At 43.3% G+C, this 258,282-nt stretch overlaps 6 protein-coding genes across 14 annotated transcripts; 3 read left to right on the top strand and 3 right to left on the bottom strand.

Moving 5' to 3' along the window:
* Positions 1-24,223: 24,223 nt before the first annotated feature.
* On the top strand, positions 24,224-27,977 carry LOC131592150 (probable G-protein coupled receptor 19). Its single transcript, XM_058863462.1, has one exon. The coding sequence runs from the start codon at positions 25,566-25,568 to the stop codon at positions 26,793-26,795; it is 1,230 nt and encodes a 409-aa protein (XP_058719445.1). The 5' UTR covers positions 24,224-25,565; the 3' UTR covers positions 26,796-27,977.
* Positions 27,978-30,232: 2,255 nt separating this feature from the next.
* LOC131592153 (cAMP-responsive element-binding protein-like 2) lies at positions 30,233-57,612 on the bottom strand. 2 transcript variants are annotated; one of them, XM_058863468.1, is made up of 4 exons: positions 57,428-57,608; positions 42,060-42,257; positions 40,831-40,978; positions 38,923-40,106 (listed from the first exon to the last, which is right to left on the bottom strand). In XM_058863468.1, coding segments are annotated over exons 1-4 (363 nt in total). In that variant the 5' UTR covers positions 57,443-57,608; the 3' UTR covers positions 38,923-40,104. The 2 variants fall into 2 exon arrangements, with proteins under 2 accessions (XP_058719452.1, XP_058719451.1); XM_058863469.1 differs by lacking the exons at positions 38,923-40,106; positions 40,831-40,978 and adding an exon at positions 30,233-30,436 and having other exon boundaries at positions 57,428-57,612.
* Positions 57,613-74,245: 16,633 nt separating this feature from the next.
* Positions 74,246-75,434, bottom strand: LOC131592152 (sterile alpha motif domain-containing protein 1-like). The gene is made up of 2 exons (XM_058863467.1): positions 75,100-75,434; positions 74,246-74,851 (listed from the first exon to the last, which is right to left on the bottom strand). The coding sequence occupies exons 1-2, from the start codon at positions 75,173-75,175 to the stop codon at positions 74,478-74,480; spliced, it is 450 nt and encodes a 149-aa protein (XP_058719450.1). The 5' UTR covers positions 75,176-75,434; the 3' UTR covers positions 74,246-74,477.
* A 377-nt stretch (positions 75,435-75,811) lies between these two features.
* Positions 75,812-142,715, top strand: LOC131592148 (dual specificity protein phosphatase 16-like). Of its 5 annotated transcripts, none has more exons than XM_058863454.1 (8): positions 75,812-75,955; positions 105,111-105,188; positions 111,091-111,679; positions 112,836-112,974; positions 125,778-125,941; positions 132,239-132,398; positions 133,070-133,193; positions 137,035-142,715. In XM_058863454.1, the coding sequence occupies exons 3-8, from the start codon at positions 111,449-111,451 to the stop codon at positions 138,197-138,199; spliced, it is 1,983 nt and encodes a 660-aa protein (XP_058719437.1). In that variant the 5' UTR covers positions 75,812-75,955; positions 105,111-105,188; positions 111,091-111,448; the 3' UTR covers positions 138,200-142,715. The 5 variants fall into 5 exon arrangements, with proteins under 5 accessions (XP_058719437.1, XP_058719439.1, XP_058719441.1 ...); XM_058863456.1 differs by having other exon boundaries at positions 111,329-111,679; XM_058863458.1 differs by having other exon boundaries at positions 105,111-105,184.
* A 127-nt stretch (positions 142,716-142,842) lies between these two features.
* Positions 142,843-236,594, bottom strand: LOC131592151 (BLOC-1-related complex subunit 5). Of its 3 annotated transcripts, none has more exons than XM_058863465.1 (4): positions 236,368-236,594; positions 217,578-217,721; positions 163,286-163,443; positions 142,843-146,927 (listed from the first exon to the last, which is right to left on the bottom strand). In XM_058863465.1, exons 2-4 carry the CDS (start codon positions 217,687-217,689, stop codon positions 146,697-146,699), a joined length of 501 nt encoding a protein of 166 aa, XP_058719448.1. In that variant the 5' UTR covers positions 217,690-217,721; positions 236,368-236,594; the 3' UTR covers positions 142,843-146,696. The 3 variants fall into 3 exon arrangements, with proteins under 3 accessions (XP_058719448.1, XP_058719446.1, XP_058719449.1); XM_058863463.1 differs by lacking the exon at positions 236,368-236,594 and adding an exon at positions 218,205-218,276; XM_058863466.1 differs by lacking the exon at positions 236,368-236,594 and adding an exon at positions 218,083-218,186.
* Positions 236,595-236,767: 173 nt separating this feature from the next.
* On the top strand, positions 236,768-241,237 carry LOC131592149 (MANSC domain-containing protein 1-like). Of its 2 annotated transcripts, XM_058863461.1 has the most exons (4): positions 236,769-237,245; positions 238,110-238,250; positions 240,045-240,643; positions 240,765-241,013. In XM_058863461.1, the coding sequence occupies exons 1-4, from the start codon at positions 237,026-237,028 to the stop codon at positions 240,861-240,863; spliced, it is 1,059 nt and encodes a 352-aa protein (XP_058719444.1). In that variant the 5' UTR covers positions 236,769-237,025; the 3' UTR covers positions 240,864-241,013. The 2 variants fall into 2 exon arrangements, with proteins under 2 accessions (XP_058719443.1, XP_058719444.1); XM_058863460.1 differs by having other exon boundaries at positions 236,768-237,245; positions 240,045-241,237.
* The last annotated feature ends 17,045 nt before the right edge of the window (positions 241,238-258,282 follow it).

The following is a 258,282-nucleotide window of genomic DNA, read 5'->3' on the forward strand; positions in this document are numbered from 1 at the left end:
AACCCTGGAATAAGGTTTTTTGTAAACAACTTCAGGATAAAGCCTGACTTTGTTTCCTTTGCATAACTCAACCAGACATCTCCAGAGGAGGAAATTACCTCCCTCATGAAGTCATGGGGAGCCCTTTTAATGGTTTTAATGAGATTGTCATCAGGTTCAAATCAAACACACCTGCAGCACTTCTTAGGTGTGTTTTCCTTGTAAAGCCACTTCTATTGCATCTTTTGGAGGAACAGGTGGAGCTGGTTTCTCAGCCATCAGCAGCAGCCAGCTGAGGACAGCTGGAGCACATGGAATTCCCAAGCCCAATGCCAGATTTGTTAAACAGACTCCATCACTGCATAGGTAAGTGTCTTTGTGTTCAAAAGGGCAGCATGAGAAAGAAAAGTACGTGAGATGAGAACGTTATGGGACCCCTCGCTCTCCTTTGCCGAAGGTGAGATAAGGCAAGGATTTTCTAAAAAATACCTGAAAAGAGCCAATGTGTTAAATGTGAACCTGTAAAATGTTTATGGGAATTTTTATATGCAGAATCTTGGTGATTATTCAAAAGGATATATTTTCAGAAATTCAAGGAAGTCCTATTTCTTAATTTCCACCTGGGTGATAAGGGCTCAATTCACAGTTCTACTATTTCACTTCCTTTTCTTCTGTTTCCCCAAGTAGAATACAGTGCTCATTACAATTAGCCAAGCTTTTCGCAATCTATTTTACCATTGTTCTTATCAACATAGCAAGCCTCTCATTCTATTTTCAGGGGAGACTTCAGCACCAAAGAGACTAATTGCCTCTACTGCTAGGAAGGCTTGGTCTCTTCAATGCTTAGTTCATTTCTGGCTCACAGGGAAAAATTTTATGTAAAAGTCTTAGCCAGGTGAAACAGGCTGAGGACTAAGGGCTCCTGTCTGACAGGATGTGGCAGGATGCCTTTATGGCTGCAGCAGGTCTGTGTGGTGCAAGGAACAGCTTTGGGGTAAGATTATGTGTTTAAATACCTGTCCTTCTGAGGCTTTTGCCCACGGTACTGCGCTAGGCTGACCCCTGAGCTGCTGTGCCAAGCTGGAGCACACACTCAGCACCTGACATGACCTTAACCCAACCAAGAGCATGTAATGCAGCAGCTAAAAACTAACTCCTCTCACCCTCAGTGCCTCTGGGAAACCAGATCTGCTGTTGAGAAGAGTATTATCTTTTATGGTGTGGATGTAGAGCCAGTTCCCATCTCTGTAGCCCCTCAGGTGAAGCTGCTATAAAGTGTTGGCACTGTGGGGAACTAATCCTGCTTATTGATAAACATGTTAAACTTCTAGTGAGGATAGCTCTTCCAAGGAGATCCAGGAAAGCCTGTAGGAATCCAGGCTTCTTCTCTGAAGGTAGGCAGATGAGAGCAATTCATAAATTTGGGGTTCAGTGGGGGTTGTTTTGCTTTGGTTTAAGGCAAGCTCACATCCCCAGTTCTGCTCTATACAAGGCCCCCAAACTACACTGACCACATCTGAGCTGTCCTGGATTCTCTGGCCCTATCAGGAAAGTAAAACAGATTTTGTTCTGCTGAGCAGGAGGTAGCCACCCCAACAATCAAATCAGTCATGTTCAGCCAAGAGTGTGTACAGACTGAATAAGTTGTGACTCTGTTTTCCTTAGCGCTGGATTATCCATGTTTCCTGTGCTTGCCATAGCTCCTTCTGATGCCATATCTCCCTCCCTGTTTAGTATTCCCTGACCAGCATTGCCAGCAATCCTTTCTGTCCTCAGCCTCTTGACCTGACTTTGACATCACCACATGACTGGAAACTCTGAGTAAGAGGCAAGGGATCAATGTTTCCAGGGAATGAGTTCCTCTTTAAAGCTGTTACAGATCTTTCTGCGGCTTCTCTCAACATCAGTTCTGCTCTCTTTCAAACATATGCATTAATTCGAGAAAGCAGAGGCTGTGGCAGCCTCAGCTACAGAGATCTGACTCATCCCAGCTGCTCTCTGTGCATGTAGGTCACGTGGAATGACATCCGTTAGGATGCACAGTACAGTATATTCACTCCAAGGACCAGTGACTCCTGCTTTGCCTGCAGTGCTTGGGGAGGAAGCAAAGTAAAAGAGTTCATAACAAGCTTTAAATGAACAGAAACCTAGACATCCCCCTACTTTCCCAAACACCAGGGAGAGTGAGTCATATTTCATTCTGGCAAGTTACTACTTTCCACACCAAGCTCATACAAGGTGTTCCCAGAGCTTGTTATCCCAGAATTTCACTTTATTTTCACGTGTCTGTGCTGAGACCCCAGAGGGGCAAGGTCAGACCTTAGAGGGGTCTGAGCACAGCTAAGAAAAGATATGGCATGCCCTCATCTGTAGGGCATTTCTCACTACTCTCTGAACCACCGTTGGGATTTAAACAGATGAAAACAACAAACAGAACAAAACAAAAAGCTCTGTTCTTGGTAGGCTACCCTTTAGTGGCACAATTCACACTGAGGGATCATTGTCCATGTCTGAGACAAAACCAGGCTGAAATGCAGCATTCTTAGAGAACCTGGAGTCATTCATGCACTGGTCCAAGTTCTCAAGGCCCTGAGACAAATTCAGCCCCAGGACTACCAGTGGAGATGGTTTAACCAGTAACAGGCTGGGCTTTGTCATGGGGCTTCAGTGGACAGCAGCTTCACTTCAACCCAGTGCAAATTCTCCTGTTCAGACTTTGGCCCAGAGACATTAAACAGTGGGTCCAGAACCACACCTCTGGCACCAACAGAGGCAGGAATTTAAGATAGACTTTGCTTGGTGCAACCCCAGAGCTACCTCCAGCCCCCCAGGCTGGTGACCTTCGTGTACTGAGCCCCAGAGCCTGATCCCCCTGGCAAAATGGAAAACTCAGGAAGACAGAATATCCTGAATTGGAAGGGACCCATTAGGAATATCAAAGCCAGATCAGAGTCTATCCCCATGCAAAAATGACCATGATTTCCCTTTGCGTGCCCCTGCAAGCACAGACTCCATGCGGAGTTGCACCCCAAGGAGTAACTCAGCCATAATGACCCAAATACATGGAAGGCACAACACTCCATACATTTCAATTTGCTCCTATTATCTCTCATCCCTTCATAGGATTTATTTCTCTGCTCCTCCTCCCCACAGCAAACTTTCTGCTGGTGAACCCTTTTGTCACTTGTCAAGTGTCAAAGTGTCAGTTGGGGTACTTGCCATCTCTGTCTGGGTTTGTCTCTGGATTCACCGGCAGAAATAAAAGCTTCCTTAGTACCAGGAATGTAACAGATTCAAAAAAAAAATTTTTTTTTTAAATCGGAGATTTATTCCAGGTTTGGCCAAAAAAACCCCACACAATAAAATCAGATTGATGCTGAATGAAAATTACTTTGCTCTGCAAAAGCAGTTCCAAAATAATAAACAGCAACTGTGGCTCTGGCAACAACTGACATCAGATTTGGAATAACAGGGGTAGTTTGGGGAAAACTTGAGAAAATTGCTTAGGTCTTGTCAGAGAAACAAGTCTCCAAGTAATAATGACTGATATCTCAGGCTCTCTGGATGTACTGAAGGAGGTGTACATCCTCACCCTCTTCCACTTTACCAATATCAAAATTATGTGCTTGGATTTAATAAAGGCTTGACCAATCCAACAGCCACTGGAGAAGATAATGTAAGCAAATCTCATTAAAAACTAACATACCTAAATATGTCAAGGTGTCATCCTTCTGTCTATGGGGCAAGAAGGGGAAAGTGAACCCCAAAACAACTATCAGGGTTTTATGCTTTCTTTCAAAATGTGGTGCACTTACAGCTGCCAAAGGTTCCACCCCTGAACTGGAGGAACTGAGGTGTGAGTCAGCTAAGCAGTTTCCATCTCCCTGGGCAACACTTCCTCAACACAGATGTCAGGCAACTTTTCTTCACCCTCCTGCACTGCCAGGAAAACTAAGCTGGAAAGCAGGCAAAAATATAATTATCTTCCTCTAACACTGACAAGCACAGGGAGGAAAAGAGTTTAAAAAAAAAAAAAAAAGAGCAAAAAACCAACCAGCTTGCTGGGAAAAAACCCAGCAAACTTTGAAAAACAAAACACTGTGTGAAATATCTGGCAATGAAGCTGGTGTACAGCCAAGCTGCCATCACTATTGCAATTCTTTAACAGGGAAAAGGCATATTGTAGGTGTATTTAGAAAGTCACAATCCCAGCCCAAACTTCATAAAGTTATTGATTTGTTTATAAAAATACCTTTCACTGAATGCCAGTACAATCCTTTCTCCAGTTTTCCCAACCTCCAATGCACTGAGCTCAGATGATTTTCTGAAAGCAACATGTTTTATTAATTTAGAGATTAGAGTTCTATTTAAGATTTTCCTAACATTTGTTCAATCTCTCCTCAATTTCATGAGAAATTCTGCACCAACACCATCCTTTGGCAAGTAACCCCAGGAGATTGCACCCACACTTTGAGGAACTCCCTGCTACACCCCTTCTTCATGTTCTGAATCAGGTTCCTTCATCTGATGCTCCGCTCCAAGTTCTTCCACTAGAAGATGAACAGACAATTCCTGTTGACACTCTCTATGTCATTCAGTCAAAGAAGACCTGCCCACACCTTACCTATTTCTAGCCTAGTCTATTATTCTATGTTTCTGACCTGATTCCCAGGATGCCCACTCCACTGTTAGTAATGTAACTTAAAAGTGTAAAATATAGGAAACTGAACGATACCACGGGAATTAGTGGGGGAAAAAACACATTGATTAGTTCTTCCTTGACATATTTTTTCAATAAAAAACTAATTTTTTTTTTTTGCTAGATGTCTTTAGTGGAGAAAAAGTGCAAATATGAAAACATACTTGGAGTTCTCCAATGAAAAATGAGGGAAAACAGGAAAATATCCAGCCTTTGTTGGCTCAGTTTACTAATGCATTTCAAGTCAGAAATCCCAAAACAATAGAAATCCATACTCCAAACAAATTTCTTCCTTAGTTCACAGGCAGAAAGTTTGTCAGGACTGAAATGATCTCTTCTTTCCTTAAACTTGCAGTGTAATACAATTTATAGAGCTGTTGTAATTCTGCAGGAAAAACGTTTGTGAGAGACGACTGATGGGTTGTTATTATTCCAACTTGCTTAATAAAGTGTATGTTACAGAGCACATTAGGAAATTGTGTTGGTGCCATTTCCCATAAAATAAAAAAGGTTTTTTCCTCGAATTTTGAACTGGGGGCAAAGCAGGAAAGCGGACCAGGCTGAGTTTCAGTATCCACATGGGAATTGGAAAAAAAAAAAAAAAAAAAAAAAAAAAAAAAAGCAGCAAAAATTCCCGGAGGAAACTAGTTAAATATTCTCTCCACCTCCCTCCTCTTATTCATTCGCTCCTTTCAATCGGCGGGGTCCCATGGCGACCATCGTGGGAGAAAAGCATCCTCTCCAGCCGCCGCGCTCGCCATGGCAACCGGCACGTCAGCGCCGACAGCCGGGCCCCGCCGCGGGCCGGGGACGGCCCCGCCCAGGGGCCCTCCCGGTGTCCCCCTGGTGTCCCCCCGGCGTCCCTCGGTGTCCCTTCGGTGCCCCCCGGTGCCGCCGCCCCGCCGCGCCCGGCGCTGTCCTTGGTGCTGATGTCCCCGACGGAGCGGGAGGAGCCCCGGGACCTGCCGGGGGGCGGCCGCAGCATCCGCATCCCACATGACACAGAAAGGAGCTGGGCAGCGGCCACCCCTGCGAAACGTCATTTTTTCCTCCGCTGAAGAAGAAAGATGGAATACCCCGTGCCTCCCCTCAGGAGGCTTTGCAAACAGGCAGGCAGAGGCAGCTGCAGAGCTGGCGGTACCCTGTGGTTCCCAGTATGACCGGGACCTTCCCAGACGTGGATTCACTTGGGATAAGCAGCAGAGCAAGGAGGGGACCAGCGCCTTTGGGATTTTGCTTTGGAGCAGGTACGTGGGTGCATATGGGCTATGCTGAGCACTGCTGTAGCTAAAGGGATAATTCTCACTGCAGAGGCAAATTACATGATCTTGTCCAGTCATTTATCTTACGTATTTATTTATGTGCATTTAAATCACTTGGGGATTAGCCAGGAGGACTCATTCCTCAGGAGCAAATGTTCTGTGGGGCTTGAATTTCAAGCTTATTCTGCTGAAAGCAGGGAGGTGTGTAGAATTACTGCAGAATAACTCCCTATATTTTCTGGACAAATCAACATGCTCTCTATTCATTATCTTTCAATTATGTTACTTATTTGTTTGAAACAATCTCCTGACATCATCAGTTCAGTGAAAACAGAAAATTACAGCAATGGAGCAGACTGCTCTGCTCATCCGGTTTTTTTTCTGTCTCTAAATACATTCAAACAGCTTCTTCCTTCCTCATGTTATTGCTATAGAACAGCTGCTTTTGTATTTTTCAGTCATTAACTTGAAATCATCCTTTCTGAAAGCGCTGTCTCCCTTTTTCTGTGCGGGTGCCTCGGTGCAGCTACTCAGGGAAACCCCACAGGCAGAGTAATCTTTGCTTATCCATAGCCAGCACAGGCAAGAGGGCTGTTCTGGTTTAGCTAATTCAGGCACAGACTCTCTAAGAATGCATAGCAATATTTCTCATTTATCCAGCTGGCTTCCAGCATGTCAAACAGTATGTTGGCTCCACAGAGTAATGGGGAAGTAAAGCTGCCTTCTGCTTTCAAAGGGCCATTTGTGTGTATGAGGCAGGATTCATAGCCAATTCTTTCTGGCAAAGGTTCTCAGATGTGGATCTTGAAGGTTTGTTGTTAAAGTCACTCTAACCACTTAAACAAGTGGCTTGGTTTGCAGAAAAACTGGTTGCCAACCCAGAGGCATCCTTAAAAGCTTATTTGGGTGTCTAGATATGGATTTTTTTTAAAACTTGATTTATGAGTAAGCTTGATTTCTGATTTATTTTAAGCATTCTGGTCTCAGATGAGTCAGTAAGGGGAGGAATCTCTACACCTTAGACACATTTGGGAAACTGTGCTCAAAGTAAGAGCTTGCAGATTCTCACTCCCCCGCAGCTCTCCTGTGAGACATCTGCTTGCAGAGCTGTGCAGTGCAATTCCCACACCTGGGTCACACCATATGACCTCCATCTGCATTTTCCTTTGCAGCCCCACCAGGAACCCTCTCTCAGGTGTTTAACAGATAGCAATTCCAGTCAGATAATGCAGAACAAACCCCTAACATCCTCAGGTGGAGTCAGCTCACCCTCCCCACCAGCTCTCCCAGCACCAAAACATGGCGCAGCCCTTGTGTGTTTGGTATTTCTGCATTCCAGCAGCTTTCATCTTTCCCTAAACTTTCCCTCTGGCACGCAGCAAACAGTTCTTGCAACTGGCACCCTGTCCACAAAGACATCTCCAGATCAGGGGCTATCAGCAGGCTAATACCTTCTCTCAGGTACTCAGCCTAGGCTTCTCCTAGGCTGCTTTTATCCCCTCCAAGCCTCACCCAGCAGAGAGACTGCCTTCCCACAATCATCTCCACATCAGGCATTTCCAACCCAATTTGGGCTGTGCATGGCCTTCATCCCTTCCAGCTTCTCCAGCCAAGTATAGGTATAGGAAGACTGAAATGCTCTCACTAATGGCCATATCCCCTGGCAGAGTGTGAATGTTGTTCTACTGCTCGTGAAGGTCTGCTTCTCTTATTCCTACCAGATGAGTCCTCCTGGAAGCGTCTCAGGCATCTCTGGTTGTAAGCCATCACTGCTGTCATCGTGTCTGGCACAGGGACCTGTGCCCTGTGAGCACCAGTTCCATGTTGCCAAGAAGGGTCAAGAGCCACATGACAGGAACTCACATCCCAACACAAGCGTTTGCACCAGTACAAGAATCCTGTTGCCACATTAACATCTTGTGTGACAAGAAAGCAGTTTTTACAGGATTTCCTGACAAGAATTCCTTTCTACATAGCCTTTTCACACAAAACCAACAGTAAAAAAAAAAAAATTCCTCAGGTTCTCTAAGGGGGAGAACTTGTGCTCCCTGCTGGTGAGAGGGTGAGCTAAGCTGCCAAAGTCCTTGCGGTAGCTGCTGGTGAATTTTCCCTGTGGGTGAAAGGGTGAGAATTTCCAAGAGATGGGCAAACAAACTAGCCAGGCGTCAGATTCACCACCACTTATCTGTCAACACCCACCATGGCAAAGCAGCCCTGGTAAGCACCATGTTCCTCACATCAAGCAGAAAAATGTGCTGTGCTGTGGGCAGGGCCTGGTGTTGCCAAAAATTAATGCAAGCCCGTGGGAGAGAGCATCTATATTTTTACCTCGGAATCAGGAAAGGGTAAAGCCTAGCCATGCCCAAGGACAGAATCAATCCCCTTTAGGGAGGACAGAAAGCCTCCAAAGCTGTATTTCAAGCATCTCTACACTCTTCTTGGGCAATTCCAGTAGGTGGAAGCTATTTTGACAGCAGAGTTGGAAATTAGGTCAGCCCTTCTACTTGCTCCCACTTTTTCATGCCCCCACAGTCACACTGAGAACAGATCTGGGTTCTGCCACCATTCTTAGATAATAATTTTTAGACATTTAGGGCTAATCTGGAGTTTTGCACACTAATCCCAGCAGCAGGAGGATAAAATAAAGCCCCGAAACACTTAAACCTGCAGGGCTGTCCTTTGAGGGTAAGAGTTACACCTCTAAGAAGAGATTTGCAGCCATTGTGTACCTGTTGGTAAACAGTGTGGTGCCCTCTGAGGACATGAGGGTGTCTATCTGGGTACCACTGATCACAAATCTGGTTCATATTTTACCACTGCCTGTACTTGGACCAGAGCTGATGTTAAGTGTAAGTGGAATCTGCAGTTACAGTAAGAGCTCCTTCTCAGAGCCAAGAGAAAATAAACATCTCAAGGTTTAGGTGCATGAATAATTACTGGGGTTTAGCAACTTACCCCAGGTTAATAGACCTACGGTGTCTACCTCTAGGTCAGTCTTAACCCCCAGTAAATACATGAGAAAAATTCTTTGCCTCAAGATGCAGGGAAAAGCTGCCAGAACATTTAAAACCGCAATGAACTTCAGGAGATGGCAACATCTATTGAGGACACTCAGTCAAAATGCAGTGACTTCTGACTTGTGTACGAGTTTGAATCCTGCTTACTTAAAATCATACCTTGTGGAATTGCCCTTAACCCAGTGCTGCAGGTCACAGTAGTTACTCCAAGTGTGAGCTGACAGATCCAGAAGGAATAGATGGACCCTGTTCTTGTTCCAGTTAGCTACTGCATGTCTCACTCCTTACTAAACTCAGAAGGATGAAGCTGAAAAAGGATTCTTCCCCAAGCAGCCAGTACAAGAATAAAAATTTATTTCAATCCCAGCAGCTGTTGCAGTATTATATCCTTGTCCTCTGTTTTAACCTTGTTTTAAAAGTCAGCAAAGAACTTGAGGAGTCAAAGAAGCCAAATGGCTAAGAGTCTGCCTGGGTGCCCTGAATTTCCTCCAGCATACAGAAGGTATTCTTTGGATGTGCTGAAAATCAGAACATTTCCTTCTCTTGTTTAGTTCCATCCATATTTTCTGCTCCCATGATCTCACCCCTCACTACAGGCTAGGCCCTCAGATCCTGATGTAACATGCAAAAACACAGATCAGCTCAGCTCAATCACTTCAGCTCAGAACATCAGCTGAGCCATATCCACAGCAGCACTGAGAGCTCCATCCATGAGCCAATCCATGCTTACAGCTATGTCATCCTTGGTTCTCCGTGCTGCAGGACAGGGATCTCCACCAGCTGGGTGAAGTTAGAGAGCAGGTAGCAGCATGTGAGATGGTGGCACAGATTTCAAAGGCTTCACTGCACCCAAAACATGTTATTCTCCTGATAAAATAGGGGCAAATGTTTCCTATCCCCACACACTGGAATTCAGAGAGTGAGAAGGAGCACACTTCACCTCAAGAGATTTTCAGGCTTTGCTCAGAAGAGCTGCCCAGAGAATAAAAATGCCTTTGTAAGAGGAGCAAGGCAAGGAGCTGAGCATTTTTATGAGCACCAGAGCAGAGAAAAGGACTGGCAGGGAAACTGTGTGCTTACAGAAGCATGTGAATCCACATTCCTCCACTGGAAGCAGGAGGATTAAATGGCCTCAATATGCACAACAGTCATCTCTGCACAGCAAGGGACAGAGAGAGGCTAAAACACTGTGCTCTGCTACAAAGGGATTTCTACATTAGCACAACGCATGCACAGGGCAATTCATTTTAATTTAGGCAGGGTGATGTCACCTTCTAGCATCTCACAGCCTGATGAAAGCTCCCCCACCCTGTCCCCCACTCTGATTTAATTTACTCACACTCCTAATGTTGATTACACTCAATTAGATGAAGCGTTTCTCTTCCAGTCTGGCAGCTTTTCCAGAGATACTCTCCAGAGGGGGAATTTTGAAATAATTTCCTGGGCCAATGCTCACCTGGTGTTTTGCAGCTATGATGCAGAGAGGTAAAATATGTTGAATAAAAAAGCCTCTGCTAGTGCTTAGGTCAAGTAATGTACAATGATCTGCTTATTTAGCTGAATTTCTAATCTTGAAAAACACTAGTTGGTAAACAAAATGCTTTTTCTTTTGATAAAACATTTAGAACATCCTATTTACTGCATTCTTTTGTGAATCTTATTAGGCATTGCTCTTCCAAATTGCAACGAGTGCTGGATTTTTAGACAGGACAGCGGATGTGAAAACACACAGTGACTATGCCATATGGACTTTGTGCAACAGCCAAGTATATGTGACAGTGATTTCATGCAGTTCCCGTCACTCAAATAATTAATCTCTAAGTAACAGATCTGTTTTGGAGAGCTATCAGCTCAAAATGCAGTTCTTTGGTTTCCAAACTGCAAATTAAGGTCAGTAAAATGGATCTGTGGCATCAGGAAATCCCTTTTCAATGACTATGAGTCATCTCACATGCTCTTTCTTTTGCAAAGCTAATGCACAAAAAAGTAGGTTTTTAAACAGAAATATAGAAAGGCCTCATACCAGTTTTAAAAAGATTCCCACTCTAAAATGCTTGACAGACAAAGTGAGATTTTTAGCACTGCTGAATCCATGCAGACGCGTAATTACTGGAAAGCAGCCATTCAGGTCAGTATTATATTGGTTTAAAGGGAGAATTAATACAAGCATTTTTGTTAAGTAAAAATGTAACTAGGCTTCACCTACTTCCTATATGTAGGTTTTACTGGTTGTGCTTATACACTTTTACTTATGGACCTTCAGGGCAGAGGGAGTTGACAGAACTCATCACTGGTTTTTATGGATCTGATATTTGCAAGTTGAATGGTTCACTAACACCTAAATCATATTGCAGCAAACAATGCAGCAAGCATAGACATGGGAATTGGGGATAAATAATGTAGCAACTCACAGTATCTCCAGTTATTTGCATCTCAGACCCATAAGGAGTTGTGCCTATGCTGAGCTTTTTATGGTCAAGTTTCCTTTTGGAGCATTACTCATAATGCAGAAGTTGAAGTCTCCACTATAAAATACCGATTTCATAAAACCAGAATTTCTCATTGAAGAAAAACATATGCTGGACCACAGACACTCAGGTTCTTAGTACTAAATCAGGGCATGATCCTGATCTCAGTGCCACATAAGGAAAATAGGCTTGAATAGGGATAATTTTTAAAAAAAATAAATTAGTTTCTGGTCCATTTGAAGAAAAAATTATCTATAACTAGGAACGTAGGAATCTCAGAGTACAGTGGTTAATCAGATGGCATTTTACTTTATTGAAAAATAAAACAAGTAATTGCTTCACAACCAGTTAAATCCTAGGCTCAAGTTAGTTAAACTCCCTATAATTGTGCCTATATTTTCACCTCTACCTTGTAAGCAGTGTGCTAAATGACCTTATTTTGGAGTTTTCCAAAGAAGAATCAAAAAATCCAGCACTAGTTGTCCCTCTGTTCGGTGCCTCTCCTGTGCCACTGAAAGCAAGGAAACCAGCACTGCATGAGAACCATCTGTGCTGAACATGGGTGGCTCTTCCCACCCTCCTGTTTCTTCCTCTGTCAACAAAGCTCCAACACAAGGCAGCTGTATTCATCTCCTGGAATTCTTCTTCCTTTGGACAACCTCTGATTGCTCTCCATTGTGGTCACACGCTGTTCTCTGCCCAGGTCTGCTCCATTCCTGTCTTCTCCAAGGCATGTTTGCAGGTAACCCTAGCTCTCCTGAACAGCAGTTGGGCTCACTCTTAGGCAAGATGCATCAGTAAAAAAGACAAAAAGTATTATCTGGGCACTACAACCCTGTAACTATTTTGGGGTTTACCCACCTGCAAAACTATATGTGTCAGGTCTGAGCAGACACGGACAGCAGATTTAGCTTACAAGGAGAAATAAAATGAGAGCAGTGTTAGCAAGTCTTCCTACCCTAACAGCTTAGAAAGGCCATTTCATTTTTGTACCAGATTTCCACTGCTCTTCAATACTGGTCAAGATATTTTATCTGATTATTCTTCTATAAAGCTTAATTTGTACCGCTGGCTATTTTTAAATGGCACATACTTCTGCATGGCAAGAAGGGAAATTAAGGAAGAAAATTATCCCATAATGCTCCTTTCTATTTAGTTAATAGGCTCCTGTCATGGTTTTAAAGCAGTAACTAAAAAATTACTTACTTTTTGCTGTGAGACATGGATTAGAACAAGAGCAAAACAGGCTTAAAACTTAAAAGGAAATAAAGAAAGTTTATTAACAAAATTACAAGAATAAAAACACCAGAATAAACTTCCAGAAAACCTTTTTATCTCCCACTACCCAACCATTACCTCGTTCACATGACAACATAGAGACAAAATCTTTGGAACTTTGGTGTTTAAAACAGTCCCAATTCCTGCTAGAGTCTTTTCATCAGTCTTTGTAGAGAAACAGAAGTCTTCTTCTGTTAATCTATGTAGTTTCTCACAAGAAAACTATTTCTGTTATAGCTTTCTATTTTTCTGATGCCAGCTGCCCGGAAATCTGTCATCAGAGTTCACTCCTCCTATTTCACATCACTCTGAGGTGTGTATGGGCCATGAGTTTAGGGATATCATTTTAAGGATGAGTTATTCAAAGGCAAAAGTCCTCTTCATCTGTCTCTGTGAGCTCCACTGGAAAACAGTTTTCTCATTGCCCCCAAGGCTTCAAATCTTCGCTTCACTCTGTCCCAGCACTTCACTGTATCACAATTACTCTACTTTTTGCTCAAAATCCACACTTTGAACACTCTATTCCTCCCTATATACTCTGTCATGAATTAAAGGAGTTTTTTCAGAACACTATTGTCCATCTCCATAGCTTTAACAGAAAAATATTTCAGCTTATAAAGCATCTCCTTATTCTCTACCTGTTCGGAAGCTTAATTCTTTTCTTCACTGTCTTCTTCATGTTGACTGTCTCTCTCTTTCTGTCTCTCTGGGAAAAAGGAGTAATCTGTACGTTTTATCCAGGTAATAAAAGAATTAAAGTCTTGGAAAAGCTGCAGATGTTTATAGTGTCAGGTTTCAGTCCAGCAGCAGAAACTACAAACTAAGCCAAGCTGGCCGGCTCCATTTCTCTTCCTCCCCCTGCCCTCCATCCTCTGCTGCCTTGTCCGGCCTGGAGGGGGGGAGGAGGCCAAGACAGAGCCTTGTTACCTTGTCAGAAGCAGGAAACACAAAGAGAACAAGACAGCTCTGGCTTTACATCTTAAGGGGGTGTTCACAAGTTGATCTCACTTTTCAATGTTTAAAACTGCTGTCAATTCTTAGAAATGACTGATAATTGGTCAGGAGAAAAGACTCCCATCAGCCACCAGCAGCTTTAACTTCTTTAGCTCCCAAAACCATCTTAAAGGTAAAGTCACCCCATGACAGCTCCACATGTATTATTTTATTACAGCTAATTCTAACAGGTAATTTAGCAGGTTGCACTGACAATGCATCCTGCTACTCTGCCAAACACAGCAGCGCAAATGCCCTGCCAACAGCTGGTGACAGTAGGATTTCTTCCTCCATCCAGAGGAGAGTGGGAAAAGACAAACAGGAGCCCTCTGAGAAATCAGGAATCATCTGCCAGGCAAAGCCACTAAGAAAACGATGAGGGAGAAGGCAACCAAGGATGAGTGGGAAGGCAAAGCCAGGCTGGGCAGTACCCACAGCCCTCCAGCAGAGGAGGGGACAAGGGGCAATGTATGACATGCTGACAGCTCCCCTTCACATCACACAAACGGTGTCACACCGAGTACAGGCTCTAAAAACCTAGAGGAAAAAATCTTCTATAATCACAACAAGCAATTAATACATCTTTTCTTCTTCCACCTCTGACAATTTTTTGCACTGCATTATTGAAGGGGACATAGGAAACAGCACAAGGGGTGAGACCCCAAATTCATCCAGTGGCTATATGCTTTTAGGCTTTGTTCTGAGTACGCAGACAAGGAGAAGAAAATGGGTGGTAGATGCAGAGCCAGACTAAAAGATGCAAAAACATTGAAAAAAGCCCATCTGGAAGCAAACCTGGGAATTTGGATCACTTGGAAAGCTGAGGAGGATGGTGGTGGCTTTTTGAGCTTGTTTATTTGGCTTCTAGGATAAACTTTTTGATCTTCTGCTCGTGATTGAATCCCGATTTATCTTGCACATTATCAAGCTCTGGAGTTCAGCATTCTCACAGCAGACCAATAGAAAAGACTTTGTATGTCTAGTGAGTAAAAGGCTTTGCATGTCAAGATGATGCACATGTATAGCCACTAAAATTATCTAATTTTCCATTTTATCCCTGCGACAGGTTAAATCCAACCCAACCATCTGGCTAAACTCAACACTGGGAACTATCTAGAAATACAGGCATAGAACACGAGGCCACACCCATCACACTCTGAGGTGTGTTTGCAAGGAGGGTGCAAGAGAACAATTTCACAGGTAACTCCCTCAGACAAACTGTAATTCACAGGCAATGACATTTGACAGGTGATAGGTTTGGTGTCACCAGTCGGGGACAATGTTATTCCACAGACAAGAACAATGGCCGAAAGTGCCCACGCTGAAGGCCTCTCACTGAAGGGCTCCCAGAAATTCAGCTCACTTCATCCACAAGGGCATAAGTGCCATGGCGACGGAAAGCCCAGAGCACCGCGACTTCTCTAGAGACAGCCCTGAGAAGGGCTGGGCCGAAGCGTGTGTGAGCAGCTTCGGGCAGGCGAGTGATTTTAGCTCAGCTCAGCAGCGGCAGGCAGGTGACACGGGAAGCAGGGACGAGAAAGCTGGTCCAGCGTTCTGCTAAGCACAAACCTTTATTCAGGCAGAGCTTTGGCGAAGGGAGCCAGCAACAGCGAATCTACGGAACAGGGGAAAACCCGGGATATTTATAGGGCAGGAGAGGGGCGGGGGGGAGCCCGAGATACCTGTATCGGGGTGGGACAGCAGGGGGGAACACCAATGGGGCACAACAGTTTAACATATCTAACTCAAAGACCCCTGGGAGCGATACATTGTGCCTCTCTTACAGAGAAGTATCTTGTCTCCAGGGCAGAGCGAGGATCTCGGGCCCAGCGGGCTCCTCCATACCCACAACACCCCCTTCTTTACTTATTAAAAAGGCATCCCCTAGAGAGTTAGCTAATAGTTTCTTAAAACATGAAAACATACTTAGGAAGATAATAACAATCAAGAAAACCCAAAAAATGTTCTTGAGGATGGAGGCAACCCATCTCTCGAGTCCCCAGCTCACAAAAAGGTCTTCAAGCCACTGGGGCTCTTTTTCAGTCTGGAGTTCTTGGACTGCATGTTGGAGTCTCTGGATGCGGGCGTGGATGCCTTCACTGGGGCTGGAGAGGTTAAAGCAGCACAAACCGTCCGATTCTTCCCAGCTGTGTCCATGGGCCAGGAGAAGGAAGTCTATGGCAGCTTGGTTTTGTAGCGTGGCATGCCTAACAGTCTCTTCATCTGTCAGGAGGTCACTCAGGAGAGAGGAGGTCCGGTTGGCCTGCTTACCAAGCCAACACTCCAGGTGAGAAGGCTCACCAAGGGCTTTAGCAGCAGCTGCCCACGGCAAAAATGCTGACATCACCACCCTCTTTGTGTAGGACCGATCTTTAATTTGGCAATTGCAATTTTCATTTAATTGGGTGAGATCTTTCTTTTGGCGGGCCAATTCATTCTTTTTCAGCCAATCATATATTAGAGTTGAATTTGGAGTGAGGATGGTAAGCTGTCCAAGCATGCAAGGACCTCCCCGGAGTCGGGAAGGGATTCCTGCCCACACTCTATCCCCACAGATCAAGAACACTCCCCGGGGCAGCACTCTGGGATAGTGAGAGGAGGCGGATTGTGTGCTGCTGGTGTAATTGCACCATTTGGACTGATTGTAAATTTTACTGTTGGGAGTCACATTTTTCCTTGATTTAATTGCCTTTTGGTATTTTGAGGCAGGCCATGCATTGGCTACTGGGTTATAATTAAAATTTATGCAATAGGTAGCTTTGGAGGATCCCAGAAGCTCGAATTCCTGGGGTTCCTCTGGTGCATGGGGCAAGATCTTTGTCCGCTCATCCTAAATGTCTACTGGGTTGGGTTCTTTCCCTGTGAAAGGATATTCATGGGGCTTTAAAGGAATCCCTACCAGGCAGGATGACAGAGGGTTGGTGGCGCTGCCCATGGACAAGCACATGCGTTCTTGTTGGAGCGTCTTTGCGAGGGTGATCCACACATTCTCCTGGGGCTGTGCTACTAGCCAGGCCTCTACAGCTGATGTTTTCAGGAGAATCCAGATAATCAGGAACATCAGGAACTCAAGGATGGTTTTGCTCTCCATTTTCTACAATAGGACATAAAAGATTAGCTCTGATTTTTGGAGGGGGAGAGGGGAAGCTATTTTCTTTTTCCCCTTCCTCTCCCATCTCCCCCCTCTTTAAAAAAAAAGAAAATAAAAAACCAAACAATTATAAGCAAGGTTATTCTGTGTATTGGGGACACATGACCCGACACCAGCAGCAGCACAGAGGTGCACTTTGGTGCAAACTAGCAATTTGGGCTAGGCAATGAGGGTGAGAAGGGGAAGGAGGAGGGAGTTAAGAAGACTTGTGTACTGTCACGGTGTCAGGCGTGATGTTGGCAGTCATCTCGTTGCAGCTCTGGTAGCAGGACGGTTTGGCCTCTGTCTGGTTGTTGGTCTGGTGGCAGGTCGGTTCGGTGGACTCCAACGACGTCTCCGTTTCCAGGCTGCAGTGGGCTGCTGTTTTTCTGGACCTGTGTGGGTCTCAGGAGACTTTGAAAGTTCTGAATCTGGTGCAGGGTTTGTAGGGTCTAAATAAGGTTTCACATTTTTCCCTGGGAGCCACTTAGGTCCTGATGGTGTGGACACACACGCACCCCCTCTCCCCCAGGTGATCAATGGGAAAGGTCCTGATGTCCGTTGTGATTCAGGATCCTTGATCAGCACTGGCGGCTTCTCTGTGAGTTTGGCATGGGTCGAATTAGAGAAGTGCCGTACTACAGGGGGGTCAGGCTCTGTAGACGAACAATTTAGAAAGTTCATGACATATAGAGCCTTACAGAGCCTCTCAATGGGAGGAATGATTTCTGTTCCTCCCCGATGGTGATCAAGGACTCTTTTTAGGTTTTGGTGGGTTCTCTCTACTATTGATTGCCCTGTAGGGGAATGAGGAATGCCCGTGGTTTGTTTCACCCCCCACTCATTGAAAAAGTCTCTTAATGTGTGAGAGGTGTAAGCAGGTCCATTGTCTGTTTTAATTTGTTCTGGGACTCCCAGGGTAGCAAAAGCAAGGAGAAAATGTTGGATGGTGTGCTTGGCATTTTCTCCTGCATGGGCTGAGGCAAACACTGCGCCAGAGAAGGTGTCTACGGAGACATGTACATATTTGACTCTCCCGAAGGATGGGACGTGAGTGACATCGGTTTGCCATATCTGGCAGCTGTTAAGTCCTCGGGGGTTAACCCCGGAGTTAACGACAGGTATTTGGAACGACTGGCAATTAGAACAGGTGGCAACTATTGCCCTAGCCTGGTCTCTGGGTAGTCTGAACATCCTCATCACTGCAGGCATATTTTGGTGGAAGAACTGGTGGGACAATTTTGCTTGTGCGAAAATGTCAGGGACATTGGCTGCTTCAGCATGCTTGCCACAGGCTGTAATTCCCAATTGTCTGGCCACTCGGAGCGGGCGATGATGGTAACATCTGCTCCAGTGTCTAGCATTCCTGGGTGCTGAATCTTTTCCCCATAACAAAACAGGCTACAGTCCACAATGGGTTTGCAGGAGCCCACAACCTGTGTCCACATAGCACTGGGGTTGAGGGGAACCTGATCTGGACAGTCACTAGGAAGTAAAAAGGCTTGTGCCACAGGAGTCTGTTCCTTTAAATAATAAGGAGGGTCTATGCAGGTCAGAGAGATGGAAATTTCATCTCCAGGGTATATAGTCTGAACCTCAGGAACAGTATGAATTTGTCCTGGAGAGTTGGTAGGATCCCCAGGTATTGAGATGTTGGAGGGACCACCTGGTGGTCTGTTGCCGCTGAAGATGAACAGATCACACGGACACAGGTCGAGGTGTGGTGAAGAGAAGAGAGAGATTTATTTTTCCCTCCAGGATTTATAGGCTCCTGACCACAGCCAGGGATTGGATGGTCAGGATAACACTTTCTCACTGCACTGGCCATGAGAGATGTCCATCACAAGACGTGTAACAGAAAGAATGTACACATATCTATGTTTACAGTTACTGTCCTGGGAAAGTCCTTAGAAAACCATGTCAGCAAGCTCAGAAGCTGAGTTTTCAGGGCGACATCTCACCCTTTTTGGTTCATTAAAAAGAAAAGAATAAAGAAAAAGGAACAAAGAAACTAGCAACATTATAAACAATCAAAATAATAAACAATAGAAAAATACAATACTCCATACAATCAGAAGGCTGTAATTTCAGGGTGATATCTCACCCTTTCGTTATTATTAAAAAAAACTTTTTTTTTTTTTTTTAAACATAAAAAACAACAAAACTCAAAAAAAATAAATGAAACAAATGTCCAACATCACCACCTGCTTGTGGATGGCTCTCAATTTGGTCACAGAGGCAGAATCCATGGCCAAACTGAAAGGTGCCTGGGAAAATGTATGAAATGCTATGACAGCAGTATGTGATTCCATCAATTGGGCTGATCCAGCCTCATGACTCTCCAAGAAAAACCAAAAAAACAAACCAGCGACATCAATGGAAAGATTAATGTAATAAACTTGAGGAGCAAAGATTAATGTAATAAACTTGAGGAGCAGAAACTGCTCGCAGAACCTCCTCCAGCATCTACTGTGCCTCTGGAGTCAGTGTCAGAGGTGACTTTAAAATCAGAGTCCCCCTTTAATAGACCAAACAAGGGAGACAGTTCTGTCGTGGTCAGTCCATATAAGGACACAACCATGTAAAAGTCCATTAATATTTGGACATCATTCATGCAGTGTCTGCACTGAATGCAAAAAAAAATAATTGCACCTCCAAATGCGGGACTGTTTGTCCCAAAAATTATTTTGACCCTCAAATAATTTCAGGGAGGTTGTAGAGACGAGCAGCAGGAAATTGCTTGCAAACTCCAGAGAGGGCCAGAGCCCCATATCATCGGCAAATGCCGGCAAATTTTGCATGCCTTATGGCAAATCTCCATTGATATCTCTGTGTGGGCTCAGCATTAATGATAGCTGGCACCAGAAAGACAAAGTTCGGTCTGTCATCGGGATGCAAAGGAATTGCAAAGAACAATCCTTCAGATCCACAATGAGGACTAGCAAATCAGCAGGAAGCATGGCAGGTGAAGGCATGCTAGCCTGCAACATCCCCATGCTTTCCATCATAGCAGTAACTTTCTGGAGGTGTTGTAGCAACCTCCATTTCCCAGACTTCTTCTTGATACAGAAAACAGGAATGTCCCAGAGACTGGTTGAAACTCCAGATCACTGTGATCCAACTGTTCTTGCATCAGTCACAGAGGGTGACTAGTCTATCATGAGAAAGGAAAACAGAATCTGCTGAACAAAGAGTCAGTCTCTAGTTCTTCCTTGTGTTGAATGTCTCAGCATCGGGTCCAAGGGTCCATCAGCAAACCAGACAATCGTGATGTCCATGCCAGTGTCAAAAACCCGCAGAAGCTAATCTCTGACAGCATCTCACCAAGGATGGACAGGGTGCAGACCCGTTCAGGATGATCCCTGGCTGTCAGAACAGCAGTCCGTGAGCCCAGGGAGGTCCAGGGAACCCGAAGCCACCATCTCCCCACAGCTGATTCTCAGAGATGCGAACACAAGACTCAAAAGGCACAAGGTAAGCAAATCCAGGTCCCGCAGGGATAGGAACAGGAGGGGTGAGTGTGGAACCCATGGCAGAAATGCGCCCCAGGAAATCTGAATCAACATCCCCTAGGTGAGCAATGATGCCCTGAGCAGTGGTGTTCAACCATGCCACAAGAAGAGCACTCACGGCCTCACCCACTGGACCAAAGCATTCGGAAGCACATGGAATGCCTGATACACTCAGCTGCACAGTCATTTTACAGGAGGACAAGGTCCACAGGCCAGCCGAAAAGGCTCCAGCAGCCTGGGACCCCTGGCCCGTCAAGGCCACCGGCTTCTCCCCCGCGGCACCACTGGAGCCAGTGGTAAACAGCTCAGGACCTTGGTCTGCCACAGCCACAGGAGGCGACGGGGGAGGCCTGGCTCCAGCCGCAGGCTCGGGCCATGCCCGGGAACCCGAGGCGGGGAGGGCTGGAAGCAGCTCGGCACAGCCCGCTCTCGGCGCGGGGGGAGGCCGGGGTGCCGGTAAAGGCACAGCCGGCAGAGCCGCGGCATTGTCCTGCTCTGCTGCCAGGGGACAATCCGGGCTCGCAGGGGGGAAATCCGGCAGCATGGGGCCGGCAGAACCCGGGCCGGCGTCCGCAGCACCCGCAGCACCCGTGCCCCCGCCCCACGAATCCAGCACGGGGCCCAGGCCCGGCCCGTCCCCCACCGCGGGGCAGGGCACGGCCCAGCCGCAGCACGGACATGGGACGGACCCCGAGGCATCCCCCAGGGCCGGCGCCGCCCCCCGTTCAGGAACTCCCCCCTCGGTCTGCGCCGGGAGGACACGTAGAGGCGGCGACCCCGCCCCGGGCTTCCACCGCCGGGGCGCGGGCCGAGGAGGAGTTACACCCCCGGGTCCGCGGCGCCCCGGACAGCCTGCCGGCAGGGATCCAACCCCGCCTCAGGCCTACACCGCCGGGGCGCCGGCCGAGGGGGGATCACGCCCACCGGTCCCGCGGCGGCCCCGTTCAACCCGCCGGGGGCCCCGGCGATCCCGGGGGAGCCGACCTCTGGACCCGACCTCAGAAAGCCGCACCTTCGCCAGATCCCCAGCAACCGGAGCAGCCGGGGCTCATAACCGACCAGCAGAGCCTCGATCAGGGAATCGCCTACAGCGTCCCAAGCCGACTGAGAAAAAATCGATTCAACCACAGGGAAAAACCCCTCAGTTTTCCCGTACTCACACAATTGCTGAAAGTCAGCATAAGAAACATCAATTCCTCTCTGATCATGCACTGCACGCCATATCTCCAAAACCAGGCCCTCCGTAAGAGAAAGCCCAAAACCATCCATAGCCACAGGCTAGACAGTACCCTGTAACACACGTGCAAGACACGTAGGGGTTCACCAGATGTTGCCGCTGAAGATGAACAGATCACACGGACACAGGTCGAGGTGTGGTGAAGAGAAGAGAGAGATTTATTTTTCCCTCCAGGATTTATAGGCTCCTGACCACAGCCAGGGATTGGATGGTCAGGATAACACTTTCTCACTGCACCGGCCATGAGAGATGTCCATCGCAAGACGTGTAACAGAAAGAATGTACACATATCTATGTTTACAGTTACTGTCCTGGGAAAGTCCTTAGAAAACCATGTCAGCAAGCTCAGAAGCTGAGTTTTCAGGGCGACAGTGGTCCACGTTTCCCTGTGGGGATTTTGTAAATACAGTCACCCTTCATATGTAAAGAGAGTTTAGTTACCAGCTGGCGCCAGGTTCCCATCTGAAGCGCTCCACCTGCTGGGTTTGATATCGGGGTCCCTGTGGAGGCAGAATGGTGGGTTTGGCAGGAGGGGTGGAGCGGTGCAGCATTTGATTTGATGTCAAAGCGCGGGGCCACTCCGCACTCTGCTTGAAGTTTCCCGAATGCCAGTTCTGTCTGGGGAATCGTTGGTGGGCTGGCGGTTGTATAGAATGTCTCTCCGGACAGTCTTTGAAAAAATGTCCAGGCTCGCCACAATTAAAACAGCAATTTGTGTTGGGGTCTGCAGCATAAGCTCCAGATATTGCCTCTGCCACTCCTTTAGCCACTGCAAGTGCCACCGTATTCTCACTTGAGGCAGAGGAGTGTTTGGTGCAGGCTTCAACCATCTGATCTATGGTTGGTTCTGTGTCCAATGGGAGGGCTCACAAAACTGCTTTGCACTCCTGATTAGCATTGGCCATTGCTATTTTTACTAATAATTCCTTTTGTGCCTGAGGGCTCTCTATCTGCTTTTCAATGGCCACTTTTAACTTATCAATGTACTTAATAAAAGACTCAGTTGCCCCTTGCTTAATATTGGTGAAGCACTGCTTTGGCACTTTATCATCAGGGGTGGTAAAAAGAGATACCTTGGCAGCATTAGCTATATCTTGTAAAGCTGCTTCAGGCAGATCCCGGGCCTGATCTTGGGGCTTTTGGAAATCTCCTTCTCCTGCTAATTGCTCCAAAGTAAAATTAGGTCTGTTAGCATCTTTAGAATAAACATCTGCCAATTGCTTTAAATGTTTCTTCCACTGCCTCTCCCACAACATGTATTCTGCTGGGGAGAGGAGGCAGTTCATAATATTTTTGATGTCATGGGGGACCATGACATGGGCAGAGAAGGAGGCTTCTAGCAAGTGTTTAAAAAAATGTGAACTCCTGCCATGTTCCTCTGCAGCTTTACAAAGTTCCTGCAGTTCCCTATAGTGAAGGGATTCCCATGCAGCAACCTGTGCCCCTGTCCTGTCTCTCCTCATTATTACAGAAAAGGCAAGTATTTTCTGGGACAGAGCTGAGTTCCCCGCTCGTGTGGCTTCCCTCTGCACCTCAGCCCAGGGGTCTTCATACTCAGAATCTGAATAAGAAGATTCACTGCTCTCATCTCCTAGTGGAGATGGGGGGCACTTGCTGGCAGCGCGGGGCCGGCTCGGGTGCCTAGAGCTGGCCCTTTTGTGGCCGGGTGGGGAAGCCGAGATGGCCCCGCTCTGGCCGGAGCCGTCCCGACCTCCGGGGCACTGTGACCCTGGAGCGGGAGCGCCGCTGGGGACGGGGCCCCAGCACGAAGGGACAGGACCGGGGTCTGCGACGAGGAGAGGTTTCCCGATGGATGGGGCAGGGCCCGACGCGGTTACACCCAACGACGCAGTGGGGGGGAGGGGGAACAGGACGCGGCAGGAAGAGAAGGGGTGAAGGCGGGAAAGTGGCCATTTTGGGCTTCGAGGGCGGGAAAATCGGGGTGTGAATGGGACAAAATGGCACGGCTGGCCACACTGCCGGTGCCATCTGTGCTAACGCTAGGAACTGGGGGGGACACAACCGGGTGTGAGGGCATGAGAGAGAGGTTAGAGGAAAGACCCAGAGCGGCATGGCCATTGCTGCCCTGGTACGGGTAGAGAGACGGTGGGGGGGTGTCAGGGAGACGGCAGCAGCCCTATGCCTGGGGGCAACGTCCACCCGCCGACTGGCTCTCAGATAGGGAAAGGGGTTCAGGGACACCTGGAGGGGCTGACGGGGTTGGGGGGTTCAACTGGGGACCCAAAACTCCCTCTTCTTTTTTTCCCTCTTTTTCCAATGAGAAAATAGTATTTTGAAACACAGGAAAAAACTTTGCAACAGAAAAATCTCCCTTAGCTTGAACTGTATATAACTTTCTCCCAACATTATCCCAAAAAATTCCTGATTTAGCAGAATCCGAATTAATCTTAAAATGTTTAAAAACCCAATGAATAAATCTTTTTAAATCCCCTTTAGAAAACTTAAAATTTCCCGCTTTTAGGGTATTTACAACTTGGATATAAAAGTCCCTCTCAGGTGGGGTCAGCCTCTGTACAGATGACTGGTTCCCCATCCTTTTTCACTCCCCACCCAGCAGTAAAACAGCAAAGAAAAAAAAAAAGAAAAAAGCCCAAAAAAAAACCCTTCACAGATCGACTTACAATTTCTCTTCGGCAGATGCCAGCGGGTGAAAAAAAACTGCTGGGCGGGTGGTCACCTGGGCGGCCAGTCCTCAGGGGCTCTTCCTTGCCCCAGATGGTCAGCGAGGGTCCCGGTCGCAGCCTCTTGGATCGCCTCTTGCTAAAACGCAAGGAAGCTTCTTTGAGGGGCGGCAGCTCGAACAGCAGTGCGCCTCGCAGTTAAAGCTGCGGGTGGACGCTTCTTTGGGGCTTCTTCGAATGCCCCGCGGTCAGGTGCCAGTTGCCGCGGCAACAGAAAGGCCGGAGTGCCACGACTTCTCTAGAAAAGCAGCCCTGAGAAGGGCTGGGCCGAAGCGCGTGTGAGCGGCTTCAGGCAGGCGAGTGATTCCAGCTCAGCTCAGCGGCGGCAGGCAGGCGACACGGGAAGCAGGGACGAGAAAGCTGGTCCAGCGTTCTGCTAAACACAAACCTTTATTCAGGCAGAGCTTTGGCGAAGGGAGCCAGCAACAGCGAATCTACGGAACAGGGGAAAACCCGGGATATTTATAGGGCAGGAGAGGGGCGGGGGGGAGCCCGAGATACCTGTATCGGGGTGGGACAGCAGGGGGGAACACCAATGGGGCACAACAGTTTAACATATCTAACTCAAAGACCCCTGGGAGCGATACATTGTGCCTCTCTTACAGAGAAGTATCTTGTCTCCAGGGCAGAGCAAGGATCTCAGGCCCAGCGGGCTCCTCCGTACCCACAGTAAGGATCACTCAAGATCAAAACAGTCATTCTTCCAGAGGTATGGGGCTGGTGGTGAGAGTGCTCAATCCCAGGAAGTCTCCTTGGGCAGCACTCCAGTCCCAAGGGAAGGGCTTCCCACCACAGACATCCTGCTCCTAGGAAAACCATAGGGGTTATAACCTGGTCTGGTCAGGGCTTGTGGACATACATGGTAATAGTCCAGAAATTTCTCAGGACTGAGGCAGGCCTCTTATTACCTGGGGACCCTCTATGTTGACCAAGAGGTCCTGCCCTTCTTGTTCCCCCCACAAAGGCAGGGTTGGGGTCATGGTGCACATGGTGCAGATGTGGAGTGGGGATGTGAGGAACAAAAGCGAAAAAGGTGTAAAAGGGCATGAAAGGCTGGCAGCCACCTCAAACCAGCCAGGGAATGGGGTGGGATCCCCCTGACACAGCCTGTAGAAGCTGTATTTCAGTGTTATTCCAGAAATACAGAAGTCACAGTATATATTTCTACTACTGGGAATATTCTTTTGTGGGTTAAGATGGGCTTTTCATACACAGCTGTTCAAAAGAACCTTTTCTCCCCTCTCTGTCTTCAGCCTGAGCAAAAGACGTGGCTGAGTTTGCTCACAGCATGGATAACAGCAGTGGTCCTGTTTTTCTCCTTACCTTGCTCCTGCTGCAGAACACGAGCAGCCCCAAAGCCTCCACCCCTCCTGCTGGCTATGAGATGGCAGAACCTCCACCCCCAGGAGCCGGCTCCAGCATGAACCACTCTCTGGTAGAATATGGGCTGAGGCCGGGGGAAGTTGCAGCTGCCACCGTGGTTTGGGGAGCTCTGTGGCTGATCTCTGTCCTGGGAAACTTCCTCGTCTGCTTAGTGATCCACAGGAGCAGGAGGACACAGTCCACCACCAACTACTTTGTGGTGTCCATGGCCTGTGCAGACCTCGTGAGCAGCGTGGGGAGCGCGCCCTTCTTGCTGCTGCAGCTGAGCTCTGGGCAGTGGATGCTGGGCAGCAGGGTGTGCCAGCTGGTCAGATACATCCAGTACCTCACGCCTGGAGTCCAGATCTATGTGCTCCTCGCCATCAGCGTGGATCGATTCTACACCATTGTCTACCCCCTGAGCTTCAAAGTGTCCAGGGGGAAAGCCAAAAAAATGATTTTGACCTCTTGGCTCTGTGGTGCTGTGTTTGCATCACCAGCCTGTTTTCTCTATGGCTCCAACAGTGACCACCACTGCAACTTTTTTCTTCACAGTTCTTGGCAAGGATCTGCCTACAGTATCATCCACCTCCTCTTGGTGTTTTTGATCCCATCCCTCCTCATTAGCCTTTTTTACCAGAAAGTCATTAAGTACATTTGGAGAATAGGCACGGATGGAATGACTGTCAGGAGAACAACAAATATTGTTCCAAGAACAAAAGTAAAAACCATCAAGATGTTCTTAATGTTAAACTCAATGTTTCTCCTGTCTTGGCTGCCTTTCTTCACAGTACAGTTGTGGCACCCGCAGGAAACAGACTACAGAAAGAGCTCCTTGCTTTTCCTGACAATCACCTGGATCTCCTTCAGTTCCTCAGCCTCTAAACCAACCCTCTACTCAATCTATAATGCAAACTTCAGAAGAGGGATGAAAGAAACTTTTTGCATGTCTGCCATGAAATGCTACAGAAGCAATGCATACACCATCACCACCAGTTCCAGGATAGCAAAAAAAAATCATGTTGGTATTGCAGATATTCCAGCTACAGCCAAAAGTGTCACCAAAGACTCCACCTATGATGCTTTTAACAGAGAAGCCAAGGAAAGAAAGCTTGCCTGGCCTATTCCGTCCAATCCCCCAAATACATTTGTCTAGTGGGCTTTGTTGTTTTGAAAAGTTACTCCATACCCCCAGAAGAAGGAATTTTCTCTCCTTTTGAACAAATGTATAGCTACATATTTTTAACCGAGCTTTTTGGGGGGAGTGGGTGGGGGGAAGAGATGTTTTATTTTATTAAATGCCTTGGGTTTGATGCATTTGTTCAATTTCATTTTGGTTACTACACCCTGCTTTAAGAAACTCTTCTCCCAGAATCTCAAGCAATGTTTATCTGCAAAACAAGGATCCTTATGCTCTCTATCTGTAGGGAAAATGGAAAGAAAGAAAAGCTGCTTGTTTTAATCCCTTTACAGGATGGGTGCATAAATGCCTAAATCCACTCAAAGTCATGTAGGCTTCCTTCCATTATGTCCCCACAAATACAGTTGCACTGGGGTTGAGACCCCCCATCCTGTTGAGACCCTACAGATATGATGTCCATATGAGGGCCCTTTTGGCTTCAGCCTGAGCCCACTGGCCTCATCAGTGACAAAATCCCTACTGGCCCAGCAGGGTCAGCACTGGGCCAGCACTGGATGCTTCTGCACCTTTGTCCTTGTGCCTCTCCAGAGGTTTCAGGGTCTAAACTGCCCAGGAAAAGTCCCCTCTTTGGTCTCACCTTCCCCAGCCCCTGAAGCTCCTTCTACTCCCAGCCTGGTGGGCACAGCCAGGAAGAAGAGCTGCTGAGCAAAAGGGGTCATGCCTGTGCCGGGCACCCAAGGCCTCCTCACATCTGAAATTGGCCATGTCTCCTGGTCTGCGCCCCTTCTGCTGAGTCACTGCTGTGACACCAGCTCCAAACAGGAGCAGGAGTGTGAGCTGTAGTCCCATGCTGGCCTGGCATCATCTTCCACTGTTTGGGCATGTCTGAAGAGGTCCCAACCTAGCAGGTGTCCCAGAGGACACGACCTGAAGGGGCCCTGTGTCTGCAGGTGGAGCCGACTCCAGCTGCTCTTTCTCTACCAGCACAGTGAGAAAGCAACCCGACGGGTCTTCGGTCCTGCTGAGATGGGGAATGACAGTGGAGACCAGGGGGAGAGGCAGGAGCTTCTTTGCAGGTCCCTGTCGCCCTCAGCATTAATGAGCTAACGGGAAATAGGCGCTGTGCATGCGGGACATGGGTGGGTGTGTACACCTTGGGTCCTGCCTCTTGAAGGACATGCTCTGGACACAAACTGGGCTTCCTCCCTAGGGGACATAGGTCCACGTGTATCACTCAGAGGCAACAATATGGTTAGGTCCCAGAAGCTCTATTTTAGTGCTTGGAAATACAGAGGTGCCTTGAGCATCCAGGCAGGGAAAACATCATCTAAGAAGCAGATGGATTACTGTGTTATGGTTCAGGGGGTGGCGTAGTCAGCAATGAGAGAACATGTGCTGGACTCTCACCATGTGTGATGACCACTTTGTGCTGCTTGGAAAACCTGAGGTTTCCCAAGCTCAGCTATGAGCCATATGACAGAGAGCAGCAGTTGGCAGCTCACAGACCCATCCTGCCCTTTCAACCCCACTCCAACCCCTTTTCTTGCCTCGTGCTCACCAATTTGCTGATGTTCTCCACCCATGAAGGCTGTGTGTGGTCAGTGCTCAGGCAGGGCAATATCTGTAGAGGGGATGGAAAGCAGGAGGAAGGACTGCAAGGCAGTAAAGGTAAGGACTGGCAGGTAAAGAAGAGGACCTAATGAAAGGAAGAGGAGGAAGAAGGGACTGTAAGTTGAGAGATCTTCATTTAAAATGGACTATGTGAATGAAAATTTATTCAACCAAAATCATCTGTACTTCCTGAAACAGAGAGAATTTTATTTCCGTTTTTTCTTTCCCCCAGTTATCAATCTCATTAATAAGAATTGGATTGAGTCTATGTGTGGAATATTGATGTATTTTCTCAATTCCCATAGCATTGCCCAAAAGTACCGTAGCACACCCTCAGAAAACACAGGTAACGATTTATCCTCTAAATAAGGGCAGCACTAGCATCCTGCTGGTGAATTCCCCTCACTCTGCTGGATAAATATGGCCTATGGAAGGTCCAACCTGGGCTGCCACACCCCTTGTTTGCAAAAATTTCCTTTTTTTAATTCTTACAAAAATTTTTTTAATTCTTACAAAATTGACAGGAGAGTTCTGTAGGGTTCAGAGTGGAAGCCTGTCCCTCCCAGTACCCCATTGTTTACTGTAGCCTTGGTTACTTGAGGACAGACCAGAGAAAGCAGAGAAGAATAAGAACTCCTGACACATCCTCTCAGCCTCCAGCTGTCACTGGCAGGAACGAACACCCTTCACAGGGTAGCTGCCAAACACTGGTGCCGTTCCGTAAATCCAGAGCAGGTCCAGAATGACCTAGTCACAAAGTCCGATGGACAGGACAAACAGCCCCATTCTACTTGCTCAAAGCCCATCTGAGCAGATTTCAGGAGCTTTATGCCTGAGAACCAATGATTTGACCTCTTTTCATTTGAGGATCTCAAGTACATGCTTCCTATTCTTTATCTTCTCAGCTAGCTCTGACAAAAGTCAGTACATGGTGAATAGTCGGTCCTCATCCACTCTCTCTAGGCCAATCTTGGGTTTGTAAACCTCTGTCACAAATTCTCAGTTATTTCTGAGAATTTTTTGCACAGAACTGGCTCCAGACCAGCCCCTCCTCAGAGCATGGCCAAGCATCCTTAAATCCAGGCTATCAGAAGCACTTCACACTCAAGGCATCCTAAAAGCGTTTGGGGGCACTTTGATCCCAGGTGTTAAAGCAGGCAATGGAAGACAGTGTGCAGGTGTCAGCTATCCCTCCTCATACTTCTGTTTCAAAATCTCCAGCTCCCTTCTGTCTGCTGGCAAGAGATATCATCCCTAGTCACAACCCCCTCAGAGAAGGATTAATTTTTTTACTCTGCTTTCAGAGCAAATGTGGCACACTTAGGTCCCTGTCCATGCCTGGAGCCTGAAAGTGCTGCAGCCGTGAAAATTAATGGAACAAGAGCAGCAGGTACTACAGGGTGTAATAAATGGGGAAGAGTGTCTTCCTCTGCCATCAGCAGGGAGCAGGAGCACACATGTGCTGGAGCCCCAAGCTGACATCCTCTGAGGAGAATCTCTGCTGGCAATGTCAGAGTGGGGAATCCCTTGTGCTGAGAAATAATCCTACATGTCTGGTAAAAAACTTCTTTCCTCTTCCTCCTCTATGACACAAAATAGGGTTGGAAGAACCCTCACTGACCACAGAAGCATTTCCAGTATGTATTTCACAAATTCAGAAATCCCCACTAAATAAGGATCTGATATTTCTCGTTGTCCTTCTTTAGGGCAACTTTGGGAGAAAACCTCCAAATGGGGACCCTCCAGAAAACAAATTCAAATGGTCCCTCCCTCAGCTGGTTCAGGAAAAAATATTTCCTTGGAGAAAAGTGGAAAAGAACCTGTTTATTTAACAGACATTGAATAATATTAACCAATAAAACCTCTCGCAGTTCAAAGAGATGGCAAATCCAGAAAAGTCCTTTCCATAGGTGTAGCTCAGCTCGCTCAGTCTCTTATCAGTCCCTCTGGTGCTGGAAAGTGTTGAGGCCCAGGCCATGGTGGGCCACAGGCCTGAGCTCCTGGGGTTTGGCTGGGTTTTCAGTCCAGAGCTGGTTTGAACAGATCTAAGAAAAAAGGAAAAAAACAGTCTGGGGAACTTCTCTGCCTCAGCTAGCTAAAAACTAACTAAAAGCAAAGGAGAGCTCTGTCCCACTGTCTGTCCGTGCTGCAGACAGCACAGTCCAGGAGCAGGATGGGGGACAGTGAGGGCTCTTTCTGAACACAAACTGTGTGCTGCTTCTTCTTCCCCCCTTCACTCTCAGAGCCAGTCTTAAGACTGGTGCAGAACTTATTATGTAACATAACAAAGTGATTTGAGATACAAACATCATAAAGTCACCCCAGGACACTCATCAAAGCCACTAGCAAAAAACTTCCATGAATCACATGAGAGGACACTGAAAGTGAGACAAAACCAGGATTTTTTGTCTGGTTCATATTCTGACCTGGTTGTTTCTTGATGAAACACCACCATATGCTTTAGCTTTCCTATGCCTCTGACACAGTAAAATCAGATCTACGCTAAGCAGGCCAGGTCAATTTTGCAACATTATTTTTAACTTTGGATTGGGGATTGAAACACAACAGTTGTTCTTTTGGTTAGTAGTTTTATTACAGAGAAGGAACTGAATAGAATGAGCCCAGAAGTCACAGAGGGTCATGGTTACCCATCTCCTGGTAGTTCAGAGTCCAGAGACCCACAGGACACCTGTTTCTTCAAGTCTACCATATTTCCCCACCTTTCAAAAGGTTTTTCACTACAGCAGGTGGCCAGAATAAGTCCAGGATTGCACAACATCTAGGGACACAACGTCCCCAGGCTGAAAGAGCTGGTTGTTCTGCACTGACATCATGGCCTCTAACCAGCCCTGCAACCATGAGTGAAGTCTGGAGGCTGGGTCTCTTAAACCAACCACCTTTCCATGTCAGTAAAATCCCAATCACACTTGTATAAGAGTGAGCATGACTCTACTTGCCTTCTTTTAACCCAGACTACACTGTAAAAACACAAGAGCAAGGAGAAAGCTTTCTCACTCCTTCCATCATTTTAGGACAGATGATGGACACACGGACAGACATGTTTAGGACAGATGGGTTTGGTAGCACCAATGCCAGGTACCTCCTGGTTTGCCAAGGCCCCAGAGGTACCAGAGACAGGAGGCAGATCATGGATTATCTAAGCAAGAAATGGAAAATTCTGTAGGATTTGCCTGATCAATATAGACACAAAACAAACAGAATAAACTCCCAGTTCACAAACACATCTCAAACTCATCTGCAAAGCAGAAATTCTGGGAGAAAGCACTCCTGGGTCTCTTTCCCATCCATCCCTAAGTTTTAAATTTTTCCTGTGTGATACATGATACAGTACCAACCATTAGACTTTTTTTTCCATTAAGCAGACACACGTTAAGTAGAAATTCCATCACTGCCATTTATACTTGATATTAAGTGGTTGCCCTTGGGTATTCCTATTACAAATTGTCTAATGATGTCCCTTCCTTTTTATTTCAGCAGAAAGTTGGATTTTCAGTTAAGTATATTTTTAAAATTTCCAGTTGAGGGGTTTGGACTAGTGAGAAGCAGAGACTCATACCACTTGGACCTATTTTTCCACCAGCCTCGCAGAGGTGACACCAAAGTGGCTATCAGCAATAATTCGACTTAAGGGTTTCCATATGCCCACTTAAGAATCCCCAGAGTTTTTTTAGTCTCCTCAACTCAACCCATTTAAATTCAGATTTAACTGACATTGATTTAGGAGTTGGTTTTCCAGGGTTCTGAACACACACCATCAGTTGCAGCTGAAATTCTGAGTTAGCAGCCCTTCTCAATATCAGATCCTTCCTGTTTAAAAGAACAAAAAGCAGATTTGAAGTTTATTAAAGCCAGACCCATATGCTCAAAGGAAGCGTTATTAACTCCCTAAGTGATTCTGTAAGTTAATATGTCTTTATTAGTTGGCTCTTTTCAACTTACCAAGTGTTGTGGAATAGGCCACTATAAATTACAGAAGCTGTATTTGAACTGGCTTCTAGTAAAACATAACACACCTACTGGAAGATTGTTGTATAAATGTCACCTCCTGCTGAGCAGTCTGGACCAAACCAGATTTTTTTCTACACTACTGCTAACGTACACAAAGTCTTTAATTTGTTTCATGAAACTGGTCCCTGGATAATATTCAGAAGTGACAAAGATGGCAGTAATTCCTTTGTGTGCAGCATCTCAACCATTTTACACTAGCTCTCAATTTGATTCTACATTTGCAGGGGGATAGAAAAAAAATATTGCATCACTAAATAATTAAATTTATTCTTGTCTCATGCCTGGGCAGACACTAAGTTTTTCTCTGCATGCACCAGTAAAAGGAAGAGATGCTTCTGGGGAAGAGGGACTGATCAAGGACTTTAATTTTTTTGAGGCCATGTAGAATTAGGCAGCAGAGGCCACATATAGATGGATGTAATTACCCACCTTATTTCCAAAGGTACTACAGCTCTTCAGCCCTGGAGATTTACAATCTCCACTTCTACACATACTCCACAGAGTCCCTCCCAGTATTGATCCAAATACAGGAAGGAAAATGATTAAGAAATATCCAGCGTTAGCAAGATTTTAGATTAGTCACCAGCTAGCTGTAAATGCAGCAGGAGTAGCCCTGATTGCATTAACTCACTTCTGGGAGCTCATCTGCCCTCTGGCTTTTTGCAGACTCTGAAACAGCTCTTGCCACATTACTGACTTGGTCTTTCACACTCATTCAGGGCATCTTTGTCAGAAACTTCATTTTGGGCTTGTATGGGCTTTTTTTCTGTAAGAAGAGGGATGCTGAGGAGGTGGGCCTCAGCACAACTGCATCTTCTGCACACTGATCATGTTAACTGCCAGAAGAAATTCCTAATCAGGTAACAAATTACTGGAGACTGATCTTTAAGAGAAATATTTAATGAAAAACAACTCAAGTTCCATTTTTCTTTAAAGGGTGGGAGTTTGCAGGGGGCCAGGCTTCTAAATATCACCGTATCCAGGAGAAACAATTGCTGCCAAGCATTGGCCCCCACATTTGGCTCTTTCTTGCAGCCTGATCACTGCAGGAGAAACATTAATAGCTAAGCTTTCCCTGTTCCTGGCTACCTTAAAATTGTCCCCCCAAAGGTTCTCAGTGCTCATTGGAAGGCTCTTGACATCAGAAACAAAAGTCGAGTGCACCAATGTTGATCCTCCACCCTTACCACCTCAATGCAGATCTTCCAATCAAGCATGGCAGAAAAATGGCACACAGGGCAGAAATTAGCACTTACAAGCATCCTTGTCAATCCCTGCACTTTTCTCCACCCCTTATAATTAACTTGAAATTGCTACTTGATACAATTCTCACCGATATCCAAAAACAGTTATATGTTAATAAAGGACAGGGGAAAAGAAATTTTAGAGTAATCAAGAAAATACTTTTAATCCATGCTAACAAGTGATATTTAAAGTTACAGCTGGTGGTAGTATTTCTCACAGACCAATGCTAAGATGTATTACTAATAGGCACATTTGGTTTTTTTCAATGCCCTATTTTGTGCAAAGGAGATGACTGAGCAAAAAAATGCAAGGTGAATGCAAGCAATCACAAGAGGCCATTCACCATTCCGCCTACATTTTTTTATGAATACATTCACAGAACTGCAACTGTGCTCATTCCACAAGTAGCTCAGGGAAGAGGGATTAAATCAGACAACCTTTATAATTGTTCCTCAGCTGTCAGTTAGCTTTTTTATCTGCCAGCATGTGTAGACAATATTATTCCATTAACAATGCCACTCATTTAGTGGCATTGGACTGAAACGACAACATTAAGTGGATACTGCAAAAATAAGGGGAAAAAAAATAGGAGTAACAAAGATTATGTAAATCCAGAAAGCTGAAACAGTTAATTGGCTGTTTCTCAAACACCCACAGCAAGTAACATTGACTTCACTGGTGTACCAGTAATTAAAAAGATAATTACTATTTTAATTCAGAAAGTGAGGAACCCTACGAATAAAGTAATGAGAAATTACTTTAGCAGCTTTCAGAAGTGAGAATAGTAACACTGTTCTTATCAAAAGATCCCTGCAGCACCATCACCTTGGGAAGGTTTGCACACAGACTTGTCACAAGAGTAATTAGCTAGTTAGAAAGATAGAAAATACCTCCTCCCCCTTTCACTATCTGAGATCCCAGATATGATTCCAGATGTAAATGGAAAACTAACACTATTACTGTACTTACTTTGATTAAACCTTTTCTGGGCTATGTTCATGAGATAAATGGCTTTGGGCCAATTTTTTTAAAATAAATCCCTCCTGTAACTCCACAGATTGTTTCAGATATGTCAACCTAAACTGAACTTGCCCTTTCATTTGAAACCACTGCTGAAAATGCTAGGCAACCTAGAATTGTACAGAAATACAAGTAATAGAATCATCTAAATCCCAATATTTTAAGTGAAAGAAGAATTACACTTTGCAGAACTGTTTCAATACATGCCCAGCATCTACTGAACAACATCACTGCTGTCTGCTAATGTTGTCACCTTCCTCCTCACCACACAGCTCATCAGAATGCTTGAGCAAGCAAAACCACTCTGGGGTAAGCCAGTACCAGCCACTGCTTGTGCTAGGCTGAAAAACAATAAAGTCCTGAGCTACAAAGGGTGATGTGATTATTAAGAACAGTGCTGAAGGGGTATTTACACTGATGTCACAGAGTGTGAAATACAGAAGGGGCAAGTTGGTGGGTGTGGTACATGTGCAGAGGCACAAACAGCAGAGTAACTCATGGTTACTCACTCATACACAGTCCTCTGGAAAAGGAACCCTTGACAGCTTTTGAAAATAGCCGACAGGCCACTTGGGAAAGAAAGGAGCTTCACAGAAAAGTCTTTTTCTGTACCCAAGAACAAATGCATTCCAAAAAGGAAATTTCAAAGGTTAGAGGAAAGAAAAAGCCCAGAAATGCAAACCAGAAAACACTGATCTAGCAACATGGCCAGCTCTGTGTTTGATAGGGACAGGAAAGGACTGTTCTTACATCAGAGGACACTCGGAACATGCCACGTAAGGATGGTAAAGTTGGAGGACACTGCTGGAACGCATTGCCACAGGAACACCCAGCTTTGCTGTTGGCAGTACTGTTAAACTTGATCAAAAGGTGTTCTGAAAATTGTCATGAGAAATAAGTTATGGGAATAAGTCACCTTTCATGGGCTATTTCTATTCACACTGAACAGCCTGTCTCATGAGAACACACACTTTATAATCCACTTGTAGTCTTTTATTCACACATTTACTTAATCAGCTGCAGCACAGTTAGGAATATCACCAATACCCACCCAAACATATAGAGATCATACACAATAATTGCTTGAGGCAGCAGTTAGTGCTAGTAGTGTTGATTAAGCCTGTTGTGAGATACAGGCTGACACATAAAAAAGCAGTTAATCTTGTACTAGTTATGAAAGCAAAACTTCTGCCTCCCAAGTGCTCTTTATGGAGGGAAAAAAACCAAAAGCCAACAAACTGAAAAGCAGTTTAGGTTTTTTAGTTTATTTTTTTTTTCATGAAGTGCTGCTGAAAATCATTAGCTGACCAATGACAGCATTTTCTAGTTGCAATTTAAAGCCTGTTCAGAGGTCAATCTGATCTTGAATACCTCCAGGGGCATCCACAGCTTCTCTGGGAAATCTGGTATAGGCATCACAGTAAAGAATTTCTTCTTAATATCTAATCTAAACCTTCTCTGTCAGTTTGAAACCATTCTCCATTGACCTGCCACAGGTCCTTGTCAATAGTCCCTCCCCATCCTTCTTGCAGGTTCCCCTCAGGCACTGGAAGGCCATGATAGATCTCCATGCAACAACCTCTACATTTCATAAATACAGCATCAGTTGAATTTTAGTCCACTGATGTGCTATTCAGTGTGGGACACCTCAGGTTTTACTGTGGATCAGAAGCTTATGTTTTCTTACACAAATTCACAATGGAGCAATGTAAGAAATTAATTTATTGATGTAACTTTTGGAGAAATTAATACTCAGTGACACAGAGTAGGAAGTCACAAACTGGTATTTTTCCCTGTTTACCTCCAACAGGGATTTCTACATCAGCTCATCCTCTGTCACCCATGCTGTAACTCTTGAGCACAATGAGGGGGACTATGGTTCTTGTTTCAGCTCAAACATTTACTTCTTATATTAACAGTAATTTTATAGGTACCTATAGAGAGTACAATTTCTGGGAAAGTAGCAAATGGAGCTATGATCCCAAACCTCCAGCTCCTCAGGAAAAAAATAGATTCATTATTAATATAGGTTAATCTTCACCCTAAAATGTAAAAGGGAAAGAAAAGGAAAAACAATCTGTCACAGGCACTCTCAAAGTTGGCCAGATTTCAGCTGTTAAGGAAGAGAAAAGCTTTTTGAAATTTGTCTAATACATTAAAATAAACCCCTGATGTAAGTTAAGATAGTATTTGAAAAGCACTTAACAGGATACTAATTCTTTGACAAACACATATTATCAGATTATGAAAGCAGACTGTGATTACTTTATTTTCTTTTTTTTTTACACATAATTACAAAATGTTCTCAGTTAAATGATGAGTTAATTAAAGGTACCCCCTCCACTGCAGGATTCTGTGCATGCAGCACATGCACAGCATACAAAAATACAAGACCTAACACATGTTTTTCTTATGAAGCTGCCACTATCTGGCCCATCCTTGAGTTACACTCCCCAAAAGGATTGGTCCAACTGTACAGTGCTTAGTCCATCATCATCCACTGAGTTCAGTCTTACTACACTTAACCCTAACAGGAGTTCTGGTGTTGGTGTAAACACCAAGTAGTACAGACAGCATTTTTTTAAGACTGTGGACAGTTTCCAAGAGATATCCACCTTTACCTCAGCAAATGGGTCTGGCTGAAAATTAGATTTCCATGGCAAGTGAGAAAATGAGGCATTTCAAGGCTCATTTCCTTTCTTCAGTACTTGTGAGAGAGAATCATCTGTGCTCACTCACTGGAGGAGAAACATGTGCAAGGCTGTACCCAGCTTATACAAAGAGAGGGCAAGATTATACCACCCTACATTATTTAGGAAACTAGACGAGACTCCTGATCAGAGGACTTGGCTGTATCACTCCTAGAAACCATCCCAACAAGGATGAAGAGTATGACATTAGAGCAGCAAACCAGCATGAACCACAAACATTTGCTGGTTTTCAAGGGGAACTGTTAAACTTCAAGTTTCAAAATAAAGGACTCTCAGAAATCCAGCAGAGGCCAAAAAATGTATAACACAGAACAACCTGCTATGTGATGTAAGCCGTGGAACTTTAATGAATGAGTGGCGCTAGGAAACCTACATTTCGTAATGGACTACAGCATCTAGAGCAGATGGAAAAGCTGCTGTTAGAGCTGTAACTGTGTGTCACAGATTCTTGCTTGCAGGACAACCCAGGATGATGGAGGCAGTAACAGGCCTCCTGTCCATCTGCACAAAGCACAAGAAACCTGACAGACCACTATTTGTGCCACAGAGCTGGGCGCAGGCTTGCCAAACACAGCCTTGTAATGTCAAGTGCTGACTAAGCCAAGAAACAGGAGCCACCATGACAAGGAACAGAAGAAACTGCTGCTCACCACAATGAGAAATTCCAATTCTCCATTTCCTCCAGGAAAGAAACCTTTCTGCTGAGAGGCTTCTTGTTCGGTACCACAGCATATGAAACAGAGAAAGAGCAAAGAAAACAAGCAGGGTATTTGTGGAGAGATCAGAGCTGCATTTGTCATGTTACCGAGTGCTGGACAGAGCTGTTCTGGTCACACACCATAACTCCTCTGCATGTTTTCTACATCCCTGATTCTGAAAGCCACTTAAGCATCTGCATAACATTCAATATATGTGTCTAATTACAATACATTGTTTACATCTGAAAGTGGACTGTGTAAAACCAACTCTAACCCAAAATAATCCATTACACTTTCTGGTACGATCATGTTATCAAGTCCAACTACAAGGTTGGCAGAGTATAGTTCTGAACATTTGGCCTAGAGTTTTTCTTCCTCCAGAAAATCCAGGAAAAGGAACAGGTAAGGATTCAACAGCAACAAAAATCCCCAAACTTATGGGTTGGCTTTATTGCTATCTCTCAGGACAAACCACAGTGCTGACCTTCAGATACAGAGGGTGCATGATGGGGACGGGGGTGGGCAGGATAGGACACAGACAACACAACATGAACTCTTGTATCCTCCCCATCTCTACTTCAGTGTGACTTAACCTCTCTTAACAGTCTTCTGTGTCTGTGGAACGTTTTTAGCAATTGCTAACTAAGAACCTGGTTGCAGGGTCTAAAGAATAAACCTAAAACCATGTGTTAAGGTTCAATACACAGGTGCTTAGAATGGAATTCTGAAAACAATTGTGCTGTACACTGAAATACAGTACTTGATTATTTTCAGTGCTTTCACCCCATCCTGAATTGAGACAGTGCTAAACAGACTCAATTAGTTCAATACAAAAAGGCAACACTCCATTTAGCAAAGTAGTTAATTATAATATTTATTCTATCAAACAATGCTGAAAATATAAGATTAAAAAATGTTCCATGCATTTCATAAAATACAGAGAAAGGCATTGTCATAATCAAAGCAGAATAAGCAAGCCAAACCTCATCTGAAAATCCTGAGAGCTCCACTCTCCACATTACATCATATGAATATAAAAAGCATATCCAGGAAAAAGAGCAGTCTGCAGAAAGTGGCAGGTTATCTGTCAATAACTGGGATGAGTACATCCTCCGACGAGTTTTGCCATTACCTTTCTTACTACAAAACCACGCAACGTGCTTTCCTTGCTATCCAGTTCCTGGCATTGTCTTTGGCTAGGAAACCAGGATAGCATGGCAGAATTCACATTTAGTTGCTGTCCAGAGAGGTACTAGGACCCAAAACATAGGTAGCTATGGAAAGGTATCAGGATCCAGTGGGTGAGAGGGAATGGCTGCTGTTCCCCTTCTGAAAGCAGGCTACAGGGACATGTCTTGACTCTCTTCCCAGGAGCACAGCGGGTGGAAGAAGCATGGGAGGAAGAGGGAAATGTATCTAGTACCTCTTTAAGAACCCCAGTTACACAAAAGACATGCTATATTACAGATGGATGCTGAGAGCAACACCTACATTTAGGTTAAAAATGACACTGCTATAAATCTTCTTACTGAAAGCTTTTGATCCAGCTCCCTCTCCTCAACCTACATTACTCGGTTTGGCTTTAGCAAAGCTGTTACAAGATCCTTCTCTAGCTTTTCTTTTACAGAATCTCCCAGACTTCCACAACAGTTAACAAACACATATCCACCAAACACAAAGCCAGCTTAATTCTGGGCTGATATAAAAGCAGCTCCACTTTTGTGCTGGGAACACCCCAGTCCTGCCACAGCTGTATTTGGAGAGGGCAGTGTAGCAAAAGGAAGAACAAGGCTCCACATACACCAACACTGCTGCCCCGAAAGCCCCACCCCATGAAGACTTAGGAACACCATAATGAAAGAATTTCATGTGGGGAGGAGCAAAGGGAAGAGAACAGACTGGGATCCTTTGCCCTGCACCTGAGGATGCATCCACTCTTCAGAACAGCATTCTTCCTCCTGCCACCTCCCAAGCCACCTCTGCTGCAGCGCGGAAGGTTCTGCATCGGCCTCCTGAGAATGATGCACCAAGTGGGGAAGATTGTTATGGTTGAAAAAGTGGTTTTCATGTTGCTTCTTAAAAACATAAAGCTAGAAACCCCTATTTTTAAAAATTTTTCAGTGAAAAATTAGTAATTTAGCCTGTAGCACAAAGTATTACAAAATTAGAAGTAAGATATAGAATTGCCCATGCTACACCTTAACTCTCTCCCTTTGCATATACATATCAGGAATATGACTTTATATCATATGGTCTTTTCAATTTCCAATTCCCAGAAGAAACCTATTTCATTCCCTGCACAGGCACAAGGGAGTCAGAAAGAAGACTCCATAGGAAATCCCATGTCCAGCATTTCTCTCTTGGAGTGCTTGCAGCTAGAATAATGTTTTTTTTGGTAAAGTTTTTAAAGTTCAATTATGTTTTATGTGCTCCATTTAGCTTGCATTAAAAAACAGAAAATGCTATAAGAAATTAAGAAATTCACAGGTCTCCACAGGCTTTGGTGAAACACAGAGTCTTCTTTAAAAACAACTGTCCAGCTTCCTCTATAGTGGAAGTCCTGTGTTGTCCATGTAAACATTACACAGAGTCTTTGTACTACCCACTAAGTTCTTTGCTTCAATCAACTATTTGTGCCCAAAAGCACATCCTTATGTTTCTTCCTACACCACAGCCATCCTCCTACACCACAATAGATGTAACAAAACAGGAATTAATCACAGGCTGGATACGCACAGGGATTGCTGCTGTTTACTTCTGTCTTCGCAGCCTTGGCAAGTTTGGTTGAGTTCTGCTGCGCTTTGCCTTGCTCCTCTCCAGTTAGTAGGGCTTTTATTTCCGAGGGGATTTTCCCTTGGTCCATGGCCATGCACCACTGCTTGTACTGAAATATGCAAACACATTAGGCCTTAGCAAACTGCCAGGATCACATTAGCAGACAAAACGGGGCTGTAATCTTTACCTTCCGGTATATTCATTTAAGGTCTGAATGTACTGAGCTGAAGCCTCTTACAAAACTGCAGAGCCCTAATGAGCTGAGCACGTGGCCATGGCCACATACCTGGCCTCAGCAGAGCCTCTTTCAGTCAATAAACTGCTACTCAGAGGCAGCACTAGACAGAATACTGTAATTATTAAACAACATGGAACACTCCGTGCAATTTCTCACTGCTGGCATGCGAGAATACCGTTCCAGTTCATGGCCTATTAAAAACAAATATTTCACATGACTCTGGGGCTGATGGACTATTAAGAGGTCCTTTCCCATTGCGCAAGGCACAGTGGAAGCACATGTGCCTTATTCCTACTTCCCTCATCTTAAATCCTTCATTGCCAAATCCTGAAGAACATCAAAAACTTGTGGACAGTTGGCTGGCTTTTCACCTGATCCTAAACCTGCTGACTTGTAGTGATTAGCCCTGCCCATTCTAACAAACCTAAAGCCAGGTCAAGGCAGTGTCCTCAGCACTGGTGACATTTCAATGACACCGCTCTGTCTGTATTTCCTGATGAAACATTCTCTTTGGTTAATGCTGTTTATTTGGCCAAGACCCCCATCTTACACATCCTAAAACCACCTACACAGAGAGCATCCTGCAAGAAACCACCTCCCCAACAGGGAAGCAATGACACCCTGTGGATATATGTTTGCCCTTTGATATTTCAATACCTCCTCCCACAATCTACCTCAGATAAAGGTTTTTCAAAACCAAACATTTCAAAGACAACAGACTCAAATGTAGTGGCACTTTCTTCACTTGCTTCCAGTCCAGAACCAGCAGATACCTTGTCACATGAATTAGTATTCTATACAACAAAGCAGGCAAACAGCTGGATGCATCTGATGTTTTGATACCTCCTGGCTAGCCAAATGCCACTGTCAGTCACCATGCTCCCGAGAACAAGTGTTCATGAGGACAGGTCCCAGATAATACTGACAGTTAGGTTAAATGATAGTTCCTTACCATTTCAAGCTCTTCTCTGAGAGCACAGATGGCTCGCTCTCTGCTTGAAACCAGTTCTTCCAAGTACTGGTACCTCAGCTTCTTCCTGGCTCTGCACTCTCTTGCACTCTGACGACTTCTTTCGAGTTTTGCCTTCAAGTCTATCTTGGCTGGTTTACGACCTCGTTTGCCTGGTTTCTTTACCTTGCCTCCAACCACCTGGAAAGGAAGGGCACAAAAAAGATCCTGTTCTGCAAAGGAACCATGTGACTGTAACTACTAGGAGTCTCAAGTATAAAATCTTGCATATACATTCTGAAGCAACAGAGGAAATAAGAACACTGAGCTGTGAAGTTTTCAGGACTTTCTCCAGCAGCTCTATTTCTCTCTCCTACTGGGGAGCCCAGAACTGAACACACTACGTCAGGTATCTACAAGGGTATCTGGGTATTGAGGAAGCATAATCAGCTTTTAGTGAAATTGCTTTCATATCACCAACAGCCCCTGCTCTAGCAGGTCTGGAAATATTATATTATAGAGATTAATACTTCAATTTAGAAAAAAATATATTTGTTTCTATCAATATAATGCAAAACTTAGTTTTGATGCAGTCAACAGTTTCAGCCTACTCTAAATTCAGAATTATTCACTAGACAGCTGAGCCTCCTTGGGCTAGATTTTTTTCACAGTAACCTTGAAACGTTTTGCTAAACAGGGAACTCAGTCACACTGAGTCCTATCACTGTTGCTTCTGGTCCAGTAGTACATCACCACTCTGGCCATGTTCACCTTCAAAACATTACTCCACAGCCTGATGAGTCACCTCACACAACCTGTCAGTGCCAAACTATCCCTGTTCCTAACGCAGATCCTCTTGCAGAAATGTAACTACCTAGTTTCTTGCCCTGTGGAATGCAGGTTTTGTGGTCACTTTCCCCTCTTCTTTGTGGCTCCTTTTTTACAGGTCTGAGAGCTTCTCCTGCTACAAATAAAAATAAAAAAATAAAAAAAAAAAACAGAAACAAAAAATACCCTCAAACCTGCTTCCTCTGTGTTTACTCTGTGTTTCCCCAGTCAAATATTAGTCAAATATTTTACTCTTAACACGGAGGCATGGCACAAGAAAGTCTTAATATGGTCTGAAGCTCAGTTCACTGGTCATTGAGCTGTATCATCTGGTAAGAATTACATCAGCCACACATCCCAGCTCCCCTCTGAAGTGAGGATTTCTCTTTATTTGCATTCTGACCACACTATTTGATTGGAGGGAGTGTGGAGAAATACACCTAACACACCTGCATACAATAATTTCACTGCTGCCTTCGCATTTCACCATCCCAGATACAGACAGACCTTTTCTAATAGTCAGTGTTCAAAATATCACAGTTCATCATTTAAAAAAAGGCACTTTTACTGTGAAAAGCTACAAAATTTGTAAATTTTAACATTCAAAGAAGTCACTTGTTCTGCAAACTTAGCAAGCTGCAATAAAAACAATAACATAGTGAATTGATGTGCCAGAATGAAGAGGGGGAAAGAAAAGGATTATACAATTAAGCCTATTCTTTCTTTGGAAAGTGAGTCAACAATCACATGCCAACATAATCCTACCCTCTCTGTATTTGTCCCTCCTGATTTACTCAAAAGTAGCTGCCTACCATAAGCAAATGAAAGAACAGAAAGTACTTAATGGACATCTATGATAATGAAAGAAACACAATACATTCAGAAGAGCAAAGGAAAACAAATTAAGCTCTTTCCCACTTCAATTGCTGAATACAGTTTAAATAATTCTTTATTTCACCAAGGTGCTCCCTTTAAGATTTTCTAGTTCAGAATCTAATGGAGTTCAAAGATAAAACTAACCAGATATGGCCATATGGGGCAGGAGCTCTAAAGAAGGGAAAGTGACCGTTCTCTTGCAGGCATGATGAGGTCTGTCCTCCCATGGAAACACATTCCTGGCTATGGATGGTGTGATCCATATTCCCAGCTCAGTAGAAGGTAAAACTACACAGAATCTTCCCAGGTGGAGCTGTAGGTACTCACAATTTGCTATCTATTATTACTTGCACTTGAAAGATTTATGAATATTACATTATACACACTACAGCCAAAGTACTTCAGTTCTCAAAGACAATTAGCACCTAAGGCTTTTCTGTGCTAATGCAAGGTAGTTCAAAGCAAATGTTTGAATTCAAGAGCCAGGTAAGGTCTTGTAGAGACATTCACTGCAGCTCTCTTAAAAAACCTTGGCCATGCTGGGTTCTGACCCTCTAGAACTAGAGTGAGCTGGCACTCAAGACTGGGGCCCCAGCACACCTGCAGTGTGAACTTGCTACACTCGTTCTCTTTTCTGTGAGCAAAAACGTACCTTGAGTCCTAATCCTGAACAGGAGCATTGACAGCCATGCCCTCTCCCCAAAGCCTCAGGTGGGTGAATGGTTCCCACCACACCATTTCTCACAATCAGCAAGTTAAAGACTGCTTAGCACATGGCAAATGCATCCTGGATCCACCATTATTGCTTTCCCTTTGTTCACTCCAGAGAACTTTCTACAGACAGGTGTGCCAACTGCTCTCCCTCCAAGATCTTTAACCACTGCAGCAGCCCTGCAGACAAGCTACCTTAGGGCAGGAAAAAGGCTTGTACCTCTTCAACCATTCAAGCATGGTTACTTGCCAATGCTCTAACCACCAGGACTACAAAGATAATGAAAAGCTTCCTTCCCTTTTGACTCTAAGCACTAACACCCTAATAATCTGCCTTCACACCATCCCCAAAGATTCATACTGTTTTCATGGCTCCTGGAGTTCACCACACAATGACACATCACCCTGCAAAGGCAGCAACAGCAAGCAATTTAATCAAATCCTGCATCCTCAGTTTTTTCCTCACCAAAATTTAGAAGCACCTGCTGTAACCTTAAGCAACCCAGCTGGGGAAAAGAAGACCAGAGAAATCCTTTGCCCCAATCCAGCATTTCAGTATCTCCCTGGTTTGCAGTCCTGTTTGCCTGCTCAGTTGCTATGCTGATGTGACAGAAAGAAGACAAAGCAGAAATGATAGTTGATGTTGAACATGGCAACAGACCAAGCCAACAGGTTTTTCCCTTTGTATTCCTCTGGAGTTTATAAAGGGATGTGATCTATTAGCATTCAGCAGTGGAGATTTGGGATTTTTCAGGGAGACATACGCAATCAAGACTCAGAACAACATGAATCATATATCTTTTCACAGAAACATTAATAAAGGCATGTATTAGTTTGAGATCTGACCAAGTTCCCATTTCAGTTCTCTCAGACTTCAGAAAATAAAAGAACTCTTTGCTCAAGCACATGGTGTGACTCTTGAGCTGTCCTACACAGGGCCAGAATTGGACTCAATGATCCTGATGGCTCCCTTCCAACTCAGCCTATTCTGTGATTCCACAATTTCCTTTTAATACTCTACTTAGACCATAACCTCATTCTTGCTTCCCATCAGTGTTCAGCCACAAAGTTATTTGACCTGAAATTGGAAATAGCTGCAATTACTTGACCTGATAAAGAAAATTCCTCAGACTTCTGGATTTTTTTATTAGAAGCATGCAGCAGCTCTCTCCAAAATCCTTGCCAGAATGCACAGCAGAGAGGCTCTCCTCAGGAAGGAGATGCACACATAGAGCTACTAGCCCTCACAGCCCTTAGGAGCTGAGCCCCTCAGATAGAAGACTTGGATAAAGTTGGCCTCATGACACCCGCAAGTTTGAATCAATTTAGCAGATTAAAGCAACACTATCTCAGGCACTGGTCAGCAACACTGATCAGCAATGCTAATCACACTGACCAAGTCAGCATCTCCCAAAAGCTCTGAGACCATTTACCAATAAACAAGCAGCTCCATCAACCAGTACTTGAAATCCATTTAAAGCTGACTCTTCATTCCACTGGCAGCTGAACGTATAGATATGAAGAACTTAATGGAACATGGAACTAGTGATCATCTACAGAATTTATACAGAACTATAAAAACAATTAGTAAGAAATAAAACCTAGGTGCTGTGTTACAGTAGAAAGGGGAAGAATCTATTCCCACTTGCAAATATTTTTACAAAATCAGAAAGCAAATGAAGCCAGTCACAAGTCTCCTAATAAAGATGAAGTTTTCTGATCTTTTAATTGAAAGCATACTACTCACAGTAGCAGTACAAAACCCAGCTAGAGAGCATGCTTGTTATTCCTCCATTTCATGACATATATATGCCAAACACAATTATTTTACTTTCACTGGCAGACAAAATGCATCCGATGATGATCCAAAAATGTAAGATACCATATAGTGAGCAAACATGATCTAAGTCTTAAGCAGATGTATCAACAGAAATTAATCCTAAAACTCTTACCGTACAAAGTGCTTCATGTCCTAAGAATGTCATATTCAGTACAGATGCAAAAAGAATACTGTCTTTGCTGCAACATCTGTTTTAAAAAAGCATGAGCTAGGACTAAATATCAACTTTTCATAAAGTGTTATGCAGGCACCCAGATGGGTAAGTGCTGAAGTTCAGAGCATCAGTCACGCACATGCCACCTTGCCACTCCGCAGGTGACAACCCTGCTCTTCCCCAAGGAAGGACTTACAGCCTCACACAAGAATTATGCCCACCACTGTGCCCTACACATTCTCTCAGTTCACACTAACACTTTTCTAAACCTGTCTCTGTTAGAACTTGGGCTTAGGGATGGTCATCCTCCCAGCCCACTGTAACAATGAAATAAAACTTTTCTAGTTGGTTTAGAGGATTTAATGTCCTCCACTTCGCTCTCTCCTTGCAAATATGAGCTGATGCATCATCTCAGCAATGCTGAGCAGGAGCTAATTAAAACATTTAATGATTTGAAATTGCTGATATCAAATTAGAACCAAAGCTGTTAAGGTTTTATATTTCCAAGCAAGCAGTAATGAGAATGCTTTATGTTTGGTCATGATCCTGGGTGGAAGACTTTTCCAGAACATTGAGAATCTGCATACTCTGAAAAAGCCCTGAAGGATGAAAACCTAGCAGCACACTGAGAACCTGTATACTCTGAAAAAGCCCTGAAGGATGAAAACGTAAGTGATAGATTGACATTTAAGAAACAAAGAGAAACACCTAAGGAAGTTTAGGCTGCTGGAGGCTGATGGGAGTTTTTCTCCTGGCCAATAATTGGCCATTTCTGAGAATTGACAGTAGTTTTGACCATTGAAAAGTGAGATCAACCTGTGAACACCACCTTAAGACCTAAGCCCGGGAATTTCTTTGTCTCTTTGTTTGCTGGCAGTGAAAGGTAACAGGGCTCTAGCTGGCTCTCATCCCCTCCCCAGGCCATGCGGCCCGGGCGGGGGCTGGGCTGGGCCTGCCCTGGCTCCCTGGCAGGAGATGGAGCCTGCGGGATTTCTCCCGGGCCCAGGCCAGGGCTGGGCTCTGCTACAGCTTCCCTGGAAGCTTCCGGAGTGGCTTCCAGGGGTCCCCGGCTCTGAGCGCTGCTGAGCTGAAACGTGGCACTGTGAACACCTGCGGCTTGAGCAAGATTTTAACCCTTTTACTACCCAGATGAGACTTGCAGATTTAATCCTTTTTACAGGAAGAAGGCAAGAGAGAGTGATCCACAGGTAAAGAGACAACATAAACTACCAAAGACAGTGCAGAATGGAATTAAGCTTAAGATAGGGAGAGAAATAAGGAGATGCTTTAATAAGCTGAAATATTCTTTTGTTAAAGCTATGGAGATGGACAATGATGTTCTGAAAAAACTCCTTTAATTCATGATAGAGTATTTTTGTAGGAATGGAGTATTTCAAAGTGTGGATTTAAGCAAATGGTGAAGTAGTTGTGATCTTATGAGATGCTGGAACAGAAAAAAGAGAAGTGATAGTTGTTGAAAATTTGTGGCCCTTAAGAAGCAAAAAGAAAACTACTGTTTCCAGAGAGGCTCACAGAGACAGATGAAGAGAACTTTTGCCTTTGAATAACTCATCCTTAAAATGACACCCCTTGACTCATGACCCAGGAACACACCTCAGAGTGGTGTGAAATGGGAAGAAAGGACTGATGACAGAGTTTTCCGGGCAGCTGGCATCAGAAAAATAGAAAACCATGAGAAAATGGTTTTCTTGTGAAAAACTCCATAAATTGACAAAAGAGAACTTCTTTTCCTCTACAAAGACTCATGAAAAGACTATAGCAAAGTTGAGACTGTTTTAACCTCTAGGGAATATTTTATCTATTAGTAAAGGCCTGTCTGCACAAACCAGCCTTTGGAATAAGTCGTGATATTAAAGGCTAAGGTCCTTGAAACCTTCCTGCAGAAGAGAGAGTAAAGCAAAACAATATCCCTCTGTACAGGAGAAAAAATGTAAACCTGTGTGTATTAGCCAATAGTAACCTGCTTAGCCCGTGGACCCTGTAGAACCCTATAAAAGGTGTGCTAAAGATAGAAATAAACAGCGTTCACATTTACTTCTGTGAAGGGTCGTGAATAGCTGGTGGTCTCTCAATATCTGGTGCTTTGAACGGGACCCTGCGGGCAGGGGGGCTTCGGCGAGTCCACACACGGTGGGACAAAGCCTTGGACCGAGGTTGGTGGAGCAGATCTGAGCACGGACAGACGCTGCCTCGGATCAGTACCAGACAGACGACCTGAGCGCGGTGAAAAGGGCGTCAGGTCGTTGGGGGAGTCAGAAGGCGGAGGAGTAAGTGAGGGGTCGCGCCCCTCCCCCCGCCGTGGCCGCATGAAAAATGGATGTGGAGTTTGCAGCAGCTAAAAAACTGCTTCTAAGCATTATCATTAAACGAAGTGAAGCAGTCAGGGAAAAGGCCCTGGAAAGGCTTGTTGTATAGGCAAATGAATATGGGCGCCTTGCAGCGCCCCCACTGCAAGCAGTTGAAAAATGGATGGATATAAGGGATCCGATGTGGGAAACGGCAATCACAGAAAAGAGCAAAGACGCGGTAGCGTGCGGTTCGATAATCCACCCAAACCATGGGGGAGCACTGAGGTGTGTGCAGAGAACAAAGGCACCCCCAGAGCAGAGGCAGTGCAGAAAAAGCTCCAAGGCCATGCTGAACAATTACAGAAGCAGTTGAGCAGAAACAGGTGGCTCAGACAGCTTCAAAGAGAGACAAAATAGCGAAAAAAATTGCTAACTATATGGTATCTAGTTCAAAATTCATCACTGTAATTAAAAGTTGATAAGCTGCAATGGTCACCATTGTTACCACCTGGCCCCGAGAGACTTTTTGTGTAACATCACCTGCTTTTGTAAAATCATGCCCTTTTTTCCTCTATCTGTGAACAACGAGAGAGATTGAGAGAAAGAACTGCATTTGTTAAAGTTAACTTTGTGAGTTTTTTTTCCTTCTCTCCGTTTTTCCTCTCTGCGAGAGTATGTGGGGGATGTGAAGAAAGATAACAGCAGCAGAGAGCAGCAACAGAGCGGGCAGTCCACCCCCCGCCCCGCTACCTAAGAAAAAGCACCGGGATAGTGTACCCAGTTTGTTAAAAAGTCATGATTCATTGGTTTTTTAAAATGTTTTTATATACCCTTTTAGAGTTAATTTTGTGTTTTAAGTAATTATGAGTGTATGCGGTTGCAGTTTTTAGAGTTTTACTAGAGAAATTATTGTGATTCTTTGAAAGTTTAAAAAGCCACTTTTCAAAAAAAAGGTGTTTAAAATGAATATTAACAGAAGTTACCTTGCAATAATTAGTTTTAAAACCTAAGGTTAAAATATAGTATGATTTACAGCTACTAAGAAAACAACCTTCCAATTAATGTTATCTACAAAAGAGATTTATGGTTTAAAAAAGTAATTAGCTAAGAGAACTTTACTATACAAGACAAAGTTAAGTTAAAGCATATATTACCTATTTGCTTGTTTTTTCCACAATTTTAATAAGGTCATTTTAATGTGAGTCCTTTTGTTATATAAAACATATATAACAGCATATATACCAATTTGGACTTCAGATTTTGATTATGTTTCTGAAAAGTGCTACAAAATCTGAATGGCAACTTGCCAAATCCTGTGTTGTTGTGGTTTTTCTCTAGAAAAACTACACTTTATAATCCTAACCAACTTAAGCATATACTAGGCAAATTCCTGTTATAAATAGATATTTTTAGTAACATTTGCAGTTATTGTAATTCTCAAAGCTAGATGACATAAAGCTGTGATGCATTTGTTACATTTTTATAATCTTTATAGTGAATCCATGTTATTGTTATATTGTGTTTAAAAGGTATATATCAAACCTTTAGTTGCCTTTTTGTAATAACAGAATAAGATTAAGTTATGTTTTTATTTAATATAGATTAAATGTTAATAGAATTAAGAAAAGTCAAGTTTTATTATGTTTAGGCTTGAATTTTTTTAAGTTAAGTTTTATAACTTGGATATTATTTTAAGGTTAAGTTTTGTTATTTCCTTTTATTATAATTAATTTTTATCAGGTTCAAATATTGTTTCATTTAAATTGTTTTATGTTTTATTGGAGACTCTTGTCTAAACTGCAAAGTATAGTTATTTTCCTAGAGATGAAGATAACAACAACTGAAACAGCCGTGATAGAACACTGATGAACCTGCTTGTGGATAGAAGTGAATGCAGTCTGTAACACCCTTGATTTCATCAGTTTTATTGTTTGTTGCAATCTATGCAGTTTTTGTTTTTTATAGCTTTATTATTTTTCAGTGCTTCCAGAATTCCAAGAAAATGTACCATTGCTGAGGGTCGGCTGCCATGGGAGAGGCTTCAGGTTAAACCAACTGCTGCATGGTTTAATTGGTCTGGTACCTAAGGCTTCTGATCATTTGCTCTGTACAAATGCATTTTAACAGTTTGCTGTGCTGTAAGCATCTTATAGCTGCTACTACTGAAAAACCTTGTTTTAAAAATGAGTTAAGAAGCATCTTTCCAGTTTAAAGCCTAAGGCCTTGACTTTACCTGGATGGAATGTTTGCCAACAGATCCAGATGTTTTCTGTACCAAATCAGTATTTGAGTCACTTTTTGACTCAGCAATTTGACCCTATTAATATGACAGCTGGATCAATTTTGAAGTGAGCTTGGAGAATCATTTCCAGAGGTGGTTATCCAATCCTTCACTAATTTTTTTTGTTTGTTTGCAGACTATGAGATGCTGGTGCAGTTTTTTAGTAGTTAATAGTAGTTTTACATTACATATCTTATTAATAATGTTTATTATGTGATTGATTTTTAACTGCTGCAAGTTTTTATTTATTGTGTATATGGTTTTGTGTTAATGTTGATGTGTATAACAGAAGTACATCTCATTTTTATTTAAAAAAAAAAAACAAAAAAAACGGGGGAAATTGATGCCCTAAAGGCATTGGATTAGTGTAATTAATTAACTTCAAGGGGAGAAGTGTCCGTGTTTTGTCGGCAGGTTCAAAAAGGTCAGCTGTTCATCTGACCAGACTGTCTGCCTCTGAAAACATGAGATCCAGTGAACAGAGATGTCATCACACAACCTTGATATTCCAGACAAGATCAGAAGTGGAGCTGCCAGGACACAGTTGGGTCTGAAAACTACATAGACAGTTTGCCAACAGAAATTTTGTGTTGTTGTCATGATGTTGTGTCCTTACTAATTTTTTTCAGTTGTTATCTGTTTTAAGATTTAAAAAGATGTGAAGAACAACCTGAACATCGAAGCCCTCAGTCACCGATCAGCTGCCAGCTGACATCATGAGAGCAACAGACGTTCCAAGACTGAATCATATTAAATCATTGTTTGTAAGAAGAATTTTATGGAAGATCTAAAAGAGTGTAGAGACTCCATCTAATTGTATATAAAGCAAATTGTAGTTGTGTGTTTACCCTTTCAGCAAATTGCTTTCACGCTTAGACTACATATATACCAGAGCACGTGTGTTAAAAGTAGTTAGATAATAGTTTAAAATAAAGAGTTTAGCCTGTGTAGTAATCGTTATGTTAGTATAAAGTATAAGCATTCCCCCCCCTCAAGAGGTAGTGTAAGCATCTTTGAAAGTTCATTTAACGTTAAAGTTTTAGCTGTGAGTTTGCAAGTATGATGTCATTTACATGGAACAAACTGCTTATGGTAATTGTGCTGTGTATAGTCCTGACCAACTGTCTGCTAACATCCAAGTGACAGAACATATGGGTCACTCTGGCACATTGAACTGGCCAAAGGTCAATGTGTTTGAGCCTAGCCACCCCTGGAGATCCTTTTGCACCTGTCTCATAGGAGTCCCTGAATGGGATCCTCAAGCATTTAAAGGTTTAGTTAGTAACGAGACTCGACTGAATCAACTGGCAATGTTGCAAGAGTGCAATCGCACTGTTGGCTTCACATTAAGACAACTTGAAGCCTGCTGGCAAGCGAAAATTATTGAAGTTCTCAATGTTACCATAGGCCCCCCAGAAGAATTAGATTTTTTAGGTTCCACCAATACCTCAGGTGGAACAACAAAAAGCCATTCTAACAAAGTAATGCGGCACTGAGCTGCAGTCAACCCTATAGTTGATCTCGTTACTCACACTAAAAGTAAAGCCTTTATTTGCGGTGCAATCTCACAGGACAATTACCAAAGCGATTACCTAGTTCCATATTCCTAATCTGTGGAGATAGAGCATGGAATGGAGTTCCTGCTAGTCCACATGGAAGACCCTGTCATCTTAGAAAACTTACTTTGTTCCATCCAAGCTTAGACCAATTGCTGAATGTAGCTGATAAAATAAAAAACATCAAACAGTCAAAGCCTGAATGAATTATAATGTGATGATGTTAGAGACCCAGACTTTTGGAATTGTGGTATAATATGGGCAGCCTCCTTCTTCATTCCAGGAGCAGCTGCTGCTAAAGGATTAGCAACTCTAAAAAGGCTCGCTTGCTAGACTAGGAAAGAATTAAACTTAACATCCACAATGTTAAGTGAACTTTCAGCCGATGTGAGTAGTGTACGTCATGCAGTATTGCAAAATCGAGCTGCAATTGACTTCTTCCTCTTAACACAAGGACATGGTTGTGAGGAGTTTGAAGGCATGTGCTGCTTGAATCTTACTGATCATTCAGTTTCCATCCACAAGCAATTAAGGCAGCTGCAGAATGGGTTACATGCCCTGAAAAAAGACAGTGACCCCATTGGAGTTCGTTCGCCAGCTGAGGTATCACTGGATGGTTGAGGTCTCTTGTGCTAGAAAGGGGACAGATTTTACTTATGGTGTTAATTGTGACAGTGGTTTTAAGTTGTATGTTATCTTGTCTTCGTAGAAGTATAGAATGAGTGGCATCCAAAGCCTGGCTTGTGCAAAAAGAGAAAGGGGGATTTGTAGGAAGTATTTTATATTATATTAGTAAATTAGTATATTATATTAGTAAAGGCCTGTCTGCACAAACCAGCCTTTGGAATAAGTCATGATATTAAAGGCTAAAGTCCTTGAAACCTTCCTGCAGAAGAGAGAGTAAAGCAAAACAATATCCCTCTGTACAGGAGAAAAAATGTAAACCTGTGTGTATTAGCCAATAGTAACCTGCTTAGCCCGCGGACCCCGTAGAACCCTATAAAAGGTGTGCTAAAGATAGAAATAAATGGCGTTCACTTTTATTTCTGTGAAGGGACATGAATAGCTGGCGGTCTCAATATTAGCCACCAGGTTTTTTTGTCTCTGTGTTGTCATGTGAACAAGGAGAATGGTTGGGTAGTGGAGAAAAGAGTTGCTGGAAGTTTTATTCCGTTTTCTTATTCTTGTAGTTTTGTTAATAAATTTTCTTTATTACTTTTAAGTTTTAAGCCTGTTTTGCTCTCCTTCTAATCCATATCTCACAGCAAGAAATTAGTAAGTTTTTCTAGTGATTTTTTAGCAAATGCTTTAAAACCATGACAACATAGCAGCCCATCTCCTTAATAACTGAGGTCATCTCCACAGTAGCTCTGTCCCTGCTGTGGCATTCTGGGCATTACCCAGAGCTGACTCCAAGACTGCCTGGGAGATCTCTCTCTCCCTGACCCGTCAGCCCCACCAGCAAGGGTCACAGGCTACAAGACAGCTCATGGCCAAAGACCCCTCAAGCTCTATATTTGAAACACAAGCGTTCACACCTGGCTTGTTCCCACACTCCCTCCAAGGGACACCTGCATCCCCACAATTAAGACTCAGGACCATACAGGACTGAGTATATGATGTCTTACAGCCAGGCTGTGTGGAAAGCAGCCCAGCTCCTTGAGTGTAGCCTTCTGCTGAGAACCGTTTGCTCTAAGTCCCTTTGCTCAGCCCTACTCTAAGTAGTTGCATTGAAAAGGAAAGCTGCATGAACACCAGAGCAAGACATCAACAGTTGTGGTGTCCCCTATAAAAACCTCTGTAATTAATACAAAAGATTGCAGTTAGCTGTATAAAACTGTATTTTGATGTTTACTAACGAGAGTTATCAGCTTCTTTCCCTAGCCCCTATTCTCTGCTTCCCAATGCATATAACAAATATATAATATGTAGTCTTGTAAACTAACCAAGAAATTTCATCTATAAAGGCTGAAACCACTGTTAACAGACCTTCTCCTTTCTCCTCTCTCCAGATACTTCAGAGGTGCACAAGTGTTGTTTCAACAGGAATGAATTGCAAATGAACAGCTAAATCACTAAACTCTTTCCCTGCCACACCCAATAGCTCAAACCACAGCAAGAAGTGAGTCCAGTACTTGAACAACCCCTAGATTAAAAGCAGTTCTGTAAAAGAAAAGGTCATGTTTTGGTTTGGGGTTTTTTTTTGTTGTTGTTTTCTTGGGGTTTTGTTTTGTTTTTTGTGGGTTTTTGTTTCATTTTTTTTGTGTCCGTCTCTGTGTGTGAATTTAAGAACATCCTTCTGAAATGAAATGTAAAATTTTTCTAGATCTGATGTTCAGATATTCTGCCTCTCTTTATTTCTTGTTATTTCCTTCCAGTTTTGAGGAATGTGTTAACAAGAACCATTCTTCTAATGCTCTCTTAAACCAGATAAGGCTAAATTAAAGTGCACAATGAATTAGGGAAAACTGCAGCCTGCAAGCAAAATTCTAAATTCTTTGTGTCACATAGATGAAGGTAAACACTAAACTTGGTTGCAGGCAGTTATAGAACGGTCACTACACTGCAAAAACAATTTAGTTGATTGATTTTTTGCAAGGAAAGTCCTTTCACAGGCCAACCCCCTCAGCAAGGAGGAAAGCATGACTTGGTGGAATTTTTAGGAGATTTCAAGGACGTGATGGCTCCAGTTTTAACCACAATGGCTATAAAAATATGTATAACATAGGTAGAAATAGTGCTTGCCTCATCCTGACACAGCAACATGCAATGGGAAGAGCCCTCCCAAGGGAAATCGCATCTCTTGAACAGTCACCAAACAGGGTAACCTGTGGCCTCATGAACTATAAAAACTGTACTTGGGAGTAAAGATAGCAAGAAGAGTGAATATTCCACTCTGTTGCTTTTTCCTATTCAACTCAACATAAATTGAAAAAAAAAGACCAAATATTTGACTTACTGACTGGGTAAATAGATTTATTTAGTGAATGAGTGTCTTGGGTTGCAATGCAAGATGTAACCAAAAGTATGTATTCTATCACCATCTGTTAAAACCAGGTGGGGCAGTTTTCTTTATCTCTTCCGTGACCCATCCTCCCTCTAGGGGGATATCTTCTGTTAATGGGCCATTGAGTCTCACTGCATGACTGATAAAATTACATCATTCTGTTGTGAGATGCTCCACCCAGGGGGAGGAGCCAAGCATTCCTACCTGGATATAATCTGAGACTTGGAACACCATAGTCAGCCTTTCTCCATTGGATTCCCAGAGGAAGACAGGACCCATCTACATCACCGGACCTTCAGAGGAAACCAACACCCTTCTACAGGATCATTGCCTTAACAGAACCACATCTGTCACTCCAGGAGTACTGCAGCCACCATTTAATTGGACTGCTACCTACACTCTGACCAACAGGGTGTCAAGTTATATTTGGACTATCAGTGGTTTTTGGTTTTGGTTTTTTTTTTCTGGTGCTACTGCATTTTTATTTTAATTTTCCTAGTAAAGAACTGTTATTCCTATTCCCATATCTTTGCCTGAGACCTCCTTGATTTCAAGGTTATAATAATATGGGGGAGGGATGTGTGTTACATTTTTCCATTTCAAGGGAGGTTTTTGCCTTCCTTAGCAGACACCTGTCTTTTCAAACCAATACAATGTGTTAAAAATGTTTCAGGTAAAAAAGAAAAAAAAGTCAGACTAACAGGACTCCACATGACACAATGGTAAACCAAAAATTATTTTTAAATTAAAATCTGGAAGTTGAGTAGTACAAATAGCCTAAGTCTGACAGAGAAGAACACAAAAAGAAATAAAAATCAGATAATGCACATGAACTATATATGCCTCCAGAATTAAATCCTCCAGATGTTGCAAACTATTACCCCAATTACACAAAATTTCAAGCAGTTCCAAGTTGTGAAATATCAGTGGTGCAGATTTCCCCCAAACTCCTCCACAGCTTTCAGAGAAGGCCTTAATAAAATAAAACAGTATACCTGTTAAAATAGCAGATCACCATAAACCTTTCATAGTCTCACAATACATTCTGTGGATTGCAAAATAATTACTGATTGCTTCTAAACTTTTTTTATTCCATAAGAAATTGTGTCAAGTATTTTTCTTCCACTTTGAATTAAGTCAGATCATCACAGGCTGTGTAATTTTGTTCTAATAAAATTCCGGTAGTGTCTCCAGCACGACCCCCAGGCTAACACATAACCAGCACTCCAGGGAGCTCACTCCAACCAAACTCAGCTGAGAAGTCTGAGCTGCAAAATGCTGCACTGAGCAGACACAGCAGCTGTCCCTGCAGGCCCTGCTTTAGGGGCACCCCAGTAGAAGCAGGAGAAAGACACGTTCCTTGTATGTCTTCTCATGTTCAGCTCTGCTCGGGTGGAAGCTCTGCACCTTCAGGGATGCCACTGTGCTGCTTTCATGAGATTCTTCCAGTGCTGGAAAGATCCAAGCTTCAGCACACAGTACAAGGCTGCAACCCACGCTGCTGCCCTCATACCTTGTCATTTGTGCACAGTTGCTATTTATCTAACAAATTCAGGGTGCTATTGGGAGCATGAGCCACTGTACCACACCACTGGTGGTATCCAGCCTTTGGCCCATGCCTGGAGCTTTAAGGAAACGGCAGAAGCAACACCGAAGCGCTGCAAGCAAGAACTAAGGGGGCAACCCTTTCTTCCTGGTGACTGCAGCAAGCAGAGCCCTTCAAGAGCAGATTTCAGAAGGCTCCCTTCACCAAGAGCCTCACCAGCTGCGTTGGGCCCCAGCTCCCGGGTGGGCCCCGTAGCCCCTTACCTTGCTGTCATCCATGTGTACCACCAGCCCCGATCCGCCTCGCCTCAGCCCCTGCACGAGGAGTAGGCGCAGCCGCCCCGGCGGACACCAGCGTTTACCGGCGTTTACAGAGCCTCACGGCCGCCGGCGGCCGCCGCCATCACCCGCCGCCATATTTGTTTACACTGAGGGACGCGGTAGCTCTGGCAGAGGGGTGCTCGCTGGGAAGTATAGTCTTGTTGGGCCCCGTCGCCATTGGCAGTCATCCTGATGGGGACGAGAAAAACTACAACTCCCAGCAGAAGCATCCGAGGAGCGGCACGGCGATTGGTCCTCGCCTCGCCGGCCAGGCGAACTACATTTCCCAGGAGGCTGCGAGAGTTTCCCCGCCTCGCCGCAACAACTGAATTTGTTGTTTTGTTGGTGTGTGTTTGTTTATTTGTGTTTTCTCTATCGCTTGCGCCATTCCACGGCTGCTCTGCTGCAACCCCAATGGCTCCGGAAAGATGATCAGGGGCTGGTGGGGCCAGGGCTGCCGGCTCCGACCCTATGCACGGGCTGTCTCGAGCTAGATGACCAAAAAACCCAAACCAATAAAACAACAAATTTAAGTCTTCTGCTGTTTTTTTGCCTTGCTTTTCCCTAAGTGTTCCTCAAGACAGAGCCGAGTTTTCCAGGTCACCTGGGCACTACTGAGCTCCCCCAAGCCTGGAGAAGCAGTCCCTATAATCCTTAGAGAATACCCTGTTCTCTCCCTCTTCCATGTGGATACATGGCAGAGATCTAATGTTCAGTGCTTGCTGCAAAGCCAGGCCGTCGTCCTGTGTCTGTGCCTTAAAAGACACAGGTACCCTGAACACAATTCTCTTAAGCATTGCCCACGTTTCAAGCTGGCGGTGAAATCTGAAGCTTGGCGTGTTTCATGTTGCTGCATGTTTATTCATGCAACTCTATTCGCAGGAGTTTCCCATGACTTAATCTCTTTTACATGCAATTGTTAGGGCTGAAGGCTTTGTCATGGGATTTTCCCCCTGAATCACAGACCTTCTTCCTCTTGGAGGGATATGCTTGCTAGATGGCAGAGACAAAGCACTTTCTGCAGCTTTTTTTCCCTCTATAAACTTATACTCAGTTGTCAAAGACAAGACAGTTTGCGCTGCTTCCTATTTGCTTGTTCAAAAACAATGAATCAGTTCTGGCAACTCCCCCTTGAAATAATAGTAATAAAAAATCAGGGATTATTGGTGTGTTAAACAAGAGGCATCAGCTAATAGAGTGGAAATAATAGCTTGCTATGAGCTTGCCTCCGTGATTCCACCCCCATCTTTGCCTTCAAATTCTTCCAGAAGGTGGTGGGGCATCTCATACTGCCTTTGGCACTATCCTGGGTCCATAAAGCTGGCTTTAAAAGCCAGCTGGGGGTTTCCCCGGTGAAGGGAAATATTGAGTGGCAAAGAGCCAACATAGCTCACTTAGGCAACTCTGTTGCAACACGGGTGGAGGGGGGAGATTAGACAGAGCCCTGGTGCTGATCCAGAAAGGCCAGAATCCTTTTAACCAGCAAATTAAAGTTATAGCTGCATCTTTTTTTTCCCACTAGATTGCCCCACACTAGCCATCCTGCTTTATATCATGTAAGAAGCAGAGCTCACAGCTTCTGACCAGAACAAAGCACAAATTCCCTGCCCCAGCACTTAAGAGCTTCTGTCTGTTAGCAGGGAACAACTCAAACTATGCATTTCGGTCTGCTTTTCCACTCTGCCTCTGCTGTCCTCCTGGATGAATTCGGACATGCAAGTTGAGTGGGAGTCTGTCAGAAAGAACAATTGTGACTGGAACTGGGTATTATTTTAATATATGTATATATATGTACATACAGAGAAAGCATAAGATGATGACATTTTAAACTGATTTTAACAGTTTAAACGTTTAAACATTTAAACCATAGTGATGCACACCAAGGAAATCCTACATTGTTGCATTCAGTGTCACAGATTGTTTTGTGCAATAACAATTGACAGGTCCCTGATGAAATTAGTAATATTTGTTAAAAGAAAGGTTGTGCTTCTGAGATCCAGAGAGACTTTGGGGGAGATAAATAAAGTGAGTTCAGCAATCGGGCAATAGCTTAAAAAACGTTGCTTATGTCAGTGTGACTACAAAAGAGATATAACTCACAGGGTGATTTTGCACCATGTGCTTGTATTTCAACACATCCCAGCAGGGTGTTTATTCTTCCTAGATCTGTAAATGTGTTAATTCAGGCAATTCAAAATCTGTTCCTCTGAAATCCTGCCTGAAATAAGAATAAATTTTCCAATCTTTTGGTATCAAGCATTTTGCTGAAATTGCTCTACTGTACATTTTCGGAGTCTTCAGAGATTCAGACTTTGAGATGCGTTCATTTATGGATGTGAAGGCAAAGATAAAGCAAAGATATTCTCTTGTTTGTTTTCCAAATGTACTGAGATGTTAATTGCTTTAACAGAGATGCTAACTCATTTGCCATGGGGCAAAGACTGTGCAAGAACAGCCTGTCTTTCAATCCCTTGGGTTTTGAGGGGTTTTTTTTTTGTGGAACTGATAGAGAAATTGCACTTTTCTGCATTCTCTAATATGATACCTAATAAATGTTTCTGGAAATAGAAGAAATTCACTCTCTTTCAATTTGTAGACTCTGTTCATACTGAGACAGAGAACACCTTTAACTTGTCATTTAAACCCACCAGTTAAAGTATTTGTAAATGAAGAGTGACCAAAAAAAAGTTTATTTACCTAATATTCTATATCTTATTGTTGTTTATATAACTAAGATAAAAGTATAACTGTTTGTTGTTGGTTTGTATATTTTTTCTTACATTAGAGAAATTAGCTATATATGCTAAAGACCTGGAAGACCTTGGTAAACACATGAACAGCACATGCTCACAAGTATAGTGATTGATCACCTTATTGGTATGATTAAAAGAAAATTCCGTTTAAAACAAATGTTCTTTGAAAGTTAGTTTTCAAAACCTAATCAGTGTTTGAACAAAGCACAGCACATTGGAAGCCTGATCTGCAACTACTTCCTATACACTGTATAATTAAATGTTGATAAGGAGGTTACTCTCGTATTTGCTAAATTCTGCTTTGTGACAAGATGAGCACCTTCTGTAGTTGCAAGTGCATGAAGTCACATATACAAGGGTAGTCCATCCTGTTTAGCTATTGCAAATGTACTTCTCAAGTAAAATGGACTCGAAATAAGATAATTTTGAATAATCAACTCTTGTCATGTGCATACACACAGGCAGAAAAGTTACTGCTTTATCTAGCCAAACTAAATTTCCCACATAAGCAAAATCTTGAGACAGCGCTCATAATGTTGTTATATTGCTGAAGAGTATCTTTAAATTAAAATATTGCCTTAAAATGTTTATGCTGCAGAGGGAAAGGAGCTACTTCATATTTTCTAGTTTGTGGAAGGGAGAAAAAGAAGTCAGATGATCCTACGCTTCACACATATGATTGGTAGTTCCAAATATGATCAGAGGGGAAAGCTAGAAATGGTTCCAAAAATCATTTGAGTAACATGGGCTTCATACAAAATTTAAACTAAATATAAGAAACTGAGAGCCAAGGATAAAGACAAACAAATCACTGATTAAGAAGATGATGAAGAGTGGGTTAAAGTTCAGTGAGGTGTGCAAGTGAGTAAAATTTAATCTTGTTCTGAAACAACAAACAAACAGAACAGCACAATATGCCACATTCAGGAATGTGAGAGCCATGTTGTTTCTGGCACTTGAACAACAGAATTATTGCTGCTGATATGGTAATTACAGAGGTACAGAAAAAAAGTGGGTGGATCATGTGAAATTCATTAAATACTTGAGGTGAACTTACAGCAGGATTAGTCTTTTAATTGTGTACATTGATCTCTATGCACAACTGGTTTGCTAAAAAGGCATATTGTTCATTCTCAAGAGGTTTAAAAATCCACTTCAGCTCAGTGTCTCTTTTTTTTGGTTCTTAAAATATTTTGCAACATGCTACTCCCCTTTGGCCTACGCAAACAAATATGTCTGCATATGCATACCTACTAGAGGCAGTAGCTGGCTTTTCTGGTAAGAGCATTTCTGGTTGCTTTCCACAAGATATAAAATAATTTCAAACACTTTTGTCCAGCCCCAGATTCTGTGGCGTGGGCTGGGCTCACATTCAAAACATTTACTAATCTAAGTCCGACACTGTTGTCTTGTCCAAGGGCATAAACAAGGATTCTGCACAGCTTGAGCAAAAACTGAAGGACTTGTATGGCAAGCTGGATCTGCACTGTAACTGGGTCAGAGGACTTCCATGATGACCTTGACTACTTTCAGAAATGCCATTGTCCCTCATGTGAAGGGTTAGGGCACCCCACACAGCACTTTGCCCTGTACTGCTCACCCCATCTTAAGTCAGCATCATACCAGCTAACTTCTGTTTTGCAACTGTGTTTGTGTATTGGATTTCCTGCGTTGCTGTAGCTGCCCATAAGCCTTGTACTTGTGTTTAATGAGGTTTGTATTTAATGAGACTGCTCATGTGAACAGGATTTACTTACAGAATCAAATCTGCACTGCAAAAAGTGTTGCATTAATTTGTAATAAATGTAAATGAGGGATACACTCCTGGATAAAATACACTCATTCACAGGGCTATTTCAATGCAACAGGGAAAATATGGGGCAAGTTCCTGGGAGATGGCAGGCTGCCTGCCTCACCCATCCATATTCATGCAGGGGAAATAAAAGTGGGTTGTTTCAGATATACACTGAAAAAAGAACTGTTATCCCTTAACCTGTTGTCAGCTCCCTTCTTCACGGCTCCCAAAATTGTCCTGAAATGTTCCAGAGCTCCCATTTCACCAATATCTCCTGAAAAAAATCCACCAACTTTTCCCTTCCTTTGGAGAGAGGTGGGGTTGTTCAGCCTGGAGAAGGCTCCAGGTAGATGAAAGTGTAAGTACAATAGCAGATAACACTTTTTTTTAACGTGACTGGGTCTGCCACAGTTTGTCTCACATGGATAGGTTGGTTTTAGAGAATGTTACTTTTAAGCATGTATTTCAAAAAATAGGCTGATCAAATTTTGCATTTTATTTCACCGAGCTTGCAAAAATTTGCCTATCAGGTGGGCCAGGTGCAACCCACTAAAAAAGTGCAAATACTCTTAAATTTCTTTTTCTACTTTCACACAACCTGATGCTTTGTCAGATTCCTTGAGAAGTACTATTGACACCTAAACAATGAATGTAAATACCCCTCTGCTTCTCTCTCGGTAACTCAAAGCAAATTGGAATGGCTTCTCTGGTATTTGGAGTAATTTAGGTACAAAACTAAACTAAAGATGAGATTTCTGTTAAACTCCTCAGTCAGGCATATGCCTCTAACTCTGCTCACTTTGATCTTGGCATCACTGGAAGAAATGGCATTTAAATTTGCAAGTCAGACTGCTGATAGTTCTCAAATTACCAGATCAAAAATCTAACAGATAAGAAGATTGACTACAAATGCACATAAATACCTAGTTTTCTCATTCACATACACACACATATATACATAAAACTCTGACTTGAAAGCATAATTGATTTGTGGCAACTGTTTGAAGACCTGGAGGATTACCTGTCATTTTAAGATCAAAATTAGAAAATATTGACTACTTTGCAAAAAGCATTAAAGTACAAGATTGGGATGGGGTGGGGTGGGTGTGTATGTATTTCCCCTATGTCTAAAAGGACCATAATAAAAACCCATACACTGAACGCTTACTCTTTCATTTGAATTTTACAAGACTACTAAACAAACATAGACAAGATTGATCTTGGGGAAGAAAGGAAATGGGCTCTGTGAAACACTAGCACTAAAATCAAGTTGCTTGTTTTTTAAGAAAGTGGTCATTTTTTTAACTTGTACCTCAGGATTTCCCCCTAGAATTTGTGCCTTGGGACAATATTATCCCCCCAGAACTGGAAACTAAGACTAGAATGTTAGAAACTATACAAAATGTTTTGCTTCATGTATGTCTGTACAGGCTGGTGTTACAAACCACTCCTGGTCAGGCTGCGCAGGGTGGTTCCGCATGCAGAAAAAGGTGTCAGTGCCCCTTTCCTTCACCATCTCCAGCAGTTCTGCTGTCAGAGCCAGGAGCAGATGACATTAAAGCCTTACCAATTCCTGAATGGCTCCCCCTTCCCATGAGAGACCACTCCTAGTTTTTATCTACTGGGGCATATCTCTAAAAAAGTGCTAAACGATGTTATGAGGTAATCCAGGAGTAGTAAACCTAGAGCAAGCACTCCTGCTCCTCTCCAGGATCCCCTGAAATCCACAGTGATGTGTTTACAGATAAAATATTTGTGGGGGCCAGTGAGGCAGCTGACAGTGGAGCCGCTCTCCCCTAGAGAGAGAGCCCATAGCCTTTTAAATACCTTGCTCCCTTTGAAGGGAAGGCCTCAGTTGAGGACCTTGTTGTTATGGTTACTTGCGATCTTGCCCCCAACATGTCTTCCTCTCATATTTGTATTATTTGTATCCCATTGGCCCTTCCCCCTTGCTCTGCCCCTGAGCCCTCAGATCATTTGCCCTGTTGCTCTATCCCACCCCCTGCCTCTCCTATATAAAGCCCTGCTCACTCTCCCTCCCTTGTTCTTTGTCCGTGGATCCCTGCAGAGAAGAAGCATAATAAAAGCTCCCTGTGAACCAAGTCAGCAGTGGCAATTCCAACAGCCCTTCTAAGGGCTATTGGTGAATCACTGGGGCAAGGCAGGTGTGCCTGTGCACCCAAGAGGTGTCCCATAGGAGATGCTTCCTGGAAAGTTCATGGCATCTTGACCATCATCACCTGGCACGACAAACATTCAGGAGTTTTCTCCAAGTATTTACCACAATTGTAACACCCAGGTTAAGCTGCAGGAGAAAGCCTGACATACATATGTAGTGCTGATGCCCATGTTAGGTGCTGCTTGGTTTCAAAGGCATTTCCACGAGCTGATTTAAAACATTTACACCAGTGTGCTGCTCAAATCACTGAATCTTAAAGGTAAGGAGCTAATTATAGATGCTGTGAGCAGATCCATTGGTAGTCATTTCATAGAATTGAATGATGTCATGCCGCAGAATAGCTTTGCAATCAGTTCAACAGGTGTTTCACAAAAAGAAATGCAGGTGGGGGATTTGCATGTGTGTTTCTTGCAGATATTTTTTTGGTTTTACCATCTCCAGTTCTTCATGCAAATGAGCTATTTATTAACTAACTGTTACAGTGCCAGGTATAAACATTAACCAAGGAAGTGATGAATTTATGCAGAGATTGACAGCTGTTTGCTAAATGTTCACTTTGATTACATACATAGAGGCCTTAGCTCTCTCATGACTTGTCTTATAGAAAGAAACATCATCTTCAGAGCACTGTAAACTTCCTTCAGTGCCATCACTCCCTTCCCACCACCTCTGCCTTTGTTAACATCCTTTAAATGTCTAGCTGTGTCAGGGGAAAAAGACCTTACTGCTGAATCTGTATTTGAGAGTGCGATTTTCCCTGCAAGGGAAAATTCTCCCTTGACAGTGTCAGAAAAGTTATTTGGAGTTGCTCAGATAGCTACAGCATTCTTAAATGGAATACAACTCATCCTTTTCCCCCTTTAATGTGTTCAGCAGACAGGTGGCAACCCAACTGCTGGGAAATTCCTAAGTATTTATATCCTATAACTCTCAAATGATATGAACAAGTAATAGGAAATGTCACGCATTGGGTATATGAGCAATGTCCCCATTAATCAATCATCCAAAATAAACTGGATTATTATGTCTGTTTGTACTGTACTGTGTAGTCAAAGAGCAAGCTTGATTCTTATTGGCTCTGCTCCATGTGGAGCTTCATGGGGAAGAATCTCTTACAAGCTCACTCTTCTTCCTGTGGAAGGCACAAGAGGGACTCACAAATGTAGAATAAAACCAAGACACAATTGCCTGCTTTCTGGTGCCAGTATTTGACTCCCACTTTGACATCATTTTTAACTGAGTATAGAAGCTGTGAGGCAACACAGATCCACTCCTGGAAAATGAGATCTTAAGTTGCTCTAAACCAGTGATTAGACGCACCATGTTTTAGAGACAACTGGGATTTTGAAAATTAAGTCCAAACAAAACAAATTATTTTTAAATTCCTAGTTTCTAGTTTCAAGAAAGGATGGTTGTTTCACAGCTTAGGTTGGTGACTGGTGTCCTACACATCAATTCAAAGAATGAAACTGGAATTTATGAGTTACACTGGAGGTCCTGTCTGCCTCAATTCCTGATGATCCTTCATCAGTTTTGGCAGCAGACTACTACTTTTAATGGATGTGTCACAGAGCATCCTGTGAGACAGGAAATCACAGTGAATCCCAGTAAAGTGCCATTGTATACATTCCTGGAATAACTCACTGAATCAAGAAAAAAACTCTTAGCAAAGAACATGTAGTGCCAGACAGGCTGCACTCTCTACCAGTGTGGTACAGATTCTCACTGGGTAGACACAATCTTTGCAGGCAAGTACTAAGGCAAATTTATCTGCAACACATGTATTTGGTGGTTACTGTAGGGTAACACACATTATCTGTCCAGCACCTCTCAGGTCCAAATCCCTGGTGCCAGACAATTTACAGGGTTGTTTGCCCTCCTCTCTGAACACAATGTGGATTCTATAGCTGTGTTCCCATCAAAATACATTGAAGTGCCATTAGGAAGCACATACCTACTGAAAAGTCTGTTTGAAAGATGAGAGTCTCAACTGCTTGAGCATACCTGTGTAAACTACTGAAAACAAAACAGATGCCTTATGGATTGGAGAAAAGACAGGTGTTCCTGAATATGTACTGCTGGCAGTCTGTATGACAATAATTTCAAAAAATTATAAAGCTCCTTGGTATAACAAATCATCCATAAACAATTTAGATGGCTTTGCTGCTTAGTCTTTGTATGTTTTGGCTTATACATTTCACAATCTGGCTGCACAACTGAGAAGAAACAAATACAATACAGCCCTTTTGCACCACTCTAGGAGTGTTGAGAAACATTTAACTAGAAGTAAACATACCCTGTGCAGCTACACCGTCAACTTAAGAACAGCTATGGAGAGTGAGGTATGTCATTCAGAATAAGACTCTGGGATTTTTTTAAGATATATTTGTTTTTCCATTTGTTACTAGGGATTTTGGTGTTGTTGTTGTTGTTGAAGGATTTAACACCTTCATTCCTTAAATTACATATATATGGCCTTGACTCATTTTAGTCCAGGGCCTTTTTTCACACCTTTACCAATGTCAAAGGGCCTTCCTATGGATGTAAATGTGATTTGCTACCATAAAAATATCCAACTGCTAAGCACAACACCAACTTTAATCTGTCCTATAAAATCCACAAGCCTTACTACATCACAGGCATGCCCCAGAAAGGCAAAGCAGAGACAAGATCTAAGTATGTTTTTAATACCCACTGAGATGAATCAGTTAAAATACATTGTGTATTAATGTATGATTACTGCAGTCTCTCTTTAATATAAAGTTAAGCTTGCTTGTAAACTTTAATTGTGTACATGATACTTTAGTAATTTTTACAGTATAAATTCATCTTCAAAAATCTAGATTCAGAATACTTGGTTTAGCAATAATAGGATTAACCTTACAGTATCTATTTTTGAAAAGAACTGACTTCCTCCTGGAATCCCTTTGTTCATAACATTTTAAACACAGAATTTAATACACTGACATTTCATAATAGTGACAGGACTTGACTGATAAAGTTTCAGCCAGGGACACTGATGCACTGAGATTTCTTGATATAAAATAAGACAAGATATAGGAATTATGACTGCCCCATATAACAAATCAGGTTGAAAGGGACCTCTGGAGGCAAGCTGGTCTAACTCCCTGTTCACAGCAGAGCCAACCTCAACATTCAGTCCAGCTCCAAAGTTAGATCAGGTGACTCGGGACCTTGTCCGTTCCAGCACTGTCTCCAAGGAGAGGGAAGCCTCTCTAGGCACCTGTTGCAGTGTTTGACCACTCTCATTCTAAAGAGCTTTTCTCTATTTTCAGACAACAGATGTCAACTGAATGACTGGCAAAAAAGAGTAACTCACTCTACTTCTGTTGGATTGGTAAAACAGACGGGCTCATGTTGCATTATAACAATGCCAGATCCACAGGATGGGAAGTGTCAGGACCACACAGAAAGAAGAGGGCAGGAAACTCTGAGGCAGAGCATCACCTGATAGATGCTCAGCCAAGGCACCTGCCTGCACCTTCCCAAGCTCTGGACACCCATGTCACAGACAGATGTTGGTTCACTCTTTCTCTACCACTTGCTGGGCAGCCTTGTTCCTATGTTGCCATCTCTACTCCGGTGGCTGAAGCCTTTTTTCACATGCTGTTAACCCCAAAGGGGGACTGTATTCTTTTTTCAGCTTTCAGTGTTAGTACAACTGCAGCCTGCTGTCCTGCTGGCTTAGATGGTAAGAAGGTATTTTAAATGAATCATCAGTTATAATAGCCATTTTTCTAAAACTGTGGCTGACATCATTTAATTGTAGATCCTACTACAAAATAACAGATGAATAAACATATAATTTCTGCAACTTAGTAATAAGACAGGCCCTTCTAACAGGGGCTTATTTTTCCTTTTATATTCTGGAACCCAAATTGCATTCACCATTTTCCCACAAATGTCTCCACTGACTGGCTCACAAAAGACTGTGTCCTCATATGTTCCTGTCTAGGAAGTTCTTCTGAGTTTTCACAGCTGCTGAGAAAAAATGTCTTGGAAAGTCATGTCCTCTACTTGAAATTCCCCCTCTTAAAAAAACTTCTGCCCCATTTGATTTCATAATATCCCGTTTAGATTTTAAATGGTCATGAAGAGGCACATTCTTCAGCATAACTTTATCTGGAACTCATCATCATTTGATCAATGGCTTGAAACAATTTTTAGTGACTGAAGAGACAACAAGACAATTTATATCAGAGGTAAGCACAAGCAGCTTCAAATAAGTCATGAGAAGTCTGAGGCAGACCTTCAAAAAAGAAAAAAACCAAAACATATTTGTAGCCCTGTAATTCACCCTCATTGATTTTTTCCCCTTCTTTTTGCAGGCTGAATATAAACTAGGATTTTAAAAGTTTTTAATACTATCATGATTCTTCCCTGGCTACAAGGAGAACAAGTGGTAAACTGCTATGAAGCAGATACGCTCTTGCAAGATTTTCAACCCCTCTGTAGAGTGAAAAGACTTTTACCCATGTCTAACACACAGAAGACCATGGAAGGGTACTAGTCAAGAAGGCAATATAAAAATTAAGCAGCAGTCCTTCACCTCATCTCCACCTTGCATCTAAAAAAAAAAAAAAAAAAAACCCACCAAAAAAACAAAACCAAAAAAAGACATGCTCTGAAATTTTCACATGCTTCTTTTCTCTGTAACCTGATATTTTCACCTGTCTTTCTTGACAAACTCTGTTCTCTGTTGTTGAATATTGACCTAATCTTTGACAATTTTCTGACCAGTGCATTCAACAAAATAATATTCTGTTCAGAGTTAACAGTCTTTTATCCAAAGAATGTTATTACTGTTAGACCAAAATATTAATGTTCTGGGTGTTATCCACTTAAAAGTTTATATGAATGAGAGCTTATAAATGAAGGTCACTGTGGTGCTTATGCCCTTCTTTCCCACAGCAACAACAAATACAATTAACTTGGTTTTCTTTCCCCTTCCAGTACTCAAGTTTATTTTTAATGTCCATTATGGACAAAAGTCTTTTTTTTTCCTTTTTCATATTAGGTCCTTTTTATCTATTAAGTACATTTTAATGACCCCATGGAATCGAAATCTCTTTCACAATCCATTTGAATAACAATGGAGTTTCACCGGCATATGACTGCAACACCCAAAGTGCACTTTAGAATGAAATAAACAGCAGCCTATCAAATTCACAATGTTTAGGATACCTTTAAGTGTCAGGAGATGTTAGAAGTTGGCAGAAACAACAAAATGGATTATGAGAAATGCTAAAGGCTCTAAAACTGTCTGAAAATTTCCTTTCCTGTGTATATATGTTGAAAAGAAAATCTTTTAAAATAAATAAACATAAATAAGCTGGTCTTCATTACGACAAGTTATACCTTCTCTTTCTACATTCAGACTTTTAAACTATTTTCTTGATTGTGAGCTTACTTTAGCACACTGTCAAGACAGTAACTTTGTACTTAATGGTTTATATTGATCCAGATGACATTTCACATATCACAACTTTAAAGCTTGTTATGAATGCTGTACTTTTTTTATCATATCCTTGGTATTCCTAAGAAAATACTTCATTATTAGAAAAACAGGAAGACTAAAATTTATTTAAGGCTGGTAATTACTATATCCCACATAATTTGAAGTACTCAAGCAGTTAAAAAGAAGGATATAAATTGTCAAAGACCTCATACATTTTAAGCTGCCCTCATAATAAACGCAAATACATTTTACTTCTGATTCATCATTGGCCACAAACAAAACATGAACACACAAAGCCATTCTCCAGATAGTATAAATTTGCATAGCAACTGAAGTGTAAGTTGAGCAATGATGATTTACACCATCTGTGCTTACAGCCCATTACCAGTTCATTTCAATAGAAGTGTACCAGCCTACAGACAAGTGACTAACAGTGAGTAAGAGCAAAAAGTAAGTGAGGTGGGTGTTTATTGTGACAACTATCTTAATTTCTGAAATGTGTCTGTGATCTTTTTTAATGTATCAACTTTTTTGTTGTTCTTATTTAAATATTCTCTCTTCGGATATACTGGAAAGCGAGAAATGTTACTAGTTAAGTTTTTCAGTTGCTGTAGATTTGTCTGAACTTGCTGTTTCTTGAGAACAGTATTTCATTATTCTGTTTCCTGATGACAACATGTTATTATGCTCCTTTTCTGTAGATAATATTTAAGATCTCCAATTTCAAATGCCTCCTTGAAACTTCATCTTGTTGTTTCATAGAGAAGTCGCTTGACCATCAAAATAGTAACTTTTCTTTCTGTTTAAGATTACTAGAATTTTAGCAAAACTCCCTACACTTCATAAAGGCCATCCCTAGAACCAGAAATTGTTATTTCTTTTGTCTTTTCACACTGTCTTACGTTATATATCTGCCTAAAGCCTTTGTGTGTTTATGTGTCCCTTAACTGCAAACTAAGCCAACAAGTTTTTGTGCAAGTGCTTAATTTTAATAATTGCCTGTGCAGCTAAGTAAAACCAAAGTTAATATTTCTTCTCTGAGATGCAAGAGAGGAAAATGATGAATTAGTGGTTAGATTTGAAATTTAAGAGCACTTGGTTCAGTTCTCTGATCTGTAACCATCTTTCTATACTACCGCAGATGAGTTACTTCATCCCAGTAACTCAGTCTTACATTTAACTAACTCTAACATTTAACATCTAACTCAGTCTTTATTTACATCCATAAAACACGGTTTCATTATGTTACTCTGTCCCACAGATGACTTACAAAAATAAAGAGTATCTCTACAAAGATTGTAAAGATAGAAATAATGTACATTTCTATTGAGTAATGGATACAGGATTTATGAAGTAAGGAGTTGCAGGGAAGCAAACAGCTGATGCTCTCCTTCCTTTTTCTACGTACTTTCTGCTGCTCAAGTTCCCATAATTCTTATTTTCTCTTTCATTGCTTGAAATCACCCACTGTTGTCCTACAGAGAACAAGAATATTGTGTCATCTTGTCTTATGTTCCAGCCCAAACCCCATATCTGCATCAAACCTAGACCCCTCCACTTGCATACCCCCGCAGCTTATTGGATGGGCTGTGAATCTGGCGGTCCTAGAGAAGCTACAGAGAAGTAGATCTATGAAAACTACCTGCAGTGACATAGTGAGGCTATTCTCATTTAACCATTTTCCAGAGGGATAGAACTTCCAAGGTCCAATGCACATGTGGAAGGAAAGGATTACTGTTTGCCTCTGACCATTGCTACTCGCCACCGCACATCTTTGATGCCTGTGTTTCTCATGCTGCTCAAATCCCTCCTCTCTGGACTGAGCTCTGTGATCTCCCACTGATCTATAGCCATAAACTTTTCTCTCTTCTGCTCTTTCCTCACCCTCAGTCTTACATCTTCTATAGCTATTGGTTTCCAAATCCTCATGTTCCCATTCCTGCTCTCCCACAAACCTGTGCTTCTCTTGACTGCTGTACTCTGCTCTCCATGCCAACAAAGGAAGTGGTATCTAAAAATGCTACGAATGTTTCAATTTGAGTATCTCAGCAACACTTCCACTTTTAAATACCCTGAAGAACAGTCTGTAGCAGTTATGTCTGATACACAAGTCTGCTCTGAAAGCAGATTAGGCCCATCTTCCCACAGCCCCTAAAGCTGTCCATGAAAAAGTCATCACCTCACTTCCTATTTGATGACTTGGGTTTCCCCTAATCCATTTCAGCCAAAACAAACCAGTGCAGCTGACTTCTACTATTTAAACTGCTTAAGCTGCTCTGGTTGACTTTGGCCAAAGCAGGTTTGGGAGGAATTGAGTGAGCAGCTTACAGATAGGGAGGGGAGGTGGTAGCCTTTGGCAGAAGACAACCCTGATGGTGACTGCAAACTGTCTAGGAATGGTAACCTCTTAAACAACTCCAGCCTATGGAGGAAGTGAGCACTCACAAGGGGATTTTAAAGCATGGTAAATTCTGTGCTTATAGTTCAATTCTCACATTTCGCCAGAGGTTTCTCTGGCAAATCACTCCTTTCCACTAGCAGAAACCATGATGACGTTACTCAGGCTGCCATTTATCTTTTCCCTGTTTAACCACTGCTAACTGATTAACCAAATGAAGTGCCACAAGATCCATTAGCTGGAATAGGAACAAAAAGCTGCACTAGTGCAGTAATAAAGAAAGAGAAACCTTTGTAAACAAGGTGCATGACCTCCAGCTCTTGAAAGTACCCAGCTATTGCCCCTCCCTGGCCCCCAGGAACAGGGGCAGTGAGGGGTGACACACTTGCAGCCACTCCTGCCAGAAGTGAGGCATGAAGGGGTAGGGCATGGGGGAGTGTCAAAGTTCAAGGGCTGTTGCATAGCCTGTTGGATAGCCACCACAAGATCTTTTGCCCTTGTTTTACTCCATATAGACACTTCTGATTTTCTTATCTCATAAGCCTCATAAGGAGGCACAAGAAAGGAACGCTAACTTTAACTCTTTCAGTACCATTTTCTCAAAAACAGACAGTGAACTTAGGCCAAAAAATCCATCACCAGGAAGTGTAGCAAAATACATTTTATAGAATTGACAGACTTTAAAAACTTGGAGAGGGGAGGTCAGCAGCCAGGGACACCAGCAGAGCCAGCCACTCTCTTTCACAGATGGTTCAAGCAGTTGCCAAACTAAGGCCTGACTCCCTCCTGGTTTCGATCCTGCAGTTCAGTTAATTTCCAGGAGCCTGCTGCACAAGTGGTAAGGAGGAATGAAAGGCTCTCAGAGGGGGATAAAAAGAGTTAAACTGATGTTAAGACTCTGACATGCAAAAGAGTTTCAGTTCCTACACAAGTGACCATGGCCAGCTGAGGGATGTCAGCTGCCAACACACGCTTTGTCCACTGCAAACAGGAGGCAAAGAAATAGTAATACTCTCAATGAAGTGAGGTCTGATGCTGCTGTGTTTGAGTCTTCCTGACTCCTTGAGTTAGTGTCTTCAGCAATGAACCTGTCCAGTTTCACCCTGCAATGTTCTCCCAGATCAGACTTTTGTGATACCACTGGTTTTGTCACACCTTTTATTATGTTAGGAAAAAGAAATATCCTGACTCTGTATTGAAAAAGCTTTAACTTGCTGTTCTAGTACAAAGTTTCCTGCATATATATTTTTTTTCCGCTAAAAAGAAAAGTATCTTCAAAAGATCACAAGTACTTCTTATTGTTACAGTTTTACAGTAAGGAAACTTTCACAGTCTCAATTTAAACACAACCTAGACCTGTTGCATAAGGTGTTATTGAGTTGAGATAACAAAAGGGAAGAGAGAATTGAAATGTCTTTCCTCTTCCTTTTCTCACTATGCACCTCTCTCTGCTGCTCCCCACTTCTCTTTGTGAGGATAACCATGCTGGAACTGTTTGTTCCTACAATTTTCTGGAATGAAAGAGCTGGGGCACTGGCCATCACCTCCAGTTTTCTGGCACGCTCTCTGATCCTCTTTGTCAAAACGGGTCAGTTCTAGCTCCATTAACCAGCAGTTAATTGTGCAGAATTTTAATGCCGTGGGCACTTTGGGGTTTTGGAAAAGGCATCTTAGGGGCTGCTGCTTTATTGAGACAGAAGGGCAAAACTGCTTTTCAGCTACTGGAAAAGGGACACATGAACAATAGTGAACATCCCAATGTTAATTGCTTTACCATAATTTCTTGACTGCTTTTGATCTTTTGTCTCTTTCATGGAGCATGGGCTTCTCTCTCCCCTGCACGTTCTGTACTTCCTCACACAGGACATGACTGTTCAGTACAAGTGCCAACAAGGCTTTCTCACGAGACAGCTCAGAGCTCCTTAACACAAGGGCCTTCATCAAGGTGGTTCTTGGTCAATATTAACAGGAGAGAGCTCCTCCCCCCACCATTGCATACATTTTATTCTGAGTTACTTGCTTCCTGAAACACCAACCACTGAAACCATTTTACTGAGTAATAACCACGTGCATTTCCAAAGGCAGTTTGGTTGAAAAGGCAGCCACCAAGAACATAAGGACTCATTTTCACTGGGTGGTTTCAGATTTTCAAATTTATTCAGCAAGGTTATTTAAAGGGCAAAGGCCCCCAATGCTCCACATGGTCCACAGGCTGCTCTGCCCACCTCAGTGACAGGGGTTGGAACTGGACGACTTTAAATTCCCTTCCCGCAAAAACACTACTGTTGATCCTGTATGATCCTGTAACTGTACCTACATATATATATACTGTACCTACATACATATACTGTATGATCCTGTAACACTACCACAGGAGGACCTGATGCCTTCACACCCAGGTGGTTCTGGACCGCACCGCACAGCGGGACACTGAAAAAGCAAAGGCCAGGACGGTATTTACGGATGCCCCCTCAGCTGGTGCAGGGCAGAAGGGAGGGGGTGGAGGTGGCCGAGCGGCCAAGGCTTCGGGGTCCAGGCGTCGCGAGGCGCCACATGCCCGGCAGGCCCCGGGCCGCGCGGGGAAAGGGTCGCGGGCGGGGCGGGCCCTGAGGAGAGGCCGGCCCAGAGCGGAGCGAGGGCCGGCTGAGGGGCGGGGAAGGGCCGTGGCGGTGGCTCTGTTGAATCGCTCCGCGGCCGCGGCTCCTCCCAGGGGCGGCCCGGCGGCTGTCGCTGGAGGCCGCGGGCGGCGGGCCTGTGTTTCCCCTGGGGACGGCGAGAGACAGCCTACTCACCCCCCCGCCATTGCCTTGCGCCGCCGGGGATGCACGGCCGCCGCTGCCCCGCAGGGATCCTTTCTCGCTGCTCCTCCTCTTTCTCCTTCACCCTCTCCCCCCACCTTCACCACCCCCCCACCCCCCGGCTGAGTTCATTCACTGGGATTGGTTTCAAATGACGCCATCGCTTTATATTTACACCAATGACCTCATCGCAGTAGCTTGAAGTTTACTGACCAGCAAAACTCTTTTCTCTCGCTTGTTCCTCTCCTTGTGCCTGCTCTTCCCGGGTGTTTGTCGTCGTTTCGGTCATTCTGGGCTTCTAAGGCTTAAAGAAACCCAAAAAAACCCAACCAAACAAAAAGACCAAACACACAAACAAAAAACCCCAACTCACCCAAACTTTTTCCCTCCTCCCGAGCTTTTCGGTGTGTGTCCCCCTCCTCATCACTATCCCCTTTTGATTTTTTCAAGCCATCTTGGGAGGGAGGGGGAAAGGAGAGAGAAAAAAGAGAGCTCCAAACGTTTCCTTTTTCTGCTCCTCTTCTGTCTCACCTTCACGCTTCTCAGTATTAAAAAAAAAACCAAACCCGAATATATTTTTTCTTTTCTAATTTTTAAAATTGCTGGAGCTTGGTTTTTGCCTTTTGGGAGGGTTTTTTGTTTGGGGTTTCCCCCCCCCCCCCGTTATTGAAGAAGGAAAAAGAAGAGCTTTCCCAGCCACTGGAAGGAGACAAAAGTTGTTTCGGGCAGCAGCGGCGAGGCTAGCGGGGAATTGCTTTTATGCTTGCCGAGGGGACAGGCTGACAGACTGACAGGGGCGACACAGTAAGTGCCGGAGCAGCGTAGGGGACCCCGGTCCGGGGCCACCCCGTGGAAACCAAGCCGGGAGGGGGGCGAGGAGCGCGGGGGGGGCCGGGCCGGACTGGGCGGGGAGGAGGAGGGGGGAGGGAGGTGAGGGAGAGGCGGGCGGCGGGCTCCCTCCCTCCTCCCGCATGCCCTTCCCCGCCGCCCCCTCACCTCCGGAGGAGAGTGCCCGCAGTGGACAGGTCGCTGCCCCGGCCCGGGCAGGCTCCGGCCGCCTCCGCAGGTGGTAAGAACGGGGGCCGGAGGGAGGGGGAATGGCACAGGCACCGTACGGCACCGGCGGCCGCCCCGCGCTGCCCTCCCTACCTGCTGCCGGAACCCTGCTGCCCGCGGCGGCTCTTACCTCCCGTCCCTTCCTTGCCCTCCTCCCGGTATCCACCTGCCTCTCCCCGTGCGTGGAAGGAAGCCGGGCGCCGCCGGAGCGCGGGGCGGGAGGAGGCGCCGCCGGGAGAGGCGATGGGAAGGAGCCCCCGGGCTGCCCCGCGGGGTGCTTGGCGCTGCCCGAGAGCCGCGGCGTGCGCGGCTGCCCTGCTAAACTTCGCCCGGAGCGCTGGCTTCGAGCGGGCTGCGCAAAATGGTCGGGGATGCTTTAAAGCCCTGGAGGGCTCCCGAAGAAATGCTGAAGTTCTGCCGTCGACTTGGGAAACGTTTAAATTGAGGCGGCTGACAAAATGGAGGGCTGACGCGGCGTCCAGGAGGGAGGCAAATTGCAAATTGTTAACCTGGCATCGCTCTCGCCTGAGCTCCCGGGCCGGAGCTGGCGCCGGGACGCGGCCTGACAGATCCTCGCTCCCGACTTTGTCCCCCCCACCCCGGCCCGCGATGCGGGGCTGAGCGCGCATCACCAGGTGTATGGGATGTGCTTACTGCCGAGCCTGACCAATGGCAGGATTTTTCAGCGGCCAAAAAAACATTTGGTTACATGTCAGATGAGAAGCTGTGATTTAAAAAAAAATTATTTTATAAGATTTTTTTTTTTTTTTTTTTTTAGAAAGGGAAACCCAGAAGAATTTGCTTTCTTTTACCGTCGTTTCAGCTGGTTGAAACAAAAAACCGATTTCTTTGGTTTTCCTTCAAATGAAGGGTGTAGTGATAGCGAGCTGTATTGTCTGACCTACGACTAATTTTTTTTGTTCAAACATTCGGTGTATACGCAGCAGAATAAATAGATCTGTGTTAGTTTTGAAAACTAAAAGCAGATTGAACTGTTTCTCTTTGTAAGGATGTGTGTTGGGGCTCTTAAAAGAGAAAACCCCAAAACCCCAGAATGATTTTGTAATCCTTGCTCTGAGATTTATGCTATTCCTGGCAGTGTGTGGTTTGGTAGATAGAGAGTTTACAAAGTCACAACTGACCAAACGGGAGTTGGTTTAGACTCTTGTGTTTTGAGGGGAGGTGGAAAAATAGTAAGTCTCAATTTCTTTTTATGGTGTTCATCCCACTGCCCGTTGGAGATTGAAACATTCATCAGAGTTGTTTATGTTGGTTGTCTGGGAGTTTCTGCTTGAATGTGGAGCGAAGTATGCAGCAGGGAGGTGTAGATGTATTTTTAGCTTTCATTTTTAATGACAAAAGATACAAAGAATAGTGATAGTCACAAGTAAATCTTGCATTTACTGAGTATGCTTATTAATATTTTGAGGATGGAATCTATAAGAAATATCTGAGTTGTAAGTTCCACTTGTTATGCTTGTTTAATACAGTAGTGCTTTAGTAAATCTTAATAAACAATTTAAAAGTCCCCTTTAAAATTAAAAAATACATAAAAGCAGCAGAGAATGTGTCCGTTCCTGTGCTACAGATGGTAGCTTCAAAATGCTGTTTGGTTTAATATATATGGAAAAGTCCAGAAAAACAAACCAAGCATTTAAAAATGTTGCATGTTGTATAAAGATACCTGAGTACATTCCTGCTCCAATAGCTCTGCTTTTGTTAGCTACTCAAGCAGATGTAATGGAACAAAATCACGCCAGAAAAACTTCTGTAGAAGATAGTGAGCTCACTTATCTTAGTTTCTGTAAAAATGTATGCTCTTCTTCTAGCAAAGACAGCTGGCTGGGCAGGGGTGTTTGCTTTTAGCTTGGCCTGGCCATAGGGTTGGTATCGGCAGAAGCTGTGCAGGAATGTGTTAAATGGATTTCGCTGTGAGCTCTATCTCCCAAGTCAGCCCGGCGGGGTGCCAGCCCTCAGCTCGTGGGAGGAGTTGTGGTTGGATCTGCCATGTGCCTGTGCACCTTCCTTGGCAAATCCACTCTGCCCTGCGAGCTCTGTGCTTCTGCTCACAGGGTAAGTGAAATCCTACGGAGTCACTGGAAACTGGATGTGAGATGGCCCAGTCGCTCTTCTGCCTATCAGATAAAAGATTCACGTAGGCCTTCTGAAAGCCCTCAGGGGCTAAATTCAGGCTCTCTTCTCGGTCTTCGTAATAAATGTCAAATAGCCAAGCTAGATGTTGATTACAGTTATTTGTATTTATCTTCAAGTGAGCTCTGCTCCAGCGCGTTGGGCAGCAAGAAGTGTGTGCAGGGTGAGGGCTTTGTTCCCTCACCTGGGTTTTTAAAGTTCAGTGCCATAATCCTCACACCGATTCAGCAATATTCACTGTTGTTAAAATACACTTTTGCTAAGAAATACAGTAAGTACAGCTGAAGCATTTTTTCCCCCCAAGAAAAAGGAGGCAGCAGGATGATAGCTTTCACTTTGTAGTATGTCAGCTGAATTTTCTAGGACATTTTTTTTCTTTTTCCTTTCTGTAGAAGCAGTCAGGGAAGCATCATGGATATTCTTCAAGTGCTGACAGTCCTTAATAGCCAGATGGCATGGAGTAGTTACTGTCAAAGGATAAGGTGTGGAAGGATTGACACATCCCTTCTTTTTTCTTTTCCATTTTTTTTTTCAGCTTTTGAAAGAAACATGCGTTTGGTCTGTGACTCCACTGAATCTGCCCCTATGGATTTGTTGTTATGATAGTGACTAAATGCTTCTTGCAATCTTGTAGTACTTTTTGCATGGTTGTGTAATGCTACATCCTTGATTATTTTAGAATTTTTGAGACGCTGGTTTTCTTAGTAATAGGAAAGAAAGTGTGTCCCTAATGTGTCAAATGGTACATTTACTTTCCCTGCAATTCCTTAGGGATTGCTTCCAGAATGAGCATTCTGACATGGAGGATTTCTGTAGAATATTTTAAATACCATATCAGTATCACTAATATTTCTGTGGTTTATTTGTATCCCCCTCTTAAACAAAGGCTAGCATATCATCCTTGAGGGCTGCCAGTTGCATACATGGCCTTTCTGCACATATCAAAAGCCAGGGGTGATGGCTGGCCTGGTGGTATGTGTCAGGATGTTGTTCTGGACTAGAGCTATTGACTGAAGACCAGGGTGCAAGAAGGTAAAGCGAACACTAAGTTCAGGCTGGTTCATAGCTGTTGCTTGGGGGACACTATCCCCAGGAATTTATCACTATCGTGGTATCCTCACCCCATTACTACAGTCAATGGAGATCAAACTGCCTCTGGAGCAAGGGAGGAGGCTGGGATGCCCTGTGCTCCTGCAGTATTCCTGCTGTCTGAGGACAGCAGTGGCAACAGGGCAGCTGGTATCACCTCTTCTCTGCTCCATTGTGTCTGATCTTTGCATTGTTGTCTCGTCAGCTCCAAATAGCAAATCTTTATTATAGTTACTATGTAAGTTCCTGTAACACCTGAATGAAACAAATAATATATATTAGTGGTCAAGTTTGGCATCTTAACTTCTAGATTTGCCTAGTTTTAACCTGAGCAGTTCTTGGTTTGCCCATGGGTACAGCCTGCTGGCAGGTACGGTGGTCTCCAGCAGAGATGGTGTTGGGCACCAGTGAATTACTGCTCAGGGCTCAGAGCAAACCTGCATGTAGGGTGGGTGTATGGAGGGCAAGAGTGAAGATGGGCCTGAGTGCAAGGCCCTGTGTTTCTTTCTGCTGCACTGTGTGGTCTGCTGCTGAGCCAAGAGTGTCCTACTCGGAGCTGGCTCTGGGGAGGCTGGCAGCCTTCCATGTTGTGTCCCTATGAAATGCTCCAGCCGCTGAAAAAAAACCCCACCAAAATTAATAATTGGGCAGGCTAGGAAAGAGGGGAAAGAGTGTTGTTTCAGTGATGGGAGGTTTCCGGTGGGGCCGCGGGGATTCAGTAGGGACGTTCCCAAGTTCCCATGGTGCTGCTTTTCTGTGCTTTCACTTTCTGAAGCTGGAAGGTATGAAAGGAACTCCTGAAACAAGGTTCTTCTTTGAGGGGAATTTAGCTATCTCTGCTCTTTCCTGGTTACAGTATGATACTTATGTTTCCAGTGATTTATCCAGCTTCTCTCTTCAGTGTGTTTTTGGGACTAATTTTTCCCTGTACCTTATGAGTTTCACACTGTTCCTCATAAACTAGGGTCAGTTCCTTGCACAGACCTTCGCAGATACATTTGCACTCGTTTGCTTTCAAGCTGAAGATATAAACTTCTGTCATTTGTTTAGCAAATAAAGATACAAAAGTAGAGATGTGCAGAAGTTTTCATTAGTTGAGAATAAATGTAATTTTTTTCTAAGATGTTTTTGCACACTAGCCAGAGTGATGGTCTGCTAAAATAATATGAAAAAATTCTTCATAAAATCATAGTAGAACTGTGTTCCATTACATTAGTTTAGCAGAAAATTGACATGTTTTCTAGTATTGAGATTGAAATAGCATTACCCATTTTCATTCTGCTTCGCTTGATTTTTGCTTTACTAAAATGATCTATGAATTGAGCCTGTTGACTAAATGATAGATCAGTAGCTGTACAGATAGTCTCTTTTTATATATGCCTGCCCGCTTGTCTAATGTTTTTACATTACTGAAGGTAATGTGGGAGGCAAAAGGATGAGTCTGACTGTGTAATGTAGCAACATTGGAATGAGAACTTTACAGAGAACATAATCTGAGGACAACAGAGACTAATTGTATGAAATTCCTTTTATGCACACGTTCTTGAGTTTGAATAACTAGTATGTATTCAGCCAGCTGGATTAGAAGTCTTTGGCTCTGCATGTGTAGCATAGATGTTGCTCTCAAAATAGGAAAGGAACTCTCCCTCCTCCCGCACTATTCTGGATAAAATTGATTCAGTGCTGCATTTTGCTCTTACTGAACCCCTAGTAAAGCATGTTTAGGCTTTATAATTCTGTTTAGGCTGAATAGCTCATAGTGTTAGAGATACAAATGCCACACTTTAATAGCCTGTGTGTTGTTTTGCTTCTTGATTGCTAGCTGTAAGAATCATTCACCCCAGACTTTGTAGATTCAAATCCTATGCCAGAATTTGGGTTTTTACCTGCAAGATGGTCCTTGCAGGGGCATGCCTTTCTCCATAGTGCATATTTCACTGAGTTTGTGCAGTCTCTCAAGCAGGACAGGCACCCATCTTCTAAACACCATCTTACAAATACATGCAAAGAGTCTGAACTACACTTCACAGGGCTTTTCTCAGCCATCCTGCTACTGAAACAAGCCTTTATGTCAGAGGTGGGTTGAAATCACCCGAAGAACAGGCATGGGATTACTTTCCACTCATTCTGTTAATGCTACCTGGAATATGTATAGCACCTATCACATGTACAGTTCCCACAGGTGTTTTGTTGCAAGTGCTTAGGTGTTGGGATTTCATACCTACCTACTTGAAAATTCATCCTTGGGACACAGTGTTTTCTCTTGCTTTCCAGCTTTGCTCTCCCTGACTTTCACGGGAGTCTGTTTGAACTCTGGAAAACTGGGAGAGAAGAGAGGTGGAGAGGGAAGAAGCTTTGTGTTACATGTTCTTCTAATGCCATCATACCCAGAAGTGCCTTTCCAAACTAAGAGAATTTAGGTAGAGGCCTCTTACTCAGAACAGCTGGAAAGCAAACAGAATAAACTTTAGCTTGGTTTCCACAAAGATACTCATAAATGTTTGCCAATTTTTAAGCAAGAAGAAAAACTACTGCAGTGAAGGAGTATAGCAGTAATCTTAGTGCATTGGATTGACACAGTTTTTGTTTCTAATAACTTTCAAAATATGCAATAGACTGACTGAATCCAGATCAGCAGAAGGCAAGTGGTGTCACCACTTTAGGAGGGCTCCCTCCATCTTTAAGAAGACCTTGTGTTTAAGGTAGGTGTGCTCCAAACTGAGGATAGGCTATGAAAGACTCTCTTCCCATAGTCTGCATCTGGAGTTCTGCATTGATGGTCTCTTCTCCTAGCAAGAGGACCCCAAACCTTCTTCCCTTTTCTCCCAGTCTACTCCCACGTCATTTCAGTTTCCTGAAAGCTTTCCATCTTTTACGCAGTGGGTGTTGAGAGGCCTTAGTGAAGAAGGGTAATCTCCAGCAAGTGGTCTGTAAATTCATAGTCTTATGTCTCAGGAAGACAGGGGCAGATGAAGGCAGATGGGCACCATCCTTATGAGAGCTGGTAAACTTCATGTTCTCCTGGCTAGTAGAAAACTTAAAATGAAGTCTAATAAAGCTAAGAGAGCTGCTTGTACTTGTATTGTCTGCTGCTACCTTGTTTGTTTCTCAAAATCTCACTTTTTATTTTGGTTTTTCTTGCATGTAACTTTTCAGTTGAATAGGTGTGATTTTCCTGGTTGGTGAAGTCTCTTGTCCAGTCACTGAAAATCCCTCACTTCTCATGACTGACACAGTGTGGGCATGCTGTCTGCTTCTCAGTCCTCTCTTCTGCTTGTTAGATAATTCAGAATGTTAGAGATAGAATGCCACACTTTTAAAACCATAGATACAGATCCATGGGTGGTTACCATCCAGGTGACAAAGCCTACTTCCTCAGTGCAGCTCATTTTGCTGTTTGCTGGGATTTCCAGGTAGACCTATTTGAAGATGCCTGAAAAATTTGCCTATCCAGACCAGACATGATTGTATGAGTAGTCCATTTGTTGCCTGTTTCCTGTCTAAATATTGCTGAAATTTATCTCCTTCAAAAAAAAAAACAAAAAAAAAAACAAGGATGAAAAAGAACAGGAGTACAAGTTCAAATCTTTTTTGAACAAGATTTGTCAGGACAGCAAAAGAAAGTGGTGACACACTGATTAACTATTACTGTCATTGGACATTTTCCCAATATATTGTTTCCATGAAGAGACACACATCTTTCCAGCCCCTCAAATTTACAGGATTTGAATATTTTTCTGCAACTGAAGCTTGCATGACTTGCCAGCTCTCCTGCAGGCATGACCTGTTGTGAAATGAGGAAATGTGTAATGCGTTTGTCTCTGCTGCCTCATGTATGGTTAAACCTATAGAAAGCTGTGGAGGAAGCACAGGCATGCTGCTCCTCTGACAGCCTTCTGCAAATACAAGCTATTAATGACCATTGCCTTTCATGGGCAAAACCAGTCCTGGCAATTGCTTTGTGCACTTTATTTCATGGTGTAACAAGCAAGCACATTAGCTATTTTTATTCAAACCCCCAGACATAAGCCAGGATGGCAAAGTTGCTATGAAATGTCTGCATAGCTAAGTGAAAATACAGCTGCTACTTAACACTAAATTTTTTTCTTTTACTTACACGATATTGAGGGTTCAACCAATGATCATCTAATCTTTCTAACTGAGTCATGGTGAGGATTTTGAAGATTTAGCATTAAAATAGGCAGAATGTTCTTTTCAGTCATTGACTTTGTCTACTGTTTAAGTCAGCAATAAGGAGGTAGTGCAGTAGGTGAGGCGGGTGGGAAGAAGGGACTGCTTCACGATAAAGGTTCAGGTCTTGGCCTTTCAGAAGACTTTGGGACTGTCTCTTTTGAATGTGCTGCTTAGTGGCAGGCACAGAAAAAAGCTGAGTACAGTGACACTGTCAGCAAATGCTGGCTTAGAGAGATGAGTCGTTTCAGGAATTTTTAAAAGCTGCCAAGCCCTTTGATGGTGGTTTTCCCACTCTTTAAATTATATTTTTCCATCCCCTGAAGAGGCTGTCTACTTTGACAGAAAAATGGCTTTGATGATTTCATCATAGAATGATGAAAATTTAAAAAAAAGGTAAGAATGTGTTGATGATTTAAGTATTTCAGTATTTCAAAGATTAACTTGGGAGGAATGTTGGGCATATAAGTTCTTTTGTATGTACATGCTCAGCATATATGTGTGTATATATATATATATACACATACATACACACCTCAGTATTGACATGTGATCTCCAGTTCAATTTTGGTTTAAGAAGAAAACAAACCTTTCAGTGTAAGGTAGATGTTAGAGATCCTAAGGAAAAAAGAGTCATTACCTAGTATGCTTTTTCCCTGACCTAGGACCTGCCTGATACTGGAGTAGATATCTAGTAGTAGCATTTTTATGTATCTTTGCTTAACTGAATTACTAAGTGCACTTACAAAAATCTGCTTATTATATCCACCAGCTTGTGGTACTTCTTTTCTGTACAGTCATACCTTATGCTTACTTAGCTATTTATTCTGGTTTACCTGTTTTAGTAATTTATGTAGCAAAATGAAAATACATAAGCCTAAATTCCTCCTTGAAATATCTCTCCCTTTCAAATGTCAATTGTTATACATGAAAGCACAGCTGGAGTAGTCTATCCATTGGCAGAAAATAGCATTACTCTTTCTTTAAGTGGGAGGGGTGTTAAGTAGATCAGTTGCTTTGGGACAAGATGTAGATAAAGAAATTGAACCACCAATGTGTAACCACTTCCTTCAGCTTCTCCAACAGCAGCAAATTTGGCTTCCTTGAATTCTTCATGTTTTGTTCTAATTTATGTTTAAATGGTTAACTTGAAATGTAGTTCTGTTTTCTGGTGTCTGTAGACAGAGCTGTGATCCTTCTGCTTTTACTTAAAGTGCAGTTAAATTGCACTACAGCGGAAAAATACTCAGGCTTATCACTTTCTCAAGCTGAAGTTTCAAACAGTTTATCCAGTTTCAAAAGCTGTGTGTTATGAAGGTCAAGTTTCGTCATAATGAAAATATTAGAAAAGGAGGATGTGTGTAAGGAACAGAAGTGGAGAGAGAGAAAGGACAGGGCAAAATAGAAAGAAGAGATATTGATCAGATGTTGAGAAGATATACCTATGTGGGTTAAATTAAGGAAAAAGAAAAGAAGGTACACTCAACAGAGATTAAAAGTATTTTTATGAAGGAAGAAAAGTTCTCTACACAGGAAAATGACATTTCATTTAAATCACAGAAACTGTAGTTCTAATGTCTGTTCTGTCTGACAACAGAATAGGATCATTCCACTTTGATTGCTCATGCTAGGCTTGTAGGAGTAGATAACAGAAGAGTTATTTTCTGTGTGCATGAGGAGAAGTCTTTTTGATAGGCTGTCTAAATATAATGACAAGTTATAGGAAGTACAGGGAAAGGTGTAATTTCTAATAGGTTCGTAGTAGTAAGTACTATTTGTGCATCTAGAAAATATCTTCTGAAGATTGTTAAATAGTTTTTTTGATTTATAATTCATGTAACTGAAGATGCACCTTAAAAACTAGAAATGTTGGGTGAGATTATAAGGTGGCTTTTTTTAACATTGTGTGGGTTTGTGTATTTGGTCTTTTTCACTAGGAATTTTTAAATATTTAAGAATGAGTTGATTTCAAAGCTTTTCATTATAGACCACATCTTGAAAAAAATTTTTAAGGTTCAGAGGCTAAGCTTCAAAAAACATGCTCCTGAGTCCACATAATGACATGTCTTTCAGTGCAACTGAGAGGATGGAAAGAAGTATGGAAAATTATCTGTCTGAATATTTCTATTGTGAGTTGCTGTTTTTCTTCATGCTGTTAGTAACTTATTGTTGGCTTTTTTAAGATCTGTTATGTACGGAGTTATTCTAGACAGAAGAGAAACTTATATTAAAGAAAAAAGCTGGTGAATTTTGTGTTTACTTCTAGAATGTGTTGAGTACTGGAGGCTGATATCCTCTAAATACATTGTAGGTACAAATGTGCCAGCTCCCCCAGGCCCTTGCTGTTTGTCTTCTAACATTTTGGGGTTATGCTAAATGCTGCTGTTGGTGGGAGTGCTTTGTAAGTACAAGTAGTCAGTGCCCCAAGGAGCCTTAACCTAAATACACAAAGCAGAAGAACAGCATCTAAAGACTATTGACAAAGTGTCCTTTTCCAGCTGTGCATGTAGAAAAGGTTACCATGTCTGGCGGCTTGACCCAGTCCCTTTGCCTGTAGCTGCTGCCCTAAGCCTGCTGCTTAAGGTAGTTTGTGTGACTGTTCATACTTCACCTGAGGCCAAATTGGGGAATAAACTCACAAGTAGCCTATTTTCTTTGTGTTTGGTTTGAAGCAGACCAGAAAGCCATCATACTGTTTGCTCCATAGACTCCAGGAAGTTGTTTGCTCCATGCCAGACCTTAAATTACCTGCCTTCTTAAAATCTTAGAAGTAAAATACTTTCTAGACTGTCTTTTCCTTTCTTCTGTGTTCTGCCGAACTGGCTATTACCCTTGTTGTCCAAAAGAAGTGGGTTCAATCACAGTAGAAGTGGAATTGGAGGACATTAGCATGGATCTGCTGAAAGTACTGGAGCTCTCTCTCTCTCACGTGAGGATGACACAGAGTGCATTTCTGTGGCAGGTAACACCAAAGCCTTGCAGGTACTGAGATTCTTTCTTGTCCTCCCAACCACTGTCTTTTCAAACTCACTCTTTTAATGGCTGTCAGGATCCCACAGTGAGCCAGAGCTGGGAACTAGAAATGCCTGGAGATTGTTTGGCTGTGGTTTACTGCTGCATTTGTTTATTCTACTTGGTTGTACAGTTGGTTTGTGACTGATGTAGCTCTTCGAGTCAGCTTGCTGGATTAACATGTGGGCTGGCATGCGGGACTCGGGTGCTCACTGGTAGCCCTGACTTCACTTGTTTTAAGCTGCCATGGAGTGTACCCCCTCAAGCTTGTCTTCTGCAGAGGCAGCAAGAAGTATATTCATGACATGGATTTACTCACTGGAAACCAAGGCTGAAGCCATTGATTCAGGTTATTAAGCTGGTTGCTTTTTGTTTGCCACTGTGCATTCAAGTTGGCTTGGCTTCCCAGGGCTCTAGGAGCTTTGTGCTCCATTGGAAACTCATCTGCCACCTGACAAGTTTGGAGCTTGGGTTCTGTCAGGATGCTTTTGCTCTAAAGCAGAGCCAGGACATAGACATATATGTACATGTGTTTTCATATATACACCCACATATAAACCATGTGCATGAACATGCACATGTGTATATATACCTGTATACTGTCTGCAGAGCAGCTTCTATCTTACAAAGCTTTCACTCAATGTGACTTTATTTTTGGTCATTTTGATGGCTTATATTATAAGAAAAGCAATTAATTAGCCTTGCAGGACAAAATAGCCTTGCAGATGATAAGGCTTCTTAGGCTCTTTCTAGGAATAATGAATTGAGAAAATCTGGTCTTCATGTAGTAGGTAGTTTTAGTTGTCATAGTTATCTGAAGAAGGCAGGTAAATTTTGTACATTTGATAGGTTATGGTGTATCTGATCAGAAATCACAAGCTTATTCATTACTTGGTCTTTCAAAGGAAAGTGAATTAAAAACCTTTTCCTACTGGAAACTTGAAAGCATTTCTATTATATCATACTTATTTGGTGTCTTAGTTTAGGGCAAATTAGGGAGGAAAACTCTGAATGGGGATTTCCCCAGGGAAATGCCCCTCCCCACCAACCGGTCCGGGAAAGGGAAAAAATTTCTTTGGAGAGAAGTGGAAAAAGCTGTTTATTTAACAGAAAATTGAATAATATTAAATAATAAAACCTCTTGCTGTTCGATGGGATGGCAAATCTAGGAAGAAAAGTCCTTTTCATGTGGTGTAGCTCTGCTCGCTCAGTTTCTTATCAGTCCCTCCGGCGCTGGAAAGTGCCGAGGCCCAGGCCCCGGTGGGCCACAGGCTTGTGAGCTCCCGGGGTTTGGCTGGGTGTTCAGTCCAGAGCAGGCTTGCACAGATCCAAGAAAAAGGAAAAAAACAAAGGTCCGGGGAATTCCTCTGCCTCAGCTAGCTAAAACTAACTAAAAGCCAGGGAGAAGCTCTGTCCCGCTGTCTGTCTGTGCTGCAGACAACACAGTCCAGGAGCGAGATGTGTGGGAGTTATATTTTTTTTAACACAAACTGCGGCTTCTTTTTCCCCCTCTCTTGCTCTCAGAGCCAGTCTTAAAGGTACAGAACTTAATATATAACATAAACCAGACGATTGGGGATACCAGTATCATAAAGTCACCCCAGGACATTTGGTAAAATGAAAAAATCTCTTCTGCTTTGAGAATGGATAGCTAGTAATGTCTATTCATTTTTTACCCTGTTTTTTTTTCCTTCTCATATTAACTTAAATGGTGCCAGTGTGTTCAGAGTTATTTTTCTCACTTGTTAATAGCTTCTGTCATCTCTGCCCATTGCTCTGGGGGAAGTGTTGATTAAACCTACAGCTCCATTTAATACTCCCATTCCTTTTCAAGTGATAGTGTCTGATTTCTTTTTAATCCTAATGCTGTATTTTTATATAGTTTAAATCTCAATTGTTTGGGGGTTTTGAGTGTTCCTTACATTTACTCTAAGTAATAGCATGGTGATACTAGGACCATGTTCTTGGAGTTCTGCCTGGAGTAAAAGGGTTCTGCAGGTTCAGCTGGAGCTCTGCAGAGCTCCTGGTGCTGTATTGCACTGCTGTAATGGGATGGCATCCATACTGGGAGAGATGGTGCTGCAGAAGATATTGTGCAGATGGGAATCTAGAACATCCTACTGGTGAACCTGCCATCCCTACAACACATTGGGACTCGTCAAGTTACTGGTGACATTTTGTCAGCTGGAGGCTTTTGTCATTCAGGGAAGACACTTTTTTTTTTCCCTCTGCCAGACCAGGCATTCTGCTGACTTGTGGCAAATTTGCATGTGGGTTTACGATAACAAGTCAACTGAAGTAGCTTGTCTGTCATGTCAGCACAGCTCTGCCCTTCAGCCAGGTGCAAATCTAAAGTGGTTAATTCCCAGTGGCTTCATCCATTGTTGTTACTATCAACAGACACATCAATCTGGGGTTTTTTTTCCCCTCTACTACTCCTCTGAGGGTTTTTTTCTCACCTCCTCAGGTAGGGAATGGGTACATATGGTTGTAAATAATACATTTATCTTAAAATTTAGATTTTTTTTAAATTTTGCTATAGAATTCAAAGTGAGCTTTCTAAAAAGTCTACATAAAATCCCTTCAAGCAATGGAGTTGACATGCATGGTCAAAGACACATGAGCAAATTTAATAGTGGTTTTGGGAGAGAAGGGTGGTTCTGTGTCCTCCCTCATTTCTGGCCATATGCTCCTTTATGCCTGTCATAAGGTGTGGCTACTTTTAAGTAACTTGTTCTGGTACTGAAGTTCAGCAATCTTTCTGTCTGTCTTTTTCTTCTTTTCTGTCATGTATAGCACTTTCTACAAACACTTCGTACCTATTCTGGAATAGCTTGCTTTAGTGACCATTACATATTTCTGTTTTATGCTCAACCCTTAAATACTTAATCCCCTCATAAATGTTGAGAACATGGTAGCTTACTCTTAGTTAATCAGTTTTTTCCCCTATTCTTCTGCTGTGTCAGTCCTGACTTAATCCACCTTGAACTTACCTTTTGCCAGCACCCTGTGCAGGAGGGGCCCTTGAAAAGGAATGTATTTTTAATTTCTTGGTTATTATTATTCAGTTACTAATACCAAATTTAATTACACACTTCAATTTTTGTGCATCAGTTCTTGGGATTTTTCTTATATCTGATATTTTTTGTTCTTCTAAAAGTTTTGTTTCTTTGTTTTTCCTTTTTTTTCTATCTGCTGTCACTTATACTGGTTTCTATTTCTTTACCAAGGCTTTGATTCACATTTTTCTGGGATATGCTCATTTGGCCTGTGTAACCTCACGAAAATGTTACCACTTGAACATAATGACTCTTTTCTTTCATGGCTTCCTGTTACCTTTCCTTGTGAAGTGGTATGTATACCTTCCAGACTCAGCTGGGAGCTAAACACACAACTTTTCATTTCCTCTCCCTTCTTGAACTGAGGATCTTTTGAACTGACCAGCAGTGTCTTAACCACCATTTCTGAAGCACAGCATCATGGCAAGGGTTTTGGTAGGAACTTTTCCAGGAGTGTGATAAACTGTTTGTGTTATGGGCACTGTCATTCAGGAGTGAGCTGATGCAAACAGTGACCTACCTTTCCAACATATTTTAAGATCCTTCTACTGAGGAGCAGAGGAAAAGCTTATTTTCCTATTGCCAGGTAAAGAACAAACACGAAACAAAAAATTTCCCTTGGCATGACCTGCAGTTGTTCAATGGCTAAATTGAAATGTAGGTTCTCCATCAAATTAAATTCCTCTTGTGCTTGGCATGGTATTCCCCTTATTTCCTTCTCTAAACAGAATTGGCTGGACTCTTCCCCCTTTTCCACAGTAACTGTGTGATTCCTTGTTTAGTTTGTGGGAATTGCAAGAGCTCTGATGTTTTTCTGAATTAAAGATGCCAGATTCGTAGCGATTTCTTCCTCCTTCCTGTTGTTCCTTCCCTCATGGACTCTCCTGGGAGTTGGTTTGTTCTTATTTTCCCCTAGGAGAAGACCTTCCCTTATAAGTTTTCATGGTAACTTACGGTTCATTGTGTACAGAGGGCTTCAGTTGACTTCAGTGCCATTTTACCAATGGAACTAAGGAAAGCTGGGCTACTGAGAGTACACTCTCTGCTTCTGTGTCAGCTGTGTTCATTTCATTTGGGGAGCTTGATTATCTAAATTCCTTCTGGATAGGTTTCCATTTTGAGACACCCTCTGTCCGGAATGACATGGCATCTCTGCAGCCACAAAATTGTTATGAAAAGCTGAACACAGAGACCTTGCTATCAAAATACTTGTTTCTTCATCTTGTTTTGATCACTGTTGTGACATGGAATGATTAAGAAGTTTCACTCCAAAAGTAGAGAAAAGGTATTGGAGGTTGCATCTTTTTTTTCCTGCAAAATAGTGCTGTTTTGAGACCAAATTATTCAAAAACAAGTTGTAATGAAAATATCCTAGAATCCTCAGTTTTAGCTTGGTTCTACCAAATACTTGGTAAAACTCTGAAGTGGTAAATAACTTGGCTATGTTCTTCATTGAGTACTAATCTTGTTTGCTTTGGCATCTAAAACCAAAGACAGCTTATTTTTATGCAGTGTACACTTTTTTTTTTTTTTTTTAGAGTATTCCTTCCATGTAGTATTAAAGAGATTTATTACAGAACCCAGGAGGCCAGTCACAGAACATGGACTACTATGTTTGGTGGTCCCAGAGGCGAAGTCTTCACCTAGGCAGTTCTAGTCAGCACAAATAGTCTTGGTACTGGTCCCAATGTCCTTGTAGACAGTTCAGCAAATAGTGGTTTGGAGGGAGTGTGACGCAGGTCTCATGTTGCTTAAGAAGAAAATAAAGATGCATTTGGTCAAAGAATAGATCTGAAAAATTACATTTGCTGCAGTGTGTAGCTGTAAACAGCATAGTGAAGGCAAACAGAAACACTACTGTGCTACTGGAGAAAAGACCATGAGTCTAGGTGGGCATTTTCATCCTGTGTGGTTTTAAGTATCTTAGGATGAAGTAGAAAAAGGAGAACTCTAACTTCAATGTAGAAGTGTGATGAGAAATCAATCACATAAGACGCTGTAAGAGAAGAAAATTGAAAAAGGGAAGCCTGTTGGCTGTAGCAGGTAGCTGAATTCCTTCAGGAGGGTACTGGAATTTTTTTAAACATGCACTGACTTGATTTGAAGGTGAAACCATTACCTAGTGCTGCATTTTTCTAGACTGGCTGTCAGTTAATCATGTTTTCTTTCTGTCACTGCTTTTATTGCAATGTGTGGTAGTTAAAATCCCGGAGAAAGTGTAATGACAAGTTGCCTGTCTTTTCATTTACTTCTGTTAAAAACATTGCTGTTGATGATGCCAACAGTTGACATGCACAAGATGACATTTTCAAAGTAAGTCTTTAACAAATAAACCCACATTTTTTGTTCTGTAACTTCTGGTGTAAATACCTGTCTTTCTGCTTTTTCTCTTGTGACTGTATTACAACCAGTACTGGTTTTCTTAATGTGTGATTAGGTTTGCTGTAGAGGTTTTAACAGAACTGAATTTTGAGATACCAGTCTATGATGAGATGAGCTTTCAAGGTGATTGGTTTACACCTGATGGATCCTAAAACATTTAATGTTAACTTGCTCTCTATCAGGACAAATCCCTTGACCACTGTTGTTGTGTTATTGTGGGAACTTAGTGCACATGGTGTGTATTGAATGGAGATTTATTTTCAGGATGTTGGTTTTCTTAGAAAACTCGAAGCTACAACAAATGGCCAAGTCTTCTAATCGAACTTTCAGATCTCACTGTGTCTTTTCAGACATATTTTACCAATATGTAATGCTGGGTGTTCACTGAACTGGTCATATATGATGCCACAGATTTATTTCTCTCTTAGTGATGATGTCATCCTCAAACAGTTTAGCTATATTTATAGTTTTATAGCAGATAAAAGAGCTCCTCTGGATTAAAAAAATAAAATCAAATCACAGTTGATCATGATGATAATGCAAATAGGGTAACAAAATTACCAGACCTTCCAGGAGGTTTAATCTCTTGTTCTCTATGGTTTAGTTGAAACCTGTGAATCATAAAAGGTGGCCCAGCATTGCTCTTCTTCATAATTATTTAACTTTAAGATTTTCTTAATTATTGTGAGATAATCAGAAGATGCCTATCTCAGCAAACCTGATGGCACTGTTACCTCCAGGCTGCTCTCTCTGTGAAGTTCCAAATGTTTCTGCCATGGTGGATGCATCACCATTCCTGCTTGGGGCATCAGTTGTCTAGAGGTGGATTTTGCAATTTTGTCTGTGTCTGAAACTGCTGGTAATCTAATTACTGGGTTCAGACAGGGAACTTGCTCCTTAAAAGCTTTCTCAGGGATAGACCTGAATGCATTTGAATGTCTGAAAAATGCAGGGGTTGGGTGGAGTACCATGGGAATTGCTTTTAGCCTTGTGGTTGTATATATGGCCTGTGAAAGGCCTCAGGAGGATTTGACCATGCCTTAAAAATACAAAAAGAAGGCACCCATATTTAAATTCTTAGTCTGCTCTTCTGTGATTATTTATCCCTAAAAAGAAACATGAGTTCGAAGTCAGTAAATATTCCACTTGATGTCAGTTGTTCACCAAAAGAATTTTGGATATGACTATGATTTTTTCAAGCTAGACATCATAAAATATACTTACCTCATCTGTTCATTGCCCTGTCTGGGAGCCACTGCTTTAAGTCATAGGTGTTACATGCAGCAGTAGGTGCCAAATGTAGTGGAGCAGCCATTTTACTGCACATCTCTATCTTTGTTGAGTTGGGACAGGGTGAGTGTTTTTTTCAGATGTTGTTCTTGGAGCTGCTGAACATTGTTTATTCCTTTTGGAAGAAAGACCTCAAATGCTTTTAAGTAGCTCATGCAGAGAAAGATCATGCTTTTTCTGTGGTTACAAACTGAGGTGCTGGTAGTAAAGGTATTTTCATTGGGCAGGGAGAGAGAGAAGCTGATTTTCCTGGGTAGGTCTGTACTACTTAAATTGCTATCTGAAGTAGGGCAGTTTCCCTGGGGAGTCCTTTTCTTGTTTGTGAGTGGCTAAAGGTACAGCAAAGGACAGTTTCTTCCCTGCTGCTTTCTTCAGACCAATCTACCTGAAGCAGAATTGCTCTGGCTCTAAAGTTGTCATTAAGCTTCCTAAGAATACTTTTATTAATTGGAATAGTCGGTACAGTTTGACAAGATTAGCAAAGTATGGAGAACACTTGCTACTGTTAGTTTTTTCTTTTAATGACAAAGTTCTTTGGATTTGGCACAGTCTGTCTGCTGCAAACTTCTGAAGTACAGTGAGGGCTTGGCAAGCAGTACCAGAGTCCTGGCAGGAGGATGTTTGGGCCAAGGACTCGTTGCCAAGCTCTTACCTTTTTGCATAAGATTTTCTTTAACGGGAATGCAAAGGAGATGGCATTGTGGTTAAATAATTACTCCTTGATTGAGTGAACAGCCCCGAGGAAGGTACTCATGTAATGAGCATCCCTGTTGTGCTGTGTAAGAACAAGGATGCTCTGCTGAGAATCTGAGCAATCATCACGCTGGGGCTGGCTCATACCTGACTCTACAGACCTGTGATGAAAGGCACTATTGACTAGAATTTTATCTCAAACACATCAAAAATCCATGGCAGTCCAGCATATGGGACAATACTGTACTTCAGACTGTGCAGCAGGACTTTGGACCTTCATGCCCAGGCACCATCCATTTGTACAAGTGGAGTGGGAATTCTGTGTGGCCAACTTCCCTTTTCCCATCCAAGCAGTGTATACTTTGTTTAAAGCCAAACGTGTATCACATGGGCAACACTGTACATTTTATAGATTAGTATCTGGTGGTTGGGTTCATCTTCTTGGAGCACTAGGGTTTTTTTCCTCTCCTTCAGTTATTTCAGCATACTTCTCACTCAATTCCATACACAGTCCCTGCTATCTGCATCAATCTGTTTGTGCTGGTGGCAAGCTTGTTTTCCATTCCTTACACGCTTTGTGGATCTGAGCAGGAGTAATAAGACAAGCTTAGAGATCTCTGCTTTGTCCAGTGTTTGGTAGTGTAATGGCAGCAACTGCTGAACAAGTCACTCTGGATGTGGCACTCTGGGACAGTGCAGCTGGATGTGCTCATCCTAGTCCATCTGCCCTACACTGTGGATTGCCATGGAGGAAAGGTTTAGCTTGGGTTTGGAAAGCTCTGTAGCTGTGCCATGAGGTGAGCTTGCACAAATGAACCCTCGTTTTTATCAAGGCTGGCTTGAGCACCACACTGGTGGTTTGGCTCAGAGGTAGCTCATGAGTCTTAGATTTAAGCATCTCCTCTGCATGCTGTCCCTGCACTGAAGCATGCATGGAATATCAGAATAATTTAGCTGCCAAAACCATTTTAAAAAACCCCTAAAACCTGCAGGCTCTTGCTCTTTCACTAAAATTCACGGATATGGCCTTAAGCATACCTTTGATGCCAGGTGGTCTCCCTGCCAAACCTAAAGCTGGTTCTCAGTAAGGTCTTACATGGTTATGCTTTCAATAGAGTGCCAGAAAAACCTTGGCAAGACTGTGCTTTAAGCTGATGGTGAGAACAAGTTTAGGAAGAATGTTTTAGTCCTGGACAGGCATTGTAGCCACAGGTAGCCTAGACACCTTTTCTTCTAGATGTAAGTCAGAGGTTTTATTTATTTTGTCTCTTCCAAGGTAGTCTAATGTACATTAAAACATAGATGTCCTAAAGAATTATTTGTATTTGTGCTTGATTTTTCCCATCTCCCAGGTTGTGGATTACTTGCCTTTGGAAGCACATGCCCCAGGCATTCCTGCTCTGACTTGAGCCCGGTGGTGCGGCTGCAGAGGAAGAAGCCTGAAGAGGGTGGGAGGAGCACTTCTCCTTCCCCCCTTTCCTGGTGACCTTCGCTTCTGTGCGTGCACTCAGATCTCTTCCTGCACATTTTGACCCGTGCTAGAATCCTATCAGAGAGGGCAGTTGCAGTCAGGGATGAAGTCTTTCTTGCCTTAGTCTGCACATCTGAAATGCTTTTGGTTTTCATTTGTAGAAATTGTCTCCTTTTATTCTGTGGTTCAAAGCACCAGGGTTAATCTTTTCATGCCACTTGGTGTTCCTGGGGAGAACCTAACTGCATACACCATTCCCGGGGGCAAACCAGTTCCAGCTAACATTTCTTTGCAATTGAAATAAAGTTTAAAAAATGAGCAAAATGACCCTAGGTAACAAACACATCAACTACATCTATCTCTGTCATGACTTTGTAAATGTAAATGTGCATAATCTCACCTGCTATCTTTGTCAAATGTGCTTAATCTCACCTGCTGTCTTTGTCACTGCTACCTAATTCAACCTGGAACTTCAGGAAAAGAAAATTGATTTTACTTTAAAAGACCTAAGTTACTGTCTCCTCATTGTATTGCAAGATGAAACTTCTAGAATTTTGATTGATGCACTATGTTTTAAGTTGTATCTGGAAATGGCCAAAGTTTTTCAGTAACCTGGAAAATAGTTTAAAGGGAAGTAATTTTCCTATGGTATTTTTGTCGGGGCTTTTGTTTGTTTGGGTGGATTTTTATTTGTTTCATTTTTCAGAAGTACAAACTTTTTTAAACAGGCTGCAAGAAGAGTTTGTAAAGAGAAATTTTTTTTCAGTTTCAACTGAGTTATTTGGAGAAGACAGGCAAGGTTTCAGGAGCACAAACTTCACTTAAATCTTGAAAAAAACCACCAGTGAATATAAAGCTAGGTCAAGTGCCAGTTAATAGCTATAAACAACTTTATAATTCATGGAAAAGTTTGTTTATGGGAAAAATCTATCAAAAAGCTAGTAATTTCATGATGACTCCAGGATTTTCTTGTCTTGGTATTAACTCCAAGAATTTGGGTGGGGGCAGTGTTCTTTCTTTGAGACTATCTTTTAGGTTTCTTTCTGTCTTTTATCACATATTTCCAGTGGTGTGACTTCAGCCAAACACTTTCCATAAGGAATATGATTCACTGCATAATTTATTACATGCTTCGGGATGTGCTTTGGACTTCTTTTCCTGTTGGGGAAGAGGGACAGGCTGGATGTGGAGATGTTTTGGAAGCCTTGGCTGTTGTTTCTGTGTCATGGTTTGATTCTGCTTCATGTCAGTGTATGTGAGGAAGGGCTCATGCATTCTGGAGTTCATGCCCTCCCTCTCCTTATTGCTTCATATTAACCGCTCTCATAAAAGATATCACCTCTCCCTGCAAGAGTTGCGTTTCCTGTATCCTTAGGCACTTGCAGATGCAGCAGGAACATCAGAGATCTGTTGGATATGCAGTTTTTGTGGCCCACATCTGTTTGTTTTCTTTCATAAAGTACCTGGGATTTACTGTGATGCTGGAAATGACTGTGAGGTGATGTACCTTTCCCTGAGACAGAGTGGGATGCTTTTCTAAGCATGTTAAAGGTTCATGCAATAGCATTGTTCCATGAATATGTAATACAGGTTTGAACATACTGACATGATACTTTAAAATCCACAAAAGAAAACCAAATAAAAATGTCTGTAAAAGTTGTGAAACACAGCCTCATGAATGAGGGAGAGCCTGGGCTAGCATTTTATCTCTCATAGCCCCAAGAGAAATGCTTTAGCAGCATAAAAACAGCTACTTTCTTTCCTCTTTCCCTTCTGCTCCAGCTTAGTGTTTATAGGCAAAGTCTCTGCAGTGGGAAACACACTGTGTGCATCTTCACTGTAGTCAATGTTTAGTATACCTATTTAGTGACAGGCACAAACTTGAGTCAAATGGTGAGAATTTGGATTGCTAAGAACAAACTTGCAGATGGCCATTTTTAAACAGTCACCTGGTTTGTGGGGTTTTTTTACCCACCATTGTATTTCTAGAGGGCTTTCCTCTACTCTCACCTAAGAATTTTTGTGCCCTCATCTTAGAATATTTGCACAAAAGAGTGATTGTGCCTGTCTGGGAGAATGTTCCCTGTCCAACCTGGCGTTGGACACTTCCAGGGATGGGACAGCCACAGCTTCTCTGGGCAACCTGTGCCAGGGCCTCATCACCTTCACAGGGAAAAAAATTTCTGTGTCTTCTTAATATCTAATCAACCTATTCTCTTTCGGTTTGAAGCCATTCTCTCTTGTCCTGTCACTACATGCTCTTATAAAAAGCCCTTCCCTGACTTTCTTGTAGGCCCCCTTTAATTATTGAAATTATTGGGCTGAATTAGTTGAAAACACCTGTTTCCCACACCTTTTAGCGAGTGGTCATCTTCTGGATGTTGTGAGGAAGGTGAGGCCTAACGGGAACCTGAATACAGACACATATTCTTAAACTTCCAGTTAGTAAAGTTAGAGAAAATAAAAAAAATAGAAGAGGAAGAAAAAAAACAAAACCCAAACTGTGCAGTATTTGACAGGAAGCCAGTGTAATTGCCTTGAAATTGGAGTGGCATGCCTGAGTCAGTGAAGTATGAGCTAAGAACCTGGCAGAAGCCTTTTGCACAAAGGAAGGTTGAGAGAGTCTCTCAGGAAGCCTGTGTGCTGCTAAATGTGGCATGTTTGAACATGAGACTGACATCATTGTGAGTTCATAGTAGTGAAAGAACAAAGTATCAGCCACAAATTAGACTGACCTAATTTTTAAGTCACTTATAAAAACTTAATAGCACAGTATCTTGCTTGTGCAAGCTGTTTATTTCTATCCTAACCTCTGACTACTTCATTTAAACTACAAGTTAACCCTCTGAACTGTTAAAGGAATTGTTCAGGGGAGGGGGGGGTGGTTTGAGGGCTGCTGCAGACTTCCTTCCTTGGCTCTTTTTCTACTCTGACCTCAGTTTTCACATAAAGGAAGTGATTAAGGACCACCCATCATATACCTTCATCCTTCAGGATCAGTTTCTGGAGGTAAAAACCTCAGGACTGCTATTAAATCCCAACTCATTCTTATTTGCTGGTCACATGCAGACTGGAAGTCTGTCTGAAAATTGCCAGAACATGTGCCAATGGTATCAGCAGGAATGTATGTAGAATGAGTAAGTCATTATAAAGATAATCAGTACTATTTATTGATGTATCCATGATTGTTGACAAGGAGCTGGTGCTCCTTCCATTGCTGAATACTTAAGAAATACAAGCATCTTGCAGTTTGCAGATGATAAACTTCTTTCCAAGTATTTTAGTTGGCTCTGCATGCCCTGAAGTTGATCCTTTCTGTTGATGTATTACTTCAGCTATTGCAGAAATATATTAAGCTCTCCAAGTTTGGGATTACTTCAACAACAATCAGTGTCTTTCTGGTTGCCTTTTAAAGGACTGTGTAAAGCAAGACACCTCTACAGATTCTGAAGAAATGCAGCATCTTGTTTATAGATTTGTACACATGCATTTAAGCACACATCAAATGGGATAATATGGGTGTATTTTAAGGGACTGTGTTCTGTTTCTCTTTGTTATTAAAACTTCTGTTATAAACCAAGAGAGGTTGCTATAATATATTTCTTGTTGACCCTGGTCCTTGGGTAAGATAACTATGAGATAATAATAATATCATTTACTCTCTCGGTTTGGAATTGTGCATTTTTTCCCTTCAAAATTAAAAAAAATCCTGGTCCCTTTTGGTTCTTGCCTACTACATAAAATGGTGGTCGCATTATATCAATTGCTCCTAAGAGGGATTGCTGTATTTTGTGGTTAGGTCACTTTTCATCCTCTAAATCAGGCAGGAGCACCTGAAGGAAACCTACTAGAGATGTTACAAGGGTGTGAAGTGATAGGACAAAGGGGAATGGCTTCAAGCTCACAGAGGGCAGGGTGTGTTTAGTTATTAGGAAGAAGTTCTTTCCTGTGAGGGTGGGGAGGCCCCAGCACAGGTTGCCTAAAGAAGTGTGGCTGCCCCATCCCTAGAAGTGTCCAAGGCCAGGTTGGACAGAGCTTGGAGCAACCTGGGATAGTGGAAAGTGTCCCTGCCCATGGCAGGAGGGTTGAAGTGAAATGTCTTTAAGGTCTCTTCCAACCCAAACCATTCTGTGACTCTGTGATTCTACTTCAGTGGTAATGTTTGTAGTAATGCAATAGGCACAGCTGGGGAGCACAAGTCATCCTCTGCCCTCCTTCTCCCAGTGTACAGATGTATGTAGCTTCTCTTTTCAGCCACGTGGTTACCATGTTAGAAATGTGGCTTTGGCACTGCTGCAGGTCTGGTATAATATGGTTCAAATTTCAAAGAAACATCTGGGATCCTTTGGGAAAGACACACCAGAGCATGTGACTGGGATCGTAGCTCAGTGAGGTACCATGACTCTTGCTTCTGTTCCCAACCAAGGCCCTGTTGGTACCATCTTGTCAATTAAATTAATATTTGAAAGCAATTTTAATTAGCAAGCCATCATAATTACCTTTGTGGCTACAAATTAGGTATGAAAACATATTCTGTTCTCATACAGAAAACAGAGTGTGAGCTCTCAGTAGTCTTACACCATGGTGAGAGATTTGAGTCACAGTCATCTGGATCTAGGTGTTATAAATGCAAAGGCAATTTTGGGATAAAATCAAAAAGAGAAATTTATTAATAAACAGCAAAGAACAACAACGAGAAAAAACCACAATAAAAATGGTCAGCGCAGCGCTGGGTGGACAGGGTCTACACCAGAGGTGTAGGGTTCCCAAATCCACGTCTGAGTATTCTCAGGCTTGGGGTTTTATAGGGATTTTAAGTCCTCAGGCTAAAATTCCAAGCAGGCTCCATTCACCAAGTGTTCTTGATTGTCCGGTGAATGGATTTCCTGGCTTGGAAAAATAGACCTAACCAGTGTCCGGACAGAGTCTCCTCATATGTAAAGAGACTCTGTATGTATTTCAATTTGGGTTATCAAGGCAGAAGTGGTGTGATCCGGGATTGGTGCCGATGGATATCTCGGCAGAGTCTTCCCTTTTGTTTCCAGTGATTGCATCTCCAACACTGGTCTGACAGGTGGGGCGTTCAGGTCTAGCGACGGATACTTTTTCTGAGGCTTGTCTTTGTCGACCTTGATTGTTTCCCAACAGAGATCTGCAGGGACGTTGGTCAGGTCCGGAGATGGGTGTCTCCTCCGAGCTAGTTCTTTTGTTTTCCTGATGGCCCTCGTCCTGTCTATTTTCCGAGCTAATGTTCGTTATCTGGGTGTTAGCTGCAATCCGTTGCCTTTGGAGGAAACTCCCGGCCAGGCTTGGAGAAAGGGTTTATGTACATTTTCGGATTTTATATTATTTCAACACATATACATTTTATTTATACCTTTACGAATTTTTATTTACAAATAATTTATTACATAGGGGTTTGTTAATTTGTTTTCTGTGCCTCATCTGCAATTCAACCATCACTCCATATCACAGTCTGAACCACTCACTACTCTGCACAGCTCAGAATGGGAGGTCTCTTAGGAGGATTACTGCAACTGTTTAATTTCTGAGAACATATAACAACTTGATTTATTTCTGCCTGTTAATTGTGAGCCATTGCTGTACAGCATACTTCTCAAAGTTTCCTTTTCTGTTCCCACTTCAAGATAGTTGGGCCGCACCATGTTTGTAGACTTGCTGTTTTCCGCCGTCCATTCTGCTTCCTTGCCATGTAAATGTCATTTAAGGAGAAACCCAGTTAACTGCTGTAACTAGTAGGACTGAGCTTACGTATGTATAATGTCAATGTTTTATTTGGCCCAGTCTCCCTTCTGAAGATGCTTCTGCATGCTTTTATTACTATGTAGCATACACTGGTGGCAATATTAATTTTGTTTAGAGCATGCAGAGGGCTTTTAAAATGAGTTTGACAACAGACTTAATCAACACTTTTATTTGGTATTTTTTTAAGCTTCTAGATATTTCCATGTACAGCTGACAGGACATGCATGCAGTGCAGTAGAGCACTGTATTTTCAAACACAAGCAGGAAGAAACAAAGTATTAATGTTGACAGTTTAAAAAAAAAAAGAAGAAAATTCCTTACAAACTTTCTCATGCCCTGATGTGAAGGGGTTGAATGTGCATATTGCCTTCCGGGAGAACTGGTCTCATTTCCTCAAATGGGTGAAAGACCAGAACATTTTAACCCCCCGTTGTACCACACCATGCAAACAGTTTACAAGTCTCTGTTCTTAAAGGAGATTGACTCATTTTAGAAATTCAGTTTAATTTAAGAGAAGAGTTAATAAAAAGTCTGCTGCAAGAAATTCATACCTGCCTTGCCCAGAAGCTATTCTGATTAATTTCCTTAATAATACCGTCATTATCCTCTGTCTTTAATCCATCCTAGTACTTGTTCGATGATTTCAGATCCACCTTCTGTTTATATCATAAAGTGACCACAAAGCAGATCAGAGTTGCCCTTTTTTTAATCTAGTTTTTGGCTCCTCATTTGCAGGGCCATAGTATTTGGACATCTTCCCCTCAAAGGCTCACATTAGGCAGAGTGCCTTATGTTTAAAAATTTACCACTATCTGAAGACTCTGAGGTCCCATCTTACCCTCTTCCATGGTAAGCCTTTTAAAGAAATAGCATGGACTATTAAAACAGCTGTGCTTGATGTTTATTTAGCACTACTCTTTAGAGAACTCCTCTTTTTAATCCCTTTCTCAGAAAAGATATGACTATGTAAAATACAGAAGTCACTGTTTGTGTTGGTCTGCCTGTGCTGAGCTGCAGAATAGGCAGTTCAGAACATGCAGCTTGTGTAGGAGATGGAAACTTTGGCATCATAAAGATGCTGCTATAAAGCACCCGTATCATACAAATAGCAAAGATATGCTGGAATTGCAACAGCTTGAGGATTAATTAATTAGTTCAACAAGTTTTTCATTGTGTTACCTTGTTTTCTTTGTGCCTTTGAAAGCTACTATACAGTTGCTGGTAGAGAGTGGCAGGTGTGGAGAACTGGTCACAATTGCATGATCACCATTCCTGGTGACCTTTGCCATTTGGTGTACGGGGCCAAAGTAACACTGTTACATTTTGTGGAGATAGGCAACTGTCCTTCAGTTTTATTTGGTTTGTGAATTCATGTGTTGTATGCTGTGGCTTTGGATTGGATTCTCTTCAGATTTGGATTACATAGATAAGTGAAATAATTTCCTAACTTAATGTAAACTTAATAAATTTTACACCAAATACTTCATACAAGATTAGACTTTTGGGAAGAAGGAAGGTAGTGAGGTCCTTAGAGGGATGCTGTCACATTTGACTGTTCCATCTCTCCCTGACTTCTCTCTTGCTCGATTCTCCTCACTCTCTGCCATGGGAGTAACACTCTGTGTGACCTCACTGGTTGGGTTTGTTTAACTGCAGTTTAGGGAAGGCCCTGAGCAAGAAATGAGGAAAAAAAACCTTCAATTTTTAGTTCTGGAAAATAGGAAAAGGTTTTTAAATAAGGCCTGGAGGACTTCTAATTTGCCAGAAGTATGAAGACAAGTTTATATCCTTTGTAATTCACCCTAATTGAAAGGATGTATATTTCTTTGTCTTAAGTCAGCAGAAAAATCTTCACCTCTTAATGATGAAAGTTTTTTTTAAAACTTTCTCCTAAGCATAAATAGCTGAAGTTTCCACTTTAAACTTGGGTGGCTCATTCATATTTCACTTAATGGTAATATGGTATCCTCTCTCTCTCTTCCCTTCCTTACCACCAAGATTAAATAGGAGCAGGGGGGGAATATAAAATGTTTCTGAAAATTACAGGAAATGTCTGTTCCTTAAACAGCTTTGCCAGGGAATTTCCAAATGTGCTTAATATTTATGGCTGAAGTTGCAGCAGCTCAGTCTTCTATCATGAGTGGATCCTGTTCTTAAAATGTGACACCTCCTTCCAGTAAACTGTGTTGAAATTAAGTGTATGCTTTGTTTCTCATCTCCTCTTCAGTAGAATTAATCATGCCCCGTGGTGAAATGAGGGCTCTCGGGGGCTGCTTTAAACACTTGATTTAATGTATTTATTAAAGCGGGGAAAACAGAATATATTGTCCTGAGGTGAGAGCTGGTTTATTTGTAAGAATATCAGAGGAGTGTGGCTGGCAGAAGTAGTCATGACATGGCATGGATGGCACGGAGAGGCAGGTATGGTGATGTGAAGACTACCTGACAGCTTTCAGAGGGACTTGAGGAGCTGCACGTGAAGCACTGAGGAACAAAAGGGGAGATGCTTTTTTTCTCAGGACTTTGTTTCTTTGGGCTGTCACAGGGTGGTCTCAGATCATAGTGCCCTGTCTCTAGGCAGAGCCTAATCACTGCTGAGCATTAGTTTAGTGTTAATTTCTGGGATGAGATTAGAAAAGGGGATAGCAACAAATATGACAAGAAGGATGAGTTTTCTTTTTGTTCTCTGTTGCCTTCTGCCACTGGATTATGGGAAGGAGCAAGGGAGGTCTGCAGAGCCGCTTCCTGTGGCTCAGAAAGGAATGAGACTCTGGAGCAGGCAGAGGGGGGAAAAGGACCCAGCCTAATCTTCAACAGATCTTCTCATTGAGCTCTCTGCCCTGCTACTCTTGCGCACATATGCCTAAATACTAGTGATGGGAAGAGAGAGGATCTCTAGCCTGGGTCCTTCCAGGGGAAAACACAGGGTCCCAGTCAAGAGATGAGCCTAGCGAGCAAAGCCTATTCTGGGTCGTAACCTCAGTATCTGTCTGAAGGGTTCTCACCCCATATTCTTCTGCTGCCATTTGCCTAAAGACAGAGAGATGACTGATCCCTGTAGTTCTTTTCCTTGTGGGATGCTGTGGGTTTTCAGGCTGTTGACCATAACATGCCTGGCCCTTTGCTGGGGTGGCTCTTCTCAGTTGTCATATCATTTACTCCGTGCTTCAGAGCCACTCCTGGATCTCACAGCAAAGCACTGTTTGGCAATAATTTATTGTCATGGTTTGTATCACAGTGATTAAGGGGAGCTGTCATTTCTTGGCAGCCATGATTTGAATTTTGGGATTAGCTGCCCAGAGGACAGTTTGGAACTGACACTGATGTGTTTATTTTTCCTTCCTTGTGTAAAAGTTGTAATTTAATTTGCTCCTGTTGGAACAGCAGGTGCTTTGGGTGGAAGTTGTATGGGTATGACTGTGTGTAATGATTGGTGACACTAGTGTTACCAGTTTCCAGTGCTGGCTTTTTTAGAGTGTGGGGAGATATGCTTAATTACACGAATGTCCTGTTTCATTGGTCTCTGTCCATGCAAAATACATCTGTATTCACACTTACTTGTGGCAATCTTTCACATTAATACTAGTACTAGATTAGTGCTGATGTGACTGTGAATTTGTTTAATTCCATACAAATGCATCACCTATTAATGCTGAATTATACATTGGTTGTCTAGCAGTGAGATAGGTCAAAGAGTTTGAAAGGCTCTCCCTGGTTGTTTTTTTGTTTGTTGGGGATTTTTAAAGCATCTCTAACTTTTGTTTTTTAAAATTTCAATTTAAAGATAGTAGAGACATTTCTTCTTTTTTCTTTCAGAAAGTCAGTGTAGTGTAACTTTTTGGTTTGGACCCATTCCATGTACATGAATATCAGCATTCATAAATAACTTCTCACCTAGGTTTTCCTGTGTTTGGGGGAGTTGTACAGCAAATGTCTGCACTGAAAGCGTAAAATCCACTTCCTGGTTTGGCTTGGGGGGTGTTTGTCTGGGTTTTTTTGTGCTTTTTAATCTTGTAATAAGGATTTTATTATTATTAATATTATTATTATTTTCCTGTGTTTAGGTAATTCCTTCTGCTGGCCTCTGTATGTGGACCACATTCAGTCCTGTTCAGCCCATATAAATTTTAACTTAAATGTAGGTGAGTAACAGTGTTTGACATGAAATACTAATGCATTCATAAAAAATTCATACTCCAGAATTTTCACTTGCTTTGACTTGGAGGTCATAGAGTGAAAATCATCTTTTAAAAATCCATTGACACTTTTTCTGGTTGTCTAGTGTGCCAAGCAATAGGAACCTAAAAACGTAATGTATTATAGTATATGCTTGGATTAAGCAATCTTTCATTCTGGTTGCCACAGACCTATATGCTGTAAACCTGCAGTGAAAAAGTATTTTGAAATGGAAAGAGCTTCTCGCTCATATGGGTGGAGAAGGGAATCCCCAGATTAAGTCTGAGTCTCTTTTGAATAGAGTGATGTAATATCTCAGCAGCATGTTCTAATGCTTCCTGTGAGGCCATGTTCTGCCAGTCAGGTTTCCCTGTGGTCACACTTAGTAAATGTTTATTGTTTTACTGGGAATTTCAAAGAGATTGGCTTCTTGGTAAAAGCAAGTGACAATAATCTGGTTTATTGCTTAGAGATGGTGATGGTGCACAAGTGATATTTGCAAGAACATTGCAGGTGTTTGAGAGTTATGCTGGGCAGGTCAGGAAAATGTGGTGGTTGGGTGTGCTTTTTGGTTTTATTTTGAAATAATATTATTTCAAATATGGCTATTTGTATGACAGAAAATATCTGTTATCTAAATGGAAGGCCTATTCCTCTTGCTTAGCTCAGCTGTCTCAGAGTGACAATGAGCAGTAGGTGTAGAATTAGAGTGAGCTGAAATATCTTAACTGGAAGTCTTTTATGCAGTATAATTGTGGGAGGCTGATTTCCTTTCTGGCTCTCTCTGTGTCTGTTTTCAGATTGGTGAGCACAATGAAGTGGGAACACTTTTCTTTAGAACTAGCAATCAAAGTTGAGTAATTAATCAAGCAGGATGAAGGACAAAAAAGTACTGAACAGAAAATCCACCTTCATCTATATTTTTTTCAATGCATTACACTTGCCTTTCTCATGGTTGTAGAATTTAGTGATCTAAAATGTGACTGGTGTTTCTACAAGGAAAAGAAAATTAACACTATGCATTTTTACTGCATATATAGATCAAACAGTGTTAAAAGTAGGAGAAGAGGGAGCACCCATAGATAAGCAAAGGAAAACAGGGTAGGATTTTTTTAACTGCTTCTTTTTTATGAACATGGTACATGAGTGACATTAGAAAAAAAAAATAAAATCTATGTGTTTCTATTTAAGTGACTTTCTGTGCTGCTGTCCTGTCTTGCACCAAAGTGGAATGTGCTCAGAGGGTGGTGGAAAGTATCTGTTCTTCAACCTCCCTGCCAGGAAGCATGAAGAAATGATGTGTTTATGAGATAGTGACACTTACTTGAATCATCCAAAAAGCCCAAGACACCCTCATTCCCCTGAGCTGAGGGAATGACATGAGCCCTTGTTAACAGAGCTCTTTGAATTTACAGGCATTTGCTATCTCACTCCAGTGTGTTGTGCGCAATGACAGGCAATACATATGCTTCTCTAAATTCAGATAATGATTTTTTCCCCAGACTTTGAACTTTATTACACAGTTGTTGATCTCTGGAATTTACTGGCGTGCTTGCTGAATGTGAAAGAACAGCTATTCCTCACTGTCAATTAAAAATTTTATTTCCCTTGTGCTCCATAGACACTCTGTTTCTGGCTACTGAGTAACATCTTGAACAAGGGTTGGACCTGTCTCAGCTGTCACTTACTCTCTCATAGCACTGGGAAAAGGAACCATTCAGAACACAATTTATTTCCATCTTTTTGAGGGTGGTGAGGGAATGCTGTACCTGTTACAGGTGTTGGCAGAGGGGAGAAGGTTCTCGCAGGAGTAGGAATTCACCCTGTGATCCCTGGATCTGGAGTTCCTCTCTAGTTCATGTAGGCTTGTTTGTCTAGTATCAGGTGTGGCTGTGGTAATAGCGACTGGTGCTGATGGTATTGGCACCAGCTGTTGAACCACTGGCCACTCCCAGTAACACTGGAGACAAATACCCCTTTTGTAACAGCCAGCAGTAGCTTGTATCCTGCAGCTTGGGATGCTCTACGTTTTATTTTTAATTTAGCTTTTCAATTTTTCTTTTACAGTTGTGCCCACCCTAAGAACCATGAAAAAGACTCTAGGGGATGGTAATGTTTTTCTCATATGTACCTGCGTTTGCCTGTAAAAAGTAGAAAAATACATGGTTTTAAAAACCCAACTCCTTCAGGTGTTTCAGCTGAGTTCATAAAGGCTGCACATCAGGATCTTGTTCAGGTGCTGGAAAGTGTTTTTGTTGGTGTTTTGCATGATGGGAGCACTGCTGCAGGCTCCTGACAAAGCAGGCATTAGTGACATAGCCACGCATTTATGACTGCAAGGTTCAACTTCAAGGTTATCTTCTTATATGAGGCAGAAATCTTCCAGAGATTGTAGGAAGGCTTCGAGAAGCTCCTTGCTAGTTCCTTAACTGGGGTAGAATTAAAGACTCTTGCTCTGAGAGTTTTTAAACTATATTCCTAACACATCTGCCTCTCATCCCAGGAAGTATTTGAAAGATGTGTAGATGTGGAGCTTAGGGACATGGCTTAGTGGTGGACTTGGCAATGTTACTTTAACAGTTGGACTCGATGATCTTGGAGGTCTTTTCCAACCTAAATAATTCTGTGATTCTGTATGAGCCAAAACCTGAGAACTCAAACAATCATCCTGTTGTGTTGGAAAAGAATTGCTTGGAGTCAAAGTGACAGCAGTAGAAATCAGGAGTGCATACAAAATGTGAGTTACTGTAACTGAAAAACCAACCACATAACCGAAAATGTGGCACTCGCTTGTTTCACTGCATCTGAGCCATTTGAGATGGGGACAGGAATCCCTGAGGCAAGAGATCCTGTAGTTCTGTGGCAGCATTAAACATACATGTAAGCTTCAGTAATCCACTGTTGTTTGTATGCAAGAGAATAGGAGGATTCTTGGTTTGGTTCTTTAAACAATAAGGAAAGGCTGTAAAGGTACTGGGCAAGTGTGGAACAGATCTTTTTCATTTCAAAGTAAGTTAAATGTTGAATTTTCTGGTTTAAAAGTGCTAGTGTTGCAGTCTCTCTAGAAGAAGGAAGCAGCATTGCAGTGTTCCCAGTGGGTACGTGAATGACTATGTGGGGAATTCTCGTGGCTCAGTTACGGATCACTTTTCATAATCTTGCTTTCAGCATGGAGCACCCTGTGACTAGAATGGCTTCCTGGCTTTAAGGTCAGCGGCATAATGGCCTGTTTGGGGCAAAGCATTATATGACATTGTTTTATGAGACACTATAATACCATTGTGGTCTAAGTCACAAGTAGAAAGGAAACAGTCAATAATTTGAATTTTATCTGTTTCCAAATGCATTAGAAATTAAACAGATGTCTCAACACCTCATAGAAGCTGAATGATAAGAGCAGTCATGAGGAAGGGGATGAATGCTCAGAGTAAGCAAGAGGCTGCCAGTTCTTCTTGTTTAGATAGGTCCCAGGGAAGAGTTACAAACTCTGATAGTTCCAGAAACAGACAGAATTAAAAGAAAAACCTGTACTTCATAAAATTGTTGTTTCTCCCCTGTACCATTAAGATGTTCCTGTCAAAATACGACTTCAATTGGAATAACTCGAGGTGACATTACTGTCAAATTTATTGCTTTCAAGCCATGGGCAGAATTCTTTCAAGGTACTTGGTATGTTAAGATAATAGGGCTATTTAAAAGCATTCTTGACTGAAGCCCACTTGCCATATATTCTTTACATGCTCTTTACCCTGTCATCAGATATGACTGGTTTGAGTTCTTCACAAGAATCTTCTGAAACAAACTTCTGTTGTATGAAAGTGAAGGCTGAGACAGCAAACAGTAAGCTTTTAGAAGATAAGAAGCATACCCAAACTGAAAGTTGCAAATTAAAGATTAAGTATTTCTAACAGCATCTGTTTTAGACTTCTGTACTTTCTCAGCTGCTTTATTTTCCCATTATGACTTGGACTTTAAGTCAGCAATTTATCCATCAAAACAAACTGTCTAGTTCATGAACAAACTGTCTAGCTTACAAAGGAGCTGGAGCCAATTCCCACTAGAGCCAGTGGAAGAGTTTTCATTGAGTTCAGTGGATTTGGTATCTGGCAACCTTTGTTGTGAATAAAAGAGAACCAAAATTTGTGACAGGACATGTGAAGAGAAATTTTTAAAATTCCAGAATACTATGTTCCTGAAGGGGGAAAAATTGACATAACTGTCACGATTCCTTCCCCCTCTTGCAAAATGTCATTTTGATAATCAGTTTTCTTTTGATACCTTCCTGAGACTAGTGTATAATGACTGCTCTTTGAGGGGGAGCACACCTGCCAACTCGGTTCTTTAAAACATTTAATGAAAACTTAGTATAGTATATTTTCCAATATTTTTACTGTCGTTTAGAGCAATATGCATTTCACTGCTATATGCTTCCATTTATCTGGGCAAGCTCAACAGCTCTGTCAGAAGAGCACTAAATCAGGACAAATGGAAAATCACATTTTGTCAACCTAATGTCTGTCTGCGTGGAAGCTGGTGTTTTTCTTCTATTGCCACATGAAACTCATGAATAAACTTCCAGTTTCCTATTTTGGGTTGTTAAGGTGAAGTTTGTACTTTTTGCAGAATTTATTTTGCTTAAGATTGTGTAAATGTAGATTTGTACAATATATCTAAAGAGTAAAACATCTTCAGACCTGGGATTTCCCACTGCCAAATGCAACTGACCTGTTGATATAACAGGACATTTAATATAAATATATCGATAGTTTGAAGTCATTACTTCTCTTGCAATTAAGGTAAATAACAAACATACATTTCAAATGGAAGCAGCAAGTCAGCTATAAAATCTAAGTTCAAATGTGAGCTAAATCCCTGAAGGACACAGTCCCATGGTAGCTCCTTTCTGAGGAGTGTTCCTACAAGCACTTGTGCCATCTGAACGTGTTTTGGGAGACTCTTGGGAGTCTCCCAAGGGCAACTGTGAGGCAGTGGTACAAAGTTGTACAAAGAGGGGGTTAAAGGTGTTGGGAATTTACTGCTCTGCTGCTGCTGCTCTTTCAGTTGATGTTGTTCAGATGCTGTCAGAATCAAATTTTAGAGAAGTATAGTTTATTTCAGAGATTATTTAGCATGGATGCTGGAGTTACACACCTCACATAAACATCAAACAGATCCAGGAAGAACAGAAGAGTGCTCACTGCTTTACCTTCCAGTAGTGTGAGACCTCATCCATCTCTAGAGATTAATTCAAATAAAGTACTTGTGTCCTGATGTGGCATCTTGTCCTGGTTTCTATTCAAGCATTTGCCTCAGAGAGGTGGGTGTAAGTTTGGTCCTTTCTTTTGTGTAGTTTCAGTTCCCCAACTTGCAGTGCTGTTTTGTGAAATATTTTCCAAGTCATTAAACGTTAAAAATGTTTAATGTTTAAAATGTTTAAGTGTTTTAAAAACAAATTTTACTTCTTATTAAGTTGTGCAGTGCTAAAATGCATTTAAATAGTTCTAGGTCTGCTATTGAAAGGAATACCATTATTTAGGGCAGTATCTTTTAATTATATTCTAACAAAGTCTTGTGAAGAGGCAGAACTAGTGGCAACAAAAGTCTGCAATTAAGGCAGGGTATGTTGCCTGAAATACAAAGTAATTGTCCAGGCAAGATTGTTGGAATGGATTCAGAGCCTGTAGTTGCCAATGCTCTCTCTAGGTGTTTGGCACATCCAGCAGAGAGGAGAACTCCTCGGGAATGTGTTTATTACATGCTATGGCCCACTGTACAGCTAAGCCTCAGAGCTGAATGTTTTGTTCTGCGAAGTTTCATGGCCTCATCTGGTTTGTGTTTTTTGTGTTTTTCATCTTCCCCTTCGTACAGGCTCTCAGTCTGGTGTAAAGCTGATGGGTGGGAGCAAAGGTAAAGAATGATGTAATGCAGCAGCAGCCAGAAAGCATCTTTTGTGTGAATTTTGAAATGGCTACTCCATAGTCATCTCCTGATGAATCAGACGTGAGGGGCTGCTTTGTGGAGCCAACCCTTTGTACATCAACTGGAAGCAGGAGACATTCAGCCCAAGAGCTCTTTCTGAAAATGTATTTAACTTTTCTTTTGCCAGTCACTACCAGCATGACCTCATACACTTCTAGTACAATGGTGTGGCTAAGCCTTTGAGTACACAGCCATTACATCATCGCAGCAAATTAGAGAGGGAGGTGGGGAAAGAGGCCTTGTTGTCATGGCCGGTGAGATGATCAGGACCCAACTCATTGTCGCCGAGAAGTTGGTGGCTTTGCTGGAGAGCGGGACAGAGAAGTTGCTGCTGATTGATAGCCGCCCCTTTGTGGAATACAACACCTCCCACATCCTGGATGCCATCAACATCAACTGCTCCAAGCTCATGAAGCGCAGGCTGCAGCAGGACAAAGTTTTGATCACAGAGCTCATTCAGCATTCAGCAAAACACAAGGTAAAGTCATTTTCCTCTTATTCCTTGTATTTGATTAAAGGGGTGGATGGAAAACAACTTGTAATAATTTTTCCTTATGTATTTTGTTAAATTTAAAAAAAAAAACCAAACAAACAAAACCCAATAAGATTAAAGGACTGACTTTAGCTGAGATGTTACCTGATCAAAGAGAGTATTGGTTACTATTGAGTTTATCATTGGGACTCTTTGTAGAATCAGTGACAGAGGTAAAAGGAGGGATTTAGAAATTACTCAGAAAGAATGTTCAGGGTTCTTGTGTGTCTTGCAAAGCAGTTTCTTAAATGTATACAATTAAGGCAGGAAACATCCTCTCCTAAGATTTAAAGGATTCTTGGGGTTCTGTGGTGTTCGGCCTTGCTTAGCAAGTGGTCATTTGTTTGCAATGAAACTGCCTCTCTGTCAGTCCTGGCTCCTACTTGCTGTTTAAAGGACTTTTCATGGGGACAATTTGATGGATTTTGTTGTTTGTTTTGTTGTTTGTTTATTTGGGAGGAGGGGTGTGGTTTTCTCTAAATAGTGTTATCAGTGAAAAGAAAATAGCTATGCTGCTTGAAATTAATATGTGTGTGGGGTATTGTTTATTTTTTTATCCATTGATATTTGTTTCACGTGTTTTGGGTACAAAAATAATCTACTGTGTTCTTACTTTGACATGCTAAAAATGAAGCTTTTTATTTTTATTATCTAAAGGGTATTTTATATATAAAGTTGTGCAGGTAGCCAAAATGTGTGTGGCTTAGAGGCAGTTTAGGGTCTCTTTACTGTTTATGTACAAAACCCTCAGAAGCAGAAAGTGAGGCAGGGCCACCTTCTAAAAAACTCAGTTTTTAAACAAATCCACCAGCCTAGCTGAAGGTAGAGCATTTTACAAGTGACATAAAATTACCAAATGATAGAAATTTGTGGAGTGGGCTTCAACTTGCAGCAAATAATCAATTTACAAACTCTCCAGGGATTTAAATCTGAGAGGCTTATGAAGTATATAAAAAACCTGTTTAATGAACAGGTGCATAAGAAATCTGTATATCTGAACTGCTGTTATAGCAAATATGTGGGAAGCCTGATGGAGGTGATAATGTAGTGCTTTTAATCATCTTCCTCCTTCCTGTTTTACTCTGAGTTCCTTGTGTTCCAGATTGAAATTGACTGCAAGCAGGAAGTGGTGGTGTATGACCAAAGCTCTAAAGATGTGACCTCTCTCTCATCTGACTCCTTTCTTACTGTGCTCCTGGGCAAACTGGAGAAGAATTTCAGCTCTGTGTATCTGCTTTCAGGTAAGATGTAACAAAAGAAACCCCTTTCAGGTGACATGTACCAAAAGACCTCTGAAACACTTGAATAAAGAGAAGAAAGAAATTGCTGTTGGTATAGCAGACCTGTACAATTTTGCAAGTGCTGGTATAAACTTCAGTTATGGCAGAGACTTTTCTGTAGTTCTTTTTACATACAGTGACACTCATAATGCATGCAGTGCTTAGAAATTGCATCTTACAGGGGATATATTACACATATTCCGTGTAAATGGAAATGGATCAATGTAGAGGTTTTTAGATGCATATGTCTTCTCCTTTAGGGTCAAAAAATAGTAAAATAAATGGGCTTCCCTGTTTTTTTAAGTATTGCACGTGGTAGGAAGAAAACCTCTTCCTTACTGAATTGGTAATTACTAAAATAAGAACAAAGGAAATGATGTCCCAGAGTTATGGGGATTAGTTTGTGTGACATTTTAAACTTCAGCTCCTTAAGTGGTAGCGCTTTATTTAGGTCTTTTCCTTCACCCTCCTTTTTTTTTTTTTTTTTTTTTTTATTTTAAATCCCAGGTCAAAGCACCTATAGAAATTCAATTCCTTATAATACAGGATTTACTGGTCCCAGTGTGTGCTTGTGTCATTATTTCTGTCATGGAACAGTAGACAGTGTTCATAAGAAGGAGGAAGGAGGAGTGTGAAGGAGATCCAAGGCTGAAAGAAGAGGGAATGATGAATTTCAATAAGAAATGCATTGCAGTGACAGTGATCAGTGATCTAATGAGGTATACACCTAGTGTCTGAGAAATGCTGAAGCACAGGGACTGAGTAATGGCGAGAGAAAGGAAATAACTCCAGAGACATGCTTCCTCTTAGCAACAGGATCTCACTACAGTTTATAGTGACTTCAGGTGACAGTGAGAGGTTGTGGTACAGAGAGAACGTTTCTCAACTTGTTTTGAAAGTGATTACAGAGAAAGTGAATAATTTCTGTACTTGGACATGAGTTAGGTGCTCACATGAGCTTTACTTACAGTAAACCAAGTGGGTTTTGCTTTGGCTAGGGTTGGTGATTTTGTTTTCTTTGCTGTCTAGGTCAGAATTACACCTGTAGGTGATGGACTACAGTATTAGATTAAGTAACTTTTCTTACATATGAGCCACCAAGAATTGTGTGGTGTGTAGGCACAGTAAATGCTGTAATTTCTCTCTCCTTGCCTCCTTTGGGCTCAATTCTCTGTGGATATAACTTTTCCCTAGTCTCTCAGCCTCCTTTGGGCTGAATTCCTCTGGGATCCTCCCTTGTGGGGAGTCCCACTTATCTCAGTCTTTATGATTCGAAGAAAACTCCTGAGCTCGTTAGAATCTTGTTTCTCATGTTTATTGAAGGATCCTTACAAAACTTAACAGGTCTCTCTAGGCTGGTTACAAGGTTAATCTTTACAATTTGGCACATTTCTTTCTTCTGATGGTACAAACAAGGCGTTGTGGCACACTTTGTGTCTGATGCACAAAATGGCCCTGAACTACGCAGTTCTTTTATCTTTATACCTATTTTTACCCAATTAACAACAGACACGTATATTATTTTTCTTAATGACCCAATGACCCATCACCCCTGTGATGTACTGCGGCATTTTCTATCCAATCACTAACTATTACCCAAAAACCTCCAGGAGAAGAACATGAAGAAGAAAGAAGAAGGACAACACCCTAAATCCTCCATCTTGTCTCCTGTTCTCTAAACTACTTTTTCACCCAGTGATTTAAGAAACTTTCTAATCTACACACCTACCTTTCTTATCTAACTTTAGCATTTGTTTTCATGTATCACCATGAAAACATGCTCATGAATTTCATATTATATGAAATTCAGTGTTTCCTTGAGTCTTAGAACTAAATATTAAAAACAAGGGCACACAGTCTGTATCTCAGACTCCAACAAATGCTTAATGTAAAAGTGCTGAAATAGGTGGTTAATACTCTCTTAAACTGAAAATTGTTATTTGAAAAATAAGCCAGTCTAGAAACAGTTTGTATCTCCTCAGAAATCCTTTTATTTGAATTCCCAGCTCTGCTCAGCTGTCCTGAGGGATTTTTAAATAACCTGAAGAAGATTACAGCTCCAGGCAGGAATCAGACTATCCTCAATTTAATTTCCATGATAGAAACAGCTCTCTTACAACTGAGAGTTAGACCTCATGGCAGGGAGTTGCTGGGGAGGGGCCAAGCACAGGAAAGTACCATGAACTTCTCTTTCTTTACACTGTTCCTCACTTGTGTGAGACATGGCTTCGATCTTCTGTCTCATCTGCTGGACCCTCTGAAAGAAGTGCTCAGTCTCCGCTCTCAGACTTGCCTGTGGCTCTCCTAGGAATGGACAGGACCGGGAAGGGGGTGTTCCCAGCTCCCCAGTGCATCATCTGGGCAATCACCAGTTGCATGTACCATAATGACACTGGGAGAAATGGTTTTGTTCTCTTTTCATTTCCAGCATGTGGTTGTTGTCTGTTCAAAAAAAAAAAAGAAAAAGTTACCTAAACCACAAGCAAGAAGGTAGTGCACATAAGCTGAGGTGAACTTAGCCACACACAGCTGGGAAGAGTTAGTTTGGGAATTTAATGTGCCAAAATCTTCCTTATAAAAATCAGGACTTTAATTTTAGTGTGTCAAATGGCAAAAATCAGGTTTGAGAATTTCGTCCTATATTTGTTTACATATCTAGGATGGGGATATTTATGAATGCAGAAACAACTGATGGCTTTAAAACCAGTGGAAAAGGAGGATAAGAAAAAAATGGAAATATAAGGAAATTATCTACTGCTGATCTATTACAGTTAAGTGCTTTGTTCACGTGCTTATTTTTTTATATCTGTTAAAAATCTAGCTTGTCAATGCACACACAAGAAACCTTTTAGGATGTGGAGTGAAGGAGAATTGGGTAGATTCAGTCTTTCAGAAAGCTCCTTGGAGTTAATTGATATGTGACTGTAGGATACTAGATAAAATATGTTGTCTCAGCAAGCTGATGACTAACTCTCATAAATGTTTATGGACCATAATGAAGGCAAGGGTCAGTGTACTGTGTAAAAAGGAAAACCTTTGGACTTAGTTTTCCCTATGCCACTAAATCTGGTTTATTTAAAATAGTGACCTTAAACATTTTGGGGTAGGCAAATATTTTTTGTTGGGATAGAATAAGGGGCAATTAACAAATATCTGAAATTCCTGCCTCTGTTCATGTTGAAACCCCCCATTACTGAGCACTCAGTGAGGTGTTTTTTTATTTAGGTTGTGCATAAAGGTGTGCTCTGCCCTAGAGGTTGTTCTTCATTGAAGTAACTGGTGTAATGACCTCAAAGGAACCCTTACCAATTAGTTTGAGATCTTGATATAACCTCATAAAAATATTTATAATCTGGTGAGGAATGTTTTCCAGAATTAAATATTCCATTTGGTTCTTAATTTTTAACAGTGCACAAAATACTGAAATGTGGACACAAAGGGCTTAATTCTATTCCCATCATGACATCTACTCCTCAGAGTTAAGTAAGATTTAAACACAGGGATGTCACTTGATTCCTTCCCGTATGTTGAGAATTGGATTTACTTGCAGTGGAGTCCTTTTCCTACTTAATAATATTACGATTTTCCTGCTTGCTCTCCAGAAACAGTTAAGAGAGACTAGTGATTTTTGCTTGAATGATCATTATTAAGGCAGCAAGCATCAAGAGTCTTGATGAAATTGTATTTCACTATGTGAATGGAAGCATTCATATTCTACTTTCCTTAAATACTTGTTCTCCCCTGCTTTTAATCTGGTTTAGTTCTGCTTATGCAAGCACAGATGTCTTAGTGACAGTTACCTTTCAAATGTTTCCTGTGAAGAAGGTGAGGCACAGCTTTTTATTTTGTGTTGATTTTTTTTAACCTTTTTTTTTTTTTTTTTTTTTTTTGTTCAGAACACTTTGTCTAAACGGAAGGCTTTCTGAAAAGCAGGAAAAAAAACAAAACAAAACCTTTCTGTATATACAAACTGTCATTAAAAATTGTGATAGCCTAACACTGAAACACTGTATACCTCCCTCTCAAAACAATGGTTGGTGGGGAGTTGCTTTCTAACCTCTTGCTACCCTTCTGCCTATGAAAAATACCAGTATGTGATGTAGTGGATTCTCCCTTCACTAGAGCTCTCTGACAAACTCCTGCAGAGCACAAAGGCGTAATAAGGAGAAATAAATAAATAAGTTATTGTGGTTTTTTGGGGTCATATGCAGTGGACATTGAAAGGCATCCTAGGCAGAATGAGTTCTGTGAGATGGGACAAAGGTCCTGGAAACAAAGCAGTGAGTGATTTCCCAGGGAATGTGACAAAAGGAATGTTTTTGCTGAAACTTCCCAATTCCTTATTTCCCCCTGACCTGTCCCTCACCTGACCAGGTGTGTGTATCAAATGGAAGACTTGCATGGAGGATCCAAGGAGAAGGAAGGAAGTCAGGAACTCTTCTTCAGTCTTCCTTACCCTGCCATTAATTTTAGAAATATTTGAAATTGGAAGCCCATTTAAAGAAATCTTCAGTGTAAAAATACTGAAGTATCTCTAGGATGCATTCACCATTGTGTTGTCTTACTTACCTAAAGAAAAGCTAGATAAGAAAAGCCCAGTGCTTTCTCCCTGCTTTATCTTCACAAGAAGTATTCCTTGTGGCAGGGGAGTGGGAAATCTGAAGAATATTCTGTTGTTGGTAGAGCTGGTCCTTTCCATGTCCTGAATGGACCAGGGCTGTGAGACAGGGCTTTATTCCCAGTTTCTGCAGTCCCCTGTGTCAAGTAAAGGGGTACCATATGGCTTAATGTGGACTGAAGAAGGCCCAAGGTTTGATAATGTCCTGGCAAGCATCATAACACCTTTTAACATTTGGATTTGGAGCTTTATAACTTTCAGTTACAAAGTGTTCTGAGCATTTCCTACATATAAGTCTTTGCAAAGTGCCCCAGCACACCCTAAAATGGTGGTGTCATCAATTAAAATAATCAGGTTATCTGCAAATTGAAATAAGTAGAGTGAGAATAAGGTGTTAAATATCCTGCCAGCGTTTGGAGGAGGAGACAATTGTTGCACAATGATGCCAGCTTTCCTGATATTCTGACCATTTGATTCCATTAGAAGGAAGCATCTACAGAGAGAGGTAAAAATCTTGCTGAGGGAATGAAGTATTCCCCAAGTGGTCCCATAACCCATGGAGTACAGCCAGTGGGGAGGAGTTTACAGTTGGTGGGAAAGAGATGAGAGTGACAGAGAAGCTTAGCTCTGAATCACGCCCTTAAAAAGTCTCCCTCTCCATTAATTTTTAAGAGAGCTTAGGAAAGCTAGTACCCTTGGCTACAGCCAGGCCTCTGTGAATATCCTCCCACCCTCTCTACTTAAAATGCAATTTTCAGTGTTCATTTAGTGCCATAATTGTTTTAAGCACTTGAAGAATGGGAGTAGGGTTTATTACTTTCATATGTGTATCCACTTGTCTTTTGAGAGAGAGCAAAGTTTGACTAGAGCTCACATACCATTTCTCAAACCCAAGAATAACTTGTTAAGTTTGCTTTTGTTTTGGATACCTCTGGATGCTTGAGAAATTTAATTGACTGAAATTATGGTGAAGGTTTTTTGTTTTTTTTTCCCCTTAAAGGCAGAAAGGGCAAGTGTGGGTGTCCACTCTGCTCTTTGTACTTGCCGTGCCACTTGGAATATGGCACTTGGGTGAGATGGGAAGCTTGACCCCATTCTCACACATCTCCCCTTCCTTGTTTACTTAACCTGCCTATTAACCTTTTCTTACCAAAGGCAGAAACCCTCAAGGGCAAAGAACTTCACTTGCTACTGTGCTTGTAAAACACCTGGAATAATGGGGGCACTTTCTGAATGCCATTGGAATAAAAACACCCCTGGCTTTCCCAAACTGTGAAAGCTTGGATCCTGTGGAAGGACTCCCCGTGGCTGAGGAGGGGGGGATAGGAATGGGATGGGAGCCCTCACAACGGGGCGCTCCGGCCTGAGCTTATGTAATGGAAAATGGCATGGGTCCCTACAGAGTGGAGCTGGAATGCAGGAATTGTAATGGCCTGTGGAGGTCTGCAGCTCGTTTAAACAGAGTGGAAACATTGCAGTTGCATAAAACTTGTGAGTCAGAAAGTTTACAGCTTTCCTTTCTTACGGCAAGGGAAAAAAATCTATACTGCAGCTTTTAGATAAACACGTTAATGTTCAACAGGAATGCGACTGGGAAAGAGCATGAAGAGCCTCTGAGGTAAAGCAAACATAAAACTTTGGGGGTTGTATATTTTGTCTTTGCTATAGTGCAAAGTTTGATTTTTTTTTTTTTAGCCTAGTTTTCAGTAATGTTACCTTACCGGCCTGGCACTAATCAGTATTTACAGTAACAAATTCTAAATTGCTCTTTAGAAGAGGAAAAAAAAAGCCCCAAAAGCTAAATATGAGTTACTCCACTGCATACCTTTGGTGAATACAGGCGTTTGATGAGGCTGACGTAGAATCTTGGGGCCTAAATATTATGTTTTAGAGGTAGTTGCAAATTTCCCTACTTTTTTATTCTTTATTTCCTCTAAAAGGGAAAATTAAATGGAAAAGGAAAAAATAAAAGGATAGCAATATTCCTTTTAAAAGGGGATAGGAATATAATATTTATTAGTATGTGGTTGTATAAAATTATGAATAATTAGTGCCCTTAATGAAGAAGCAAATTCTGGATTTAATAAAGGTGGAATTGTCAGTTAAATCCACAAGCTTCAAAGTCTCCTGCTTGCAATGCTGTCCTAGTACATGCATGTAGTCTTTGGTTTTCTGACTCATCACTTGAGTCTCAGACCTTTTCCACTCCCTGCTTTAAAATAATGGGTTTTGATGCTGAATTAACACGGATGTACTGGCAGACAATTAGCTCTTGTGGGAAAAGGAGGGAAGTAGCTTCTAGTCTGTTTTCAGGAATTCATTGAAGGAGACCAATTTCTCCCTTTGGCTTTTTCAGGTCAGAATCCAAAGCAGGGGGGAAAGGAGCAGTATCTGAGTTGAATGGCACTTCAGAAAAATGCCAAAGTTTGCTCTGTTACTGGTGTGCCTTGTTTGTGGTCTTTTCCAGCAGACTCCATGTAAAGAAAGAACACATCCACTGTCTCTTACATCTCCATCAGGAGCACCAGAGAGGCTGTTTCTGTGTCCTGGGTGAGGCACATGGAGCTGCAGGGATGTTGTATTAAACAGTTTCTAGGCTTTTCTTAGTCTGGAGTTTTAGGGAAGCCCAGCTCTTAGGAGTTGCCATGTTGTCTGTCTCTGCTGTCACTCACAAAAGATGTTTCAAAAGCTCATTGGTCAGCTTCAAAAAGGCTTGTCAAAAGGAATAATTAAATTAAAAAAATAGAGGAAGTTCTTGTGAGGTGTATGAAAGGAGCACTGGTACAGTGCAGAGCCTCAAATTAGTGTCTCTCCCTGAAGAGCTGAGCTGGGAGTGGATTTGCTGGTGTGACCAAGCAGCTCAGGTAGCTCAGGCTGGAAGTTCACAAGGATCTGCTGTGAGATGGGCACAAGTGGCAGGTGGGATTCCTTGGTTCTGCAGCCCCTCAGTTACTTGGATGAAAAACATGTTTATGTAGCCTGAAAGTGGAAAGCTGCTCTTTCTGGTCTTTGGTCTCCATTAGTTGGAGAAGGTGCCAGAGACTTTCATCCTGGTTACTACCTCTTCTCTGGCTGAATCTCCTCTCCCGTCTGCTTTGGCCACACTGCCAGGCTCTGGGGCTCAGAAGCAATTGCTGGGGTTCTCCATCAAGCTGTAGCTGGCCAGGCTCACTGCAAACGTGAACATCTATTTTCTCACCTTTCTTTCATTCCAAGTTAGGTTTCGTGGCTGCATTTACAAAAAAACAGTATAAAATCCTCATGGCACAAATGCACTGTCAGCTTGTTTCTACATTTTTTACTATTAGGATTTGTGTATGCATGGAGCTCTCACCTTTGTAGGAGTTGTCTCCATACTTTGACAGAAAAAACAAGTCACACCTAATGATAAGGTCCCCTATTTTCATCTTTCCCTTTCCTTGCAGAGCTGTGAGGAAACAGAGAGTTGCACCACAGCTGTTGCTCTTCAGTTTCACACCCAAACTTAACCCACCTTATCTCTGAAGCATGGCCAGATCTCTGTTCCTTTCTGTGCTTTGTCAGTATGCACATGCCCAATTAGCAAGAGCAGCTCTCTCTAGGTGATTAAGGATAAAAATTGTGATGCACGTCTCTGCAGATACTTGAGGATGAAAAGGAACTACAGAATTGGCTGTTTCAACAGTAATGTTATGAGCAACTATAAAGAGATATTATCTCCTGATTGAATTTCTTTTCCTACATGTTAGAAATATGTGTAAGTTGAGAGATAGGATGGATGTATGAGGGAGCATCTGTGCTTTGTGGTGTGAATGAAGAATGATGCTCACATTTTGGAAACTGATTTTTTTAGTAACTGATGCTTCTGTTTAATGTTCTTGCTCTTCCCTGGGCCAAATCAGTAATTAGCATGTTCCCCTGTGAATTTGTCTTGTTTAATTATGGTCACATCTCTGAATGGTTTGACATCCCATTGAAGAAAATAAAAAGACCAGGAGAAAGAAGAGAAACCAGTGTAACATGGAATAAACATAAGAACCATCCAGCTGTCCTGTTATGATGTCATTTAACTGGAAAGGTTTTATTCAATGTTAGATAAAAACAATGAAATATGATCTGCACTTCACAACTTTGTACTAAGTGTTCAAATCAAGACCTTTGGGCTTAGCATCTTTAGCATCTTAGATCTTTCATTTGCAAATCTACAGGTCGGTTTGCAGAGCTCTGTCCCTGATTGCCCCAGGGCAGCTGGCAGGGCTAGAATGCTCCTGCTCTGTTTCCACAGAACACAGAGAAATGAGCTGCTGTAACTGATTGTGCTTCTCAGGAGTCATTCCTCTGGATTAATTTATGGTTTGTGTTTAGTGGTAGTTAAACTAACTAATTATAAGGATCTGGATGGATTCCATTCCATCAGTGAAAGGAAGCACGTCCCAAATTGACAATATTTCTCTGTCATTTGTTGCCTCCTGATCCCATATTCTTTCTCTGCCTCTTCCTGTTTCCAGCAAAGTTAGTTGGGATTTCTGTTTATATAAGGACTTATGCAGTGAATCTATAAGGAGGGATAACTTTTACTGCAGAATTTTGCTGAAACTTTTTTCATCCATTCTGGGTTTGGCCCTGTTTTGTTTCCTGAGTTTGCTGAGAAGGGAGCTGACACTTTTGATACCAAGATTCCCTTAGAGATCATACCTTCATGATCCCAGCTGTAGTTGAGGAAGCCTTGATCAAAGAGAAGTCTGTAGTCACCACTTTGGAGAACCATAGCAACAGGGCAATCAAGAAGCTCAATGGATCTTGCCAGATTTCTGCTAATGGATGTGGAGGCTTGTAAGCAAGAAACACTTTACTGTAAGGACTGGGAGGCGTTGGGTTGTCTGCCACACACAAGGGCTGCAAAACCAGAGAGCTTTTGGCACCTTGACATGGTTTTGTAGAGACATCCTGTTGAATGTCAAGAGAGCTGTTTCAACTCAGCTTACCACTAAGAATACAGAAAACCTGTGTAGTTCAGAGCTATTGAGGAGTGAATATTTTGGAGTAACTTGTCAGTCATCTATTTCCAAGGCCCAGTGATATTTATCAAAGAATTTAGTGAAACTCTATTAGCCCAGTAGCTCTGTTAATGATCTGTGGATTTTTGCTTTCCTCTCCCCCATAGTTTCAACATGCTCTTGTGATTGATTTATGATTCACATGAGGTTGGAGCAGTGGTGGGAGAAAGGGTGTTATTTAGAAACTCGCTCCAGAAGAAAAGTATATTTTCTTTAATTAAAACAAACTGCACAGTGCTGCCAATGGCCCTGTTTCAACTGTGGTAGGTAACAAGATTTAAAGAAAAAAAAATTGCCTTCTTGCGAAGGTCATCCCCAAATTATGGAATTTGAAACATAACCTGTCCGATTTTTCTTTTTTCTGTTCTGCATTCCTACCTGTAGACTAAATTAATTTTCTAAGTGTGTAAGGTTTGTTTTTTGAAAACTGCTTCATTTACAGCTGAACTGTACAGGTGGTCCGAGTGCTTAAAACACTTTCCTCATAAGAGGCTCCTCATGTAGTCTGGTCATACAGTTCAGCTTTGGGAACTCTGGGGAGCCACCGTCTGTGTTAGAGAACAGAGACATCTGAAATAAATCCTTTTTCTCTATACATCTTTAGGCACTGAGGGGTTTTTTAAATAGATTTCCTTATGTATTTTAAAAATGCATATATTTTGTAAGTTAGTGCAAGTAAATAGTGATGAGTTCTTTTGAACGGAAATGAGTGTCATAATGCCTTGACAGCTCAGTGATCATACATGTGGATGCTGTTGTTCCAGAACCATGATAGTTTGTGACACTTAAAGGAATTAGTACTTAAGCAGGATGCATATGTTATGTGTATTTTCTTGGTTTGGGATTTGCTTGTTTGTGGGCTTTTTAAAGCAATTTTTCCACATTCACTGACCTATAATGGGTTTTCCATATTGGGAAGTGCCATAAATCAAAGCCAGATTCATTGAAAAGCTACTAACGTTTTGAAAAACTGGTCATAGAGGATGTCAGGGAAGACAGTTTAATATTTGAAACAAATCACTGGTTTTGTGCTTTCTCAAATCAGTTCAGTACAGACAGTAACAGCAGGTTAAAATACAGTCAGAGGAAAGGAGGGTTCACTTGGTGCACATGTAAAGGCAGGTGGTATAATGTCAGACTTCAGAGATTTGAGAGTTTTGTGAGTGTAATTCATGTTGAAAAGGTAGTGCAGCAACATGTTACTAGGAGAGCATGAGTAGAAAAGAAGAAACATGACTTTGAAAGGATGAATGCCTTAGAGGAAGTATTGAAGCATCTAATCTTGAATCATTTCAATTGGCCTTGATAGAGTCCTGGAATAAAAATAAAAGACTGCTCCTCATACTTATGACGACAGAGCATGGGTTCCAACACCCCAGAATCTCAGTTGTTTTGCACATTAACTTCCTTCTTAATTTCTTGTCACAGGTTTCACACAGAAATGAGACCAATCCCTAGGTAGTTGGGAAGAAACCTTTTTTTCCGAACTTTTTCCATGTAATCTTTTGCAATGATAGTGCAGATGTAAAATCCTTGCTTGTGCAGCTTCTTTGTAAGGACTTCTCTATTTCCAGTCATGCTGGTGAGAGGATCCACAAAGCAGCCAACAATGCTCCCAGCGAATAAAGGATAAGCAAATGAAACCAAGGCAAATATTTGATTTCTTCTTCACCACCCTCTCAAATAACTGCTTAAATTCAATCTCAGAGGTATATACTCCCTATAAATGCTTCCAGTAACAGAAAGGAAAACATTAGGCCATGCAGGAGAAAATTTAGCAAGTATGTGAGAGAATTGTTTTGCAATTCTTCCTCTCAAATATGGAACAAGCAGGATCTGTGCTCCTGATGGGCAGTGCCTTAGTTGTCTAACAAACTAGTCAAGTTCTTTATTTTACTTGTTTATTTATTTATTCAGGAGACTGAACAGGAATTGCTGTTCATAGAATGTTTGCTCTAAAATCTGTTTGCTGGCTTTTTTTATTAGATAAAATGGGTTGTTACACACTATTGCTTTGGTGTTTCTACGTTTACTAATGATACAGTTTTTAAAATCGAAAGAATGGGCATAATTCAGACAATGGTAATGCAAGCCCTGGCAAAACAGTACATTAGCTTATTCCTGAGTAATTTTAATTTGCATCTTCAAACTGTAATCATGGTGAACATAGCATTTGGCAGATTCAGCACATCACTGCTTCAATTCCTTGATGATAAAAAGGTGTTCCATTCTGAACAGGTTATAATTTCCCTTTCTTCACTTAAAACCCTGCTCATCTGGAAGGAAAGAGCTGGGGATTTTCACTGTGCTTTGCAAGTCTTCCCTCTGCTTCACCTCCCCCACTTGAGATGGAGAAGCCTTGGCTTGGTGTGGTTTTGAAAGATGAAACTTCTTCCAGTGTCCTGAATTAAGTACATTAATTGTGGAGCAGCATTCAAAATATTACTGCAGGATTTTAATTAGTACTGTAGGATTTTAATTAGCAATGTAGGGTTTTAATTAGTTATGTAGGATTTTAAAAGTAAGCATTACTAAATGCATATTCATACTTTTACCAAATAGAGTAAATATGACTTTTTCTTAATGAGCTCTCAGTATAAACCTGATATGGGAGAAGGAAGTGTCTAGAAAGCATCTTGCTGGGGTGGAGACTGAAAGGTGTGGCTGTTCATGGTGTAATGGATGCTGTGCCAACTTTTCTGAAGAATCATTTCCACATATTAAGAATGGGAAGAAACATCAAAAATTTCTGAGAAGTGGAGGGATAGAAATAAATGTTCCAGGCAGAGTAGGAATATGTAGCCAGGCCTTGGCTGCTGATGTATGGTTCCACAGAAAGATCTGTATTTCTTCTCATATTCTGGGGAGAGAAAAATCAAGGATTACTGTGTTTCCCATTTTGTCTGGAGAACCACAAAGCTGACCTAAGGAAAAAGCACATGTACAGCTTCTCTGCCAAGGCTTTCCTGCTGCCCCTCAGTGCCTCTCCCATCTCCTATGCTAAATGCTGCTCTCCCACAACTGGTACAGGCACCACCACATTTGTAGATTAAATACTGGTAGATTTTTTTTGGTAATTGTAGATTAAATACCTGCTCTTCCTCTCACAGGTGGATTTGCTGAGTTCTCCAGCTCTTTCCCTGGTCTCTGTGAAGGAAAATCCACACTCATCCCTACTTGCATTTCTCAACCTTGCCTACCTGTTTCCAACACTGGCCCAACAAGAATCCTCCCTCATCTCTACCTTGGGTGTCAGCGAGATGTCCTCAACAAGGTGAGCATTCTGGGTGCCATGTGGGTCACTGGAATGAGTATCTGATCTCCAGGGATCTTCCATCATGGTGTATCGGTACAGCTGTGAAACAGCAGAAGTGGATGCAGGTAATCCACAAGCCATGGAAAGCTGTGGGAGAAGCAGTGATCCACACACCACATAATTAATCTATGGGTCATGTAATATGAAACTTTGTCCTTCATCCTGTGGCAGATGAAATGGTACATTCCTCAGGAACCTATCAACCAACAGCAAATATCACACCTACCATGAAAGCAGGTCAAGTGTGTTCCTATCACAGCTCTGACTGGCTTGTTTTGGCAGGTCTTGGAGGTTGACACAATTATATTCATAGTTACAGCAGGACAAAGGAAGATTGTGTGGTTTTAGTATTTCTTTCAAGTGCTAGGAAAAAATAACATTTAAACACTGTGAATTGTATAATAAGGGATTACTGCAAACAAATCTTTGTGCACCTACTGAAATCAGTGGGATTGTTTAAAATGAGCTTTTATGGTGGCACTGCATTAGGAAGTTTTTACTGTTTCTAAGTAATTTAAATTACTAAAACTGAGTAATTTCTGCTCCTAAAGAATAGCAAAAAAAACTCATCTTAAAATAGCAAAATTATCAAATATAGTACTTGTAGGATGCTGTACTATCAGATGTCTAAGACAGCTTGTCTCAAATTGCTATGGGTCTCTGTTCCTATGTACAACCACAGATGTTTGCCTCTGTGAGGAGCCAGCTCACACTGCTTCCAACCTGCACCTCGGGTCCCTTCAAAGGGAATTTTTATTCCTTGTGCTGCATGTGCCCTCTTCCCTCCTGTGCTCTCTGACAGTTCTATACATTAGTTGAATCCCTAACAGCCTTCATAAGCTGGCATTAAATATATGGATGGGGAAGAGGGAAGGAGTGCTTTGCTCTAGAATATTCCCCTAATTATGTACAGTGTATGGTTTTTTATCTACATACAAACCTTAAGCCAGGAGCTATCATAAGTAGTCCTGTAACTGGATAAAATTTATGTACTTTGACCATTTAAATTTTCACTGGTTTCTTCTACTTTTGCTTCATCCCAGTCTGGCCATTAATAGGCTATTTTTTGATTTTTCACAATTATTTTAAAGGGATTTTTGCACAAGCAATCATATGGAAGGTAATTGTGCTCTGGAAGAAGGCAAAGAAATGGAGGATAGTCAGCAGACATTGCATGTACTTTGTCCTTTAAAATCTTCCTTGTCTTTACTGCCAGGTAGCAAGTCAGCCATTCAATTCAGTGATTCACTTATGATGGAAGTCAAAGCAGCTTATTACTCTTCCTACCACAAAAATATTTTATGGTCCCCAGAAAAAAGACAGCAGGAACTAAGTAATTTTAAAAAAAACCACCTCTTTCAGTTGATAAGGTATTGGATGTTTGTGTCAGTGTCTGCAATCTTGGTGTCACCTCAGTGTGTGTCAAAGGAAACCCTGTAGCTGAAGATACTTTGGAATTAGTGCAAGAACCCCAGGAGCTGGTCAGATTTATACTTCTTCACATGTTCCTTGGACTGAAAATCAAGGATTACTGTGTTTGCCATGCTGTATGGAGAACCACACAAATGATAGCACACCACCTATTCAGGTGTTCAGGAAGTTCTTAATACCTGGTGTCATCCCTGACAACCAGTGTTTTGAAAGTTCTTCCACTGGTGACCTCTTAGATTTCTTACCCATTTTTAGGACAAATATAAATATTTTTATTTCAGATCTACTAATTTTTTTTAACTTTTTCCTTTTTCTTGGGCATGTGGCTTGTTGGCTGCACTAAACTAGACCTAAGTGCCAGTGGCTTATCTACCTCTTATATACATCTTCAGATTCCATGTTTGCCTCTGGAAAATGCAAAATGGCTCCCATCTTTAATACCTGAAAATACTAAAGAAGCTGTGGGAACAAATTACAATCTGTACACCCTTAGAAGGCACTTGATGTTTTCCACAATACCAGCAACTCCCAGCGTCCTGGGTTTAATCAGTTTCTGGGTTAAATTAAAAGTTAGTGGTAGCCACACACTGGCATGTTAGAAACACAAATAATGCATCTCCGCTGCTCTTCCTGCAACGTGCTTGGCTTCTGGGAAGCCTGGATCCTGCACAGGGGCATAGGGGAGAGCAAGCAGGATGACTGACTACACTGATTGCCCAGAAACGCATGGCAAGAAATCTGGGAAGAACATTCAAAAGCAGAGGGCGAGAAACAAAAAATGAGGGACAAGTAGCAAAGTGCTGTCTCTGTTAGGACAGTCCAAGAGCTGGTAAGTGGCTGTGTTTGCATGTTCTAGTTTAATGGCCTTGCTGAGGCTGCTTGGGACAGGAAGTCAGCTCTCTGCTAAGATTAAAATAGCTCTTTTCTATTCAAATCCAGATTTTAAAAAAACAAACAAATAGCTGAAAAATTCTAGTAGGATTCCCCAAACTTAAGATATTGTTGTATACTGACCTTATTTTTGCCTTCAAGTGCTGTGAGTTCTCGTGGTTTCTTCCATTCACTAGACATACCAATTTCTCTGAAATTAAATAATCTCAAAAATATCTGCAAGAATCTACTAATCAGCACTACTGTTTGACCTGATGAATTAAAGATGTGAATTTTCATCAAGTTTATCACGATGAGCTTGTCTTTTCAGAATCTTTATAAGCTCTGAGTGCCTGAGCAGGGAAATGTTTCTGTTGTTGCAGGACTATCTGGATTCATGACCTTTTCAGAATACTAATGCTATTTACCATCAATACCTCTGCTGATAATGCTTCATTTAGGAAAGATGTGCAACCAATGCTTGGTTTCTGTCCTTCAGCAAAACTAGTGATTCATTCAGGAAAGTTAAGAGAATTTTAATATTTTTTGCAGATTTTTTTCTAAATGCTTACTTCTGAAAACATTTATATTTTTTGCAGTGTTGAAATGCTAAAACTCCCCTAAGAGTTCCAAGAGAAAAGTTTGTTTTGGGTCTCAGTGTGCTACATTGTGGTTATTTTCCTGTGATAGATTGGTGGCATTGCAAGACAGTATTTACTTTTACAGAAGATCTTCCTTGTTCTTTGTGAAAGAGAGGAAAATTCTAACCTACATAGGAATGACAGTGTCTTTTCTGAAAGTTAGTGTGACAGAAAGCAATTGTAGTGTGGTTATGGGCCTGAAGGAGCATCCTACTTACACCTCATAGCTTGTACCAGCATTTAAAATGTAAAACTTTCTGCTTTCCCACTTGAATAACTATTCTTTTCTTCCAGACCCGGGTTTTATTTCCCAGAACAACATATCATTTTAAGGTGCTATTAATTTTCAGATTAAATAAGTCATAAAATGTAAATAAGCTTGCAAAAGAGCATTTACCTTCTTTTCACAGAGTTGTTAGTATTAGGATTTCTGGATCTTCCATTGTAATTCACTTTTTGCTCTTGGGTGCCTCACACTGAAGGCACTGTTATGGTTATTACACTGGAGCATGTCACAGTGGGAATGGTTGATTCTTCAGAACAGAAGGAAGCATAACTTCTTTCTTTAGCTTCAGTCTGAAAAACAAGCACTAATATTTTGGGGTGGTTTTCCGGGCTTGTAGATTTTGGACTTGGCATCTGCAGCCTTCTTGTTCCATTTGAATAATCAATTCCACATCAAAAACTTGGCATAACTGTGCAGTGGTGATGGTTGGACTGTACTGCCCATCAATGGCTTTTTATGTTTTTAATGGCAACTTTATATTTTAAAAGAAATCATAAGGTTTTCTATCCTTCCCAATTCATCACCCCCTCCTTGGCTATGTTCTTAACAAACCTGACCGTGGCAGTCCATTTGTTAGCGAGGCTTTCACTACCCCCCTGTTCATACCTGCGGATCCAGGACCCTGTGTGTGCTTTCGTCCTGGATATTCCAGTTGCTCCTCACTCACCTTCAAGCAGTGACAACAAGGGAGTAAGCTGGTTAGGGGTCAGTATTTCAGCTCTGTGACCTAAAGCCAGTAATTGTTTCCCAGGATTTGCTGCTGAAGAGCTTTGGGATCCTGGAAGGGAAAAGCTGTGTGGTCCAGAACAGTGGGGTGGGGATGTTAAGGATCAGGGTGCCCCCCTGGCACACGTAAGATACCAGGAATCCAGTTAATGCCCTGTGCCAGGAATCCCATTCTCACTACCTCTCCCCTCTGGATAATTCCCAATATTCCCATATTTCCTTAAAGCACTCCTGCTTTTAGGCATGTCAGTGTGTGAGAGTGAAATCCAGGCAAGGAAGGTGCAGCAGCAGCAGCTGTGGAAGGCATGCAGGGCTGGAGGGAGCTTGGTGCTTCAGCTGGGGGATGTGACACAAGGGAGAGAGGCAAACAGGGACATACTGCAATTTGTTGATGAGAAGCTAAGCTATACTGGGAGTGTGACCCAAGAAATTAGCAGGGCAAGAAGCACTAAGGCTGAGAACTTACCTTGACATATACAGCCCTTTTCCTTTTTTCTTTTTTTTTTAAATTTTGACCATTGCAAATAACTCTTCTGATTATTTACTTTGCAAGGAATTGTCATCTCCTGTTCCCCTAGATGAATGTGTTCATGACAGAATGCATGTCCATTGGTTTGATGTGCCCACACCTCCAGCCTCTGAATGTGCTGATGTGAGGGAGCTCGGATGAGAGGTTGGAGGAGCAGTTTATTTTACTCCAGGCAACAAAAATCAGCTCCCTATCAGAAATTAATGTAAAATCCCTGTTTAGAACCACTATTGGCTGGACTTTGTGCACTCTCCTCTGCAAATGACTGAAGGAGATTCCTTTCTCCCCTGTAGCTCTTGGTTCTCACTCAGTATTTAATTTATGCATGGATATCCCTGTGTGTGTGTTCATCCCTTTTACACACGCTGTGCCATTTGTGTGGGGTACTTGTGTTCAACATCACATGTTAGTTAGACTGCTCTGACTGAACAAGATAGAGTTCTGGCTTTTCTGCTAAGTAAGCATATCCCTGTTTCTCCTCACTAAAAGATCTCTATGCTAGCAGAAAGAATTTGGGAAAGAATCAACCATTTGGATTTGTGACTGTATTTTTCTACTGGTAGATCTTCAGTTAAAATCAGCAGTGTAGAATTCCTTCATGCTGCTGCTCCTGTGGATTGACAAACTTTATTATATATCTGCTATGAAAGCAAAAGGATTAAAACCAGATTTTGGGGTTTGTTTTTGGGTTTTTTTTAATGTTTATTTTGAGATAAGCGTTTCCATAGAAATCTGGCCAAAAGCTCCTCAGTGTTTATGTTCAGTGTAAGTAGTGTCCAAGCCTAGTATTGCATGTCACTTACTGCCAGATCCTCTCTGAACCATGGCAGTTTGATAAGCATTACTCTAACATGCTAAATTGCTTTCTATTTCAAGATGCTTCCTTAGAGGAAACTGGATGGTTTGTATTGGAACCGTCTCTACTTTTCCAGTACTTCTTCAACATGTTTTTGGACTAAGGTGCCCACTGCATCACAAACTACTTTCCCCAACTATTAATATCACACATATGTCAAGATGTAGAAAAGAGGCACCTCTCTTTTATTTCAGTCATGAAAACTGACTTATTTAAAAGCCCAGCTGGCTCTTAAATGTACACTGAGTGTCTTTGCTTGTTCCTGTGACATTTCTCTGAGAAGCAAGAGGCATAGAGACTGTAAACTGAAATTGTATATCACAGAGCAGGACTCCTGTAAAATGCCACTCAGTGCTGTGGAAATGGTTTAATTCAAGATCTTAATCTCTTTCCTTGAGGTTTTGAGAGAGTTTTGCACATTCCCTTAGAAACAAGAAACTCCTGGACTTGAGAGGTGACTGCAGGAGGCATCCATTTAATTTCCTATTTCTCACCAATATCTGTAATGGGGCAATTTCAGTCCTAGATATGTGATCTGGAAAACATGTATTCAGGTTAGCAAACTGCATGTGGGAAGTGTTTGTTGTCAGCTTGCATGCTGAGAATTTAAACCAAAGTAGCAAAACGTTCATTCTCTTGGAAGTGATGCTTCAGAGTAGCAGAAGGTATTCTACCATTACTTCTTTGTTAACTTTGTTTTTATGGGATTTGCAGTTCACATGTTATTTGGACACACTGGATGAATCATTAGAAGTTGTTAAAATAATTCAAAGCTGAGGAGTTGTCTTTTTCCTAGAAGAATGTCCCTTACACAGCTAGAGCAATTCCAACACAAATTTCAGTTTGGTCTTTAGCTTTGTAATGTGCCAAAGGTACCATTTGACTTGTCTAGGCTTAATCTTCCTCTCTTTCCTAGGAGCTGATGCAGCAGAATGACATTGGCTACGTCCTGAATGCCAGCAATACTTGTCCAAAGCCTGATTTCATTCCAGAATCCCATTTCCTCAGAGTGCCTGTGAACGACAGCTTTTGTGAGAAAATTTTGCCTTGGTTGGATAAATCAGTTGATTTTATAGGTGAATAGAAAAATTTTAATTCTCTCTCTCAAACAGTTTTTAGGTTGCTCTGTGTGTCTGCCATGCTGTTTTGGCCGGAGAAGCCCCAGGTGCTTTCTGTGTGGTGTGAAAATACCCTCAGAATCGAGGGACATGATTAGCATCACTTCATGAGCACAGGAGCGAAAAGAGGGGAGATTCTGCCACTGCATGTTCCAGCATTACAGAGCAAAGGCACTTCAGAGCTGCTTTCAGGCAGCCTGCTAGATGCCTGATGTATGTCTGCAGAGTGGATTAGAAATTTGGACATACACCTTCTGTCTTTACCTTTGTTAAGTGAACTAGCCAGATTTGAACTAGTTCCATCGTGAATGCTTGCTTTTTACTTGTATATAAAATAAGAAACAATCACCTTTCCCAGACATCTAAATAGGGCTGTTTACGTGTACATTAAAATGAGCTATGCTGTGACTACAGAATGTTTCCTGTGTGTAGTCATGCTTTTTCTATACTCAATGCTACTACACAGTGCTAGAGAAAATGAGTTTTATTTCAAGCTTCCATGAGATTTGCAATTAGCAGTTCATTTGGAAGCTTTGAATAATTTTCAGTAACACTGCTTTCTCTGTAAACTTTTCATCCCAGTATGATGCTGCTGAGTTTGACAGTTGCCAATTTCTTTTGCCATGTAGAAAAAGCAAAAGCATCCAATGGCTGTGTGTTGGTGCACTGTTTAGCTGGGATATCTCGCTCTGCCACAATTGCCATTGCATACATCATGAAAAGAATGGATATGTCCTTGGATGAAGCTTACAGGTAGGGACATCTTCCCTTCCTACTAACTCTTGTGCCTGTTGCCTTGTTTTTAGGGTGGATGATAAAAGGTTCTGTGACCAAGGGTGGAAACAGACATTTTATTTGGTAGTTCACTGGCCACATTTGTTTTAAGCATAGGTTTCCTCCAGAAACAAATTAATGGTATTGAATAAATATCACACAGCTAATATTAATTGCCCACTGCAGAATGGTCTTTGATCCAAGCAGGCAAATACATGGAATGTGAACTGCCTATTCCATGTATGTGTTTTGTCCTGCTTCCAGCCAGGATGGGGTTAATTTTTACAGTAGCCAGGAGAGGCATGGCCAGGACCTGGAGGTTATTCTGTGCCACCTCCTGTCAGTGCTGGGAGCAGGGGAAGGGTCCCTCCTGGGGCAGGTGCTGTGGGGTTTCCACATGGTGAGAATCATTTGCATCTTTCTCATACCCTCTTGTCATTACTGTGGTGCTGTTACTGTTCATTTTCTTATCTCATCGCTGTTTCCAGTAAATTGTTCTTATCTCAACCCATGATCTTTGCCTTTAGTGCCTCCGGTTCTCTCCATCCTGCTGCAGAGGAGCAGTGCATGGTTTTGGAGAGTTTTGGTGGGAACACCATTCCTGAACCACAGCTGTGTGTACAAACACACAGAGCTACAGCACACGTGTAACAGCATCTTGTGAGCCACAGGGACAGCAGAATGGTCAGGGTTGAAGAGATAACTGAGGGTATTTAGAGCCACACTTAGGACAAATGCTGGGCTGGATCTGTCTCCTGCATTTTGGTGTTTGGTTGTGCTGACAGAGAACTGTCTGCAAGTGAAATACCCAGGAATGGAGAAAGCTTCTTTGTTGCTCTTGAAGTCAACCAAAAACTGTGGAGAAAGTATTTTGAAGAGTAACTTCATTTGGCAATATTTGTGGAGATCTCCTTCCCTTTCCTCCTTTACACATCCCATTTTTTCTCTACTTGGATTGTGAATACTTTCCTACTCTCCAGGTGTCTTGGTTCTGTTTAGCATGACTTCTGTATTTAATTTAACTGACTGCTTTGTTGTGTTGTACGGAAAATGATGGTTTTCTTTTTGATGGGCTCCCTGGCACAGCTGGTGCATCACTGTAAGATGCAGAACCTGAGTAACTGCTCTGGAGCAGGGAGAGGAGGAGCCCTTTTAGAATAACCTGTGTGTTTGTTACCACCACCCCTAAAATAAGGATGAGGACAAAGAGATGAACACTGGATATTGCTACGTGGAGCATGATTTCCACAGAAGCTTTTCTTTTAAGCTGTTGAATGTCGTTATGTGTGCAATGAAAAAACTGCATGTAAGAGGTGCCTGAGCTACAGTTCTCTCCTGTTGTGTTTGGACACTTCCCACATTTCCTCACTAGAGCCTGCTGGTAGCTTGGTGTTGTGCAGGAATTTCAACATGGAACAGATTTGGTTAAGGAGCTAAAAGCTCTGTTTTTCAGGTGCAGATAACAGGTGTGAATTACAGTGGATGTGGACAGATACTGTGCAAGGTGTGAGCTCAGTCAAAAAATCTGCTTGGTCTCAGGCTGTAGTGGCTGAGGGCAGAGCTGTAGTGAACAAAAGACTTCTAAAATGCACACACTTCAAGGAACTTCTTCTGGGAGGTTCTAAATTCCTTCATGAAATCTCTGCATTAAATTCTTGTTTGTATCTTAACCAAAAGCATGAACAGAATGTGAAGGATTAATCCCACTAAGTCTTTTTCTCCTAGCAGTGAGCAACTGCTGTGAAATTTAGGTTATATTTCATCATGTTTCCTTTGACATAGCTCAGGGAGAATCATCTGCAGAATCTTTCATACTTTGGTTTGGGATCTCTTGCTGGCCAAGCTTAAAAGAAAAATACTTTTCTTTGAATTAGTGGAAGTGTGGCGGGTTTCTTACTTCTTTCCCTAAATGTCAGTTAGTGTCAAACTACCACAGGAAGTCATTAGATAAAATATTTGTCTGACACTATTACAAAAATAAAAAGGTGATACTATTACAAAGTCGAAGAAATAAACTTTTAAAAAGTTTTGTATAATGGACTATTTAACAAATAAACATAAGAATTAAACATTATACATGTTTTCCAGTTGGAAAAAATAGTGTGTATTTTGAGATTAAAAAGCTTGCAAAGCTTTAAAACTTGTCAGGGGATCCAGCATGCTTTCCGTACTCTTTTAATTTTTAAAAATTCTAATGTTGAGACTGCCCAGTATTGTGGAGAGAGAGGAGAAAGTGGAAAGAACAGTGTTGGGGAGGCTACCAGAACACAGGCAAGAAGGACCTTGCTTTAAGTAGCTAACCCAAGTACAACTTTGACTGGAAAAAAATGAACAAAGACTATGAATTCCTGGGAGCAAACTGCTAAAAACATTCACATCAAATGCTAAGAGGATAAACTACAGAATTTCTCCTGAGGAGACACACTAGATTTCTCCATTTGCCAGTGTTACACTTCTTGGTGGAAGTTTCCACTATCAGCTTGTGCAATCTGATATTCCAGGCCACAGTGTCAGCTTAACTATTCCTAGTATTGTTTGTTCTCTGGAAAATGAAAAAAAACCACCAAAAACTAGCAATAAAATGCAAGGTTTTACATTTTTCATGTGCTAGCATGTACACACATACACAGCTACACCTTTCCATTTTTCTCACTGCTTTTAATGACTGCACACTCATCCTCTGTACACCTCCCCAGACAGGTTTTATTTTTAATAGTATTTAATTTTCCCAGTGACACATCATATGTGTGTTTGTACTCAATTTAGCTCTTCAAGGTTTCTTGTTAATTCTCTTGTCAACTGATTAATCATAGTTCCAGGAATATTTCTTAAAAAAAACCCCAAAAATACAAAAAACCAAAACTGGAGGAGGAGGGATTTGGGCAACTCTGTTTTGCAGCCTGTTAAAAAGCAAAGTACTTACTTTTCTGTACTGGAAATCAGACAGGTAGGAAATATGTATTTATATTTAACTTTGAAATAAATAATAGAAATCATGTGATACAAGTCTTTTGTACATTTAGAATCCTGGTTCAGCAAAACATTTTCACTACCATTACACTTGCAGTGCATGAGTGTACTGGCACACCTGTACCAGCCAGGCTGCTTCCTACAGCACCCCAAAATAGATGAGCTCTTCCGGGGATTTGGCAATCTTGTTCCCCTCTACTGCTGAACACCTGCAGGGCTTGAGGGAGGGTTTTTGTTTTAATGCTGCATTTGCACCTTTCTAGTTTTGGTCATCCCATCAGTGGTCAGTAACAGCGTGGGGTAGAAATTGCTGGCACTTGCTGGACAAGGTCAGAATATACTGCAGCTCTTTCTTGCCTGACAATGACAAACAGCATAGTGACATGAGAGAGGTGACAGGAACAAGTGATGTCACTGGAATGGTAGGGAAGGTGTCCACTCTGTAGCACTTGAGAAGTGGTCTCTTGGCTGAAGCTCAAGTGCTGTTCATACAAAACTCCAGGAGTTCTTCACTCTGGTCAGAAACCAAGGTAGCAAAGTTGCGAGTGATGAAGTAAATACGGAAAATTGCTGGAATCACTTGTGGACATCGTGAAGAGTTAAAATGTTTCCTTTCCCTCACACTTTTTAGCCACCTTTAAAGTGTAGACAATTGAGAGCATGCAGCAAGCATTATTTTTCTTTAAACTGCCTTTTTTTAACTCCATCCTCAAGTTACTTATGCTTGATTGAACTTTAGTTGAAGTTAAGAATAGGCTGTAGACATTCACAGCACTCAGTTTAGGGTTATCTTACACCTGAGCAGCAGGCTCCTGAAATAATTCTTGGTTTGTTTGTCCCATCTTTCCAGATTTGTGAAAGAAAAGAGGCCAACCATTTCTCCCAACTTCAACTTCCTGGGCCAGCTGTTGGACTTCGAGAAGAAGATCAAGAACCAGAGCGGTCAGCCTGGCCACATCAGCAAGCTGAAACTCCTGCACTTGGAGAAGAGCAGCGAGCAGGTGCTGGAGGCGGGGCAGAGCAGCCTCTCTCCCAGCCAGCTCTGCCTCTCCGCCTCCTCGGAGCTGCTGGAGCCCAAGCCCACGGACAGCGGCGCCGGCCCCCGCGGGCACCCGGCCCCGCTGGAGGACGGCCCGCTGGTGCAGGGCATCAACGGGCTGCACGTCTCCCTGGACAAGGTGGAAGACAGCAACCGGCTGAAGCGCTCCTTTTCCTTGGATATAAAATCCGTATCCTACTCAGCGAGCAGCAGCTGCGTGACCGCATCGGTGCAGGGCTTCGCCTCCTCCGAGGACACGCTGGAGTACTACAAACACGCGGCTGCCCTGGAAGGTAGCAGCAAGCTGTGCCAGTTCTCCCCCGTGCAGGAAGTGTCGGAGCAGAGCCCGGAGAACAGCCCCGACAAGGAGGAGGCGGTCCGGCCCCAGGAGGCCCCGGGCCCGTGGCCGCTGGACAGCGCGGCCTCACGGCCACACGCGGGCCGGGGCGGCGGCGGCGCGGCCGCGCCTCGGCCCCTCCTGTACCCCCTGCACCGCAGCGGCAGCGTGGAGGACACCTACAGAACGAACTTCGTCTTCGGGCTCTCCACCAGCCAGCAGCACCTGGCCAAGTCCGCCGTGGGGATGGGCCTCAAGGGCTGGCACTCGGACATCCTGGCCCCGCAGCCCTCGTCCCTCACCAACAGCTGGTATTTCGCCGCCGAGTCCTCGCATTTCTACTCGGCCTCGGCGGTGTTCGGGGGCGGCTCCGCCTTCCCCGCCTACAGCTGCAGCCAGCTGCCCTCGGGCTGCGAGCAGCCCAGCGCCGTGCGCCGCCGGCTCCGCCAGGCCGACCGCGGCGACTCCCGGCGCAGCTGGCACGAGGAGAGCTCCTTCGAGAAGCAGTTCAAGCGCAGGAGCTGCCAGATGGAGTTCGGGGAGAGCATCCTATCGGACAACAGGTCCAGAGAGGAACTGGGCAAAGTAGGCAGTCAGTCGAGTTTTTCAGGCAGTATGGAAATCATTGAAGTGTCCTGAGGGGCAGAGGCGCGTGTGACTGGCAGAGATGCTTCCCCTTCCAGGCTGCTCCCCCAGCGTGTGAGAGGTCCATGTAAATCTGAAACTTCGGGTAAAAAGGTGGAGGGAGGGAAGAAAAAGAGGCTTTGCTGTGAGCTCGGGAAAGGTTGGTACTGCAGGGAAGTGACCACGACGTCTGCCCGAGGAGACCAGGTGTGCTGCTGGGCTTTTCCCCTCACCGGGAGAAAGGCAGAACACGGACCTTTCCCTGTCAGAGGAAGCAATTCTGTGTGATGGACTGCACATCCTTTCTGTGGCTTTTAACAAGGAAGCTCTCTTGGTGTCAAACCCTTTCTCTGGTTCCACGGAACCCATGCTCCTACTTGTCAGAACTAGTTTTGTTCTCCCCTCCCCATGCCCCATGTCTTCACCAGTGCACCTTAGCCCTGACACTGAGCCAACCTCTGGAGGGAGACCGTTTTCCTGTAAGAAAAGGAGACTGGGAACGATTCCAAAGGCCACAGGGACTGGTTACAGCAAGGCTGGTCTGAACACACCGTTCAGACAAATGTAAATACTGGTGTAACTATTGTTCTAATGGATAGGCTTTAGGTGATTCACTAGAGAGCTGCTTCAGAAGAAAGAAAAACCCAGTACCTCAAAAATACACAAAATAAACTAGGGCTTTCTATGGCTGCCACGTGCTGGTAGTCAGTTCATAAACAATGTGAACAAGTAATGACTGGCCACATTTGATTTTTTTTTTTTTAAAGCTGTCTACGCACAAGTGTTTCAGTTGGCTCAGCAGCAATTCTTGAAAGATGAATGAGCCATATTTAGGACTGTTTCCCCTAGTCTTTTGATACAGTATTTTTATTTTTGATATTAAGCTGACTTCTGAGAGGTGTAGCTACTTTGGCTTCTAAGCTATAAAGGAGTGGTTGATAGGTAGAGCTACATGCAAGAGAAGTGGCTGGTACAAGTGGCCACAACACAACTTACTTGCCCATTAACAATTCAGTTGCTGAAAAACAATTCAAATGTTTGGGGTTTTTTAAGGCAAAAATGAGCTGGAGTAGACTTAACTGAGCAGTTCCAGGGTGGAACTGTAGACACTGAAGGCTGTACCATGCTCTCACCCTCAGCACCCCAGGGCTGACACCTCCAGTTCAAGGAGGTGTCACAGCCCTGGTTTCACAGGAGATGCAGCACAGCTCTTCTCATGTTTTTGACAGTAACCCAGCTGCTTCCCCTCCCACCTTGGCTGCTGCTCACCTAGGGCTACGTGGGCATGTTCCCATGAGAGGTTTATGGTCAGAGAGGGGTGGCACCCCTCAGAACACGTGTTGAGGGGAAACTATTGTTTTGTCCCATTTCAGTGCAGGCAGCTGAAAACTGAAGTAACAAATAATTAACCCTGGCCAACAGCTTTAAAAAAAAATTAGTCAGCAGCAAACTGAAGCCCTAATTCAAGTCAGCAGCTTGGGTTATGTTTGGGTTTTTTTTACTGTAAGTTTAGCTAGTTTGTGACTCAAATCTCAGGTTTTACTATATTGAAAAGTGGAGAAGATTTTTGTCATTGTTTCATTTGTGGCTAGGATGTGACTTTCATTTCCTACAATGGACTGTTGAAAATAGCACTGAAAGCTACAGCATTGATTAACTTGATCCTCAGAAGTGCAGAAGGCACAGAGAGAGGAGGCACCAAGTCACTGAGCCCAGAGGCTCTTCATGCTGCGTCTGCAAGAGGCTGGACGAAGGGCCTGGGCACAGGAGAGGCTGACATCACCCTGGACACTGTGTCAGGTGCTGGCTGTTCATTGAACGTGCTGCCACTTGTCTCTGTTTACATCTCCAGTGGAAGTGATTACATCACAACTATTTTCAGCTGCGTATTTGCCTATGTAAACAGTTGAACCAGGGCTCCTCTCGGCCACATTTCAGGAAAAGCCTGTGGCTTTGACTTAAACCAGTTAATGGGAGTTAACAGGTATCAATTCCCTGGAGGCAGAAACAGATTCTTCCTCTTTTGTGCTCCTTCAGACATGTGTGTTCTCTCCCCTTCTTTTTATGTTTGGGGTTGATTGCCTTCTGAGGAACTGAAATCTGGTCTTGTGGCTCCTTGTGATTCCCAGTGTGTTCTGGATGAATCCAAGGTGTAGGCTTAGTACTTATAGGGGTCAGGTTCCCATAGGAGGAAGCCTTAACCCCATGTCCTGTACAGGGTGGTGCCCTGGCTCATACCTGAGCTGGAGTCCTGTCCCTGAACAATACTGGAAATGGTTTGCAGAAGTCTGGCAGGCACAGTGGAGGATGTGAGAGGGAAAAATGTGTACATGTTCAATATGAATATAATGTATGGCATTTGGTGTGTGGCATACTTGGCATGTTGGGTGTATGGCAAGCTGGTGAAATGGTTCAGAGATATGTGAGTTTCTCATCTTGTTGTGTCATGAACATTACCTGTATGTTAGGATGAAATAAAATCAGAAATGGTACCTGTTTATACAGAAGGCTGAGGAAGGAGTTGTGGAGTGTTCTACCTGCAGCAGGACCTGCTCCCCTCAGCAGCCAGGAGAGCAGGGGCCTTGTCCTTTGTGGAACACCCCCGTTCCCTGCCGGTATGTTCATGCATGACAGGGCTGGAGCAGCTTTAGACCACTTCTCACAAGCAGTGTTGATTTTACAGCACCATTTACAGTAATCATTTAGGCCTCTTACCTGTCCCTGATGATCCCCCTTCTGCTCCACTGATGTGCAGCAGTGGGACTTGTCTGCATTAAAACCTTCCACTGTATAATCCAGCTGTGAGTAATCTGTTCCTCAGGCAGCTAGGGTGGTCTTATTGAAGCAAGTACTTCAAATCATTGAAGTTACCCAGAACGAACCCCCATGCTTCTTTCTTGCCTTCCTCCCATACTACTTATTTGAAGAATAATTTAATTACTTTTTTAAGTACTTGTTTTGACTGATGCTGTCAGTCTTGAAGCATTCAGAACAAGTTCTGCTCACTGAGACTGGAGCACACCCCCCCATTGCTGCTTCAGTGAATGGCCCACACAAATATAGCATGGATTAGAATTAAAGAGGGCTGTCACAGTTGTATCCTTAGAGAGGAAAGCTGTGAGTTTATGTAACAGCATCTTCAAACTCACGTGCAGTAACAGAAGCCTTCTCTTTTGAGAATTTCAAAGCACAGTCCCAGAAAGGGAAATGTAAAATCTTCAGTCTCTCTAAAAGAAACTGAACCATCAGTCAGAGCACCAGTACCAACCTGTGTGAGTTTCTGTGCTTATTTCTACAAACAAGATGTAGCAGCTCTTAGAGAGGAAAACAACCATGCAAATTCAATGGCATCATCAGCTGCTTTGTCTACACAACAGGTTGGTTGACATGACCGTCTTCTGAGATTTAGCTGCTCACCCCATTCCAAAGTCTACTTCTGATTGCAGTAGCTCTGTTTCTTCCTTCAAGTTCTGTCTTTTTGAAGCATTCACTTCAGCTTTCACCACTCCTCCTGACTGCTTTGCAGGACTTGCTCTCCTCCTGTTCCATCCATCCCTGGCCCTGCCACCAGATAGCTCTGGGAAGAGACAGTCTAACTCCACCTCCAGTCAAAACCCAAGGGGCAACTGAAACCTGCCTCATGTATGTCATCAACACTTTCCATTTCACTGCCTGGCATTTCTAGGAAGAGGTCCCTGAGGTCACTGGGCTCCTGATGTAACCACCATCACAGTGACATTCCTATATATATATAATGAAATTAACTGAAAATAGAGCAAACCTCCCCCCAGCAGGGATCAGGTAGCCCTGCTTTTGAGGGGGCTGGGGAGGATAAGACAGTAGAAATGTGGTAATTAGGTGAACTACTGTCTTTACTAACTGTATTCATCAGCTAGGTGATCAATACACTGCGACTCACAGCACAAGTTACAGACTGACTTCTACCAGAAAGTGAGGGCATGAAAAGCCCAGAACAAGGGGGACAGCACTAGGGTCCTAATAAGGCTGTTACTTTTTAAAGCCAAAATCACTGCAATTCAACTGAACTTACCTAGCCAGACATCTTAATTAGCCAGCCATACACCTAGCTAGTCTGTATTTGTTATTAATCTGCAATAAAAGTTCTAGCACATTTAGACAGTGTAACATGCACAATACCACAACTGCATTATACACACAAACCCACAACTGAGAATTCAGGTAGAACAGTCTTCCCAATACATAAGCTTTGCCTGGCAACAGCACTTTCCCTTTGAATCCCGCCTGCAAAGAACTTCTTGGCCCTCAGCTACAAATGGTTGCTCTGAGGCAAACTGAAGTGTTTCTGCAGTAAAGCCTTCAGCTAATTCTGCACTTCCAAGAATATTAGAAAGAGTCACCATAAATAGAAAAGGAAAGTGAGCTATTTCTTGCCTTCTGCAACACCCACCCCTCTGTGAAGGGGCTGCTTTCCTGGCATGTAAAATGCTACCAAACACTTCTGGAGCATTGTCCTTCTGCAATGGATTGCTCACTTTGAGGAGTGGATTTCAGCTGCTGTTTCCAGGGACTCTCACCATGCTCCACTGCTGTAACAAAGCCAAAGTGTGACACTACAGGCAACAATGAGGCTGGGGGATCAGGCCATTAAAAAAAAACAGCAACAAAACTAAAAGAAACCCTGTAAATTTGCCTCTCTTTATTCAGTATCGACGGTGCAGGTGAGGGTTCCATCACCATTTCGCTTTCCCAGTGCCAAGTCCCAAGCATTGCTGCTCACATCTTGTATTCAAACTGGACATCAGTGCCAACCAGAACTGGGACAGCCTTGGGGGAAAAAAAACAACCAGCGTTTATTTTCATTCTGGGGACATGTTTCCTCTCAATCCCATGAGAGGCAGCCCCAGGGCAGCTGAAATCAGCCACCTCCATGGCACAGAGTGGGTGCAAATAAAGCTGAGGTGCACTTGCACTGCCCAGACACTGCGGTTGGGAAGTGGGAATGAAGAATGAGCAGTAAGGCAATTGGAGAAACAACGCACTTGGAAAAGAGCCAGACCAAAGGTTTTAATGCTAGAGCTGTGGAACATGGAGCATGTAGGAAGCTGAACTGGGTAACCAGCCATAAACTATGGAGTGCTCACCCACAAGGCTGGCAATCAAAATACCCTCTGGCAGCTTGGGAACGGAGGGCCGTTCTAGCAGTACCTTGGGAAACTACTGGCACACAGTCTGAGAGAGGGGCTGGCTCATGCAACCAATGGGCCTGTGAAAACGTGTATTTCTATTCTCTCTGTGTAAAAGCTTGGAGGAGGGGAAAACACACTTTAAATATTTAAGTATATTTAAATATATTTAATTTAAAATACATATACTAAAAAAACCCAAGAACCACACAGACTCTTCTCTCCCCTTCAGCAGATCTTCACAGGAATTGCCCAGCAGGTAGCCTGGCACTTAAGCACCCTGTCAATGCATTCAGTGACACAAACAACAGAAATAACAAAGCAAACCTGCTCTGCATGGGCAGCACAGTGAGGAGTGTGAGACACAAGCAGCACCAGTGGCAGCACAACGGGGGAGTTGCAAAAGCAGAATCTGGGGAAGTGCCAGAGCAGCTCAGGCCAGAGAGGAACCACAGCCCCAGTGACTCGTCCTGCTCCCCAGCTTTTCACAGGATCACATATCAAGAAGCTTAGGCTCTACCCCCAGACCACGCACCACCCAGAAAACAGAGAAGGGCAGCAGTGTCTGGTTTCAGGAGAGCATGCTAAATTATTCCCTGTTCAAAGCACTAAATTTGTGCTAGAAGCAACAGCTGGTACATTTGCAAAAGATACCTGAGGCCTCCTCCAAGAGCATTTGGCTTGGAAGAAGAAATTCATAAGTGGAAAGGTGATTCCAGTCACATCTCCAAGCTCCTGCTAAACAGCATGGGAGGGAAGCATCAATCTTACCCTGAGCATCACTTGCATCTGAGCTGAAGCTGAAAGCAGCATGTGGAGCAAAGCCACAAGGACCAGCCAAGCAACAAACAGCAGCTCGAGAAGATGTGGCAGGACACGTCTCACCCTCAGCAAGAGGGCCAAAGATTTACAGTTCCTGAAGGCAGTGACAATGTTTTAAATAAAACTGTAAACTGTCATTCAAGGGCAGTTAGAGGGTGCATGCTTCTTACAGTACCCATGCAAGAGACTATCACCTGTGGAATGAAGGTGATGATATGTGAGCATTGAAAACGGTTGGCCTTCATATTTCAGCTCTTATTTCTTTCTAGTTCAGATATTATGCCTTCCACAACCCGCCCTTGCTGTTCAAGAAGTTCTGTCTGTGAGGCCCAGCAGCACAGCCACAAGCTTAAAGACCAGTGTTCCTAAGAACAAACTTTCTCCCATTCTCAGCCCAACAGCTTGGTGTTTTCTGGGAAATGAGGAAGGAACTGATTTGCAGCACTTGCTCCTGGCAGCCTTCAGTTGGGAATACTACTCCTTTGCCCTCATTAGCACTGCAGGGAGCAGTGCTTTGATCTGATACGGAATGGCCTGAGGCCAAATGTCTACAAGCCTCAGAAAAGTATCTTACAGGAGAGAGCATCTGCCTTGAGATCCAGTATCAGGATCTTCCCAGTGGCACAGGCTTCCAGCACACCAGGGTGTGGGACACTCATGAGATCCCATCTGGCAGACAGCTGAATGTTGCATATTTAAAACATCCAGACAGCAGCATCTGGACAAGGAGGACAAAAATGGCTGCAGCTACTATTTAAAGCAGCTCAGTATTCTTGTGTGTCTGATGGTGGGAGGCAGAGATACATTATTCCATGATGGACAATGAGGACCCACAAGGGCATGGCCATGACAAACAGCTTTTCCTGGGTTAAGTCTCATGTAAGCTTTTAACAATCTAAGTGTAAAACATGGCAGGAACCTTTAACAAGGATGGAATTTTGATGTTTTATGCTGGGCAACACACAGCATATGCCTGTGTACATACAACTGTGTCAAACCTCTGGGGTGAGAGCAGCAGGCAAGGAGACCTGCTGCCTTTGCTAAAAACCCTCATGCTGAGTTCCCTTCCCTCCCTGAAGCAGTCAGTCCCACTTCCCAGGACATTCCAGGGGGCTTCATTACTACAGGACTCTTCTTCTAGATAGTGTTCAGCAGGCCCTGGGATCCAACCACCACAGTGGTTCTGACGCACATCTAAGTTGGCTGCAGTCTGCATGACAAAAATTCATGCTGGCCTTTGGGAATGCAACAAGAGAACAGACTGTTGCTTCTTGCCACCAGGCAATAATTATTACAATCAAAAACTTACTGCACTCTTACTTCCAGATGTTTAGAGACAACCTTTTGCTTAATAAATGCTCTTAAGTACTAAGACATATTGAAGCAAGTTGCCTTTGGCAAGTGACCCCACCTTGTACTGTACTGGAAGCTGGTTGTCCCTGACTGTCCTCGCTGCTGGAACTGCACTCCTGACACAATAGCCCTTGGGGTTCATGGGTTCTTCGGCCTTGGTTTGCCTGGGAGGAGGCAAGAACATCTCACTGCCTTTGGAGCAGGTGGCTGAGAAGGGCCCCATGGTTTCAGTCATTCAGCAGTGTGCCACCACCAGCTTCCGGCACAAGGGTAGCTAAACCAACAGAAAGAGCCAAAGGACTTCTTGTGTCTCTCCCCTCCAGCCTCACACACTTGAAGAAGCAGCTGCACCCCACTGGTAAAAAAGGACAGCACCAAGGTAACTGGAGTGTCCCAATAAAAAAAGACACCTTGTGTCCAACTTTGGGATGCAAAGTGTGCAGGTTGGTATTGGTGCCTGTCAGAGTGCCACCAGCTGGGGCATGGGGACATTGCCAGGGCAAGGGGGAGAGGAATACTAAGGTTTCCTTTACATCAACAGCATACATATCTAGAACAGTTACTCCTTTACAGCCTCATAAATTAGTGAGCCCACAGAAACAGAAGCCTCAAGGACATGCCAAAAACCCTGCCATGCAAACCATGTTAATTATGATAATGGCCAGATTTTAATAAGCCAGTTCCTGGCTCCCACACTTTCACCTATAAAACACACATATTTCCAAGGCCAGGGGATCTCAGAAATACCTTCCAGCCATCTTAAGTGTCTAAACCCCAGTGGCACAAAAAACATGTTAGAGGGTTTATCATACCCCATATCCCATTGAAATTTTTTAGTAAAAAAAATAAATCATATGAAAGGAAATTCCTCCTCTGTAAACCACAACTAGTCACAGCAGTGAAACAAATGTGTCTGCACAGGCGCTGTAGTGGCAAAGGAGACAGGAGGGCAAGAGGAGGGAGATGAGAGAATGGTAAATCATCTCCTTTGGGGAGCTCCTGGATTCCTGACTGTGCAGCTCTGGCAGCTAACGCTGTTCTCCCTCCGCTGCCCTGGCAGAGAGTCCAGCAGCAGTGCTGCCCACTCCAAACACCTGCCAATGCAACCTGCTGGAAACGCATCCGTGCCGAACATGGAGCGTGGAAGGTGAGGAGGGGGAACTGCCAGAGCGCTACGACCTCAGCTCCCGGTCGGGTTTCATGGAGAAGGGCTCCAGCCGCTCCCCCTCTGGCAGGAGGCTGTTCAGCCGCTCCATCAGCGGCACCGTCTGGTCGATGCCCATCTGGATCCGGCGCAGGATGGCAGACATCTCGTTGACCTTCTGGATCTGCTCCGCATACTTGGCGTACTTCTTCTGGCGCTCCTGCATGAGGCTGTAAAGAGTTTCCACAGAGAGGTCCATCTGTGTAAAAACAAGCAGAGCAAGGCTCATTAGGCCAACTGTTGCTGCAGTCCTTTCAGCACACCGTCCTTCCCGAAAGCAACCACCTTGGATGCTCCACTAACAGGAAGTAACAGGCAGCTACAAAGGAGCTCCTCGGAAGGTACATAACCAGTTTGTCATGGAATGGGATGACTCATAGTTGTATACCAGGGAGAACATATGATGACCTCAATTCTCCACCCAAATACCTAAATACCTGATCAGAAAATTCGTCATTTTCAGGAAAGCCAACAGGTACTGCCAGGGATTTCCCAATATACCCACACACATCCTCCAAGTTATCCAAACCCAGGGAACTCATGGCCTCTGCCTACACCTGAACAATATTTTCACCGGAGAACATTCATTTGCAAGTGTTAAGCTCTACCACAGTTGCCAGTGCTGATTTTTCTCAGTTTAGCCAGGTTACTCTGCAACTAAGCCTGTTAACATGAACAGCTGTTACTACCATCATCATCAGGAAAACTCCAGCCTTGAGAGAACCACAGTGGATTGCTAGTGTCCCCAGTTTCCCTGAAATCCAAAAATAAGAGTGTTATAAGTGACCCCAGGAGAGACATTAAGTAAATTAGCTGTGCAATTAAACACAGTCAGTACCCAAACATGGCTCAAGCATGATGACAATGACAGGAACTGCAGGGCTGTTCCTGCCATTGAGTGATGAAGGCAGCCGTTATAATTCACAGCCCATTTTTCTGTTCAGACAGACCTGCAATCTCCAGGCAGGATTCAGCCACTAGCTGCCAGTACCTGACACACAAGCCCAGTCAAGACTGTGTAAGCTGTTTTACATATCCTAAGATATCTACCACATGTTTCAAGACCTCAAGGGTTCACTCGAAGCTTGGTTGCTTTGGCTCACTGTAACTGTACTTAACAACCCCAGTGACTCCAGTGCACTGGCTCTTCCAACTGGGATGTCTTTGTGGAAAGCAGTCCCCTGGCTTGAGACTCAGCACAAGCCCACAGTGGCTGGGAGTGAAGGGCAGCAGTGGACACACACTGAGCAGTTTTAGCCCACTGCCACCTCTTACATTGTTTTCCCAAAGCTTTCCCTTTCTAATTGCTCCCAGAGGAAGGAGGTCACTGCTCATGATGAAGCAGCCTCAGGGAATCGATGCTGAAAACTCCTGGTCTGCCAAGAAGCACAGGTTCAAACAATATCCCTCTCCTGAATGGTGTGACAGTCAACCTGTCTGGTGGAGGACAGTGACCATACCTGTCACCAGGGAGAAGGGTGAGTGAGAACGAGGGAGAACTTATTAGTGCAGTGCTAAGAAAACACAAGGTGCTGACCTGACCTGACTTATACAGCACGGAACAGGCAAGTGCAATCCTGACCCCATGTCCAGTGCTATGGGTCTGCAGGAGAGAGCCTGCAGCAAGGGAGGACTGGATGGAAATGGTACAACACTGGAAGGCCCCACTGAGGAGGGAGGGCCGAGCAGAGAGAACTCTGCCATCCCACGGGTGGCAGCAGGGTTGGACACTGGGCATAAACTGCTGTAGCTGTATGTGCTGACAAACCCTTTCAAGCCCTGGGGAGGACGTCAAGTCAAAAATAGTCAGGCAAGAAAATATTTTATTGACAAACCTAAGTTGCAAACAGCATTGAAAACAAACACACAAGTCTCCGCTGAACTGTCATGGGGATTAGGGGGCAGTTTTTCCCCCCATCACTTCCATCAGAATTGCATATGGTACCAGTAGACGTTTTATTTTGCCTGCACTTTCTACTGTTCTCAGGCTGAATTCTTCCTATTTGCTTTCCTCTGAATTCCCTCCTCCATGCCTTCATGCATGGGACAAAATAAAAACCAGCAGAGCAGGAAACTCTAAATAGAGTGGAAACAATTTAAGCCTACAGAGGGGTTTCTATTAAAACTCTTGCTTAATAATTTAGTAGCTTGGCGCTAGCTCTGTAGAGAGGAGTGTGTAAAAAGCAGACCACCACCAACCAGTAAGTTCAATCCACTGCCTAAAAACATCCTACCTAATGAGAGACAGTGGCCTGGAGGGGCAGTCAGTGGGAAACCTGCCAAAAGCCAGCACGGCTCATTAAACAGAGCAGCATGGGGACCCAGGCAGAAACCTCTGCTTTTGAAGTTCTCCTCCACTGGCAGGTTCTTCACATGGCCTCACAGCACTGTAAAAGAAGCAAAGCTGGCACCCACCAAGCTTTCAAACAAAAGGGGCCAAGGCCCCTCTTTCTCTCCATTCCAATAATTTCCATCTGCTGACTTCTAGGCTCCTTGTGTAAGAATGAGTAACATCCACTTACTGGTGGGGAACGAGGGGAGAAGCTGATGCTGGCCTGCAATAGGAAGAAGAAATGCAGAGTGGCCTCCAAGGACTTTGCTACTTTTGGACATTATTCATAGCAGCCATAAAAAAAGCTGCCTCACAAGAAAGAGAAAGGGTGGAAGTGAGTGTTTCCTATGGTTTCCTTACACCTACCATCCAAGCTTGCCTGCTAAGGGAGGCCACAGCAGCTGCATAGCCCAAGACACAACAGGGAGAACTGAAGTAGAGCAACTGAGGAAAGGTCAATTTTCACTCAGTTTGAACCTGGTCTTTTTAACTATTAAAAAAAAAAAAAAAAAGAGAAAAAAAAAAAAAAAAGAGAAAAAAAAAAAAAAAGAGAAAAAAAAAAAAAAAAGAGAAAAAAAAAAAAAAAGGCAACTACATGTTAATTCCAGTAGATAAATGCCAATGTCTCTCTCAGCTTTCCTTGAAGCAGGCCTAAGTACACACTTACATCCTTTCTGCCTCCTCCCCTTCCAAGTGAGCTCCTCCAGAGCCAGACCTTGTGCTTTTACCTCTCCTGGCATGCAGTCCAATTCCTCTGGCACTCAGATGGGGCCTTCAGATTCTGAGAGTCAGCCCGATTTGCCTACCACAGAGACTAATACTGGCCTGCAAGAATCCATAATGATCAGGGAACACACATAAGAATCCACCTTATTCCTATCTACTTAATTTCATACATCATACAGTATCAACAAAAGCATTCGGAAAAGAGGACCTGAGGTAGAATCTGGTCCCTCGCCCACAGCCAAGGCAGTCCAAGACACCCTCAAGGGTCAATGAGTGAATCTGCCTTCTCTGAAGAGCTTCCATCGACTCCCGCATCCTGCAGCCCTGCCACATTCTTATCTGGAAAATATTCAAGTCTCAGCCTTCTTGCCCATCCCAGACTGTGAAGCTCTCTGGGAAGCCCATCAAGACACCCCAGAGCCAGTAGTTCTTCACTGTCCTACAACCATCTGAGAGTGTTTATTCGAGTCATTGTGTCTGCTCTGGTTGCTTCAAGCTTTCTATGCCAGGCCACCAGAGCTGAAGACAACTCCCTATTGCCCTGAACCCATCAGATATGACAGATGTGAAGTGGCATAGTCACCAGTCCCTGACAACCTCACCATCACTAATCTGTCCTTCAAACATCACCACTCAGTAAGCTACAAACATCCCCAGCTTAGTGGTACAGAAAAGTTTCTGGAGAATTAAAAGACTGGACTTGAAGCATGTTAAGAAGCAACAGAACAAAGCAAAGGGCAGGAGCCAGCGTGTGATGTCAGAGTCCTAATTTTCATCAAAGCAAGAGGTTCTGCCCCATCTGGAGTTGAGAAAAAAAGATGTATTCTTAATGAAGGGGTGTGAGCTCCTAATACATATGTTATTTCTTTCCAAAAATCATTCCTCCTGTCAAAGCAGCAAACCTGAGGCTGGACATGCCCAGAGTAAAAGACAGGATCTTTCTCCCCTTCCTACATCAAAAAGGGTACAGGAGTTTCTTCAGTTTTTCTTTCACAAGCATAGGATCATATAAATGGACAAGCCTAAAACTCACCCTCCAGCATGACATAATTTTTTTGTACAGCCAGTGACATTCAGAATTTGTGTGTTTCTGTTTCAAAGCTCATGCCTCCTCTATGGATTATCATAATCAGGTCACTAATTTATGCATCAGCTTCACATTTAAACATGAAATGATATCTACTGGGCTTTTCTTTTGTCAAATGAAAAAAGATTAATAATTACTTCCAACGACACTGCAAGATAGATATTTCCTCACTTAAAAGGGCCCCAGCACAGCCCCTCCTACTACACCATTCACATTGTCAGCCCTGAGTCCCCTCTGCATTACACAGGCCCATTTGTAACACCACACTGATGAAACACAAAAACAACTGAGAATACTGTTAGACATCTTGCACACCATAAATTCTTGCATTCATTTAAAAATTCTTCTTGGCCCACACTGCCAAGCAGAATAAAGACATTAATTTAGCCCACAAAAAGACTGAGGTCAGCACTGGCCAATGCCCAACTCTTTTCAAGAGACCACACTGAAAACCAACCAGTGCTCATACATATACATATATACACACATATATATAGATACACTTCTTACTTGGCATTGTTTTATAGTACCCCTGTCATGGACACGTGAGTGTCCTAAGCTCTCAGAAACAAAGATAACATCTTGTTAGCTCAATGACTGAGAGATTAAAAACTATAGCTAGACACATTTTCCCTGGTTGCAGAACATGTGAATGCAATCAGAAGTTCATTAAACTTGGAATCAAAGTTCTAGAGAGGCACTGCTGACATTCATAACAAAACAAATGCATTTCATAAGAAGATGTTTGGACATTCCCAGCTTCTCCAGTCCCTCCTAAAATGCCAGTAAGGCAAGAAGATGTTTTTGTTTCCCCCCACATTTAGTAACAGCCTTCAAGAGCTCAGCCAGACATGCATTTGTCCTGTGTCCTTCTGTCCCAACAATTTCCTCTCTGCTCCCACCCCCTACGGCTGCCCCTCCAAAATACCGAGCTCTTAAGGTGTAACCCTTATTTCAGAAAGTTCTTTTGCTAGAACAGCACTCTGAGCACAAACAGCCTTTCCTTCACATTGTCAGGTGCTTGACTGGGGTTAAATGAACATCTTTCCACAGCTGCACACAAACCACATCAGAAAGTGGCAGGCGGGAACATGACTGCATGGAGTATTAGTCACGATGTGTTGGTGTGAAAATACTTTTCCATCAACACACTTAAAACTGAAGACAGCTCCTCTTTCTGTACTGCCTGAAAACAAATGTGCTCAATGAATGGCTTTTTTTCTCTTCCCCTCTCTCTTTGATAATGTCACGCAAAGTCAGCACTACAGATTGCGCTGACTTCCTGATGCTGGGAACATCCTCTGTTTCTCCCACTCAGCACACACTGGTAAGTGATAAACTGACTGGGCAGCTTCTGTGCCAGGGTACAGAGAGAGATACCCAGCCATAGATCTCACGCCCTTCTCTTCAGCTTCAGCCATGAGTACAGCTCTCATGGAGCTGTACTCTTCCTCTGCCCCACTTCCAGGCAAACAACTGTCGTTTGTGTTTAGGTTTTCCTTATCACATCTGAGATCAAATTCATTGCCAAAATATTCCTCTTGCTCCCTCTGTGATCTGTCATTGCTGTAAACAATCGCTAAGGGCTATTCTATCTAAGCATTGCACAGATCACAGTCAAGTTAGAGAATGAAGAGTAACTATTTTAACTGGCTCTGGAACTGAAATATAGCAATATTAATAGATACATCAAGGCCCTTACTCCTAAAGACCTACATGAAATCCATGCTTAGTCCCTTAGTTCTACAGTAGATATATGATAACATGTATCAACATAAATAGCTGCACCTGTAGGAACAAAATTTAATTATTCTGGGAGGCCTTGGGTCGTACAAAAGCATTCAGAATTCCAAAGAATAAGGAAGTTTATTCTTGAAATAAACTTTTCCACCTTTATGTCAGTCTTTCCCTGCCTATTGTATTATTGGACAGGATGTGTTTGTCACTCCCACACAGTGTGGCCTCCTCAGCCCACACCTCCCTCGCAGCTCCAACTGGAGCCCTCCCCGCTTGAGAGCCACTAGCATCCCTCTGCCAACTGGCAGGCCCCCAAGATTAAGTTATGGCTCCTATCACTGACTGGTGCTAAAAAAAGAGTCCCAAAGCTATGACTGAAATAATACCTACCTTTTTCACAGACCTAATGCACCCACAGGCTTCCAAATGTTTAAAAAAGACAGGGCCTCACTTCACAGAGGTGGTAGAAGAAGGGAAGCAAAATCTGACAGCCAGCTCTCTAGTTTGGACACATCTCCTGTCACAGTCCCATTCTACTGGTCTGTCTTATATTTCCCTCAACACCACAGATACCCATCATCTTTGTCTTTCAAAACAGCTAACTATTTTCACAAAAGCAAGTAAAACTCAGGGCACTGCAAAGCAGCAGTCACACCGTCCTCCTTCAAAGGAGCTGACTAATCACAAGCTTAGTTCTGCACCTAAGTCCTCAAAACAAACTGAGTCTTCCCACCCTCTCTTTTCTTCAGTGGTTTGGTCTTCTGGCCCATGAGCTGGCCTGACAGTCACAAACCAGCAGGATGACATGGTGAAAAACCCTCTCTCCCTCCTCCTGCATGTGATCCAGGGTTCAAACTCAGTGTTTGCTGTGGCTGTACCAGACCTAAATGCACAAAATTCCTGAAAAAGCAGAAAGGAAAAAACCCCAGAAAGTTCAAATTTAACCAGTAAGCTTTCTAAACTGTCACCAAGAAAAGGTCATAGTAGTTTCTAGCTCATTGTCTTTGATTAATAAGAATGCCTTTTTAGAGCTTTCATTTGCTGCTTTTGTAGAACAATCTACATCCATCTAAGAAGTCACCTCTAAAATTTATCATGGCTAAAAACGTTAAGTTACATCTTGAGCATTAGAAATGCTTCCATACCTACTCTAAACAACCAAGTTCAAGAAAAATAAATACAAATACCCCACACAAACAAGATTATTACACCTGCGTGTGCAATACTCTCATAAAACCTCTCTTTTCTGGAATACCATTCCACAGTAATTGATAACACATTCCTGATCTGTCTTCAATTAGTCATTCCTGGAAAAGAAAAAATATGTATCTGTTACAGATCTATTGCCTAAATGATAACTTGCACAACTTATTTCAGTCTATTTAATAATTCTGCTAGAAAACACAACCTTCAATCTCCCCTTTTCCTGATTTTACACTGCAGACACATTACTTGCCCACAACACTGCGATACCCAGCCAGAGCTTGAATGTTACAGGACAACAGCAATTACAAATGTTATTTACCCTCAGGGGGTTATTTTATAATAAATTTCAGTTTTGTACTTTCAACATGTCAGAATGACTAGCTTTAAGCAAATTGATTTTCCCATCACAAGTAATCTTTGATTTGAAAAGAAACGACCACTATCATTAATGAGATGTTTCTCAGAAAACACCACCATTCTCATTTCAGAGTGAAAATAGCCAGTATCATTACATTTGCAAGCCATCTGCTATTTATTCTCAGCTTCACAGATGGGACCTGATAGCTGTAGGTCTTCTTTTCCACATGTCCTACAGAAGTCTTTCAGAAAGAAATGATATGGCTGTGTTTAGTCAGGGTTAGACACACTAGAAAAGAATTATATTTAAGTAGAAAATGTTATTAAATGTGGTCTCACAGAATGCAAAGGAACTGAGTTTTAACTATTTCTTACTGGGTGTGAAGTGTGAAAAGGATTATCTAAGACTGTCTCTTTTTTTCTGGGGAGCTGCAGACAAAGCTTGGTTCACACAACCTGGCACACACTGCTAGTCCAACACATCTGGGTGCATCAGACCTCCCTCCATGTGCTCTGCACGTGCCTTGGGTACATGCAAGAAGGTCGAAGTGTTAGATTAGCATGGACATGAGCCCAGCAGTCAGGATTTGGGCATTTCTGGACACCTGAGAGCCCTGATGAAAGTTTTGCTCTTTTCCTGCCAGCCACATTTCTCATATTAAAGTCCAAATCAATTTCCTTTCACCAAGGAAACTCAATGGCATGTCAGTTCTAACAAAGTCAGTGATAATCTGAAAAACACCTGAAACATCTATCTGTGGCTCTACCTTCCTTGTTTGAAAAACACATAAAATGAGCCAAGTACACCCCACTGATGTTCAGGGGAGGATCTACTCCTTCATTCCCAGAAGTGAGACTTTCAAGGCTGACTCCATGATACTTCCACAGTGCTAAAGCTCAGACATCCCAGCAATTTTCTGGAGGTCACAACATCTGGACAGTAAATGTTTGGCTTCAGGAAAGCCTCAAAGAATTCTTGAGCACTGTAGATTGTTTACAGACCAAGCTCTTCTGAGCCTATAGCCTATATTGTTCAAAATAAAGTAACAAGAGTACAAACCATGAGAGATCAGTGATTCACACAAAAGTTCAGTGTGGCAGTAGTGCCAGCCCTGATCCACTATGAGCATTCATTTCTATTGTATTCAGCTGTAGCAGCCTAAAGATTCACATCAAGCTGAGTATTTCTTTCTTCTTTTTTATGTCTACTAAAGAATCTCTAGAATAAATTGATCAAATGCAAGAAGGCATTTGAAAATTTATACTACAATCTGGTAGAAAAACTTATAATTGAAAAGTAAGTAGTTCAGTATCTGTGTAGCCTTAGGTCAGGCATAAGGAAGAATTAAATTCTAGACTCAATTAAGCAAAAGGAAAAGCTATGAGCCAAGAAGCCTTTTTGACCTTAAAAACTCTTATAAATTCTTTACCATATATTGCTGTTATGTTGATTTCTTTTACAACTGCTACCTGAGCCGTTTTTTCAGCTGGAACTCATCTGATTTGGAATTTTGTCTTTAGACAATTTGCAGCAAGTCCCAACAGCCACTCTTCAAATGCATCACTTGCTGTTGCAGTTTAAAAAAAAATAAAAAATTAAAGTCTTATTTTTTGTCCAGTTCACTATAGTTTTGGCACAGTTCATACACGTGATTACAGGGAATTCTACTATACTACAGTTCAGCATTTTATCCAGGCTTCTAGAGGCTGATACCACATCCAGTCAGGAGCAATGCCCACATGAATTAATTAATAGTAAATCATATGTTTCATACCTCAGAGTAGTGTCGCAATAATGGCTAATAAATGTTCATGGAGAGGCATTCATGCCCCAGTGGCACAGAAACATTTAGGAAAAACATTTAGGAAACCCTACCCTTCATAAAAAGCAATGCAGGCAGATTGCTTGCACTAAGGCTTTGTAATGCTTTCAACATGAAGTCATCTCTGCAGATCACATCTGATTATTACCACAGTGCTAATTATGGAGCTGCTAACAAGGTCTACCCTGCTCCATCAAGTCCACTAACTACCATCTTGAAGTCATCAGTGCAACTCCAAATATTTGCAAGTAAGGCTGGCTAACCTTGTCTGAAACAAAGATTAAACTGCTAAAAAGCTTTTAGCCAATATTCCTGGCACCTCCACACCCCATCCCAATTCTCTGTCACTTAAAGGCAGGGTTGACACCTTGAAAATTTCAATTCAACACTGAAACAGGAGGCAATAGTTAAGAATGAAAGCTTGTAAATTGACTTTTCCTTTATCAACACAATCCTTCAGGGAGGGAGAAGGCCATTTAAAATCTACATTAATGCCAAACTGATTTAGAAAGAGAAATCATATTATTTTCTGTCTTCATTTGACTAAGCCAAACAAGCAAAGCTTTTCCAGCTTCCTCCCCAAGATTCTCCACTGCCCACACATCCTTACAGCCCTCTTCTTGTGTTATGAACTCTGCTTTCTTGAGCATTGTGAGAGCTGCATACAGTGTGTCAGATGAGATCCCTCAGCTTTGTGCAAGACAATCAGCATACTCTCAGTTTCTACTGGAAGTACAAGCTGTGAGACACCCCAGGTTGATATTTGCTTTTTTCCTATCTCAAATCCCTTTCATGCCCAAATCCACCATCAAGTCTGCTAGCTCTGTAATGAAATCTAGCACTTCTTATTCCTATTTGAAGTTCTACATTCAACCAGCTGCATTGGGGCTGGGGTTGTTGGAGGTTTTTTCCACCTGGGAGAACAAGGCTACAATAAGAAATCTGGCTTCTTAGTTTAAGCAACCTGTGAGAAGGAACTGAATTATATTCCTTCTAGTACCTAATGATCATAAGCTCCATGCACTAATCCTTATGAAAAGTATTACTAAAAGGCTTTGCATGCTAGACTTGGGATCTTCAGTGACAGCTTCTTAAAGCACCTAAGCTCTATAATAATACAAACCTTTTTGACTGCTAGACGCTTGTTCAACCTTAATTTTCTTCCTTGGAAATTCAGTTGTGGAAAGGATTCCAGTTTAGGTCTTTCCTCAAAAGGCCATAAAGCACAAGAGAAGGGAACATGCTGGAACTGACTACACACATATATTCTAGAAGCAAGGGACTGGTCTTTTTTATGACACCAGACAAAGCAGTGCATGTCAGCAAAACAGATTTCAGACTGTCACCAGCGCAAACAATCTTTCCTCTTCCTTTATAACTGCTACATCCCTTTATAAAGTTCATGTACAACAGAGAACTGGCCATCTGCCTCAGGCATACACTGCTAGACATGAATTCTCTATATTTAAAAAACAATTGTGAAGCCTTTTCAAGAGCATTTTAACATTTTGGTACTGGCTGATTAAGACACCACCCTACCACTTAGGTGTTCAAGCTACTTGCATAGCAGACTGGAGAAAAATGAGCAACATCAACTAAAGGACATGAAGATTAACATTTTTCCAGCTTAATAATCCTGTGCGTTTCTTTCTGCATGATGGTGCCTGTTGAGATTCCAGTCTTTATAAACAACACTTCATTGCTGATGAGAGGAGAAATACAAAGCTTGATAGATTGCCACAGTCCTCATCCAACAACTTCCAAGATGCCAAAGACTAAGGTATTGATTTCTTACAGAACACAATGTTCCCTAGTTTTTTTGTAAACAGCAGTGTGGCATTAAATCCCTTGAAAATACAAGTGGCATTTCAACAGAGGTTCTTCCCCTTTTCAGAAATATTATAGAACAAAGAATTCTCAGGCCCCTTTCCCTGGACTTGGGGCACTGGTAATTTAAGTCTGTGAACCGAAAGGCTCTATTTTGCTTGCAAGTTAACACAGCCTTGTCTAGAACATTTTTATGTGTTGTGTCAAAATTAAATACATCTGCATTTTCATTTTTGTCGGGCTTCTTTTAACAGGCTTACTTTTGATTCCCCGAGTCTTCCCCTTTAATGGGCTGAAAGGTAACTTCATGGGCTGGTCCATATGGGCCTTCAAGCAAAGGCCTGAAGCTGAAGATGCATTTTGAACTTAGTAAGGCCATTCATCTTTTGCTGGCCTAATTCAGTTTAGTCAGAAGGTCCATCACTCTCAGGGCATGTCTGCTGAAAACAGATTTCACAAACAGTCTTGGAAACTCAGGTCTGAAACCACCTACAAGGAAACCATGGCAATAAACACCTCACTCAGCTGAGTCCTAAAACAAACCAAACCAAAGGTCAGGCATAAAACACCTCCCTGAAACTTCTTCATTTGAGTCCATTCCCTGAAGGGGGGCACTGGTCAGCTGTGACTGGAGTATGGGATGAATCCCAGGCACTTCAGATCTTTCTGCCCATGGGAGGGAAGGAGTTAGGAGAAGTGCCTGTGGTGTTTCACATAGTAGAAGCTCTGTGTGCTTACAGCAGATGTGTACCTTGAGTCTCACTGCAGCTGTGGCTAACATAGTCCCCAGCCAGGCAATGTCCTGCCAAAGTTTCTGGCCCAGATCTCATTCATTCCTGGTGATGGAATACTTTCCTGCACTTAGGACAGCTTTTCCTTTTATCACCACCTTAAGGGACCTTGCCCTTAAATTTCCAGCAGGGAACATCAGACTGATACAAGCTATCCCTACCACAGCTAGCCCTCCCACCCCTACAGAGAGGGGGTTAAAGCCATGGGCCATGCCTACAGCAAACCCATCCTTCCCTCAGGGTGAACAAAACCACGCCCATGACTTCTGTACACCACATTCCCCAGCAGGTTTTGCCACAGAATGATGGGGTGTCTCCGATAAGAACCTGCTTTACGTCACAGAAGCAACCTAATTGCAACTAAAGCTCAAAAGGCCACATAAATAGCATTCACAAAAAGATAACCTGGAATCCCTAAATCCCCAGATTGTTGGGCACACACAGTGACACATAATGGCTGAATCACAATTTATGAGTCTTAAATGCATGAGGTAAGGTACAACATGCTTGTATATAAAAGTGATTTTCTTGTCAAATGCATTAGACTTGCTGCTTATAGATAATAATGATTGAACTTCTGCTCATAATTTTAAAAAGCTGAATTGGGACACATGATGTTGTGTTCGTGTGGCTGCAAAAGTTATTTATTTGCCAAATATTTAAGGACTGTATTTCTGGACAACTTAATACTAGAGAAACTTAAAACTAGAAGAAAATTTACTTTTCTGCAGCAAGCTGGTAAAGTAAAAAACAAACAAACAAAAAAAGAAACCAAAACAACTCAAATCCATATACATGCTATTCTGGAGTATTTGTTCAAAAGAATGAACTATTCCCATAGAAGAATTTATAGGTATGAAACAAGTTATACACTGCAATTTTCTGCATGGCAAACCAATTACTGACATTAATGCCTGCCTGGACAAAATTTATCTAACTATTATGAATATAAAAGTAATATTTATTATATTTGAAAATGGGGGGTTTCCCCCAATTCTCCCCCATAGATGCATGCCAGCTTAGACTGAGACATTTAAAATTTTGTTTTATATTGTAAAAACTGCTCTGTTTTCAAAATTATTTGCAGTCTGGGATTCCTATGGTAATAAAAGCTACAACTAAACACTGCATTAACATTTGTTTTCAAGGCAAAGCATCAGAGCCCTCCCAGTAACCCATTTCCAAATACATTTCAAGCACAATGCATCCAGGAACTACATTTGCCTTTAAGGGTACATCGGATACTTCAAAAGCACAACCCCATTGACAATGCTGGAAGTCTACTAAGAAATGCTCAAGATCTTTTCACTCAAAGCTTCTTTGAAAAGTGCTTAGAGGGCTTTCAGTTTCCCTTCTGCTTTCATAGAAAGAAGACAGGCCTCAATTTTCACATGTTACTAGTAGTTTTTGGATGCTTACCTTCAGATATTTTGTAAGATGTGATTTTTGAGAAGCTTAGTACCTTGTGCACACAATAAATCTTTTTTAAGGCACTGAAACTAGACTATTTTGAAGGCACAGAAAATAATGGGCCATTTCTGAAAATTTAGCTCTGTTCCCCAGCTTTTACCTATTCTACTGGTTTCCTATTCCCTGGTATTCACCATCCCCTATCACATGACTCTTGAAATTCTCTCCCTGGCACCCAAAACAGATATCGTGCACTGGTAAAGACTTAATGTAAAGTAGTCCTCTCCCCACTTATTTGCTGCTTTCCCCCAGTCATACCTTTAGAGCCGGTCAACATTTGTCTTCCAACTTCAAAGGGGTTTTTGTTAGAAACCCTTTGTTTTGCAGATCACAAAACTGGGGCAGACACTCCTGGTGAAGACAGCACATGTGGCTCTATCAAACCCCCAGCAGCTGGAGTTCCTCAAAACTTCAACAAGTTACAATGCAAATCTATAGTATTTTCCCTAAAAAGGTGCAAGCACATCCTCCCTTTTTTTTTTTTTTCTTGACACTGAAGATAAAACCTCTTGTCTTAAGTAAATCACTGCCCCCCAAAACCAAAACTCACTCTGGTATGAACAACTGCTGAAAAAAGGCACCTGAATCAACCACCTTCCATCACATCTTCAATTCTTTCCCCTTCAAGGAATCTCTTGGATAAATTTATTTCTGCTCAAGAGAGAACACAGATACCTGGAAGCTGCACAGGTTCTACATTTAGGAGCAGATATGGATCCAGCCAACACTGCAAAGAAATTCTGGCTACACTGGGAAATGGGATGGAGAGCAAAGCTAGACTGTACTGCTCCCTGAAAGCACAGAACGCACAGATGGGTCTGCTCAGACCTGCAGTCACTACTGTCATGCAAGTAGGGTTTTTTTTCTTTAGATCACTCTCTTTCCCATTCAGAACCATTTTAAGTCAGACTATGTGCTGAATTGCAAACCACCACTGTCAATTCTGAGTTATTGAGGATCTATTAATTTACAGCAGTACTTCTGAGTTTTGGCAGAATCCAGGAAACTTCTTTCCTGGTGACACAGACAAAAGATATTTGCTCTGGGACATTTTGTCAAGGAAAGACTAAAAAAAATCCTGGCTGCAGGCAGTGTGAGTGTAGCATATTATACAGCAGGACTATTAGTATAGAGTCTGAAAAGTGAACATAGTTCAGACAAATCATAGGAACTCAGAGACTGAAGCTCACCAACATTTTGTAGAAAGTTAAAAACACCTGTCACTTGACAACTCTATTATCAGAAGAAAAACACTTCAGTGCTTACAGTGTTAAAGAAAGGGAAAGGGAAATACTGGCTACCAAAATGGGGATAAAAGAATTTACTGTCCCAGCTTGTGCACACATTCTGCTTTTCACAATACACTTGATTTTCTCTTTCATTTTTATGCTTTACTAAGGGTCAAAGCTTTGTGTACATGGCAAAATTAAATCATTGCTGACAAATCAGTGAAGCCAAAGGCAATTTCCTTTGTCTGCACTTGTAAGGAGAGACATCCCCTGCTCTGGTTCAGCTGCACCCTGTGTTGTCAACAACTGTCAGCAGTGGTTCAATTTAGTGCATCAAGGAGAGCCCAAACAATTTGGAAAGAATGATTTAAGCCAAGTGGGTCCCACCCAGATCCTCCAGAACACACATTCAGAACAGCCAAAGCAAGAAAAACATTTAAAAATTATTAGGAAAATGAACAGTAAAAACCCACCAGATTTGGAAGAGGGACTGAAAGCATCTGAAGTTACTTTAAAGTTGTGACAAAAAAATACCAAAAAAACCAAAACAAACCACAGCTGATTTGTCAGTTCCCTGACTTCTGGAACTCCCCATTTCTCCATCTCTTTGTCAAAGGACCCTGTTATAAAGAAGCTAGTGAGAAAATAAGTATCATCATTTAATTTATTTTAGATGAAAGATAATCACAAGTCTTATGGACCAGAAGAAAACCACCATAGCTAATTTGAAAGGGACTCTGCCACTTGCCCTAGCAAGGCAAACCCAATTAATGAAGATTGTACCAAAACTTTAAATCACATCACTATTCCCTCTCACACTTTAACAGCCAAAAGAATTACAATCTGCTTGGATTAATGCAGTACACTGTCATTAGGCTGGCAATTAAATCACATTTCTGAGATTGTGAGACCTGAGTCACCAACATCTGCAAATATCTTTACATCTTGTGTAATAACTGGCCTCAGGTCTTGATACACCAAAGTAAAAAGGTCTTTTTAATGCTTCACACATTATTTTGGACTTACAACTTCACGATGACAGCAGTTTCTCAAAACAGCCCATGAATCAAATTTATTACCCAGTTTGTCATGTGAGATTTTCTTAACTCTAAGCCAATAGAGCAACAACAAATCAAGGTCAGCGTTTACACAGCGTGAATAAAAATTAACTACATGCTCAAAAACATTTTTTGACACTGAAAAGGTATTTGATCTCAAGGACTTTTGACATATGCAGAATTCACTAGCTCTTCTACACATCTGGGAGTATCTGAGAAAACACCTCAAGCAACCCTGTCATGCCAGTCTGTCTTGATTTTAAAAAAATAAAATCTGGCAGCCATTCTAGTGCTTCCAACATCAGTAGTTGATAACATAAGAAAGACAATCCCACTGCAAGATGACCATCCCAGGAATTAATTCAATCCCAAACAGTATCATTCAATATTTAAACAGATCACTGTTTGGTTTGTGGTAACAGCAGCAGCACAGGAGATCTTTTTGCTATAGAGGTCAGATATGAGATGGCATGTTACAGGCTTTGAAAACAAATCCAGCTCTACAAATCCACTTAAGTATTACCTTCTCCAGCCATAGAATATGTTAAGATAACTGTTTCCTTCCTTAAACTAGAGCCTAACCATGGGGCATAATAAAATGTATGCTATACAGAACTAAATAAGGAATGCTACCTTAAAAACTTCAGTAATCTTTTACTTCTTAGAGAGCTGCTTGCAGCACTTGCCATTCCAGCAGCCGCTGTTTACGGCCAGGCCTCCTCAGGCACAGCCAGCAAACACACAACCTGACAGGACCCACAGGGAACTCCCGGGGATGTGGCTTGCAGGGCACACCCACAGGGATCCTCTGCCCTGCCGAGGCTGCTCTGCTGGCTGCTGCAGGTGACCCAGGGCCATGCCCAGCCAGCCCCCACGGCCCTGGCACACAGCCCCGGCCCTTCCCTGCTCCGCACCTCCTTGATGCGCTTCACCAGTGCGTTCTGGTCAAAGGCCACGGCCTCTGCACACTGGTGGAGGTGGTCCTGGTACCGGAGGCACAGCTGCAGCACCTGCTGTGGGTCCAGCTTCTCCAGCTTGGTGTTGGTTGGAGACGTCTGCCCACTGAGGAGTCCTACAAAGCAAAGGAAGGTCCAGAGTTAATCTGACTGTTCATACAATTAGTTCAGCTGCAGTCCAAGAGACATCAGAACAAACCCAGCAGACACAATTTAGGTGGGGTGATGAAAAGCTAGTTCAGAATCATTTAAGGATGTTTTGAACTTATAGCAGTGCATAGAACAGTTTGCCACAGAGCTTGACCCTTCCTGACAGAACCTAAACAGATTCTAAATGCAGCTCCATAACACACAGCTCCTTGGTTTTCAGCGATACGCAAGTCCTGTTTTTTCTCCTCCACAAGCAATCCTAAACTGGGAAGAATAAGCCCTCTCCTAATTTAGGTATGCCAGAAGAGGAAGGAGTTGAAATCTGCATTGCCAGAAGGGCACAGGAGTCATACTATTTTCACCAGACTCACGCTGCCAAAACCAGAGCTCTAAAAATTCACTGGTCCCCCCAAATAAACCCGAGTAAACAAATGGCCCGCCTTAAGTCAAATTATTAGGGGTGAAATGTCTGCATTTTGCCTACCTTGCCTTTTTTAAAGCTTCAGAACTCTTTTAACTTCTAAGGCTTTTCTTTATACTCTCAAACACTTAGCAATAAACCTTTTTGTTTCTTTTATATGGAATTAAGATCCCTACCTAATTTCACAACCAGGTTTCACAAAAAGCTCACAAAAAAAAGACACTGGACTTAAAAGTGGGACACAAATAATATTCAGAGGAGCAAAACTGCCTAGAGAAACTTCTCCTGCCCATTGTTTGTTGCCTACTTGTACAACTTGAGAAAGTCTGCTGAGCTCAAGCATGTGTGTGCCACACTGACCACCTTCCCCACAGCAGCTGGAAAAAATAACACTAAGGTCTCGGGCCATCAATTTTTTGCTATTTAATTTAGTTACTTTCTGTCGCTGCCCGAATCGGCCTCTTTTGCCTCGGCTAGCTGTGGCCGATGTCAGCGGCAGGAGTGGGGAACCAGGCTAGCACTGCGAGGCTCAACCTGGAACCTCCAGAGCTCCTCTGCGCTCTGGCGTTGGGGCTTACAGGGCGACACGGGATGCGGCGAAGGGAGAAAGAGTGCTCAAACTCCTCCGATTTCCCAGGAACAAGTTTATTCCAACAGGTGCGGGGCTGGGATCACAGGGGAGAGGTCTGAGCCGAGACCCTGGGCACCCCCATGCGCCAGGTTTTAAGGACCGTGGGCGGCTCATATGGTGACCAATGGGACAACAGCCACGGAGGGGTTATGGGTGGGGATTACAATATGCAGGACCAATGGTAGGGACCCGGGGGGGGGGAAAGCAACTGTACAATCAATAGGGCGTCGAGGAAGGGATGATAGGCAAGGAAAGAACTGGAACAAAAGGTGGGGGTTCACATAGATTGACAGGGCTTAGGGGCAGGATTAGGGTGATGGATGGGGAACAATCTGGAAAAATGGGAAGGGTTTACCATGATGGGCACCTGGGGACAAACCATTCTTTATGACCGGGGAGCAATTGGGGTAAACCACCTCTGAACTTAATAAAACCAAGCAATATGGGCGGCAACATCTCCCCCTTTCCTTTTAAGAAACAGAGGAAGGCGTGGGGTCTAGGGGAGCAGAGGGTACAGCAAACCATTCAGGAGAGGGAAGAGGAGGAGGAGGGGAAAGAGGGTTTACATCAACATAGTTAACTTGCCGTGGGGGGGATAACAAAGAAAGGATAAATTGAATTAAACACTTCCGCAACACCGCGAATGTACCTAAAATAGTAAAAAAATTACAAAAACAATCTATAATATGGTCCTTATAACAGAAGAGAGCCATCCGGAGACACCCCATCCTGCAGGAGCACGGTGGCCAGTGCGACGTTCGGGGTGGTCATCCTTCTGATGGCTCTCTAAAAATAAAGGAAAACAAATACTTCAGTTAACATAAAGGGAGAGCAAAAAATCAATAGAGAAAAGGGGTTCGAGACATTCCTCCTCCTCGTCGTCCTCGGGGGTTACTGGGGCGGCCTGCACGGACGCAGCGACATCCTCTTGCTCATCTGGTGGCCTGGTAGGATGTTTTGGGACATAAGGTTTCACCCACTTTTGTGGGATCCACCTTAGTCCCTGGGGCGAGGAGACGCAAGCGTAACCTCGCCCCCAGGTCACCAGATCGAATGGACCCATGATCTTTTGGGTCTCTGGGTCCCGGACCAGCACTGGAGGGCGATGTTGGAGCTCGTAGTTGCTGGTGGAGTTAAAGTGCAGTGCCACTGGAGGATTGGGATTAGTATCAGTACAGTTCAGAAAATTGATAGTAAACAGCGCCTTTGATAGCCTATCCTGAGGGGCGCAACCTTTCATTGAATCCCATTGACGTTTTAGGACGCGTTTGAGCGACTGGTGGGCTCGCTCTACAATCGCTTGGCCGGTGGGGGAGTGTGGGATGCCTCTCTTATGTGTCACTCCCCAACTCTGCAGGAATTCTTCCAGTTTCCTGGAAATGTATGCTGGGCCATTATCTGTCTTTAGCTCTTTGGGGACCCCCAGCACAGAGAAAGCCTGCAAGAGGTGTTTGCAGACATGCTCGGCTTTCTCTCCTGTGTGGGCAGAAGCAAAGACTGCCCCTGAGAAAGTGTCTATGGATACATGTACGAACTTCAGCCCGCCAAATTCGGGAATGTGAGTTATATCCATCTGCCACACCTCACAGCTCCCCAGGCCTCGAGGGTTCACCCCCGCCCCTAGAGAGGGCATGACAGTGGTCTGGCAATGGGGGCATGTGGCCACAATGGCTCTGGCCTGATCCCGCCGCAGGTGGAATTGGCGGACCAGGCCAGGCACATTCTGATGGAACATTTGGTGGCTCAGCTTAGCTTGTTGGAACCGATCGGGGAGCTGAGCCATGGAAACAGGGGCAGCGAGGGAATCAGCCATCTGGTTTCCCTCGGCTACTGGGCCGGGGAGATCTGTGTGCGACCTCACATGCATCACAAAAAATGGTTGCTTCCTGTGGGAAACAGTATATATTAATTTAGAAAGCAACTCGAACAATTTTGGGTTAGAGACCTCCTTCAGGGCAGCGTGTTCTGCTCTGGCAACCACCCCTGCAACATAGGCCGAATCAGTGACTAAATTGAAAGGTTCAGAGAACCTCTCAAAGGCCCTGACGACTGCATCCAACTCAGCAACCTGTGGAGATCCCTCCACATATTGAACATCTGCTTCCCACTGCTGAGTCTCAGGATTTCTCCAAGTCACCACAGACTTGTGAGATGCCCCGGATGCGTCAGTGAACACAGTCAGGGCTTTGAGGGGCTTCCTGCTCCGTACTTCTTTTGGAATTGGTTCGAATTTGGAATTGAAAAATTTGTGGGCAGGGGCATGAACAGAGACCTGGCCCTCAAAACTATCTAAAGCAATCTGGAGTGTCTCATTTTCCCGAAGTAACTGATTAAACATCTCTTTTGTCAGCTTATTTGGGGACTCTTTGTCCCGAGACAAGCTGACTGGTACCCGAATGCATGCAAAGTCGCACCCAGCCATCTCCCGAAGCCTGGCCCGAGCTCTCCCGATGAGCTGAGCCATCAGCTCCTGTGGCCGGGTGACACTTTTGGACCTTTGATGGCTCAAGAAAACCCACTCTATGATTAAGAGGGGATCCTTTGAGCCCTGGTCCCACTGAAAAATCAGCCCACTGAGGTGTGGCATTCTCCCGAGCACAATAAACTCAAAAGGCAGGGTCGGTTCGTACCGATGCGCCTGTCTTTCAACAAGGGCCTCTTCTACTTTCTCCAGGGCTTTCCTCGCTTCTGGGGTCAGGGTCCTGGGAGAACTCAGCTCCTTCTCCCCCTTCAAAAGTGTGAAGAGGGGGGCTAGGTCTTCAGTGGAAAGGCCCAGCCAAGGCCTGACCCAGTTTAAGGTCCCACACAGCGAGTGAAGGTCTGACAAGGTTTTCGGATTGCTGTTTATTGCCAATTTTTGAGGCACAACGGTCCTCTCAGCAATCCGCAGACCCAGATACTTCCAGGGTGGCATCCGTTGAACTTTATCCTCCTGGAGTTGAAAGCCTGCAGATGTTAAAGCCTTAACCACTCGGTCAAGTGATCGGGTGAGTAGATCGTCATGGGGGGCGCACACTAGGACATCATCCATATAGTGATGGATGATGACCTCCCCCATCTCTTTGCGCACGGGAGACAGCAATGAGGAGACATACCACTGGCAGATGGTGGGTGAATTCTTCATGCCTTGTGGCAACACCCGCCAGTGGAATCTCCTCATTGGGGCTTCTCGGTTGAGGGTGGGCACCGAGAAGGCAAACCGTGGGGCGTCATCAGGGTGCAAGGGAATTTGAAAGAAGCAGTCTTTTATATCAATTACGGCCAGATTCCAATTTCGGGGGAGCATCGTTGGAGTAGGCATCCCTGGTTGGAGGGGTCCCATGTCAACAATGATTTTATTGATGGCACGAAGGTCGTGAAGGAGCCGCCACTTGTCTTTCCCCGGCTTCCGGATAACAAATACCGGGGAGTTCCAAGGGCTGGTAGTCTCTACAATATTACCTTTTAATAATTGCTCCTCCACGAGCTCGTTGAGCGCCCTTAATTTGTCTTTTCGAAGCGGCCACTGATCAATCCAGATTGCTTCATCAGTGGTCCAATCAAGTTTTTGGAAGGGGCGCTCTACAGTGGCCGCTATTAAAAATCCCGAGGGGTTTTCGGGATTTCAATCTTTACCCCCCATTGTGACATAAGGTCTCTCCCCCACAAGGGAACCTGGAAATCCGCAATGAATGGGCATAAATTTGCCAATTGCCCATCCGGCCCCATAATTTGCACTACGCTCCTTGATACTTGCGCTAATTGAGTACCCCCTATACCCTGAATTTTCCCTGCCACAGGTTGCAGCTCCCAATGTGACGGCCATCTCCTCTGGGGGATGATCGTCACATCTGCCCCCGTATCAAGCAGACCCTTCAGATGGACAGATTCCGCACCCTGCTTGATGCTGCAATCGATGATGGGTTTGTCCTCACCCACTATTTCTGTCCAGTAGACGCCTGGTGCGTGGTCGTCCACTGGGACTCCCTCCGGGACAGGAATGTATTGGGCTATGATGTGCCCCTTCGGGAGAAAATATGGTGGGTGAATGCAGCGCGCTAAGAGGAGGAGATCTTCCGGACCCTCTGGGAAGGTGATCGGGGAGATCTCAATCTCTGGGGGTGTGTGTTTAGTGTCCCCGATGGCGATGTACTTACAGTCACATCCAGTGTTTTTCTTGCCTCCCTCCAGTGGATCCACAGCAACTACTGTCCAGTGCTGGGTTTGAAAGAGGATGTCCTTGGTGGTGGTTAGATGTCGCGTCCGGTTGGGTGTCCAAGCCTGATGTGAAAAGCCCCCCTCCCCCGCAAGGCCTGCCCCATTTATCGCTTCGCGCGGGGCAGGCTCGCGCAGCTCCCCTAGTTTTTTTTTATTATTGTATTGTTTGCCCTCGCCCCTGCACTGCTCCCTTGGCTAGGATGCTCTGCCGGGCAGTCCCTAGCTAGATGTCCAGGTTGCCTGCAGCGGAAACACAGTGGTTGACGCGCTGGTGATGGTGGAAACTGCGTCACTGCTACAGTAGGCGCTCGTCTCAACTGTTGCGGTGGGATGGCTCTGGACATCCCCATCATCGGCACCTTCCTGGAGCAGGCTTCGATGAGGATGTCTAGTGTCGGGGTTGGGTAGAGAGGCAAACTGAAAATTATCTGTTTACAAATGTCATTGGCATTGGCTTTTGCCACTTCTAATACAAGCTGTTCTTGTAGATTTGCCTCTTCTACTTGCTTCTCTGCCTGGGCTTGCAATCTATTGATAAACTTATTAAAAGGTTCATTAGGGAGCTGGAAAATACTCATTAAATTTATCTGGGGTCCCTCCTCAGGTAATGTATTGAAAACCTTTTCTGCGGCCTCCATGACTTTAATCAGGACAGGCCGGGGTAATACCCTGGCCTGCTCCTCTGGCTTGTCCCAATTTCCCTCACCGCACAAGTGATCTAAAGTCAGAGGGACTCCATCTATACATCCATCAATACTGTGCAAGAGGCTTGGAAGGATGGTCTCTAATGATCTCTTCCACCCCTGTTTCCACAACCTGAAGTCAGCTGTGGAGAGGAGGCAGGAAAACAACTCCTTCAGATCACTGGGCACCATTTCGTTCGCAGAAAAGGTAGCTTTTAATAGACCTTTAAAATATTCACTACCTCTCCCAAACTCCTTCTGTGCCTTGCACAGCTCTCTCTTAGTCTGGAAGGAGAGGGCTTCCCATTCCCGGGACCGCCCCCCCCTTCCACTAAAAGTCACCGGTGCGGCAAGGGGGATTTCTACCTGTTCCGGGTTCTGGCTTCCAGGCTTACCACCTCCAGCTCCCAAACCATGGGAACCGGGTGTGGGACCGTGGGAACCGGAAGAAAGGGCGTGGGAACCAGGAGCCGGAGGGGGCGGGACTGGAGGACCGACTGAGGAGGAGGGCAAGGGGGAGGAGCGGCAATCAGAAAAGGCGGGGTTTAGGTGCATGACTTCAGAGGGGCCCGCCCCTGAGGAGGAGGAGGTTTTCGAGGGGAACTGGGTGGAGTTAGGGTAGGGAGGAAGGGTGGAGCTAGGGAGGAAAGGGTTGTTCATGGGGGTCTGAAAGGGATTATGGGGAGAAGAGGCACAAGGGAAGGTCCCAGCCATGTGGTCCCCGCCATCTTGTGCCCTCCGGGAGCCCTCTTGAGGGTTAGGAGAGGGGTAGGGGAACACAGGGGAACATTGGAAACTGGGGGAAACTGAGGCACGGGGATCTGAGGGTGAAAACTGGGGACTTGCAACCTGGGAAATGTTTAGCTGAGGGTTTGTAACTGGGGAGACGGGGGAATCGAAAAGTGCTCTGGTAACTTGGCCAGGGCTACCAGGGCAGGGGTTCTGGGAGAGACGTGGGGGGCCAGGGATCCTGTTACCCTTGGGGGAACCCTGAACAGGACAATTTGCCCTGCAGGTCGCTCCACAGGTCTCCCTCAACTCGGGATCAGGGGGAGAGGAACACGGGGATGGGAAAACTGGGGAAACTGGGGCAGTTTGTGGCGTTTGCTCCTGCATTTTTTTTTCTTTTATTACGGCAGACTGAATTAAGATAAACAATGTTACAAATTTGTCAGCCGATGTATCTCCTTCATTCACTAACTCTGTTAACTTTATTCCGACTTCATTCCAAAACTCTACGGTGTTTGCTCTGTCTGGGGTGAAGTTGGGGAAATGCAGGAACAGCCATCTCACAAACTGTTTCACCCTCCCACGAGAAAACCGTCTACTCTCTCCTTCAAGGGTACTCACAACTTGGTAGAAAACTCTTTTTTGCTGTGCTGACAGACGTGCGCCCATCTTTCTAACCCCAGTACAGCAGTTCCCACCACCCCCTGCAGCTAAAGGCACACGTAACAAAGTACGGGTCTGAACCGGGCTACCCCACACTCCCTCCCCGAGGGATTCTCAACACACAGCAGGGGGAGCTGCACACCAACACACAGCAGGGGGAGCTGCACACACTTGCACACCCCCTCGTCCCCCACGTGGGGCTACTCACCCAATTCCGGACCGGTGCTGCAGGAGACGTCCACAAACCCCGAGGCGATCGTCGGCACGTCGACGGTTGCCACCTCGATCCCTGGGAGCAGCACTCGACAAAAATGAGTCTGCTCTACCGGGGTAGCTGCCGCTCACAGTCTTTTGTAAAATCCACACAAGTGCGTAGATTCACCGACTTCTCCGGGGGTCTCCACGCCTCACGAGAGGCCCCGCGTTGAGCGTCATCTGTCGCTGCCCGAATCGGCCTCTTTTGCCTCGGCTAGCTGTGGCCGATGTCAGCGGCAGGAGTGGGGAACCAGGCTAGCACTGCGAGGCTCAACCTGGAACCTCCAGAGCTCCTCTGCGCTCTGGCGTTGGGGCTTACAGGGCGACACGGGATGCGGCGAAGGGAGAAAGAGTGCTCAAACTCCTCCGATTTCCCAGGAACAAGTTTATTCCAACAGGTGCGGGGCTGGGATCACAGGGGAGAGGTCTGAGCCGAGACCCTGGGCACCCCCATGCGCCAGGTTTTAAGGACCGTGGGCGGCTCGTATGGTGACCAATGGGACAACAGCCACGGAGGGGTTATGGGTGGGGATTACAATATGCAGGACCAATGGTAGGGACCCGGGGGGGGGGAAAGCAACTGTACAATCAATAGGGCGTCGAGGAAGGGATGATAGGCAAGGAAAGAACTGGAACAAAAGGTGGGGGTTCACATAGATTGACAGGGCTTAGGGGCAGGATTAGGGTGATGGATGGGGAACAATCTGGAAAAATGGGAAGGGTTTACCATGATGGGCACCTGGGGACAAACCATTCTTTATGACCGGGGAGCAATTGGGGTAAACCACCTCTGAACTTAATAAAACCAAGCAATATGGGCGGCAACAACTTTCATTTCATTTTCCTTCAGCATGAGCACCATTTTTTTCTTGTTAGGACACCATCTGTGACAAACTGCACATACACACAATATGCTTTTCCCAAAACATCCATCAAGCTATGTAAACTGAATTCAGTAACTGCACGCATGTGCCCTCTGGGAGTCTCATTTTACAGACAGGAAAAGACATTAAAACAGCAAATGTAAGCAAGAATCACACTAAGCAATTAAAAAGTAATAAATGCCAGTTATTTGGATTGGAAATGCTCTTCTAAGAATGTACCTCAGTGGAAAATGGAAAGTATTTTGAATGGCCCCCATGCCTATTGGAAGCTACAACTGGTGACATCGAGTTCTTGCTAAAGGACAAGAACAAGATAGAAACCAAGAAGCAAGTCAGAACTATCTTATGAATATGAGCAAGTTAAACCTTTTTGAAAACATTTGCAGACCAAAATGAAAATAAAACTAGGAAAATAACTTCATCAAATATGAAGAAGAAGTAGGTTTACATTTCGTCGACATTTAACATCTTATTCTCCCAGGATGCTCTCAATTGCTCTCCACACAAAACCTCATCATAAGAGATTTTTAAAAAGGGTAATTTTGTTTTCCTGATTTGTCCACTACAATTGTGTTGCCTCAGTCAAGAGGTCAGGAGAGGAAACAAACCATTTAGTCCCAAAATTCTGTATTAACAACAGTCCAATTATTTTTTATGCTTTGGAGGAAATAATCTCAAACAAAATCTTAGATTCATCAGTATCAGTTGCAGATCTTTCAAATCTACTTTCAGATAAAGTACAAACTGTGACAGGAACAAACCCACTGAAGAAAATAAAACTTTTTAAAAATTGTTTATGTTTCATGTTCTAGTGCTTCCTCAGTTCACGAATTGTGATCTTTTACAGTATTATCTTGTCAGGATGAATGTTCAAATAATGTTGTCAACTTTTAATATGCTGAATGTTCACACAGGAATGAAGAGTTCACCATACACCTGAGGCACTTATCCTGTCTTTGCACTGATCAAATACATGATGCTATCAGACAACTAATTTTCTTTTATTACTAATCTCTCACCAACTTCAAGAGGAAAAAGAAAATTAGACACTGTTTAAGAGATTTAATTAACACAAAGTATGTACTTTGGCCAACTTATGCCGCTTATGAGAATTTTGAAGTGGAACGGGCCAAGGACTGTAAAATGATCTAATAAAGAACATGCTACTTAAACTCGTACTTACGGCCTTGTATAGGTTACATAATGCTGAAAGAAAAATTAATAAACCAATATAAATGAATCTTATTTCCTATCCAGAAAAACACAAGCTCGAGTGAAGGGAGACACTCCCTATTCAGCTGGAATTCCTTCATAAGAAGGCAGAGGGAGAAATACAATCCAGTACAAATGTTTGGAGTAGATGATGCCCGGAAAAGGATGACCTAGAACAGAGACCAAACAGTTAAATGATAAGGTATGTTTTTATTAAAAAGCCTTAAAAGGCCTTTATACTTTGGGCAGTACAAGAGCCTGACCAGGGCTACACCCAAGATGGACCTAAAATGGTCACAAAAAAATGGATGACCAGTCACAAGGTCTCACACTTTGGTAAGTTTTGGTCCATCTGCATATTGGGGATAATTGTCCAATTACAGCTTCAGGTTATGAAGTCACATTTGTCTTGTTTTCTCTCTTCAGTCCACTGTTGTTTATGCCTTTTGGCCTGAAAATTTTAATGATTGTCCTTGGTCCCAAGCTGGAAAAGGAGTTGTTTTGTCTACCCACTCTGTGAAGAGAGCTTACTGACACTTAATATGAAGCTCAGAAATACACACCTAGGCAGCACAGACTCTGAAAAATATGAAAGCTAAAACTTAAGGCATCATTTCTCCCCTTTAGAGGCTTGACAGGGCCTTTACCTTGTCGAGTCTCTATTCTAAATATCTACTAATAATAGGTATTTAATAACAGATAAGTATCTAAACAACAAAAACAAACATCATATGCTGCTTAAAGATAGACTATGGTATTATTCTGGGTGATGCAGTAGGGAGAAACCAAAGGAACTGGCTTCTCCAAAGACCTCTGGGGTAATGCTGACAATGCCAGAGAACAATTTAGCTTATTTTCATCTTGCAAGAAAGGAAAAAGTACAGTAAACAACAGCCCAAAAAGGCAATGCAGCCTGGCAGGAACTCCCATTGTCAGAAAGTCAATTCACAATTTTTTGCTGCTCACGGTAACCACTTACTAAGCATGCTATAAATATTAACATTTCTTACTAACATTCCCCTCTGCCCTGCTCAGGTGAGACCCTACCTGGAGCACTGCATCCAGCTCTGGGGTCCCAGAACAAGACAGACAGGGATCTGCTGGAGTGAGGCCACAGAAGGGACACAAAATGGTCAGAAGGCTGGAACAACTCTCCTCTGAGAAAAGACAGAGAGCTAGGGTTGTTCAGCCTGAAAAACAGAAACCCCCAAGGAGACCTTATCATAGCTTTTCAATATTAAAAGTGGCTTGTGAAAAAGACAGGTTTTTACCAGGGCCTTTAGGCGACAGGACAAGGGACAATAGTTTTAAACCAGAAAAGTTTAAATTGGACATATGGAAAACATGTTTACAATAAGGGTGGTGGGAAGTTGGATGCCCCATTCCTGAAAGTGTTCAAGGTGAGGTTGGATGGGGCTTTGAGCAACCTCATCTAGTGAAAGGGAGTGAAAGATGTCTCTGCCCATGACAGGGTGGTTGGACTAGGTGATCTTCAAAGGTCACTCCCAACCAAAACCATTCTATGATTTAATTAATTCACTGCATTTTATTTTTTAGCAAATCTTATTTATATCAATATAATGTATTAGTAAAAATCTCTCCTCTTGAAAATCATTGCTTCCTTGTTAAAGCCTTGTCCCACATTTTGACCACTCCACTGAACAGGGCCATCCCTCAGTGACTGGTCTACATGTGGTTTGTAAGAGGATATGAAATCACATCTGTTGCAATAATATATTTATTAGGTCACTCTTACAAGTGCCAAAAAGGGGAGAGACGGAGGTCACTGAGTGGTTCAGTCTCGCTCCTGAAACATCCAGAATTTGAATCTGGCCACCAGCACATCTCAGAGCAACCAACCACTGTGGTACTATCTATTCTGAACTGAGAAAATGGTGTTCCTGTGATTTCTTCTGTGGGATTATTACTCCTCGGCCCCCCCAAGAGCACAGTTCTGCTCTTAAATGAAAACAAAACAGCACAGAGAGCTTTCACTTCTTATTAAACTGAATACTCACTTTTCAAACTGCTGGTTCTCTTCCAAAGAAGGAAGCACACCAGGAATCCTCTGTGCACTGTCTGGAGCCTTGGGAAGAGGCTGCTTGGCATATGAGTGACACAACACATCCCAGTGTGACAAGGGAGGGCTGCACAGGGGGTGTCGTGGCTGGGAAAACAGGAACGGGAGAACGAGAGAAGCCTCCTGCACGGCTCCAGTGCATGGACCAGAAGGGCTTGGCAAGTACCTAACATTGCACAGTCCTGGCTATCCATTTACACCATAAAGCAAGGAAGACCACAGACTCGCTTTGTGCCTGCCATGATGATGACAAGACATCAAATCCCCCACCTACTCAGACACATCTGGTCAGTAAACAGCATGACCAGGAGGTGACAAACAGCACCTGGGACAAAGAAAGTCACATTTCTAAAGCACAATAATGCTTCAGAAAAAAAAACAGCTTAATACACCAAGTATGGCGTGCACAGAGAAATACCATATATATCACTACAAGGCTAGATGACCCACAGACTTGACAAATCTCTTATTGTTTCCATATTTCTTGGCACGCAGAGGCATGTTAAAACCATTTTCCTCCTACTTAGTCATCTCCTTGTTGGTTCCAGGTCAACATATACGCCCAACAAATCATATCCTACTGAGCAGAAGAAAGCTGTTAGTTTAAAAAGCATTTTTATGTCTAGAAGTGAAGTTCTTGAAAGAAAGCTTTTCACGCAATACTTATTCTACACACATACAGAACATAGTACCCCACCACAGTTATATTCTGCTGCTTTAGTGGGCAATCCCAACAACACCTTGAGTGCTTTCCAACCTGAAAAGCATAAATATTTCTTTTTGACTTCTGTACTTCCACTTGCCAATCCCCTTTTCAACCAGCAACAGCAGGCATTACAAAAAGAAAACCAGTAGGTTGTTAATTTATTATTACAGACAGCAAAGCATATGATTTGTGGGCTCTTGTTACTAATTTTAAGGCCAGAAAGAGTTGCTGTCATCAGCTCACCAACCTTTGAACGGAATAGAAGAGAGGACTTCAGAAGTTACACCTTCTTAAATCAGACCAGAAGTCTACCTTGCCCAGAACACTGCTTCCAATATCTGACAACCGTGGAAATTTAGAAAAAAAAAACTTTTCATGCCTCCAAAGTTATTAATAAAAATTTCAGGCAGAAAAAACTGTTCTCAGTGGAGCTGTTGTCTTAGTTTAGGGCAAATTAGGGAGGAAAACTCTGAATGGGGATTTCCCCAGGGAAATGCCCCTCCCCACCAACCGGTCCGAGAAAGGGAAAAAAATTCTTTGGAGAGAAGTGGAAAAAGCTGTTTATTTAACAGAAAATTGAATAATATTAAATAATAAAACCTCTTGCTGTTCAATGGGATGGCAAATCTAGGAAGAAAAGTCCTTTTTATGTGGTGAAGCTCGGCTCGCTCAGGTTCTTATCAGTCCCTCCAGCGCTGGAAAGTGCCGAGGCCCAGGCCCCGGTGGGCCACAGGCTTGTGAGCTCCCGGGGTTTGGCTGGGTGTTCAGTCCAGAGCAGGCTTGCACAGATCCAAGAAAAAGGAAAAAAACAAAGGTCCGGGGAATTCCTCTGCCTCAGCTAGCTAAAACTAACTAAAAGCCAGGGAGAAGCTCTGTCCCACTGTCTGTCTGTGCTGCAGACAACACAGTCCAGGAGCGAGATGTGTGGGAGTTATATTTTCTTTAACACAAACTGCGGCTTCTTTTTCCCCCTCTTTTGCTCTCAGAGCCAGTCTTAAAGGTACAGAACTTAATATATAACATAAACCAGACGATTGGGGATACCAGTATCATAAAGTCACCCCAAGTATACTCAAATTTCACTAACCCTTTTTGAAAGGTATACCTTTATCTACACAATATCCTAGACAGTAAGTATGATGCTTATTTACAAAGCATGAAAAAACCCCTTCTTGCTTGCTTTACACTCTGTAGTTGTGCTGTGACACAACAGAAGTCTGAGCAGGGTGTACTTCATTCCAACATCTTTCCAAGATCAAAAACCCCACTGAGCAGTCTCCTCTCCCATGTGTGACTTAATTTCTTGGACTGCCTCTGTAATACATTCAAACACCTCTAACCTGAGGCCTTAATTCACTCTTTAAAAGCCAAGTCAATTCTTCTGCAGAGTATATTTGTCACACCTCTAAAAATGCAGTTGCTTTTAAATTGCTATCCCTTTGCATGATCTGCTAATCATCAACACCCTTTTTAAGAGTGTTCATTACAGTGTATCCCACATGTCATCACCTCTTCCCCAAGATCAAGGTTAAATAAAGCATCAGATTCCACACCATGGTTAGCAATGGCTTGTCAGCTTTACAGAGGCATTCCTGATGCTGGTACCAGTTTTTGGAGGTTTATAACAATGGATGTAACCATTTTTTCTAAAACCTCTTCTGTGAACACTTCTCATTCATCCTTATAAAGAATGATGCTTCTCTGAAAATCTTCTCTGAAGACAATCACACAGACTCTCCAGCAAGCTTCCGGATAACCTATAAAGCTTTTATTAAGTACATACAAGTAGAAACCCATTTTGAAGAAAATTTCTCTTCTGATTTTCTGATGACTTTCTATTTAACCCACTATAGAGTTTGTAATCTTTTGCTCTCCTAACACAAGTATCTTTTTGCCTGGATTTGGGTTTTTTTTTGTTTGTTTTTGAAGCATGCGTATCTTTTTGTCTACAGGTTTCTTCACACTGCTTTAACTACACTGCTTTTTCCTCTCCCATTCTTCAAACCCACATGTACTGCCTGAAACTTATTTCAGCCATTCCCCACTTCTCTTGCTACCCTCATTCTTTTATGATATTCCTCTTCATAAAATTAATCCAAGACAGTAAAAATTTTCAGCTCTTCTACTCCATTTGATTTTGACTAGATTACAGTTACTATAGCATATATCCTCTGCAGGAGCATTCATATAGGGGATGATGAGCATGATGATAATAGATGTTTCAGTATAGACAACCCATAGATTAGACACTATTAAATATTTCCCATGTTTTTTGGTTTTTTTACGTTTTAGAAGATTCTTTGTTTCATTTCTAGGAGCAGTTTTTTCTAGAACTGTTCTATCACTATACTCATCATAGCTACATCTTTTCTGAGGTGCTTTCCAAGACTGCTCACCTTCAATTCACCAAACACTACCAGTTGTTGCTTCTTGGCTACCGAGTGATCTCTGTTGAAAGGCAGCTTTCACTGTTCTGCTGCCTATGTGATGTCTCTTTTTCTACAGAGAAGACTGCATTACTTGAAGTATAAAATATAATGAAGCTTTAAAATAAAGACATACAGAGACTGAGGGTGAGGGGATGTGCTCCTGGTCATCGGCCATGCACAAAAACTACCAGAGGTCACAAAAGCTGAAGCTCTTTATTCAAACAGAAATTCCCATTAAAGCCACCAAATGAGGTTTTGTTGAATGAGGGCCACAGGAATAAGCCTGTAGTACACTCTGGACTAGAAGCAAGTCAAAGCAAATTATGCAACAGCTGTCAGGAATCTGTGTACAGGTCTGCAGAGCCACAGTGTAGGAGGAGCCCTGGTCCATCCTTAACCTTTGTCTATTTATATCCCAGCACTGAGACCCCTTCCAACAAAACAAGCCATGCTTTAATGTATTTTTATTAGAACAATTTATAGCAAACAGCTCTCTCCTCCTCTTCCTCTCTCCCCTCCTTCCCACTGTTCCCTCTTCTTCCTCTTGCTGTGTTGTGCTGTTTGTGTGGAAAAAAACAAGCTCCCACCCTTGCCAAGAGTGACATCAACTCATTCTTATCCAGTGATGTCCAGCAGAATCTTCTTCTGATAAACATTTGCTCAGTGTCAGAGCCCCAAGGTTACTGGCTGCATTTTGTTTTCATTGTTGTTTGTTTTCTGACACTTTGCTGCTTGATATACATTAAAATCTTCCCCCCCTGCCCCGTGTCTTTGACCTGTAGCCGAGTGAGGCAGTGAACATGACATTGCTCACTGCTTACCCGGGTCTCCCACCACCCCCTTCCCCTGAAACAAAAGTCTGTTTGTCTCTCTGTGAACAAGAAAAAGCTGATACTGCAGAGAAGGGTGGGGGAAAACCCCAAAAAAAGCAAAATAAAAAAAACCAACCAAGCACAAACAAATGCAAAAAAATTCAGGAGTGCAGACCTATGTCTTTTTAACCTTAGGTTTCTTCTTTTTATTTCCCCCCCCCTTGTTTTTTTTCTACAGATTTTCTTATATCCTTTCCTACAATGCTCTAAAGTTAGTGAAGAGCCATAGCTGATTAATGGGCTAGTGTACCTTCCTCCCATCTGATGAAGAACCTCAGATGTTTTCCTCTTCTCCCCTCCCTCTTTTGTCCACCCTCTCCTCACAAGCCACCATCTTTCTGGAGAAAAGAGAAGCAAATTATCCTTTTCCGGGCATGCTCCCCATTCCCCTTACCCAAGCTGACAATTATCTGAAGTATATCAATCTATGCCTTCAGACAATTAGTGCTGAATGAAATGCATTGCTGTCTGCCTGTGGGCAACATGGAGCGATGGACAATCTATTAATCAAGAAGCAAAGAAAATTTTGACAAAACCTAAACGGCTGAGTAAAGGTCAAGAGCCCTGAAATGTCTAGCAGTGAATAAAGACTGGAAACAGACACCTTTTACCCTGACTGGCTCTTACAATTCCATCAAAGAGAACGCACTCTACAAAAACTTCAACTTACAGGATAATGGGTATGTTGCAACTATAACTGCATCCCTCCCTACCCACATCATTGGCGAGCACCATTTGTACAGTTATCCAGAAGGAAAGGTCTGCTGTAAATGGAAGATATTCTGCTAGCACCAACCTACTGCCTCCCATTTTTCTAGGAAACCCTAAAATCTCCTCCAGTGTTCAGGAAAAGGCTGCAGCTATTCTCAACAGCTTGTGAAAACAACGTTCTTTTAGCTTATATGTGACACAATGAACCAGAAGTACCTTCAGAAAGAAAGCGAAGAGAAAAAATTTAGTTTTTAATATCACCATGAACATAGCCCAGCTGTATTAGAGCATTGGAAGTACTGAGAAAAACCAGTGTAGGAAATGATTCCCTGCCCTGCCACCCTAACTTAGAAGCTCCTAGAAGGAAGAAAGGCAAGATGACAACATGGCTTCAAACAAAGCACAGGAATCCAGGGATAAGAGAGGCCAGTCAACCTGTTCTTGGGTTCTCCAACCTTTCCAATTCTTAGTGGTGTCTTTAATATCACTTGCTCCTGCAAGTTCAGAAATCCCAGTGGTACCTACTGCCACAGGGTTATCTGTGACATCCTCTTACGTAACAGCAAGCTCTGTTCTTGTGTGGTTCCCCTTATTATTTTTTCTAGTTCATACAGAAAATGTTAACAAACAAGACAGTTCCTCCTCATCACATAATTTTCTAAATTGCCTTGACTGCTTTCATGGAAGTAGGCAAGTAACAATCATAGTCAAGGTCAGGCAAGAAATATGTTCTCAGACCATGAGGAAGTAACATCCAGGCTCTCAAATTAACTTTAATCAACAAATGAGACTTTTTAATATCAGTTTTCAGTGAGAAGGTTGCCATCTTTTAGAGAGGTGTTTTGGAAGATCAAGGTCTTATTTCCTCTTTTCATAAGTCCTTTTGAAATTGTAAAGTATTAGTAGCAGCTGAAAAATAGTCATTGAATACAAATTTTGCAAAGTAGTGTGCTTAATCTTATTGTGATCCCCTCTCTCTTTCCAATAAGATAGCCAGCTTAAATAAATAGCTCTTGCTTTGAAGGCCTGATAAAATGCTACACCACTAGTGCAACAGATTGCTCTCAAAATTATCCTATCCCTTTCCATGACTAGACAAGCAGGTGCACCAACACCTCACACAGAAACAATACAAATCTTTAACTAAACATGAATAATTATGCCATGAAAACCCTACACAAACAGAAACTATACATACCAGTCTTAACATACAATTTTTAAAAAAAGACTGATTTTCCAGAATATGCAAAGAATATTTTTAGCACAAAATTGCTTACAAGCATTTGTATTGAAACATCTTAACACAGTATCAGAAACATATCTTAACACCACCTCCAGACAGAGCTTGAGAGGAAAAGGGGGGGAATGCTTTTGGAGAGATAGAAGCGTATCCATTTAATGCTACCCCATCAGTGGTTGTTTTGCTTCCTAAAGATGAAACAAGCCCTGGCTGACAAGTAGGAATGCAGCTTCATAGGAAACCTGGGTACCAGGTCCCACCTGTGCTCATTTTAGGGTTGAGTTCTTTTCTAGGGCATCTTCTTTATGGTGTTTGAAGCATTTGTGAGTATTTCCAGTATCCAGAAATAGGATGTTTCGTCACAGAAATACTGACAGGACCACAAATTCCCAAACTACCTTGACTATAATAACCATCTAATTTTAGTGGCATTTGGCCGACCGACACCTCCCTGGCTGGTTTGTTTCAACAGACAGATTGACTGCAGAAATTGCCAAAGCTGTTCTCCAGTACACCTCAATAAGGGAGGTGAGAGTTGCAATACAAGAATATCTATGCCTGTGAACAAATTAAACACATCTTTTTCACAACAGGAATTTAAAAACATATAGCAGTGCTGTCTCAGGGGTTTAATTAGCTTGAAATGAACCCTGATAACAAGACATCAGAAGCTTTGCTTTCAACAAAACCAATTAATATCAATTGAAACAGAACCAGCTGAGATAAACATGTACATAGCATGCATAACCTTGAGGTCCACAATGACTAATAATTAAGTACTGGATCATTTCCCATACTCAAGAGAGAAAAGTTTGTATAAATCAACAATAATCAAAAGAAAGTTGTTCTCCTATGGGGACAACAAGGGTTTGAATCCAGTACATTTATTTCAGCCAGTTGTCCTTGTGAAACAGAGCCATGGCACAGCTCAGGTTTTCTATGCGGCTTTCTGATCACCAAACAAGATTGTAAACTTTTCCTTCCTAACATTTTGACTTACTTTCCTCCAAAAATGACTCCACATTTCCAAAGTCTCTTATAGACAAAGGAAAAGCTAAGCCACAGCTCATTAGCAGAATTCCCACCCAAAACCATACTTACCCACCTCTTTTCCTCTCCCTGCTCTTTTGCAACCTTCTGTCTCTGCCTCTGCATTACTATTTCTTATTAATCTCCTGTTTCAAGAAATATTTATCTAGACCTTTTAATTAGCAATGGTTCTATGGGTCCTTACTTATTGATACAGATTTTAACTTCATACAACCTCTAAATAGGCTGGAGAAAAGTGAGGCAGATTGAAAACTGGCTGCGCTGCCAGGCTGAGTCCAGCTGAAGGACAGTTGGTGGTATGACTCCAGACTACAATACTGGGGCCAACATTATTTACCATGTTTATAAATTACCTAGATGAAGGGACAGAGCCCCCTCAGCATAATTTCAGATTACACAAAATAGCTGATAACACCTCTGCCATTCAGAGGCACCTTGACAGGCTAGAGAAATGTGCTGCTGGGAATCCCATGAAGTTCAGCAACACTAAACGCAGAGCCCTGCACAAGGAGAGGAGCCACTCCAAGCCCCAGCTCAGGCAGGGGGAGAGAGCAGCCTCACAGAGAAGGACTCACAGACAGATAAGCTGAACATGAGCCAACAGCAAGCCTCTGCAGCAGAGGCAGACAAGAGATCCCAGGCTGCAGAGGGAAGAGCTGCCAGCAGATCGAGGGAGGTGGCCCTTCCATTCTCCCCAGCACAGCCCAGTGCTGTGTCCAATGCTTGGCTTCCCAGTAGAAGGCAGGCATGGACATGCTGGCAGTAAGTCCAGTAAAGTATCACAAAGATCATTAAGGGGCTACAAATCTATCCCACAAGGGGAGGCTGAGTGAGCTGGAAGCACCTGATGGAAGGCAGTAAAGGAGTCAGGATCTTCTCAAGTATGGAGTGAAAGGGTAAGAGATAGTGGACAAAATCTGAAACATATAAACATAAGCTTCTTTTGTTGTTGTTTTTTTTATTATTATGAAGGTGATCCAACAGTGAAACATGTACCCAAAGAAGCTGGGGAGTCTCCATTCCTGGAGATACTCAAAACACAACCAAATGGCGTCTTGGGCAATCCACTTTTGCTGACCTAGCTTTGTACAGGGAAATTGAAATAGGCTGTCTCCAGAGGCAGCAGCCAACTTCAGCAATACTGAGCAATGGGCAAAGACAAATGTTAGAGTCTTTAAGGGCACCGTTGACTTGTAAACAGTGCTTATGTAATTTCTTCTGCTCTTAAAGAACATTATAAAACTTCTCAGTGCATTAGCCCTTTGCAGTAGGATCATTCTGTATCATTCCAACAAAGGGCTACACAGAAATGCTACCACAACAGAACTTTTAACTTAACTTACACCAACCTCTAACTCAGTATTTGCATTCTGCCTCTTTTCTCCCACTTGGTTAATGCAAATTGGTCAAGTGCAGCCTGGGTTGGAGAAGCAGCAGAAAGGAGCACATAACTTACACTCTGGTATATGGCCATCACTGCCTTCAACCACAGAATGCACATATTTCTTAAAACATGAAAGAATGCTTCTAAGAGCATTTCAAATTCATTCACAGGGCCAAATTTCTTTCTTAGTTACTGAAAAATGGAGCAAGCTCACTGTGGTCAGGACACAATTTCAGGCTATCATAATTACTGTACATGTGAACGTGTGCATGCAGCCATCCCACACACTGCGAGTCAGTGCTACTTCCATAACTGCATTGCAAATTTCAGGAGATGTAGTATTTTTTCTTTCAGCATTAGCAAAGTTACAGGACTATCTCCTGTACTTCTAGATATGCTGGCTTCAGAGACCCTGAAAACACATGTTCTTCCCATACTTCTCCATTCTGATTTTTGTCTACAAAGCAAAATGTCTAAGTGGCAATTTTTGTGGTTAGCATGCGACTATTCCGTGCTTGTGGCTGATAAAGACAGCTGTTATTCAACCAGAACACTTCAATCCACATTGAGTCTTTACTTACACAGAACTAAAGTAAACACAGGCGTTTCAACTTAAAATTTCTGTGATGCCCACGTAAGTTCTTCAAAATCATGCATGACTATCATCCAAACTTGTTGTACACAGGAACACTCCCCCGAGGTCACACAGAAACAAGCTACAACTCCCCCTCCTGCATGAGTCATGCACCTCCTGCCACCTGCACCCACTGGCTTCAACAATCATGCAGAGCTTGTCTTTTCAACAGGAGCAGCTTCACCCTTCTCTCCTCCAAGTGAAGGGCATGAAGCCCTGCTCTGATACTCTTTACCAAAAGTATTCCAAGATCTATGACTGAAAGCCACTCCTTTGCTTCATTTAACCCAACCTCTCCCCCTCTCAAAGCACACCAAACTTCACAGCTATTCATCTCCAATCTACCTATGTTCAGTCTTTAAGAATGCACTCTCTTCTCCACCAGACTAACACCATAATACATGTTTGGCAGACTCCACTGGTTTTCAGACCAGAACATTGTCATGTCTCGGTACAATTTAAAAAGGAGAAGCAAGGTCTGAACATTTCACAATAGCACCATCATTTCTGTGCATGCTTTAACCAATCTGTTCTGGTCTAACCAGGTGGGGCAGGAGTTGAGGAGTTCTGTCTGCATCCTCCAGGTTTCACTGCAAGAGTTACATTCAAGAGGGTGGTGATGTCAGCAGAAAACCTGGAAGAGAGGAAGCAGTTTGCATCCCAGATATCAACCTTCACCCAGCCACTGCCAGACACTGAGACAGGCTGGAAACACAGAATAGAAAACCCTAACTCTGGAGAAACAAATCACTTCTCAACTATGGCTGCAGCACAAAAACACAACGTAAAGAAACTCAAGTTTCTTTCTTTAACAACAATATATTGAAGGTACCATGTCTTTGACTCACATCACTGAAATTATTTTAAAAATGGTGACTTTCCCTACAACCAAATGTCACCCTCCTCACAACCATCAGACCATATGCTGCAAGGCTTCATTCATTCTTTCACTCATGGTGCTGTATACCCTGAAATCCTGGCAGTTTCTTTCCATCCTATTCTTATTTCCTAAGGAAAACTTTTAAAACTGGTAGAAGCATAGAGTAAAATCCAACCATTTAACTATCAAGAAATTATATTGCTACTATAGGAAACATTAATGAGAATCCCTTGACAATATACTGCCCTTCTTTGCAACAGGTCTTTCCAGCAAGTATAGGAAGAGGATGAAAATTCTGCCCTTTTCATTTTTATCCAAAAGCAATGGAATTAACCCATAAGATTTTTTGCTTGTTTTCTTTTCTCTTAAAATGGGAAGAAAAATAAATAAATATATAAATAACCTCTTGAGGATGAGGACAGTTCATGGAAGCCTAAGCTCAAAAACTTAAAGGGTATAAACCCCCAAACTTGTTTCTGTTTTGAATTTGTTTTCAGGATTGCTGCAAGAAACCTTGTATTTCAACATACAAGTTGGCATAAAAGGTAAGCCAATTTAAGTGAAAGCTGCTGTCCTAAATCCCCATATACAACCCAAATACACTATACTGACCTCTCCTTTACATCACTTTTGCTTTTACAGCTAGGTGGAAAGCTAGTTCAGGGAAATGAGATTGAGAGAAAGCAGTGTTATTTTAGAGAGGGTAGGGTTAAGTTTTCAGTTGGCTCAGCTCCCTGTCTGGCTGCACCAGAGGCAGGGATAACACAAGGGAGTAGCGAAAACAAGACTGCCTTCAACCAGCTTTAAGCTCCAACTGAACTTGGCAAGCAAGCTGGAAGGTCAGGAGATGACCTGCTGCGCTCATGCCACTCCCTAAAGACCACTGCAGTGCTCGAGGTGTGTACAGTGCATATGTTTGAAACTAAAACATATGTATGAAACTAAACCTTTGTGAAGAGGTACAAGTCAATGCTGAACAAGCAGCCAAAGCTACAGAGTTCAGTACAGAATCTTGCAAAAGATACAGGCTGAGGTCTGGGGGAAGTGCACAGCCTGAGCTCAGGGACACACTTAACTTTATTAGCTGAGAATGATTCTGCCCCACTACTCTGGTTTGAGACTCCCACACACTGCCTTGCACTGCCTAACACCCAAACCTACTCCTTCGCAAGGCAGTTTGGGTGTTCACAGCAATGGTATTACTGCTGAGGATGTATGTATCTTCCCCTTCCACAAGCAGCCCTCCCCTAAAATGCATAAAACCAAGAGGTTGTAACTGCATTGCAAGCCAAAACTGCAAATTCAATTTTCCAAGTTCCCCAAAAGCCTCAGGTGTTGTAGTTAGGGCCTGGCGATGCGGAAGAATTCGGGATGTTACGGAAAGTTATCCGACCCCTCTCTGTTAGGATAGTAAAACCTCCTGCAATTAGCCAATAGCACCTAACTGTGATGTAAGCAGATGGGAGTAACACAGTGAACCCAGGCTATAAAATGTTAAGTTTCCCTGCAATAAATCGCCATATTCGCCATCCATCACATTGATGCAGTGGGATATGGACCGCGCGGCTGAGGATAGCCGCCCGTGCTGGTTCCAGCCAGGGTACCAGCCTTGCTTGACCCCAACATATGGTGCCAGAAACCCGGGAGGAAGAAAAGTGGGACAAGAAGAAAGCAAGGATACCCTGAGTCAAGGAACAGCGGTCAAGATAGTGAGTCTATTCTTGACGGGAGAGCCTGGGCCCAGAAGGATGATGAAATCATCGAAAAAGGTTAGATTGTAAGTTGTAAATTAATTAAGTTGTAAACCTAATTCGCTTGTTATTACAAGGCTTTGGGTTGTAGAAGTTGTAAATGAGTTTGTAAGGTTTATCCACCCTAAGGTGTGGGACAGATGTACTAAAACGCTCGCCAAAGAGATCTGGGGAACAACAAGGAACTGTATGCTGGCTACCCTGAAATTTAGGGTTAGACCTTTACAGCCCCCAGACGGGAGAAGCTCAACTGAGCCGGGAGGGGGGCCGGGAGTCCCCTCAGTCCCTAAATTCTTATCTGCTCTCAGAGAAACAGCGAAGAGCAGAAGATTTTTGGAAAAAGTTAACAGAAATAGCCAGAGGTGTGGCAGAAAAAATAAGAAGAAAACATCCCTCCAAAGACATAAAGATGGCACAGAGAAAGAAGTTGTAGCGCGGGAAAAATATGTCTCTAACAAAGAAAGAGGAACGTGGTCGGGGGGATGGGAAAGAAAAAGAATGTGAAGAAGAAAGATAAGGAATGTGAAAGAGATAAGACGCGGGAGGCACAGGGATTGGAATGCAGGAGAGGAGAGAGGGGAGGAGCAGAAGGTGGAAGGAAAGGTGGGATGGAGGCGGAGTGGAACCATGGGGGAAGGAACAGCCTGCCCACGGGGGTGGTAGCGAGGCCGGGGCCCAAGAAAAGGCACGGCAAACAGGAAGTAACCGACCAGTTTTGACTTTGACTGAGATACGAGCGGTTCACACACACACACACACACCCCCCACTCCCTCTCTGAGAAGCGGCGGGACAATACCGAGTTTGTTACAAAGTCATAATTTACTGAGTTTTTAAAAGGTGTTTATGTACCCTTTTGGAGTTAATTTTGTGTTTTAAGTAATTATGAGTTTATGCAGTTGGAGTTTTCAGAGTTTTTCTCAGATTTAAAAAGTAGCCCGGCACGGCCCAGTTCAGGAAAACACACGGCAGTACGCTGTCGCCATGGCAACCACCACTGAAACAAGTAACAGCTACTTCAATGAAACCGCGGAAAGTAAAACTACAAAACAAAAGAAGAACAACAGAAAGCTGGACATTTTTGAGAAGGATAAGAAAAAGAGAGAGTTTTAATTAGACAATTTAAAAATTAGAAGCTTTGTAAATTGTATTGTTTATAAATTAGCAAATTGTTGTAATTAAAATTGAGATTTAAAAATAAGTTTCTATTAAATTAAGTGCCTTTAAAAATAGATTAAAAGGTTTAAATGCTGTATTTTTGCATCCCAAGAAACTTAAAAGATTCTTGTTTTGTTTCAGTAATTTCAAAGTTATGTTAATCATATATTACCCATTTGCTGAGTTTTTGACAATTTTAATAAGGAAATTTTAATGTGAATATTTTTGTTATACAAAACACATATAACTGCATATATACCAATTTGGATTTTGGATTTTAGTTTAAAAATTGGACTTGATATTTTTGAGAAGTGCTACAAAAGCTAAATGACAACTTGCCCAATCCTGTGTTGTGGCTTTTTTTTAGAGAGGCTGCACTTTGGAATCTTAGCTAATTTGAGCATATACTAGGCAAATTTGTGTTGTGAATGAGTGTTTTCAGTAACATTTGCAGTTATTGTGGGTTATTCTCAAAGCTAGATAACATAGAATTGTGATGTATTTGTTACATTTTTATAATTTTTATAGTAAATCCATGTTACCGTTGGCTTAAATGTTTTCAAGTTAAGCTGCATAACTTAGATATTCTCTTAAGTTTGTTATTTCCTTTTGTTATAAATAATTATTGTTAAGTTTAAATTTTGTTTAATTTGAATTGTTTTATGTTTTATTGAAGACACTTGTTTGAATTGCAAAGTGTAGTTATTTTTCTAGAAATATGAAGACAGCTACAACTGAAGCAACTGTGATAAACCACTGATGAACACCTGCTTGTGGACAGAAATGAATGCAGACTGTGACACCCTAGACTTCATTGGGAGTTCTATTTAGTTGTTGCAATTTTTGCAGTTTTGTTTGCTATAACTTTTTATTTTTCAGTGTTTCCAGAATTTTAAAAAGATATACCATTGCTAAGGATTAGCTGCCATAAAAGAAGCTTCAAATTAAACCAACTGCTGAATGATTTAATTAGTCTGGTACCTAAGACTTCTGATCATTTGCTTTGTACAAACGCATTTTAACAGTTTGCGGTACTGTAAGCATCTCATAGCTGTTGCTATTAAAAACCTTGTTTTAAAAATGAGTTAAGAGGCATCTTTCCAGTTTAAAGTCTAAGGCCCTGGCCAAGTCTTAACTTTACCTGGACAGAATGTTTATCAACAGATCCAGATGTTCTTGTACCAAATCAGTATTTGAGTTGCTTTTTAACTCAACAATTTGACCCTATTAGTACGACAGCTGGATCAATTTTAAAGTGGGCTTGGAAAATCATTTCCGGAGATGATGATCCAATCCTTCACTGATGATTTTTGGTTTTGTTTGTTTATTAACTATGGGATGCTGGTGCAGTGTTTTAATAATTAACAGTATTTTTATATTAATTGATTTTTAACTGTTACAGGTTCTTACTAATTGTATATAAGGTTTTGTGTTAATGTTGAACAGAAATACATCTCATTTTTATTTTTTAGAAAACGGGGGAAATTGATACCCTAAAAGCAATTTGATTAGTGTATTTCATTAACTTCAAGGAGAGAAGTGCCTGTGTTTTGTTGACAGATTCAGAAAGGTCACCTGTTCATCTGACCAGACTGTCTGCCTATGAACACATGAGATGCAGTGAACAGAGAGGTCATCACACAGCCTTGGTACTCCAGACATGGATCAGAAGTGGAGCTGTCAGGACACAGTTGTGTCTGAACACTATACAGACAGCTGCCAACAGAAATTTTATACTGTTATTATGATGATTATATGTGTTATTATGATTTTTCAGTTATCCTTTGTTTTAAGATTTAGAAGGGTCTGAAGAACAACTTGAACATCAAAGCCCTCAGTCACCGATCAGCTGCCAGCTGACATCATGGGAGCAGTGAACATTCCAGGACTAAATCGTGTTAGAGAAATTCTGTAAAAGATTTGAGAGGTGTAGAGACTCCATCTAACTATATACAAAGCAAATAGTAATTGTGTGTTTATCCTTTTAGCAAATTGTTTTTATGTTTAGACTATATATATACCAGAACACGTATGTTAAAAGTAGTTAAAGAATAGTTTAAGGTAAAGTGTTTAGCCTGTGTAGTAATTGTTATGTTATTATAAAATATAAGTATTTTCCTTTAAGAGGTAGTGTAAGTATCTTTGAAGGTTCATTTAACATTAAAGTTTTAGCTGTAAGTTTGTAAGTATGGTGTCATTTACATGGTAAACTGCTTATAGTAATTGTGCTGTTTATAGTCATAACACCTGAAGCAGTGAGCCCCAACCTTGTGGTACAAGCTGAAAACCCATGATCTAATAGTCAAGCCCTTGCATTTATACCCAAAGCTTTAACTCCTCTGTTGACTTTTGTGTATTAGCTGTTATCATCCCCAGAGTCCTGTACCACCTGGATGAAGAGTGGAGCCTGCAAGTAGAGAGACTCACCCGACTTCAGAAAAGAGAAGTGGTGACAGGTGTAACCATAGCGATGCTGCTTAACCTGAGAGCAACAGGTGCTGCCACAGGTGTCTCTGCCATCGTGACCCAACAACAGAGGCTGTTTCAGCTACAGATGACTGTAAATGAAGATCTACAAAGAATTGAGAAATCCATATCCTTTCTAGAAAATCAGTCTCCTCACTCTCTGAAGTTGTTTTGCAGAACAGACGAAGTCTCGACCTTCTATTCATGCAGCAAGGAAGCCTCTGCATCGCCCTGAAAGAAGAATGCTGTTTCTACGCTGACCACACCGGAGTAGTGAGAGACACCATGGCAGAGCTACGAGACAGTCTGTCTCAACGAAAAGCAGAGAGAGAAGCCCAGCAAAGCTGGTTCCAATCCTGGTTCGATCAATCTCCATGGCTAACCACCCTAGTGTCTATCCTGATTAGACCAGTTGTGATGATTTTACTTGTGTTAATCTTTGAACTCAATTTTATATTATCCATTTTCAATACTTTTATATTTTAGCAAACTAGTTATTCATGGAGAGAGGGGATATGTTGTAGTTAGGGCCTGGCGATGCGGAAGAATTCGGGATGTTACGGAAAGTTATCCGACCCCTCTCTGTTAGGATAGTAAAACCTCCTGCAATTAGCCAATAGCACCTAACTGTGATGTAAGCAGATGGGAGTAACACAGTGACCCCCAGGCTATAAAATGTTAAGTTTCCCTGCAATAAATCGCCATATTCGCCATCCATCACATTGATGCAGTGGGATATGGACCGCGCGGCTGAGGATAGCCGCCCGTGCTGGTTCCAGCCAGGGTACCAGCCTTGCTTGACCCCAACACTCAGGCATAGTTTTTAAAAACAGAACTGCCAAAGTGGATCATAACTAGAGGACTGACAAGTGCTGCATCACACCCTAAAAGGAATGAATAATATTAATCTCATTAATACTCCTTAATATGAATATTAGGAGCCCAGGAATCAGCAGAAGACAGGTAATCTTGCTTGATACCTAGAAACCATCACAGACTCAAAAATGTAAGGTTTGAGACTCCCTCCAAAACGTTTAGTAATCACTTATTCTGACAACACCCTCTATTCCTAGCCCCTAAGCAAACATCCAACTCTTTTTTGAACCTTGTTAAATTCTTGGCCCCGGCAGCATCCTGTGGTTGACTGTTCCAGCATCTAATTGCAATTCTGAACTTCTGGAGCCGCCTGCCGCGGTCTGTCTCACTTAAACACTGAGCCCACTCCACCCACGTGCAAGCTAAGAATGTTCCTGATAATCCTTGTGAACACATCTGCTTCAGAGCAGAGCACTGCCTCAGTGCAGGTCCGCACCAGGTCTCTGAAACCCACACATATTAAACTGCCAGGAACTGTGGGAATGCCAGAAGGAAAAAGTCTATGGCAGACTAATCCCTGCAGCAGCATTTGGAAGAAGCACATAATCACTATGCTAAACAAAAATAAATAATGCAAAGGCAGAAAAAAGGACAACTGAATAAGAAAATATTCAAGCAGTTAATATCAGGGAGATACTCTGGTTCCATCAGAGCGCACCTGAATTACAGACTGTGCTCCAGGCACATATACAGACTCATATTGTTTGTATCATCTTCTCCCCTGCATCCTGCACATCAGGGCGTCCAACTGTACTGGCCAGTTTCCAGAGTGAAATCATATAGTCTGCTATCACCACTATGAATTTATATTTCCAGAAAATCCCGATGTCATACCCTGAGAGCAATTATCAATGAGGAATTATTGATTTCAATGTCAAGTTATACAATCACTTAACAGAGGGAGAAATACAAGAAAATAGCCAAGAATGAACAGGATATTCAATGTCTTTAAAAACAAAAAAGAATCTAAAAGAGACTTTGATATCCAGAACTTCGGCCAATTGCAGTCATGGCCACAAAAAACCCTAATTTTATTCCACTAGGGACTTACTGTCAGGTCCAAATTTCTTGCTGTAGTTTGTTGATAAAAATAAATAGTTCAGCTGAAATGCACAATATACACGTGTCTGACAATATAAATGGCAGAAGTATGATCTACTAGACCTATTTCACTCAGCAAATGCTGCAATCAGATGTGGGAGCCATGACTTCATCTAAAGGTATGGATGCACCCCAGAGTCATGAGCAGCAACAGCATATGTGTGTTTGGGATGCCCAAACACACCTGCCAGGCTAATGCCATCAAGAAGCTAAGTGCTCTGTGAAACATGATTCCCACCAAGAGAAAAACAAGGAAAGCTCTTTTATCACACCTGGAAACAACAGTTTCATGGCAGGTTAGGTGCCAGCATGTTTTAGCACATCACCCAAACAAGCGCTGGCACCAGCACAAAGTAAAGAGAAGGGACCGGGTCATCAAACAGCAACACTCAGTACCAGAGGAACAAAGCCTTGGCATGAAGCTCCATCAGCTCCCTCCTAATGGTTAATCACTGTCACAAGTCGTGGCCCTGCACCCACCTCCTCTCTTGTTACCAGCCCTGGCACTTGTCTGACAGAGCAATAGACCAAAAGAGTTCCCTGCCATGTTAGCAACACAGATCAGTTTGACACAGGGTGAGATGAATGCCAGACTCGGTGAGGACGGAGGGATGTGCCAAGGAGGAATGTGGGTGGGTGTATTCTCCTCCTTGGACTGGAAGGAGTTATTACATTCAAGCTACACTGCATACCCTGTGACAGCCAGACTGTCTCACTTTGCCTTGGAGGGAACATCAGCCTCTCTTCATCAGCCTCTCCATGCAGTGTTCCAGTTATCTACATTATTACCATTATCATGGTAACATCCAGTTAGGACCATTTTAATGTTCTCCCATCCATCCAGCAGCACAGGCAAATGAACCCCATGAACCCTAGGTACAACCGACACAGAAGTAGTGAACAACAGTCCCAATGATACCCACCCTACAGAGAGAGTCCAAGCCAAGCACTTTCCACACACAGGCCAGAGGAATTTTGCTTTCTGCAAGCTTTCAGAGCAAATACCCTTTAAACCTGCAGTTCTTTAGTGATAGCCACACTTTAATACAGGGCTATATGTTGCAAGGCAACAAATATAATTTTGATAGGAATCAAACATTCATCTAAGAAGGGAAAAAAAGGGGAAAAAAAGCAGCATGCTTCCTTATTTTATTCTTCCATATCTTCCATGAGGGCTAGTTTACCAGATGTGGCCAAAAAAGCAAATCTTTTTTCATCAGTCTGATCCCTCTAGTAAGAAACTATGCACCTAGAACATTTCTGAACTATATTCTGGGCAGGAATTGATTCAGCCATGCACTAGGATAGCTGCTTACTCAGATACAGAGATTGCATTCACTTTGCAGAAATAGCTTCCTTTCAAAGACATCAGAAAACAAGTATGCCATGACTGTTTATTTGCATTTGAAGCAGGGGACAGTAAAAATTCGACTTTGTGACTGTGTTTTAACATAGACTGAAAAGGGACAGATAGTCACGGAATAAAAGACTGCAGTGGTTTAGGATGCTCTTAAAAGTAAAGTGTTTTGTTGTTTGTTTTTTTTTAAATTTAACTGTTCCCAGAAGCAGAGATGGCAAAGTACATCACAGGATTCACTTTTATGTGTTTCACTGCAAGATGCCAACATCCCAAAATAAAAAAATAAATTAAACAGAGATATGTCAAAGGTTTGTAAGTTATTCCACCTGAGGAACATGCTTCTCAATACAGAACAGCTTCCTAACACAAACCTATGGTTATTATCCCAAAGCAGGGGCACAGAAGTTCAGTACAACACACTTCACATAATTTTTAAAAATAATGTTAGCTACAGCATCTCCTTTAGCCAGAATCATTAACTGTAGAACAAGAGCATGCCTGAGGGCAAGTATCACGCCGAACTCCTTAGAAGAGCAGAGCTCTCTGGGGTTACAGCAATTAATTATCTTCTACATTGTAACAATACCAAAAAAACCCACTCACAAAAAAAAAAAATCAATCTAACAATTTCTTTCCCTTTCCAGGTTTGGGCAATATGCCCTCCTGGAAAGAAGAGATCCTCTCAGAATATTTACAGTGTCACTTCACAAGAGAATGAGAAGGTAAGGCAGTGAATTAATCTGTGCATTTTACAACTGGTTAACTCCTACCTACATGAAGACAATAAATGCCTTTAAAATCTTATAGTCTTTGATGGAATCATCCTCCCGTAAGGGCTTTTCAGTGAAGGCACAAGTGTCCTTCCAAGGACAAGAATACTGAGGTGACCTTCCTAGCTCAGCTCCAAATAAAAAGCTGCCACAATGAAACTTGAAGCCATTTAGAACATTAGGGCCTATTGTTAAGTGGTTCTGTCTTTTGCCCCATGGAGCATATAGTTAAAGAAGAATAAGGGAAAAAAAAAAGTTGGCACTGTCATTTGTCCTACTGCTTCCTAATGTCAGAAGTCTTGATGACCTATTTCTGCCTAATGGTAAATATTTATGAAAATGAAAACCAGCTACTTAACTTTTTTGCTTTTCTACTATAGTCAGAAATTCCAGGTCTCCGTTTCAAAGGCTCACCGCTGAAACTGAAGCTAAAAAATAAACCGAACTCAACAAAACCCAACAAGGCACCTAATCTGTTACAAAATCATCTGTCTTGACCCAAACTGTCAGCAAAACTAAGGTTTTTAGGGTAGTAATGCAGCACATCTCCATTTCCTGACCTGTTTTACAAGAACAATACCTACACCATCACCTGTGAGAGAGCAGCTCAGATGAGGGCCTCCTCCAGCTGCAGCAACCTTGGCTCTGAGTGTCCCTGGAACTACAGGGAACTCCAAAGGGAACAGCTGCTCCTTCACCAATACACATCCTAATGCAGTCTTATTTTAAGGATAAGGCTTTTCAGATAGGCAAGTCCTAAAATGTCACTGTGAAGGAAAAAATACAGAGGAAGAAGAAAAACACAGGAGTCTTTCAGCTCTCTGATCCTTAAGGATTGAAAGAATATTTATTCCTTTCATAAGAAAAAACTTGATAAGAGTTTCTTCAACAAGAGTTGAAGTTTAGTATAAACATGAGATAAGACACTATTTTAAGGTCATTTATTACATTTCCTGTGGAAGAAATACAAAGTTTTCATTCAAGCTTAAAATTTCTTATTACTGTTTCGTGACCAACATTTTGGCTGGAACAAGTCTAGTGTGTTAAATTAATAAAATTAGTTACAAGGTACAGTGAATGCCAAACTTTGATAACTGGGACTTAAGGGAAAAAAAGGCATTTGTACACAACTCTGTGCAAGTGAGTACATCCTGGCTTAATTTCAAGAGAAGATATCCCACAGCTGAGAATCTAAAGTGGGATAGCAATAGTTCTTACCAAAGTTTAATGAAAGAGTACTTAAGATTTCACCAGTAGAACTCTCACTCCTCCCTGAACTTACACAGTCCTAAATGGACAACAGAGTCAACAGTGCAGCGAGTTTGTTATTGTGATTACCTTACTTTACCACTACACAGAGGAAGTAGAAATGTACAGCATCAGTGTGTTAAAGCATGTTACAACCTCGAACATTGGCACAGATTTTTTCCCTGGTGCTCAAAAAAGAGATCCAGCCCCTTTGCTCACTGCATCTCACCTGTGTTACTTCTGCTTTTTTGACTGTGCTTGCTCCACCACAGCATGGCATGAGGCACACACAACTCTGTCGCTGAGGAGGGAGACAGCAACCTGTCTGCCCCTCAGCCCATCTGCCCCTCAGCTGCACTGCGTGTGCATGGCCAGGTGTTGAGAGCAGAAGAGGCTACAGGGGTGGCTTCTGTCAGAAGCTGCAGGAAGCTTCCCCCATGTCCAGCAAAGCCAATCCCACAGGCTCCATGAGGCTGAGTCTGTCAGGGATGGCTGGTAACATCTCTGGCATAACAGATTTACGGAGGAAAAAAGTTATTGGGTGGAAGCCATTGCAGCCAGAGAAGAGCAGGATGAGAGCATGTGAGTGGAACAGCCCTGAAGACACCCTCCTGAGGAAGGAGAGGCAGAAGACTCCCCTGTGTCCCTGCAGCCCATGGAGGTCCACAGGGATGCAGAGATCCACTTGCAGCTCCTGGAGGAGTCCACACTGGAGCAGGGTGATGCTCAAAGGAGGCTGTGACCCCCTGGGAAATCTGTGCTGGGACCTGCACAATGGAGACAGGAGTCCACACTGGAGCAGGTTTGCTGGCAGGACTTGTGACCCTGCGAGGGACCCAGACTGGAGCAGCCTGTTCCTGAGGGACTGCACCCCTCAGAAGGGACCCGTGGTGGAGCAGAGAAAGGCCTCCAACCTCTCTCCCTGAGCAGTGCCAGAACAAGGTGTGATGAAGTGACCATGAACCCCAATCCAGTCTCCCTGTGATGCCAGCAGGGAGAAGGTAGAGCCCAGGAAGAAGGGAGGGGTGAGGGGAAGGTGCTTTTAAGGTTTTACTTCTCATTATACTATTCTGATTTTTATTGGTATTAAGTTAAATTAATTTCCCTAGGTCATGTCTGTTTTGCCCATGAGTGATCTCTCTCTGCCCTTAACTCATGAGACTTTTGTTGTTGTATCTCCTCTACCCTGTACAGTTGAGGAGGGGAATGATAGGGTGGCTTTCATGGGTGTCTGGTCTCCAGCCAGGGTTGAACCACGGTATCAACCTATCCATTCCTATCTGTCATAGGAAACAGTCCCAGCACATCTGAAGAGCTGCTCCTGTCACGGACACTCTCCAGAAACTGCCCTATTAATGAGAAGAATGAAACAAGCTTGGAGAGTGGGTATTAAAAGTAAATATTAGTGCTGAGTAAAAACAGGCAACAAGTACACAACCTACACTTGCTCATGGAAAATACCAATTTGTCAAATGCTTAGGAGAAAATTGCCCATTTCATTAAAATTTCAGGAAAAAATTATCTAAGCAACATGTGCTCATAGAAAGACTATTACACTGACATTCAAAGACTTTTTACCGTATATTTGAAAGACACTCAAAATAATTCCCATTAAGCCACCCACAATTACCAAGGTTGTACTTGGTTTGTTGCCTGACATATTAAGCTGAATATAGAGACTGAACAACATCCTTTGGGCACTGGTAAATACCAGGCTAAACTCAGTTCCCCCTCCCTGCCTCCATCCTACTGAGGCATCAGCTCTATTTACACCTGCCATAGAATAAGCAATAATAGTAAAATAGACAACCTGTGTGTAATTTCAAGAAACAATCCCATATCTAGTCTTAAACAACAAAAATATTAGGTGCACCCTGACATGTTTAATTTAGCACAGTTTCCATTCATTAGTCTAGCCCCACTCAATCACCTCATGCCTGAGCAATGTCTCTGCCTGAAAATACACATACTAGAAAATCTCTTTTTATTTTTTTAACCAAATGCCATCAACTCAAATCCCTTCTATTTCATGCAGGGGTACATTTGTAGCCCCATTTGCAAAGGAAATATTTCAAAGGGGATGTAATCAGTGTGGTGGGTCACAGGAAGTGAAAAGCACTTGAGAATAAGTCACATTAATTTTGTTCTTACATGCACAGAGGCTTCAGTCAAAGAGGCAAGAACCCACACACACTCCCAAGTTACATTCAAGGCATGGTAGTACCGACTAGAAGTTGAGGAAATGAGAGAGGAGAGAGAGATTTCTGTGGTTTTCAGCTGCATATTAAGATTTATTTCATTTTATTTTCTGATATTCAGGGCTTGAACAATACAGTAATACACTCTTATCTTCATTTCACTGTATCTTATTTTGATTAGCAAGAAAAATAAGCCTAGCAATCTGGATAATAAAGAGGCAGCTTAGCACAGTACAGAACTTGATCAGTCTTCTGAAAAACTTCAGTGGGGTTAAAAATTTTAAGTAGTACAGGTTTTGTTTTCTTACTAAACCCCTTCAGTTCAGAAGATAAGGGAGCAGGAAAATCAAAAGCATCAAAATAGTTGGCATCAAAACAGTTTCTAACCAAAAAGTTTATGAACAGTTTCAGCACTTTTTATCTTTTCTAACCTCAGTTCCTTCTAGATGGCAGCTTTCCAAAGTAAAGACCAATTCTGCTGGTTTTAGGGAAAAGAGCCTCAAGCCATTGGGTTTAGCCTGTTCTGCTCACCCTTGCTCTTGGAAAAATCACCAAACCAAACAGAGAATTAAAGAGCAGAATACAAAACATTTGTACAGAAGCCCCAAAGGTACAAGTCCACCAGTCCAGCTGTCTCTGCTCCTGCCACAGCATCACCACCCAGTCAGTGCTTCATAACCACCCTGCCCCAATCTCTTGAGGGAAAAGTTGGTCAGCAAAGCACCAGTGAATCCAAAAGGGACACTCTGTAGGAAGCCAGAATGCCTCAATAAATCCTGCACGTTATCTTCTCCTGCACCGAGTCCAGAAGCTAATTTTGGATATGTGCTTGCCTTAGTCCTAAAGTACCTAACTGGCACAGCTGGAAAAGCTGATCTCAGCTGGCACCCACATGACCTCAGTCCACAACCCCTGGGGTTTCTCCCCACACCCACCAAAGTGCCTGCCAGATCCCATGGTGAGACAAATCAAGTTCCTTGCCTGGCAGAAGCATTTTTCCTTTTTTATTTCCCAGATAATTCCCTGGTTACACTGATCACCCTATCTTCCTTTCAGCTTAAAATTTCATTTACAAGGACTAGAGATGAGTCACCCAGGACAAGTGGTTAAATATTAATTGATTCGAGGTTGGAAAACAAACATCCTCAGTTTCTCACCTTTTCCCAAAACTCTACCAAATCTGTTAATATTTAACAATTTCTACCTGTTCTTTTGTCCTTGTATGCACTACCCTTATCTTTCCAGGTTGCACATTGACCATGATAGCACATCAGCACGCCCCATTCTTAGCCAACTCACTCAACCATTTTACTTCGTCTTTATTGAGAGACCACTCTTTTTCACATCAATCCTACTACTGCAGTACAGCACTTCAGTATCTAACTCACTCCTGTTGTTTCACAGCACAGAAAGCTGTTTTATATTTGCTTACATCTTAAATGGTTGATGCAATCAAAACTTTAACTTTTTTAGATGCTTCCTTCTGCAAGCTGAGATGGTACAAAGGTTGATGTACCACCACAATTTTCTTTGCACAGGCAAGAGCTATGACATGAAAAATAATTCTGCTCCTACTACATTTATCCCATTGCCTGGCATTAAAAGCTAGGCTGAGCCTTTACATTCCTCATCTAAATACATATGCAAACATTGACCACAAAAGCAATTGGATTTGGATAGTAATAAAAGGCATTTGGCACTTAAAATAAAGAACTGAAATTCTGCACCACTGTAGCTTAATCATCAGTTTTCATACTAGAGATCATTAGACAAAAGAAATCATTTATGTTCTAAGTGATTAATCTACAAATTCTTTCTGTCTTCTCTACCACAGAACATGATAAATCAGATGAATAACTGAAGGAATGTACAACAGTGGAGAATTTCAAACTATTGCAAAAAAAAGCAATTCAGTCACCACCCAAACCGACTCCAAATTTCAGTTCATACTAAAACTGGTGACAAGTTCCCTGAAGGGGAGACAACTAAAACCAAGAGTAAGTATTCTACCCTGATTTGTCCTGTTTCTGCAAATATATAAATGGAAGGTACTTCCATTTCAATCACCTGCATCTTGCTATTTTCACATCACAGAAAAAATAAGATCTGCTCTCATGGGAGGCAAAGCAGCATGCAGTACTTAAGAAGTTTCATTTCCAGTATCTCTTCTACTTCCTATTGAAGATAAAGTTTCTGTTTAATCAGATGAAGTCAAGACTTCAGGGTTAAAAGGAAAATCAAGCTTCCCCTTTAGGTTCAGGCTTTGTTTAGCTGACAGAAACCTTCCAATGCTCCTATTACAAAGAATGAGAAAGGATAAAATCCTGACCAACCTTTTTCCCATCCTCCTCCTGAGTAAGCTGAGGCCAGCCCTGAGCCATTCCTTGCAGAGAGATCAGCCAGCACCAGGAGTGTCAGTAGTGCCCTTCCAGCAATTTTGTGTTTGATACAGTATCAAAACGAACACTTTCATTTTATCCAAAACTTGTGACGAATCACCAGGATTCCTTCTTCCCAGAGCTCATCAACACCATCTTAGTTTGACTAAGAAGTAAAAGCAAAAGGTTATTCACTGAAATACACCAGATGAAAATTATGTTTTCTGACATCTCTTGATGACTATGATTTATAATTCCCTGGTCCATAAGTTCACACTTTCCAAGAGCTCTTTGAAAGTATCCCATTTACAGCACTGCAATTGCAAGTGGTATCTGCAGGCCAGCAGATCTCAGGACAGCCTCCCATTACACACAACAGTCAGAGAGGTTGTCCTGGGGTGACTTTATGATACTGGTATCCCCAATCGTCTGGTTTATGTTATATATTAAGTTCTGTACCTTTAAGACTGGCTCTGAGAGCAAGAGAGGGGGAAAAAGAAGCCGCAGTTTGTGTTAAAAAAAATATAACTCCCACACATCTCGCTCCTGGACTGTGTTGTCTGCAGCACAGACAGACAGCGGGACAGAGCTTCTCCCTGGCTTTTAGTTAGTTTTAGCTAGCTGAGGCAGAGGAATTCCCCGGACCTTTGTTTTTTTCCTTTTTCTTGGATCTGTGCAAGCCTGCTCTGGACTGAACACCCAGCTAAACCCCGGGAGCTCACGCCTGTGGCCCACCGGGGCCTGGGCCTCGGCACTTTCCAGCGCTGGAGGGACTGATAAGAAACTGAGCGAGCCGAGCTACACCACATAAAAAGGACTTTTCTTCCTAGATTTGCCATCCCATCGAACAGCAAGAGGTTTTATTATTTAATATTATTCAATTTTCTGTTAAATAAACAGCTTTTTCCACTTCTCTCCAAAGAATTTTTTTCCCTTTCTCGGACCGGTTGGTGGGGAGGGGCATTTCCCTGGGGAAATCCCCATTCAGAGTTTTCCTCCCTAATTTGCCCTAAACTAAGACATATACAGCTTTTGGCGCCCAACGTGGGGCGAGAGAAAGTGGAAAAACCTGTACTGATTGTTAGTTGTATTTTTAGTTGTATTTATTCTGTGTTAAGATAAAGCAGTCAGTAGCCATGTTGTTTGGATACATAATATCTCTCGGGGTAGAAGCCTTCATATCGATCTGGTCCCTAGAATTTTTTGAAGTTTTAATACTTGTCTTTTCCCTCTTTCACAATAGAGGGGCATGGATTAAAATAGTTATTATGCTAAACTTAGTGATAATTATTTGTAAGAAGTTTATAGAACTACTGAAGTTTCTGTCAAGTATGTTTGGCTTATAGTTTCTTCGCCCGACCCTGCCTCCCAGTCTCAGTAGCACATTTTGAGAGTTTATTAGTAATTGTACCCAGTTTGTTAAAAAAAGAGCAAAGGATGAGGCTTTTCAGCCTTTTCTTTCCTTTTTCTCCTTTGAATCTGTTATGTCCCTCTTTGAGAATATCCAGTTTCCCCTGAGTGTTAAAGATACCACTTTCCTGGTCACTTTCCTGGTAGTTCAGCTGTTAAGCTTCCTCTATACGGCCTGTAACTTCTCTAGAGTGAAGGCTAAGATATCCAGAGGAGCCAATGAAACCCCTGTCCCAGAAGTAGGCTCAGGTGTGAAAAATCCTGAGTGGAGTAGAGAATGAGAGAAAATTAGCCGAACTCTGGAGGAATTTTCTGATTCCCCAGCCTAAGAATTTTCACGTGAACAAATTCAGAACCCAGATGAAGTAGAGAAATATCTGAAAGAGAATTGCTGTGATGATTCTAAGAAGAAAAATTTCATTGCAATAAGCTGGGCCCTAGTGTATGCTTATCGCACGCTGCTAGATACTGTAGGGCAGGCAGATAAATCAGCAGCTACCCCAGTCACTCAGGCTGCAGCCAAGCCAGCAGCCAAACCAGACAGTGAGCCTAAGCCAGCAGCCAAACCAGACAGTGAGCCTAAGCCAGCAGCCAAACCAGACAGTGAGCCTAAGCCAGTGTCTGTTACTCCTACCACGAGAGGTATGAAATTCAAAACCAAAACCGATCGGCCAGTAGATGATGATAATGGCGATGCGGGGGAAAGACCCTCAAGACCAGCAACTGATCAAAAATCAGAAGGCGCTGGTAAACCTTTCTCCCTGAAGGACCTTCGTGGCCTGAAAAAAGATTACACTCGACGACCTGATGAATCTATAATTAGTTAGTTAGTCCGTCTGTGGGATGCTGCAGGTGAAGCTACAGTTCTGGATGGCACTGAAGCGAGGCATCTAGAATCCCTGTCACATGATCCGGTTATCGATCAAGAAGTGATGAGGGGGGCTGACCCTTACAATCTCTGGGAACGGGTCCTAAGAAGTGTAGCACAAAGATATCTGTGTGCAGACGATCTCTATATACAGCAAACTCATTAGAAAACCATAGAACAAGGGATTCAGCGCTTGAGAGAAATGACAATAGTAGAGATTGTCTTCGTGAGTAACTTAAGTACTAAAAATCCAAATTTAGTGCCATGTACATCTGTGATGTAGCGAAAACTTGTTCGACTTGGACCACAAGAATACGCTTCTACTTTAGCAACAATGAAGCGAGATGACCGAGAAGAGACTGTGCTGGATATGGCGAAGAAACTTCAAACATATGCAGATACCGTGCATGGCCCCATGCAAGCAACAATTACAGCTGTAGAAACACGTATGCAAAACTTCCAAGACAAAATAGAAGAGAATTTCAAGAAACTCAAAGAAGATCTTCTTCCAGTCTCGGCAGTACAGTCCAAGAGCCCCGGGACTCAACGCAGAAATTCCCCAGATAGAGAAAAAGCTACGAGCTGAGCTGTAGTTTTTCCTACGTGACTGTAGAGAAAACATGAAAAGACAGGATGAAAAATCTACTGGTGCTCTGGCACAACAGGTGCGTGAATTAGAAGACAGCAAGACTCAGGGGGGATACTCCACCAAAAAGAAAGCCACTCCAGTAGCCTGTAGTCAAACTGACAAGTATGATGATGACATGTCTGATTCTCTTGAAAGAACCTCCAAGACATATACCCAAGGAAAGAAGGATAACCAGGCTTAGAGGGGCCCTGCCTCTAGCCAGGTAGAGGCTAGGAAAAACCGTGTCTTTTGGACTGTGTAGATTCGTTAGCCTAGCACATCTAAACCACGAAAATATGAGGCCTTAGTTGACACTGGTGCCCAGTGCACCCTAATCCCATCAAAATATGTAAGGGCAGAATCTGTTTCTATTGCTGGTGTGACAGGGGGATCACAAGACTTTACTTTAGTAGAAGCTGATGTGAACCTGACTGAAAATGAGTGGAAGAAACACCCCATTGTGACTGGCCCAGAGGCCCCGTGCATTTTGGGCATAGACTACCTCCAAAGTAGGTATTTTAAAGACCCAAAAGAGCTTAAGTAGGCATTTGGGATAGCAGCTGTAGAAACAGAGGGTGTCCAGCAACTGAACGCCTTACCTGGACTGTCAGAGAACCCATCCGCAGTAAGACTCCTGAAAGTGGAAGAACAGCGAGTACCAATTGCCACCTCGACGGTGCACCACCGACAGTATAGAACAACTCGAGATGCTGTGATCCCCATCCACAAGATGATCCGAGAGCTGGAAAGCCAAGGGGTGGTCAGCAAAACCCACTCACCCTTCAACAACCCCATCTGGCCTGTGCGTAAATCTGAAGGAGAATGGAAATTAACTGTGGACTATCGTGCATTGAATGAAGTGACTCCACCGCTGAGCGCTGCCGTGCCGGACATGCTGGAGCTCCAGTACGAGCTGGAGTCCAAGGCAGCAAAGTGGTATGCCACTATTAACATTGCCAATGCATTTTTCTCCATTCCCCTGGCAGCAGAATGTAGGCCTCAGTTTACTTTCACGTGGAGGGGAGTGCAGTACACCTGGAACCGACTGCCCCAGGGGTGGAAGCACAGCCCCACCATCTGCCATGGACTGATCCAAGCTGCCCTGGAAAAAAGTGAGGCTCCAGAACATCTGCAGTACATTGATGACATCATTGTTTAGGGAAAAACGGCTGAAGAGGTCTTTAAGAAAAGAGAAAAAATCATCCAGGTTCTCCTGAAAACTGGTTTTACCATCAAGAAGAGCAAAGTTAAGAGACCAGCTCGTGAGATTCAGTTTCTGGGGGTAAAGTGGCAAAATGGACGGCGTCAGATCCCTACTGATGTCATCAACAAGATCACAGCAATGTCTCCACCAGCCAACAAGAAGGAAATGCAAGCTTTCCTAGGTGCCATAAGTTTTTAGAGGATGCACATTCCTGAGTACAGTCAGATTGTGAGCCCTCTTTACCTGGTCACCCGCAAAAAGAACACTTTCCAGTGGGGCCCTGAACAACAACAAGCCTTTGCTCAGATTAAGCAGGAGATCGCTCATGCAGTAGCCCTTGGCCCAGTCAGGACAGGACCAGATGTGAAGAACGTGCTCTACTCTGCAGCCGGGAGCCATGGTCTGTCCTGGAGCCTGTGGCAGAAAGTGCCTGGGGAGACTCGAGGCCGACCACTGGGATTCTGGAGCCGAAGCTACAGAGGGTCCGAAGCCAATTACACTCCCACAGAGAAAGAAATCTTAGCTGCCTATGAAAGAGTTCAAGCTGCCTCAGAAGTGATTAGCACAGAAGCACAACTCCTCCTGGCACCCCGACTGCCAGTGCTGGAGTGGATGTTTAAAAGAAAAGTTCCCTCTACCCACCACGCCACCGACGCTACATGGAGCAAGTAAATCGCCCTCATCACGCAGCGCGCCCGTATTAGAAACCCAAATCGCCCTGAGATTTTGGAGATAATTACAAACTGGCCTGAAAGTGAAAACTTTAATCTCACTGATGAAGAGGAGCAGGAACAAGTGACACGAGCTGAAGAAGCTCCACCATATAACCAACTTCCAGCAGAAGAAACACGCTACGCTCTGTTCACTGATAGTTCCTGTCGCATCGTAAGGATGAACCGGAAGTAGAAAGCAGCCGTATGGAGCCCCACACGACAGGTCGCAGAGACCACTGAAAAAGAAGGTGGATCAAGCCAACTTGCTGAACTCAAAGCTGTTCAACTAGCCCTGGACATTGCTAAAAGAGAAAAGTAGCCAAAACTCTATCTCTACACTGATTCATAGATGGTAGCCAATGCTCTGTGGGGATGGCTGGAAAAGTAAAAAAGAGCCAACTAGCAACGCAAAAGAAGACCAATCTGAGCTGCTGATGAGTGGAAAGACATCGCCACCAGAGTAGAGAAACTGTCTGTGAAAGTCCGTCATGTAGATGCCCATGTCCCCAAGAGTAAAGCTAATGAAAAGCACCGAAACAATAAGCAGGTGGATCAAGCTGCAAAGATAGAAGTGTCAAAGATAAACTTAGATTAGCAACACAAGAGAGAGTTGTTCCTAGCTCGATAAGCCCATGATGCCTCAGGCCATCAGGGTAGAGATGCCACCTATAAGTAGGCACGAGACCGAGGGGTGGATTTAACCATGGACAGTATTTCCCAGGTTATCCATGACTGTGAGACATGTGCCATGATCAAGCAGGCCAAGCGGTTGAAGCCCCTCTGGTACGGTGGGCGGTGGTCCAGATACAAGTATGGGGAGGCCTGGCAGATTGACTACATCACACTGCCCCAAACCCGCCAAGGCAAGAGCTACGTGCTCACCATGGTAGAAGCCACCACTGGATGGTTGGAAACCTACCCTGTGCCTCATGCTACAGCCCGTAACACCATCCTGAGACTTGAAAAACAGGTCCTTTAGAGGCATGGCACCCCTGAAAAGATTGAGTCAGACAATGGGACTCATTTCAAGAATAACCTTATAAACAGCTGGGCTAAGGAACATGGCATTGAGTAGGTGTACCATATCCCCTACCATGCACCTGCTGCAGGGAAAGTGGAGAGGTACAATAGACTGTTAAAGACTACCTTGAAAGCATTGGGTGGGGGATCTTTCAAAAATTGAGAGCAGCATCTAGCAAAGGCCACCTCGATAGTTAACACCCGAGGTTCCACCAACCGAGCAGGCCCAGCCCAATCCGAAGCCCTGTATATAGTAGACAGAGACAAAGTCCCAGCAGTACATCTCAAAGGTTTGTTAAGAAAGACAGTTTAAATCAATTCTACTTCGAGTGCAAACAAACCCATTCGTGGGGTTGTTTTTGCTCAGAGACCGGGTTGCACATAGTGAATAATGCAAAAAGATGAAACAACACAATGTGTACCTCAAAGAAATCTGATAGTTAAGTGAAAATCGTAAATTAATTCCCTTGTCTGTATAATGTATGTGTTATAAAGTTAAAATATATATATATATTAATTTTAATAATAAGTTAACGATATGAAGATAAGAGGTAGAATGTCCTGGGGTGACTTTATGATACTGGTATCCCCAATCGTCTGGTTTATGTTATATATTAAGTTCTGTACCTTTAAGACTGGCTCTGAGAGCAAGAGAGGGGGAAAAAGAAGCCACAGTTTGTGTTAAAAAAAATATAACTCCCACACATCTCGCTCCTGGACTGTGTTGTCTGCAGCACAGACAGACAGCGGGACAGAGCTTCTCCCTGGCTTTTAGTTAGTTTTAGCTAGCTGAGGCAGAGGAATTCCCCGGACCTTTGTTTCTTTTCCTTTTTCTTGGATCTGTGCAAGCCTGCTCTGGACTGAACACCCAGCCAAACCCCGGGAGCTCACGCCTGTGGCCCACCGGGGCCTGGGCCTCGGCACTTTCCAGCGCCGGAGGGACTGATAAGAAACTGAGCGAGCCGAGCTACACCACATAAAAAGGACTTTTCTTCCTAGATTTGCCATCCCATCAAACAGCAAGAGGTTTTATTATTTAATATTATTCAATTTTCTGTTAAATAAACAGCTTTTTCCACTTCTCTCCAAAGAAATTTTTTTCCCTTTCTCGGACCGGTTGGTGGGGAGGGGCATTTCCCTGGGGAAATCCCCATTCAGAGTTTTCCTCCCTAATTTGCCCTAAACTAAGACAGAGGTGAAGGATGCACAGCAGAAAACCCACCACAATAAGGACAGAGCAGAGTAAAAACACAGTAGGAAGAGACAATCGTTTGTCTGGCCAGCTAATATCTAAAAAAGAAAGAGATTCTTTAGGGTAAGGGTTTTCCTTGGCATTATGCTTTTTGTTTTAACTTGAAACATGGCTTCCCATTCATGGTAGCTGGCACAATACTTTAGAAAAAGTTTGCAGACACTGAATTTTAAATGAGGAAACCCAAACTCTAGCACTTTTACACCAAATTCCGAATGCTGATGAGGCGTGCCTTGCTAGGATTTCACTTTGGAGAGCGAGATCAGGAGGAGGAGAATCTGCACAAGTAATTTTGCATGGTGTCTCACTGAGAACAAGTTTGGGCAAGCAGTAACGTTGCCTGTATTAGCATTTTAATTTTTTTTTAATGGTTATATGCAAATAGGTTATAATCTTTATATTCAAGGTGTGCACCAACACCTTCTCAAGTACCAAAAGGTTTGGGCAGAATATAATGTAGGACAGTACTCTCTAGGTGATGTCTGGACATTGTTGTACAGACCTCCCATTAACGCTATGATGAAAAGAGAATTACATAAATCCCTTGCAAACTCAAAGGGCTTTTATTGGCATGATAGACTGGACACAAGATACCTTCATGACATTTCCAAGGCAAGAGAGATTAAGGTTCAAGACATTTCTCTTCCACACTCCCTCTCCTAAAAATAACTTAGGAATTAGCAAAGCACTGGATTTAGCTGAACAGATATATGTGATCAATACAAAGATTCTCCCAAACAAATGTCTCATTTATGTGAGATTACCTGTACTCATACACAAGGAAGGTGGGGTAAAAGCCTGGAATTTTAGGCTATCACTTAACACATTATTTCTTTCCCTTCCCCCTTCTCACTTCATGTCTCTCCCTTCACCCAGTTCATCCCATGTTCCACACTCCTGTGGCAAAGCTGGTTTGTAGGGATGGTAATGAACTGGAAAGAAGATCTCCTTGAACTGAACATTTTTGAGCTGCGGAGAAGGAAAGAGCGTTGAAATAATTTTCTAGACACATCAGTTCCCCAGCTTCATCCCCTATGCTGAATAGGGGGATCCATTTAATAAATATTTTTTCTCAGCATAATGGGCCTCCAGGAAAGAACCTACTATGCACCACTCTTGGCATGAGAATACCTCGGTCTTCAACGCATCTATGATCAAAACAGTGTTGTCAAGAAAAAGCTATTAAACTTCATGTTATAGATGGTGTACTGAGGTGAGGATCAAGAGCCATGGACAGCCTCTGAACCTCAAATCCTTTTACCTGAATTACTGCTGATCTATATCTACATTTTCATCCACACTAGAAACCCGCTAGTAACAACAACCAAAAGTGTCACCGAATATTTCTATTTTTCAAGATCATAAAGCCTTCTGAAAGGCTTTCAGCTGAAGATCACTGCACCATCACCTCCTCACAGACACAGTACTCTTTCAGCCTGTAGCTGTCTAGCTGCCTCTCAGTAAAAAGCACTGTGTGGCTCAGCCCAGAGGTCCAATGGGTACCAAACCCAGCAAGGTCACCAAGACCTTGGTCACTTGGTACCAGTGAAAACAGAACACAAATGTTCATGGAAAGAGCTTGAGGAGAAAGCAGTTTCCAGCGCGCTGTTTCAGCAAGGTTTCCACCCCTTTTCAATCACGTCTGCTACTTCTTTTATACTCCAGTGACACCCTGTGGCACTTAGCTAGACTGCAGACTTTCCAATCTCAACATCCGTATTTTTAACTACAGGGGTAAAAAACAGCAAGTCAGAAAACAGAGGAAGGACATTGCAAGCCTGAGTGGAAGGACTGCTGGTGCACCTCCTTACTCCCAAAGCATGAAATGCATAGGTTTCTCCTGCACAGCAGTTACCCACTAGCAGCCTGTGCTGCTGTGCCACTATCCCACTTGCTGTTACCCTTGGGTACAAGTGCATCACTGTCATGCTGATGTAACATGGTGAAAAGAATCTCATTTTGATGCCTGAGCTTCTCAGGTCTTCTACTGCAACAATGAATGGCACTTCGCACTGCAATATTTCTAAGTTATATGAGTGACTTCCAGGGGATAACCTAACTAACAGCTGCAGCATGGGATCATTCACTGCATTAGAGCAGACACACTGTCTTGGGTTGGATTGCAATATATAACCAAAACTATTTATTCTATTACTATCTGTTGAAACCAGGTGGGGCAGTTTTCTTTCTCTCTTTCATGACCCATACCTCATAACTGGGGGATATCTTCTGTTAATGGGCCATTGAGTCTCACTGCATGACTGATAAAATTACATCATCCCACTGGGAGATGCTCCACCTGGGGGAAGAAGCCAAGCATTCCTACCTGGATATAATCAGAGAAGAAGAACACCACTGCAGCCTTTCTCCATTGGATTCCCAGAGGAAAGATCAGACCCATCTACACCACCAGATCTTCAGAGGAAACTGACACCCTTCTATGGGATCATTGCTTCAACAGAATCACATCTGTCACTGCAAGAGGACTACAGCCACCATTTAATCAGACTGTTACCAACACCCTGACCTGATAGGGTGTCAGGTTGTATTCTGACTCTGTCAGTGTGTTGGTTTTTTGTTAGTTTTTTTTAATTTTTTGTACTACTGCATTTTTATTTTAATTTTCCTAGTAAAGAACTGTTATTCCTATTACCAGATCTTTGCCTGAGAGCCCCTTGATTTCAAGATTATAATAATTTGGAGGGGATAGGTAGTTTACATTTTTCCATTTCAAGGGAAGTTTCTGCCTTCCTTAGCAGACACTTGTCTTTTCAAACCAAGACACTCATCTACCTTTTCAAGAGTGTCATTCCTATATGCATCAGCATATAAAAAAACTCAAAACCTCCACACAAGTGTATTCAGACAGCAGCCTAGTATTTTTACTGTTTGCCCCTAACCTCATTAAAGACTTTCATAAACAGCAAGTACGTTTACTTTTGCCCTTCAACTCTTTACCACGTGAAGAAACATACTCATAGTGGATCTTTAATACAACAGACAGGCAGGAGATACTGCACATTTTGCATTTAATGAACACATCAAGGGGCAGCCTGGGCATATTGTGTCTTCTCTGAAATTATGTGCCACAATTACACATATAATACTATGAACATTTTGAAACGTAAGAGAAGTAGACATGTGCAACACAGGTAAAAGCACTCATGTAAACAATCACACACACACACAGGAAAACCTCAAACAAAAAACTCCACAAGCATCCAAGATACCAGCTCACACACAGAAGGTGTTCACATTGCTGCAGTGCCATCTTCAGAACTTCTCAAGTGGCTTAAGATTGCTGAAAGGTACGAGTTTCCACCATAAAAAATAAAAACACTGTGTTACAGTACTCCAAGGATGACCACAGGCTGCATAGTCTCAGCAGCTCCCAATAAAGGCTGCCTAGAGTCCCACAGCTCAGCCTGCACGGTCAAGGACCAACAAAATCAAGGTTTCTGAAAGAGAAGGGGGTGAGATAGAGCAGAGGAGTGTGAATCCTGATCTTCAGTCCCTTCCTCTGAGCAACAAATGCCTGTAGTTATTTAATACAGAGTATATAAAAAAGACAGGTGAGCACAAAACCCCTGAGGAAGCTCCCATCTTTTGAGCAACCAAGGCCCCTGTGGATCTAGTTTAAGGGTGGGAGGGAGAATCAATTCTAGCAATCCTACTGAGCAACTTTCCACAGTCTCCAGAACCTGTTCCCTACTGTTAAACTTCAAACATCAACCTTAGCACTCTACCATACAAATTTAAACCATACAGAAATGCACACTGTTTTGGGACAAAAATCTTCAGTCAGTTGGAACGGACAGGAGCATTGCCTTCCACTCCAGCAAAGTTACAATTTCACCCTGAACATCCATTACTGATACAAATTATTGCTTTAGAGCATGTACATCTCCTCCTGCCCACTGTCTTTGACTGACTTACCCCTCCACTGACCACTGCCTCAGGATGAGGGAGGCTCCTGAGCCAAGTTGTACAGGATGCTGGCAGAGTGGTGCCTATGCACAGCTACAGCAGGCAGCAATTCCACTTCCTATGATCATTACTACTCATCACTTTGTTACTACTGCAAACTGAAAATCAGAATGTCCAGGAGACCATCTGCATCTCAGGGTTCAATATGCAATCTGCAATTGCACGTCTTCTGGTTTATGCATGCAAGGGTGTCAACAAGCCAAGCATACCATGTCCCGCCCCACATGGAAAATAGAGGGAATATTCAGTACGTCAAATCTCACTGTTTAAGCCAAATGAACCACAAAATTCCTATTTTCCCTTTTGTTAAGATGCCCTAAGAAAGAAATAAAGGCAGATCAAATTTGATTCTAAACTTCAAGGTTTCATAACAATGAGCTTGCTGACCTGTGCTTTACTGGTCAGCTGTTGATCTCATCTTACACAATTATCCAGAGAGAACATGGTTAAAGCTGAGCTCTCAACACACTGCTTTGATAACAAGGACTACGGCTGGAGAAGACCTGCTTTTGCACTTGTACTGTAATACCCTTTTAATTTTTATACAATTTTAGTAAATCAAACACTAATTAGAAAAGGGGGGGAGGTATTATTTACACATACGACTGCCTGCATCTGCTCTTTATTCCACTGATAGTGTTTGGGCAGGAAATAAGGACAAGAGTAGAGTTTTTGAACAACGTGATGTTACAGAAAGTGCAGTTAACTGCAGACAGGCAGTACATACAGAAGCATCCTCTCATCCTTTACCATAGTCACTTGTCACAGGCTCTGTGAAGGTAAAGGAAGGAGGATCTGCAGGTGACTTGAGATGACCACCAAATCTCATTCCCATGCAGCAGGATGGTGGGGAGGAGGAGTATGTACCTGAGGAGATCCACGTATGAGTCACAACTATTGGGTTCAGTAGAAATTGGAGCTCCAAGGTCCTCAGCCAGGGAAGAGGCCAAGCTAATCCCCTAGGTGGTCAAGGTTACACTCATTCTTTTCATCAGCCAACACACAAACTACACCAAGGGGTTTGGAACAGCTGGCAAATGGGAAGGGAAAGGTAGAAAGGTAGAGAACTCAGTATTTGCAGTCCCTAATGCACTCCTTATGGGTGTTGAGCATATTGTTTGAATAATGTCTAACCATGGACTCAAATCCTCTCACACAGAAAACTGAGTTAGTTCAGGCCTCCAAACAGCCAACAAACAACAGAGGAATACAAGGAAGTTAGACATCATTTTCATCCACTCCTTCAGCTGTCCTTTGAAGGGAAAGCTCCTTTCCTCAAAACTGAAGCATCTTCTAGATTCTGATTTCAGAAGCTACTTTCAAGTCATGAATTCAAAATGGAGAGGCATCTCCACAATAGAGAATATTGCTCAACAAGCCTAAAAAAAAAAAAAAAGGAATCCACACCAAAAAAAACAACCCCACTAACAAGCAAAATAAAAATAAAAAAACTCAAACTCACCAGGCAGATGTACTTGCATTCTTGGTACTTCTTTCCACCCAACATGCACATTTTGTTACAAGCACTAGGGATGGGGTCCATCCAACAAACTTGGACATTTCAAATTCTAGTAGAGGCCTATACCCTCAGCTGTTGCAAGCAGCACATCCTCCTTGTAAGGCACTGAGACAGAATTATAAAGTATTCAAGTACCATGTGTAGAGAATTATAGGAATGAAGTTCACTGACGTGCTATTAGCTAAATTCCCTACACTATAAATCAAAGTAGGAGCATATAGTGAGGAAAGGGGAAGAAGAGAGGATATAAGAAAATACTGAGGAGTGAGATGTGACAAAATCTTGCTTTAAATGCAGTAAACTCTAAACATCCATCCTTCCTTTATACACTATGCCAGAAAGAAAAAAACACTGGCATTTTTTAGACAAGTAGCTTTCTTGCCTGAAACATGACTTCATAAAAGTTATAAAAGTATAAACAATCCTTTCAAGGTAACACAAGCTTCCACAGAGCATCAGTACAGCATCACAAGTTTCACCTTTTTACCCATATTTCTCAGCATCTCCCTGTGCTTCGCAGCTGAAGACATACACCAGCTGCAATGTATGACAAGTTTTCCACTTCAAAATATATTGAGCCTGAATGGAAACTCCTTATGCTGGACCTACTCTTTCTGCCATGTAACTTGGGTTTCCTTGTTGCACTACTTCCAGGTAAACTATAGCTTTGAGTTTTCAGAGTAAAAGTCTCCCTGTGTTCTTTATGAAATGCCTTTCTTAATAAATACCAATAATAAATATGGGTAACAAGCAGCACAACAAGTAAAGGTCTCACTGTATACTCCATAATGTATTCATTTACTTCCAGTTCATGACTGATAGATCTTTGCTTAATATGCCCTTGAAAACGTCACAGGCAGAAATGCCACAACCTTACTGAGCAACCTCTTCCCATTATTTGCTATTATTCTTAGAAAAACAGTAGGATTATTTGTTGGACAAGAATCCAGTTATTCTGGGCTACAGGATGCTAATGAGCTGCACACAATACCCTTCACAGGGCTGTAAGATGAAGACCACCTATGTTTGACAAAGGAATGGAGTGCACAAGATAATGAATGTCTGCAAAAAAAACACCTCTCATCTATGTGATACATCTGGGAATGCAGGTGAGCATCAGCAGCCTCTGCTGACCTTTCTTCTCTCAGTGCTTGAGGGACCAGGAGTTCATATAACAGAAGACATGCTGTACATGACAAATGAAATTTGCATGTGACATAGCTGATCTGTTCATAAGCCACTCTCCAGCAGCACATCAGCACATTGCTTAATTCACAGCAACAATCCCTGATCTCCTGGGAACTTGCACACCACAATCCAAACACAATCAGACAAAGCAAAACAGAAAAAAAAGTATCGTAACATTCTTGCAGCAAGCCAAGAAGGCACCACCAACAGCTTCAACAGTTAAATATCTAGCATTAAAATGTTTTTTCAGTATTAAGATTTCCTCCAGAAGTAAGTCAGAACACAAAACAGGGCTACTGAATTATCTTTAAATAACCACAAGCCTATATTCAGTGAACTCACAGTATGCTCAATACTCAGTATCACACTTCCAAGGGATGCTGCTGTAACAGCTTCCTTCAAACAAGGAGGAAGCAAGGGAAAGGGCAGCACAAATACATAACCAGTACTTACAGGGGACCAGTTACCAAAAGTTTGTTTCGTTACTACAGGTGCTGTTTTAGTTACAGGTTAATTTTAATGTACAAGACCCGCCCAGAGAGAGGTCACAGTCTTCCCTTTGCCAGCAGCAGCTGACAGTCACTGCCTATCTCGCAGCCCTTGTCAACCAGTCAGGATTCTCAGATGGTCACAATAACATCAGGCTGACCTGAAAAACCATGAAATGACACTGGAGAGCAAACTAATCACAAAATCCTATGGGAACAGAAGGAGGCACAGTATGTAAAGAAGCTTCTACTGCTCACACAGTGCTTTTGTAATGAGACAGTAACCTCTGTTTCTTTCACTTTTTCATGCTGAATACCTTTTACCAGTGCACAATTCTAGCCATAAGCAGGAAAATGTTTATTTTCCCAAAAAGCCTCCAGAGACAAATAAAGCTTGTAAGAAAGAGACTTTTTGCCTGGGCCTGCAATGAAGAAGCAAGAACAAAGGTTTTAAACCGAAGAGGGTAGGTTTAGATTGGACATAAGGAAGAATTTTTTTTTCTGATGAGGCTGGCAAGATGCTGGAACAGGTTGTCCAGATCATGGGGAGATTTCAAGGTGAAGCTGGACAGAGCTTTGTGAGCAACCTCACAGCAGCTTTCGAGTACCTGAAGTGAGCCTATAAAAAAGATGGAGGGGGACTTTTTACAAGGGCTCAAAGATGTAACTCTGAGGTGCAATTCTCCCTGTAGAAGTCAAGGGAAAGCATAAAAGATGTAACGGACAGGACACTGGAATTTTATTCCAAGTGAGAGCGCACAATGGTAAAGATATCCAGGTTCACTGATCACAAGCTCAAGTCAATATGCCTAGGAGGAACAAGGGCATTTGTTTTTCAAGAACATGTAGTGTTCTCCCATGACCATGTACTTTGCCAGTCCATTTATTTAATGTTTATTCCCCTTTTGAAACTTAAAAACAAAATAAAACCCCTTGGCTTTGCTTAGGCAAGGAGGAACTGAATAGAACAATGAAGTCCACAGGGACTATAAATCCATCTGCAAGCTGGTAGATCACAAGACACAAGTTTTTAGAATGAGCTCCTAAAAGGTCTTGAAACTTCTTCAACCTTTCCAGAAACACGATCTTGCATGGGAAGAATACAGATAAGAGACCAGTCCAAAACAGAACAGTTCCTCAAGTGGGCCTGTGGTAGATCTGCCAAGAGTGAACTCACTCAACAGGCCCACACTGCTTTCTGTAGTAAACACAAGTACGACAGTCTGGTTGTTCAAGTAATAACAAGTACTTGAGGCTGAAAAAGGTGTTCACAGAAGTGATTCAACATGCAAAACTCTTGAGCAGTCACCACATGCCACCACATCTCAGGAGACTTGTAGGGAAACAGCAGGCCAAGTGAGAAAAACAAAAGAGAATGTGTCTATCACACATCCACAGCTTCAGGTCCAAAGTAAGGCCAGAAAAAGCAACTCCGTCACCAAGACAAAGTGTGCACTTAAAGGAGTTGGAGGATCTGGAATGGTCGTCTAAGGGAGCGCTTTCCAACCTTTCCATCTCAGACACATGGCTGCTGCTCCCTATTCTTTCTCGCTTCCCACCTCAAGCCCTGGACCCTTGAGACTCTAACAACCTCACAGGAACACCACCTCTAGAAGTGATCACCAGTCTTGCTTCCCAGGACTTCCTTTCACAGGGCTTGTGCAACCAAGGTTTGCTCATGAGTTTTAGGCTGGGTGGAACTGAAAGTCTTTGTCATCACACTCTTACACATACACAACTTTGGTTCCAGGTGTTGTAGCATCTTCTAAATTTTTTCTTTCATATTAAAACTTCCTCATTTCTTTTAGGGATTTGGATTCCAGCATTCACATTTCAAGCTGTCACAAGCATGACCCTGGTTCTGCCTTACACATGAAGCAGGACAAAGCATTTGCTTTACAAGCAAATCATGTTGTGCTTTTTCTCATGACCTCCCTATCTCTCCGGCCCTTCTGCAGGAAACAGCAGTCAGTGCCATGGACATCCAGAACCTACTCATAAAATAAAATGCCCAATAAAGTTTTAAATGTTTGGCCCAATAGGCTATCATAATGTCTACAAGTTCTTGTCATGTTCCAGGACCCTCATACAGCAGGCATACACAAACAAAAAGTAAATAGTTTCTGTCCAAAAAAGTGGTAATGTGATGCTACCTCTAGTCATGCTTTTTCAGATACTAAGACCACTCTGCAATCTCCTCCAAAAGAGATAGCTAGAAGCTAGGCGACAAAACACACAGTTTTTGTTAAACTGCAGGCTTGACAACTTTGAAATCTTCACTTCTCTTTGCACAGAACAGAAGAAACAAAGAATGAGTGCAAGGGATGAAAGAAAAAAAAAAAAAGAGTGGGAGAAAAAAGAATAAAAGAAAAATCTTAGCCCATCTACCCTACTGCTAAAAACAAGAATAAAATCTGCTCTGTGCCAGAAACTCACACAAGGTACCTTGGCTTCTAGCAGCTGAATGGATACACAGGTAGCTATGAATCAGAGTAACACACAACTGTGTTTAAAAGACTAGAGCAAAACAGGAGACTGTCATCCATAAATATTACAATATAACACAGCATCTCTCATCAAACAGTGGTACAGGACAAGCTGGTATGCTTAGAGCTGCTCTGTCTTCACAGTAGATAGTTCCATTGCAAAGAACATTACCAGCACACGTCTAAACCAGTTCACCCACTGTTTAGAAGGCTGGGATTAATTATGGCATAACAAAAGAGAGTAAGGTTTAAAACAAGAGGGGAAGTGAAAAATAGGGACAGAGATACAAACTTCGGCAGAAACCTCAGGATACACAAACTCCATTAGGTACAAAAAAAGAAGGCATTTAAAAGCAGAGGAAAAACAATCACCTTTCAAAAGGGGCTGGAAAGTTGGAATCTCCTGCAGTTTTATGACATCTGGATCATTGCTGACATTCCTTGAGGATTGTGTTCCTGGGGCTACGACCACAATGTCGTCCATTTTTGCTCGTTGCTTGGCTGGCAACGGAGATGCTGGATATGGGAGGGAGAGGGAACAATCAAATTTTTAAGCAGATTCCACCAGAATACAACCCTTTGCGAATATTGCTCTATCGAATATTGCACAAGTATGCTTTTTATAGCACATTGCCGAGATCACTGAAGGGCTCTAAGCTCCTTTCCGTCTCCCCACTGGGGAGCAGCTGATTCCGGAACACCTGCACCACTGACTCGCTCCTGCTCCCCCAGCTCCGCACCCATGCCCAGGGCGCTCCGCATCCCCGGCTTTGCTCCCCCGGCCCAGGCGGTTGCCCCCGCGCCGCCGGAGGAAGGGCCGGGCCGCGCCTCCGCTGCCTCCCCGAGAAACAGCCCTTCCCTCCTCCACAGCCCTTGCCTTCCCCACAGCCGCTGTCCGTCCCAAGGAAACAGCCGTGCCCTTCTCCACAGCCGCTGTGCCAGCACAGCCCCGCTCCCCGGGGCACAGTCCTGCGCGCTCGCTCCCTGCCAGGCACCGACCTGCGGCACTGGGTTCGCCCGGGCGGCTCTCGGCCTCGGCACTCTGCTCCGCGCCCATGGCGGTGCCTCCGTCCCCCGCCGCCGCCGCCCACGGGGTTCCGGCTGCGCCGGGTCACGGCGGCTCCGCCCGGCGGGCGGGGCTCCGCTCGGGGCCGCGGGGCGCTGGGGCTGCGGGGCCGGGGTACCTCTGCTGGCCCCTGCAGGAGCCGGTACCGGGCCTCGGGACGCAGTAGAGCAGCGCTGATGTGTGTGGCATGGGAAGGTGCTCCTCTTCCGCTGCTCGGCCCTAGTGAGGCCAATATCTAGTGCTGTGTCCCTTTCTGCGCTCCTCGGTGTTACCGGACAAGTTCTATTTCTTTAAAAAGGAGCCTAATATCCTGAATATCCCGAATAGCCCGAATATCCTGAGTCGGGAGGGACCTACAGGGATCATCCAGTCCAACTCCTGGCCCTGCACACCAACAATCCCACCCTGTGCATCCCTGAGAGCGCTGTCCAAACGCTCCTGGAGCTCTGGCAGCCTTGGGGCCATGACCATTCCTGGGAGCCTGTTCGGTGCCCGACACCCTCTGAGGGAAGAACCTTTCCCTGATGTCCAGTCTGACCCTCCCCTGACACAGCTCCAGCCGTTCCCTCGGGGCCTGTCCCTGGTCCCAGAGAGCAGAGCTCAGTGCCTCAGTGCTCCTCTTCCCCTCAGGAGAAGCTGTGACTGCCATGTCTCCCCCCAGACATGTCTCCAGCTGAACAGACCAAGTGTCCCCAGCTGCTCCTCACACAGCTTCCCCTCAAGGCCCTTCAGCATCTTCATGCCCTCCTTTGAGCATTCTTTTAATAGTTTAATGTCTTTTTTACATTGTGACACCCAAAACTTCACACGATATTCGAGGTGTCAATATTCTGTCCCAGCCTAGAGCAGAGCAGGACAATTCCCTCCCTGGCCTGGCCAGGGATGCTCAGTAATTGTGCTGAAATCAGCTCCAATTGGGAAAATGTAATTCTGGTGAGGGGCATCTCCAACCACTGATCCACAGGCCACCAACCCAAGAAACTCCTTGACCGAAAGGGAGAAACAAACTGAGCATGTGAACTGTGAACTAATTAACATGAAAAAAGCAAGCAAATCATTAATCTATAGAAGATATAGAATACTAATTAATATGAGAACTACATAACTGGTAACCAATGAATACTAATTAATTTGTTTTTATTAAAATTTATAAATAGTCAAAAGTTTTGATAACAGATTAACATGTTTGGTGAGGCAATACCCATGTACCTCTGTGCTGAATAAAGTAAATGTCAGCTTTCTAACCTAACAAACTGGGTGAGAGAGCTCATTTCCCAGTTTTTGGTGAGGAGAGGGTCTAGTGGAGGCCACAAGGATGATGTGGGTCTGGAGCATTTTTCTTACAAGAAGAGTGCCATGGGAGGGGTGGGATAGAGCTCCAGATAAGCTCTGCTTTAGCTCAGATTTTGGCAACAGTTTAAATGTAAGGACTCACTCTGGCCTGCAAGTTCTAGTGATGGCAGATCATTAGTCATATCATTATAATATTTATAAAAATTAATTACTTCTTAGACAAGTAATAGACAAAATATCTTAATCAAAATTACTTATTACACAGTGTAAAACTAAAAACAACTAGAGGTAGATTACAGCATAACATTAAACAGTTCACGATATCAAGGTACCTCTACTATTAACAGTAGCAAAAGAAATGGAATCAAATGTAACTTCCCACTGAAGGGTCAATAACATCCACAGATTCCTTCACTCAGCCTCCAGGAGAGTAACTGCAAAGCAGTGTCCTTGCTCAGGGGAGAAACTCCACACATTTCCAGGGAAATGTGTAGAAGATTTTGCTTTGTAGAAGTTTGGTGTAGCTTTTATAGTTGTAAATTGAGGTGTCTATCAGTCAGAAATCCAGCATATATTTCCAGATCTCAGTTGGACAGTGAGACATTTATTGGCATTTGGGAGATGCCAGACCTGTGTTAACCCCATGGCCCCAAAATGACCCATTACAAGACAGCTTGTCCTGTTTGAGTTGTCTGACCAGTTGACAAATAATGAATAAGCTCTTGTGTGGGCTGAGATGCCCTGCTACAAAAAGACTGCAGGGGCTGGGCCTGTTTAATCTGGAGAAGAGACAACTGAGAGAGGATCTCTTTAATGTAGATAAGTATCTTAAAGGGGGTGCCAAGAGGAGGAACCAGACTCTTTTCAGTGGTGCCCAGTGACAGGACAAGAAGTAATGGCCATAAACTAAAACACAAGTGTTGGAGTCTGAGATACAGACTGTGTGCCCTTGCTTTTAATATTTAGTTCCAAGATTCAAAGAAACACTGAATTTCATATAATATGAAATTCATGTGCATGTTTTCATGGTGATACATGAAAACAAATGTTAAAGTTAGATAGGAAATGTGTAAATGTGTAGATTAGAAAGTTTCTTAAATCACTGGGTGAAAAAGTAGTTTAGAGAACAGGAGACAAGATGGAGGATTTAGGGTGTTGTCTCTTGTCCTTCTTCTTCCTTCTTCATGTTCTTCTCCTAGGGGTTTTTGGGTAGTAGTAAGTGATTGGGTAGAAAATGTCACAGTGCAGCACACAGGTGTTGGGTCATTGGGTCACTAAGAAAAATAGCTTAGTTGGCATCTGTTAATTGGGTAAATGGACATATAAAAGACCTTGAAGAAGATCTTTGTTAGCCATTTTACCCCTTTTCTATCATAGTGCACATAGCTCCTTGTACCTTGTAATGCTGATAAGAAAAAATAAACAACTGAGACCGAACGAGAGAAAAAATCGCCTCCCTCTCATCAATCTTCAGTTCAAAGAGAAAAAGAACCCAAATCTAAAAGTCCCCTAAACAGACAAATGGCTCCCAAACTTGGGGCTCTTTGAACTGAAGGCTCCAGTAAAAAAAAGAAAAAAAAAGAGAGAAGAAGAGAAGACAGCAGAAAGCTGGAAAACTCCCTGGAAAGGGGAAAAAGAAGATCTCAGTAATCCCGGTGCTGGTGAGAGCGGACAAGCCAAGCCAGACGTCTGTGAGCTGTGGAACGGATCACGGATAGAGGAGCTGAGAGAAAGCTGACCCTGAGGTCAGGTAAGCCGTCAAAAGGGAGCAAAAATATGAGAAACATGTCCAAACCTGAGGGGGAGGTTTTGGCTACCTTGGAAGCTATGGTAAAGGAGCACCCGCTCTCTGTATCCACGGATGAGTTTAAAAGCCTTCTATCCTGGGTACGAGTAGAATTCCCTAATGTGAATTCAGAGAATATTTTTACCCCAAGCCTGTGGGAGAAGATAAACGTAACAGTATATGAAAGAACCACTCTTAGAGACGAGGTAGCAGCTGAACTTCTAACAGCTTCTGCAGTGACTTATGAAGTCATCGCCTGTAAATGGGAGTTTGAAACTCAGGCAAAGGACACTATGGGTCCAGAAAAACAGAAGGGTTTGTTTCAGCCAGATGCGGAATGCTTATTACCGCACGCTGTAAAGTCTGTATTAGACTTCCTGAAATCTACCTCAGGAATGTCTAAGCCTGTTGAAAGCCCAGAGAAACAACTATACAGAGACGAGGAGGCGATTCAAAAATGCGGGCAGAATTTGCAAAAAGGGGTCTTAGAGCTTTCGCAAGAGTGTCTGGGTTCTCTTGGAGCTGTTCCAGCAGCCGGTATGCTGGTGCCGGCAGAAGAGGGAGGGGAAACTTCCTTGGCCGCCTGTGTGCCAGCAGCCGAGTCCCTTTCCGGCCCTAGGGGGGTGGAGGGGACAGCCCTGTCCCCCCTGGGAGGGTACGGGGGGGTTCAGCCCGACCCAGAGCAGTCCGGGACCTCCACGGGCTCGGCGGCCCTTGCGCCCCGCCTGCCAGGGGTGGGCTTGGAGCCACAGCTGTCAGTCAACGTGACGTCAGCAGTGACGCAACCACAGCAGCAGCTCCAGACCCCGCCTGCGGCACCGCCCCCAGGCCAGCCCTCATCAGGGGCGCCCGTGACGTCACAGGGAGGCGTGGTCCCGTCCCTGCGTGCCCAGCCCGGAGCCGGGGCACAGGCGGGTGGAGGAACCGAGGCTCGGCCTGCACCGAGCGCTGCGGCGGCACTTTTAAAATTGAATTCGCTTTACAATAAAGCTGCGGCAGAGCAACAACAGCCTGAAAAAACAACAACTTCACCACCGCAGATAGATTTACTGGACACCACACAAAGCCAAGAGTCTTTTGAGCATAGCCGTGGTAATGCACAGTTCTGTCAATCTACAAATCCTCCCACAGACATGGACACAGGGTTACGGGACATATCAATACAAACTCCAGCATCTCTGGAATGGTTTCAGAAAAATAGCCGAAAAGCAAAAATCAAAAGCATTGTAAGATGCATTGCTGGCTGATCTGCAAATTAGAGCAGTCACAAGCTTCAGAAAGAAGCCCTTATTAAAGTGCCTTCAAAAATGGATCAAAAAGTTTAAAAATGTTGCATAATAGAATGCATATGGATGTTGTATTTCTAATGATATCTGTTGATTTTGTTTTTACAGAATAACGTAGAAAAGCATGATATTTATGCATCCCAAGAAATTTAAAAGATTTTTCTTCAGTTTTAGTATTCTCAATACATGAAAGCTTTGAAAATGTTATCTTCTTTATATATCTACTGATAATGTGATATTGTATGATATAGAGTGATCAAGCAGTATTACTGAAATTACAGTTAATTTCTGCAAGATGCATTTCTTTAAAATTAAGTTGAAAAATCATATGATTAATCCTACAGAAAAAGGATTTAATGACAGGTTTCTTTCATTTTTAACCTTTCATTTGAATAAGTGTATTGTAGATTTAGTTCAATACAGTTTTCAGTAATCTCAAAATTGTATTAACCATATATTACCCATTTGCTTGGTATTTTTTTTTACAGTTTTAATAAAGAAATTTTAATGTGAGTCCTTTTGTTATAAAAAACAAAAAAAAAAACAAAACAAACAAACAAAAAAACCAAAACCAAACCTGTATAACAGCATATATACCAATTTAGATTTTAGTTAAAAAAGTTAATGTTTCTGAAAAGTACTGCAAAAGCTGAATTGCAAATTATCAAATCTGTAGTGTTGTATTTTTTCTCTAGTAAAACTGCATTCTAAAAATCCTAACAAATTTAAGCATATACCAAGCAAATTCTTGTTACGAATGGTATTTTTAATAACATGTGCAGTTATTATGAGTTATTCTCAAAACCAGATAGCATAGAATGGTGATAAATTTGTTGCATCCCTATAATTTCTATAGTGAATCAATATTCCTGTTATATTATGTTCAAAGAAGTGTATACCAAACTTTTAATTGCCTTTTTTTTTATAATAACAGAGTAAGATTAAGTTGTGTTTTCATCTAATATAGATTGTGTTAATAAGATTAATCAAAGTTAAATTTCACTATGTTTGAGTGTTTTTTACTTAAGTTATAACTTTAGTACTTTTCGATTTTAAGTTTTATTACTTCCTTTTATCATAATTAATTTCTAACAGGTTTAAATTTAAATTGCTTCATGTCTTATTGAAGACATTTGTTTAAACTGCACAGTTATTTTCCTATAGAGATGAAGATAATTACAAATATTTTCAATTTATTATCCTGATTTCCTCAGACACTCACTGATGACATATTCATTCTATAATGTAAATTTATAGATTTCTATGATGAGCATTATGTATAAAGTGTCATTGTATTTACAGGCAGCTTTATACATATTTTAATATATCTTTGTGTAATTACCTTTTAGACACGTGTCATTTAAGTTTTTTTATCTTCTAACTACAGATGCATCTTGGTAAATAAGTTATGCAGCTGCTCTATACAGAGTTTTTTTGTCTTGGTTTTTACTCTTTTCTTTGTTTAAAAAGATTTGCATTTGCCTAATCCAATGTATCTTTATTATTTTAGTTTCCAAAATTCTAAGAAGATGTGTCATGGTTGAAAGTCAAGGGTTATGAAAAAAACTTCAGATTGAATTGACTACTGAATGGTTTGATTGGTCGATTGCCTAGGACATCTGATCATTGTTTTATACAAATGCCTTTTAAAAGTTTGCTGTGTTTTAAGCATCTTATAGCTGTTATTTTTAAACCCCTTGCTTTAAAAATGACTTAAGAGACATCTTTCCAGATGAGGTCTAAGGCTCTGGCCAAGCCTTGACTTTACCTGGATGGAGAATTTACCAATAAACCCAGAAGTTTTCTGCATCAAAACAATATTCAAGTCAATTTGACTTGGCAATTAGTGAATTAATATAGCAGCTGGATTTTACAGTGAGCTTGGAAAATTGTTATCCGGACATGATTTTCCAATCTTCCACTGATTTATCAGCTGTGGCAGACTCTGGGATGAGAGTATATATTTAGTACATTTAGCAATTCATACTATAGATTATTTAGATAAGTTTAATATCGCATAATATTAATTATGCATCTTCTTAATAAGTTTTGATTTCTGTAAAAGTGTTATTTCCTATGTGTATACATGTGCAAGTGTTTTAATTTGATGGTTTTTCATTGTCATAACAAAAAAACAAATACCTTACTTAATTATATAAAGAAAAAGGGGGGAACCAAGGCTATGCCTCGGAAGTATAAAAACCTTATATATCTTAAATTTTTGGAAAAAGCGTAAAGATCTTACATCTATTGCAAATAATTCTTGAACAGTCCTTTTTAGACAAGTCTTTTACGAAGCCAGTTCCATCAATTATCAGGTATTGTTCTAACAGTACTCAAGCAAAGTTAAGAGAGAATTCTTTGCGTCTAGTCAAAGGTTCAGAAACAAGATTAAAAAATTCATTTCAATTAATAATTTGGAGGAAAGTCTATGTTTGTGTATTCACAGGTTTAAAGCAGAAGTAACTTCCTAGAGAAGAACCTGGAAACTCATCAGCTGCAGAGACAAGCAGACAGCCCAGAGAGCAGAAGAGCGAGCATGCTGATGTGAACTGTATCGAGACCACAGTTGACAGCAGAACGGCTTGGATCCCACATGCAAGAACAATGGACTTTGGGTTTCAAGTGAAAAAGTGGGAAAATTAATATTGTAAAGCCTCATTTGTTAAAACAGAAGTGAAGGAAAAATAACCTTTCTTGAAAAGTAATCCAAGAAAAGATTTAGGTTGATTTTTTTTTTAATTTTTTTTTAAAAAGAGAGGGGCAGATGTTGGAGTCTGAGATACAGACTGTGTGCCCTTGCTTTTAATATTTAGTTCCAGGATTCAAAGAAACACTGAATTTCATATAATATGAAATTCATGTGCATGTTTTCATGGTGATACATGAAAACAAATGTTAAAGTTAGATAGGAAATGTGTAAATGTGTAGATTAGAAAGTTTCTTAAATCACTGGGTGAAAAAGTAGTTTAGAAAACAGGAGACAAGATGGAGGATTTAGGGTGTTGTCTCTTGTCCTTCTTCTTTCTTCTTCATCTTCTCCTCCTAGGGGTTTTTGGGTAGTAATAAGTGATTGGGTAAAAAATGCCGCAGTGCAGCACACAGGTGTTGGGTCATTGGGTCACTAAGAAAAATAGCTTAGTTGGCATCTGTTAATTGGGTAAATGGACATATAAAAGACCTTGAAGAAGATCTTTGTTAGCCATTTTACCCCTTTTCTATCATAGTGCACATAGCTCCTTGTACCTTGTAATGCTGATAAGAAAAAATAAACAACTGAGACCGAACGAGAGAAAAAACCGCCTCCCTCTCATCAATCTTCAGTTCAAAGGGAAAAAGAACCCAAATCTAAAAGTCCATAAACAGACACACAAGAAGTTTTATGTCGCTGCCCGAATCGGCCTCTTTTGCCTCGGCTAGCTGTGGCCGATGTCAGCGGCAGGAGTGGGGAACCAGGCTAGCACTGCGAGGCTCAACCTGGAACCTCCAGAGCTCCTCTGCGCTCTGGCGTTGAGGCTTACAGGGCGACACAGGTTGTGACGAAGGGAGAAAGAGTGCTCAAACTCCTCCGATTTCCCAGGAACAAGTTTATTCCAACAGGTGCAGAGCTGGGACCACAGGGGAGAGGTCTGAGCCGAGACCCTGGGCACCCCCATGCGCCAGGTTTTAAGGACCGTGGGCGGCTCGTATGGTGACCAATGGGACAACAGCAACGGAGGGGTTAAGGGTGGGGATTACAATATGCAGGACCAATGGTAGGGACCCGGGGGGGGGGAAAGCAACTGTACAATCAATAGGGCGTCGAGGAAGGGATGATAGGCAGGGAAAGAACTGGAACAAAAGGTGGGGGTTCACATAGACTGACAGGGCTTAGGGGCAGGATTAGGGTGATGGATGGGGAACAATCTGGAAAAATGGGAAGGGTTTACCATGATGGGCACCTGGGGACAAACCATTCTTTATGACCGGGGAGCAACTGGGGTAAACTACCTCTGAACTTAATAAAACCAAGCAATATGGGCGGCAACATCTCCCCCTTTCCTTTTAAGAAACAGAGGAAGGCGTGGGGTCTAGGGGAGCAGAGGGTACAGCAAACCATTCAGGAGTGGGAGAGGGAAGAGGAGGAGGAGGGGAAAGAGGGTTTACATCAACATAGTTAACTTGCCGTGGGGGGAATAACAAAGAAAGGATAAATTGAATTAACCACTTCCGCAATACCGCGAATGTACCTAATAAAATTCACAAAAACAATCTATAATATGGTTCTTATAACAGAAGAGAGCCATCCGGAGACACCCCATCCTGTAGGAGCACGGTGGCTAGTGCGACGTTCGGGGTGGTCATCCTTCTGATGGCTCTCTAAAATTAAAGGAAAACAAATACTTCAGTTAACATAAAGGGAGAGCAAAAAATCAATAGAGAAAAGGGGTTCGAGACATTCCTCCTCCTCGTCGTCCTCGGGGGTTACTGGGGCGGCCTGCACGGACGCAGCGACATCCTCTTGCTCATCTGGTGGCCTGGTAGGATGTTTTGGGACATAAGGTTTCACCCACTTTTGTGGGATCCACCTTAGTCCCTGGGGCGAGGAGACGCAAGCGTAACCTCGCCCCCAGGTCACCAGATCGAATGGACCCATGATCTTTTGGGTCTCTGGGTCTCGGACCAGCACTGGAGGGCGATGTTGGAGCTCGTAGTTGCTGGTGGAGTTAAAGTGCAGTGCCACTGGAGGATTGGGATTAGTATCAGTACAGTTCAGAAAATTGATAGTAAACAGCGCCTTTGATAGCCTATCCTGAGGGGCGCAACCTTTCATTGAATCCCATTGACGTTTTAGGACGCGTTTGAGCGACTGGTGGGCTCGCTCTACAATCGCTTGGCCGGTGGGGGAGTGTGGGATGCCTCTCTTATGTGTCACTCCCCAACTCTGCAGGAATTCTTCCAGTTTCCTGGAAATGTATGCTGGGCCATTATCTGTCTTTAGCTCTTTGGGGACCCCCAGCACAGAGAAAGCCTGCAAGAGGTGTTTGCAGACCTGCTCGGCTTTCTCTCCTGTGTGGGCAGAAGCAAAGACTGCCCCTGAGAAAGTGTCTATGGATACATGTACGAACTTCAGCCCGCCAAATTCGGGAATGTGAGTTATATCCATCTGCCACACCTCACAGCTCCCCAGGCCTCGAGGGTTCACCCCCGCCCCTAGAGAGGGCATGACAGTGGTCTGGCAATGGGGGCATGTGGCCACAATGGCTCTGGCCTGATCCCGCCGCAGGTGGAATTGGCGGACCAGGCCAGGCACATTCTGATGGAACATTTGGTGGCTCAGCTTAGCTTGTTGGAACCGATCGGGGAGCTGAGCCATGGAAACAGGGGCAGCGAGGGAATCAGCCATCTGGTTTCCCTCGGCTACTGGGCCGGGGAGATCTGTGTGCGACCTCACATGCATCACGAAGAATGGTTGCTTCCTGTGGGAAACAGTATATATTAATTTAGAAAGCAACTCGAACAATTTTGGGTTAGAGACCTCCTTCAGGGCAGCGTGTTCTGCTCTGGCAACCACCCCTGCAACATAGGCCGAATCAGTGACTAAATTGAAAGGTTCAGAGAACCTCTCAAAGGCCCTGACGACTGCATCCAACTCAGCAACCTGTGGAGATCCCTCCACATATTGAACATCTGCTTCCCACTGCTGAGTCTCAGGATTTCTCCAAGTCACCACAGACTTGTGAGATGCCCCGGATGCGTCAGTGAACACAGTCAGGGCTTTGAGGGGCTTCCTGCTCCGTACTTCTTTTGGAATTGGTTCGAATTTGGAATTGAAAAATTTGTGGGCAGGGGCATGAACAGAGACCTGGCCCTCAAAACTATCTAAAGCAATCTGGAGTGTCTCATTTTCCCGAAGTAACTGATTAAACATCTCTTTTGTCAGCTTATTTGGGGACTCTTTGTCCCGAGACAAGCTGACTGGTACCCGAATGCATGCAAAGTCGCACCCAGCCATCTCCCGAAGCCTGGCCCGAGCTCTCCCGATGAGCTGAGCCATCAGCTCCTGTGGCCGGGTGACACTTTTGGACCTTTGATGACTCAAGAAAACCCACTCTATGATTAAGAGGGGATCCTTTGAGCCCTGGTCCCACTGAAAAATCAGCCCACTGAGGTGTGGCATTCTCCCGAGCACAATAAACTCAAAAGGCAGGGTCGGTTCGTACCGATGCGCCTGTCTTTCAACAAGGGCCTCTTCTACTTTCTCCAGGGCTTTCCTCGCTTCTGGGGTCAGGGTCCTGGGAGAACTCAGCTCTTTCTCCCCCTTCAAAAGTGTGAAGAGGGGGGCTAGGTCTTCAGTGGAAAGGCCCAGCCAAGGCCTGACCCAGTTTAAGGTCCCACACAGCGAGTGAAGGTCTGACAAGGTTTTCGGATTGCTGTTTATTGCCAATTTTTGAGGCACAACGGTCCTCTCAGCAATCCGCAGACCCAGATACTTCCAGGGTGGCATCCGTTGAACTTTATCCTCCTGGAGTTGAAAGCCTGCAGATGTTAAAGCCTTAACCACTCGGTCAAGTGATCGGGTGAGTAGATCGTCATGGGGGGCGCACACTAGGACATCATCCATATAGTGATGGATGATGACCTCCCCCATCTCTTTGCGCACGGGAGACAGCAATGAGGAGACATACCACTGGCAGATGGTGGGTAAATTCTTCATGCCTTGTGGCAACACCCGCCAGTGGAATCTCCTCATTGGGGCTTCTCGGTTGAGGGTGGGCACCGAGAAGGCAAACCGTGGGGCGTCATCAGGGTGCAAGGGAATTTGAAAGAAGCAGTCTTTTATATCAATTACGGCCAGATTCCAATTTCGGGGGAGCATCGTTGGAGTAGGCATCCCTGGTTGGAGGGGTCCCATGTCAACAATGATTTTATTGATGGCACGAAGGTCGTGAAGGAGCCGCCACTTGTCTTTCCCCGGCTTCCGGATAACAAATACCGGGGAGTTCCAAGGGCTGGTAGTCTCTACAATATTACCTTTTAATAATTGCTCCTCCACGAGCTCGTTGAGCGCTCTTAATTTGTCTTTTCGAAGCGGCCACTGATCAATCCAGATTGCTTCATCAGTGGTCCAATCAAGTTTTTGGAAGGGGCGCTCCACAGTGGCCGCTATTAAAAATCCCGAGGGGTTTTCGGGATTTCAATCTTTACCCCCCATTGTGACATAAGGTCTCTCCCCCACAAGGGAACCTGGAAATCCGCAATGAATGGGCGTAAATTTGCTAATTGCCCATCCGGCCCCATAATTTGCACTACGCTCCTTGATACTTGCGCTAATTGAGTACCCCCTATACCCTGAATTTTCCCTGCCACAGGTTGCAGCTCCCAATGTGACGGCCATCTCCTCTGGGGGATGATCGTCACATCTGCCCCCGTATCAAGCAGACCCTTCAGATGGACAGATTCCGCACCCTGCTTGATGCTGCAATCGATGATGGGTTTGTCCTCACCCACTATTTCTGTCCAGTAGACGCCTGGTGCGTGGTCGTCCACTGGGACTCCCTCCGGGACAGGAATATATTGGGCTATGATTTGCCCCTTTGGGAGAAAATATGGTGGGTGAATGCAGCGCGCTAAGAGGAGGAGATCTTCCGGACCCTCTGGGAAGGTGATCGGGGAGATCTCAATCTCTGGGGGTGTGTGTTTAGTGTCCCCGATGGCGATGTACTTACAGTCACATCCAGTGTTTTTCTTGCCTCCCTCCAGTGGATCCACAGCAACTACTGTCCAGTGCTGGGTTTGAAAGAGGATGTCCTTGGTGGTGGTTAGATGTCGCGTCCGGTTGGGTGTCCAAGCCTGATGTAAAAAGCCCCCCTCCCCCGCAAGACCTGCCCCATTTATCGCTTCGCGCGGGGCAGGCTCGCGCAGCTCCCCTAGTTTTTTTTTTATTATTGTATTGTTTGCCCTCGCCCCCGCACTGCTCCCTTGGCTAGGATGCTCTGCCGGGCAGTCCCTAGCTAGATGTCCAGGTTGCCTGCAGCGGAAACACAGTGGTTGACGCGCTGGTGATGGTGGAAACTGCATCACTGCTGCCGTAGGCGCTCGTCTCAACTGTTGCGGTGGGATGGCTCTGGACATCCCCATCATCGGCACCTTTCTGGAGCAGGCTTCGATGAGGATGTCTAGTGTCGGGGTTGGGTAGAGAGGCAAACTGAAAATTATCTGTTTACAAATGTCATTGGCATTGGCTTTTGCCACTTCTAATACAAGCTGTTCTTGTAGATTTGCCTCTTCTACTTGCTTCTCTGCCTGGGCTTGCAATCTATTGATAAACTTATTAAAAGGTTCATTAGGGAGCTGGAAAATACTCATTAAATTTATCTGGGGTCCCTCCTCAGGTAATGTATTGAAAACCTTTTCTGCGGCCTCCATGATTTTAATCAGGACAGGCCGGGGTAATACCCTGGCCTGCTCCTCTGGCTTGTCCCAATTTCCCTCACCGCACAAGTGATCTAAAGTCAGAGGGACTCCATCTATACATCTATCAATACTGTGCAAGAGGCTTGGAAGGATGGTCTCTAATGATCTCTTCCACCCCTGTTTCCACAACCTGAAGTCAGCTGTGGAAAGGAGGCAGGAAAACAGCTCCTTCAGATCACTGGGCACCATTTCGTTCGCAGAAAAGGTAGCTTTTAATAGACCTTTAAAATATTCACTACCTCTCCCAAACTCCTTCTGTGCCTTGCACAGCTCTCTCTTAGTCTGGAAGGAGAGGGCTTCCCATTCCCGGGACCGCCCCCCCCTTCCACTAGAAGTCACCGGTGCGGCAAGGGGGATTTCTACCTGTTCCGGGTTCTGGCTTCCAGGCTTACCACCTCTAGCTCCCAAAGCATGGGAACCGGGTGTGGGACCGTGGGAACCGGAAGAAAGGGCGTGGGAACCAGGAGCCGGAGGGGGCGGGACTGGAGGACCGACTGAGGAGGAGGGCAAGGGGGAGGAGCGGCAATCAGAAAAGGCGGGGTTTAGGTGCATGACTTCAGAGGGGCCCGCCCCTGAGGAGGAGGAGGTTTTCGAGGGGAACTGGGTGGAGTTAGGGTAGGGAGAAGGGGTGGAGCTAGGGAGGAAAGGGTTGTTCCTGGGGGTCTGAAAGGGATTATGGGGAGAAGAGGCACAAGGGAAGGTCCCAGCCATGTGGTCCCCGCCATTTTGTGCCCTCCGGGAGCCCTCTTGAGGGTTAGAAGAGGGGTAGGGGAACACAGGGGAACACTGGAAACTGGGGGAAACTGAGGCACGGGGGTCTGAGGGTGAAAACTGGGGACTTGCAACTTGGGAAATGTTTAGCTGAGGGTTTGTAACTGGGGAGACGGGGGAATCGAAAAGTGCTCTGGTAACTTGGCCAGGGCTACCAGGGCAGGGGTTCTGGGAGAGACGTGGGGGGCCAGGGGTCCTGTTACCCTTGGGGGAACCCTGAACAGGACAATTTGCCCTGCAGGTCGCTCCGCAGGTCTCCCTCAACTCGGGATCAGGGGGAGAGGAACACGGGGATGGGGAAACTGGGGAAACCGGGGCAGTCTGTGGCAGCTGCTCCTGCAAATTTTTTTCTTTTATTACGGCAGACTGAATTAAGATAAACAATGTTACAAATTTGTCAGCCGATGTATCTCCTTCATTTACTAACTCTGTTAACTTTATTCCGACTTCATTCCAAAACTCTACGGTGTTTGCTCTGTTTGGGGTGAAGTTGGGGAAATGCAGGAACAGCCATCTCACAAACTGTTTTACCCTCCCACGAGAAAACCGTCTACTCTCTCCTTCAAGGGTAGTCACAACTTGGTAGAAAACTCTTTTTTGCTGTGCTGACAGACGTGCGCCCATCTTTTTAACCCCAGCACAGCAATTCCCACCACCCCCTGCAGCTAAAGGCACACGTAACAAAGTACGGGTCTGAACTGGGCTACCCCACACTCCCTCCCCGAGGGATTCTCAACACACAGCAGGGGGAGCTGCACACCAACACACAGCAGGGGGAGCTGCACACACTTGCACACCCCCTCGTCCCCCACGTGGGGCTACTCACCCAATTCCAGACCGGTGCTGCAGGAGACGTCCACAAACCCCGAGGCGATCGTCGGCACGTCGACGGTTGCCACCTCGATCCCCAGGAGCAGCACTCGACAAAAATGAGTTTGCTCTACCGGGGTAGCTGCCGCTCACAGTCTTTTGTAAAATCCACACAAGTGCGTAGATTCACCGACTTCTCCGGGGGTCTCCACGTCTCACGAGAGGCCCCGCGTTGAGCGTCATCTGTCGCTGCCCGAATCGGCCTCTTTTGCCTCGGCTAGCTGTGGCCGATGTCAGCGGCAGGAGTGGGGAACCAGGCTAGCACTGCGAGGCTCAACCTGGAACCTCCAGAGCTCCTCTGCGCTCTGGCGTTGAGGCTTACAGGGCGACACAGGTTGTGACGAAGGGAGAAAGAGTGCTCAAACTCCTCCGATTTCCCAGGAACAAGTTTATTCCAACAGGTGCAGAGCTGGGACCACAGGGGAGAGGTCTGAGCCGAGACCCTGGGCACCCCCATGCGCCAGGTTTTAAGGACCGTGGGCGGCTCGTATGGTGACCAATGGGACAACAGCAACGGAGGGGTTAAGGGTGGGGATTACAATATGCAGGACCAATGGTAGGGACCCGGGGGGGGGGAAAGCAACTGTACAATCAATAGGGCGTCGAGGAAGGGATGATAGGCAGGGAAAGAACTGGAACAAAAGGTGGGGGTTCACATAGACTGACAGGGCTTAGGGGCAGGATTAGGGTGATGGATGGGGAACAATCTGGAAAAATGGGAAGGGTTTACCATGATGGGCACCTGGGGACAAACCATTCTTTATGACCGGGGAGCAACTGGGGTAAACTACCTCTGAACTTAATAAAACCAAGCAATATGGGCGGCAACAGTTTTATTTCAACATGAAGAAGAACTTCCCATTGAGGATGGCAGAGCACTGTAACAGCTGCCTAGGGAGATTGTGGAGTCTTCCCCTCCGGAGAAATTCCAAACCTACCTGGAATGTGGATTGCTGTGCCACCTACTCAGGATGACCTGCATTGGCAGTGGGGCAGGACTAGAGGATCTCCAGAGATCCCTTCCAACCCTAACAATTCTGTGATTTTTTTTTAATTAAAGGTACTAAAAACCTGCCAAACCCCAAAGTGCTGGGCACAGAGTACAGTAGTGTGGGCAACACCCATCACCAGCAGCCCTTACATACACATGTGCCATTTGACAGTCAAATCAGCAAAGACATCATGCAGTTGTCCATAAATAAGAACAGCGCTTGTCCATGCTGGTTTCTGAACAAGCCTGTTCTCTGCTCATGCACAAAGCCCAACCTCATCCAAAGCTCTGCACTGAATTTGGCACCGTATCTCTTGGCTGTCTTTGCCAATTGCCACTAAGATTTAACCTCACACAAAAATGATGCTCTTATTTTGTGAGAACTGTACCTCAGCACTGTTACTAAGATCCAGGCTATGGGAAGGCAAGCCAAATCTGTGGAGGCAGGTCAGCCTGCCAAGGCTTTCCCTTGGACAAATGTGCCCTGAGGGAGCTGTGTTAAGCTTATCTCAACCCTCTCCTGGAGAGATACCCCTTAGATGGGACCATCCTCTCTTGTCATGGTGAGCTATCCCACCATGCTCGGTGATGATGCTGGTCCTTTGTAACCCATTGGCTTTCCCCCCAGTACAACCCTGGCCTTCCCTCATAAAAACCCCAGCTTCTGCCCAGTTCAGCAGGGAGCTGCCATCCCTGGCTACCCTTCACAGAGCTGCTGGACAATAAAGGCTGTCTCTGTGGAATCATCACATGATGCTCCTGTCTCTCTATCTCTGAGTCAGCCCAGGATAACCTTGAAAGCAGAGTTGGAATCACTGAGCTGAAATCACTGAGCTGAAATTACTTGCAGCCACAGGCTGCCCCTTGCTGAGGTTACCCAGTGGCCAGGGATTGCCAGAGGTCCCCGAAGGCTGTCTCTTGCAGAACTACTCTCTCCGGGAAAGTCGTGGCTCCCCAGGTCAGATCAACAGACCTGGCCTGGCCCACCACACCAATCCAACAGAACCTGCTGCTCCTGGCCCACCACACCAATCCAACAGAACCTGCTGCTCCTGGCCCACCACACCAATCCAACAGAACCTGCTGCTAGCTGTAGGCTGTATGCTGCATTATGTACTTTTGTAACCTATAAGAACAGGTTCCAATAGAGGTTCATCTTATCTGTGCCTGAGCATTTCACCATGTAGGGCACTGGCTCCAAAGCAGAGAGATGCTCTACAGAAAACACCTTTAGTGACCTAGCACCATGGCTAAGACCTAATGGTATCCCACCTTCTCCCTCTCTCAACCTCCCTTTCTTCCCATTGTAGTGGTAAGGGAACACAGCAGCTGCTGGACAAGGCTAGCTCTCTCCTAGCCCAGTGGATGTGGTTTCTGCATAGCTTTTGATGGACCTTGGCTTCCCTACATTTCAGCAGCCTGAACAGTTTGCTTCTGGTCATTTTCCCATGGTTGTCTATGCCTGTCTGACCACAGCAGTCTCTGTGCATATTCTCACATTCACTGTCCCAACAGTTCAGGTGAAAAAACAGTTTCCCCACCGTCCAGTCCTGACCACTCCAGCCAGACCTTTAGCCTTATTTTTCAGCTTCTTTCTGCTTGGCTTCTTCCACCACCTCTACATTATCAAAGGCAGGTGGCAGCTGCAACTTTGTCTAATACACATCTAATATCTTAGGATAATATCTCTGCTTACTTTTAGCATTATTTCCCCCTGTTCACTCACTATGTGATGCAGTTAGTAGGCAACACCTTAACTTTCACATTCTCTTAGGACCTTTTCTTTTAACAGTGAAAATAATGTCACCAGTTTACCAAAAGAGAGAACCTGGGCTAGAAAGGAACATTTTCTTAAACAAGTGCAGCTGAAAATTTTAGAAGAAACCATCCTACCAAGACTGTGAGAATCACAAATAAACATCATTAATTGTCCCAAGATGGCCATGTGATGCAAAATGAGATCGTGGGCTCAGTCTCTTCCAACACTCATGTCCAAATAAAAGCCAACACCCAGCAGGATTGACAAAGGGGACTGACTGGGCATGAACAGCAAGACAGCTGCACATGCCTTGGCATCTAACCATTACAATATATAAACTAACCTGCCCTTTGGGATCTCTTCAGGTAATGCACATCTCTCAAAAGAAAATGGATTTTATTTACAGGGAACTAAATAAAAGGTCTCTTTCCTGAAAAAGAAGGAATCTATCTTATAATCCTTTTATTCTTTGCATTCCTTTGGTCTACTTTTACTTCTAAACACTACTCCACAATAGTAAGGAAAAAAAAATTCAAAAGAGGAAATGAAAAATTGCCAAGCAAAAACATTCCTTAAGCAAGCAATTGCACTGAGCCAGCTGAGGGAAAAATGGCCAAGACACCAATTGGGGTCTCAGTAGATAGGCTTTTCTGTATAGCTCCCATTCCACAAACATCTTCTGCTTGCCTGTGATTTGAACAGGATTACTCAGGTAGCAAGGAGACTTTAACACACACTTGGAAATATGTGTGTTTAGTCCTGGATATGCTTATTATTTGCTTTCATTACAGCCTCCAAAAGCAGATCTCAGATGGAGGAAAAGTCTGACTGTGGGTAAAACCATATCAGCCTGACCACCAAGAGCTTCACTAGGTAGTTTTACCTTTGTGTCTGATGCTCAGGAAGAGCCCTTAGGGCCGGCGAGAGGTTGGAGGAGTGGGAATACCCTCGCAGCCCCGCTGGGCAGGCAGAAGGAGGAGGGCGGGAGGAAGGCAGAAAAAGGGCAGGCAGGAGGAAGGGAGCAGGAAGGGGGCAGCAAAGGAGAAGGAGGGCAGGCAGGAGAAAAGGCAGGAAGGGGACAGGAGAATGGCGGGCAGTGAGAAGGAAGGAAGAGAGGAGGAGGGCAGGCAGGAGGAGGAGGGCAGGCAGGTAGGTAGATAGATAGATAGGTAGGTAGGTAAGTAAGTTAGCAAGCACGAAGCCTGGAAGAGGAGTGCAAGCAGGAGGAGAGCAAGTAGGCAGGTAACCAGGAAGCCCAGGAGGAGGAGGAGAGCAGCAGGCATCCCGGGTCCGCCTCCTACGGCCCCTCCTCCCGGACGTGCCGGGCCAGCTGCGGTTCCCCCGAGCCGCCGTCCCGCGGCCGCTCAGGCTCCGCCGCTGCCTTCTCGACGCCGCGCTGCAGGCGGGGGTAGCCCGAAGGCACCCCAGGAACGCGTGCCCGCCCCAGGAGCAGCAGAGACCCCTCGGCGCGGCTCCTCCGGCTGCCGCTGCCGTGGCCCGGCCGTGCCGGAGGAGCCCCGTGGGGACCGGTCCGGGTCACCATGTCCCGCGGGGGCAGCCGCTGGCCGGTTCGCCTCCTGATGATCACCTGCGTGATGGCCGGGCCGGCGCTGAGCCAGGAGTGCTCCGCGGAGAAGATGGAGAATTCCATCATCGATATAGACTTGTCCCTGCCCCGCGGCGTCCGGGGCGCGGAGCCGCTGCGCGTCCCCAGCGCGGGTGCGTGTGTCCGCGCCTGCTGCTCGGGGCACCGGCTCGCAGGTAACCTCGGCCTCCTTCTCCGCCACTGCCTGGGAGAATAATTCTGGAGTTTGGGCTCGCAGGGTGGTCAGCTGCTGGTGTTCTCCGTATTCAGCACGGAATTTACCCTCTCATTCAGGCCACGCTTAGTTCCACCTTGAACTAAGCACCTTAAGGCTGCTACCTCCTTTTGCCAGTAGACATTAGATCTTAACGCAGGACCCCATAGGGTTCAGGAAAATAGCTGTATCACAGAAACAGCGTTAGTTTTAGGTATTAAAACCTCCCAAATCCTAAACCCCGAAGGTGCGTAAACTGTATTTACTAGATGCACTAAAAGTAGCTGACAATTTGCACTGTATTTAATTTTAGCCATGAATGAGAATGCTCACCCTCCTCTGAGACAGCAGGTTTGAATCAAGCTCTTGGAGCAGGAGGAGGTAGAGCAGCAAGTAGAAATGACAGTGGTGAAGGTGACCCCCCAAAGCATCAACTAGCCAAGCAATTCCTGAGATGTAATAAGGAAAAATGTCTAAATAATTTTCTTCCCTGTGAGTATATCAAGGAGGTTTTCAGATTTATCAGGATTTGTAAGTGAGAAATTGTTGTAATAAAGTGGTGCCAGTGTGGTATGGGTGAGGGGAGGATGAGAGATTAGACTCATAATTTCCCCAGCTTTATTTGTACAGGAAAAGGAAGGTGTGACCTTTCATATTTTGGCCCTGGGCCATTCTTCTGCAGTCCTTGGCTGTTTTTCCTGTAGGAATGTTATGTGTTAGTAGTTTTCCTCTTACTCATATGAGCAAAAGTTAACGAACTAGATCTCATTACCATACTGCTATAAAAGTTCTTATTGCTGAAACAGGCATTTACTTTGTTTTGCAGGAGACAAGAAGTGTAATTTGATTATTTTTTATGCTGCAAGAACAAGTACACATCCAAACTGCTACTTGTTTTACTGTCCTAGCACGGAGGCTTGTCCAATGAAACCGGCAACAGGTCTTGTGAGCTACAGGATAACTACAGGTAAATCACAGTGAGAGCCATCACTCCCTACACTAGGTAACTTTTCCACCTATGAACTTTCAGTAGTGATCAGGAACTGTTTGGGGGTCATATTTTTAGCAAAGTGTTCTAAGCCAAGCATTATGGTTTGAAAATATTGTTCTTTTTTGTTGTGGAGGATGGATAGGCAGGTGTGTGGTAAGCTCCTTTGTGGGCCCAGATTCCTGCTTGGAATAATGTCCCAACCCTTATAATATTCCTTCACATTAGATTCAGAAATCCTCATAATTTGTCCTTGCTTAAAACAAAAAGAAGCTGCTTCCATATAGATATAGTCAAGAAGGAATATTTCCTGTACATAATGCTGAAAAGTATCACAGAAACTGATGGAAATACCATGCCCTTATAGCCAGCTATGTATTTAAAGGACCCATGCTACACTGATGAATAATTGTCAAAAATAATAAATAATCATTATTTCCAGCTTTCAGTTAGAGAACCTGAACTGCAGAAGCAAACTTTCTAAACTCAGAGCTTTATGGCTCAGGAATTTCTTGCTCTCTGGCCTGTGCTGTGGTATTTTTAACAGCAAGGCCTACTTGTTGATTGACACTGACTTGCACTAGACCTGTTTGAACAGCTCAGATAAGAAACTGATAATTAGACTGTCCTGCCAAGGTGGTTTCTGTATGGCTGCTTGAGAGACAAAACTTTTGCTGAAAAAGAGAACTTTACCAAGAGGAACTAAGCAAGGAGCAACAGTATAATATACAGAAAGATTACTCATGTAATGTTACCAAGTATTTCTGTGCAAGCACAATCACACAGGAATCATACAAAAGCAATGTGCAACAAATGAACTGCATTTCTGTAAAATGATTACTATTATTATGCTTTCCTCCAGCTCTTTCTCCCCTAAAAGAACATCGGGGTTTCAATTAAGAAAACAAGAAATGCAATCATGCTTGTGCTTTTGTTTGACATGTACTGCAATGCTGAGTGAACAACTTGATTGCATTTAACACTTTCATTTTGGAGATTTGATCTTCTGTGAGCATTGAATTGTGGGAAGATTATGCTAGCTTGTCTACTGTTCCTGGTAAGTTTTCAAAGGTAGCACCTGATCAGTGTCAGTAGCAACAAATGTTTCAAGCTTCGTTTTTTCATATGAGAATCTCTATGTGGTTACACTGAAAACCAAGCTAAAGGGGAAAGAGACTTCTTTAATTATTTATTTCAATTCCAGTGCAGTTAACAAACCTTTTTGTTTCAATATTAAAAAGAGATGAGTGAGAGTCAGAACTACTTGAGAGCATGTTCCCTTTTAAATGTTCTGTGCAGCAGCTGAATGGTTATCATGAATATATTATATATATTTCTATATTTTTATAAATATGATTATAAAATTACATATATAGTAGAAATTGACAATTAGAGCATCTTTTCAAGAGCTCATGCTTAGCCAAATATTCTCTATAATACCTGTAAGTCAGGTAAATACTGTAGAAGAAATACTGTAAAATCAGGTAGTTTTTAGGATTATTATTTGTAATATACATATTATTTGTATGGTATTTCTGTACAGAACACTGTTATGTGACTAGGCTTGAAGCTGACAGCTTTTTATGACATAGAATTTAAATGCCACTGTGCATATTTTAAAGAAGGAAGTTTCATTAGTCATTATCTCATAGAATCCCCTTACATAAATGTTCCTAAGAGACACAAATAATTTGTATACAGTATTGTAATAGAGTTTGCCTACATTAGTCAAAATGAGATTTAATAATTAAATACCAGTATTTCTGTTTCCAGACATCCATGCCCCAGAGGATAAATCCATCAAAGCTGAGAACTTTTCTTCAAATGAGTATTCTTTGCCTTCAGATGCTGGAACCTTCATTCCTCACAGTCAGGAGATCCATCGGAATCACACTGCCAGCTTGCAGAAATCTGTGTTTCATCAGGCATCTGAACACTTGAACCACATAGGCAAGCATTTGGACAACATGGAACTTGATACAGTTTTTCCTGAATCTCAAACAGAAAAACAGTCCGAGAGCTTAGACCCCATCTCAAGGCAGAAAATAATTACTCTGCCACCAAACACACCTTCTTCTATTCCAGTTGGAAACCCCACTGCTTCATTCCCCACCGCTGCTCAGTCAGGCACTCCTGAAACCACAAGTGCTTCTCTTACTCCACTGCCAACAAGTACTGCCCAGCTGGAGCCTCACACAGCCTCTCTGCAACCTGGTGCTGCTAAGCCAAACACAACCCACTCCACTGCAGCTGCCTCTCTGCCTGCTGCAGCCACTGCAGCTAAACCTGGTGTCCCTGCCACCAGCATCACTGTTACTCATGTTCTTCTTTCCAAAACTGTAAATTCTGCTTCTACTTCTGCAACCAAGCAGGTGACCATGAATTCCAGATCTGCTACTGCCCCAACAGGGCTAAGGATTCCAGCCATGGCACCTGAGCCAACGGTTGTCTCTTCCAGTGATACCAGGCATGTAACCCTCCTCTCTTTTCCAGGTTTCGTTCTGTCCAGTGATTCCCCTGCATCTTCCCAAAATGACCTTCAGGGTTATGGCCCATCTGACTCAGAAAGCTCCTTGTCAGAAGGTGTTCTGAGAGGGAAAGGTGTCTTTCAGCTGGGGGAAAAAAGCAGCCTTGTAGCAGCTTTGTTTTTTGGGGTGATATTCTTGTTGCTAGTTATTGTGCTCACAGGGAAGAAAGTACACGAATCTCTTCAGAAGAGGCATTATACCAGGCTGGATTACTTGATCAATGGAATGTATGCTGATGTCTGACTGGGAGAGAGAATAAAATTTTGAGGAGCATCTCTCACTTTTGAGAGAACTCTGAAATGGAACAGTAGATACTGAAATCTCGCAAGAAGATGGATTCCTTTTTTGGGGTTCTAATAGGAAAGCAGGAGACAGGAGATGGGTTTGGTGGTGAGAAGGAATGCTCTGTCTGTGCTGAGCTATAATGTCAGTTATTTTTGATTTATTACTAAATCCTGAGAGTAAACACTTAAATCCAAGTTAAGCTAAGAAGGTCTTAGATTTAAGGAGAAAAAGCATTTCATGAGCTTAATCTGTACTGTGACAAGATTAGTGAAATTGAAATACACCTAATAAATTGAGTACCTGTGCAGCACATGGATGTTTTCCGTACTATTTACACCAAATGCCAGAGTGTTATGTGATTGCCTGGCAATCCTATTTACCCTATTTGTAGCTTTAAAGGAATCCTTAGTAATAAAGCTTTGCATCCAAATGGTTTTAGGTACAAACGGGAAAAAATCTATTACATGGCATAATTTAATTTTCCTTATCTAAATATAGTTGATGGCTATGTACATATCTTTAAAGTTCTTCATACATCTGCATACATCACAATTATCCTTAAAACTACATACTGCAACTGTGTTCTCAAAGCACACCCTGTTCACTTCTAGTGTCCCCTTCATGTGACTGGTAATAAGCATAGCTGCTTAGTAACAGTTATCTTGGTATTTGAGTTTTTTTCCAACCTAAACAACTCTATGATTTTATGTTTTCCTGACTCTTCAACAGGGAGAGTAAGTGAGAGCATCTACTGCCACACAACTTCCAGTTCATGTTATTTAAATTTCCCTTCACATATAGTCAGTCTAAACCTGGTTTTAGAATGAAAGGCTAGATTTCAAAGTGTTCATGTCAGGTGGCATAATCAAGAACAAACATCACGGCAGAGAAGGAAGGGTGCCTCATGAGTGCAAGGGAACAATTCTATTACAAAATATGAAATTTGACTCACATCCAAGAGATTCTTAGATCTGTCAAGCTTAGTGTGGTGGGAAGCAGGCGTGATGCAAAAAATGGCCTCAAGGCAAGTTTTCTGAAAGCTCTAAATAACTAAATGCAGAAAATTCTCTGAAAATTCCATTATTCAAAGATCAAAGAAAAGTCAGTGTTCCTTGTGTCAAGAGCTTGAATTCTTACTATATGGAGGCTGCAAATTGCTTTATATATATAAACCCAGCTGGTCTGCTACATTAAAAGTAAATAAAATTACATAAGAAATGTACCTCAAATTTATCAGCTTGTTTGTTGACTGTGTTTTGTTTAACCTCATTTTCTTTTCTCTTTAATAGCTATTTTCAGAGATTTCTGGTCAAGGAACATAACAAGGGGGAACATTTTTGGGAAGTGAGTTCACAGAATAAGTACTAGGCCTAGCTGTAAAAATGCAGATGCAGATCTGAGGTTGACCATAATTTTCTGTCATAAGATCTGCAACCTTCATGAGATGCTTTCTGTATTCTGGTGCCATCACAGCACCACACATCACAGCAGGAGAGGTGCTGAGAACAACCCCTGAATGCTCACTGTGCATTTCTGCTGCAATAAATAATTTGTTGGAGGGAAAGGTGGTTGGTATTAATTGATATGGTCACAGTACAGTAGCAAAATATTCAAGAGAAACCAGCAGATGTATCTCAGGGTTGTTCAGAGCATAGGTCATGTATTCAGCTGGAGAGGGGCATTTTACAAGTATATGTAGTGATGGGACAAGGGGGAATAGCTTTAAACTAAAAGAGAGAAGGTTTAGATTAGATATTGAGAATAAATTCTTCCCTGTGAGGGTGGTGAGGCCCTGGCACAGGTTGCCCAGGGAAGCTGTGGCTGCCCCATCTCTGGAAGTGTCCAAGGCCAGGTTGACCAGGGCTTGGAGCAACCTGGGCTATTGGAATGTGTCTCTGCCCATGGCCAAGGGTTGGAATGAGCTGGTCCTTGAAATCCCTTCCAACCCAAACCACTCTCTATTAAGTGTGGCCTATGTCATTAGAAACAGCCCTCCAGCCCAATCAGCAGTGCATGCCCAGCAGGGTGAACAGTAGAGGTAAAGCTGAGAGGTGCATAAGCACCATGACTGATTTGGTGAGGGTGCTGACCTCAGTGGCTTTTCACAACATTTGAGTAAAGCAAACAACTTTAAAAGTTGTTACATGAAAGATCTTCTTTTATTCTGGAGTAAAGAAAACTGAAGCACTTTTTAAAAATTATTTTTCCTATCCATTTGTCATGTTGGATTAAGAACTAACGGGGAATTAATTGGTAGCTGACCAGTTTGGATCTTTCTGGTGGGGCCTTTACAAGCTGTGTTTGAACACTAGAGGGCAACAGCAGTTTATTAAATAGAATTGACAAGTTACGAGGATTTTTGATGATTTTTTAAAAGTTTTAATTAGGGTTTTTTTTTTAACTTCCCAGACTATGGCTATTTTATTGCAAAAAGGTTTTATAGGAAAGTTTTTTGTTTATTGGAAGGGTCTGGGTGGAGGATTATATAGACATATTTTTAAAACTTTTTACTCTATCATATGATGTAGAAAACAACAAAACTAAGCATATTCTCTATTTTAATAGCATTGAATCAGGTTGCATTATTATTGGTATTTCCAGTTAATAGAGAAGGAGAGATTTCCCATCATCATTCTTTTGACTATGATGCTTTATTATATGCGTTTTTGGAGCTTATTTATTTGCCTGGATAATGCTTTTGTATTATGAATCAAAAAGGAGCAAGACAAAGTAACTAAAAAATCCATCCAGTTTGTTATGCTTTCCAGCATTAAAACTTCTGTTCACTCTTCTATTTTTCCATTGACATCTGTGGTCTTCACTGTGCGCCACACATGGAACTGAATCATTATTCACCACACTGTGATGACCAGCCTCGCACTGGGGTGGCTCTTTCTGTTCTGTAACCAGTTCTGTTATGGCAGGAGGCCAAAAGCTGATTGACTTCTGTCACCTGGAGAGTTTCATAAATTCTGTAGCTGCTTGTTTCCATGTTGTTGCTTTATGGTGCTGAGCAAACATAAATAGTAAATTTGCACAGTGTAACTATAGACTGTCATGAACTAAACTGTCTTGTGGTATTATACAGTAAAGCAAATAGCCCAAATTTTATAACCACTGCAAACAATCTTAAAAAATTAAATTGTAGATCTATTTGGGATGGGTGAGAAGGGTGCAAAGTCCCTTCCTCAAAGGGCGGCAAACTCAGCATGGTGTGTGTTGAAGGACCCCCGAGCAATTCACCAGTCTTCACAGAAGTAATTGTGAACGCCAGTTTATTTCTATTTTCAGCACACTTTTATAGGGTTCTACAGGGTTTGCGGGCAGAGTGAGCTACTATTGGTTAACACACACAAGTTTACATTCTTGTCTTGGTACACAAGAACATTGTTTTACTTTCTGCAGGCAAGTTTCAAGGATTTTAGCCTTTAATATTGCGACTTATCCCAGAGGCTGGTTTGTGCAGACAGGCCTTTACTAATATATCATGTCCCCCATCTGCTAAAAAGCTCTCTATAATTCCCCCGTTTCCTTTTTGCACAAGCCAGACTTTGGATACAGCTCGTACTACACTTCTACGAACACAAGATAGCATACAACTTACTAGCATTATTACCATTATCCCTATAAATAGCATTCGTCCCCCCTCTAGTGTTGCCGCCCATATTGCTTGGTTTTATTAAGTTCAGAGGTGGTTTACCCCAGTTGCTCCCCGGTCATAAAGAATGGTTTGTCCCCAGGTGCCCATCATGGTAAACCCTTCCCATTTTTCCAGATTGTTCCCCATCCATCACCCCAATCCTGCCCCTAAGCCCTGTCAATCTATGTGAACCCCCACCTTTTGTTCCAGTTCTTTCCTTGCCTATCATCCCTTCCTCGACGCCCTATTGATTGTACAGTTGCTTTTCCCCCCCCCGGGTCCCTACCATTGGTCCTGCATATTGTAATCCCCACCCATAACCCCTCCGTGGCTGTTGTCCCATTGGTCACCATACGAGCCGCCCACGGTCCTTAAAACCTGGCGCATGGGGGTGCCCAGGGTCTCGGCTCAGACCTCTCCCCTGTGATCCCAGCCCTGCACCTGTTGGAATAAACTTGTTCCTGGGAAATAGGGAGAGCCTGAGTACTCTTTCTCCCTTCGTCACAACCTGTGTCGCCCTGTGAGCCACGACGCCAGAGCGCAGAGGAGCTCTGGAGGTTCCAGGTTGAGCCTCGCAGTGCTTGCCTGGTTCCCCACTCCTGCCGCTGACATCGGCCACAGCTAGCCGAGGCAAAAAGGGGCCGAGCGGGCAGCGACACTCTAGCACAAGAGACTTCAACCATCCAGTAATGCCCCAGCTGGCGAACCAACTCTCAATGGGGTTACTATCTTCTTTCAGAGCATGTAACCCATCTTGTAGCTGGCGAAGCTGCTTATGGATGGAAACTGAATGGTCAGTAAGATTCAAGCAGCACATGCCTTCAAACTCTTCACAACCATGCCCTTGCGCTAGAAGCAAAAAGTCAATTGCAGCTCGGTTTTGTAATACTGCATGACGTACACTACTCACATCGGCTGAAAGCTCACTTAACATTGTGGATGTTAAATTTAATTCTTTCCTAGTCCAGCAAGCGAGCCTTTTTAGGGTGGCTAGACTCCTGGCTGCAGCTGCTCCTGGAACGAAGAAGGAGGTTGCCCAGATTACACCGCGATTCCAAAAGTCTGGGTTTTTAACATCATCACACTGTAACTCATTTAGGCTTCGCTTGGACCGTCTATTGATTTTCATTTTGTTAGCCACATTCATCAATTGATGTAGGCTTGGATGGAACAAGGTAAGTTTCCCAAGATAACACGGCCCTCCATGTGGACTAGCAGGAATTCCATTCCATGCCCTATCCCCACAGACTAGGAAGATGGAACTAGGCAAGCGCTTTGGTAATCGTCCTGTGAGATTGCATCGTGAATAAAAGGCTTTATTCTCAGTGTCAGTAACGAGATCAACTATGGGGTTAACTGTAGCCCAGTGCTGTGTTGCTTTGTCAAAACGATTTTTTGTTGGGGGCTCAAACATCATCCACCCACCTGAGGTATTGGTAGAACCTAGCAGATCTAACTCTTCTGGGGGTCTCATGGTGACATTGAGAACCTCAACAATTTTCGCTTGCCAGCAGGCATCAAGTTGCCTAGATGTAAGGCCAATGGTGCGGTTGCACTCTTGCAGCATCATCGATCGATTTAGTCGAGTCTCGTTGCTAACTAAACCTTTAAAGGCTGGAGGATCCCATTCAGGGACTCCTACGAGACAGGTGCGAAAAGGATCTCCAGGGGTAGCTAGGCTCAAACACATTGATTTCTGACCAGTCAGGTGTGCTAAGGTGACCCATATGTTTTGTCGCTTTTGAATATCAGTCAGCAGACAACTGGTTGGGGCTACACACAGCACAATTACCATAAGCAGTTTGTCCCATGCGAATGGCGTCATGTTTGCAAACTTACGGCTAAAACTTTGATCGTTAAGTGAACTTTCAAAGATGCTTACGCTAGCTTTTGAAGGGGGAATGCTTATACCTTATACTAATATAGTAATTACTACACACACTAAACTTCTTATCTTAACTCTTATCTATCTACTTCAACACACGTGCTTTGGTATATATATATAATCTAAGCGTGATGAAAGCAATTTGCAAAAGGATAAACACACAACTAAACTTTGTTTTTTGCACAACTAGATAGAGTCTCTGCACTCTTCTCAGATCTTCACAGGAATTTCTCACGAACAGACTACGATTTGACACAGCTCAGTCTTGAAACATTTGTTGTTCTCGTGGTGTCAGCTGACAGCCGATCAGGGATTGACTGAGGGCATCAACGTTTTGATTGTTCTTCAGATCTTTCGTGGCTGGTTTGGTCCATCGGCTAGGCACCCACAGCGGTCCAGTATCTGTGGAAACACAACTGTAACCACGCCCGTTAAATAGCAATGGACTCGGTCCCTCCCAGATACCTGTTTTTGGGTTTTTGTAGTATAACTTAATCTCTGGGGTAGCTTGCATCTTTATTTGGCTATTGTGAATGACCACTGGGGGCTGCTCTAAATCTCCAACTAAACTGAGGAAATTTAGGGTGAATAACACTTGCTGCAATCGAATGGTAGGGTCTAACTGTTCTGGTGTTTTTTGCTTATTCAAGTACTCTTTTAGAGTTCTATGGGCTCTCTCTACAATGGCTTGTCCAGTTGACACGTGGGGAATTCCAGTTACATGTTTGACTCCCCATTTTTGTAAGAAGTGAGAAACTCGTGTTCCTACATATGCAGGCCCATTGTCTGTTTTTATTTCTTTTGGAACCCCCATTACGGCAAAGCATGCTACTAAATGCCGAATTACATGTATGCTTTTTTCCCCTACTTGTGCAGTGGCCCAAACCATTTTTGAAAAGGTATCTACTGTAACATGTACGTATTTGAGGCGACCAAATTCAGGTACGTGTGTTACGTCCATTTGCCAAATTTCACATGCTTGAAGACCCCTAGGGTTAACACCTAAGCCTAGAGTGGTTCCATATTGACTGCATTGTGGACAGGATTTTACAATGCCTTGTGCATCTGTTAAGCTGATGTTAAATTGTCTCTGCAAGGCTTTTGCGGCTTGATGAAAGAGAGTGTGACTCTCTCTTGCAGCTGCGAAGGAGTCTCTTGGTGCTGCTACAACAGGACTGACAAGCGTGTCAGCTTTCGCATTGCCTTCTCCGAGACCGAATTCTGTTTGATGACTGCGAATGTGAATGATGCAACAGGGCTCATCTCTGTCCTCTATAGCTCTTTTGATCTGAAAAAATAGTTGACACAATCACTTATTATCTGGCGGTTTGATGAGAGCGTCTTCAATGCATTGTACCACTCCTACCACGTACAATGAATCTGATACAATGTTTAGCTTACTGTCTCGCCAATGAGACAGTGCCCATGCGACGGCTGTAAGTTCTAATGTCTGCAGTGAGTCGTGTGCATCTCCATCTATAACTTTACTTCTCCAGCTCGAGTCTTCTTGCCAGGTACAGGCTGCTTTCTTCCGCCGACTTCCTGCATCCGTATACACTGTAGGGCCTTTCACTGGCTGCTTCACAACTTTAGGCTGTTGTAACCACCGCTGTTTTAGAACAATTTGCAGGCGCGGGTCGCTAGGTTGCTTATTGTGTACAGTTCCTGGATAGTTGAGCAGCGCTAATTGAATTGGTTCTGAGTGTCTCAGCATCCACTCAAGATTCTCTATTGTTATTGGTAGACTGATATGTTCTGGTTCAGCACCACTAATCTCCACTATTCGTGTTCTCACTTTTTTGATGAGATAAGCAATTGCTTCTGTCCTCTGCCAGATACTCATCGGCGGCGTATGTGGTGTGAAGATCCACTCAAGGATCGCTAAAGGTTCTGCACTTTTCCTCGCTAATTGCACTAACATTGGCTTCTTGGCAGGCTGCTTGGCACTTCGACGGCTCTTCTTAGATGGGCCTTCTCCCCCTTTCTCTTTTTGCCAAGCAGGCCACTGAAATATGATGGCACATGGTGCAACAGAGTGGTTACAAACCAAAAGTCCCAAAGGCACATCTGGCAATCTTCTATCTGCTAGTGTTGAAAGTAGTTTCTTTCCCAGATAAATGAGACAGCTCTTTTGATCTGCTGAAAGAGTAATCGGGGCTTGCGGGTCTGTACCTTTCAAAAGGCTCATTAAGGGTGCTATCTCATCATTTCGGATACCGGCAATAGATCATACCCATTGCAGATCTCCAATAAGTTTTTGTGCATCGTTGAGAGTGTTGATTTTTGTAGTTAATTCTAATTTTTGCGGGTGGACTGATGAGGATGTCAGAATCCACCCTAGGTACTTCGAGGGGGCTTGTTTCTGGATTTTTTCTGGGGCAACCACCAAGCCTTTTGCTGCGAGCTGGGTGGTGATAAATGTGAGATCTTCATCTTGAAATGGATCACGTTGACAAAACAAGATGTCATCCATGTAGTGATAAATAATTGTCTGGGAGAGCTTGGCCCGCACAGGTGTCAGTGCCCAGTGCACAAACAGTTGGCACATTGTTGGAGAATTTTTCATCCCTTGTGGAAGAACCACCCATTCAAATCTCTGAGATGGACTTTCTTTGTTGATTGACGGCAAAGTGAAGGTGAATCTCACTGTGTCTTCCTTCTGCAGGTGTATTGTGAAGAAACAGTCTTTCAAATCTATGATTAGAAGATGCCATTCTTGTGGCAGCATTGTGGGAGAGGGCATCCCTGGCTGTAACGCGCCCATTGCCCACATTTGGTCATTGACCTTGCGTAGATCATGCAGCAATCGCCATTTTCCGGACTTTTTTGGGATGACAAAAATTGGAGTATTCCATGGGCTGAGAGATGGTTGGATATGCTTTGCTTGTAGCTGTTCCTTGACAAGCTTATGTGCAATTGCCAGCCGCTCCTGGGATAGAGGCCACTGCTCAACCCACACAGGCTCATTAGACTTCCACTGAATCCTTGGGGTTGGCGGCCTGTCAGCAGTGGCGACTACTAAAAAGGCGATTGATTGGGGAGAGTTAGCGTTGCTCCGAGCTGGCTGAGAACATCTCGACCAACGAGCCCTCCAAGGGTTCCAGGTAAAGGCATGACGTATGGACATAAGGTGGTAGTCTGTCCTTCAGGAAATCGAAATTGAACTGGGTGTACACTTCTCAGTGGCGTGGAGTATCCTCCTACACCTTGTACCGAGCTTAAGGCTCTGTGGAGAGGCCATTCTCTTGGCCACCAGACTCGGCTGACGATGGTAATATCAGCTCCCGTGTCTAGCATCATCTTGACTCTTTGTTGCTTTGATCCATGGCACAGGGTGATTTCAATTACCGGTCGATGACTCATCTGCTGAACAAGGTTCACCACGGTGTCTCCTGTTGATCCAAAACCTTTGGCTCCACGTGCAGGAGCACTTCGAAAAATGTCTTTTTCAGTTGCCACCTTTTGAAGCAACACCAATTGAGCAATTCTTGTTCCGTTTTTGATTGTAAGTGGAGGAGCCAGAGTGTAGGCACACACTTGGATTTCACCCGTGTAATCAGCATCGATGACTCCTGGGAGAACAATAAGTCCTGCCATTCCAGCAGATGATCTTCCAATCAACAAAGCACCAAGCGCACTGGTAGCAGAGTAAATGGGGCCTGTAACTCCGGTTGGAATTTTGCGGACACTGGTGTCGATGAATGTGACGTCTACTGCTGCTGCCAGATCGAGTCCCAGGCTCCCTCGGGTTGCTGGTGGATTGAGCTGTTGAATAGAGTTGGGCCGGCAACTTGTGTCCTCGCGCGGCGGCTCTCCGCGCTCTTGCTCATGTTTTTTGCAAAGTGACATACCGAGGTAGCATGCTTGCTGTTCTGGCAGTGATCACACCACACAGTAGCTGGGCAAGATTTTCGCAAGTGCCCTCTGCTGCCACATCGAAAACAGATGGCTGGAGGTGAGGGGAAGGGTTTGCCTCCACTCCCTAGCTTGCCAACAGCGGCAGCAATCAGATTTGTGGTTGGCTTGATGGCTTCTGCAACAGCATTGGCTACTAGCTGTCCTTGCTGCGTTTGATTTACTCGCAGGGCAATATCTAGCATGTCTCCCACGTCTGCTTGCTTTGGGAGTGTGGCAAGGATAGGCTTTATCTTCGAGTTGGCGTTCTCAAAAGCCAGCAGCTTAAATATGTTCAGCTTTGCCTCTTCAGTCATGTCATTCTGAGCTTTAAGGGCTGCTGACAGACGATCGATGAAGTGAGAATATGGTTCCGTGAGGCCTTGCCGTATTGTTGTGAAGGAAGGATGAGGTTTGGAATCAGGCACAGCATTAAAGGCTTGTCGAGCAAGCTGTGCAGACAAGTGATGCATTGCGAGAGGGTAGTTTAGTTGTACAGTCATATGACTGTAAACTCCTGAACCGGTGAGCATGTCAGGATTGAGTCCATGCAATATATCATTTGGATCTCGAGGTCGATTAGCTTCTAGGATTGCTAACCTCTTCCATTCCTTCTCCCACACCATAAGCTGTGATGGGGTTAAAAGCAGACGAGCGAGATTCTGGCTGTCTGTGGGACTGTTCACATCAGAAGTGAACAGCCAGTCCAATGCAGTGTTTGCAGCTTCAGATTTGATGCCATTCTCGGTGACTGTCTTCTTGGCTTGCTGCAAGATCTTCCAGTCATGCTGTTCATAACGTGGATTCTGCTGGTCATACAAAATGGGACAAGCAACTGTCCCTGCTGCTTGCCACTCTCCTTCGAGAACTGCATCTCGAATGATGCCGGACCACCTCTGCTGTGCTCTGTGCCTTCTGTTCTCTTCCTCCATGGTGATAGAGCTAGAACAAGGCTGTGGTGTTGACAGTGTCTCCAAAGGTGGAGCAGATGGTTTAGGGCGCAGCATATCCTGTAGCTGTTGAACTGACTCTGCTCGTTGTCTCGGCGTTTGCTGCAGAGCTGTTTTCTCTTGTTGAGGCTGCGCTTTATTTATACATAGGTTTTGCTCAATTTGAGCTTGGAGCTGCTGCACGAGCTGCTCCATTTGATGTTGCCATCCCAGTAGCTCTTTCCGTGTCGCTGCACTGTCATCACTTGGCTCGGCTCCCGCTGCAAGCCGTCCGTCATCGGAATGCATAGAGATGTCGTCATCGGAGGGGATAGGGACGTCCTGCGGTTTTCTCCAGTGAACGGTAGATGGCATCGAAGGGTAGATCTTCGGTTTGCACTTTGCGGCTCTTGTTTCTGCTGACGTATCAGGCTCCGCCTGGCTGGAGCTGGCGCCTGCTCCTTCCGGGGGAGCCGTCATTTCTACATCCGCATTCGGCAGGGTAACTTCCGGCTTAGGCTCTGCCGGCGCGGCCGGAGCGGCAGCGTGCTCCGCCGGCGCGGCCAAAGCCGCATCGGCGCACCCCTGGGATTTTAAAAGTTCTGCTACGGTGCTACACTGCCTCCCGGTAAGCCCCTTCGCTGGCCGGACATGCCCCACCCCGAAGAATGCACTCAAACGATTCGCGGACACAGCGGGGGGTGATTGCGGCGCGTCTGTGTCGGGCTGCGCCATGGCGTGTATTGCAGCTGCTGCTACTGATGACTCTGCTTTCATATCCCGTAGGGCATTTAACACAAGTTTCCAAACTGAACCGAGGGCTACTACCTCTTTACTCTTTCCCGTAATGGCCGTGTCCCACATCAAATTCCCGACATCCGTCCACTCTTCCACTGCGAAAAGCAGTGAGGGCACTGCAAAATGCCCGTGATTTTTCGCCCATATAATGAGCTTATCCAGGTCTTTTTCCCTGGCTGCTTCACCTCGTTTGACGAGGATACCGAGAAGCAGTTTTTTCGCCGCCGCAAATTCTGTCTCCATGCCGACGGCAACCCGCAAGGCGGAAGGTCGCGATCCCTCTCACACGCACTTGCCTCTGGGCCCCCCCCAGCAGCCCTACTTCCACGTCTAACCGCTCTGCGTCTCACCGCGCTCAGACTGCCTATCTGGTGCCGATCCGAGCCCGCGACGATTAATGCCCAGATCCACTCCGCTGACTCCAAGGCCCCTCTGCCCACAAGGGTGTCTGTGGTCGGAGCGCCAAATGTTGAAGGACCCCCGAGCAATTCACCAGTCTTCACAGAAGTAATTGTGAACGCCAGTTTATTTCTATTATCAGCACACTTTTATAGGGTTCTACAGGGTTTGCGGGCAGAGTGAGCTACTATTGGTTAACACACACAAGTTTACATTCTTGTCTTGGTACACAAGAACATTGTTTTACTTTCTGCAGGCAAGTTTCAAGGATTTTAGCCTTTAATATTGCAACTTATCCCAGAGGCTGGTTTGTGCAGACAGGCCTTTACTAATATATCATGTCCCCCATCTGCTAAAAAGCTCTCTATAGGTGTGTTCTCTGCAAATAGTGCTTCAGTTCATTTTAACTCCTGTAGGAGCAGGAAATGCTTACTTGCAGGATTATTTCAAGTAAATTACTAATCAACTAACAAAACCCAACAAACAAGGAAATAAAATCAACAACAACAAAAAAAATTACATGAGAAGGCAGCTTCGAAACTGGAAATTGTTTTCCTGCCTCCTGCAAAACCATCTTGGTAGATTTGAATCTGATGACACACTTTGATCCTACTATCCCACATTCCATGCTGATAAAAATATGGAGTTTAAAGTGCCAGTGCTGCAGTCAGCAGTTCCCACACAGTATTCCATCACACAGAGAGCTATACTTTTTTTGGCTTTTTTTTTGCCACCCTCCTGAAATGGGCCTAGACAGCTGTGCTCTCCCTGTGCATTACTCACCCTCTCATGAAGCTCATGAGCCTACCAGGGATAGATCAATAGCCATGCTCTGGAAGGGTGTACTGCAGGCTCCAGAAATACGCTGCAGCATAGGGTAAGGATAAGAGCCCACGGTGTTTTGCAGCACAATGTTAGTATCTCCTAAGTTCTGTTAATCCATTGGTTTGTTTGGTTAGTGTAAGCAGTTCAGCCCATTTTCTACACACATATGTTCCCCAGAATGTTCTCTTTTCCCTATTTTCCCATTGTTTCCTACCCTTTGCTCCACCTATATATCACTCTTGTGCCTCCAGATCATTTGTCCCTGATGCTCTGCTCTGCCCCATCTTACCCTGTACTTATGCCTGGACCCTCCCTTTTTCCGGGTCTTTTGTCCCTGGACCCCTTTGTTGTGTGGCTTCAATAAACCCCATTGGATGTCCATACAGAAGACCCTAGCTCCCTCTGCTCATCGACAGCTATCTGTGGCTGGCGTGTGTGTGTGGACAGGGTGGCTGTTTGTGTGCCTGTCTGAACGCCTTCTTGTGAAGACACTTTTGGGAAGGTAACAGCAATTTACCATCCACCCATACTGCTACACTCTCATATAGGTAATATACTTCTCTGACGCTGCTCTTGGCCTCACCGGAGCTCCAGGCTAGCTCTACGGTGCCACTCCGGCATGGGCAGTCACCAGGAGTGGGGAACCACAGGGGAAAGACGATCCCACTGCAGAACCTTCAGAGCACCAAATCCTGCCAGGCTCTGCCAAATCAGGCATCGTGGGTGATGGCAAAAGGAGGAGACTCACTCAGCTGTACTTCCCAGGAACAGGTTTATTCAGGAGAGGGGATGAGCACAAGGGTCTGGGCTGGGAGAATTCAGGACTGAAGAGAGCCCCGAGCACCTCTGTGCACTGGGTTTTATCTCAGGGGCGGGCATAGTCCAGGGTCCAGTGGGAGCTCGCGGAGGGAGGGGTAAGGGGAGGAGGTTACAATGTCGGGGACCAATGGTGATACAAAGAAGGTGGGAATACAATGTAACAACCAGTAGTGCTTTAAGGAAGGGATGATATACATGGAAGGAGCTGGAAGGAGAGGTGGGATTTACAATGATGGATGGGGAGATGGGGCAGGGTAAAAGGTGATGGAGGGGGAACATTCAGGAAAACTGGGAGGGGTTTACATAACAGACAACTGGGGCTAAACCAATACAATCAACAGGGGGAAACAGGAACATACTAACTGCCGCGGCGGCGGAAAGCCCGGAGCACCGCGACTTCTCCAGAAGCAGCCTTGAGAAAGGCTGGCCCGAAGCGCATGCGAGCAGCTTCGAGCAGTCGAGTGATTCCAGCTCAGCTCAGTAATAGTATAGTGATTTCAGCTCAGCTCAGCTCAGCAGCAGCGGCGGCAGGCAACACAGGAAGCAGGGACGAGACAGCTGGTCCAGCGTTCCACCGAGGCACAAGCCTTTATTCAGGCAAAGCTTCGGCAAAGGGTGCCGGTAACAGCGAATCTCTCGAACAGAGGAAAACCCGGGATATTTATGGGGAAGGAGAGGGGCGGGGGGAAGCCCGAGATACCTGTATCGGGGTGGGACAGCAGGGGGGAACACCAATGAAACACAACAGTTTAACATAACTAACTCAAAGACCCCTGGGAGCGACATTGTGTCGCTCTTACAGAGAAGTATCTCCTCTCCAGGGGAGGGCCAGTATCTCGGGCCCAGCGGGCTCCTCCGTACCCACAACTCCCACTTCTTTATTTATTAAAAAGGCATCCCCTAGAGAGTTAGCTGATAGCTTCTTAAAACATGAAAACATACTTAGGAAGATAATAACAACTAGGAAAACCCAAGAAAAAAAAAAAAAAATTTTTGAGGAGGGAGGCAACCCATCCTTTGAGCCCTTAGTTCCCAAAAAGGTCCTCAAGCCACTGGGGCTCCTTTTCAGTTTGGAGTTCCTGGACCGTGTGTTGGAGTCTCTGGATGCGGGCGTGGATGCCTTCACTGGGGCTGGAGAGGTCAAAGCAGCACAGTCCGTTAAATTCCTCGCAGCCATGTCCATGGGCCAGGAGCAAAAGGTCTAGAGGGTTGGTGGCACTGCCCATGGACAAGCACATGTGGTCTTGTTGGAGTGTCTTTGCGAGGGTGATCCACACGTTCTCCTGGGGCTGTGCTACTAGCCAGGCATCCACAGCTGATGTTTTCAGGAGCATCCAGATAATCAGGGACATCAGGAACTCAAGGATGGTTTTGCTCTCCATTTTCTACAACAGGACATAGAAGATTAGCTCTAATTTTTGGAGAGGGGGGGAGCTATTTTCTTTCTCCCTTTCCTCTCCCGTCTCCCCCCTCTTTAAAAAAAAAAAAAACAAAAAAAAAACAAACAAAAACAAAACCACCAATTATAAGCAAGGTTATTCTGTGTATTTGGAACACAAGACCCAACACCAGCAGCAGCACAGAGGTGCACTTGGGTGTAAGCTGGCAATTTGGGCTAGGCAACGAGGGCAAGAAGGGGAAGGGGGAGGGAGTTAAGAAGACTTGTGTACTGTCACGGTGTCAGGCGTGACGTTGGCAGTCGTCTCGTTGCAGCTCTGGTAGGATGGTTTGGCCTCTGTCTGGTTGTTGGTCTGGTGGCAGGTCGGTTCTGTGGACTCCGACGACGTCTCCGCTTCCAGGCTGCAGTGGGCTGCTGTTTTTCTGGACCTGTGTGGGTCTCAGGAGACTTTGAAAGTTCTGAATCTGGTGCAGGGTTTGTAGGGCCTAAATAAGGTTTTACATTTTTCCCTGGGAGCCACTTAGGTCCTGATGGTGTGGACACACACGCATACCCTCTCCCCCAGGTGATCAGTGGGAAGGGTCCTGATGTCCATTGTGATTCAGGATCTTTGATCAGCACTGGCGGCTTCTCTGTGAGTTTGGCATGGGTCGAATTAGAGAAGTGCCGTATTACAGGGGGGTCAGGCTCTGTAGGCGAGCAATTTAGAAAGTTCATGACATATAGAGCCTTACAGAGCCTCTCAATGGGAGGAATGATCTCTGTTCCTCCCCGCTGGTGATCAAGGACTCTTTTTAAGTTTTGGTGGGTTCTCTCTACTATTGATTGCCCTGTAGGGGAATGAGGAATGCCCGTGGTGTGTTTCACCCCCCACTCATTGAAAAAGTCTCTTAATTTGTGAGAGGTGTAAGCAGGTCCATTGTCTGTTTTAATTTGTTCTGGGACTCCCAGGGTAGCAAAAGCAAGGAGAAAATGTCGGATGGTGTGCTTGGCATTTTCTCCTGCATGGGCTGAGGCAAACACTGCACCAGAGAAGGTGTCTACGGAGACATGTACGTATTTGACTCTCCCGAAGGATGGGACGTGAGTGACATCGGTTTGCCATATCTGGCAGCTGTTAAGTCCTCGGGGGTTAACCCCGGAGTTAACGACAGGTATTTGGAACGATTGGCAATTAGGACAGGTGGCAACTATTGCCCTAGCCTGGTCTCTGGGTAGTCTGAACATTCTCATCAGTGCAGGCACATTTTGGTGGAAGAACTGGTGGGACAATTTCGCTTGTGCAAAAATGTCAGGGACATTGGCTGCTCCAGCAGGCATGGCTAAGGCGTCTGCCCTCCTGTTTCCTTCGGCAATGGCACCTGGGAGGTCGGTGTGCGCCCTCACATGCATGACATAGTAAGGTTGCTTTCTGTGAGAGATAAGATACACTAATTCAGAAAGCAATTTGTATAAATTTGGGTTAGAGACCTCTTTTAGAAATGCATGTTCTGCTCTCATAGCTATTCCAGCTACATAAGCAGAATCAGTCACCAGGTTGAAAGGTTCTTGGAATTTCTCAAAAGCTCTGACAACGGCTGCTAATTCAGCAATTTGTGGTGATCCCTCGACCACTTGGACATCAGACTCCCATTTCTGTGTCCTGGGGTCCTTCCAAGTCATGACTGACTTGTGGGATTTCCCTGAGCCATCTGTGAAAACTGTCAGGGCCTGGAGCGGTGTTTTGCCCTGTAATGATTTGGGGACCAAATTAAATGTGGTTTTGAAAAGTCTGTGGCCAGGTGGGTGTATAGAAATTTGACCTGAATAGCTATCGAGAGCGAACTGAAGGCTCTCATTGGTTTGGAGCAAAGGCTCCAAACTTCCAGTTGCCAATGGGAGGAAGATGCAGGTGAACTCACAGGCTGCAAGAGTGCGGAGACGGACTCTAGCTCTTTTAATGAGTTCAGCCATGATTTCTTGTGGAGTGGTGATAGTCTTAGTGGGCTGGTTATGTGTAAAGATCCACTCAATGATAAGGAGAGGATCCTTCAATGCAGTGTCCCATTGAAAGATGAGTGCGTGTAAGCGCAGGGCCTTACCCAGGACAACTAGCTGGAAGGGCAGGTTGGGCTCATACCGGTGGGCTTGCCGTGAAGACAGGGCCTCCTGGACCTTGGTGATGGATTCTCGAGCCTCTGGTGTGAGGGAGCGCGGTGAGTCGAGGGCTTCACTGCCACGGAGCAGGTTGAAGAGGGGTGCAAGGACTTCTGTTGTTACCCCAAGCAGAGGGCGTATCCAGTTGATGGACCCACAGAGCTGATGCAAGTCCCGCAGGGTCTTGGGGTCATCTTTGATGGTCAGCTGCTGGGGCACGATGGTCCGCTCACGGATCTGGAGTCCCAGGTAGGTCCACGGGCAGGTGTGCTGGATCTTGTCCTCACGGATCTCAAATCCAGCGTCTTCGATTGTCTGGATAGTTTTTTGTAAAGTCCGGTGCAGATAGTCATCGTCAGCAGCACAAACCAGGATGTCATCCATGTAGTGGAGGATGATGGCATCTGGGAACAGGGTCCTCACAGGTGACAGGATGCGGGCCACGTACCATTGGCAGATGGTAGGAGAATTTTT

This window comes from Poecile atricapillus, chromosome W (assembly GCF_030490865.1).
Source record: "Poecile atricapillus isolate bPoeAtr1 chromosome W, bPoeAtr1.hap1, whole genome shotgun sequence".
In the NCBI taxonomy this organism is placed as follows: Eukaryota; Metazoa; Chordata; class Aves; order Passeriformes; family Paridae; genus Poecile; species Poecile atricapillus.

What these genes read in the sequence shown, in the direction of transcription:
- LOC131592153 (XM_058863468.1), bottom strand. An exon ending in TCAGAGAAGAGCTTGAAATG is followed by an intron (nt 40,979 to 42,059) that starts GTAAGGAACTAT and finishes TGCATATTTCAG; the next exon opens with TACAAGCAGTGGTGCATGGC.
- LOC131592152 (XM_058863467.1), bottom strand. Translation starts at nt 75,175, where the DNA reads ATGACCGAAACGACGACAAACACCCGGGAAGAGCAGGCACAAGGAGAG. An exon ending in GAGAGAAAAGAGTTTTGCTG is followed by an intron (nt 74,852 to 75,099) that starts GTCAGTAAACTT and finishes CGCCGTCCCCAG; the next exon opens with GGGAAACACAGGCCCGCCGC.
- LOC131592149 (XM_058863460.1), top strand. Translation starts at nt 237,026, where the DNA reads ATGTCCCGCGGGGGCAGCCGCTGGCCGGTTCGCCTCCTGATGATCACC. An exon ending in CTCGGGGCACCGGCTCGCAG is followed by an intron (nt 237,246 to 238,109) that starts GTAACCTCGGCC and finishes TTTGTTTTGCAG; the next exon opens with GAGACAAGAAGTGTAATTTG. An exon ending in GAGCTACAGGATAACTACAG is followed by an intron (nt 238,251 to 240,044) that starts GTAAATCACAGT and finishes TTCTGTTTCCAG; the next exon opens with ACATCCATGCCCCAGAGGAT.
- LOC131592148 (XM_058863454.1), top strand. Translation starts at nt 111,449, where the DNA reads ATGGCCGGTGAGATGATCAGGACCCAACTCATTGTCGCCGAGAAGTTG. An exon ending in AGCATTCAGCAAAACACAAG is followed by an intron (nt 111,680 to 112,835) that starts GTAAAGTCATTT and finishes CTTGTGTTCCAG; the next exon opens with ATTGAAATTGACTGCAAGCA. An exon ending in CTCTGTGTATCTGCTTTCAG is followed by an intron (nt 112,975 to 125,777) that starts GTAAGATGTAAC and finishes TTCCTCTCACAG; the next exon opens with GTGGATTTGCTGAGTTCTCC.
- LOC131592151 (XM_058863463.1), bottom strand. Translation starts at nt 218,262, where the DNA reads ATGGGCGCGGAGCAGAGTGCCGAGGCCGAGAGCCGCCCGGGCGAACCC. An exon ending in GGGCGAACCCAGTGCCGCAG is followed by an intron (nt 217,722 to 218,204) that starts GTCGGTGCCTGG and finishes TCCCATATCCAG; the next exon opens with CATCTCCGTTGCCAGCCAAG. An exon ending in TGGTGAAGCGCATCAAGGAG is followed by an intron (nt 146,928 to 163,285) that starts GTGCGGAGCAGG and finishes GTTTTTACACAG; the next exon opens with ATGGACCTCTCTGTGGAAAC.
- LOC131592150 (XM_058863462.1), top strand. Translation starts at nt 25,566, where the DNA reads ATGGATAACAGCAGTGGTCCTGTTTTTCTCCTTACCTTGCTCCTGCTG.